This window comes from Alnus glutinosa, chromosome 3 (genome assembly GCF_958979055.1).
Source record: "Alnus glutinosa chromosome 3, dhAlnGlut1.1, whole genome shotgun sequence".
In the NCBI taxonomy this organism is placed as follows: domain Eukaryota; kingdom Viridiplantae; phylum Streptophyta; class Magnoliopsida; order Fagales; family Betulaceae; genus Alnus; species Alnus glutinosa.
Genome location: NC_084888.1, coordinates 739,145 through 1,009,132, shown reverse-complemented (window position 1 = coordinate 1,009,132; position 269,988 = coordinate 739,145). Strand labels below are relative to the sequence as shown.

At 36.4% G+C, this 269,988-nt stretch overlaps 38 protein-coding genes, 1 long non-coding RNA gene and 1 pseudogene across 51 annotated transcripts; 27 read left to right on the top strand and 13 right to left on the bottom strand.

Moving 5' to 3' along the window:
- Nucleotides 1-12,409: 12,409 nt before the first annotated feature.
- Nucleotides 12,410-14,820, bottom strand: LOC133863919 (7-deoxyloganetin glucosyltransferase-like). 3 transcript variants are annotated; one of them, XM_062300068.1, is made up of 3 exons: nt 14,612-14,820; nt 13,507-14,027; nt 12,410-13,413 (listed from the first exon to the last, which is right to left on the bottom strand). In XM_062300068.1, exons 2-3 carry the CDS (start codon nt 14,021-14,023, stop codon nt 12,488-12,490), a joined length of 1,443 nt encoding a protein of 480 aa, XP_062156052.1. In that variant the 5' UTR covers nt 14,024-14,027; nt 14,612-14,820; the 3' UTR covers nt 12,410-12,487. The 3 variants fall into 3 exon arrangements, with proteins under 3 accessions (XP_062156052.1, XP_062156053.1, XP_062156051.1); XM_062300069.1 differs by having other exon boundaries at nt 14,644-14,820; XM_062300067.1 differs by having other exon boundaries at nt 13,507-14,820.
- Nucleotides 14,821-19,201: 4,381 nt separating this feature from the next.
- On the bottom strand, nt 19,202-20,913 carry LOC133864756 (7-deoxyloganetin glucosyltransferase-like). The gene is made up of 2 exons (XM_062301169.1): nt 20,339-20,913; nt 19,202-20,245 (listed from the first exon to the last, which is right to left on the bottom strand). The coding sequence occupies exons 1-2, from the start codon at nt 20,853-20,855 to the stop codon at nt 19,314-19,316; spliced, it is 1,449 nt and encodes a 482-aa protein (XP_062157153.1). The 5' UTR covers nt 20,856-20,913; the 3' UTR covers nt 19,202-19,313.
- Nucleotides 20,914-38,360: 17,447 nt separating this feature from the next.
- On the top strand, nt 38,361-39,958 carry LOC133864435 (zinc-finger homeodomain protein 6). The gene has a single exon (XM_062300768.1). It carries the CDS (start codon nt 38,840-38,842, stop codon nt 39,860-39,862), a length of 1,023 nt encoding a protein of 340 aa, XP_062156752.1. The 5' UTR covers nt 38,361-38,839; the 3' UTR covers nt 39,863-39,958.
- A 3,574-nt stretch (nt 39,959-43,532) lies between these two features.
- On the bottom strand, nt 43,533-47,203 carry LOC133864434 (late embryogenesis abundant protein 19-like). Its single transcript, XM_062300767.1, has 3 exons — nt 46,908-47,203; nt 44,527-44,636; nt 43,533-44,426 (listed from the first exon to the last, which is right to left on the bottom strand). The coding sequence occupies exons 1-3, from the start codon at nt 47,135-47,137 to the stop codon at nt 43,702-43,704; spliced, it is 1,065 nt and encodes a 354-aa protein (XP_062156751.1). The 5' UTR covers nt 47,138-47,203; the 3' UTR covers nt 43,533-43,701.
- Nucleotides 47,204-47,939: 736 nt separating this feature from the next.
- Nucleotides 47,940-54,166, bottom strand: LOC133864658 (uncharacterized). Its single transcript, XM_062301058.1, has 8 exons — nt 53,774-54,166; nt 53,289-53,384; nt 53,011-53,121; nt 52,173-52,482; nt 51,301-51,391; nt 50,265-50,607; nt 49,584-49,732; nt 47,940-48,673 (listed from the first exon to the last, which is right to left on the bottom strand). The coding sequence occupies exons 1-8, from the start codon at nt 54,038-54,040 to the stop codon at nt 48,163-48,165; spliced, it is 1,878 nt and encodes a 625-aa protein (XP_062157042.1). The 5' UTR covers nt 54,041-54,166; the 3' UTR covers nt 47,940-48,162.
- Nucleotides 54,167-56,066: 1,900 nt separating this feature from the next.
- LOC133862463 (protein RADIALIS-like 3) lies at nt 56,067-58,583 on the bottom strand. Its single transcript, XM_062298295.1, has 2 exons — nt 58,153-58,583; nt 56,067-56,314 (listed from the first exon to the last, which is right to left on the bottom strand). The coding sequence occupies exon 1, from the start codon at nt 58,410-58,412 to the stop codon at nt 58,155-58,157; it is 258 nt and encodes an 85-aa protein (XP_062154279.1). The 5' UTR covers nt 58,413-58,583; the 3' UTR covers nt 56,067-56,314; nt 58,153-58,154.
- Nucleotides 58,584-63,478: 4,895 nt separating this feature from the next.
- LOC133862565 (uncharacterized) lies at nt 63,479-64,018 on the top strand. Its single transcript, XM_062298399.1, has one exon. The coding sequence runs from the start codon at nt 63,479-63,481 to the stop codon at nt 64,016-64,018; it is 540 nt and encodes a 179-aa protein (XP_062154383.1).
- Nucleotides 64,019-71,456: 7,438 nt separating this feature from the next.
- On the top strand, nt 71,457-77,883 carry LOC133862902 (U-box domain-containing protein 5-like). 2 transcript variants are annotated; one of them, XM_062298815.1, is made up of 7 exons: nt 71,457-72,052; nt 72,184-72,276; nt 73,041-73,119; nt 73,666-73,851; nt 73,961-74,068; nt 75,299-76,470; nt 76,799-77,883. In XM_062298815.1, the coding sequence occupies exons 3-7, from the start codon at nt 73,063-73,065 to the stop codon at nt 77,550-77,552; spliced, it is 2,277 nt and encodes a 758-aa protein (XP_062154799.1). In that variant the 5' UTR covers nt 71,457-72,052; nt 72,184-72,276; nt 73,041-73,062; the 3' UTR covers nt 77,553-77,883. The 2 variants fall into 2 exon arrangements, with proteins under 2 accessions (XP_062154799.1, XP_062154798.1); XM_062298814.1 differs by lacking the exon at nt 72,184-72,276.
- Nucleotides 77,884-81,506: 3,623 nt separating this feature from the next.
- LOC133862919 (U-box domain-containing protein 5-like) lies at nt 81,507-87,997 on the top strand. The gene is made up of 6 exons (XM_062298839.1): nt 81,507-82,301; nt 83,057-83,137; nt 83,744-83,935; nt 84,624-84,731; nt 85,407-86,575; nt 86,933-87,997. Exons 2-6 carry the CDS (start codon nt 83,081-83,083, stop codon nt 87,672-87,674), a joined length of 2,268 nt encoding a protein of 755 aa, XP_062154823.1. The 5' UTR covers nt 81,507-82,301; nt 83,057-83,080; the 3' UTR covers nt 87,675-87,997.
- A 2,093-nt stretch (nt 87,998-90,090) lies between these two features.
- On the top strand, nt 90,091-92,754 carry LOC133864377 (transcription factor HBI1). The gene is made up of 7 exons (XM_062300687.1): nt 90,091-90,647; nt 90,775-90,987; nt 91,072-91,206; nt 91,426-91,497; nt 91,639-91,812; nt 91,898-91,991; nt 92,359-92,754. The coding sequence occupies exons 1-6, from the start codon at nt 90,159-90,161 to the stop codon at nt 91,961-91,963; spliced, it is 1,149 nt and encodes a 382-aa protein (XP_062156671.1). The 5' UTR covers nt 90,091-90,158; the 3' UTR covers nt 91,964-91,991; nt 92,359-92,754.
- Nucleotides 92,755-97,594: 4,840 nt separating this feature from the next.
- Nucleotides 97,595-100,082, top strand: LOC133863863 (anaphase-promoting complex subunit 10). Its single transcript, XM_062299984.1, has 6 exons — nt 97,595-97,838; nt 97,935-97,995; nt 98,110-98,202; nt 98,352-98,422; nt 99,614-99,718; nt 99,799-100,082. The coding sequence occupies exons 1-6, from the start codon at nt 97,660-97,662 to the stop codon at nt 99,866-99,868; spliced, it is 579 nt and encodes a 192-aa protein (XP_062155968.1). The 5' UTR covers nt 97,595-97,659; the 3' UTR covers nt 99,869-100,082.
- Nucleotides 100,083-103,065: 2,983 nt separating this feature from the next.
- Nucleotides 103,066-106,541, bottom strand: LOC133863089 (tubby-like F-box protein 5). The gene is made up of 5 exons (XM_062299080.1): nt 106,184-106,541; nt 104,746-105,147; nt 104,570-104,657; nt 104,063-104,192; nt 103,066-103,972 (listed from the first exon to the last, which is right to left on the bottom strand). The coding sequence occupies exons 2-5, from the start codon at nt 105,100-105,102 to the stop codon at nt 103,294-103,296; spliced, it is 1,254 nt and encodes a 417-aa protein (XP_062155064.1). The 5' UTR covers nt 105,103-105,147; nt 106,184-106,541; the 3' UTR covers nt 103,066-103,293.
- Nucleotides 106,542-115,585: 9,044 nt separating this feature from the next.
- On the top strand, nt 115,586-118,955 carry LOC133864960 (laccase-11). Its single transcript, XM_062301413.1, has 6 exons — nt 115,586-115,839; nt 115,945-116,096; nt 116,193-116,437; nt 117,170-117,298; nt 117,385-118,308; nt 118,684-118,955. Exons 1-6 carry the CDS (start codon nt 115,741-115,743, stop codon nt 118,812-118,814), a joined length of 1,680 nt encoding a protein of 559 aa, XP_062157397.1. The 5' UTR covers nt 115,586-115,740; the 3' UTR covers nt 118,815-118,955.
- Nucleotides 118,956-119,449: 494 nt separating this feature from the next.
- Nucleotides 119,450-121,718, bottom strand: LOC133865032 (ultraviolet-B receptor UVR8). The gene is made up of 4 exons (XM_062301501.1): nt 121,388-121,718; nt 120,919-121,135; nt 120,513-120,831; nt 119,450-120,243 (listed from the first exon to the last, which is right to left on the bottom strand). Exons 1-4 carry the CDS (start codon nt 121,675-121,677, stop codon nt 119,759-119,761), a joined length of 1,311 nt encoding a protein of 436 aa, XP_062157485.1. The 5' UTR covers nt 121,678-121,718; the 3' UTR covers nt 119,450-119,758.
- A 668-nt stretch (nt 121,719-122,386) lies between these two features.
- LOC133862205 (putative glucose-6-phosphate 1-epimerase) lies at nt 122,387-127,116 on the top strand. 2 transcript variants are annotated; one of them, XM_062297970.1, is made up of 10 exons: nt 122,387-122,568; nt 122,884-122,994; nt 123,500-123,613; nt 124,270-124,321; nt 124,794-124,931; nt 125,175-125,273; nt 125,535-125,632; nt 126,180-126,287; nt 126,389-126,470; nt 126,912-127,116. In XM_062297970.1, the coding sequence occupies exons 1-10, from the start codon at nt 122,501-122,503 to the stop codon at nt 126,975-126,977; spliced, it is 936 nt and encodes a 311-aa protein (XP_062153954.1). In that variant the 5' UTR covers nt 122,387-122,500; the 3' UTR covers nt 126,978-127,116. The 2 variants fall into 2 exon arrangements, with proteins under 2 accessions (XP_062153954.1, XP_062153953.1); XM_062297969.1 differs by having other exon boundaries at nt 122,866-122,994.
- A 21-nt stretch (nt 127,117-127,137) lies between these two features.
- LOC133862563 (pentatricopeptide repeat-containing protein At5g66520) lies at nt 127,138-129,111 on the bottom strand. Its single transcript, XM_062298395.1, has one exon. The coding sequence runs from the start codon at nt 129,064-129,066 to the stop codon at nt 127,138-127,140; it is 1,929 nt and encodes a 642-aa protein (XP_062154379.1). The 5' UTR covers nt 129,067-129,111.
- Nucleotides 129,112-130,070: 959 nt separating this feature from the next.
- On the bottom strand, nt 130,071-135,924 carry LOC133862562 (syntaxin-112-like). The gene is made up of 7 exons (XM_062298394.1): nt 135,694-135,924; nt 135,514-135,585; nt 134,313-134,372; nt 133,820-133,914; nt 133,625-133,694; nt 133,405-133,508; nt 130,071-130,983 (listed from the first exon to the last, which is right to left on the bottom strand). The coding sequence occupies exons 1-7, from the start codon at nt 135,811-135,813 to the stop codon at nt 130,086-130,088; spliced, it is 1,419 nt and encodes a 472-aa protein (XP_062154378.1). The 5' UTR covers nt 135,814-135,924; the 3' UTR covers nt 130,071-130,085.
- Nucleotides 135,925-137,555: 1,631 nt separating this feature from the next.
- LOC133864980 (uncharacterized) lies at nt 137,556-140,355 on the bottom strand. The gene is made up of 4 exons (XM_062301439.1): nt 139,338-140,355; nt 139,131-139,233; nt 138,097-138,305; nt 137,556-137,958 (listed from the first exon to the last, which is right to left on the bottom strand). The coding sequence occupies exons 1-4, from the start codon at nt 139,976-139,978 to the stop codon at nt 137,694-137,696; spliced, it is 1,218 nt and encodes a 405-aa protein (XP_062157423.1). The 5' UTR covers nt 139,979-140,355; the 3' UTR covers nt 137,556-137,693.
- Nucleotides 140,356-141,795: 1,440 nt separating this feature from the next.
- On the top strand, nt 141,796-146,183 carry LOC133864124 (pheophytinase, chloroplastic). Its single transcript, XM_062300350.1, has 7 exons — nt 141,796-142,095; nt 142,178-142,279; nt 142,368-142,506; nt 143,068-143,238; nt 144,089-144,329; nt 144,644-144,735; nt 145,707-146,183. The coding sequence occupies exons 1-7, from the start codon at nt 142,005-142,007 to the stop codon at nt 145,957-145,959; spliced, it is 1,089 nt and encodes a 362-aa protein (XP_062156334.1). The 5' UTR covers nt 141,796-142,004; the 3' UTR covers nt 145,960-146,183.
- A 1,515-nt stretch (nt 146,184-147,698) lies between these two features.
- LOC133864397 (phenylcoumaran benzylic ether reductase Betv6-like) lies at nt 147,699-149,997 on the top strand (annotated as a pseudogene).
- A 3,537-nt stretch (nt 149,998-153,534) lies between these two features.
- LOC133864945 (phenylcoumaran benzylic ether reductase POP1-like) lies at nt 153,535-156,743 on the top strand. The gene is made up of 5 exons (XM_062301396.1): nt 153,535-153,800; nt 153,886-154,020; nt 154,127-154,364; nt 154,509-154,712; nt 156,339-156,743. Exons 1-5 carry the CDS (start codon nt 153,618-153,620, stop codon nt 156,503-156,505), a joined length of 927 nt encoding a protein of 308 aa, XP_062157380.1. The 5' UTR covers nt 153,535-153,617; the 3' UTR covers nt 156,506-156,743.
- A 419-nt stretch (nt 156,744-157,162) lies between these two features.
- Nucleotides 157,163-160,095, top strand: LOC133864367 (eugenol synthase 2-like). Its single transcript, XM_062300673.1, has 5 exons — nt 157,163-157,470; nt 157,555-157,689; nt 158,925-159,162; nt 159,314-159,517; nt 159,712-160,095. Exons 1-5 carry the CDS (start codon nt 157,288-157,290, stop codon nt 159,876-159,878), a joined length of 927 nt encoding a protein of 308 aa, XP_062156657.1. The 5' UTR covers nt 157,163-157,287; the 3' UTR covers nt 159,879-160,095.
- A 2,485-nt stretch (nt 160,096-162,580) lies between these two features.
- LOC133862560 (uncharacterized) lies at nt 162,581-163,951 on the top strand. The gene has a single exon (XM_062298391.1). It carries the CDS (start codon nt 162,581-162,583, stop codon nt 163,949-163,951), a length of 1,371 nt encoding a protein of 456 aa, XP_062154375.1.
- A 1,009-nt stretch (nt 163,952-164,960) lies between these two features.
- Nucleotides 164,961-168,393, bottom strand: LOC133862632 (uncharacterized). 4 transcript variants are annotated; one of them, XR_009899257.1, is made up of 6 exons: nt 167,995-168,393; nt 167,414-167,918; nt 166,900-167,152; nt 166,086-166,237; nt 165,800-165,956; nt 164,961-165,724 (listed from the first exon to the last, which is right to left on the bottom strand). It is a non-coding gene; the product is annotated as an uncharacterized LOC133862632 (long non-coding RNA). The 4 variants fall into 4 exon arrangements; XR_009899260.1 differs by having other exon boundaries at nt 164,961-165,703; XR_009899258.1 differs by having other exon boundaries at nt 164,961-165,683.
- A 925-nt stretch (nt 168,394-169,318) lies between these two features.
- On the bottom strand, nt 169,319-172,253 carry LOC133865041 (protein RER1B-like). Its single transcript, XM_062301511.1, has 4 exons — nt 172,083-172,253; nt 171,131-171,510; nt 170,052-170,232; nt 169,319-169,618 (listed from the first exon to the last, which is right to left on the bottom strand). The coding sequence occupies exons 2-4, from the start codon at nt 171,475-171,477 to the stop codon at nt 169,565-169,567; spliced, it is 582 nt and encodes a 193-aa protein (XP_062157495.1). The 5' UTR covers nt 171,478-171,510; nt 172,083-172,253; the 3' UTR covers nt 169,319-169,564.
- Nucleotides 172,254-173,499: 1,246 nt separating this feature from the next.
- LOC133864847 (soluble inorganic pyrophosphatase-like) lies at nt 173,500-177,834 on the top strand. 2 transcript variants are annotated; one of them, XM_062301276.1, is made up of 9 exons: nt 173,500-173,654; nt 174,630-174,780; nt 174,964-174,992; nt 175,445-175,510; nt 176,011-176,118; nt 176,222-176,287; nt 176,953-177,073; nt 177,358-177,439; nt 177,609-177,834. In XM_062301276.1, exons 2-9 carry the CDS (start codon nt 174,648-174,650, stop codon nt 177,649-177,651), a joined length of 648 nt encoding a protein of 215 aa, XP_062157260.1. In that variant the 5' UTR covers nt 173,500-173,654; nt 174,630-174,647; the 3' UTR covers nt 177,652-177,834. The 2 variants fall into 2 exon arrangements, with proteins under 2 accessions (XP_062157260.1, XP_062157261.1); XM_062301277.1 differs by having other exon boundaries at nt 173,651-173,736.
- Nucleotides 177,835-179,416: 1,582 nt separating this feature from the next.
- Nucleotides 179,417-183,912, top strand: LOC133864628 (gamma carbonic anhydrase 1, mitochondrial). The gene is made up of 5 exons (XM_062301018.1): nt 179,417-179,614; nt 181,111-181,254; nt 182,245-182,370; nt 182,468-182,619; nt 183,281-183,912. Exons 1-5 carry the CDS (start codon nt 179,500-179,502, stop codon nt 183,557-183,559), a joined length of 816 nt encoding a protein of 271 aa, XP_062157002.1. The 5' UTR covers nt 179,417-179,499; the 3' UTR covers nt 183,560-183,912.
- A 6,568-nt stretch (nt 183,913-190,480) lies between these two features.
- On the top strand, nt 190,481-198,858 carry LOC133862340 (auxilin-like protein 1). Its single transcript, XM_062298126.1, has 7 exons — nt 190,481-191,084; nt 191,627-195,135; nt 195,271-195,368; nt 195,454-195,519; nt 195,613-195,702; nt 196,654-196,830; nt 197,635-198,858. Exons 1-7 carry the CDS (start codon nt 190,672-190,674, stop codon nt 197,668-197,670), a joined length of 4,389 nt encoding a protein of 1,462 aa, XP_062154110.1. The 5' UTR covers nt 190,481-190,671; the 3' UTR covers nt 197,671-198,858.
- On the top strand, nt 198,330-198,858 carry LOC133862341 (uncharacterized). The gene has a single exon (XM_062298127.1). The coding sequence runs from the start codon at nt 198,449-198,451 to the stop codon at nt 198,791-198,793; it is 345 nt and encodes a 114-aa protein (XP_062154111.1). The 5' UTR covers nt 198,330-198,448; the 3' UTR covers nt 198,794-198,858.
- Nucleotides 198,859-201,572: 2,714 nt separating this feature from the next.
- On the top strand, nt 201,573-206,254 carry LOC133863677 (uncharacterized). 2 transcript variants are annotated; one of them, XM_062299719.1, is made up of 4 exons: nt 201,573-201,817; nt 203,008-203,717; nt 204,700-205,134; nt 205,424-206,254. In XM_062299719.1, the coding sequence occupies exons 2-4, from the start codon at nt 203,012-203,014 to the stop codon at nt 205,600-205,602; spliced, it is 1,320 nt and encodes a 439-aa protein (XP_062155703.1). In that variant the 5' UTR covers nt 201,573-201,817; nt 203,008-203,011; the 3' UTR covers nt 205,603-206,254. The 2 variants fall into 2 exon arrangements, with proteins under 2 accessions (XP_062155703.1, XP_062155704.1); XM_062299720.1 differs by lacking the exon at nt 201,573-201,817 and adding an exon at nt 202,454-202,549.
- Nucleotides 206,255-207,497: 1,243 nt separating this feature from the next.
- Nucleotides 207,498-216,490, top strand: LOC133864133 (GTPase ERA-like, chloroplastic). 4 transcript variants are annotated; one of them, XM_062300365.1, is made up of 10 exons: nt 207,498-207,953; nt 208,690-208,835; nt 209,813-209,953; nt 210,026-210,139; nt 210,240-210,365; nt 212,544-212,642; nt 212,821-212,922; nt 213,886-213,966; nt 214,101-214,225; nt 216,472-216,490. In XM_062300365.1, exons 1-9 carry the CDS (start codon nt 207,578-207,580, stop codon nt 214,185-214,187), a joined length of 1,272 nt encoding a protein of 423 aa, XP_062156349.1. In that variant the 5' UTR covers nt 207,498-207,577; the 3' UTR covers nt 214,188-214,225; nt 216,472-216,490. The 4 variants fall into 4 exon arrangements, with proteins under 4 accessions (XP_062156349.1, XP_062156350.1, XP_062156348.1 ...); XM_062300366.1 differs by lacking the exon at nt 216,472-216,490 and adding an exon at nt 214,608-215,579; XM_062300364.1 differs by lacking the exon at nt 216,472-216,490 and adding an exon at nt 214,512-215,579.
- On the top strand, nt 216,477-219,314 carry LOC133864132 (mannan endo-1,4-beta-mannosidase 7). The gene is made up of 5 exons (XM_062300362.1): nt 216,477-216,935; nt 217,042-217,236; nt 217,305-217,427; nt 218,299-218,501; nt 218,619-219,314. The coding sequence occupies exons 1-5, from the start codon at nt 216,609-216,611 to the stop codon at nt 219,046-219,048; spliced, it is 1,278 nt and encodes a 425-aa protein (XP_062156346.1). The 5' UTR covers nt 216,477-216,608; the 3' UTR covers nt 219,049-219,314.
- A 934-nt stretch (nt 219,315-220,248) lies between these two features.
- On the top strand, nt 220,249-223,465 carry LOC133863770 (putative pentatricopeptide repeat-containing protein At3g47840). Its single transcript, XM_062299858.1, has one exon. It carries the CDS (start codon nt 220,269-220,271, stop codon nt 222,399-222,401), a length of 2,133 nt encoding a protein of 710 aa, XP_062155842.1. The 5' UTR covers nt 220,249-220,268; the 3' UTR covers nt 222,402-223,465.
- A 240-nt stretch (nt 223,466-223,705) lies between these two features.
- LOC133863771 (lipid phosphate phosphatase epsilon 2, chloroplastic) lies at nt 223,706-227,865 on the bottom strand. The gene is made up of 4 exons (XM_062299860.1): nt 227,275-227,865; nt 226,034-226,259; nt 225,241-225,314; nt 223,706-224,301 (listed from the first exon to the last, which is right to left on the bottom strand). Exons 1-4 carry the CDS (start codon nt 227,599-227,601, stop codon nt 224,062-224,064), a joined length of 867 nt encoding a protein of 288 aa, XP_062155844.1. The 5' UTR covers nt 227,602-227,865; the 3' UTR covers nt 223,706-224,061.
- A 6,419-nt stretch (nt 227,866-234,284) lies between these two features.
- On the top strand, nt 234,285-235,637 carry LOC133864024 (uncharacterized). Its single transcript, XM_062300207.1, has one exon. The coding sequence runs from the start codon at nt 234,543-234,545 to the stop codon at nt 235,332-235,334; it is 792 nt and encodes a 263-aa protein (XP_062156191.1). The 5' UTR covers nt 234,285-234,542; the 3' UTR covers nt 235,335-235,637.
- A 9,483-nt stretch (nt 235,638-245,120) lies between these two features.
- On the top strand, nt 245,121-246,053 carry LOC133862557 (uncharacterized). The gene has a single exon (XM_062298387.1). The coding sequence runs from the start codon at nt 245,130-245,132 to the stop codon at nt 246,051-246,053; it is 924 nt and encodes a 307-aa protein (XP_062154371.1). The 5' UTR covers nt 245,121-245,129.
- Nucleotides 246,054-246,409: 356 nt separating this feature from the next.
- LOC133862556 (transcription factor bHLH131) lies at nt 246,410-250,292 on the top strand. Its single transcript, XM_062298386.1, has 4 exons — nt 246,410-246,430; nt 247,580-247,765; nt 249,550-249,786; nt 249,882-250,292. The coding sequence occupies exons 1-4, from the start codon at nt 246,410-246,412 to the stop codon at nt 250,290-250,292; spliced, it is 855 nt and encodes a 284-aa protein (XP_062154370.1).
- Nucleotides 250,293-251,888: 1,596 nt separating this feature from the next.
- Nucleotides 251,889-252,365, top strand: LOC133862555 (protein PELPK1-like). The gene has a single exon (XM_062298385.1). It carries the CDS (start codon nt 251,889-251,891, stop codon nt 252,363-252,365), a length of 477 nt encoding a protein of 158 aa, XP_062154369.1.
- A 2,327-nt stretch (nt 252,366-254,692) lies between these two features.
- Nucleotides 254,693-255,127, top strand: LOC133862554 (protein PELPK1-like). The gene has a single exon (XM_062298384.1). It carries the CDS (start codon nt 254,693-254,695, stop codon nt 255,125-255,127), a length of 435 nt encoding a protein of 144 aa, XP_062154368.1.
- Nucleotides 255,128-265,320: 10,193 nt separating this feature from the next.
- Nucleotides 265,321-265,839, top strand: LOC133862553 (protein PELPK1-like). The gene has a single exon (XM_062298383.1). The coding sequence runs from the start codon at nt 265,321-265,323 to the stop codon at nt 265,837-265,839; it is 519 nt and encodes a 172-aa protein (XP_062154367.1).
- Nucleotides 265,840-269,988: the final 4,149 nt, after the last annotated feature.

Below are 269,988 nucleotides of genomic sequence, written 5' to 3'. Positions count from 1 at the left end.
TTTTTTTGAATTTTCACAGGATTCAATGGACAAATCTAATATATGGGTGAAATTGAAAAAAAGTTTGAAAGATGAATACAATAAATAGATATTTTTTAAAGTTTAAGAATATAATTGCAAAAATAATAAATTGAGAATTTTGACATGATTTAACGGACAAATCTAGCATATTGATGAAATTGAAAAAAAATTGAAAGATGAATACTATAAATAGACATTTTTTTAAAAAAAAAAAGTTTATGAATATAATTGCCAAAATAATAAAAGATCTAAAATGTTAAGTGAAATTTTTTTAAAATAAAATTAGTTTTTTTTTTTTGACATGTTCACACAAGAGGGGGAGAAGGAATTTGAACTAGTGACCTCCACTTCATAAGGTATAATCCCTAACTGATTGAGCTAGGGGTGGGCAAAACCGTGCAAAACTGCACCGCCTCTCCCCTCCACTACCGGTTTTCATGTTGATATTTGCGGGCACGGTGTCCAATACGAACCCGAATCTATTTAAATTCGAGAGGAGTCAGTTTCTATAATAACAAGAACAAAATTACATTTGTACATATTTTTAGATTATATATTGGCTTCTTGTTTGCATAAATAGGCTTCTCTCGAGTTCAAATAAATCGAAGAAGATTCAAATTCGTTCAATATCTCATTGGTATTGTGTGTCACTGTAGTTTTAACTTGGATCAATGGGTGTGAGAGAGGCGAATAGAGGCCGGTGTTAGAGCTTGCTAGTGGTTAAGCTGGCGGACAAACTTGTAGCAGTGGTCCTCAACTCCAATAGAGGAGTAATGCTATACGTGCGTCAAGAGTAGTCCGACTGGTGTCCGGCTCTTGACCACGTGGCAAGTTTTTATTTTTTATTAAAAAAACAAAATTCAAAAACAAGCTGACCAGCGTTAAAACACACGGATTTCCCTAAAACTTTCCCCCAATTTTTTCCCTCCTCCCTCACCCCACCGACAGCCATCCCCCCGCCACCCTTCGGAGCACCGCCTACCGCAGTTTGCCTCCCACCGCTGACCAGGATCTCCGACCACCATATTCTCTCTCTACGGTCTCTCTCTCTCCACGGTCGGCCACTGGATTTTTGTTGTGTTTATCTCTCTCTCCACGGCCGGTCACTGTTGATGGCCGAAGGGGGGGTGGTGTTTGATTGTTTGATTTTGGGTTGTTTTGGGGCTTTTGGCTGGGACGATGGCCGAAGGGGGGGGTGGTGCTCGGGCTGCTGGGTCCGAGAGAGAGAGAGAGAGAGAGAGAGAGAGAGAGAGAGAGAGAGAGAGAGAGAGAGAGAGAGAGAGAGAGAGAGAGAGAGAGAGAGAGCTGGGCGAGGGACAGATGGTGGTTGGGCGCCAGTCGGTCGGTGGTCGCCGGTATGCTGGGTTCGCGAGAGACAGAGACAGAGAGCTGGCCGATGGACGGTGTGGGTCGGTGGGTGCCGGTCGTTGGGCGGTGGGCGGTCGGTAGGTAGGCACCGGTGGGTTGGTGGGTCAGCGGGTTGGGTACGGTGGAGAGGGAAAGAGAGAGACAGAGAGATGAGAGAGACAAACCTGGCTGAGGGACGGTGAGGGTCGGTGGGCGCCCGGTCGTTGGGCTGTCGGTAGGCATCGGTGGGTCGGTGGGGGAGGGGACGGTGGAGAGGGGAAGTGAGGGAAATGGGGGGAAAATTTCTTCTCGTGAATCTGAAATGCTTTCCTTCCACCTGCTGACCAGCGTTTCTTTTTGATTTTTTTTTTTTTAATAAAAAAAGAAAAAAGATGTGCCACGTGGGTCAAGAGCCGGACACCAGCCGGACTCTTGACGCACGTATAGCACTACTCCCAATAGAGATACTGTTTTTATTTCTTCTTTTATTTCCTGTTGGATCTAACCCATAACCTTGTCCTTTTCTTTCTTCTTCTCTCCTAGCCGTGAGCATAGGAGTAGCCCTTATTTTTCATCTACTTTTCTTGCAGACAGCATGGTCCCACGTCCTTGTCCGGCCTGCTTTTGTTTCTTCTCCCCTTTCTTTTGTTCCTCCTTTTTTTTCTTTTTCCTTTTTTGGTCTTGATTCCTTTTCGATAGCAAGACATGTCTAGTTCTTTTGTCCTTTTCTCTTCCTTTCAAAAATTAGGTACTTGCTTATTGTTTTCTTCTTTCTTTTTGCCTTTCTTTCTACAGATCTACTACAGGCCTTGTGGTTATTGCTTTGTCCTTTAGTTCCCTTTAATTTAGTTGCCCTGTCTAAAGCATAGTTTTCTTTTGTTGATTATCTCTTCTTTTCTTTCTTATTTTACTGCTCTTGACCTTTTTCCCCAAAACCATCCATAACAAATAAATGTGATTGGTTTCAATTATTTTTTACGGTACTTAATGCGGTACGTCATGTGACGAAATTTTGTGCTCTTTACTATTCCGCTTTTCTGCCTTTTTTTTTTGTTTCTTTTTCTTTTTCTTCATGGGTAATTGATAATTTCGTATTGTATTTTATGGACCTAATTTAACTACTAATAATATTTCAGTATGCTTTTAATAATTTATTTTGAGTATATGTATAATTTTGTGATATCTAAGTTTATCAAAATTACAGTTGTTACAAAGTGTAAAAGGACAGGTATTGATCAGCCATATTATATATTTTATGGAACTACTTTAACAACCTATAATATTTCAATAACTTATATATGTGTGTGTATATATATATATAATAAGGTATGTCTTCTTAGCACATGCCGCCTTTTTCCTTATTATATTAACAACATGAAACTTTATCAAATTATACGACTCTAATAAAAAATATTTCTTATAATATTTGCCTTTATTGAATCCTATTTCTAATAATAAAAATATGTTATTTCCTATTTAATAGTTTAATTATTATTCGGTTAATGTTGTTAAACGAACCTCAAGAATCTATTCTCAATAAGCTAGCAAAACGAACCATAGTAGCATCAATATGGTGTCTAGTGTCGAGTTGTAGTATTAATTTGTTGGCACCTGTATCAGGTGACTAGTTAGATGTCAAGGAAATTACCTTAACTGCATTCGGAGAGGTAAGGGATCATCTACCACTTCTACAATTATTTTATGTCATATTATTTTATCCAAGAATTCTAGTATATTTACGAATAATTATTCTCGTTAAGTATTTCAAATTTACATTGATGCATGAGGATTGTTTTAAAATAGTTTTGAGATGAAAGTTATTGGTAGAAATGGCATTCTTGAAATCAATGGTTTTAAGAAAAGTTTTAGTTATAAATGACTTTCTAATTGTAGTAAATTGCTTATTTGGTTCCCGAGACGGGAAGTTACTACTTTTTGAAATTAATGAAAGACGAGTGTAAAAAACCCTCTCATACGTTGCCTCAAAAGTTACCAAGCATAGTGAAAGGAATAAGAATAATTTATGAGAAGAAGAAAGATTTTTATAAATGAGGCACATGTGTGGATGATACTATTATTTTGGTCCTAGAGATTCACAGAGGATTAAGCTCGGTACCGTTGCTTGAGATGAAAGTGCAACCGCTGAAGGACATTGAGAAGGCGGTAATCCGTCTTTGGGTCATGCTAAGTGCACTTTGATTAATTAGCTAACAGAGCAGGCCTGCAGCTACAGTTACTTGCCATGGTCAGGGACCGGGGGGGGGGGGGGGGCTGGCAGGGGCCATGGCCCCCCCTCCCAATTTCCTAAAAAAAAAATTCTAAAAAATTAAAAAATATAAAGTAAAAATAAAAATTGAGCTTATTTGGCTCCTACTAAATTTTTTTTTTGGCCATTGACCCCTGCCCATAAGAATTTCTAGCTCCGCCCTTGGCCATGGTCACAGCAAAGACCGTGCAACCCTAAGTACACAGTGCGTAATAGTATACATGGACCCCAAATATGAGAAATTTTATTTATCAACCAGTAATTTTATGCTTTAAGCAAAATGCCGAACTTATATTTGTATTCTGAAAATTTAGATTTTAAGTGAGTTTTAATAATTGTTTTGAAGAAAATGAATTTAACTTAACCGTTTTATGGTTGAGGATTACCTTACTAAACATTTCTCGTTCACCCCTTATTTTGTTTTTGTTTTCAGGTTATAAGCAGAGAGACCTAGGCGGTCGGAATGGGATCTAGGCTAGCATAAGGACATTGCATTTCAGTTACCCTAATAAGTGCACTTGCACGATAAATTTAGTTTTTCTTGCGATTTTCATTTATTGAATCAAATATAATTATTCTTTTTGAAATACTCGTTTTCACATTTATTAAAATTATGAGTTTAAAAGAAATTATTTTTATTTTTTGTTAAAAAAAATTATAGTAATTTAATTAATTTAACATATTAACTAGGTTATCTGGCAGACCTTATGAATCTTTACGGTTTTGTGTAAGGAAATGGATGAACCTAATCCTGGCGATTTGGGGGCGTTACAGTGAAAATCTGCTCCACCCTACATACACCCCTAAATTAAGCTACTCCCTTAGGACCAAAATAAAATTAGTTAACATTGTTAACATGCGTAAGTAAAGATAAGTTTGATATGCCTAATATTAATTTATTAATTTTATGTTTTTGTTGAAAGAAAATATAATACTATTTTATTAAAAAAAGAAAAACATTAAAGTTAAGATAAGTCAGTATATTCACTTTGCAATGCTCGAAAACAAAGAAAAACGTGTGGCTGTGGAGTTTGAAACGGCTAGAAAAGTCAGCCACGTTTTTCTTCTTTATCCCTTTGTGTTGTTTGAACCAATGAGCATAACAAAAGATCTGCGATCGTAGAACTGTCTTACCGTGAAAAGATTAAAAAAAAAAAAACTCTTTACATATTTTTTACGCACTAACTCTCCATGTAAAAAAGTGGATGCGTAAAAAAATAAAAATAAAAAATAAAAAGTAAAGGGCAGGCCTTGATAAAGGAAAAAAAAGAAGTCGAATGGGTGTCCAATACGAACCCGAATCTATTTAAATTTGAGAGGAGTCAGTTTCTATAATAAGAAGAACAAAATTATATTTTTACATATTTTTAGATAATATTGCCTTCTTGTTTGCATAAATAGGTTTCTCTCGAGTTCAAATAAACTAAAGAAGATTCAAATTCGTTCAATATCTTATTGGTATTGTGTGTCACTGTAGTTTTTACTTGGATCAATGGGTGTAAGAGAGGTGAATAGAGGCAGGAGGTTAGAGCTGGCTAGTAGTCCAGCGGGCGAACTTGTAGCATTGGTCCTCAACTCTTACTTTCTGGCTCCTAGAGAAAAATGCGATGCATTTTAGGAGGTGATTTTGATAATTTACCCAAAAAAAAAATATCATTTTTTCTTCTTAGAGGGAGTTAGAGTCTCAACGAAGAGATAATGCAATTTTTTTTTTTCTTTGGGGGGACAAAATCATTGCGTTCCTTGGCATTTGACTGTATTTATTTTTCTTTTTCAAAATCTGTGTGTTTTTTTGGGCCTCACGGTTGATTTTTCCATCGGGGATCTTAAGTCTTCAAATAGAGAGGTATTACACTTTCTTTTTCATTCTTTCTTGTTTCTTGTTTTTTCTTTTTTCTTTTTTCTTTTAAGGAAGATCGTTATGCATGCCATATGCAATCGCGCACATACATGAAACATAGCACTATTTGTCAGGAAATTTATCTTATTTATCAAGACCTCGTGAGATGTGGAAAACAAAAAAAAAGAAAGAAAAATTAAATCAAGCACACACAACACTAAGATTTAAGTGATTCTTTCACTATAAAGTGATTCATTGGCGGAGGCAATCACGAGAAAATTCACTATGAAGATGAAGTACAAAATATAATAGAGAAAAATTACTCAAATCCAAAGCTCTAATACGCGTCAAGGGTGCTATAGTACTATATAAATAGTGTGTGTCGACTAACAATCTCACTTCTTAGCCTCGGAGTCACCTTCCAAAATATTTGTATAGGGAAGTAATTCTTGCACAACGCACTTTACCTTATGTGGTAGGTTCCACTCACATAGGTCTCACCTCATGTGAGTGTGTTGTGTAAAAATTAGGGTTAAATACATTTTTAATACTTGAGTTTTGAAAACTTTATTTTTTTGTACCTGAGTTTCAATTTGCATCACAGATGGTACCTCAGTTTTGGGAAAAGACCAAATTAGAACCTCAGTCAGATTTTCCGTCCAAAAACTAATGGCTCGCCAAATGTCAACCCCTAAAAACACATGTTTTAGTATAAAAAAAATTAAAAAAATTAAAAATCTTTAAAAATTAAAAACTTAAAAACTTAAAAAAAAAAATTGAAAAAAAGGAAAAGAAATAGAAGATGGGTGGCTTAGCCTTGACCGGTCTGAGGTGGTTGAACCACCCCATAACAGGGAAAAAAAAAAAAAAAAGACAAAAAATGTTTGTTCAAAGGTTTTGGTTCTTGAGGGTGGTTTGGCTACCCCAGATCGGTCAAGATGGTGGCTCCCCTTTGCCAAAATGGGGTGGCCAAGCCACCCTTCTTCTTTTTTTCTTTTTTCAATTTTTTTTTAGTTTTTAATACTTTTTTAATTTTTAATTAATTTTTTAATTTTTTATTTATTTATTTTTTTATACTAAAACATGTGTCCACCTTCGGGGGGACGACACCCGAGAAATTGTTAATTTTTAAATGAAAAATTTAACTGATATACGAATATAATTTTTTCTAAAATTAAACTCAAGGACGAAAAATAAAAATTTTAAAATTCAAGTATTAAAAACGTGTTTAACTTAAAAATTATATAAATTTGTTGCGCAGCTCCATGCATGAATGGAGGGTTGTTGGGGACATGATGGGTACCAAACATGTCACGACTTCTGAACAATGATGCAGCGCGGCAATTTGTACGGGAAGCAAACCTCACCATAAGTTCTTGCTTGACCAGTGATAGCCGATAGGTGAAAAGCATTTCTCTTTCTTTTGTGAGGCCCATGAATGCAAATTTCCTTCATTATATGTGTTTGGAGGGCATTCTTATTGGTCTCATCAGATTTTACTAATTAAAAATTACTTTTCTCTATTCTAGTGAATTACTTTTTTAACATTCTCCCAGCAACCAGGGACGGAGTCAGAAGTTCTTATGGGCAGGGGCCAATGGCCGAAATTTTTTTTTGGATAAGGGCCAAGTAAACTAAATTTTCTTTTTTACCTTAAATTTTTTAATTTTTTAGATTTTTTTTTTCTCACCTTAAAATTTTTTTTTTTTTAGGAAATTTGGGGGGGGCCATGGCCCCTGCCAGCCCCCCCTCCCTCTGTCCCTGCCAGCAACCTCACAATTTTAACTATTTACTATTACTATTTTATTTAAATAATATTTTTTTAATATTTATTTATTCTTTCTCTATTTAATCTTTTTACAAAGAATCTTTTATATCCATAAAATAAATACATTATCGTGTGTGCAGGGGCGGAGCAGGCCCCCCCAAGCCTCAAGGTTCTCCCAAAAAAAAAAATTAAAAAAATTTAAAAAAAATTAAAATTTTACCCCAAAATTTATTATTTCTTCTAATTTTGGCCCCCCAATTTATTTTTTTTCAATTTGGCCCCCCAACTTGGGAGGGATGGCTCCGCCCCTGCGTGTGTGAGAGATGAAAGATGAGAGAAAAAATGAAAAAAAAATATGTTGATTATACGAGAGAGAAATGTGAAACAAAATTGATGAGTGAATTGGTGAGTGAATATTACTCATCAGAATTGATAAATAATTTTATTCATCAAAATTTTTTGATTAAAATGATGAAGCTATTTTAACGAGGCTATTAAGAATGCTACGATGGGGAAAAGATGATTGTGGTTGCTGTCTGAGGAGAAAACTAGGGTCGTTTTCATCAAAGGTCGGGCCCCATTTCCAGGCTGTAGGAGGTTGGAACTAGGAACTAGGAACTAGCTACTAGCTAGGTTTTCATCAAATTTTCTGCACCGGAGGAACAGGATACAACTGCACTCAAATGTCATTTGATACGACGACGTTCTGTTAGGGTTTTTCTTTCTCAAACTTTCGGGGCTCTTTTCTTCTTCTTCAGAGAATCGAACGTACACTTCCAAACCCCCCCTCCCCCAATAAAGCGTCGTAGCAATGTACAGATCGAGAGGGCAACTTGAGAAAAATGCTTCGTTTATGTGTGTGTATATATATATATTTGGCGATTCTTTTTCTTCGTGCTGTCATTTGCTATGGCATAGCCGTAAATTCGTTGTTTAATAATGGGGGTTTATATATCTTGTTATCTGATTTTGACAAGGATGATGGATAGATTTTGGGCTTTGGTTGCTTTAATTTTATGAATTAGAAACGAAATTTGAGGTGATGGAAATCTTAATGGCATGTTTGGGTGACAGAGATTTTTTAAATATTGTTTTTTAAATATTAAATTTTATTCAGATTTTATTTAATTTTTTTTCAAATTTTTTAAACCATTCAAATATAATTTTAAAAAATAAATTATCTCAATATTTATAAATTTTCAAAAAATCACACACCCAAACGTGACATACACTTTAGTTTGATTTGCTAAGGGGAAATGAAAAGAATAGAAAATGTTTTATAGAAAACTCGTTCTAAGGGCTAATTAAAGTCGGTTATGTGCTGACGTGAATTAAATTGGCTAAATTAACTTGTCATTTTTAAGGAAATTAAAGACAAGTTCTAGCAATTGTGAAAGTGGAGCTGGAGCCCATATAATATTTAGGATGAGAATTATATGTAAATTACTGTTATTCCGTGTGATTATATTATTAGTTTATTTGGGTCAACCTGTAATTTTAACACTGTCTCTTCTAATGAATTCACGCTTTGGGTCCGTTTGGGATTACAATTTTAATAAGTGCGATTTTAAAAAAGTGCGATTTCAAAACGCAAATTATAAAAAAATAATTTTTAAAATCGCAGTTAGTGTTTGGTAATATTGATTAAAAAGTATTGTTTTTGTCATTTAAGTGTTTGGATAACATTACTATAAAAGTGCGATTTCATAAGCAAATTACCAACAAAGACATTTATTTATAACAGTAAAATAAATAACATTATTTAAGTCTTCATTTCAATGCCTCTTGCAAACCAAAGTATAAATTTTCTTGACATAATAATCTATGATCGATGAAAATAAAACTTAATCCATGTTTACTGTTTAAAAAAAATTTAATACATAATGAATTTAATCGACAACAATTCATGCTCACCAAACAGTTTACGCAATCAAAATCAATATTAAACAATATTTTATCCAAAAAACAATAATCAATAATTCATTAAAAAAAATTCTGCTCACCGATTACTGTTCAATGAACAGTAACCGTGTTAACTGTTTATTAAACAGTGATTTAATGTCAAGAATATTTATATATATATATAAATATATAAAATTTTTTTAAAAAAAAACAGTGATCATTCACTGTCCTGCGCAGAGTAAACAATGATTTATCACTGTTCTGCGCAGAAGCTATCGGTCGGAAAATGTGATGCTTACCAATCACTGTTTAGTAAACAGTAAACGTGTGAACTGTTTACTGAACAGTAATTTAATAAAAAATTTAATTATAAAATTTATGTTTCGAATATTTATATATATATATATATATAAATTTTTTTAATAAAAAACAAACAAACAGTGATCATTCACGCAGAGTGAACAGTGACTGCGCAGAAAGCCACAGTCCGGAAAAAGTGCTGCTGTACCAATTACTGGTCAGTGAACAGTAACCGTGTATACTGTTCACTGAACAGTGATTTTATAAAAAATTTAATTATGAAATTTATGTTTCAAATAGTTTTATATATATATATATATATATATATATATATATATATAACAGTGATCAGTCACTGTCCTGCGCAGAATGAACAGTAACTGTGCAGGAAGCCATCAGTCTGAAAAAAGTGCTTACTAATTACTGGTCAGTGAACAGTAAACGTGTGGATTGTTCACTAAACAGTAATTTATTGAACAAATAAATTTCATCTCTTACACTATTTCCTGCGGCGCAATTAAACAAAAAAAACAATAAAAAATTAAATCAAACGTTCAAAAAATATTCACGGCGTCGTCAACGTTTAAAAACCTCTCCTTAAGTCTAACCTTTCCAACATATTTAACAGAACATACATGTATCTCAAGCATATCTCTCCAGCCCTTTCATCTCTTTTCTTAACATATCTGGAGATGCAGCGTAGAACGGCAGTCTGGAGCCGGCCAACGCCTGTGAGAAGGAGAAGAGAGTAAGAGAGGAACAAGAAAGAGAAGAAAAAATAAGGGTTTTAACATTATTTAGGTGGGTATTTTTAGAATTTTTTTTTTCTTTCCGCTTGAAAATTTCCACTAAACATTTGCTTTGCGAAATCGCAATTTTGATTTAAATTCGCACTTTTTCAATTAAGCACCTCCATAGCTGCTGCCAGAAATCATGGTTTTTTCAACGATTTTAAAAAATATGATTTTAAATCGCAATCTCCAAACGCCCCCACGATTTGCAATTTCCTTTAAAATCGTAGATTATTTTGGCAAATAAGCAACCCCAAAAGGGCCCTTAGTCTTTAACATCACAACGATTTGATTTAAATGTGATTTTCAATAAAATTATGAAAAAATGTATAGTTCATAAATGTGTTTTTACAAAATTAAAATTTAAAAAGGTAAAAAATTTGTGTTTTCAAATAGCAAGTAAGGGGGTGCGTTTTTAAATGATAAACTGCAATTTTGGAGGCAAAATAGCTATTTTACCGATCGATTAACTGGATTTTTAGAAATTGTGTTTTTAAATCATACGTTTTGAAACCACAAAATTCAAACAGATCCTTAGTCATAGTTACAAAAATAAAGTCGTTTGCTTTAAAGTGTCTCCCATTTAATCTAAGGCGGCGTCCATTTTTAACTGTACATATGCTATTGTTTTATTTTGCAGCATTGAAGCCGAATTCCGTCCAAAGCCGTAACTTAAAATAAAGCAACAATTTAGATCTTTTTTTTTTTTTTTTTGAGAGGAAATATATGGATAATATTGATCAAGAAATTAATGTTCTTGCTCAGCAATAGTTACATCTTGTAAAACAACATCCTGAATAATAGAAGGACACTCCACAAACCAATGGTGCATCGTGCTGCAATGCTGAAACCACCCCCAAAGAATCCCCTTCAATGATCACATGGGAATAGCCCATTCCACTCCCCAATTAATTGTATTGCATGCCACGCACCCATTGCTTTAGCCATGAGCGGATCAGCACCACAAGGAAAAAAATTTGCCGCTACTGCTACCACCATAGCAAACTCGTCCCGCGCCACAATTCCAGTCCCCATTCGTTTTAAGGACTAATTGCAAGCTGTATCCCAGTTAACTTTGGTGTAACCCGACTGTGGTTTTTCCCAACATGTTGTTGACCGTGTTAGAGCTCTTGGTTGCCAAGTAGTACACTCGATTGAATGATGGAATTCCTCTGTATCCTTTCTAGCCTGTGATGCCACCTGAAAAGGGGAGCTGAATTCTCCTTTAAACACAAAATTATTCCTATGCATCTACAACAACCGAGTGACAAAAGGAGCTTCCTGCAACTCTATACCTTGAAGCTTAGTCCATAAAAACTGTAAGAAACCTGCCCCATCTATCTCCTCTATGGCTAACTTTTGGATTTTCCTACTACATTCTTGCCACACTGCCGTAGAAGAGGGGCATTGCCACAAAATGTGGGATAGAGTTTCAGGTTCCTTTAAACACAATGGACAAAAAGGATTAGGAACAATTTTTTTTGGAAAATAAATTGCCCTTTGTAGGAAGCACATTTTGACACACCCTCCACAAAAAGTTCTAAACTACGTGGACAGTCGTGGTACCTCCAACTTCAATAGGCCTTTCCACATTCCTTCATCAACCGGAGCTGAGGAACACTCCCCCTTTAACCGGCTCCGCCTTTGGATTTCAAGATGGTTGGCGCTATGAAATGTAGAGTAAGTTTGTTATAGCTTAATACCAAAAAGGAACTATGAAATGAATCTAATATTAACATATAACAAAAGAACATGTTTGAATCGGGCCCCTGGCCCTTTCCAAATTCTCCCCCTTCCGCAACTACTCTCCCTTCTTGAGTCTGGTTTATTGTAAAAGCCCATAGCATCAATATTGTTGGTCTCTCTTGCATTCTCTTCTATTGGGTCCTAGTTTTGTTTGTTTTCTTTTGAATCTCTCTTTTTCTTCTTTTCTTTTTTTTTTTTCCTAGCATGTTTTCTTTTGTTTCTCACTCAAAAAAAAAAAAAAAAAAAAATCCATATCATTATTTACTATAATTTTCTTTTAGAAATTGTAGAGATTGCTTCTAATAGACCAAATGAATTGTTAACTTGTTAGTCATAGGAAATACTCCATTTGATTTGATAATCAGCCTACAGTATGGTGGAGCAATAGTAATAACAGGTCCAATTTGAAGTTTATTAATATAAATAAATTGAACAAAAATATCAGCATACATTTATCACGACAATTTTATTGTAATTATTACCACTTGCTTCAAATACATCTAGCCTCATGGTAAAAGCACTTCATTCACCAAATTGTTTAAGTTGATGGATGAAGAACCATGTGAACCAGTGGCCTCTTCAGCCAAATTTTTCCACTCCATTACCTTTTTCTTCATCTTTTTACCTGTGTCTCCCTCCATCAACTCTCTCACAAGCTTTCCTACTTCCTCTCTATTGGCTCCATTATTAATCTCCATGCCAATGCCCCATTCATTGCAAGTATACCTGCCGTTCAATTGCTGATCCCCAAAGAATGGCCAACAAAGCATAGGCACTCCCGCGCACACACTTTCAATGATTGAATTCCACCCACAATGCGTTAGGAACCCTCCAATTGAGGGGTGGTTCAACACTTCCTCTTGAGGGCACCAACTGGCGATTAGACCTCTGTCTCTTGTTTCCACCAAGAACTCAGGTGGCAAAATCGCTGATTCACCCACAACTAAATCAGGCCTGATTATCCACAAAAACGGGTGCTTACTATTTGCAAGTCCCCAACCAAATTCAGTCAGCTGGGGTCGTGTCATGGCAGCTATGCTGCCGAAGTTTACATACACCACTGAGTTGGGTGCCTTGGTGTCAAGCCAACGGAGACACTCAGTTTCTTCTTCCCATAAACTATACCCAATTGACTTTAGAGGGTCATTGGCTGAACGATTGAGAAGTAGTTGTAGAGGGCCAATGGAATATACGCGAGGAAACATAGGGGTGAGAGCATCCAAAACCTCTTGCTCTAACGCGTCAAATGTGTGAATAATGATTCCCGAAGCTTTAGGAGCAGTCTCTACCGCGTGTACGATGAACTTGAACATAATATCATTTGGATCTGTAGTTTGAACGTAGGTTGGGAGATCCCTCAGACGGATGTGGTTCATACCTGGAATCCAGTCTATAACTGTGTCCAGATACCCATTTGTTAGATAGCACTCATCTGCAAAAAGCAATAATGTTTTAAGGTTGAAACAATGCAATTAATAACAATATATTCCATGATTTCAGTACGGTGTTGCCTTTTATGCTACACCTTTAAGTGGTGTGAGGCCTCTTTCCCTTAGAGGAGAAAATTGCATAAAACCCATTAAGCTGCAAGCAGGGATAGTGAAGAGCATTACAATAGGGATTCTGAGTTCTTGAGCTGCTGTAACAGTGAATTGCATGAAACCATCCGAGATAATGCAAGTCACAGGGGGATTGTTGGAAGTTGCAGCGTTGAGTTTCACAAGAAAGTCAGAAAATGGAGCCAATAAGTATTTCATAATGGAATCACAAAGAGAAGGGAGCTCTTGGGTGGCGTTTGAATCTGATGGAGGGAGACTGTCTGGAATGGATTTGAATTGGAAGTCAGGCAAGCCATCTAAAGAGTTGAGACCTTGAGATTTCAGAAAACGTTGGTGGTTGAACTCAGTGTTCACAAAGGTTATGTGGAAACCTTTATGATAGAGAAGCTTTGAAAATTTGAGCATGGCCTTTATGTGGCTTTGAGCTGGGCTTGGAATACAAACTGCATGAGGCTTATCAGCTACTGTTGTCTTGGAATCCATTTCACTATAAACAAACATGAAAATCCTAATTAAGCTACAATGATAAAGCATTTTAATTTTACACTGTCCACATCATGTAAAAGTTAGCCTACAATTGAAAAAAGTTTTAGACTACCAAAGGTGTGAAACAACCGTTGCTCCCTAACATACTCCATAAGGTAAATACATATCATGTCAAATAGAACCATTGCAAAAGATATCGTTAAATTTTATTCAAGAAATCAAGAAAACTCATACACAAAGTAAATCTATTTTTGATAAATAATTAGATTCAAATATTGATAACAAAACCTTTTAGCATGAGTTTTGAGATCCTCTGAACTTATACAATCATCAAACATTTCAAGAAAAATTCAAGAACATCGAAAACACTTCATGGTTTTTGAAAAAGATTTGATCCAAATCCTGAGAAGGAGTTTAGTTAGACATTAAATAAATTAATCTAAACATTAAATCTATGAAGATTATACTAAAAAGGAAATTGCATCATAAAAAAAAAAAAAAAAAAAAATTCATTATCTCTACTTAAGACTCTTAAACTTCCGTAAAAAAATCAATAATTAGGGTTCAAGAACACAACATTAATACCAAAAGAAAAAACTGTTCACTCTCTCTCTCACAAAAAATCAATTCCCCGGCTGGGTCTTGTCCTCTTTTCTCTGACCCAGTTGGCTCCTTCACCTCTACGCTCGCTTGCTGAACACCAACACGAGCTCGCTTCTTCCAGCTTTTGATAGACCCCGGAGAAGTCTGGGTTCTTGCCTTGCTGAACAATTCATTTTTCCTTTTTTTTTTGTTTTTTTAATGCTCCGTTTGTTTCGACGTAAAATGGCTTCCGTCGTAAAATATTTTCGACGAAATCAATTTCAAAAGAAATTATTTTCTCGAAAATATTTTTCGGCGTTTGGTTCGCACGAAAAAATTACGAAAAGGGAAAATGCAACTGTCGCCGGTATCCGGCGACGACCGGTCGCCGTAGCCGGAATCCGGCGAACATGTTTGGCCGGATCCGGCCAAAATTGCCGGATTCCGGCAGGACACCTCCGGGACCGGTCAGATCCGGCCTGATCCGGTCATTTTGGCCGGATCTCGGCAGGATCAGTGGCCGGATCCGGTCAGATCCCGCCGGATTCCGGCCATTTGGGCCAGATCCGGCCGGATCAGTAGCCGGATCCGGTCAGATCCCGCCGGATTCCGTCCATTTGGGCCAGATCCGGCCGGATCAGTAGCCGGATCCGGTCAGATTCCGCCGGATTCCGGCCATTTTGGCCGGATCCGGCGGGGTCAGTGGCCGGATCCGGTCAGATCCGGCCGGATCCCGGCCATTTCGGCCAGATCCGGCCGGATCAGTGGCCGGATCCGGTCAGATCAGGCCGGGTTCCGGCAGGTTTCTGTCCATGGCCGGATTCCGACGGCCGGCGGTGTTCCGGCAACTGGATTCCGGCGGATGGCGGTATTCCGGCGGCCGGATTCCGGCAGCCGGCAGGATTCCGGTGGTCGGATTCCGACGCCGGCATTATTCCAGTGACTTGATGATGCCGGATACCGGTGCTGCCTATTTTCGAACGACCGACTATTGTAGGATTTGGACAGTCAGATATCAAACGTGCGTGTAAGGACGAAGAATATAATTTTGGAAAACGATTTACGGTTTTAAAAACCGTAAATCGTTTTCCAAAACTTAAAGAAGGTTTTACGGTCAAACCGAAAATGATTTTCGTTGACCGTTATTTTCGCCCCTACCAAACACCGTAAAATACCGAAATCATTTTCCGGAAATCATTTTACGCCGAAACAAACGGAGCATAAGTTACAATTCATTTTTCCTGGACTCTTATAGACGATGCTAAGGTGTTTGAACAAGTTGACTCACGTGGCGCATGTGCAATAACAGGTGGGTAATTTGTGCCCACTTATTATGTGTTCCAGCTGTAAGAGAGACAAGGAATTCTCCCAAATACCCCCACATCGTTTTACCCTTTGACATCCCGTGAACTCGTGGAGTTGAAAAGATGTTTGACAAATCATGTTCTTTTATTTTAAATTTATATCATGTATAATATTTATTTTATTTATAAATAGCTTTTGTTACAAATATTTGCTAAAAATATGCATTTAAATATATAAAAAACATTAAAAAATAAAAGAATAAACAAATTAACTGAAACTCAAAATAAATTATATAAATTTGATACTAGCAATATAATATTGAATTTCAAAAGCTATAAAATATTTTTTAAATAAAAATTAAATAAATTATATTTATATTTATATAAAAAAGACTTCATTTAAAATTATCGCCTTAAGACTCAAAATATTTTCTTTTCTTTTTTTTTGTATAAAAATAATAAAATATTACTAGTCACGTCAGCTTGTTGTGGGGCTGTTGTGAGAAATGAGTATAGGGATCAATTCTCTCTGTATTATATTTTTAAAGTACAGCACAAATTCTAAATAATGCCACATGTGCAAATCTATAAAAAAAAAATTAAAAAAAATAATGCCACATGTGCACATCTTTCAAGCTGGCACCGCGTACGGGTAAATTATAATGAAGTTCATATGAGAGTGCCAAATAAATGGATGAACTAATTTAAAGAAATTAATGAGATGCATACTCTCTCATGCATAAAATATTAGCCACAGAAGAAAACTTGCTATTGTTTTAGTCCCAGGCAGGGACAGGACAAACAACTGTACATAGAAATGACGAGTAAAAAGTATGCATTCATTATTGGTTAGAATTAAAATTCAAGCATCCCAACCATTCTCGACCATGGATGCACCGATTTCTTTTAAGTTTTTTTGACCTGATTATTTACAAATTAGATATGTTCACTTCAGGATGTCCTTCCGTCACACGCACCACTCCACCGAGATTCAAGCCCTCATCGCTTCATTCCGCCTTCAGCCCTTCCTCTGTCCGATCATCACGCGCTTGCGAGTAAATTTTACTAGCGGGTGCATGTTAATTTTACATGTGTCGACGCGTGATCAGTTCTACGCCACTTTTGTTGCTCTCCACCACCTTCCTCCGCCTTTGTTGGTTTCTAGTACTTATGATCCGCATCCCTCTGATATCCATTAACGACACATGTTTTTCACGCGCCGTTGAGTGAATCTCTTTTGCTAGCCTTCATCCGCCATACCTGTCATTGATGATTTGTAATGAGTTTTTTATCTTATGCTTTTACGAGCTTTTTAGTTTCTATTGTTGGGTTCTTTCAAGGGTCATGCCCCTATTTTTCACTGTGTTGGTGTTATGTTTGCTTTGTGCGGACCAATCCTTAGGTTTGTCCAAGGTAAATATGGCCGGAAAAATTTTGATTCATTCATGGGAATTCCAGGTAAAAAAATTAGATGAACTTGGAGTTTGGTTTTACATAATATTTTTTAAAAAAATCTGAGAAATAAACTAAATTCATATCCAAGAAAAAAAAAATTCTAAAAATTTGGTAAACCCTAAAATTTGAAATAAACAATAGAAAATGGGCCGTTTCAATTTGCTCCCCAAAATTTTGTTGGGATAACTTCAAATATGTATCCAATATAATTGAGAAAATTATTAAATTGATTCATGTGGTTTAAGTCATTAAATATTAAATCGATTTTCATGGTTTTCATTTTATTTTATTAGTTCTTGTACACTAATCGCACCATTTTTAAATTGATCATTTTGTTTATATTTTTTTTTTTAAAAAAAAAAAATAGAATATACTTGATAATAATGCAATTTGCAAGAATCAATAAGATAAAATTGAAAACACGGTTATATAGCTTACCAATTTTATAAAAAAAAAATCAATCTTGTTCCTAGCTGTATCAAATTGTAAAAGAATTATAGTGTGGCTATCAGATGATCATGAATGGAAGGAACATCTTAGCCAAAGAAAGAAAGAAGGCCTATCTGATAGAGCCAACAAGATCTATCGGACAGACGACACTACAAGCAATTTAGGCTCAATTGAGCCCAACAACTCGATACCTGCTAATTCCTTGCAAATTGATTTGCTTTCTTTAACACGAAATTTGCAAAGTCAATTGGCATAGCCGTATGACAACTCCATTTTAGTTACTTCCCATATTCTAGATTGAATAGCAATCAATACCGCACTTCGGCACACACACGTCATACCTTACCTTTCTGTAATTGCAGTAGGTGACATTTAATTAGACAGTGTTGTTACCGTACACAATAATGATAAATAATATGTAATTGAAAATAGCGAGAGAAAATTAAGACAAATTTACGTGGTTCGACAATATGCCTATGTCGACAAGAGTGCGGCTATTTCAAATATTATTTAAGTTTACAGCATAATATACTTATAACAAAATCATACTATATAGACAGAGAATATGACTAGTACTATATTAGTACTCTCGTATTACTATTTATGTCCAAGAGAATACGAGACATTTGTTCCAACAGGCATCATAACCTTGTCAGAACCGCATTACGATGAATGCAAAACACAACATGAGATGTGATTCGTCAAAGTTAATGATCAAACACCGAACCCAATCAAAGCGGCTCTGTCCAAAAGTAAAGAAACACTTAGTGATAGGGTTGGCAATTCGGGTTGTCATGTCTGGTTTGGGTCGAATCATCAACCTATTTAAGTCAACCCGAACATAATACGATTAGCTAAACGTGTTGGGCAGGTCACCCGTTTAGTTAAACGGGTCATAAACGAGTTGATGGGTCGTAAACAGGTTAGCGGGTGACCTGATAACTAAACGGGTTGGGAGGTCAACCCGTTTATAATCATGTCTGTAAACGGGTCAACCTGTCAACTCATTTAACCTAAATCATAACCCTATAATTTCGTGTCGTGTTCGTGTCGGGTTCGCAGGTTGTGTCAAAATTTTCAACCCTACTTAGCGAGGCCCATACAGAAGAAAAAAAGCCCATGACGTAAATTTTGGATGTTGATCCAATGGTGATTTTAAGTGAATACAACTAAGCTTTCCTTATTTTTATACCTTATACCTTATGCCATCAATGTTATTTTTTAGTTTTATGCTACTACATGAATTGTTTCTTTCTTGAGATGCTATTTTTAAAAGAGAAATTTGAATATATAATATCTTAAATATCTTCCAAATGCATTGTTAGTCATAGGAAATACTCCATTTGATATGATCATCAGCCCACGTATGGGGGAGCAATAGTAATAACATGTCCAATTTGAAGTTTATTAATATAAATAAATTGAACAAAAATAATAACAACATACATTTATCACTACACTTTTATTGTAATTATTATCACTTGCTTCAAATACATCTAGCCTCTTGGTAAAAGTACTTCATTCACCAAATTGTTGAGGTTGATGGACGAAGAACCATGTGGACTAGTGGCCTCTTCAGCCAAATTTTTCCACTCCATGACCTTTTTCTTCATCTTCTTACCCATGTCTCCCTCCATCAACTCTCTCACAAGCTTTCCTACTTCCTCTCTGTCGGCGCCATTATTAATCTCCATGCCCATGCCCCATTCGTTGCAAGTATACCTGCAGTTCATTTGCTGATCCGCAAAGAATGGCCAACAAAGCATAGGCATTCCCGCGCACACACTTTCAGTGATTGAATTCCACCCACAATGCGTTAAGAACCCTCCAATTGAGGGGTGGTTCAACACTTCCTCTTGAGGGCACCAACCGGTGATTAGACCTCTGTCTCTTGTTTCCGCCAAGAACTCAGGTGGCAAAATCGCTGATTCACCAACAACTAAATCAGGCCTGATTATCCACAAAAACGGGTGCTTGCTATCTGCAAGTCCCCAACCAAATTCAGTCAGCTGGGGTCGTGTCATGGCAGCTATGCTGCCGAAGTTTACATACACCACTGAGTTGGGTGCCTTAGTGTCAAGCCAACAGAGACACTCAGTTTCTTCTTCCCATAGACTATGCCCAATTGACTTCAGAGGGTCATTGGGTGAGTGATTGAGAAGTAGCTGTAGAGGGCCAATAGAATATATGCGAGGAAACATGGGGGAGAGAGCATCCAAAACCTCTTGCTCTAACGCGTCAAATGTGTGAATAACGATTCCTGAAGCTTTAGGAGCAGTCTCTACAGCGTCAACGACAAACTTGAAGATAACATCGTTTGGATCTGTAGTTCGAACATAGGTTGGGAGATCTTTCAAACGGATGTCAGTCATACCAGGAATCCAGTCTATGACTGTGTCCAGATACCCATTTGTTAGATAGCACTCATCTGCAAAAAGTAATGATGTTTTAGGATTGAAACTTTGCAATTAATAACAATATATTGCATGATTTCAATAGGGTGTTGCCTTTTATACTACACCTTTAAGTGGTGTGAGGCCTTTCTCCCTGAGATGAGGAAACTGCATAAAACCCATTAAGCTGCAAGCAGGGATAGTGAAGAACATTACAATAGGGATTTTGAGTTCTTGAGCTGCTGGGATAGTGAATTGCATGAAACCATCCGAGATAATGCAAGTCACAGGGGGATTGTTGGAAGTTGCAGCATTGAGTTTCAAAAGAAAGTCAGAAAATGGAGCCAAGAAGTATTTCATGACGGAATCGGCAAGAGAAGGGAGGTCTTGGGTGACATTGGAATCAGATGGAGGGCGACTGTCTGGAATGGATTTGAATTGGAAGTCAGGCAAGCCATCTAAGGAGTTGGGACCTCCAGATTGAAGGAAACGTTGGTGGTTGAACTCAGTGTTCACAAAGGTTATGTGAAAACCTTCATGATGGAGAAGCTTTGAAAATTTAAGCATGGCCGTTATGTGGCTTTGAGCTGGGACTGGAACACAAACTGCATGAGGCTTATCAGCTACTACTGTCTTGGAATCCATTTCCCTCCCTCTCTCTCTCTCTCTGCTTTTCGTGTTTTGATCCGCTGTTTCATTGCATCTTATAAAATGACTCATTCTATCATGCTAGCCATTTCTTAATTTTCTGATAGCTGTTGACAGTCGGCAGGATTTGTTAAGTTAATCTCTAAGCTTAGTTGGCAATGATGAAGCATTGAAGCTGCTCTCTCTTATTTGACTGTGTTTCTTAATTCTCTGTTTTGGCTTAAAAACTGTGTGCCGGTTTGGTAACCCATTTTAGAAATAGTTTTCTATTATCAAAACAGGGTAACCCATGTCCCATGTTTTGTTACTCTTCACGTGCGTTTGGCAAACCGGTTTGAGAACAAAACAAGCAGAAAACAAAAACACGTAAAACACGAAATTTGAGAACAATTTAAACCTGAACCTGTTTTCGAAAACAAGTTTTCATGTTTTGTTTATTGCCTTGGATTATGCTGAATGTTGTTCAATTCAGTTTGGAAATCACCCAATAGGTTGAGAAACCACAAAAGTGAAATTAAAATATTTAGAAACGTCAAATGATTTTTTATTTTCTTTCTAAGTGGAAATTGTTTTGAAAACAGTTGTCAAAACGCTTTAATTATTGTTTTTTTGTTTTCAGAAATTGTTTTAAAAAACAATTTGCCAAACGTTTTTTTAACGAAAAATCAACAGAAAACGGTTTTTTTTTTATTTTGTTCTCGAATGCAATTCTCAGAAACATACACAAAAACCGATTTGTCAAACGAGCCCTTAGGCTCTGGAAAATTTTTCCTTAATTGCACCAAGTAAGAAAGGTAGTTCTTTGTAAATACACTTTGGAAATTGTTGAAGACTCTGGTTATTTGGCAGCTAAACTAATTTCCTTTCACATGGATTCTAATCTAAAGCTTTCAAGGGTTGAGGTATTCTCCTTGAAGATCCTACAATCTATGGAAGATTGTTGGATCGAACTTTTGACCATCTTATCTGAAAATTATTTGGTATCCAATGAAAAAAACTAAAATATTTTATATCATTTAGAATCGCACCCCGCAAGACACCGTTGCACTCCAACAAAGACTTATTGGCATGTTCCTTTATTTGACCATTACAAGCCCCAACATTGCTTATTCCATACAACTTCTCAGTCAATATATGGATCACCCACGTCAGCCTCTTCTCGATGCAGCCTATCGGGTTCTTCGGGTATCTCAAATATGCTCCTGGTTAGGGACTTTTTTAATCCTGCTAATTGTGATTTTCTCATCAAAGGTTTCTGTGATAGTGATTGGGCAGGGAGGATGTGTTTGTTGATAGTCGAAGATACACAACTGGGTTGGGCTTTGTATCTTTCTTGGAGATTCCTTAATTTCCACGTACAAGCCACAGGAGCATTAGAGCATGAAATGGGCCTCGTTTGCAAACATTTTTCATCTCAGTATTACTAAAAATTATAATGCCCACACGTGCAAATCGTTCAAGCTGGCACCGCGTAGGAGTTTTAGTCCCCGGCAGGACAGGACAAACGACTAAGGGAAATGCTGCCTTATTCCCTTGTCATCATTCTGTATAAAATTATGTGAATAAGCTTTACCATGGGAACACACCCTAAAAGATTATGTGCCTTACTTATTTTTTAAAGATGCTTTGGAAGATGATGGGTGTTCATGGCCTATCAAGTGCTCAGGTCATGTATCTTTTGGCGATGTGAAACACTTTAACAAGCCTCCTCATGTGTGGCAACATTTGGCCAAACACTTGTTCAATAACGTGAGGGAAGGTCCATTATCGTCTAAGAGACCTGCTTTGATATCATGATAAAGTCTATTGAGCCTTACTCTTCCACAAAAAAGCACCTTAACACTACAAAAAAAGGACAAATTCTTGATGGTTTTTTTGTAGACGGTTTTAAAACCGTGTAGAATTAAATTTTTAATGACATTTTTCTGAATAGTGTCACGAATTAAAAAATTTACAGATGGTTTTCTGAAAACCGTCAGTAAAAAAATAAATCACAACCGTTTCTTTTAGAACCGTCGTGAAATTTGTTGACGATTTGGGACGAACTGTCTGTAAATGTAAATTTGCAGACGGTTCGGACAAAACTGTCTGGAAAGGTGTAAAGCTCCACTTTTGCAAAAAGCGTAAGTAAAAATTTTTAAATTTTTCACATGACATTACAATCTTATCAAAGTTAAATATTGGCAACGAAATATATATATACTTAGGATTGATTAACACTTCAAAGCTTCTAATACTTCAAAATAGATAATTAAAGTGTGTCAACATAATTATAAAAAAATGTAGTAGTTATGCCTCACAGGACGCATATAATTAAACAAGTCAAAATATCTAGAGTTTAATAATTACATAACAGCAGAAATATAAATATTGTCTCTGAAACTAAGTTAATGAACTACGTCATAGTAGTTTGCAAAAAGGAGGCAGTCTAGCCTCAAATACTAGTATCAAGATCCATCTAAGGGTATGGATAGTCCTGATATTCTTCCTCTTCATAACCTATATTATTACACAATTCAGAGAGAAAAACAATAATACAAAATAACTAAGTGAGTCCGTAGTTTCCAATAATAATATGAATGCTGTTTTATTTAATAAATGCAACATAATGTAACAGAGCTTTATAATCACATGTATACGCAATATATAATCTATGGTCGTGAATCATAGACATAGATTGAATATAAACATAATCATAAGGCAGAAATATGACAGTTTTAAATGCAGAGTTTTAGGTATTTCCCTTTTTCCACTCCTCTGTTGGCTTAGGCACAGTTAGCGTCTTAATTGAAGCATGGGCTTCCTCACTTTAACTTTTAATTATATTCTTTGAGAGCCTAGGCTCCTAAAAACTTGGGTCTTCCCTGGTGACCTAGGTACACCAGTTTTCGTATTTATTATTCTCTTTTTCGGTACTTCTACATTCACTGCACCTAGGCAACCAATAAATCGTCATGTACCACTGTAGATCTAGATCCACAGCTTGTTATTAAACAGATTATTAAAATAATAAAATATGCAAAGTCACATGCGCAAACAAGTAAATAAAGCAGTAGACATAATATTATAGGAAAAATCCACCAGCTTCATCCTCAGTAAGTATAGAGATACTTACTATTTCTGCTCCAAATGTTACTCTCAGAAACTGCATAATTGTAATCATGTGATAATACTAAATTAGTGAAAATGCAATGCAAAAATATTTACTATAATTACTATACTTATTTTCAAGAAATTATTTTCCATTACAACAGTTACAAATTTAAATTTAATAAATATAACTTTATACTCATTTATCCCATATAATAATTCTATCTCTGAAAATGGACATAATATTGGCAATATCTATTCATATTTCAAAATAGTTAGGTAGCGTAACGGTGCTACTAAAGTTACTCTCTTTTTCATTAAATATACCTTCCTCTAAAAATACTTTTTAGACGTATATGTAGAACATAGTAGTCATTTAAGTTTAAAACAAATATAGAAGTGTCACCTATATATATAGATATATAGTTAACTGATGCACTTGTCAATCCAAATTAACTAATGCACTTGTCAATCCAACACACACACACACACTTATGTCAACTCCTCACACTTATACACACATCTTCATTTAAGCACACACTCACTTGATTTATACTTAAAAACACACATACCTTAGAGTATACTTTATGCAGGAAATTCCAGCACACATTTCACTTTCAAATACACAAATTTACTTTTTTTCTTTTCTTCCACGTCATGCACACATACTCACACTTCTAGTACACAGCACACCCACACTCACAACACACATTCAACACTTAATTATACAACACACACATTTCAACAGCATATACACACACAACCAGCAGCACACACACTTCTTTATTTCAAAACTCATTTATTATTCACTTAATAGAACAAAGACTAATCTAATTTTTAAATCTAGTTATTAAACATTCTCAACCAACATTAAACACTCTATTTACCAGGTACGTAGTAGCTTAGGTAATACACTGGGAGAGCTCCTCTGTTCAAAAACATCAAAACATGATTATTATCATGTATATATATATATATATATATATATATATATAAGTCTTTATGGTTGTAACTTTCTCACGAGGAGAAGAGAAACAAACCATAATTTTAAAGGAACAAACATTGAATTCTAGAGAGTAAAAAAGAAAGATTTACTCACTGGAATTTGCACCCAACAAGTCAAAAAAGAGGGAGAAATCTGGTTCAAAACATGGTATTCAAAGTGAGTTGAAAGTTGCTGGTTTTTGAACTAGAAAAAGATTATGTTTTGATTTCTAATGCATTTGCTAGAAAATAAGGGGTGGTTCTAGGCTTAAATTCGATCTGGTTTCTAAGTACTGACTTCATAGGAAAAGAAGAGAATTTTTCCTATTAGAATTTCTGCACTAAAACAATGAAGGAACAGGGGGCTTCCGTGAAGGAGAGAGTTTGCTGAAATTTTGTTCTTTGGTGATGATTTTGATTGTTCATGCAAGCTTTATATAAAAATTCAGGATGGTTGAGATTAAGCCAGCAACTAGGTGCTTCAATGACCGGATTTAAGACACTTCAACTAGAGAAAACAGTAACCAAATCACCCATATCTTCAAAGATTGAATTATCATATCTTTGAATAATTATTACACCATATCTCATTGGTTTTAAACCAAACCAGCTAACTAGACGAATTTCCAATCCCCTTAGACTAATAACACGAAACGAGTTCATGAATCAAAGGTAGAAAATCGACACTTGTAGCTTACACGTAAACGGTATCGCACTGGATAAATAAGTCGCTCGATCGACTTCGGCCCAAAATCGCTTGATCAACTATGGTTAGTGATATCTTTACTTATCCAATTTCTATATATATATATATATTATTCTATTTAATCTATAACTAAATATAATTAAGTTTTATTCCTATGCAAATATTAATATCTATACCTGACCATCCTAAGCATGGTATTTCCGGGTATTACAAAAGGTAAATTTTTAGACGGTTCGGTCTCAAACCGTCTGTAAATTCACTCAAATCAAATTCAAATTCAGCATGAATGAAACGCTTTAGCCATTCTTTTGTCAAGTACGCCTCCCCCTTTTCTTCTTTTCCTCTTCTTTCTCTCCTTTTCTCCCCTGCTTTTTTTCTTCTTCTTTCTTGTTCTTTTCTTTCCTTTTCGTTTGAGCAAACGAGGCAGAGAGATTAGAGAGACTGAGAGAGAGACTCACCCATGCATGGAAGAGAGAGAAACAGAGAGCTTGAGGCAGACGTGCGGTAGGCTAGCCACTGTTTGGGGCGGACGATGGTGCCTTGGCCGGTGGGTCACGGCCCGGCGCCGGTGAAGCCAAGGAGCTTGGATTCTGACGTTTTATCAGTACCTAAACAAGAAATCCTTTTTTTTTTTTTTTTTGTGAGTGAAATTCTTAGGTTTAATTTACATTTTGTGTTTGTTTTGGGTTTGGTTTGTGATGATTCATGGCTAAAAGAATGGGATGTGAAAATTTTTGGTTTAATTTGTGAAGGATTTTTGGAGAAACCAAATGGGCATTGTAACACACGGTACAATGAAAAATCTTATCAGTGGTGAGTTCGCGTTCGAGGCCGAAATCGGAGTGCTCGAGAAGGACGCCAGAGTGGCGAAGGCCTAGGTAGCAGACAACAAGCTTGTAGAGCGCAGCCCAGCCTGCGGGAGAGGAGGACGAATTGGTGGTGTCAGAGATGAGATCGGAGACGACTGGCGAAATGGTGGTGGTGCACTTGTGGCGCCAGCGAACGTTGCGGATCAGGGATGAGAACTTTGATATTAATATTAAAAAAAAAAAGTAATTATTAATTCTGGACGGTTTGGGCAAAATTTATTCCTGACGGTTTTGCCCAAATTGTCTAGATTTAAATTTCCCGACACTAGATTCTGGACGGTTTGAAATCGTCAGGAATTGATTCCTGATGGTTTTTCAGGAAGTTCTGGAAGTTCAAAACTGTCCAAAAATATATGAATTTATGTAGTGTAAGGAAAGATGTTTGCTCAAGGTTTCTAAAACCCACAATCCAGGGATACCTTGGTAATGTGGGACTCTTAACACACCTCTTCACGTGTGGTACTATTGTTCTATACACGTGTACTACGGGAGGGAATGCCCAACATTTGTTCAAAATATTTATTGGATATTGTATTTGAGTGATTCAATCTGTCAGGAAAAAGAGAATGTGTAATTGATCTTATTTGTGAATGAAGTTTTTATCATTGTGTGATTTTCTTTAAAAGACACAAAACAAGTAATTAGGAATAATATGAATGCTTAGAGTTGCAGTTCTCAATTCATGTAGGAGTAGGATATGTTTATATTCTATAGTTGCCATTTTCTTCGTGCATGTTTGACTGAAGTGTACAATCTACCCTTGATTGATATGAGTCAATTAAATGTAGAGAGAGACAAGTGCATCAAACAGATTGCTCAGGCTGCAAGGGAATTGAATGGGGTTTCTCAAGATCGAGGTTCTTGCAAGATGAGCAGAAGAAGGTGTTGCATCTGCCTTTTCAAAAGAAGATTGAAGAAGGTTGTACGGAGTTTTTTAATCATGTTATTGACAATGGAACAATTTCTTTGCATTAGTATTATAGTTTAAGTTATATATAAGTGTAATCATTTTTTTTTTTTGAATTATAATGATTGTGATCATGTTGGTTATTTAAAATATACTATTTGTGTATCTTAACTTTAAGCAATGTTTATCAAGTTGTATCGGCTGGTTTTTTGTATCACGTTGGTTGTGAATACATTATTTGTGAATCAGCTAATCAGGTATTTTTAATTGGCCTAAAAAAAAATTTGAGAGAAGCTAAAAAAAAAAAAAAAAAAACAATATTTAATGCCGCTTACTATTCAAATGGCAGGAAATTAATTTAAGACCTCTACATTAATGCTATTTGAGAAGCGGCATTAATTAAACGGCACTAAGTGTTTGGTGCCGTTATATAGCCTAAAACGACATTAAAAAAAAAAAAAAAAAGGCATTAAATGTAGCTTTTTTTTTGTAATGGCTTAAGTTAATTCGTTGAGAATGTCATTCGAGCCAAACCAAATTATTAACAAACTCGGCTCAACTAGAGTTCGAACTAGGCTATTAAATTTTTCAATGTGTGACCAAAGTAGAATTCAAGCTCGAGTTTGTGAACAAACTCTATACATTTATTAATAATATAAATATATAATATGTAACTATATAAGGCATATTATAAAATATAGTACATAACTATAGTCAATAAGTAACAACAAGCTCGGCTCAACTAGAGTTCGAGCTAGGCTATTAAATTTTTCAATGTGTGACCAAAGTAGAATTCAAGCTCGGTTTGTGAACAACCTCTATACATTTATTAATAATATAAATATATATTATGTAACTATATAAGGCATATTATAAAATATAGTATATAACTATAGTCTATAAGTAACAGCTTAACAATATGTTATTATATATAACTAGAGAGTATAAACTATAGTATATGTATAATATGAGCAAGTAGTAAGTATAATATATTATATATAACTAAGTAACTATAATATAAGTAAAATATATGACTATTTTTTATTTTTTTTTATTCAATATGACTATTGTTAACCATGAGTTGATATATGTGTTTATATATATATATATATACACACACTAACTATTCAATATAGTTATATTATTACTAACTATTAATAACTTAATATTTTATTTTAACATATATACTAAATACTATTATCAAAGTATTATATATGCTTATTCAGTATATATATATATATATATAAAATATAACCTATAGACTATAGTTAACTACTATATATAGAAATATCGAGTAACATATAGTTAATTATATTTACTTAGTATATGTTAATTAACTAGATAATATGTTAGTTTTATGAACTAATTAGTTAGTATGTTAAGTAATACACAAATATATAAATATTAAGTAATATATATAACATATATTACTTAATTACTAATATACATGCTTAAATTTATATAACTCATTTTTAAGAATATATATATATATATATAAGAGATATGAATGAGCTAATGAATCGTATTAACGAGTTGGACGAGCTAAACTCATGAGCCCATATTGAGTTTTGTCGAGTGAGTCGAGTATGTATTACTTTCTAATCGAGCGGGTTTCTACCATAACGAGCGAATTTCTGCAGTATTGAACTTGAGTTCGGATCGGGCTAAACCAAGCGAGTATCGGGTGGGTTGTCGAATAGACTGATTTATTGACAGTCCTAATTACAGGTCAACAAATTAGTTAACAGCTCAGTTAGGGTTGGCAATTCGGGTTCACGGGTCGGGTTCGTGTCAACCCGACTGACCCGATTACATAAACGGGTCTGACACGAACCCGACCCGATTATTAATCGGGTTGTGACACACGACTCGAACACGACCCGATTAATAATCGGGTAACCCGAACACGACCCGGCAAACACGACTAATAAACATGTCACCCGTTTACCCGACCCGACCCGGCATAATTTCACTGTTTTCATATGTTTCAACCTTCAATTTTAGTTTTTTATTTTCAATTTTTTTTTTTTAATCGGGTTATAATCGTGTTGGCGGGTCAACCCGCGTAATCGGGTTATAATCGGGTTGGCGGGTCAACCCGCGGGGGGTTAATCCATCAAACACGATTATAATCGGGTCATAATCGGGTCAACCCAATTATAACCTGAACCCGATTATAACAAATCCAAACTCGAGTTTTTCGTGTCGTGTTTGTGCCGGGTTCGCGGATCGTTTCAAAAATTGCCAACCCTAAGCTCAGTTGAGTTGGCAGGATTGGTTAAGATAATCTCTTCGCTGAGTTGGCAATTATGAAGCTGCTCTCTCTTATTTGACTGTTGTTCTTAATTCTCAATTTTGGCTTAAAAACTTAGGCTCTGTAAAATTTTTCCTTAATTGCACCAAGTAAGAATGGAAGTTCTTTGTGTCAACAAAAATACACTTGGGAAACTGTTGAAGACTCTTGTTATTTGGCAGCTAAACTAATTTATTTTTCCCATGGATTCTAATCTAAAGCTTTCAAGGGATGAGGGTATTCTCCTTGAAGATCCTACAATCTCTACAAGACTGTTGGTTCGGACTTAGGTATCTCAAATCTGCTGCTGGTCAGGGACTTTTTTATCCTGCTAATTGTGATTTTTAGATCAAAGGTTTCTGTGATAGTGATTGGGCAGGGAGTGTGTGTTCGTTGATAGTCGAAGATACACAACTGGGTTGGGTTTTGTATCGATCTTTCTTGGAGATTCCTCCATTCCCATGAAATGGGCCTCGCTCGCATAACATTTTTCATCTCTCAGTATTACTACAGAGTATAAATTATAATGCCCACCTTAGCCACAGAAGAAAACGTGCTATTGTTTTAGTCCCAGGCAGGGACAGGACAAAACGACTGTGCATTGAAATGACGAGTAAAAAGTATGCAATCATTATTGGTTAGAATTAAAATTCACTGTTTTAGGTAAATAGTACAAACCTGGGGCTGCCTTATTCCCTTGTCATCATTCCGTATAAATTAAAATTATGTGAATAAGCTTTACCCTGGAAACACACAACACGCCAAATCCAATTCCTAAAGTTTAATTGAAAAGCACGAATTAATCATGGAAAATTCCAGGTCAAAAATTGAGATGAACTTGGGAGTTTGGTAAACCCTAAAATTTGAAATAAACAATAGAAAATAGGCCGTTTGAATTTGCCCCCTAAATTTTGTAAGGATAACTTCAAATATGTAACTAATATTTTACTGTACATATAAAATATTATAAATATTATATTGATACTCTCTCGTATTATTCTTTATTTATTTTTCTTTTAAAAAAAAAATATTTATATTTACAACTTATTCCAACGGACATAATAACCTTTTTCCCAGTTGCAAGCGACACTCGCAGGCCACTAAAACCTAGAAAGCGATCAGTGATCAGCTCCAAAGCTAATTAGCAATTGGCAAAGAACTTTTCCTAATTAGATTCCCCCCGCGTGCAGTTTGTGATGTGACAGACAAGTGAGGAGTGAGGGAGGCCGTAATCAAAACTAGATTTGCTTGTCTTGATTCTGGTGGAAAAAAGGCCAACCCTCATGTGAATAGGTACTAGTAGGTATACGACTCTGCCATGTTATTGACTCATTGAGGCACGGCTGCATGTCTTAATCCTTATAAGGGGTAGGGCCTTAAGGACTAAGGGACCCCCAACCTTAACCACTTCACACACCCTTCCATCTTACAAGGGATAAATTATAATGGCTCCAACGTCCACTTTCACTTGTCACGTCATACAATTTAATGATGCCCTATTAAAAGCATATAAGAATTTACTAGTTAACTAGGATTACTAGATAACTTTTAAAAGCATTCACATCCGATTAGTTAAACGATGTTTTGATTAATTCGAATTCAAATTTGTATGAAAAAAATGTTCTGATTTTTTTTTTTTTTCTTATAAAGAAATTCTTGAAAACGGATATTTAAATGAAATATATGTGTTTTAAAATAATTAATAACTAAAATAAAATAAAATTAAAAGCTGACTTTTTAGCTATAGTGAAATGAAATTTTTTGAGCCGGATGTAAATTCTCTAAATCGGCTAATCAAGTAGTATAACTCGGAACTCTTTATTATTATCATTTTTTATATACAGATGGTTAAATTATTACTTATTTTAAAAGTTTACGTCGATAAAAAAAAATAATAAATTTAATTACCATTTAAATAATATTTATTACTCCTCATCAAGTGTAGGATTAAACTTACTTTCCTAACACTAAAATATTTAATGAATTAAATGATAAATTTAATTATTTAAAAACCTAATATTTTAACACAAATTAATCACCTCGTAAATCTTCTCATCACTCGAGGACCTTTATAACACGCCCCCATGGCGAGAAGCTCGAGATTTCTTTTCCTTTTCTATTGAGCAAGGAAATACAGAATACAACATGGAACTACAGAAGTATCTTTAAATCATAATTTCCTGCGACTGTTAGTGAAATCTTCAATCTCCTCAATTCAAATCAACCTCATAATTTTTATTTTTAATTTGTTTAGGTCCTTAATTAATTTGCTTGGTAGTTTCATTGAGTCAATTCAAAAGATCCTTGGTGATTGAAAAGAAATGGCTCAAAAGTCAAAATCTAAAAGTATTAATTAAGCTCTTCCTGCTAATAATATTGAAAAATACCCGAAATTGTGGTGGTTATTAATTGCCTTTCATCAAAAAGTGCGAAAAAGAAATATAAGAAGCTTATAAAAAAAGATTTAAATATGCGGTCCCTGTCACATGAGAGTACTGGTTCTTACTTCCTTGTCGGCATTGTCTTTGTCTAGGTAGGAGGATATCAATCAAACTAAAAAATAGGCCATCAGTGAAGTAGTGTCCTCTCTCCCTCTCTTTTTGTCTGGTGGTCGTTGGACTTCATCTTTAAAAGTATTAATTAAATATTTTTTTATTATTTTTTTTTAAAATTTAAATTTTTAAAATAAATAATAATTTAATATAGTATTAGAATAAAAAATCTTGAATGACCTACCTATTAAGATGAGAGTCTGAACCCACATATAAAAATAGTATAAAAATATTGATTAAATTTACATATTCTTAAAAGTTTAAACTTTTGAAATAAATAATGATTTAACAGCTAATATGATCGATTCACTTAAAAGAAAGAGAAGCCGATTTCTTATATTAATATATGATTGTACATGCGAATGGGGTCTTAATTGTTAAGGATAAAGTGATCGAACTATTCTTATGATCAAAGGAATTGATTCAGCCACCCTCAATAATTGGATTGGGGGCGGCCAAAGCACTCTAGTAGCTGAACAGGCAGTCCAGCCACCCTTATGGCTTATTGGCTTGCATCGTTTCACCCTGTGCAAGATACCCATTCCCTCTCTCCTACGTGTTATTTCATAATGAATTGTTCATTTCTAATGAAGGGTTCATATTAGAACTAAGAAACATAGCAATGTGGCATTGGTTTAATCATTGATCTTTGAATATGTGCTGATGCAGATTTTTGCACCGTCAGATTGGGAACAAGAAATAGAAAACCTCAATTTTCAACTGGCGAAAGAGGCTCTGATGGGTTCTTAGATTTCTGTGGGCCTCGATCTCTGTTAATTGGCCTTAATAGGTTATTTATAATATAATGATTAATTACTCGGAAATTGTTCCTTCAACTGAGTCCAACACGTACACAAAAGATGGTGCTGTACGTAGTGGGTTAATTAGATAACTTTAATAATTCATTAAGACTAAAACGCATGCGTTAGTGCTTCTCAAACATATATAGTAATAAAAAATAAAAAATAAAATAAATAAACAATATTTCATAAAAAAAAAAAAAAACAAAACAAAACAAAAAAAAACATATATAGTAATCAAAATAAAAATAAAAAAAATGCATGCCTTTGTACACATCTTGTTTCCTTATCTGTCCTACAAAATTACAAATAACCATTGTGTCAGAAGAGGAGGGCAACTTGCTCCAGCTAAATGCTAATAAGATGAGATGCTTGAAAATAATATATATTTTCTTTTTCTTTTTTCTTATTTATTTATAAGATGTTTACTTTATAGTTTATACATACTTATGTGACAAGCATTGCACCACGTATTCTAACGATGAATACACCTTTTAGACTTGGCATCCAGGAAGTTAAGATGACTATATTAACTACCTCCTATTGCCTGTTATTATTCAAGATCAGAGAATTGCTTTCACTATTTTCATTATTCATTCCATCATCTCACCTTTTATTAGTTGGATAGCTCGTAAAATCAATCGAAGTGTTAACTTTTATGCCCATAATGTGATAAATTGGGCAGCAACCAGATTGTTTTCTGGCTGCATTCCCACTATTTCCTCTTTATCTAATTATTTTCCTCCCTTGGCAAAGATTCCCCTCTTCCTACTATATATATATATATTTCTTAGCTTAATTCTCTTATTTATTAAATTTTAGGGTTTATTTATTTATTAAACCATAATCATTAAAAGGTGCACATGCATAATTTGTTAAAGCTTTAATTTTTTTTTAAAGGGTATTTTTTTTAGTGATATAATGTAACGTAAATGTGAAAGTAATTTTGAATGAATTATAAGTGTTTGTTAATATTTTTTGTTTTAAAAAGAAAAAACGAAAAAGGAATAAAAAAAAAAGTTTTATCAGTCAAACGAAGCTAATGCAAATTTGGTTGACCATACTTGTAACATTTAATCAAATTGGTATTGGAAAAAATTAACTAGACCCCTGATATAGAAGTCAAATATATGATTTTCTACATACTAGAAATTTGAAAATAATTAATTAAATATGATATTGGAGTTTGATTCAACTACGAATCATTCAGTTCGAATTTTGGGGACCCATATATATGGTGACTCTTCTTTAATTAATAAGTGGCATGCGCATAATGGGAACTGATCATCACCCATAATGTAAATTTCATGTGTTAAATAGTGCATAGGCTGTACCATGCATCTTTTTATTTGATTAGGACATAACTGATCATCACCCATATATTGTATAAATTTCAATATTTTTACTACAGTAAAATTTTAATATTAATTCTCAATACAAAATAAGAGTCATTTGCATGCATGATTCCCTTTTCTTGTAAGAGCATTCACAACTAGTTATATAAAATCCACAGTAAATCTATAATAGATAACCAAACTAGAAAAACTCAACTCCACCGGCTTCTTTATCCCAAACATAAACTGGCATTGATGGAGATTTGTGAACAATGCAACGCCATAGGTAGCTAGCGTTGCACTGATCATACATCTTTCTTTCTTTCTTTTTTCCTTTTTTTTTTTTATCTTTTTTTTTTAATTGTATTTTCATCGGCAAAAAGGACAATCTCTGCGTCTCTCTGTCTCACACACCCCCCCTTCCCCGGGCCGCCTTTTTCTTCTTCTTCCTCTTCTTTAATGGGCGACGGATCTATGGGCGAAGGCTTCAAAGAGTTGGGTTTGGAGGCGATTGAAAAGGGAGATGAGAGGGACGGGGCGTGAAGGAGAGGCAGGAGGAGAGAGAGGAGGGTGGAGGAGGTGGCATGGTGTGTCATGGCCATTTCTGTAAAGTTAGAAGCTTGAAGATGAAAGAAGAGAGAGAAGACTGGTTTCGGGAAAGTGAAGAGAGAAGGAGTTCAATTGGAGCGAAGAGAGAGAGAGAGAGAGAGAAGCTTGGAAAGGAGAGTCGGAAATTTCTAGAGGTGCATATGCATGGGTGAATCGGAAATTTCTAAAGGTGAAGAAGAAAAAAGAATAAAAATGCTTATTTTAATAAAATGGAGAAAAATTTACATAATCAAATATAGGATGACTTTGAAAACCCATTATTTAAACTAGCAAAAGTAAATTTTGATTATCTAGAATAGATTGAAATTTACATGATCCAATGTAAATGCTCTAAGCATATCTTATATTAAATCAACTTTTCAGTCTTATGAAATATGCTTCTTGTTGTTCTGTCCTTTACCAAAATTATTACATATTAGGGTGCCAAATCAATAATAATAATAAAAAAGCACCTGGCAAAATATTCTCTTTTTTTTTTTTTACTGTAGTTCACTAGTAATTAGATCACGTTTCGTTCGAAATGTTTGGATGCTTCAACTTTTATTATAACTCTTCTTTCTTTCTTTCTTTTTCTTTTTTCTTTTGTATATATATGTATAAATTTATGTGATAGTTTGTTTACAAGAGAACTATGACGCGCTATAAATTTAATTATTTAAACTAATACATCAATTCATAAGAAGTTTATAGTAAAAAATATAATATTTCAACGCCCCATAACCTAAGAAGGAAAAAAAGAAAAAAAGAAAAAAAAAAAGAAAGATAAATTTGTGTTTTATTATTTCTAATGATTCCATCGATGAGTGTGCGAGGATAATTATTTTATTTATGTACGTAACGAGGTTCAATCAACTTTGACAGAGATAAACATACAAGCTTTAGCCTGGAATAGTAATCTCGTGCCTGTGGAAAGGGAAAAGATGCAAAAGCAGAGAGTGTCAAAATCAGGCTTTCTTTTGACCTACTCCCCAAAGTAAGAATGTCATATATATATACTCAACCCCAAAATTACCCAAATGGCACAGTCAAGGTTTTCCATTAAATGACCCCAATACCATGCTCGATCAATGTCTTTTATTATGGCAAAATTCTACCATCCTGTGTCAGGGCTCGGTGCTTCAAATTGACCCAAATGCCACTCTAGGGTTTCTAATTAAATGACCCCTATACCACGGTCAAAATGTTTAAGAGTAATGTTACTTTTATGTTTATTTATTAATCTAATTTTATATCGTTGATTTGAAGTGTTTTAAGTGACCTCTCCACATCAACTAGTGTGAATACTGAAGCGTAATGCTATGGCTTGGTGCTTAGCCTATGTGGATGTAAATGACGATGCAGGTAATCATATGGTCAAATTCGGGTAACCAATGCTTGTAACGGAGAATAAGAACTAGGAGACTCGTTGGGGGTTGCCGGTGAAAAATTTATGATGCTTAAATTAACAAAGAGTGAATTGCTTAGATTATGAAAGCCAAAAAGATTGTAATGCCAATGTACTTGAATTAATTAATTTGTTGCATGGCTTTCCATGTGCGGAGTGTTTACTAACGAGATTAGATCTCGACCAAGTGTCACCCGCTGATAGAGTTTATCCTTGGTTAGGTGTCGCATGTTGATGGAGAATGCCTCTAGTCAAACGTGACGCTAAATTCCTTGGCCATGTCATGTCAGATTACATGATTACTGAAAAGCTAAGAACATTACCAAGTTTTATACCCCTGAAAATAATGGGATAGTTAAGATGAAATCGTGTGGCATATATCATCTGCTCCACATCTCTAGATATCATATAGACAACCGATGCGCTGGCACGTTAGTTCTTATAGCTCGATCATAATGAAGCCCAAACCGTGACCTTTCAAGCCTGCATTCCCAATCTGAACTGACTGGGTGGATATTCATTAGGTCAACCAAATAAATCATCGGATTAGATACCTACCAATTATCAACCAAAAGAGTCTCCCCCTTCAGATTGATAGACACCCGAGGCCGAGGAGATCTCCACTAGATATGCCTAACAGAGCTAATAGGGTGGACGGTTGGTATCTCTGATAAATTAGAAAGCTTGTGGAGAAAGATCTCTTTGACAAATAGTGGAACTAATGCTTATAGATTTGGCCCTTACACCACCTGTTTAATTAGCTTACAACATATAGAAATTAAACTAATTAAAGGAAAAGATCTTGAAAAGAAGCAACGCTGCAACGGAGAAAGATATAGAGGCCAGGAGACAAAGGTCAGAGTAAAAATGTTTCAAAAATTTAATATGAAAATATATGTTTATATTAATGCTATATTAATGCTATATTTTTAAGACAATAAATTAATAAAATTATTATAAAAATCGTATTATCTCTAATTTAAAATAAAAATAATTTGAAGAAAATATTTATACTTTTTTCTTTTTTCTTACTTGTATAATTTGAAATCAATATATTTAAATTGATCGATCAGACGGAAGATCAAACACATGCTTACTCTTTCATATTTTTAGATATTTATAAAATATTAATTAATCAATATTCCCATTATTTTTTAGAGATGCCAAAATTCATTAATCAATGCATTTGAAATTGTCATTGCTAACTCTTGCCGAGATCTAAAGCGCGCTATATAGTATATATACACAACAAGAAGGGAGAAATTAAAGCTTAAGATCGATCATGATGGAGAAAGAAAATGGTGAAATTTGCAGGAGGCGCATAAACACAAAAACAGCATCGATCGAGGAGAAGGAGAGGGAGAAAGAGAAAGAGAAAGAGAGAGAATCTGACACACACTAACTGGACAAGTGCTGTGCCGTGGACCAGCTCATTCTCTCACTTTATTTGCCTCCACCCAACCCTCCCTCAAAAGATTGCAAGAAAAAACCAAAAAGTCTTCATTCGCTGTCTCTCACACACACCCTCTTGTCTCTGTGTGATGATATAAACGCCTTCTTTAAGAGCTTCTCTAATTGGGTTTTAGCGTCTGAAACAAACCCTTTAGGATAATCCTAATAATGTATTTGAGGTACGTTGAAGGAAGATTCTAGGCAAAGCAATTAAGCAGGGCTAGCTACGTCAACTCAGAGAGTCATTCTCTCTCTCTCTCTCTCTCTGTGTGTGTGTGTCTGCCGCACAAAGCAACATTCATTTGTGTTGGTTTTAGGGTTTCAGAGAGCGTCCACAGAAGGGCAATTATTAGGAACTGGACGAGGGTGCAGGCTGTGGGAGAGGACTAACATGACTTTGTCGGTTGTTCTCCAAGACTACTCTCTCACTGTTTTCATAACTCTGTTTCACTACAAACGAGCCTACCTGTTCCTTTCTTAGATTGGATGGGTGGTAGGAAACACAAACTTCATTTTTCTGCAAATTTAAGATTACTTCCGAGGTGCAATTACAGCACTCTTACATCATTAATCGGGGTTAAGTTTTATTTCAGCTCATGTAGCCATGTAGGGACCCATCTGAGTTTCATTTCTTAGATATTATTTTTTATTCCTTTTACTTTTACAGCTTCCTTTCTCTTCTTAGTTAGTCTGAGATTCTCTTTCTATTAAATCATCAATTCCATCAGTCAGTTTACTGTTCAATCACTTGCTTACGTCTTTGGAGGTAGGATTCAAATTAGTGACATGGGTTGGTGGGTTTAGCACCCAAAACGTCAAGATCAGAATAAGAAAGAAGGAGAATAATTTTTGGGCCTGCTGGTGATTATTACTTTGATTAAGTTTATAATGTTCTTGGATTAGATGGGATCATGAATTAGGGTTGACAAGCTAGGATACAGCAAGATCATCAATAACTAACAGAGAAGATCATCATAAAGGAAAAGGGGGAGGCTAAGATCATGGCTTTACATCATAAATCAGATTTAATGGAACTGAGAGGCCAAGGTAAGGAAATATTAGGAACGCCGACCGCCTTGAGCTATAATCTTTCTCATAAAGTTTCTTCAACCAAGCTGTCTTCTTCGACTGTGGGAGAAAGAAGGGATCAAATTCCTGCCCTAGACCACCATCAGCAGTATCATCATCATCATCCTACTCCTCCTCCTCCTCCTCCTCAACAATCAAATCCACATACACACCAAAATACAGACAAACCCACAAGAGATCCAGACCCGAATCCAGATCCGGTTCCAGCCTCCGGTGCAACAAGCACACCAATCATTGTACGCCAACCACCACGAACCATTAGGGCGGCACCAAAGGTTAGATATAGAGAGTGTTTGAAGAATCATGCTGCCAGCAAGGGCGGGCACGTCGTGGATGGTTGCGGAGAATTCATGTCAAGCGGAGAGGACGGAACCCCGGAGGCCTTAATATGCGCAGCTTGCGAATGCCACCGGAATTTTCATAGGAAGGAAGTCGAGGGTGATCATCAATATGTTTCCAACTATCACTACGTCAACCCCAACAGAAACAATATAATTGGTCTAGGAGATCAAATAGTACCCCCTCATCAACAACATCCTCACCCGCCTCATCTCCTCCACCACCACCAGCACCACCACAAATTCCCGTCCACGAGTCCATCAGCCGGGCATATTGCGCCGATGATGATGGCCTTTGGAAGCGGTGGTGGAGCGCCGGCGGAGTACTCTTCAAGCGAAGATCTCAATATGTTTCGATCTAATATTGGTGTGCAAACTTCAGCACAAGCACCGGAATCCAAGAAGAGGTTTCGGACGAGATTTAGTCGGGAGCAGAAAGATAAGATGATGGAATTTGCTGAGAAGTTGGGGTGGAAGATCCAGAAGCATGATGAGCAACAAGTCCACCAGTTCTGTTCAGAAGTGGGTGTAAAGAAGCAGGTTTTCAAGGTATGGATGCACAACAATAAACAAGCCATGAAGAACAAGCAAATGTAAGACAAATCAAATTCTTCAAACCCTCCAGATTATTATTTAACCTGGAAAACGCCTTTTTTAAGTGAATGATTAATTAGATTAAATCATGTGCACAGCGATATACTTACTTTTAGATTTTTTTTTTTAATTATTTTTTAGCAATTTCTCAGTGACGATAAACCTAAATTTATCTGTAATCTTCTTCTTTGGTGATTATGAGTAAGCATTGTTAATCTCTCAGAAACATTGGTAAAAACGATGTTTAGTATTTTCCTACTGAAAACTTGGGTTCTCACTAATCTCAGTACCTTTTCTTTATTCCAAACCTAGCTTCAAATTTTCAGCAGGGGAAAATAAAGCAAAAAAGGGAAAACATAAAGAGAGAGAATACAGCTTTTGCTCTTGTTAATGAGCAAAAAAGTCGACTCTATGTTCCACAAGTTCATGGTTCATATGCTAGTAGTGCATGTCTTTCCTGTAAAAATAGAATTCTCGCTAGCTGTAGCATTTTTATATTTTCTGACAATTTTCATTTCCTTACCCACCTTTAGTCATGAAAGCTTTGGTTCCATGAAACCCTACGCTGGTTTCTTCTATTTTTCTCAGGAATCGAACGGGACTGAAGGAACCTCTGCTCTTTGGTCACCAACACAAAAAGACACAGCCATTCATATATATCTTTTACCTTGTTTGAGAATTTGAGTCTACTATCCAGCTTCTTGTGGGTTATATTTTCTCTATCAAAACCAGATAAATCACTCTGTGAATCAGACCACCTAGGTTCAAACATCAAACAATTTCGTGTGCTGCCCAAGCCGTAGAATACATTGGATGGTCCAAAAATAGGGTTCTAACGTAGATTATGGACAAAATTCCTGACCTGCATTTTATATGCGGGTAAATTGGTTGATCTGCATTAATAGAAAAAGTGGTTGGTTTTCCATATAAATTTAACGATCCTTTTGGGAAAAAGACACAAAGAAACCTTAGAAAATTCTAAGATCTAGAAAGTTAAGCTCGTCTCCATGTTTCCAATAATATGCTGTAAAAAATAGATGTCATGCATGCCAATGAGATACTCGCACAATGTTTCTCACCCAATATAGTTGAAGCTCATCACAAAATATGAGCTAGCCATGTGTTCTTGCTTAAACACACACACACACACACACACACGTACGGATGGAGGGAGAGAATACAATATTACCTTTGTGAAACATCGATTAGGCGAGGAACTATGTGCTTGAATGAATTAAAGACCATGTAAAAAGAGTTTCATGATAGATGAAGGTCTTGAGAAGATGGAAAAAATCATACTTTGCAGGAAGGAAGAAGTCAATCTTGGCTGCGACAAATAGAGGAATCATGCGCTGTATCTTTGTGATGGGTCATAATCAAGGATATATATGATAGCCCTCCCACAGGCATGCATATGAATCAGATACAGTAGGCACTGGATATATATATACGAAGAAGACAAAAAGATTTTCTACTGAACAATTTGTCTAATTGTAACGCAGTCGAGGATTGATCTAGAGAAAAAAACATGAATTTCTGTTTCTGATCAAGGACAAATGGTATTCCACATTTGTCTGTGTTAGAGTGAGATTATTATAAGGGCAAATGCAAAGACTCGAGGGAGAAGAACAGGAGCAAAACATAACAATTAACAAAGTTAGTTCAGCTACTTGGACGAGATCAATCTCAAGTCAAAGACAAACGGTGGAAAGTCATGGACAAATATAAAACGACAAATGAACTTAATAAATGCACATAAAAAGGGAAATCGATGTAAATTTGGAAGGAAACAGTAACTAATGTACATATTAACAGCATTATAATTTATAAGAATCTCTGAGACAAGTGAAAAGGTCAATATCTTGCTGATAACCTGCCTTTAATCTTTGAATTAAGTACATGTAATAGAATTCAGAGGATATATATTGTCCCTTCACTTCTTTTGTCCTTAAATGCAATCCCGGCATGCACCAATTAAGTTAGCACGAAGCTTCATATCCATGCAGAATAAAATAATTGTGGTAGCTCCCACAACATTTTAATTTCTAGTCATTTCAACTACACTATATATATAGGGCCACGGGCATCCAATTAAGGATTCTAGTATAAACTGTCTGCTAATCAGATTTACTTCTACTTAATTGCATGTTTCTGTTGTCCTTTTATGCATCATTCTAGAATTATTGTCTCCTCTTCCTGTCATGCGCGCAATAAGATATATATTCCATTAATATTGTTAAGTTTCTCCTAACTATAGGTTCCTGCTTTGGCCTCATTTCTAAAATTACTGAGATGCATTTAACATCATGGTCAAATATCTGATCTGTCAGAACTTTGCATATATATAGTAGAATCTACTACTAAGGTGAGCTTCCTATTTCGAGACTGTAAGTCTAAAACCCACACGGGAGACGTACGATTAACCATGTTGGTTTAGACAAGTAGAACCAAGTGTGCAGGCGCAGCATCCCCAAATTAATTAACGCATTCTCTAATATGTGACCTACACGTGCTCCACATTCCCAAGCGAAAGAAAACCCCTTTTGTACTCTCATTCAATGAACCAAACGGAGGAGGGAGAAGCTTTTCCTCCTTCCTCCCCTCTCTTCTTCCTCTTCTCTTTTCTTTACTTTTTTTCTTTTCTTCGAAATTTACCGCCGTCCGTTCCCCTCCACCACATACGCACGCATGGATGGCCATCCACCGGCTTCCCTGTGCCCAAAGCTACCACGAGCCGCCTTCAGCCGCCCTCTCCACCAATGTCTGTGGCCCACGCCGCCCACTCAGGCGGTATCTAGTTTTAGATCTTCCTATTGAGGGTCCATCCCCGGCCACCCCCTTCTTCAATAAAGTGGGGAGTAATTCTAGAAGTCCCTCATTTCTCTTTTTTGTGTTCCTCCAAGAATAATGTGACGTTTAAAATCACCGGTTAATCAAAAAATTCAATAGTGATCAATCACAAGCTCAATGGTGATTTTAAAATCCATATCATTCTTGGAATGATACAAGAGTGACTTTTAGTATTATTCATAAAACGGGAACCATTCTCTCTTTTGTCCATGGATGCGAGAAATGTGGCCGCCATCGACCGCCTCATTGCAGTGATCATCATGATCGAGTGCATCCTCTTTTTAATCATTCCTTTCATCAAATTGCATCACATACTACCCCCATAGCGGCCCTCGATCTCTTTGACTTTTTGGGAACTATGAGACCAAATCTTTTTAGACCATTTTCACATTTTGTTTGTTAGGGTCCCCTATCCCCACATTTTGTAGTTCTTTTTCTATTTTAATTGAATGACTTAGAGAGGGAAAAAAAAAATAAAAAATTAGTGTGCCAGTGTAACTGCTAAAATATTATTATTATTATTGTTTGTCTCAAAAACTTTAGTTAATAAGAAAGTAGAAATTTGATCATTTAATTAATACTGCATCACTTCTCTTTATTGTCAATTAACTCGATCAAATCCTCATCAAGTAAAGCCCAATACATAGAATCACATACTAGACCAGGGAAATAATTTTTAAAATATTAGAATTAAAATTCAAAATATTTGCTATAAAATCATGTTATATCACAACTTGTCTTAAATTTTCAAATTTAAGCTTAAACTGATACTATAGAAAATAGTGAATATTTCTCATGCATTTGAATCTCATTTTAGATTGGGGAGAAAAAAAGTCATACAAGAATAAGTGTACTTCTTCAGACAGAAAATTCAGTATCCTAAATATGTTTCGGAAAACATATCATCATAGCAGAAGGAACATAACAGTAAACATGAACTCACAGATGAGTACTTCATGGAGACAATGCAGAAAATTGATGATGGATCCGCTTCATAGCTCTGGACTATGCTGCCTCATCTTCGCACCAAGATCACCTGCGGCCTGAGAAGCCTTATCCTTCGCAGCCTCATAATTAATCTTGGCCTGTTCAGTCATGGTCGCCTTGGCTGAGCTGTATGAGTCCTCCACCTGATGCTTAGCTTTGTCAAATGCATTGGCCGCTTTATCTTTTCCACATCCCATTGCTCCGGCGACCATTGTCTCTCTGGCATCATCTGAAGCCACGTTTAATTTCTGCTTAGCTTCCTCATAGACATCAGCGGCTTTATCTTTTCCGTAAGGCACTGCTCCAGCCATCATCTCCTTGGCATCATAGGCCTTATCTGAGCCCATATTTAAACCCACGTTTATTTTCTCCTTAGCTTCATCATAGGCATTCGCCACTTTTTCTTTTCCATACCCCATCGATCCTGCCATGCCCTCTTTGGCATCATTAGCCTTCTCTGAAGCCATGTTCATTTTCTGTCCAGCTTCATCATAGGCATTGGCCGATTTATCCTTTGCTCCCGCCATCATCGTCTCTTGAGCATCAGCAGCCCTATTGGAGGCCGTTTCTCTAGCCATTTCCATTGTCTCTTTGGCATCACCAGCCTTATCTGTAGCCATTCTTATTGTTTGATCCGCTTTCTCAGAAGCAAAGTTCTTTACATCGCCCGCCTTTTCCTGAGCCTTGTTGGCTGCATCCCCAGCCTTCTGAGAAGTAAGATTAGATATATCTGGAGAACCCAAAAAAAAAAAAAAAAAAAAAAAAAAAAAAAGGATAATTAAAAAATTTACTTATTAATAAAAATAATTAATGTTATCACAAACCAATACCAGATGCAGCAGAATTCATTGTATTTGTGGCCATGGACGCAACATCCCCAGCTTTACCCATCATATTTTGGCCTGCCTCACTTGGATTGTCTTTTCCAATTCCAAATCCCCTAATATACATTACAGCGATCATATTAATCAATAACTGAGCATAAAAGATAAATCATATTTTGTGCAACATAGATATATTAAAGACCAAGGGCTAGTAATGGCTCAGGCAGGCCTAGCTAGCTAGCTAATTAAAGTTGATACACATGCTCCCATGGATTGAGGTCCCATGCAATTCCAAGAAATGGAAGGTCTGCAAGTCCAAAGATCCAAACATTCATTCAAAACAAATAGTTTGAATTTAGCCGGGTAAGCAATGAAATATTAATACTAATAATAATAAAAGAAACTCATAGGTAACGGAACTATCACTTACCCTTAAAGAAGTAGTCGGCATACTTAAGAGTGCGATTGGAGTAAGTCGGCCATCTTACAAGTGTGATTAGGATAGGCCGGCCCACCCTAAAGGAGTGGCTGACCACCCCCTCACCCTTTGAGGGTGGTGGTCGACCCCTTCAAAGGTATGGTGCAACCACCCTGACCTAATGGCTCAGGGGTGGTGCGACCATCCGGAAGGTTCTGGAGGGACCACCCCTCACACTCAAGGGGGTGGACTCTGACCCTATTGAGGGTGGTCAGGCCACTTTAACCATAACAATAGGGTGGCCAACCACCTCCTTAAAGTATAAGGAGTGGTTTGACCACTCCGACCACCAATTTCAGGTGATCAACCAATCCCTAAAAGGGTAAAATGGTGGGCGGAGTGGCCACCTCCTTTATTTGCTTTGCTTCTTCTTTTTTTCCCGTTAAAGACTTATGTAGCTAAATCCAAATTGTTAATCTTAAATGAACAGCCTGAACCCTTGTAATTACAAGGGGCCTCAATCCTTCTCCCACCTCAACTACTTACCTAGCTGATAGACCTAGTATCTATGCATTATTTTATGAATGTTTTCCATTATATATCATGCACTCTCTCTTTCTCTCTTATCTTCTGTTTGAGTACAACATATATAATTTTAAACCCCAAACCAATTCTTTAGGCTGATGTCCCAAAAAAGATTCCAAATCACCACTTAATGTGTCATGTGCTAACAAACAAAGGACAACGCAGACATCAGCAACCGAGAATCCTCACTATCTATGACTATGACTATCTTCACTATCCTCACCCCCTCTGTTACGTAGAGATTAGAGATAACATTTAGGCTTAATTTTTATTTCAAATTTACACTTCAGCCTGTGTAGCTCATCTTTAGAAAATGTAAATGTCCGGTTTATATAATTAGCAATACATGGGCTAGCCCTGTTTTGGTTAAGTTGAACCAAAACAACATGCTTACTTTATATTTGTGGGAGTCGGACCCTGATCTCTCCTTTGAGAAGAGTTATGAAGTATGCCCAAGAGGCTCCCATTGAAATGTGCTGTTTTGTGTCATACTTCCAGAAAAACACATGCGAAATATGGTACTTCTAAATACCATAAACGCATGAGAACTCATGACAACAACATGAAGGAATCTTCCAAAGTTCCACTTGAAAAGATTAGATATTGATCTTATCACATGCTACAAAAATTAGCTCAGGAGAGGTGAAAAACAAAAATACATATTACATATCATGATCATCAGTGGGATTTCAACCAAAAAAAAGAATTATCACTATAATATGAGACAACAAAGTTAGACTATTAGAAGGATCTTTTCAAGCTCGATCTCCTTTTTCATTTTGCCGAACTTTGTAACTATTAGGGCACTAGCATTGGGTTATCTGTTTTCCAAATATTTCTATCTATTCTCAATTTAAGCTAATATATATTGAGCTATAAGATTTATTTCTTGTAGCTCCTTTAAAAGTTTTTTATTCATTTCTCTAGAAATTTATTCATTTCGTTCTTTCATTAAATGATATAAATAAATAATAAATAATTAAATGTGGTGTGCATTTAAAAATCCTTAATTAAAATAGAAAAATTAATCTAGTTCTAAATTCAGGAACATGATCCTTTTCCTTTCAATTTTCACTCTATTTTAAGTGAAATCGAAATAAACTATTGCTTAAATTAGATTTCACAATATTTAACTGTGTATATATTATCAACATTTTCATATCATGTAATAATGTGTCATTATATACACCGTTTGTAAAATTTAACCTAGACTCTATTTCATTGGACATGGAGATCGAGGATCGGGCTTTAGATGATTTTTTTTTTTTTTTCATTCATAAATAAGTATGCATGATTTATCAAAAAATAAAATAAAAATTGAAAGTAAAAAAGAACAGATTAATTAAATGGGTTAGGGAAATGAGAAGGAAGTATTGGTGAATACTCAGTGAAGGTGTCATAAGCCCAATCGGCCCAGGAGTCAGACTTGTCCTTGGCTTCTTGCATGGCTTCGGCAGCGCCTTGCTTGGCCTCATCTGCTTTCACCTTGGCATTCCCAGCCGCCACATTCATGCTCTCCCTCGCGTTTTCCATGGCATTTTCGCCCCAACACCCACACATCCCCACACACACTGCTACGCCCAACACCAACAACAAATCCCTTCTCTTTCCCATCTCTCTCTCTCTCTCTCTCTCTCTCTCTGTGTAAGGTGAAAAGAACTGGTAAGCGAAGTGCCTTTTTGTGTGTCAAAATCCGGAGAGACCGTTGGTGTTCAGGCGGGTCTTGACGTGGAGTAATGGGCGTACGTGGCAATTAACTGGGAAGGTTACAAGAAGTGCATTACTGCCTTTGCGACACGTGTTAGTTGAGTTTTGACCACGTCCTTCAATTATTTTCGCTCTTTTGGGCTCCATGCAAAAGGAAAAGGTCTTCTGGCCAAGAGACACAGGGCCCACTTAGGCTCTCAGGATTGGCTAGAGTTTATTTTACAAAAAAAAAACCCTACGATAGAATGATTTTCTTCCTTTTATAAACCAAGGAAAATGGTATTGCCACGTCGGACAAAAAAATTTGTTCACCTTTTGGTTGCGATCACTCCCAACGTGCGTTTTGGTGTTTCCGGCTACCAATCGGGTTTTCTATTGGTGTTTCCTATCTTTTCTCTTTTGTGGACAGGTATGTCTGATCCCTATCAATTAAGAAGAAAAAGAAAACAAACAAATAGTCCAAGGTTGCGGTAAAGAAAGCAAAATGATTCCGAATTATTACTATAGAAGTTTCTACCAATGTATGTTGTCATTCAAAAATTTAGGTAGAATGGGCCTTGAGTTATTATTAGGTAAGCCTAGCAGTTGCAGCCCATTCTCTCTCTTACACACGCTCACACCTTCACAGCATACCATACCGTGTTTGTTAACGACTTTGCTTTCTAATCTCCGGATAAAGATATTAACAAATATCTCAAAACATAAACAATTTTCACCTTTATGTCACGCCAGAACACTTTTTTCAAACAAAAACTAACACGCGGAAGGGGGAAAGGAAGATCAATATATCAACATCAAAAAGAAAAGAATGACAAATTCCAAAAGATAAAACATTTATAAAATATAGCAAAAATTCCCAATCTTTGGGCTTTGAAAATGAAGCCTGCTCTCTCTTTCTCTACTAAGTGAAGTCACAAATGGATGTTCTCTACCTAAGCCGGCAGACCACCTTCAGCTGCCAGTTTTAACCGTTGGTGATGCTCCGCAACCTTGTAATCTACAATTTCCCCAAACAGCTGGGCATCCAACACGCAGTCTGGGCGCCCATAAACAGCTGCTTGGACACCAGCCACTAGTTTTGCAATTTCACGGCCGGAGAACCCTTCTGTCTTTCGGGAAGCCTCTCGGATCACATCATCTGATACGTCTGTTATAGTTATCTTTTGTGGCTTTTTCTTGAACCAAAGACCCCATTTAGATGTGCTGTCACCTTCATCGGAAAGGTACTTGTCCAAATAGAGCTTCAGCAGTTTAAAACGTTCCTCCTCCCCTGGAAGTGGAAACTCAATCACTTCATCAATGCGATCGGTGACAGCACTGTCAAGATCACCGGGCCTGTTTGTGGCAAGAACGAGCACTATGTCTCTAGACTGATCACCAGTCCGGAAGAGCAATGCATTTAGAGCACTTCGTTGAGCTTCACTCATATATGTACTGTTGCGCCTGCATTGGATCGATAGTATAATTACCAAATCAGTTGCCAGTGGAAACTCATAACCATGATTCACTAAAGTGGAAGAATAACTCCCAAAATATATACCAGTGCAAATAAAGTGTTCTAAACTAAATTATTGAACTTACTGCCTATAAACATTAAAACAAACTAACAAAAGCAGCTGCAGTGTTGGTTTCAGTTGTACAAATGGGGAATTACTGTTTGCACAGGAGAACTAAATCATTTATATATATATATATATATATATATATATATATATAGGTAATAGAACTGGCAGATAGGTTGCGGAGCATCACAATTTCCCTAGATTACAACCTTGTATTACTAAATCATTATTGTCATGACATTGTAGAAGCCAATAAATATCTATAATTTCCCAAAATCATTATTTAGAAACAATATCGTGACAATAGAAGCCAATTATAGATATTTAATGGATAAGAGATGCAGTAATCACAGGGCTGAGCTTTTCAACATACAAGGTCATATATAAGTCTATGAGGATATTTTCAGGTGCTGCTATACACGCTGGCAATAAAACTGATCATATATAGGACACATATAAAGTATTACGACAATGAGAATATTTGAAAATATGTTAGCTGCACAACTTTTACACAACAATGTTTACATGTAAGTGAGTTATAGTTTTTTTCTTTTTTTTAAAAAAAAAAAAAAAATGCTGGATAACATTAAGGGAGGGAAAGACTCACTTACACGTAAGCATTGTTGTGCAATTATTGTGTAAAAGTTGTGCAGCTAACATATATCAAATATTTGAGTACTGCCATTGCAATTTTTTTTTTATTAAAAAAAAAAAGAGTAGTGAACCTAGAAACTTGTTAAAATATAACCAGCAGAAAGCAGTTTTAACCTCGAAAAAAAAAAAATACTTACTCGCATAAGAAAGCATCTGCCTCGTCAATAAAAAGCAGTAAACCTTTATTCGATTTTTTAGCCCAGTCAAATATCTGATGGATTTTGGTAACAGCCTGTGCACCCAGTGGCGCAACATCTCCTCCCGTCATCAAGGCATAATCCAAACCCTGTATGGGGAGACTCAAGGGTAAACGGGAGCAACAAGGGAAAATATATATAAATATATATAGAAGCTATTCCCATATCTTGGACATGTCCTGAAAATAAAATTGTATAGAAAGATCTACCATTGTATCGAAAGATCTACCTATTGCTGCTTATCAAAGCAGCAGATGCCACCAAATCTACTGAAGTTGAATGTCATTGTCGCCTTCTATGGAATATCTACTCATATTCATTCATATATCATTTGTTGTTTTGAAATAAAATTCAAATATCTGAATTCTAAAACAGTAATAAATAAATAATTTTTTTAAAAAAAATAAAATTCTTCATTTATACATCAATAACATTCTCAAGGCTTCTATTTATTAACTAAGGTTCATCTGTTCATATCCAATTTATATAACTTCCACCTTGAGACATACATTTATTAAATAGAGATAACTTAATAGGCTAATAAAAAACCAATAAAGGTCGTATAAGTCAGGCAGGAGCAATAAAATAGAAATCAAATGAAGTCATAAGTTAAGAGGATACCGATTTCCGGGCTATCTCCCTCGCAACCAAGGTTTTACCAGTGCCAGGAGGCCCATAAAATAGCATATTACGGAAAGGTGCCTGATGAGTCTTGGTGTTTGCTGTAGCTCGAGCAAGTTGCTCTATTCTCCTTTGCAATGAAGGATGGAGAACAATATTCCCAAGACTTTTTTTACTTCCCATAGGCCCCGCTGCCCCAGCTGATGTACCATATCCCAAAACTTTATTTTTTGCTCGAGAAATAACTTCTGACCCTGGAAACCTTGCAATGGATGATTCTCGAATAAGTGATGGCTGCCCTAGAATCCGATTGACATATCCCCACATAACTCTAGCTCCTTCTCTGAAAACACATTAAAGTTCATCAAAGAGAATCAAATGACTTATCCAATTAAAAGGGTAGATAGGGCACACTTGATGAGCCCCATGACACAATGGTAGTAGTGCAACTAATGTTATGCAGGGTTGCAGTGAAGTGGTGGTGGTGGTAGGGTGTGATGTTGGAGGTGAGTAGTGGTCGCAATTGGCCCAGGGAGGGGAGGGGCAGAGGTAGTGGTGTGAAAGATGGTGGATGTGGAAGCGAAAGTAGCGTTTGTCCCATATATTTTTCATACATGCCTTGTGATAAACAAATGTTGTTTAGGCAAGTCCAATTATCCACATCCAACATCTCTTTAAGTCAAATTATGAAGTTCGTCAATGCATCATGATAAGGGCTCTTGCAAGATTTATTTATTTTTTTGTTAAGTAGGATGATTGCAAGATTTCTAACCAGATCTTTGATAATGGATGGACCAAGCAATAGCCACTTTTTTTTCTATTGATAGGTAAATATAACTCAAACACCCATACTGGATGCACATAGCAAGAGCCACATACATCCCATTGTTTATCCTTTTTAAGTTGATATTTGCCAACAAAAAGATAAACATGGCAGAGAGATACTGCCCTCATAAAAAGTTTCAAAAAAAAAAATTCAATACACTTTTTACTGAAGTGACAAAAGGGAAGGCAATGAGACTACCAGCATACAAACCTAGTTGTATAAACTCCTGCAGCTAATGCTGTGGCTCCTCCAACAGTCATAATTAACTTGTTCCTATCAGTCAGTAGGACCCTAAAACCCCCTGCAGATTAGAATTGATAAACGGTCAAGTCATTATGATATCATCCTGCATTCCATCTAAATAGCAACCATAATATCAACAACAATTTAAAGTCAAATCAATAACTAGATACATCAGATATGCAAAATACATTAATCTAAGACCAATAACACACTCTTCTATGAAATGGAATAATAGATGTCAAGGTTATCAATTCATGTACCATAACATGAGTATCAATTTCTGCACTTTCATTATCATGTACTGTATTGCATCTCATATCCTAAACTCGGATAATAAAATGAGAGAAATAGAAAAATATATGGAGAATTTTCTTTAGAACCTATAACTAAAATACCGCTAGAAAGGGATAGGGCTAAGCAAAGGGAAAAGGATTTTCAAGAGATGGGAAATGAAAACTATTAGCCCCACACGAGATTTGTAAATAAGTGATTGTCTGATATAGAGCAAGGAATACCCCTTTTTTTTTCCTATACAGGATATATTCAGCATGTACATAAATTTGTAAGGCAACTAATACTCATGCTACACATGGTACCCAGTAACCAGTAACAAGTATAACCAAGTCACTTTAACTGTTGGTCACTGAATTCAGTTTAACTTTACAAGCATTACTCGAAAATGGACTATTGAGAAGTATAAGTATGAATCATAAAAGATGCAAAATCAGCCAGAGCACATGGCAGGACTCTTCATCCAAGTAACCAGTTATATTTGGACTGAACCTTCAGCCTTGCAATTAAACAACATGTACAAAGACATGCTTGTCAATTGTGTATACCTTCAATGTGACTAAAAGTTGTATTGATTGCAGCAAGCCACTTCTCTCTTTCACCATTAATCCGTTCTATAAGCATTCTCCTGTTATGTTCCTCAGTCAATTTTGCTTCAAGGGCTCGACCTTCAGCCTCTGCCATGGCCTTAACTCTTATGGTTTCACGCTCTATTTCAGCTCTCTCTTTCTCGGTTTCCCGCTGCTGAGCTTGGATCTGTTCCTCAGTAGCTCGTCTTGCTTGTTCTTTCCTTATAGAGGACTCCTCTTGCATCCTAACCAAATCAACATTATGTTTCCTCTGAACTTCATGATCTGCCTGCAAACATAAAGAAAACAAAGTATAGTTGACTGTTTAACAGCAAAAGTCCGTCCTACCATTTGATTTTTAAAAGTCAATAGATCCAGTGAGAGAGAAGGAAAAGGAGCAGGGCAGAGAGAGAGAGAGAGAGATGTAAAATATGAGTTAAAAACAAAGCCTACTCACTCACTCTTGTACTCAATTTCAATACGTAGGAAAAATAAAGGTCCAGAATTGTGCAGCCATGAGCCATCCACTGACTTGAACAAAGTCTCAAGCAGAAAGGAACATTCCAGTCCCAAAAGGGGAAGGATAAAAAGGAATGCATAAGCTACACTAGCCAATAACAGATTTGATATGTGTGTAAGCGTGTGTGGGCATGAGTGTGTGTTTCCACCGCTCTCACACCTATTAATGACTCCTTTTATTGGGAAGAAGCTTTTTCAAAACCGAATTAGCTGCTTAACATGCGATAGCCAGGTTTTATCTCCAATGTATTACAAAAGATTATAAAAAAGAACATATAATCTTTTTCAACGTTTGCACCTGCATTCTTTTTCTATTCAACTCATCTTCATATCGCAGCATTTGTGCCTTTGCTTGGGCTTGTTGTTGCATTAGATCTCTTTGCTCTTCATGCAATTTCCGCTGCTTTTCCTATCAGTGAAAATAAATATATTATAACAATTTCCAGTAAATGGGGGGAATATCATAATGGTTCCATACATAGATTGATCAGACATGCTGATTTTTACAATTAACTTGAGCTTGAGCTAATAGTGTGACTTAAACTAACAGTGTGACTGAAAAGCATAATCACTCACGATATCAGCTTGAGCTTGAGCTGCTTCAAAATGACACTTCTCAGCGGCCAGTTCCGCAAGACGACTTTCTTCTTGCATCCTCATTACTTGAAAAACCTAGCGAAACAGCCACAGAGAGCCATATAAGAAATTCAAAAGAAAAGAAAACCTCTAGTCCACATCTCTGGTCACCTATCAAACTGATGGTGATGGGGCAAATAAAAAGGAAGAGAACATTTTTTTAATATTCTAAAATCCCATTGCTGTACCTGATTTGAGCAAGATAATAGAGTACGAAATTTTCTATCGAATATTTCAGTCCATTAAGTCCAACTTATGAAAAAAAAAAATCCAAAAAAAAAAAAAGATTAATCTCTTTTTGCCAAATTTCCCGACTCAAAATCTCAATTCGTCAAAATTTCTACTCTTCTCTTTCCTCTCCTCGCCCTTTCTCAGCTACCAAACAAAATCGCAAAGAAATTCAGCAACGAAATCCGAAACGAAACCTGTTTTGCGAAGGGGGAGCTGTTGATTTCACGAAGAGCTTTGGCGCCTCGTTCCAACGACTCCGGATCGAAACCCGAGCCTCTGGACTCTTCGCCCTCGGGTTTCGCCTCCGACTTCGCATCAGAGCTCTGGTCCCCCTGAGGAGTCGAAGAAGAGAAAGGATAGAAACGAAAGGGACCGTCAGCGTACGCGCGGCCGGAGAGCGTGGATAGGGAGGCGACCGCCGTGGCCATTGCCACGCACGAGGACAATTTTGAAGCAGCCATAGGTCTGAGATTCCGAGCACTGATCTTGTTTTTTCAGTTCATTTGAGAATGGGTTTGTAAGAAGAGTCAAAAGGGTTTAGCTCCTGGCGCGAGCCATAAACCCCTCTTGCTAGGGTTTAAACGGAACCAAAATATATTGTGAGGGCTCGCTAGAAGGGACCGCTTGCGTTGCGTGGAGCGTAATCTAACTGGGACCCAAAACGTGGCCACACCGGTTTTTTTTTTATTATTTACTATCATTAACTTTAGTGTTTTTTTATTTTTAAAAAATAAAATAAAGTAAGAGACCACCTTGCCACATAGACAAGGTGGTAAAAAGTTATATATTTAGGTGGTAGTGAATCATTACTCTTATTATTATTATTATTATTATTATTATTATTTTAATTGAGAGCTTGTTTGAAATTGAGGTTTGGCAACTAAAACTTTTATATATATATATATATATATAGATAAAAACGTGTTTTTAAACAAAATTGTATAAAATGTCTCATTTGAAAGTATGTTTTTAAAAAATAGCTATTCGAAAACGTGAAAAAATCTATATTTTTAAATCGTAGGCAACAAGGTGCATTTTTAAAAACGCACGATTTTAAATATCACATCATAATTTTACTAAATGTTTAATTCATTTTTAAAAATTATATTTTTAAATTGCACGTTTTGAATCATTATAATTTAAATCACAACCTAAATCCAAAATTGATTATGTGATTGTCATGTTTATCAAAACACTCCTCGGTCTTTGTGAGTTTATAAGATTAGTCATTCCACTCAACTGTTGTCATGATCGTTTGCTATTAGTACGATAAAACCCCACATAAGACCTATCAAACATTACCAAGTGTGCATCTTTGTTATGTCAACATATCCTTTAAAATATATATATATATATATATATATATATATATATATATATATATATATATATAAGAAAAAAAGAAAAGAAAAGAAAAGGGGGCGATAGTAAGAAAAATCTCATTTGAGGATGGCGATAGAGTTCTCCAGCGACCCATCATTTCCTATCTTATGAGTAATGCTAGAAATTTATCTTGTGTCAATCCAATAATGATTTAACTTTGTAAATCATTATTGGGCTTGTGATTGATCATTATTAAATTTTGATTAAATCGTAATTTTAAAAACCACATCATTATTAAAGTGATACAAGAAAGACTTGTAGAATTACTCTTTATCCCACATGTATTGGTAATTTGGCCCACACGGTTTTTATTTTTTTTTATCAAAATGACCTTTTCATTTGTAATTCACACATCCTATATGGACTATTCATTTCCTTAATGTGAAATAGTTATATTACAATTTTCCCCATCACCACCCATTTCCTTCTTTCTTTTTGTTGGATACGCTGATAAGGCAATGTTTTATACTTTTATATGACATTTTGTATACATGGTAAAAAAATTTAGGGGTGAAAATTCAATTACGGTTATCGGTTAAAATCGCCAACTGGCTCTGGTAATTGGGTAACTATTTAATCGATTTTTTAATAACCTGCAATTACCTGTTGATACCCGATTATCCGGACCGGTAACTAAAATTTAAAAAAATTGGGTTTTGGGGCCTATTTTGGGCATTAGACCAACTTTTGGGGCTTAATTTAGACTTTAGACTTTTTTAGCCCTTTAAAAAAAATATATTTCAACCTTTTTGGCCTAATATATGTTGGTATAAGTTAAAATGGAAGTAAAAGTGTAAAACTTTAAATTTTATTCTTTTATATATATACACGTACCCGATTATCAATTATAACCGATTTCAATATTTTTTAAAACCGGTAACCGCTCTGTTAGGGTTGGTTACCGGTTATTTTCAACCAGGTATCAAACTGGTTGGCCAGTTAACCGGCCGGCTTTACACCCTTCAAAATTCTGTTAATATTTTTTTATTAGTAGATAGACGGAAGGGGTCTAAAAAAAAAATAAAGAAGGTAGACAGAAGGATAATTTTGACAAAGATAAAAGCTCGTGGACTAAATGTATCACTTTTGAAAAATACATAGAACTTTTTGATAAAGTGGTAAACCATGCGATCAAATTTTTATTTAATGATATTTGCTTCATACAGGGAAAACAACAAAACAGTAAACTAGCTAGTTAGACAATTGGACAAGAAAGACAGAAACAAAATGTACACATAAGGGGAAAAAACAGAACAACATAAGAACTTGATTTAATTCGATTCCTCCATGAAATGTGCTTATGATATCCAATAAGATCGTCTTGAACTTGGGAACCTTAGATACTTCAAGATCTGCCAAGCATAAAGTCATGAAAACAATTATTATTATGACCAACTGAACATGACAAAGTTGAAAACATCCAAAATTTAGAAAAGCTATCATTTAAAGCATTAATGCATGCAGCCAAAAGTTTCAGATGGGTTGGGAAAGAACTGGATCTGAATGAAGACAATGGATCAGGAAAACGACAAAAGGTTGCTGAGGAAAAAAATATTGAGTTCTGTCTGCAGACAGCAGGAGAATCATCTCCGAAATCAGACAGTAGAGGCTAATGGCAGGCAATTGTTTGAACTAGTGTAGAGCATAGGACCATTGACATGTTATCCAGAAGTGGTAGGATTTTTTTTTTTTTTTTACGCGCTTCAACACGGGCGTGAAAGTGGCACACACTTTTTTTTTTTTTTTTTTTTATAAGTACATCAGAAACTATTACAAAGAGAAATTAAAAGAACAAAAACAGGGGTTGGGCAACCCAAATATAAACCTATGAATGAAAGTACGCGGGGGCAATGCTTCCGAAGATGCGGGCCCTTTGGCTCGAGGCACTGATGCCACAAAGCCGGGGTCACCAATAAAGGTGATATCACAAGTGTATTGAGTCACAAGGACCCAAACACAAACACAGGGGTAAACTGGGGGAGAGGGATACAACAAATAAGCCCAAAAAAACAAGGTTACAATAATAAAACATAACAACAATACAAAAGCAAGTAAAAAGCCAACAACAGAGGCCCGGAGGGCAGGGGGATGGGAGCCACCTCTGGTGGCGCGTGAGAGACACGCGCGGCCAGGGGATGGCCTCTCGCCAGTGGGAGACGCAGGAGCCGCCGAAGTACGCCGCAAGACGCGGTGGGGAGAGGCGGCGGGAGGAGACGTGTTCCACACGCGCCAGGAAGAACCCTGGCGCGTGCAGAAGACGCTCCGGCGAGTGGGAAGCGGTGGGAGGCACGACGACCGTAGACGGACTCGGAGGACGCCGGCGAACCCACTGGTGAGGCGCGTGTAGTGCGAAAATTGGCCGGGAAGTGTAGATCTAAATCCTAAGATGTCGACCCAAAAACCCAACCAAAAAACGCACAGAACACGGTGGAAGGAGGCGGGCGGTGAGCTCTGTGTTGAGAGCAGAAGAAGAAGAGCTGGAAAAAGGTAAGATAAGTCCAGTACAGAGCCGGCTCTATGGAACCAGTGCAAAGCCGGCATGGTTTGAGAGAAAGCTCTCAATCTTATTTGGGTATGGGTTGGTGTGATGTTGGGTAGTTGTGGGGAGGGTGAAAGCACAGCAGAAAACGATGGAGAGGGAAGCATAAAGCTTCCCTCCCATGGAGGGAGCACCAGCAGCAAACTAGCAGAAAGAATTGTAGAGAGATAAGCTCTGCCTTCTCTCTAGAATTCCATCCAGAAAAAAAAAAAGAAGTGGTAGGATTAGATCTCATGTGGGATTTCTTTGACTTAGGGACAGGATAAGAAGTTGCATGAGTGGTCAGGCATTGGCTTTTTTCATTAAATAAAAGTGATAATATGAAGTTAGTGAAAAGGGTGCGTGTTGGCCTAATTATCAGTTGGAGAAACTGCTGGACTACGTAGAGATAGAACCAGCACTTCAAGTTCACAGCCTTCACTTTCTAGGATTATTCCCTGGCCCTACAGCAGGAATTACTTTCAAGGACGAGGTGATGATGGTGCAGAAACGTAGACTATTTTAAAGCAGGAATTACTTTCAGGACCTCAACTATAATTTTATCTCAAAAGTTGAAGCTGATAAGAAAAAGGTAAATTCAGCATCGATTCAGATGTGTCGGTGGTCATAATTCAAAATGCGGCAGAAAGTAACTAGTGACTAGTGTATTACCTCTAGCCGTTCTTTCCACTTTGCCTGTAATTGGGAAATGGGACTCTATCAGACTCAATGTCCCTGACATCCTCTATGAGGATATCATAGTGCCTCTTCACCTCATCTGCAGATTTTCCACCCACGGCTCTGGCAACCTTTTGCCAGCGATCAGGGGTGTCCTTGTCATATACAGCCAGGGCCTTTTCGAACCGTTTGTTCTCCTGAGAGGTCCATGAGGAGCTAGAGCTACGTGAAGAAGTGAGAAAGTTGGATGCCATTAGATGAAATTTAAATTCACCACTAGAACTAGCGAAAGTAATGAAGGGGGGGAGGGGTATTTGGACAGGCTCTACAGGATGACTCAAAGTCAATTAAGGAAGAGAAAAGAATGGTTGTTGCAGTCAAGGAGGATGACTCAAAGTCAAGTGATGGCATGGGAAAGAGATGACCAAAGGAGCTCCTTATAAGCAGGAGGAAAAGGGGTGGTGGCCCTGGTGGGCTTAACCCAGTTGGGAGAATATATCTTGGAAAAGGGCAGAAAATAAAGGAAAACCACAAGAGAGAGAGCAGGACAATATTCCTTGATTACACAAGCAAGTTGGACTTCCTTTACTAGTTACAAGTCAGTGGAAAAAAGGATCAGATGTACCATGCTAATAGCTGGTGGCTGGAGCTAGCAGACGTGTAATCCCTTTGTCTTCTAACCAAAATGAGATGTGCCGTGCTAATCACTGTTTACTGCACTGCTAATTGCAGCAACCCATAGCATAAAGGAAGACAAGGAATTTTCAGGCTTGTAGCTGGTAAGAGCTTGTCCTTATTAGCTCTCTCACCTATCAATTGGAAGGACTTTCCTTTGCCATATTACCTTTACAATCATTTAGACATTCCATTCAATCTCTGAATCTGTAAAGGATAAATTTCTAGGCCGTCTGCGTAGCATCATGGTTCTAGGCCGGCTCAATGCGATACCTTGTCTGGTTGCACAATCAGCACAACCTTTGTAGGATGATAAATGCTACCCAGACCCTCAAGTGCACATTTCTTGATGTGGCACTAAAAATCACTATTTGATCCAAAATCTAATGGTAATTTTTAACGTTATGTCAGGTAGTGTGCATTTGAGAGTCTCAGAGTTAGAGTGTGGAGCATTTCTCTTGTGTGAGGCATTCCCAATAACTACTCTAGAAGATATGACATCTAACATGCCAACAACAATGCGTCTTGTGGTACGTCTACTACACCCAAATACAGTTCTTGTTGCTGCCTTATTGATAGCCCTATTGGATAAGGGGCAAGTGGTCTCAACTCCCTATCATTTATTATTCACTTTCTCCTGTGGGTTTTTTTTTTAAAAAAAAAATAATAATAATAATAAAAAGGGAAAAATCATATTTAGTATAGCCCCTCGGTTTTCAATTTTGACAATCAATTCTTTAGATTTTGATCAAATTTCAAATATGTTCCTTTATCATTTTACTTTCAAAGTTAACGATTTTTTATTTGTCATGTGTGCTACATTTGACACATCATTCACACAGTATGAGTGTCATGTCAACAAACTTGCCATGTCTGTTAAGCACCTCGTCATCCACCTAATAAAGAAAAAATATGGAATTGATCAATGTTTTAGGCTGTATCATTTTCTACATGTTTATGTTCTTGTTGGGGCTTTGGAACACCTTGGGGAATCCATATAATACATTGGAACTAGTTACTAGTTGAATCCAAAAGTTGATCAAGTCTATGCACTCTATACAATATGTAGAACTCAATCACTTAACAAACTACGCCTACTAAAAGAGTACTGCTGGAGCCAGTTTTGGTGAGCTGAGGGCAATCACTCCAATTGAAATTTGTACTGCTTGTCCAACTGGGCTTCCAATTCTTCGAATGATCTCCTCTTTGATGGATCTTATTGTGGCTCTTCTTTTTTAATTTAAATTTTCTTTAGTGCACATATTGTGCCTCTCGATTCTTCCACTTGCTATTATTCCAACAAAGATATGGACAAATTTCTTGTCTAGAAGGCATATAGCTGCGGGAACATGAGGTATATTTCTTTACTTGAGATAATATATTGGAAGATACCCAAAACATCATTTATCTACCAAGCAATTAGTTGGTTGGGAAAAGGGAATTCCCACTCTCTTTAAGCCCTGGCCTATTGTTATGTATGTTATGTGGGTCTAGGCTCGACACAATCTTAAGTTTAGTCTACGCTGAAATGAGGATAAAATGTTCGGGTTTGAACTCAAGACCTCTTGATGCGGGATGAGAAATAAGTAACCTGTCTTTTAGTTTTATTCAATTTTATATTTTATTTAAATTTTAAGAGTTGTGTTATTTTGTAATTCGATAATGGGTTTGGCCCAAGTCCGTCAAATTAGGGTTATGATTTTTGTCGGTGTATATTTAAGTATTTTTTGTACTCCAATTGAGACATTTTCTTTAATTTGAGGTGTGACTCCTCTTCTCGAGTCTTTGGATTGCGTGATTCAATCCCTTCTCTCTTTCCCGGTGCTCTATTATTCGTCTACCTTCGTACATCACATCTACTCCGATAATATATTAAATCATTACTTATCTTAAAAGTTTAAGCTAACAGAAATGGTCGTTTGAGATGGCGGTTTAGGAAACTATAATTGAGTTGTATAGTTTTGCTTAGTTGAAAGAAATTGAGCGGTTGGGGTTGGGGAGGCTCATATTATTGGCTGAGAGCGACTTTTTGAAAAGAGCTGGGAATCTGTGGTGGTAGTGGACCTTTGGAGGCTAGGACATAATCCCGCTGATATTTGGAATCCTTATCATCTCATATGAACCGTCAACCTCGTTGAAAGTAATGCCAATCGATTCCATTTCTTTTCCTCTTCTTGTAGTTGTAGGGACTGTTTTAATTCCATCTTTTTAATTACTTTAATACAATTTAATTGATGGGTTGGTGAAAGACTGCTCGTCACTAGAAAATGCCTAATTAGCACTTGGGATAATTTTTTATTTTTTATTTTTCCTCAAATTGGGTTGGGGAAATTTCTTTTAATTCAATGTGCGTTTGAGATTGCGATTTCATAGATAAAAAATGCGAGTTTTTAAACCAAATCACGCATAATTTTAAAATGCTAAACTGTAATTTTGTCAAACGCTTAACTACGTTTTTAAAAATTACTTTTTAAAATCGTACTTTTTGAAATCGCAAACCCAAACGACCCTCAATCTATTAATAACAAATCTTCAATTCAGTCAGGAGGAAATCTTTGTTCTTAGATCCTGTACATAAATTCATGGTCCAGATGTTTTTCTTATGTATCCCTCTTGTTCACGGATTCGAAGACCAATGAATTTCAGCATATTCAGGATTTGCAAGAAGCACACCTTTATACCTTGTCCATGTCCGCCGGCATAAGCATGGGAATCACTTTCTGAGCGAATCTTCGAAAACAAGAACAATTGACTTCACGATTTTTTTACAAGACCTGAATCTGCATCTCTAAGTGTTTGGTTTCCTAAGCATGAACAGACAGAGAAATACATGAAGCCTTATATGGGTTCAATGGGTTGCATCACTTGCATTAGAGGTTCATGGTTGATCACATGGCTAACTTCAGTAATTGGAGGCTTGTTGAGATTGCCAGCAAGGGGACTCTGGTTAAAGTATAAATTAAATGATTAAATTCACATTGTTTTTATTAGTTTAAGCTTTTGAAAAAGATTAATGATTTAACCATGCTTAACTTAGTAAATGAAACAATATAATGCTCGAAGACAACTAGGGTTTTCAAAAATTTAGCGTATAAGAATGGATTATACGATGGACTTTTCAAAAGGTTCTTGATCTATTGTTACCCATTGTATAGTGGACTAAAAAAGCGCACGACTTGCATGCGTAGTTGTAAGCGTTGGGCTCTTAGTAATAATGTGTGAACATTTGGTAAAAGAACTTCCGTTCAAGGGGAAGGGAAGTGTAGTCGATGCGGCAAGGGACTCACACATGAGAGGAAAATTGTTGAGCATACACATTTAAGCAAAAACAATTAAGTCTTGCATTAGAAATATTAGTGATTAATATAACGAAATTAAATACAAATCCATTAGGTTAAGCATTGGGTTGAGTGATGCCAGCCATTGAGCTTCTCTATTCATTTCTAGTCAATTGCTAAAACAGCAGATACTTCTTCTTCTTCTTCTTCTTCTTCTTGTGTTTTTTTTAAAAAAAAAATAATAAAAATTGATAGATGCTAATAGCAGATCTTGATCAATTGAGGTGCGATTGATTGAAAGTTTGTTTCTTCTCATAGCTCATATAGGACTTTCGGTAGGCCCACTGTTTTCCTTTTTCACCAAAAAGCATATGATTCTGATCACTGTATCCCATCAAATTAGATCAACTATATATAAGTGTCAATGTGTGTACTACGCTTGCCTAAAAACAAAGCAACCAACTATAATGTTCTTCATTTATATATAAATATTATAAAAAATAATAATTAAAAAAAAAAAAATTATAAATTAGTTTGTAAGAAGAACTCTTACAATTTAGTCTTTAAAAAAGTAATATGCTTAAAAAAATACGTGTCACCTTTTTTTTATAAGCTTAAAAAAAAAATGGTGCAGGGCCCGAGTTTACTGGATAGCCCAAAGTGCAGCTCAAGAAAACTCTGAACGGACGAGCTCCGCACCCGCACTCTCCGTCGGGGCTCAAATTGACGAACTTCGATAAGTGAATTGCAGCCCATCGTCATTGGGGAATTAAAAAAAGTTTCTACAATTTTATTGAAATCGCAAGGACTTCAACCTAGAAAGTTATTGTTGTGATGGGCCTTAAATGGGCTTTAGATATTTCTGTCTGGGCCTTGCCTTTAGTGTTTGACAGGCTGTCATCTAGACCCCCGCGTGTAACATGAGGTTCCTGACTTCCTGTCCTTTTTTCAGCTTCTGTTTGCTTTGCCCCCACCAAGGCAAGGAACATATAAATCCCCTGTTGCAAATGCAAATTTGAGGATTTTTTTTTTAGAAAACAAAAAATAAAAATAAAAATAGGAAAATAGATAGGATCCAGTCGTGTTTTCATGCACTTTGGAGGTGTTCAACTGCTCAATCGATTTGGGCTGAATGTCCCACCCGTATAAGTAAATGCCCATCCTCAGCTAATGATGTCTTATCTTTGATGGGTGCTTTATTTCAACGGTTGGATAGGGAGGAGATGGAGCTAGTTGTAATGGTTGCACAGAGGGTTTGGTATCGCCGGAACAAGTTTGTTTTCGAGGGTTTGTTAACTCCTCCAACGTGTTCGATTTAATGTGCCAAAGAGTCTTTGGATGAGTACCGTAGCACGAATAGTATGAATATGGCCTCTCTATCTAGGTCTCGAGTTCCAATATTAACACGATGGTCCAAGCCTCCTGTGGGTTTTGTCAAACTGAATTGGGATGCGGCAGTTGATCGTTCGAAGAAGATGGTAGGGTTGGGGATTATAGCCCGTGATTCTAGCGGAATTGTTGTGGCTTCAATGTGTTCTTTTCACCCGTATGTATCTGATTCCGCTGTGGCAGAGGCTATGGGTGCTCGACAGGGAGCTGAGTTTGGAAGGTTCCTGTGTCTTCAATCAGTGATGTTGGAAGGGGATTCTTTAGAAGTGGTTCTTGCTCTTCAGCATGAAAATGTAGTTGACGGGTATTACAGCAATCTAGTTCTGGAGACCAAAGCTATTCTTCACGATTTTACGTCAGCTACTGTTCATCACGTGGGTCGAATGGGAAATCAAGCTGCGCATTCTCTTGCACGGCATGCTGTCTCTAATGTTTTAAACCATGTTTGGTTTTCATCTGTTCCTTTATGTCTTTCTAATATTGTATCTGATGATTTGTTGTTATCTGATCATATATGAAATGAAATTTCTTATCAAAAAAAAAAAAAAAAAAGATTTAGACACATCATTAATTATTTTTTTAAAAAAAGGCTTGGAGAATGATTATATCCAATGCCTAAATAGGGATGGGTAGCATCTCAATACTGTTTTGTCGGCGGTCGATCAACAGCACACCTCTCAAGTCTCAAGTCTTTTATTTCTATAAAGTATGGATGATGTAACAAACCATTAATATTATATGTGAATTGAATAATGTTATTATTTATCATCATTTATTAAATCGACGACTTATGTTGCGTGTTTTAAATAATTCTTCATATTGACCTTTTAAAACACGTCATTTCAACTTATGTAAAATAAGTGTGATAATTCAACTAATTTCAAACATTCATTAACAAAGAAATATTAAGGTTCCATTTATTTATTTGGTCTCTCTTTTGTTTGTAAAACAAAAATATTAATAAGCAATTCAAAACGCGATACACCCAAAAATATTTTGATAAGAATACACTCTCATCCTACTTGGTGAACAATGTCCATAAGTCTTAATTTTATTTTAGGAATAACATCACAAAAAGTTATCGAATTATACTCTGTTTGAGATAAGGGTATTGAACTAGCAAACGTCTCAAACTAGAGTATTCAAGTTTTCAATGTCGGGTATTCTGTTAAGATTTACTGTTAAATCCTACAAAATTTTTCAAAGATTCAAGTATGGGTATTTTTGAAAATTCTGTTAAATTCTGACAAACACCTAGATTTTAGCATTTTTTTTCTTTTTCTTTTTTTTTTTCTTAAAAGAATAAGGATATTTTGGATACTCCGTTAGAATTTAACGTAAATATTAATGAAGTACCCTTCAGAGATACATTTAAAAACTTAAATACTCAATTGTGAGACGTTTAGTAATTTAATACTTTTATAAGGATGTTTAATTTAATATCTTTTGGTAAACCTCTTTGTTTTTTTTTTTTTTTTTTTGGTTTTTTGACAATGACCGATAGACACATCACTGTCAACCTAAATAGCTGATCTTGATCGATTGATTGAAAGGCTATGTCGTCATGTAGCTCATACACAGAAAGATTGATCGAAAGGTTAGTTTCGTCATATAGCTCATATAGGACTTTCTTTCTGTAGGCCCACTTTTTTTCCTTCTTACCAAAATATATAAATATATATATACTTCTCACCATCAAACTATATCAACGGTGTGTGTACGCTTGCCTAAGAATAAAGCAATCAAATATAATATTCTTGAGCCTCAACAATGACAGTCAACAACCCCCACTTCTTTTCTTTTCTTTTTTGATAAACCCCCACTTCTTTTCTTATGCACAATTTGATGCACTAAAGTCAATGCACGTATTTGTGAAGAAGACATTTGAGATAATGAAATTACGATGCTTTGAGATTTTAAATAAAATAACATATTGAGGACGAAGATTCTCATATTTTCTATCTGAGTTGCTGTCATTTAGATAAAAAATAAAAGGAGTGCGAAATGTGCATCGTTTAGGTATTCAATTTTTTTATATTATGATGAGTCACTTTTTTAAACCATCCCGAGCAACTTTATCATCTTTACTATTTACTATTTCATGTAAATTTTAGATTTCTTTTTTTTTTTTCTTTCTATTTAATCTTTTTTTAATGTTTGTATTTTCTTAACATTTTTCATTTTCTAACGGTTATGTTTATGAATATTTGTCTTATCCTAGTGATTATATTTTTGAAAATTTATCTTTTCCTAACTGTTATATTTTTTAAAAATTTGTTGAAATTCCACAACTCTGAAGGAGGGAACTGCTTTTTCAGAAGTAGGAGGTAGGAGAAGAAAATGGGAAAAATAAAATGGTGCGTGGGAGTTGGGAGAAATAAAGGAAAAAAGTGGTGTTGTACTGCTGTGCTGATTCGTGTGAGAAATAAATGAAAAAAAAAAAAAAAAAAAGAACAGATAAATGACAATTTTTATAATTTTTTAATGATTTGGTAAGTGAATAATACTCATCAAAATTAGTGAGTATTGTTCGTTCACCAAATTTTTTTAGTTAAATTAATGAGGTTGTTGAGAGTAATTTTTGTACTTTTTTCACCAAATTGTTTTATTAAAATAACTAAAAAACTATTTTAATAAAACTACTATAAATGAGCTCTGCACCCGCTCTCTCAAAAAGGCTATCCAAATTGACTACAATTAAATCAACGAATTGTAGCAGATCCTCGTTCGGGAATGAAAGTGCAAGGACCTACAAATTCCTTTTTTTTTTTTTTTTTTTTTTTTTTTTAAGAATACTAAAAAAAATCACAAGTCTTCTTTATAACATTACTAGTAATTAAAAAAAAAAAAAAAAAAAAGAAAAAAAAAAAAAAGAAAAAAAAAAAAAAAAGAGAAGAAGAAGAAGAAGAGAGAAATGTGATTTACAGGCGGTCAAACAAAAAGCAAAACCATTTTACTAGCCAAGTGCGAATGCCGCGTATCCGCGTATGCGTCTCGGTCTCTTTAGCGTTTCCAGTCAAACAGATATCACTTCTGTTTATGCGCTTGCGACGGCCATTGGGCGTAGGAAATTCCTTCTTCCATTTAAACCCCCTCTCTTTCTTTTAACACGTGATACTCTTAACTTCACTAAAATCAAAGCATACATATATATATATTTGCAAATATTAATGGAATGAGTCCATTTGTTTGAAAAATATATTACTTGGGCTTTTTCAAAGCTAGCTACCATAGCTTTGTCAAATTCTCCGACCAATTCTCACCAACTAAACCCAATTTTCATCCCTATGTTGAAAACGTTTCCGTCAAATCTTTAACTGCGTTTTTAAATTTGAGTTTTCAATAATTACGTTTCAAAGTAGCTATTTTTTTTCAAACCGTCCTTCCTTGACATCTATAATAACTTATGGATTTTGATGTAAAATGTGGGATCAAACTCTTAAAAAACATCTCTATATTGTTCTCTAAATTAAACGTATTTTGTATTTTATCTACGAAACGTAGAGTAACATTATAGATGAGTACATAAATTTTAAGGGTTAAAGACATGTTTGGTACTTGTAGGTTAAAAACTTTATTTTTTGATATCTCAATTTCATTTCGCTTTACAGATGATGCCTGAATTTTAAGAAAATACTGACTTGGTACATTCATTTATTTCTCCGTCTAAATTTTAACAGACTGCCACGTGTCAACCAACAAGGGTTGACACATGGCACAATATAAAAAAATTGACACGTGACACAATATGAAATTACGATGCTTTGAGATTCTAAATAAAATAACATATTGAGGATGATGATCCTCCTATTTTTTATTTGAGTTGCTATAATTTGGATAAAAAAATAAAAGAAGCGTGAAATGTGCATGGTTTAGGTATTCAATTTTTTTATATTTTGGTGAGTCGCTTTTTTAAACCATTCTGAGCAGCCTTAACATTTTTACTATTCACTATTTCATTTAAATAATATTTTGTTTTATTTAATATTTTTTTTAATGTTTGTATTTTATTAACAATTATATTTTTTTTAACATTTGTCATTTTCTAACAGTTATGTTTATGAATATTTGTCTTATCCTAATGATTGTATTTTTGAAAATTTATCTTTTTCTAATGGTTATATTTTTTAAAAATTTGTTGAAATTCCACAACTCTGAAGGGGGGACTACTATTTCAGAAGTAGGAGGTAGGAGAAGAAAATGAGAGAAAGAAAGGAAAAAAAGTGGTGCTGTGTTGAGCTGAGCTGATTCGTGTGATAAAGAAATGAAAAAAAAAATGACAATTTTTATAATTTTTTTAATAATTTGGTGAGTGAATAGTACTCACAAAATTAGTGAGTATTGTTCATTTATAAAAAAAATTTGGTTAAATTGATGAGGCTGTTGAGAGTAATTTTTGTACATTTTTACCAAATTACTTCATAAAAAATGACTAAAAAATTATTTTAATAAGATTACTAAAAATGAGCTATGCACCCGCTTTCTCATAAAGGCTATCCAAATTGACTACAATTGAATCGGCGAATTATAGCCTATCCTCATTCGGGAATTAAGGGCTTGTTTGTCAAGGAACAATACATTTCAGTACTGTTCATGTACTCTTTTTTTTTTTTAAAAAAAAAATTTATATTTTTTACTACTAATCAACATCAAAACATTTTCACTTTTTTCACTTTTTTATATCACATCAATAATTTTTTATTACTATTCAAATAAAAAAATTCACTACAATACAAATTTTTTTTACTTTTTTATACAAATTCTTTTTATTTTATATCACATCATCACTTTTTACTAATTTCAAAAATTAACAACTCACTACTCTGTTCTGTTCTGTAATGTCACTAGCCGAATAAGCCCTAAAGTGCAACGACCTACAAATTCTTTTTTTTTAAGTAGGACCTACAAATTCTTTAACTATATATATTACTTCCTCTGTAAAGCTATATATTAATATATGCACGTTGGATAATCTATTATAATCTTTCCACTCTCTTAAACGTTCCATCCCTGACGTGAGCCCGTACAATCCATTGTAGCTTTTCCATACGCGTATCTATAAAGAATAATTATTGGCGTGCTGGGCCTTAATGGGCTTTTGATATTTCTGCATGGGCCTTGTCTTTTGTGTTTATACAGGCTGTCAAGTAGACCCGCAGGGTCCACATGTCACATCAAGGTCCTCTCCTTTATTCAGATTCTGTTTGCTTTTGGCCCCTGCCAAACTATTAGACTTGTTTGACAAAAATACGTACAAAATAAAATAGTGAGTTGTTAATTTTGAAATTAGTAAAAAGTGATGATGTGATATAAAATAAAAAGAATTTGTATAAAAAAATAAAAAAATTTTGTATTGTAGTGAATTTTTTTATTTGAATAATAATAAAAAATTATTGATGTGATATAAAAAGTGAAAAAAATGAGAATGTTTTGATATAAATTGTTATTGAAAAATGTAAAAAAAGTTAGATGAACAGTATCTTCCACTATCGTGTAATGTAATGTAACTTAACAAACAAGGCCACTGTGGCCTTATTTGAAAACAACAAGGACGGAAAAAAGTATTGCTTTCTACTGTTCACAATTTTTTAATTTTTTTACATTTTCTAATAACAATCAACATCAAAACATTCTCACTTTTTTTCACTTTTTATATCACATAAATAATTTTTTATTACTATTTAAATAAAAAAATTCACTACAATACAAAATTTTTTTTTTCACTTTTTTATACAAATTCTTTTTACTTTATATTACATCATTATTTTTTACTAATTTCAAAATTAACTACTCACTACTCTATTCTGTATATGTCTTTGCCAAACAAGCCCAGTATTACAGCAATCTCAGCATTTTTTTTCTCCTTAAATTGAACCAACAAAACTATTTGTTTCTTTCTTATTCAAAGTATACTCCACAATATATTTCATTATTTTTCTTTATATCATTAAAATATCATTTATTTACAAAATACAAGTTTTCTACTTATTCTTACAATTTTTTTTTTTTTTTTTACAAATTCTCATCACAATCTCCATTGAAAGTCAAAGAGAGAAGAGAGAAGATAAATATTTTATATTAAAATAATAAATATTAAAGCTAAAGTGTTAGGAAAAGTATAGGGTACATGTCTTCATGGCCGGATGCTTGAGAGGCAGAATTGATTTGGTTAAAGGCTATGAAGGCTGAGAGGAGTGCTACCATGGTTGCTGCAGCCAAAAACAGCTTTGATTTCATGGTTAATTGCTGTACGTCAAGAAGAGGTTTGAGGAGAACTATCTGAACGAATAAGCTAGCATTGGGATATATTGTGAGGATATATATGTGTATGTGCATGTATAAGAAATGTGATGAGGGTATATCTGTCATCTTGTATACTTCGCATCAAGTATATTTGTAAATTTATTTTTTGTTGACTTTAATCACGCATTGTTTTGACACGTGTTGTAAGAGAATTATAAAGTGTAACATCATAGACAAAAATATTAAAAGAAAGTCCCATCAACAAAACCTCACAAAGTGACATGAGTGACAGCATTTTGTGTAAAAAAAACCATTTTTTTGTCATTCTTCTTAAAATATCTATATTTTTTTAAAAACAAAAAACAAAAAATAATTAAAAAAACTAAGATAAAAAAAAGGACCAATTTTTCAATTTGGTTTGTTTAGTTTTTTTCTTTTTTTTCTTTTTTTTTTTTAAAAAAATTAATTAATTTTTTTAAAAAAATAAGAGTATTTTAGAATGATAAAAAGGTGACATTTTTTTTTTTTATATACAAAATGGTAATTTGATATATTTTACCTGTCACTTTGGGAGCTAGCTTTATCAAAAATGACTCGTAGTTGAATGAGCTTTTTTATCAGGCTTCTAAGGCAATAGGGCCCTTTCTTAGTTCTTCATCTCAGATATGAAATGGACAGGTTAGCATTCTCTGGATGCACCGAAGGTTGCAATGACACAGAAATTGATGAATCGACAAAAATGAGGTGAGTTTTCTTCATCTTTTAACGCCCAAAAAGGTATTAACAAAACCTTGATTTCTTAAACTTCCAATGAAGAAAAGTTTGTGCATGTCATCAGATAATATTCCTACCCATGGTGGAAGGAAAAGGTAATAGACTCTGAAAAGAAAAGAAAACACAGCAGCTGCCCTTTAACCCCTGAGGAAACCGCGCTTACATTGAGGGTATTGGATATTGATCCTAGTATCCAAATATAAATGATATAAAGTAATTTACACTATTAGTTACAATAATATTAAATCATAATATGAGAGGACACACAATAATACATAAAAAGAGAAATTAAATATGTGACTTGCATGCATGAGGTGCAACTTATAAAAAGGTGGCCAAACCATCTTTTTTAAAAAATAAGAATAATTCGACTACCCTCAATCGATCATGCCATTAGGAGATGGTTTAAACATTATCATCCCTTTAGCCACGAAGATGATTTGTCCCTGTAACCCTATATATGATCAGTTTAAGCGTGGGTAAACCAGTTTGATACTTTGATATAAAGTCGTTGGGATGTTTAGCTTCGTGGAACATGCCTTTTTGAGGTCGTCGGGAATGAAAAAGGAATAGGGTTGATTGTGTGTTTTATTTTTTATTTATTTTTTTTTAATTGTTGTTAAACATGAAAAAGAGGAGCGCAGGTCGCGTTGCCACTTTTAAGTCATCGTCATCCAATTAAAATGGGAAATGATTTGTGATTTTTTTTAATTGCTTAAGTGGATATCCAGTCAGCATGGACGTGATCGTTGTTAAAAAAAAAAGCTTGTACGTGAACGATTATAATACCATATTCTAATGCAATAATTGAGTCCAAGGGCATCTCCTTCCTTGCTATTTCAGAAAAAGAGATTTTTATTTTTTTTTATTTTTTTTTGGACTATATATATATATATATTGGTGGGCTACTTGGGGGTCAGAGATGTCCCGCGTCCCTCTTCTTTTATCTCTCTAAAACGGCGTTATACCAACCAATTTGATAAACTTTTCGCGCTTCTTTCTTTCTCTCTCTTTCTTTTTCGGTCGTGCAAAGTCTTTCTTGTCCCGAGAAGCACAGATGTTCCTCACCTTTATTTTTATGGCACGTGCTTGCTTTCTCTGAAATTTAGTTCACTGCTTCTCACCTCTTTCGCTAAATGTTTCTCAGTAAATCAGCTGGATTTGATGCTCTTTTCCTGCTTCTTCTGGAGAATCAATTCCTGGGCTCTCTTGCTTCTTGGCTTTGATTATGTGATATAGTTTTTGGAGACTTGGAGTTGATATTTGAAGGAACTGTGTAGGGTCTCTGAAAATTTGAAGTGGGTTGTGGCTTTCTTCCTTAGTTAGAGTCTATGGTGGTCTGAAAGATACTGGGAGGGTTTTGGCTTTCCTTTTGTAAACTGGGTGTATTTGTGGGGAAATCTGTAGTTTAAGAGTTGGGTTGCGATTTAACTGCTTTATATCTAGTTGAAGAAAAGTCGCAGAGTCCATCTGCTTTTTAGCAAACAGGCAGAGAGCTTTCTGACCATTGTTCTGTTTTCCACTGCACGGGGTTGGTAAGGCTTTGTTTTTGTTATTGTTATTTGAGTAACAACTAAGATTATAACTTAAGAGGGTTATTTTATCTATTATTTGCTTATTTAATAATTTCATTTTTTTTTCTAACAAGCCTAATTTCCACTTTCAGAGATTGTAACTGAAGTGGAACCTTTATTATGTTTCATAGCCTCCAATGTTAGTCCCTCAAGCCAATTGATCTAGGGTTCCCACCCAAGGACAGGAAAGTACCCTGGGACCGTATATTCAAATTTGAAATGTTAAATCACTAATTACCCTATTTTTTTTTTTTTTGGGATAATTGGTGATTTAATTTAGTGTCAAAGTAGAGGCTCTGAAAAACCCTGACTCCATGGTTTACTATGTCTAACTCATGTGTTGGGTGTCACTTGTTGAGAAAGAGTTTGAACCCATAAGGAAGAGAAAGTGATTCAGTATTAATTAAATGATTAAATTAACCATTTCCTACATACTTAAACTTGAAACTTGTATGGCATAACTAAGAGTGAAATTTCCATAAGGTTTTTCAAGTTGGTCAATTATAATGATGGTTTAAGAGTTGGTTAGTCTCAGGCTCTCAGCACTAATGACTTTAGACTGTGAAATTAATGCTATTTTGCTAGTTTTCTGACATCATTTTTCCATTTGGTTGACAGTAATTGTTTCCAAAGAAAGAGAAGCAATTCTAGTAGACTAGTATACTTCTCTCGTGACCTTAATGAACAACTCTTAACAGTCGACGCATATATTGTGTAGCATGTGAAAATGTTGTATATTGCATTTGCGAAAGTAAGGTTGTTATGTTTCAAGTGTGAACCTTTGCTGTTTTTATTTTGGATGTCATTCTCTTACTCAAATTGTCACTTTGCATTTGGAATGGTCATGTATACAGTACCTTGATTTAATGGATTATGTAAGATACTATCGATAGATTTTTTGCAAGAAACATGTATAATTAACGCATTTTTATTGTTATTGGACGTGCAGATCTAAGATAATCCTCATTTTAATGGGGTCTGATGTTGTTGAAGTAGTGGAAAAACTGCCAGATCCTTATTCCTGTAAGGTATTGTCATGGTGGTCTTTTATTCCTCTTCAGTTGGAATTGTGCAGTCCTATTGTATTTACAGCAGGTTTGCAGCATAAATGCGTGTTATTGACTTCACCCTTGCATACAAGAGGTTTACATATTTATCATAAATAATGTGGTTAATCGCTTTTATTTTTTGGTGTATGTCTTGTTAGTTTGCTGGTAAAATTCTGTACATTTATCACATGGGTATGACTATAGTACACCTCATTTTTAATTCTTTTGAAAGAAGAATATTGTGTTTCCTTTATGGTGTCACTGAAAGTGACACTAGGAACTGGAAAACCAGCGTTTGGTATCTCTGATCAATTTGAGAATGGAGATCTTTTTTCTTTTTGGTGATGGAGAAGATGTTTTTTCTCAAGAAATGACAAGCACTGCGGTTTCCCTGTTTGAATCTAACGGAATGAAGTTCAAATCCGTGTTCATTTTGTGCCTTCGAATATTTTTGTTGCTTTTACTTGACCATTCTGTTATAGCAGATCAAATTTTTTCATCCTGTATATTTATTCATGATTGCAGGTGCCATTATTAATGTGTAGAGAACTTCTGAAATTGGTTAATAGAATATCAAAAATATTACCTGCAATAGAAGCAGCTCGCCCTCAAGGCTCATCAGGAAGAAAGGCACTATGCTTGTTAACCGAGGCAATTGAGAAAGCCAAGCAATTTCTCAAGTCCTGCACAGAGTCTAGTAAACTTTACCTGGTTTGTTAGGCTGCTTGCTCGTCTATTGTCACATCCAGTAGTTGTTTTTGTTCCTTTATTGTTTTTATGCTTAAATATCTAGCTGATAAGGCTTGCAATTTACTTCCAGGTAGTAACAGTGAAGGATAGAGTCTCAAGATGTCAAAAAGTAAAGAACTTTTTGGAGCAAAGTTTAGGCGATCTTCAAACTATGGTTCGACCAGAGTTGGCACTAGAGGTTCTTGAAATTTCACGCTCTTTTGTGCTTTCTTTTTTTTTTCGAGTTTTCTTTTCAATCCCCCCACCCCTGTCCCCCAAACCCAACCAAGAAAGTAAACAACATGAGGTAGTTGATGCATATATATTAATATTGATACAAGAGGAAACTTATATTTGATGAATGTACAATACTGTTCTTCCCCTGATCTATTGAACATGCCAATAATACGTGTATTAAGCCAGCCACTTTACTGTATTATGAAAGTGCTAGTTCTATGGGTGTAACCGGTTCCATGAAGTGATACTCTGGTTTCTGATGCTTGTATCCCAAATTGGAACTACTTAAAGAGGATGTAGTCGAATTTCCCAGTTTACCTCCCTTCAATCTAGTTATTAATTACTCTGCCCCCTCCTCTTCACATATACAAAAACCTCAAAAACTTCTGGCAGACAAACTATAAAACCTGCTTTGCTCCATGGTGCATTATGGAGCAAGATTCTTCTAAGGGGATTTTCATGGTTCAGAAACTATGGGTACAACCTGTTTCAGTCCCAGCCTGTACTTGTTCCATAGTTTCTACTATTTTTCTTCACAAAAAATAAAAAAAATAAAATTATGAGCCTCAGTTACTTGGTGCAGCTAAAGATGAACATGTTGTGTGAATGACTTGATTTCCTCAAGTCAACACACGTGGGCCTAGCACTATCTCAAGTTGATTTTCTTTTGGAATTTCACACAACCCGTACTCCTTTTCCTAGCCAATTTTGTATTCAGTCTTGCCTACTTGTTTTTCTCTCCTATTTGGTTTTGGAGTTTTAGCAGGCACAACACTAAAAAGGATCACCGACTTTATCTCCTACAAAAGATGCCTCTATTCGGCCTTTTGTGAAGTGTGGAAAGAGGTTGAGAAATGGTCGCACCTTAACTTTAGTTTTTTCCCATTTTGCAACTCCGCAAGGCCTGGAGATAGAGAAAGTATTTTGTCTTTTGTCATTAATTTTCTTTTGTGTGGGAGTGAGATTTGGGTGTGTTGGAGCTTTGGGTTTAGAGTGTTTTTCTCCATACTACGCTTTGTACTCCATCTTTTGATAGTGGAATTCTTCTAGTCGTCTTCGTCTATGGATGTAGGCTTGTTAAGCCGAACCACATAAATCTTGGCGTCCTGTGTGATAAAGTTATTTTTATTCTATTATTTTCTGCTTCTTTGGGATTCTAAAATTATTTTGTCACAACATATGTTATCTACAGATCTCTTGCATTGTGGATGATCTTAGGAGTGCAACGTTTTCCCTGGACTCATCTGAAGAAGCAGCTGCTAAGGCTATGGAAGGATTGATCTTCCAGAGACCTTCTGCATCAGGTCCAATGGAAAAATCTGAGGTTTATGAAGCTCTTCAATTGGCAGCTTCAACACTTCATGTTACATCCCCAAAGGCTATCTGGATAGAGAAAGAATCTATCAAGAAGAAGCTTGATGAAGTTGGTGATACTGATCCAAAAAAGAAGATTTTAAGATTTCTTTTGAAAATATGGGGGGAGTATGGAAACTTAATCCTGCAAGAGCAATCACATAATGACTGTGTTCAGAATGAAGGAGAATTTGCATTTGAGAATGGCAGAAGTAGTTCTGCATATATTCAGTCTGTTGATGCGGATATGCCTATAGGATGTGGGCATCGTGAGGCGCAAGTCGACATCCTAAGTAGAGCTATACCCCCTATGGACTTTAGGTGCCCTATATCATCAAGATTGATGTATGATCCTGTTGTAATAGCATCTGGACAAACATTTGAGAGGATGTTCATACAGAAGTGGTTTGACAAGGGTAATGATACATGTCCAAAGACTAAAATGAAACTGGCTTATCTGTCATTGACTCCAAACAAGGCCATGAAGGATTTAATATCAAACTGGTGCATGAGGCATGGAGTCACCATTCCTGACCCAACTATGCTACCTGAAGAAGCCCTTCCCTCTTGGGAAACTTCTTCCACTTCCATTGCTTCTTCTGGCAGTTCTATGAATGGTCTACATCTTCGGATGGATCTCAGCAACACGTCCCTTGGATCTTTAGACACTAATTACACTTCTAGTCCATCACATGCTAAGATAGCAGATGGCTTAAATTTGATTTCTATGCAGACAAAAGATGAGCACAAATTTCAATCTCATGAAAACACGCGTGAGATGGATTCGGAATTTTTATCTAAACTCGCCGAACTTCAATGGGAATCCCAATGCAAATTTGTTGAAGATGTCAAAAAGCATCTGAATTACAGTGAAAAAGCTTTTCTTCATATGTCATCTGCCAATTCTGTCGAACCACTTGTTAGATTTATGAAGGACGCGCATGACCTGCGTGATGAGAAAGCTCAAAAAGCTGGATCTCAGTTGTTGTTGGCATTTTTGAGCAAAAACAGGTAATTTACTCTTTGTTGATGGGTAGTAGTTACAAAGGCTTGTCTCCAGATGCTAAGTGATATCTTTTAATTTAAGATGATTATCATTGTGTTAATATGTATCAAACTGGTGTGGCAAGTTCAGTTCATCATCTGGTTCCTTGTAAATTGAGAACTGTGGGATTTTAATAAGTAGGGAAGAGTCACTATTAAAGCTTAGCCAGTTGATACAGTTTGAACCATAATATTGTTGGTTCCTTTGTAAGTTTTTGACTTTTAACCATGATAACATTGCTTATGTGGCTGGCTCATATATAATACCATAATTACTCTGTGTTGCTTCATGCAGTAGTGGGATCTCGTACTTACGTGAAGATGCATTTAGTCTCTTGGCCACTTATATTGATTCAGAAGTAGCAGCAGAAGAAGCTCTTGACATATTGGAATTGTTGTCTCGCCATCGGTATTGTGGAGCTAAAATTGCAGCATCCAGTGCTTTGACTTCCATCCTAAAGATTCTCGACTCCAATAACAAATTTTTCCAGAAAAGGGCCTTCAAAATTCTGTGCCAATTGTCCTCAAAAACAACTGAAGTTTGTTCCCACATTGTATCTTTGCAATGCATCCCAAAGTTGGTTCCTTTTTTAGTTGATAGCACCCTTGCAGGAAATTGTGTATATTTATTGAAGAATTTATGCTGTATTGAAAAGGCTAGGATTTCTGTTGCTGAAACTAATGGATGCATTGGTTCTGTTGCTGAGATACTTGCAACTGGCAGTCATGTGGATAAGGAAAATGCAGTGGCTGTTCTCCTTTCGCTCTGCTCTCAACGTGTTCAATATTGTCAGCTGCTCATGGATGAGCGTGTCAGTGCTGCCCTTGATGATATATCTGTCAATGGTAATGACAAGGGCAAGGTGAGTGCTTTGGAATTGCTTCGACTCTTGAAAGATTATCAACAGTGCCCTGGATCTCATATTGATGCCTCTAGAGACTCCACAGATCTCTCTAAAGAAAGGAAGTCATCAAAGGGATCCAGCTTTTTTGGATGGATGTCATCAAAGTCCAAGAAACCCTCTTCTGCCACAGGAAAGAAGAAATGAAACTTGTGTCTTCAGCTCATTTTACCTGGTGGTGATTTGAAATATCTTTTTGTTATTTTTGTTGGTGTCAGTCTCTCTCAGTGGGTAAATTGAGAGGAGGTTAAGATCAGCTGTTTCTGTAGGTGTGAAGGAAGATCTGTCTCGATCAGTTACCTTAGTTGATTGCAATCTTTAATTATAGTTGTTGGTTTGACTTTTTTTTTTTATTTGGTTTGTAATTTGTGATCAATTCTTATTAGTTTGCAATCCCAAATTTATTGGGATATGATTTAATGGTATGTGTATATATTTCACCATGATCAATAAAACAAATTGTGAAAAGCTTTGACAATTCACTATTTGTTTGGTTTTTCCTTCTTTATTGTTACTCTGATTTTCTAGGATAAGATCTGTACGAGCTTTCTCAGTTGGAGGAGTTGGAGGGGAAAAGAGGGAAAGAAGGGGATATGGAGTATTGGGTTTTGGTGGCGGCTATGGTGGTATGGTTGGGCATGGAGGATAAAGAGAGGTGAGTGATTGGATGAGGGGATTCAGTAAGGTCGGAATAAACTGTTATCCACTATTTTGGGCATTTAGATTTTATTTAGCTAACCGGCAAAACTAAATATAAATTAGAGGAAATTGAAGCTAAATCTATTAGAGGCGAGCCGCTCCCTATTTATGAGGTACCATGAATTGGGTAAGGTAATGCGTTAACACTTTTAGGTTACGTTTGGTACGTAAAATGATTATTTCTTTAGGAAAATAAATAATTTTTATTGAAAATGAAAGAAAGTGAAATGAAATAACTTTGAAATAGTTATTCTCATGACTCATGAATGAATGAGTATTCCAAGTGTTTGATGTTTATCATATACTATAACACTAAAACTATTGTATTCCACATTCTTCAATTCTTAATAAAAGCTATTTCATTTTTCTAATGAAATAACCATTTTTTTAAGAAAGAGTAATGATGTGCCAGACTCTTAACCCCAAATATAACACGCCGTTTAAAATCACTATAACCATGGGAGATTGTAGAGGGTGTTGTTCTCTAGGTTGCTTTGCCCGCGTAGGGTGTCCTTGTAACTTGTGTACAAGTATTGAAAATGAATAGAGGAGAAGAGAGTTAAAAGTAATATTAAAAGAAAAACTCATGTCCTTTTTAAATCCTTTCAAAACTGATGTGCATTTTAAAATAACAATTAGATGTACGATAAATCACTATTAAATTTTAATCCAATAATAATTTTAAAAGTCAATTTATAAAAAAAAACGTAAGCCTTCTTTATAACATTACTAGTAATTAATAAAGAAAAAAAAAAAGAGATAGAAATGTGAAACAGGCGGTCAAACAAAAAGCAAAACCATTTTACTAGCCAAGTGCGAATGCCGCGTATCCGCGTATGCGTCTCAGTCTCTTGGCCTTTCGAGTCAAACAGATATCACTTCTGCTTATGCGCTTGCGACGGCCATTGGGCGTAGCCGCGTAGGAAAGGATAATGTATTTACTATTTACTATTTACTCTTTCTTTTAACACGTGATACGGCCATTGGGCGTAGGAAAGGATAATGTATTTACTTCTTCCATTTAAACCCCCTCTCTTTCTAACACGTGATACTCTTCACTAAAATCAAAGCATATATATATATATATATATATATTTGCAAATATTAATGGAATGAGTCCATTTGTTTGAAAAATATATTACTTGGGCTTTTTCAAAGCTAGCTACCATAGCTTTGTCAAATTCTCCGGCCAATTCTCACCAACTAAACCCAATTTTCATCCCTCTATTCAAAACGTTTCCATCAAATCTTTAACTGCGTTTTTAAATTCGTGTTTTGATTAATTACGTTTCAAAGTAGCTATTTTTTTCAAACCGAACTTCCTTGACATCTATAATAACTTATGAATTTTAGATTTCGTTGTAAAATGACGGATCAAACTCCTAAAATATATCTCTATATTGTTCTCTAAATTAAATGTTTTTTGTATTTTATCTACCAAACTTAGAGTAATATTATAGATGAGTGTATAAATTTTTAGGGTTAAAGACATTTTTGATACCTATAGTTTAAAAATTTTATTTTTTTGTACTTTAGTTTCATTTCGCTTCATAGATAATACCTGAGTTTTGGGAAAAGACTGACTTTGTACCTTCGTCTATTTTTCCGTTCAAATTTTAATGGATTGTCACGTGTCACGTGACACAATATAAAAAAAATTAAAAATTAATTAAAAAATTAATAAAACTTAAAAAAATAAAAATATTAAAAACTTAGAAAAAAGGGTGGCTTTTGGGCAAAATGGGGATGGTTAGCCACCCCCCAATTTGCCCAAGGGAGAGGCTCAACCACCCCCTTGGCCAGCCTGGAGTGGCCGAACCACCCCCATGTGGGTGGTTTGACCACCCCAGTCCGGCCATGGAGGTAGCTTAACCGCCATTTTTTAAAAAAAATTTAAAAAGTTTTTAATATTTTTTTATTTAAGTTTTATTAATTTTGAAAGATTTTTATTTTTATTTGATTTTTTTTATATTGTGCCATGTGTCAACTCTCATTAGTTGACACGTGGCCGTCCGTTAAAATTTGGACGAAAAAAATAACAGAAGTACCAAGTTAGTATTTTTTTTCAAAATCTAAATACTATTTATGAAGTGAAATGAAATTAAAGTACCAAAAAATAAAATTTTTAAACCACATGTACTTAACTCCAATCTTTATGATCTTTTCTTTCATTTCTTTCTCTCTTTGCCTAGAAAATGAAATTAAAAAGAAAAAAGAAAAAAAAGAAAAGAAAGAATATCTATAGAGAAAGAATAGATAGGTATATGAAAAGTCGTGAACTAAAATAGAAAAAAACAAAAAAAACTTTTAATTAGCTATTTTCAATAAATAATAATAAAAAATTAAATTGTAGAGAATCTATTTATAATGGTCTCTTAACTTAACTACGTGGCTGTTAACTACGCGTACGTTGTGCTGAGCCTGAAATGGGCTTTAGAGATTTGGGCCTGAGCCCAGCCTTTTCTTGTGGAAGGTCTTCACGTAGGCACTACATGTCAAATCACATTCCCCTTTATTCGATTATGTATGCCTTTTTGGTTTTTGGCGAGAATGCAGTGAAGTGAAGAAGAGAGAAAAAACAATAAAATATTAAACAAATAAAAAAGAGCCATCAAGCAGTAAACGTGTAGTACCCATTTGCAAACGGCATTCAATATTTTGGTAAGAAGTTATCTATCCCACCAACCCATTTTTCTATAGCCAACAAATAAAACATCATTGTTCTTTTAAATTATTTATTTAAATTTGAAAGAATTCGATCAAATAATTATGAAAAATCATTTTTTATGTTATGCTGACACATTACCTTTTACAATCTCATTAGGGCTCGGTTTGAGTCTAATCTATCTAGGCCATACCGGAGGCTCCAAGCGTGCATATTTGACATGAATCCATGGCGTATGACGGATATCAAATTATATCTGATTATCAACAAAAATAATCCCATTAATAAAATGAGTAAAATAAGTACGTTCAATCAATCCCACCCTATTTCAAATTTTCAATATCAATAACCTGCCGCCCCAATAAAGTAACATAAACTAGTGGAAGCAGCAAGAATGGAGCTGATCATTGGTAGGGAATCGGGGGAATGGAGACTAATACAAATTTAGAATGGGTTTTCCATTGACTTCATTATTCCGAAACTGCCCCTTCTCATTTGAGAACTGAGAGAAGGTTCCTTTTGACCTTTATGGATACCCCTCTGAATTCAATTGTGTCTGCGGCTACGCATGGAGACGCAGCAATTTTCTCTAGTCAGCATCACAGGGAAGAGGGAACCCTCCACGACAGGCGTCACAGTCTCGCTAAAGTCACGCTTAGATTTCACAGTGGGCCTACGCGGCAACAGAGCTTTTCGTAGATAGACGGTGTAGATACTGTCTCAGGTATCACAGTGCTGTAACGGAGATTCGGTTAACTGATTGGTGCCTTTGTGCTCTCTCTCTCTCTCTCTCTCTATGACCCTGTCCTGCTGCTGTCCGTATGTATCCTCTCTCCCGTATAACCTGAAACAGTAGCGTGGTGAATTTCATAGGAAAATCAGCTCGTTGACGGGTCTTATTCTCCCTCTCCCTATATAGTCTTAGACCAACCAATTATAGATAGGCTTTCGGACTTTCTCTCTCTTTCGTTCTCTTGTTTCGCGCTTTTTGAGGTTTCTGGAAATCCTTTTTGGTTGGTAGCTATAATGCTTGGATTGGTGATCTTTTTCCTGGTTCTTTTGGAAAATCGGTTATTGGGTTTCTCCATGAAGGAGTTTCGGTAGTAAGGATTTGGGTTTTTCATGCGCAGGAAGATTATGTGCTATTTGTACTGTTCTCCAGAGTTTTTCTTGCTTGTCTATGGGAGAGCCGCGTGGAAGATACTCTGATAGTTAGAGTCTGATTGGTGTATGGATGAATTGGAAGGAATTGTTGTGGTTTAAGAGCTGGGTTGTGGCTATTTTCCGTAGTTAGAGTCTATTGTTGATTGCAAGATACTGGGAGTGCTTTGAATTTTGTTGTCTGAAGGGGGTATATTTGTGTGGGGAATTCGGTGGTTTAAGAATTGGGTTGCTTTCGTTTTTGATTGTATGAGGTCTCTGGCAGTTCAACTGCTATCTATTTAGTTGAAGAAAGGTCTCAGAGTCTAATTGCTTCCGAGAAAAGAGGTGATAGAGCTTTCTGATCATCGTTCTGGTTTTCACGGCACGGGGTGAGGCTTTGTTATTGTTGTTCTTATTTAAGCTTCAAACTTAACACATAACTTAGAGGTTTCTTTATTTATTTTCTCACTTCACAATTTCAAATTTAATTTTTATTTTCTAAGGATAGCCAAATTTTTGCCTTTGGAGATTGTAACTGAAGCGGATCCTTTATTGTGTTTCATAGTCTCCAGTGTTCATCCCTCAAGCCAATTGAAATAGGGGTTCTGTCCTAACGATAATAAAGTAACCTATGACACACAGAATTTTGAAATTGATACTCAGTATAAATTAGCTGTCGCATATTCAAGTTGGTCAATCAAAAATGTTTGAGATTTGGTCAGTCTCAACTCTAATAAAAGTTAAGATGGTGGAGTTACTGCTGTTTTGCGAGTTTTCTTACATCATTTTGCCATTTGGTTGACAATAGTTTTTTTTTCCTCTCTCCCTCTCTCAAAGAAAAATAGAGAAGCAATTATAGTATACTGCATATGTGAGTTTGATGAACAACTCTATTTGAGCATGCATATATCGTGCTGCATGTGGAAGTGCTGTATATTGGATTTGCCATACTAAGGTTTATGTTTCAAGTGTGAAGCTTTGCTGTTTTGTTTTGGATGTTATTCTATTACTCCGATTCTTGCTTTGCATGTGGAATGGTTATGTATACAGTATCTTGATTTGATGCACTATGTTAGATACTTGGATAGACATTTTTGTAATGAACGCATGTAAGTAATACTTTTCATTGTTGTTGAGCTTGCAGATCTAAGACAATCCCCTTTTTTGAATGGGGTCTGATGTTGCTGAAGTAGTTGAAAACCTGCCAGATCCTTCTTCCTTTAAGGTACCTTTATCCTGAGGGTCTTTTCATAATGCGGAATCATATTGATGCTTTTTGATGGCTTCACCCATGCATAAAAGAGGTTTAAAAATTTATCATAAATAATGGGTTAATAACTTCCTTCTTTTTCTATTTTTTTTTCCTCGGTGCTTGTCTTGACAAGTTTGCTGGTAAAATTCAAATATCTATCACAAGGGTAAGATAATATGTCCTGTGTACGCCTAATTTCTAATTCTGTTAAAAGAAAAATATTGTGTATCCTTTATGGTTTCACAGAGGTTTAAATATCCAAGTTGCTGAAGTTAAATAGGAACTGGGAAACTAGCTTTTACTATTCTTTGATCAAGATGGAAAACTTGCCCCCAAAATGCTGTTTCTCAGAAGGCCTAGGTTTTGATCAAATTTACAATGGAGTTTTTTCTTATTCTGATGGAGAGGATGTTGTTTCTCAAGAATGACAAGCACTGTGGTTGCCTTGTGGAATCTTATTGAATGATGTTTAAATCTGAGCTCATTTTGTGTCTTTGAATATTATCTTTGCGTTTACTCAACTATTATGTTTATATCACATCACATCATCTCATTCTGTGCATCTGATCATGATTGCAGGTGCATTTTTTAGTGTGCACAGAACTTTTGAAATTGGTTGATAGGATATCAAGAATATTTCCTTCTATTGAAGCGGCTCGCCCTCGATGCTCATCAGGAATACAGGAACTATGCTTGTTAAACAGTGCAATTGACAAAACCAAGCTACATCTTCAGAAGTGCAGCGACTCTAACTCTAGTAAATTTTACCTGGTTCGTAACTTATTCAATGATTAAGGATAAAGAAAGTAGGTTAATATGAAAACTTTCTGGTGTATTTCACCAAAGTGATAATCATCATAAGCAACTAAAAGGAAAATGATGGAAACTAAATCTACTCTTTTGATCTTAAGATTAGCAATTTCTGATCGGTCCATGCTGCCTATGCCGGTGGACATGAGAAGAGAAGGAAAAATGAAAAAATTGCTGCTGTTAAAGAACAAAACCTGTATAAGGTTTACTGGAGTAGGATAAGAAGATTAGGATAATCTGCTTATGCTAATTGATTGTGTCAGTAGTGGTTTTATTCTAGCCCTACTGGCAACAATCCTTGGTAAACTCATTTTGCATTACTTAATCATATCTTGAGTGGCGGGCCAGGGGGTTAATTTGCCCCCTCTTGCCCACCCTTGGCTCCACCATTGTCACACGATCTAGAGTGTTGCTGTTGATGAGCACTCCAATAAGCTTGCTCCTCCATAATTTTTTTTTTTTTTTTGTGTAAAGTGCATGCATATGTGTGTTAGACCGCTTGCTCGCCTGTTGTCACATGTAGTACCTGTCTCAAACTGATGGAATTAACAAGCCTTTGTTCTTTATTGATAATCGGAATTTTGTTTCAATATTGTTTTTATAGTTAAATCTCAATCCATAGCTGATAAGGACTGCAATTTACTTTCAGGCAGTAACAGGGGATGCAGTAGTCTCGCGCTGTCAAAAATTAAATAATTTGTTGGAGCAACGTTTAGGCCAAATTAAAACTATGGTTCAACCTGAGTTGGCTGCAGAGGTTTGTCAAATTGCACTTGAGCCTTTTTTTTTTTTTTTTCCTTTTCAATTCCCTCCACATCCAACCAAGAAAAAAAAGAAAGAAAAAGAAAGATGAGGTAGTGGATGTATATATATTGATAGAAGAAGAAATTATCACGTGAAAATGTTATCAGAGCAGCTCCTCAGTTATTTATATCTTTTTTCAAAACGTACAAGATTATTGTTCCCTGGTCTATAGACATGCTAATAGTATCATTGTATATTAACCCAACCACTTCACTTGATTTTGAAAGTGCTAGTTATATGGGTGTATCTGGTCCCATAAGGTGATTCTGTGGTTTCTGATGCTTGTATGCCCACAAATGGAACTATTTAAAGGGATGCAATCCCATTTCCCAATTTTACCTGCTTTCAATCGAGTTGTTAATACTCCTCTTCCCCCTCTTTACATATGCAAAAACCTAGAAACCATCTTGCAGAGAAACTATAAAGCCTGCTTCACTCCATGGTGTACTTCACAGCAATATTCTTCTAATCGGGCTTTTCATGGTTCAAATACTTTGTGGGTGACAACCTGTCTTAATCCCACCCTATATTTGTTCCATAGTTTCTTCCTTTCTTTCTTCAAAAAAAAAAAAAAAAAAGTCTGAGCCTGAGTTACTTCATGCAGCTAATGATGAAATGTCATTTACAGATCTCTCTCATCATGGATGATCTTAGGAGAGCAACGTTTACCCTGGGCACATCTGAAGAAGAGGCTGGTAAGGCTTTGCGAGGATTGCTCCAGCAGGGCGATTTTGCATCAGATTCAATGGAAAACTCTCAAGTTACAGCTCTTCAATTGGCAGCTTCAACACTTCGTATTACATCCCCAAAGGCTATCTTGATAGAGAAACGATCTATCAAGAAGCAGCTTGATAAGGTTGGTGATAGTGATCCAAGAAAAACAAGGATTTTAAAGTATCTTTTGTATCTATTGAAGAAATACGGAAAGTTAATCCTGCAAGAGCAATCGAGTCATGACCGTGTTCAGAATGAAGGAGCATTTGCTTTTGAGAATGGCAGAAATGGTTCTGCATATAGCCAGCCTGTTGATGTGGAATCACGTATAGGAAATGGGCAGCATGAGGCTCAAGTCGACATCCTAAGGAGAACTATACCTCCTGATGAATTCAAATGTCCTATATCTTCAAGATTGATGTGTGATCCTGTTGTCATTGCATCTGGACAAACATTTGAGAGGACATACATACAGAAATGGTTTGATGAGGGTAATGAGACATGTCCAAAGACAAAAATGAAACTGGTCCATCTGTCATTGACTCCAAACACGGTCATGAAGGATTTAATATCAAAGTGGTGCGTGAGGTATGGAGTCACCATTCCTGAGCCAACTATGCCACGACAAGTACTTCATTCTTGGGAAACTTCCTCCACTTCCATTGCCAGCTTTGGCAGTTCTATGAATGATCTACGTCTTCCTATGGATATCAGCAATATGTCACTTGGATCTTTAGACACTAGTTACACTTCGGATTCATCCTACACTAGGATAGCAGATGGCCTAAACTTGATTCCTATGCAGACAAAACGTGAGCACAAATGTCAATCTTATGGAACTATGCATGAGGAAGATTTGGAATTTCTATCTAAACTGGCTGGACTTCAATGGGAATCCCAATGTGAAATTGTTGAAAATGTCAAAAAGTATCTGGATTACAGCGAAGAAGCTTGTCAATTTACATCATATGACAATTTTGTTGAACCACTAGTTAGGTTTTTGGAGGATGCACATGGCCTGCGTGATGTAAAAGCTCAAAAAGCTGGATCTCAATTGTTGTTGGCATTTGTGAGCAAAGACAGGTAATTTACTCTCTGTTGATTGGTACTAGTTACAATGGCTTCTGGTCTGGTGCATCTGATACCTTTTAATTTAAGGTGATTCTTATTGTGTTAATATGCATTAACTGGTGTGGCAAGTTCAATACATGGCCTGGTTCGTTGTAAATTGAGAATTGCCGTGTTTTGTAGGGAAGATTCACTATTCAATATATTTAGCCAGTTTATATAATAAGATTTTTATAAGACCTTCAGTCGGTTTATGTCTGTAGCTTTTTCCACGTGGAATTGCATAACGTTTGACAATTCGAACCATAAAATTGTTGTTTTTATGCATTGCTCCAGTATAATACAATCACTGCTGTGTCTTGCATCATGCAGGAGTGGTATCTCGTACTTACGTGAAGAAGCATTTAGTCTCTTGGCCACTTTTATCATTTCAGAAATAACAAAAGAAGCTCTAGAAATATTGGAAGTATTGTCTGGCCATCCGGATTGTAGAGCTAAAATTGAAGCATCTGGTGCTTTAACGTCCATCCTGAAGATGCTTGACTCTAATAACAGAGATTTCCAGGAATTGGCCATTAAAATTCTGTGCAATTTGTCCTCAAATAGTGATATTTGCTCCCACATTGTATCTTTGGAATGCATCCCAAAATTGGTTCCTTTCTTAGTTGATAGCACTGTTGCAGGCAATTGTGCGTTTTTATTGAAAAACTTATGCAGTTTGGAAGAGGCTAGGATTTCTGTTGCTGAAACTAATGGATGCATTACTTCCCTTGCTGGACTACTTGCGACCGGCAGTTACAGGGATCAAGAAAATGCAGTGGCTGTTCTCCTTTCACTGTGCTCTCAACGTGTTCAGTATTGTCAGTTGGTCATGGATGAGGGTGTCATTCCTTCTCTTGTTGATATATCTGTCAATTGCAATGACAGGGGCAAGGCAAGTGCATTGGAATTGCTCCGATGCTTAAGAGATGTCGAGTATGATGATGATCGAGAGTGCCCTGAACCTTATATTGATGCCTCTAGAGACTCTCCAAATCCTTCTAAAGAAAGGAAATCAACAAAGGCTTCTGGATTTCTTGGAAGGATATCGGCTTTCACAAAAAAGAAGAAATGAAACTGTCTTCAGCTCATTTTTAACATAGTGGTAGCTGAAGATATCTTATCATCATATTATGGCAAATGAAGTAGAATCTGCTTGGTAAGATTCTCTTTCTCTGCTAGCCTGTAGAGATTTTCTGTTTTTAGGGAATGGAGCAATGATTTCCTCATGTATAGTTAGTGGGTGGATTGGTTTTTAGGCTCTAGTAGTGATTCTCTACCTGTACTTTTTGTTAGCTGTAATTATTACTTCATGATGTATTTGCTGCCATTTTCTAGATAATAGCTTGTCAAGATTGTACAGATTTGTGCTGTTCGATGTGTTGTGTACTTATCTTACACGCCTGATTTGATCCACACATGCATTAAAAAATAAATGATACAATCAGTCTTTTTTTTTTCCTAGGCAAATTCAACCGAACAAATACAAATACAAAAACAAAAAACAGGACAAAAGAGGGAACTAGACTAGGAGGGTTTAGATGCTATTGGGAGAAGGGACAAAAGAGGGAACTAGATTAGTAGAGATGGCTCATTTAACTAGATTATGTGCCGGCTAATTTTCTCTGAGATGAACTTTTTATATAGATGAGCCAAGAATAAGACTCAAGAGTTCGTGGGCTTCAGAGATAGCTGGTTCCAACTGCCAATTTTGGAGGACAGTCTTGGTTGAGTGTCAATCACTGGTGTTTAATTTGATGTTCGCATAAGAAACTAGTCTATTGACATTTTGGGATTCTCTTTATTTCACGGTTAAAATTAGATTTTATAGCATCTAACGGCATACACGTTGTCATATTATTTAAATATTTTAAATGACGTGATAACGCAAGTAACACACACACATATATATATATATATATGAAATTTAATCCGAATGAATCCTGTTCCGAGATACGGTGCGGTGGGCGAGGGTGAAGCCTTAATGGCCAAAAGCAACAACAAATGGGGACACACCCCGACACCCACATGAAGTTGGTGGAGATCCTCCCAACAGTCCCCAACCCATGGTTTCCCACCCTTCTCTCATGCAATTTCTTTGACCACAGTATGGGCCCTTGTATCTTCAACCCAATGTGATCTTGTCCCTCTAAATATTATTGCGGTTCGGTATTTTCACCAACTTTGTTCAAACAATCTCCTTTGACAAGCAAGACGCTTACATGATTACTCTATTTTAGGCCGAAAATATACATATATTTAACTGAATGTAAATATATTAAGGAAAATCTCTTAAGTATACATTCAAAGCGGGGGGAAGGGGAGGGTTTTAGCAGGAGCAAATTATCACAAGGTGTAAATTTGGTGTGTGAGATCCAACTTTATTGCCATCGGAAATATCATATAATATGGGGGGGGGGGGGGGGGGGGGGGAAAAAAAAGGTGCTCTTTTGCATCATAGTGACAACGACTGTTAACTGATCTTAAAAAATAAGTTTGAAAACAAGGTGTAAAACTAGTTGATAACCCGTGCAGTGCAATGCACGGGATTATTAATTATAATTTAATTTTAAAATTTAAAAAATATTTTCTTTTCACATAAAATATTGCATGAATATGATAGGATATGATATGATAAGAAAAAGTTTTTAATTTTAGATTTTTTAAAAAAATTATTACCACTTAGTGCTACACCAATGATCTTTTCATTAAAGCACAATAAATTTATTAAAATAATGACAAAACTGGTTCAACCTTTAAAATTCATAAGTTTTTTACTTAAGAGACCGGTTCAGTACTTAAAAATGATGGGTTCATACCACGTGTCACAATTCTAGGCCAACTCTAAGTTAGAACTCGGCTTATATATATATATATATATATATATAAAAGTGAGAAAATAAGTGACATTGTAAACTATAAGTAAAATTGTAAAATCAGTTTACACCTAATTTACAAATCGCTCTTTGCGGTATAAAAAAATAATTCAGAAGTCATTGGAGTTGGCCAAAATAACAATTTAGTCCCTGCAGTCAAATCCCATTAAAACACTTGACGGATTTTGCCAGTGTGCCAAAATGCAAAATCCAACCGTGTGCAAGCAACATTATTTTTTAGGTCAACCACATAAATTGATTTTATATTTTTTCTTAAATTATAGCATTCTCATTGAGCTTTGCAAAAGTGGTGTTTAACCAAATCTGGGCTAAAATTTGCAAAAACCATAATTTATTGAGCTCTGTTTTCATTTGGAGAAACTATCTTCCTCTCTATCTCATTTTCATACATTTTTATATTCATTTTCTCTTTCTTTTTCATAAAACTGGAATAAAAATTATGTTTAAATAGAACAAGTGGGATTAAAGAGTTTATTGTGTGATGTTTTTATAAAGTTGCTCTTTAAATTAAAAAATGTGAATTTTTTAGACAAATTTTAGCTAAAGGATAAAGAGTTCACAAGGGTGCCTTATATATATTAGAGGACAGCAACACCACAAAGAACACCGACCCACTATTGTTGCTCTCGTCGGCAATATACGATACCGGAGGTTTGCGAAAGATGTTAAATTGTTTGTTAAACTCACTGGAAAACTTTGTCGGGAACGGTACGGAAGTGAGTGTGCTTGATAGACAGCGAGCAAGGTTGGAATGGATAGACAAGCTTCAACAACCTCAACAACTCTATGTTACCAACGTCTCAAACAATTCCATTGAATCCCACGTAACGCCTCGGCATCGTAGTCTGATCAGTGACAACTTGTTGCTTGGGGAGCACCGAGACGATCCGTCAGCTAAGGCTGAACTGCATTTGAGTGATGGTAGTTTTCCCGGTATTGCAAATTTGGCTGTAGGTGGAAAAGAGTTGGGTTTTGTGTCGCCGGCGTGTAGGAGTAGCGCTTTAACTTTTCATCAGGAGCAGTCTCTTCTGACGACTTGTAGCCGCCTGCTGGTGGCGGTAGAGGCAGCTAAGATGAATGAAAAGGTGGCGGTGGCGGAGGAGATGGAGGTTGTTATTGACAAAGACAGGTTGAATAAGAGAAAAACAGAGGTGTGTTTGAGTGTTTCTCTTAATCTCTGTTTCTTTCATTCACTTTATTCCAAAATTCTGAAAATTACTGCTTCGTACAAAGGGTTGTTACTGCTTCGTATAAACGCTTTTGACTTTTGGTGTTCAGTGTGTTGTAGCAGAGGAATGTGAATGTCAAGACAAGAGGATCAAAGGAGATGAAGAAGGAGTGGAATCTGCAGTCAGTGAGAAAAGCTGTGGAGAAACTTCAGCAGATAATTCAAAGGTGGATTCCAAGGCTCTAGAGGTTCAGAAGCCGGATTACATTCATGTGCGGGCGCGACGAGGGCAGGCCACTGACAGCCATAGTTTAGCAGAAAGGGTATGTTGGAAAAGATCAATTTTGTTAATCAAGGAGAATCACCGATTGCAAATTTCAGAATTATATTGTGTCTATGATCTACAGGCAAGAAGGGAAAAGATCAATAACAAGATGAAATTTTTGCAAGATTTGGTTCCTGGTTGCAGCAGAATCCTGAGCAAGGCTGGTATGCTTGACGAAATCATCAACTATGTTCAATCTCTCCAGAGACAAGGCGAAGTAATTGAAACTTATCTCCCTTTTTAAATTATCCGTCCATTTGGGTTTACGATTTCAAAATGTGAGACCTTTAAAATTGTGTTTTTCATTAAAAAAAAAAGGCACCTTGATTTGAAAAATCGCACTTTTAGTATGCGAACTTGCAATGCCAAAGACACTCTGTTACTCTAGCAATTTTTGTGTTTGATACTTTATTAAGTGGGATTCGATTACATGCAGTTCTTGTCAATGAAACTTGCTGCTTTAAATCCGAAGCTAGAATTCAACACTGATAACTTCTTTGTTAAAGAGGTAAGGACGAAATCGCTTTTGTGATCTCATTTGCTTATTGATCCACGATGATGATGGCTTTGTTAAATGGGAAAATTGTATATACTCGGAATGTCATTTCTTCTGTAACTGACTCTGTGCTTAAATAATTATGCAACGAAGTTTCCTGCTTATATCACCAGTTTTCCGACAGCCACTAGGCCATCAGCAGTCTCCAATTTGCCTTACCTTCAGCTTAACCCGGTTGAACAAGGAAACACAAGTTGTGAACTAGATGTGCTGACAAGCTCTTCTGCAACTGTCCCAGAACTATATCCAGACTCATCCTTCTTCTCTGTAATTGCTTCTAGACTCTTATGGCTTTTACCATTCAACTACCCTCTTTGCTGTTTTATCTCATGTGCTTTTAATTGCATTGCAGAAAGTTCAATCCTTTCCAACTTGGGAAAGTGGTTTGCCAAGGCCTTATAATGCGGGGTTTCATTAAGGAAGATCAACATCCGCTTCATGCACAGGTAGCATTCACATGAATTTCTTCAGTTTAATATTATACACAAAGGTAAAGGGGAAAATGATCTTGGTGTGGGCAAATTGAAATCACGAGATGATAGAGACCATTAATAGACTCTATTATGGCCCAATATCCACTGGACATTTCAGTCTCAAGCTAGAGATGTAATGGTCGACCCTAATAATGACCATCTCAGAGGATTTTATCGAAAATATATGTGAATCTAATAGTTTCTCAGTAAATATACTTTTGTTTTTGGTTACATGTATGGTTGGTTTATGGTAATGCTGTTATCCTTATGGAGTAAGCATAAGATATTCTACCTGTGCATGACAATGACTAAAGATTTTCTCTTGTGACCAAATGAATAGAGGATGGGGAGGGAGGACCACACCAGAGGTATCACAGAAGCCGGATAATGAAAGAAGATAAGACTCAAGAACTATGGTTAGAGACAGTAAAGCATTGTAGGGGCAAGGAAGGAGGGGTGGGGCTGATGAAAAGGGAAGGTGCTTGTGACTATTTGGCCCACAAGTTGTTGCTCTGTCGGATGAACTTGGTTTGGGCGCTGCGAAATCCACTTATCTGTGGAAGAGAAAAGCCATTGAATAAGGCAGTCAATTGGACAATGAAATCGTAGGCAATGATTCTCCACAACTACTGGGACTAGCTGTTTTTATCATGTCTTGTATTTACTCTGTAAAAAACAGTTCTATATATATTGTTTGACCGTTATGAGTACGAGTACAAGTGTCATCTTTGCTTTCTGCTAGAATATTAATTAAATAATTAAATTGATAATTTTCTATTGGCTTAAGTTTTTAAAACAATTGGTGGTTGAGTGGAAGTAGCTACTACTTCTAGTCTCTCGATCTCAAAATGACTTAGGAGAGTACTATCATTGCCTCCATGGAGGCCAAGGCCACCAAATCAGCATAAACTGTGGGAACCCAAATTTCAGAAACTCTCCTGTTAATCCTTTCTTACTTTTTTTTTTTTTTTTTCTCTCTATTATGTAAGCTACCTGTGATGGTTGCAAATTAACTTGTTTGGCTCTCATCATTTCACTATTCTGTACAGTTCTAAGCGTAGTTCTAAGCATAATCATCAAAATAAGAAGCAAACTAGAGATGTTTCAAAAAGGAAACATGCATATAGACAAGAAAAAATGAGAAGAAGGGTGATAATAAGAGCTATGCTCTAACGCATATGTATGCCCATCTATCTAAGAAACTTGAAGTCATAATCCAATCTTAGTTGGTCATGCACTTAAGATGTATGTTAAAGGCATTTGACATCTTGATTGTGTGAGACCTCCAAAAAGTTAGTCTCATATAAAGAAGGTGAATTGTCCACACTGAGTGAGTGAATTATGAAGGTGTTCATGAGTATTAAGTCTCATGTTAGTTCCTCACTAGATGAAACAGAACTTTATAAGTGTTTTTAGGGAGCTTTATTTGTATATTCACTAATCATTTTGGAATAATAACACAAATATAGCTATTGTTTTTCTTGAGTTGTTACACTTTAAATTAAACATTTGCATTATGATTGTGCAAACCTTGTCATGGGCGCTCTAATTTTAGCATTTTTGAGCTCTATGTATGATTGTCAGTTTCAATAGACTGGATTTGAAAATTTTCTTTCAACCCAATTTTAAAAAAATAAAAGTCCTTCAATCAAATTGAAAACTATAAATTTAAGGTTGTAGTTTACTTATCCACTCTTACAAAATAAAATAAATTTTAATATTATATTTATGAGTAATGCTTTATAGTGGACAAGTATTCATCTTTCGTCCATCAAACTTGACGTGACGTAATAAGTTCATTTTCATCCACCAAATGTTATGAGGAATCACGCCACATCAACTATAGGTAAATAGAATGTAGATATTTGTCGGTATATTTATTTCAACGTAAAATATTTTATAGGCAAAAAGTTCACATTCCCTTTTATATTTATTTCAAGACTGGTCATTCATGGTTGGTTTTGTGTGTAAAGCTCTACAATGTTAAACTATTATCTACTACTAAGAAATTAGAGGGAGCAACCTTAAAAAGCTGCGAACATCTTGCTTCTTGAGGAAAACAGTAAGAGGGGAGGGGAGCCATTGAAGTCTGTTCAATACTAGAGGACTCAGCAGCACTACGAAATGAATGAAGATGTTGCTGGTTCAATTCAATCACAACCAGAAAATAAACCAATCGAGGCCGTAGAAATTAGTTTTTTTTTAAATAATAATAATAATGATAATTTATTAAAAGTATTTTCCTCATGGTGTGACTTTGACAATTTTTTAGTAATTGAAAGTTTGAAGTTTACGAGATACAAACAAATTTTTTACAATAAAGTGATATCTATGACTTGCATCTTCCGTTAATCCATGTACAAAAATAGTTAAAGAGTAAATCTGTTCCAAGCAGCTTAGATTTAAGACAAGGGTATCTAAATATCTTTAAAATTTATTTAAACTGGCCGTGGGAGATAACCACACACACTGAACTATCCAGACCGTGAAAGATAATCACTCACATTTGACTAAACTTCATCCTATAGATCGTCTTTGAGAGCAGATCTAACAAGAAAGAAAACTCTTATTCAAAGCAAAAACATAACCAGCAATTAGAAACTAAGGTAAGTCTAAAAGATGCTTAAAATAGTTTAAAATGAAAGAAAATATGATAGGATGGAAAACTTAAAGACAAATAGTAGAATAATAGAATAAAGACAAGAGAATTTTATGTAAGAAAGAGAAAGAAAGAGAGAGAGAGAGAGAGAAAGCGGAAGCTTATAATAGACTACATTGTGCTTCTTTATTGCTTAATTGTTTACAATACAGAGGTCCCTATTTATAGGGTGTAAAGTAAATACAAATATGGTAATCAAATTCTCATCAAATATAGTAATTAAATCCCCATAATTTGATTACAACACAACATCAATGTAGAATATTACAATATCAATCAAATATGGAATATATGGAAAGTATATTATACTTTCCATATATTCTAGCCCTTCATATCTTCTAACATCCCCCTTCAAATTCAAGGTGAAAGATTCTGGAATCTTGAGTTTGCAATAAATGCTTATTCTTCTTCTTTTGGAGATGACAACGATCAACGATAGTCAACGACGATGAATGAAGGAAGTCGGCGACGGTGAAGATGCGCCTTAAATATCAATGGGCCAACTATGGGCCAAAGAAAGTGAAAAGAAAAGAAAAGAAAAAAAAAAAGATTGGGCCAACTACGGGCTAAAAAGAAAAAGTGAGCCAACTTTGGGCTAAATAAGGCATGATATCACTTTTCAAATGCCAAAATAAAATGGGCCAACTATGGGCCAAAGAAAGTCAAAAGAAAAGAAAGATGGGGTCAACTTTGGGCCAAAAGAAAGTGAGCCAACTATGGGCTGAAATGGGCATGGGTTTTAGAGAATACCTCAAATGCCAAAAGAAAAGAGAGATGGTGCCAACTATGGACCAAAAGAAAATGAGCCAACTATGGGCAAGAATAATATGGGCAACTTGGCCTCTTTTGATTTTGATTTTTTTTTTTTCTCATTTTTTTTTTCATCTTCCCGAGACTACCCATTGGGCATTCACTGCCAAAACTACATCCTTTTTTCTTTTTCTTCTTTTTTTTTTTTTTTTTTTTTTTTTTTTTTTTTTTTTTTTTTCCTGAACAACAACCAAAGTAGCAACAATCATTTTACCAGATAACTGCTACAAGAATTCGCAGGAATAAAAGCAGATACGAGCACAACCTTGAAGGGGACGGTGGGACTGATGGACGGCCGGCAAAGGGGCGGTAAGATGGTGACTGCGAGGGTGAGGAGAAGCTCTACTTGCGACGGGCCATGGATGACCGGAGGAAAGGGCGCCAACGTTGGGCCTGCACAACCGAAGGAGAAGGCGCCGAACCTGAGAAGTGGACGGCGGCAGAGAGACCGATCCCGACTGTGAAGTGCGAAACTCGGCTGGGTTTGTCGGAGATCAACAGTAACAAAGCAAGATCTGACGCATGCTGTGTATGAGAGAAGCAATATCTGATGCTTGCTGTGTATGAAAGATTAAGAACAAGACAAGGGTTTTGGATTGTAGGAGACACAGGTGGCGTGGGTTGGAGTAAAGCTTATCTCCAACTCACGCGCACAACTTGTTTGAAGAAGAAGAAAAGAAAAAGAAAAAGAAAACACAAACCAAAAGAAAATGAAGAAAAACAAAAAAGAAGCAAAAACAGGTTCTGCTTTGGAGTGAGATTTTTTATTTTTTATTTTTTTGGAATAAAAAAAAAAAAGGAACAACAATACAAAAAGAAAAGACATCTGCGGGGAAAGGAGATTTTTTTTTTTTTTTTTTTGTCAATAATACACAAAATTTATGGTGAGGAGATCTACAAAATAATGACTATCAAGAGAAAAATGAAATATAAGCAAACAAAAAAAAAAAAATTTCACAAGACCATTAGATGAAACACTGGCGTTAGCTTATAGCTCTGATACCATGAAAGAAAATATGATAGGATGGAAAACTTAAAGACAAATAGTAGAATAATAGAATAAAGACAAGAGAATTTTATGTAAGAAAGAGAAAGAAAGAAAGAGAGAGAGAGAGAAAGCGGAAGCTTATAATAGACTACATTGTGCTTCTTTATTGCTTAATTGTTTACAATACAGAGGTCCCTATTTATAGGGTGTAAAGTAAATACAAATATGGTAATCAAATTCTCATCAAATATAGTAATTAAATCCCCATAATTTGATTACAACACAACATCAATGTAGAATATTACAATATCAATCAAATATGGAATATATGGAAAGTATATTATACTTTCCATATATTCTAGCCCTTCATATCTTCTAACATAAAATAGGTTATAAAACGATGCTCAATGAATGCAAAAAAAAAAAAAAAAAACTAAAAGAGACCCAAAATGCCCATTACTTAAAAAATGGTTAACAGTTACTTATTAGTTTGTAGTAACAGCATAATCTGCCGGCCAGTGATGTTAACCTTTTATTTTATAGTTTTTGTTTGTTTGTTTTTTTGGTATTCTTCTCATACAGCCTGCTCTGTGTTTTTAGATCAACCCTGGTCTGTAATAGTTATTTTATAGCGCAGAATGTGTGACCTCTCCTAGATCAAGTATATATTCATGTTCTATTGAGGCATCTTCTGTTGTCTAGGTTATTTTATAGCAGTTGTGGTCTGTTATGGTTTGAGTCTGACTCTGCCTGGGTGGAGCTAACTCTACTCCCTGTGCCTCTAACTTAATTTATTAGAGAATCTTTGTAACCTTGAACATTAGACCGGTTGATATCTTTTATATCAATCAGAAGGGATCTCTGAAAAAAAAAAAAAAAAAAAAAAAAAAAAAAAACAAAATTGTCGGTTAGCTGTTAATAAGCTCTGACGGGACAGTTAAAGTTATCTAAAAATAATAACCGCAGCAAGTGGTTGCGGTTAACCACTTGTACACCTTTAAAATTACCTTGGAGATTATTTTGGTATTCTAATTAAGCAATAAAAAATAGTAACGAGTTTACTAAAAACAATTTCCAACAAAGTAATAATAATAATAAAATAAACGTTTGAACGGTTTCGGTTCCAATTAGCTTCTGGCTTCTTTGTCAAATTTAGGGTCCAGAGCGAAGGTAACTGTTAAGCTATGGCGACGGAATCGTCGGAGGGAGAAGAAGAAGGGAAGCTCACAGGTGGGAATCATGTGCTGATAGTGGAAGATGACCTTCGAGAACTGGGAAAGAAGGCCGCTTGGAGTGTCAGCTCTTGCAAGCCCGGCAATGGCGTCGCTACTCTCCGCGACGACAACCTCGAAACCTATTGGCAGTAATTGATCACTCACACACCCACCCAACAGGATTAATGTCTCTGATTTCTCTCTTTTTTTGAGACCCTAATTAGTGTTTTGTTTTTGGGTTTCAGATCAGATGGTGCGCAGCCTCATTTGGTTAATATTCAGTTCCAAAAGAAAGTTAAGCTTCAAGTATGTTGGATGCATATTGCGATCTCAAATTTTCGCTTGCTTCCCAATTTTTTTTTTTTTTTTTTTTTTTTTGTGGATTATTGGTAGTTAATGGGGTTGTTTTTGTTTTTGAAGTTAGTTGTTCTTTATGTGGATTTCAAGCTTGATGAGAGCTACACGCCGAGTAAGATCTCCATTCGCTCCGGCGATGGGTTCCACAACTTGAAAGTAAGTTCTCTGGTTTTGGATTATGTTAATAATCTTTGAATTGGAACATATTGACAGAAGCAGTAATCGACTTTTTTGGTTTTGCGTTTAATTTGTTCACTAAGGCTCAATTTGGTTAATCTGGTTGTGCTCTCTGCAAATGTTTTTAGGAGATAAAAACTATGGAGCTTATCAGGCCTAGCGGTTGGGTTTATGTATCCTTGTCTGGAAATGATCCTAGGTAAGCGGTTGAAATCATTTTACATGTACTACTTTTGCCCTTATTCTTCCAACACTCGCAAATTTTTTTTCTATTTCTTTTGTCTGTTTCGAACAGTTTTGAGTTACAAGTGGGTAATAGATCTTATTTCGCTGCCTTTTCATATCGTTTGCAACTATGCACGATTTAACTCACATGCAGACAAGGGTAGGGGAGATTCATTTCAAGCATGTTGTAACAACTAGGGAAAGCACTAGCCATATCTGCGTTACTACTCCAAAAGTACTAGTCAATTTAAGGTTTTCTTAAAATCACTTATAAAGCTCAGTCCCACTTACTAAAGAACCAATGTAAGATTTAGTATCCATGAGTGTCTTTATAAACTACTCTTCAATGTGACCTTAAATCCCTAACGTCTTTGCCAGGATCACGTTATGCTATACTTCAGTATCACAATGTGTTACTAGGTTGCTCTGATACCATTTATATTAGCCTAGGGAAAGTGCTAGCCACATATGCGCTATCACTCCAAAATGATTTGACAATTTGGAGTTTCCTTAGAATTAAAGCTTAGTTTGAACTAATAAAGAACCGATGTGAGACTTAGCCCCCGCGAGTGTCTTTATAAACCACCACTTTATATGAGCTGCTCATCTTCCCACTATAAGATTAAGGTGTTACACGTTATGGATGTATTCAAGACCCATTAGCTATCCTTTCACAACCTGTTGACCGCGGTTACCGATATTCTATTTTACTAACTTAAGAAATTAAGAATTAATTATGGTTTTCTTTGTCTCGCACAATGTATTTTTTCCCTGAATTTTCCCCCCTCCTCTAAATGAAAGAAAACAACCCCCACAAACCCCTGCATTGGATAGCACATCCATTTCTATCAAATCATATAATTTTACTGTTATTTTAGGATCTAAGATACGGTGCGGTTGCAAAGAGAAAGATAACTCTAAGGCAATTCCTTTTCCTTATTTTTCGGATAACATTTGATATTCTGCATTTGTGCTGGAATTTGTAGTTTCATTGCTGCAGTGGGGTTTCTAAGTGAAAGTTGATTACTATGTGACCGAACCATGAGAGTGCTTATATTTCTCGTCCTTGAAAGTGATTGAGATGTGTTGCTGTTGTGTGGTTTATTTGTACTTGTCTGCATTGATTTTCATAGTGTAAACTTCTTTACTCTAACTTGTTTGGCAGGGAAACTTTTGTCAACACTTTTATGTTGCAAATTGCTGTGTTGTCAAACCATCTGAATGGGAGGGATACTCATGTGCGCCAGATCAAACTTTACGGGCCACGACCGTGCGTCTCCGTACTTTTTGTTCATCAATTACGGATCATTAATGACATAACCAGATAGATTATTTAAATTTTTGTTGCAGGAACCCTATTCCGCATCAACCATTTCACTTTACTTCAAGGGAGTTCATTACCTACTCTTGCGTGAGATGAGAAAGGCGAGACAGCAAAAACTGTGCTGAACCGAGTAGGAGTGAAGCAAGCATCTAAGAGTAGCCGGATCATATTAAGAACCATGAGTATGTATCTCTAGACATGTATAATTTGTACGTTTTATTTTTTTCAATACCAAAGATATAGAACAATGTTATTTGGTTCCTTGTTACAAGAAGTGTCAATAGCTTGAATTTGGGGCCGTTTTCTCCAAGTTGCTTTGTTTCTTAATCCTCATGACATCTCTGACATATCTGGAAAAGACGATGGAAACTTAGTTTTGTTACTTTGCACTCAAGTTTTATGCCAAAGTGCAAAAATACTTCTCTGGCGAGGTCGGTCTTTACCTAATGAGGCGGTTTTCAAATTTCTTACTCATTTCCTTGTTAGTGTTTGTTGCATGCTTTTGAAATCAGAAGAGTTGTAGCTTTATATCGGTAGGGTTCTAAATGGGAACGCCATTGAAGCCTTTACATCTAAACTTGAAGTAGAGACATTATATAGGCCATGCTCTATGTTGTATGTAGGCAAGTAACTTGAGAATTAAATTCCCTAATTGCCAAATCTACTCTAGAGAATAGAGATTGTAGCTTTAGTGGCCTTCACTAATCTTTTCATGCAACGTGTAGCTTAAAATATGATCTACTTAGAAAGTCTATACCTGTGACATATAAAAGCCCAGTTCATTTTGTAAAGAATGTACCAGAATTCATAGTGGGAAACAAATACGATGCTGCAGCATCGGAAAGCAACAAGAATAATGAACCAGCGTCCCATTGGCCACCACAAACTAAAATGCCAGAAGACTGGCTTTTGAAACTACTATGGGTTCGGGGATTTGCATTTCATGGTGTTCTGCTGTGAAAATTTGTCCAATGACCCCGAACAACACCTAGAGAGGGGGTGAATAGGTGTTTTGCAATAATCACTACCAATTAAAATTCTACAACCACACACAATATCACCAAAATTATGTAAAGCAATAAACAAATTGTTGACGAAGTAGAAACCTTTTAAAGAATTATTCAAAAGTAAAACCACTTATGTGCCAAACCCAAGAAACTTTTTCGCTATAGAATAATTAAATTACATACAGTTTATAATCACAAAATCTTAGTAATCAAACCTGATGTGTATCCCACCAAATGACCCATTTGTCTCTATCGCAATAGCTCTAAAACTCTTGCCAGTTTTTCTACCAAGCTTCCTCTTCCATCCCGAAACTCCGGTAACTGAAGGTTTGTTTTTGTGAGTGTGTGGTTTAAATTAAGATCGAGCAAGAGGTATTAGAATGAAGGCATAAGAGTTCTAAAGTTCTCTACAAGAATGCAAAATAATGCCTCATGGCTTTATGAAAATCGTACATGAGGATGTTTATATAAACCCTAGGGAAAATGGAGGTTTAAGTGAAACTCGGTTTCTAAAAACACAATCAAAGACATTGACGTTTGAACGTGGTACGACCGGCGTTGAGACCTAGCGTTTTGGATCTAGCTCAATTCCCTTCGTGTTCGAACCCTTTACGACCTAGCTTGCAATTGGATGCCTTTGTGGCTCTTGTAAAAATCCTTAGGTCGATCATGTTGCAACTACTATTGCGACCAAGCCTCTTAGGAACTTGAATTTCAACAACATGAAGGACATGGTTCGAACTTCTTGCAATTGGGGCTGCGATCGGAGCTCTCGGATCTCAGTTCTTGAAGTGCCTTGAAGATCACGTTCAAATGGTTTTCGACTGACTCGAGATCGACAACTTCTTTTCTGCACTTTTAAGCATGCAGTTGAATACCCATTGAAGTCCCAACTTAATCACTAAACCTAGACTTGTAACCAATTTAATTTTGACACTAAATTAGCAAAAGAGATCTAACAAGCGGCTCTTGGGTTAAAACTTAAAATAATGAACTAGGATTTTCTTTTTTTCTTTTTTTTTTTTTTGGAATTTGTGCCAGGAGTAAGAGTAGGATGCGGAGCTTACTTGCTCGGGGGGCCACTTATGCCTACACTTCATTCTCATTCTCTTCCCAAATTCTTAGGAGATATGATCCTCAAACAATGGTTTAATTTCTTTTTCTACTGGATTTTTAAGGGGTTTAAAAGTTTAGGAACTAATTTGCGGGAAGAAAAAAAAATGATTTGATCGAGCCGACTAAGCTCTCATTAGATGCATTGTGCCTGAAATCCCACTCAAACTCTTTTGCCATCACTAGAAACAAGATTCCACGCAGAAATAAAATAACAATAAATAGAAAATTAAAGAGAGATTCTATTTGCTTACCGATAAGCAAAGAATCTAAAGTTGTTTTCCAAACAAAGATTATGTCACCCAAAAGGTGCCACACATCTCCAATCAAAGCAAGATAATATGCAGATCTTTCAATTCATATTCTTAGTCTTATACGATTTGATACTCCATTAACTTGATTTCAGCCCTGCATTTTTTACAAGAATTCTTATGGTTTTGGACATTATCCTAAAAATCAATTAATATTTTCACTATTTAATTAGAGAAATGCTATTTAACATTCTCTTACTATTTTCAGCTGATGTGGCATGTTCAATCTATCTTTAATTTTATCTTTTTCTTTTTATCTAAAATTAATCTAAGTGTGGATTAAACATGTCACGTCAACTGAAAATGCTAAAAGCTAAATAGCATATCTCAACGATCAAGCCAGCTAGCTCTTGCTAAAAATAATAATAATAATAATAAAAATAAAAAAATTACGATTTAAAACGTGGAAAAAAAAAATTACGTTTTCAAATTATAATCAACTGCAATCAAAGGAGTGCATTTTAAAAAATATACAATTTTAAAGGTCAAATCGTAAATTTATTGACGCTTAACAAAATTTTCAAATTGCACGGTTTGAAATCACTACATTTTAAATCGCTTGTTTTAAAACAGCAAACCCAAACAAACCCTAACCAAAATCCAAAGACAGGATGACCATTACTGGTTCTAAACATATATTAACCATCTCATATGGGAAAATAAACGATTGCAAATGGAGTTAGAGCCCATCAAAGATAGAACCAAGACACCTAAAAGCAATTAGCCTAGAGGAAAAACTGGAGGGACAACCAGGACCAGGAGTTTAGGCTCCAACGGATTCCGAAAGAGCCATAAAATCCTCCACCAGTATGAGAAGCAGAAGTGACCACAAAAACAATATTACTACCACCACTCAACTATATGGACATAATTCACTTAAATTATTTTTTAATTTAATTTCAGTAGTGCCAAGAAGTGGAACAACATACAAGTCAAATCCCCCAGGGAAAGAAAAAACTAGTGGATGCACAAGATTCTCAGCTGCGAACGGCCATGCATGATGAACTTTAAGGAAGAGCATTATATCTATTCCCAAAAATTGACGAGAAATTCAGCAAATGGTGATCAAGATATGCAACCAACATGGGTTTCATTCACAGGCAGGTTTAGTATCAAAGCTGCTCAAGCAGATGGCAAAGGCTTGGAAGGCAGATAGTGGGTAGCGATAATCCATGGTGAAGATGTCTTTTCCAATTTTTCCGAACTGTAAGATTACCCTTTCTTGCTCTGCAGCTGAAACATTGTGGGATGGACCAACAGCGGCCACAAGTTGGAAATTCTTAACAGAAGCAACCGTAACCCGTCCTCTGAAGTTTAAGCACCAGCACTGCAGCTGCTCATGCCATCTAGGAGCCTTGTTTTTAAGAACAAGTGGCTCTCCCGAGCCCCGGACTGACACCACTGGTGGCTCTGAAAGGCTTGTGGAGCTGAAATCTATGATTGAATCCTTTCCTTTCGGAACTGGTAAGGGAGAAGAAAACTGCTCATCAAAAGAGTGTGGGAATGATGTTGGTGTTGGAGCAGTTCCACCCTCCTCAATAGAAGACATGAGTATGGAGTGCATAGCACAATTCATTCTCCTCGGCCCTCTGGTGCGAAGCACGTTGAGCTCATAGGAGATGGTCCCAACACTATAGTTACATGCTGGTACTCTTGGAGATACCTGCTTAGAATGAAATCTTCGACTGGAGCGACTACTTAGTTGAACTGTGGCTTCACTTGGAGGTTGGCTATCATATATGGTGAACTTTGTACCCAAAAAATTAGACCTGTCAAAAATTTGTCAATAAATGTTAGGGGAAATGAATGAAGAAGTGATGGCAAAAGGGTAGGTAGCAACTGCAATGGACAAGACTCGCCTCATTTTCCCAACATATGCACTGCTGGCCCGAGAAAAATCATCCCCAACAAAAGATATAACAAAGTCTGTGCTTGTTGCCCTTCTGATCTTTTTGGCTGCTAACAACAATTTATCACTCTCATCTTCGGCTGTCAATTTAATAAGATCATAAGTGAGAACCACATAGGAAATGATATATTTTTGTCCCATCAAATTATTCAATTGATTCCCAAAGGAGAAAGAAATAGGGTTATCCTGAGCGTTATCGCTAGTTTCCTCTCATACAATTATTTAAATCTATATTACGAAATCTATCACATCTAACATTAAGTTCCTTTTACTGAATTCTTCAGGAATAGGGTGCACAAAAAAGAGACCATAACCATTTTATGTACACAACTCCTACCAGCATTGTAAAACTCAAAATTCCAGATATCAAGAGCAGCAGTTCAGCATTCTCAAGCAATAACGTCAAGGTTCATAAGTTTAAATTTATTGAAAAGTAAGACAAAAGATAATTACTCACAAGGCACCAGACCGTAGAACAGAAAATATGCAGAAGTGGCTCTGTCCCTTCTGATGAAACACTGTATTGGAGACTCTCGAGGGCCCGGCTACTCATAATCACAAAAAGAGTAAATGAGGATAACCAAAGCAAACTTCACCAAAAAAAAGAGTGGAAGAACAAGAAAAGAGCATTACCTGCTTCAATGAAATAGGAAACGTGAGCCTTCCACATTGCTCAGGAGTTTGGACAATCTCCTTAGTGATTACCCTCCATGACCTACAAACTGAAGCACAAAAGACAACGGTTTTCCGAGCAGGCCACGAGGCCTCACTCTCTTCTACCCTCCGGATTATGTCCAACAGCAATTCAGGTGGTAAATTTGACCACCGGCCCTGCTGAATTGGTTCCAATAAGGGTAGTGGCGTTTGATCAGGAGCAATATGCGACCTTGTCTTTCTATGCCAAGACTTCCTTTCCCCTCCTCGCCTTGACATGCTCCCCATTCCATCCATCATCTCCCGCAGCTCGCAAACAATGCTTTTAAGGGACATCTTAATGTATATCACATCAATCCTCTCCCCTTCTTCAATATCCAACTGCAAACCAAGAAAAGCCAGCTAAGATCCAACAAAAACCTACAAACCGGTTGAAACCATTCTGGAAAATTTGAAAAGATAGCTTTTCAATGTTACCAGCTTTCTATCAAGTAGGCAAATCTGAGCCTCTAATTTCCTTTTTCCTTTTCAATTGTTCTGAATAGAGATTCAAGTTAGAATTAGGCTGCTTGTTTCGGCATAATATGTTTTCCCCATTTTTATTATTTTACGTTTTCCATGTTTGACGCAGGCAGAAAATATTGGTAAACACAAAATGATTTCAGAGTCAACCCAAATATAACACACCACCCTCGGAAAAAAGTAGTTTTGTGACATTATTTTTGTTTGTGATGGTTTCTGACTTTCTGGTTCTGGGTGCGGTGGTGAGAGAGACTCGGTCTTTGGTTTTGGGTTGTATCCGGTGAGGCAACGGGTTAAAAAACAACGAAACACCTGAAAACCTTTTCAGCATCATTTTCAGGTCCGATTTTTCACCAGAAATATTTTCGACATTTATCCTCGGGAAACATGTTACGCCTAAATAAACACAACCTTACTCTCAAAATTCTAAGCATTTACAAGTTTGCGCTAGTAATCACTAATCACTGAGGAAAATATGGAAAATGCAATTTCTTTTAAAATTAATTCAACACCCAAAAATCAAAGCTTTCTTTTCTTCTTCCCAATCTGGCATAAAACTCATAGCTATCGCTCCTAAGCATTTACAAGGTTAGGCTAGTAATAATCACCGAGGAAAAGACGGAAAATGCAATTTCTTCTAAATTTAATTCAACACCCAAAAATCAAAGCTTTTTCGTTTCTTCTTCTTCCCAATCTTCCATGAAAATCATAGCTATTACACACAATCCATGCGAATCTAACCATAACTTCCAAAACCCATTACAATCTAAAGCACAGGCACAACAACAAAGTAACTTTTCTAAAGATACCGATTGAAGAACCTGAAAAGCACAATCATTCCAAACCCAAACGAGCAATCAAAAATGTGGATCCAAAAAATCCAAGAACAACCAACCTGTCCAGCTACACCGCAACAAGAAAAACACACGGATCGGACCGAACCAGCTCAAAAGATCCAGAACCTTCTTTCCGAAAATATCATCTGAGGACCTCTTTCGATCACCGAGCAAACCTAGAACTCCGGAAATGGAGGGCTCCGAGATCGCCAACGCATGATGGGTTTTGAGTCGCCGCCGGCACCCCACCACCTCCGGCGCCGAACCTCCAGAACCACCGGTAAGACGACGACGACGACGACGAAGAGTACCACCAGTCCACCACCACCGCCACAGCAAGGCCACAGCTTTCGTTTGTGGATTAGAGGACCCCCAAGTACTTGCTCTCAGACCTTAAAAACCGGATCCAAGGCTGGCTTTTTTCGCTTTTCTTATTTTAATATATCCCGCTAGATTATTAAATTCTTTGAGCGCATCTGGGGTCTGATTTGATCATACTGTTTCAAGCCAAACACGTGTTGCGATCAACCATTTTGGATTTGGAATTTGATTGGAGTATATGCATCAACATCCTCCATATTTTTGTATAATACTCTTAACAATTACAGATTTTCCTGGGAAATTTTAGCTAAACGAGGGTTTTATGTGACAAATAGGAGACGACAGAAAGTGGTCAGGTCTTGCCTCCTTTACTGTACAGCCAAACATATAATTAAAACTTCAATTTTTAATTTAATTTAATTTAATTTTTTTTTTATTTTGTATTTTCAAATTTATTGTAATGTGAAAATAATTAAAATTTATACAAGGTGCACTTAAAAATTCATTCAGGCCAATCATAAATTTGCCCGTCCAATTTAGGTCGAACAAGTAGAGTCTAGAGTTTACGATCGAGTCCGGATAATAAAGCTTGAATAACAAGTCCTCACCGGACTGTGAATTTCAACACAAGAAAATAGAACATAAAACATACGGTAAGATTAGATTTGTTAGCTTAACGGTTACTCGGAAAAATATTGAGATTGTAATTTAAACATAATAGACTTCTACTTCTAATAAGTTTAGGCAAATTTATAACCATCCCTACTTATTTTGTAGGTTTGACCCGGGGACGGAGCTACATGGTGGCTTAAGGCCACCATGTTTTTCTTATTTCTTTTTTTAAAAAAATTAAAATTTAACTCTTTATTTTTTTTTTTATTTTTTTTTTTTAGGTTTGGTCCTTCTAATTTTAATTTTAATTTTTTAATTTTGCTCCCCAAATCTGAAATCCAGATCTGCTCATGATTTAGCCGAATTTGGCATTGCAATCAAATTGGAGTTAAAATAAAAGCTCAAAGCTTTACTAGAGGCAATTAGAATTGAAAAAAATAAATAAATAAAAACAAGATCACAAGCCTCTTAAGAGTTGTCAAAGTTAAGACATGTGAGAGAGGCATGCTACTAAATTTAATGGGGTCCAATCTGACACGGGTTACTACTAAATCACGTGCAGCGGCCCACCGAGAGGCGTGGAAGGATGTACTGGATTAGTCATCACTGCGTAACATGTTGAAGTACACTATTCTACATTGACTGGACCACACTTGCACTCATGCAACACATCTACATCTACAACTTTTTCTTTTTAATTTTTATTTTAAGTACATCAACAAATAAAATTAAAGTTGGACAACTCAGCAAAGAGCCTCAAATTAACCTTATTAGTAGTGATATATAGAAATTAAAAGAAAATTTATCAAATAAATGATGCAACCTTATATATTCTTTGTACGAATATCAAAAAAAGTGGTTGCCAATTAAGGCGGATTGGTAAAGCGTACTACGAATGGTGCAGCCTAGAGGCTCAAGAATGACCACAAATTTCGAAAGGTCCAATAACCCAATATGTACCCCATCAAATAAACAACCGCAATAGCATACCCAAAAATAAACTACTGCAACAAAGAAGCTACTAATGAGGGTCAAAACGAAGCTTATAGTGAATGTAGCTTTAATAGCCTGAAAAAAACTAGTGAAAGCAAAAAAAAAATCAAGGAACAAAACACTGACGGTTGGCGTGGCAGCAGACACTCGTCGGCGCGTGAAGACCACACACCGATAATATTGATTTTATTTTTTTTGTCGACTATTAGATATTGAATAATTAAAATTGATTTAAGGGTGAATTGTGCATACCATGTCATCTGAATAAGTTGTAAGAAAATACAAAATAATTTTTTATTAGATAAAATTTATTTGGATAAATGTAACTCATATGGACTCTCTGCCTCTCTCATAGTTGCCGGACAAATTGAGATATTGCTAAAAATCCCGAACTCTATTTTTCATACCAATTTATTATATCGATTGGCATGGCGTATTTTAAATTGTTTTTTTTTTGAAGTAATTAATATAAGAAATTACTTAAAATATGAAATTACCTATGTGCTTAGGTAGCTGCTCCCAAGTCAGGATCCAGTCTCTAATTTTGTTTTTATGGAGTCTTTGTAGTTTTAATCGCTATCACAGATCATTTGTGTCTCATATTATAATAAATGGTTTTTTTTTTTGTTAAAAAGAAAAAAGAAAAAAGAAAAAAGAAAAAAGAAAAAAGAAAAAGATGGATGATTTAAGAGACAACTGTATAATGTAATTTTTTAAAAAAGCAAAAAAAAGGTAAAAGGGGAAGGTTGGATGGTGACACTCCAGATATAAGCATCACTATAATAGCATCTTACTCGATTGGACTTTAAATATGAATAATTTAGACGGTTCCATATAAAAAGTAGGAAAAAAAAAATTAAATGTAGTCCCGAAATTTTTATATGATTTAATCTTTATGTTATAAATTTCACTAGTAAGGTCTTAGTTTTTTTTTTTTTCGATTTTAAATAGAATATTTCGTTAACCTATTGTCCATTTAATAAACAGTATGATACGCCAGACTCATACTAATTAATTAATGTCACGTGACTCTCATTTAACATGTTATATGCCAATTGCATGTGTCACATACCACAATTACTTTAAATTACAAATATACCTAAATATTTTTTAAAAAATAAAATTAGTTAAAAATGATTTCGTAATATATTTGTAATTTAAAGTAAATGTGCCTCGTGACACGTACAATTGGCACATTACATGTCAAATGAAAATTACATAATATTAATTGATTTGTATAACATATTGCTAATTAATTGTAGGATAAGTTAACAAATGAATCTATTTGAAATCAGATAAAAACCTGAAGACTTAATTGTCAAAATTGAAATTGCAAGAAAACATAAGGTATAAATTTGATTTATTCAAAAAATGTAAGGGAACTCAAACCCATATATAACCCCATAAGAGTTTTATCTTATACTCTCTCTCTTTCTTTTATTTTTTAATAATTGTATACTTTAATGATAGTCACTCTCCCTACTGATGTTATGATGAGGTTGGATCAAGTTATGGCTCAACCAGACTTAAGGGAGTGCTTACGGTTTTCTACCGTCTAATGTTTAGGCCCCTCTATTCATTGGTTTCAGTGAACAAGTGTTATTATGATCGTGTCCAAAAATAGAGTAACCACCAAAATTGCTTGAAAATTTCTATGTCTACATCTAACATGACGCATACAATTTGAAGGGGCTGCCGACTTTCTAGATTCGGAGTACATTAGTAGGTGGAACTTGGCTCGGCACCCTTGGCCTTACTGTTAACAGTTATATATCACAGAACAACGGCTAGCGTCAGACCAAGCAGAAGATAACCATGGGGAAAAAAAAAATAGAAAAAAAAAAAAGGTGAAGAAGTTGTTGGTGCACGTTAAAAGCTAAGGTGTTAATAATTGTTGTCGAGACATAGTTGTCTGGTTGGTTGATGTTGTGGAGGCCCATGTACATCCACTTTTACAATATTGTCTTGAATTTTAGAAGTGCCGGGCTGTTATCAGTTGGAGGATTGGATGACACTGAGGCTGCTCCGATCATATTCTCTGTGCGTCAAAATTGACAGGCCTCGCATATTCCATCAAATTCCCATAAAAAAAGTATTTAATCTCGATTCCTTTGCCAGCTGACAATCGACAATTGACATGCCCCATGAACCCAAGCTATGGACACATTGAAATTCTAAGTTGGGTTCAGAATGAATGGATTGAATTGAGGCACGAGCAATGTTATATGCTATCCATTCATATTTTATTAGGCGGACAGGTGTGTATGATTTAACATTATTCAAAAATATCAGAAGAAACTTATGGTTAGTTGGATCGCCCCACCCTTAAGATAGTCGGCCACCTTTGAGAGTAGGGGCCGGCACCTCTCGATTCCTTGAAGACCACTCTCGAACTATGGTGGTCGCACTACACCCATGGAGTGGTCAACCTACTCCGACCAAATTCTTGAATGGTCAAACACATTCTTTGTTTTTTTTTTTTTTTTTGAACCAAGTGACGCGCCTTCATTGATAATAAAAATGATCTCAAAAATTGGAATCTAGGGATACAAATGATCCCTATTTACAGCATACACAAGAAATTTTGGAATATCTTACAGTCACGCAATGTCTAAAAATTTGGCCAAAGCCTCTTTTGCTAGGACATGGGCTACATTATTAGGATTCCTCCTTACATGAGCTACCTTAACATTCCTTAGACCTTAAGCTTCGAAAGAATGTCATCCACAAACAAATTAGCTGCCGACAAATCTGTCTTCCCAGCATTAACATTATTGACCACTTGTTTGACATTCCCTTCTAGAAATGCATAAAAAAAAAAAAAAAAAAAAAACCAACTTCTTTACAAAACAGCAACGCTTCAAGGGCAGCCATAGTTTCTGCTAATTTCAGAGAAACTACAACTTTCTTGGTGATTGCCCTTGCACCCATGAAATTCCCACTATGATCCCGGGCCACAATCTCAATACTAACATGTCTATCTTTAATGTTCAAAAAAGCATTCCAGTTAACTTTTACAATATTGTTCGGAGGTGGTTGCCAACCTGTTGAAGCTACTAGAAGCTCTTAAATAGTGAAGAGGTGGTCGATCACCTTAAATAGCGATTTGGTTGAATTTTATTGTTGATGCAATTCAATTCAGACCGTTCATTTTAATAAAACGGCTTGAACTCTTGAAATTGCAGGGGACTTCAATGCTTGCAATTTGCAGGGGCCTTAATCCGACTATAGACATGACCAAATCAATTCTTTTGCCAGAGGATTCTTGATGCTGCACACGGAAATGCATGCATATATATAAAGGTGCATAATTATAGCAAGTCTGTAGAATTTAATGGGGTGGGGTCTCATCCCTTTTCTTCTCTGTACAATTAATTCTACTAGAAAAATATATTACGTTTTGCAACTCGTTCTTACAAAATAAATAAAAACACAAATATAAATAATTCAAATCTCATAAATTTCAAACACGTAATAAATTGTGATGATGCTGAAAATCTCCACTGTCAGAAATCGAGTCAAACAAACAACCTACAAAATAAGAAGGGTTTAGCTCAGAAGCTTGTCAAGTTTGTCGGTGAAGAATACCTCTGATAGCTAAGTCATTAATGGTAGTAAGAAAGCTAGCTTTGGAGCTCCAAGAATTCATTAATGGTAAGGATTAGATGTCTTAAATTATCTATTCGAATTCGAGAAATCGCTTATGAATTCATTTGATTAAATAAAAATTAAGTTGTTTAATCATTTATTCGGTCAAGTGAATTTCACAAGTGATCTCTCACAATCACCTGCTCAAATTCTTTCAAATTTAGACAAATAATTTGATAGAATTTTAATCTGACTCCGAGATGAAGGGCGTGAAGCCTTTATGTTGGTTTTGGTATAGCGCCGCCGGGTGTTGTGCTGGGAATTTGAGAGTTGTTGGATTTGGTGATAATAATTAATAAAGGGATGGATTCAATGCTCCGCGGCTCTCTCGCGCTCCTTTGCAAGATAAGCGGATTGGGCTATTGGGCGGGCACGGTTCCCCGGCCCAAGTCGCCATCAACAGATAATCGGTAAATCAAATGGAATCTTAGATCTTCTCACTTACGAAAAGTAAGAAGATCGATAACTTTTTTAACTTGAGGCACGTCTCAAGTCTTAACCTCACTTGATCAAACGTTAATCATTCCCTCTTATCCGAAAGTTGGATTTAAAGGTGATGTATTGTATTGTAAGAAGCCGTTGACTCGTTGAGAATAGCATAATTAAAAAACTAATTATAAAATAAAGTCGCCGGCGCTTGGGAAAGTAACTTTGGATGCTCCTGCTCAAGATTACGAAATCAATTTAGTTGCTTGTTTGGTGGGCAATATTTCAAAGCTATTTACCCATTAACTGGTTTTGGTTGTTTCGCACTCACTTGTAACACTTCCGGATGTGACGACTTTAGACTAAAAAAATAATGCCCAAAATGCTTCTACTTATATTATAGGCCCGAGGGCTTTAATTAATGAGTAATGTTATCAAATTGATTTATGTTTTTTTTTTTAGTCATTTTAAAATTGATGTGGCCTTTAAAATCACCATTAGATGTGTTAAAAAATATTCTCAATAGTTAGTAAATGGACCTAACAACCCATATCAGCCCATTTACTATTGTCGATCGACCCCAAGGAAGGCTGGCTACACGATTCATCAACCAAGCCCATCTATTAACCAAGAAGGCCAGGCCACGTGATCCACCTTGTGGCAAAGCCCAAGTTCACCCAGAAGTAATCTACAGGAAGCCATGAAGAGATTGAGATCTCGAGATATCTGGAAGCGTCCCAAGAACATCGAGACCCACGTTTTATATACATAGGAACCCCATGTTCTGGAAAGTGGATACATGCGATCTAGATGCGCGAAGATACGTGACCTAGACACGTGGTATGTTTTGGATACATGAAGGCCCACGTGGAGACCCACGATCAGATGACTAGTTCCCTCCATACCCGTGGGAAATCGATTCTCACCCTTACTATAAATACACACAGACATTTGGGTACAACCTAGTTGAAATTATTGTTAGTAAAACATTGATACATATTCTTCTAAAGAACTGACTTAAACATCGGAGTGGGACTACCTAACACCCTTAGCAAGCATTTTCACTGATCTTTATTGTTTTGTAGAGAAAATAAGAACTTTCTAGAAGCTTGTGCTATCATACCGGAAACTATCTTAACAAGATGAGTGATAGATATCTCTTAAATTTTGATTCGATTGTGATTTTAAAATCACATCAATCTTAATTTAAGAAGGACATCGGTTCTCCTTATTGCATTATTCTTATAGTCTTACTCCTTTGCGTGGAAGCTCGATCTCGTTTGAATTTCTACTTATCTAGTATTTCAAGATTAAGTCATTGGGTTTTACCTCAATTTTATGAGTAATTTTATTCTTTACACCCATTTATCATTTTTTTTTTTCAATTATTAATTTATAGTTATGCAGCAACACCACAAAAAATAAAAAATAGTTGCATTAATTTGACGGATGAAACAGTCACATACACCTCATTTCTTAAATATTAATACCAAAACTAATGGATAACAGTGTCATACATCATTTTATCTTCCTTTTTTTTAAATATATATATATATATATATATATATATATATATATATTTATTTTTTGATGACGTGGCATTGTCAATTCCCATTTAGATAAATCTTAATTAAAAAGAAAAGAAAAAAACCTAATGGTGGATTGACAATAACACATCCACAAAGAATAATAAAAGAAAGACATCTCATACAAAATAGCATTTCTCTTACACAACATCTCTGCAGTATTATTTTGGCAAGGAAAGTATCTCCTATTTTTATCTTCTAATTAAGCATAAGTGATTTGAAAGCAAAATATATTACATTCATATTACTTTTTTTTTTTTTTTTTAATAGATACTTGGTTGTTCTTTGAACCTTCTTTGTTTTTGTTTTTTTGGTTGGTTGTTTGTATGTGTTTGTGTGAAAAAACCACGTTTTATAGTCCATCCATGTTTATATTCTGGCCTTTGAGCCAGTATTTGTAGACCAGAAGTTGGGCCCTGACTAATGCTTACCGTCCTCTCAAGCTTAGGTCCAACTTACGACCTTAGTGGACCAAACTATTAATGATCCTGATTGTGATTGTGTTGAAATATATAACTTTTAAAGTAAGAAAGAGTTTTTCGAAAAAAAAAAAAAATCATTTTTAAGCTTATTGTAAAAGCGTGTTTTGGCAATTTTTAAAGCAAAAATATCAAAAAAGTACTTTTTGAAATTTTTACCAAATATTCTTTGTGTTGAGGAATGAGAGTTTAAGCTCACACATAAAAATAGTGTTGAAGTATTAACTAAACAAGTAAATTTATTATTTCCTTTCAATTTAAACGTTTGAAATAACTAATAATTTAGCACCCTCTAAAATACAATTCCCACCTTTCTCTCCATTTTATTTTCTCTTTTCAAATCAAAAATATTAATAAACAATAAAAAATACAAAATCATCAATCAAAACTATTTTTATATTTATTTCATATTCGAACACCTTTTTAAAGAAAAAACAAAAAGCATCATGAAAAAATAATAATAATAATAATAAATTAATAATAATAATGACACTCGCTAGTTACGCGGGACCCTCGGAAAAATATATAATATATGGTTGTCTCATTTCTTTGCTTTAAGATTTCAGTTCCTTCACCTTTAGAATGTTTGTAATATATGGGATGGTGGGAATTAAGCAATACGAAATTCCTCCACGAAGCGGCTTAATAAGATGAATCAGCTCTTTAATTACCAATTACTACTTTTAAGCGTAATTTTGTATACTAAGACAGTGAAAAGCATGATTTATTCTTATTTTGCCAAGGAGCCCAATATATTTTTGAGTCATTTATTTCTTAAAACAAACGGCTTAAATCGTGACAGTAAATACATAAAAGGAAGAAACAAATGGGTGGCCGAGAAAAGTGTTAAGGGGCCAAATCATCACTTTTCCTAATTAAGCTGTTAAGAGTGACCGAACCATCCCATAATCTGTTAGTCGTCACCACCGACAACCGTCCCTTAACACCCTTTGAGTACCTCTCTTTATCTTTTCTTTTTATTTGCTGCCATAATCGATCTGAAGGGCCCAAGTAAAATATACTCCAACCCAATTCCTTTACACTTCTCACCAATAAGGCACTTTAATTAGGAGGAATCTTTCCCTTGGATGCTAAAAAGAATCCTTGATAGTATCTTCATCCAAAAGCCTATTCCTTTTCCTTGACGAAAAAGCTTAGTCTGTGGATCATGGGGGTTGGGTTGGCTGTATGTACCTCTCATGAGACCAAAATCTTCAAATATTTTAGTTTTTTTAAAAAAATATTAATATAAATACCTACCCGAATGTTTCTGGGTACTTCTTGGCAGGCTTAGCAATCTCAGCCTCTACGTCAGTCAATCTTTGGAAGTCTCTTTCAGTATTTTGCTTACAAGCTTTGATGTACAACTCCTTCACAATTCCAAGCTACCTAATCAGTAATCAGCAGCACAAACCCTTTTCCTTTAGCAAACTGATCGATAGCTAATCATTATCTCCATACATTCATATATACCTCAAATCTGTACCTCCATGGCTCATCCATACAGACACTAAACCGTACCCCGGCCAGAAGCTTTTCTGACAGACAAAAATGGCTGGAGTTTTTTCTGGGGTCGCCTTTCTTTTCTTTGGATTTCTTGGCTTATTCTTTTTTCCAGCTGAAGCAGCCATAAAGAAGTACCAATTTGATGTGAGTGTTGTTGTATTATATTATCGCATGCACAAATTAAGTGTAGCTAGCTAGCTGTTCTATATATTGATCATGACGGGTTTCATTAATTTCCATTTTTTTCAGATTCAAGTGAAGAACGTGAGCAGATTGTGCCATGCAAAGCCCATCGTTACCGTTAATGGGAGGTTCCCAGGGCCTACGATATATGCTAGAGAGGGAGATAGAGTTATCATCAACGTAACAAACCATGCGCAATATAACATGTCAATTCACTGGTAGGATATATAATTGCTGATACAAAACTGGGATTTTCCCACTTTTTTGTTGTTGTTGTTGTTGTTTATTAATGGCTTGTTTGGAGATGTTTGCAGGCATGGACTGAAGCAATATCGAAATGGTTGGGTGGATGGACCAGCTTACGTTACACAGTGCCCAATCCAGACTGGGAGCAGCTACACTTATGACTTCAATGTAACAGGACAAAGGGGAACATTATGGTGGCATGCACATATCCTTTGGCTGAGGGCTACAGTCTATGGTGCATTTGTTATCATGCCAAAACCTGGCATCCCGTTTCCTTTCCCACAGCCGCACCAAGAATTGGAAGTTGTGTTTGGTGAGTTTCAAGTAAAGACACATTTTCTATATATGTAAAGAACAAAAAAAACCCGATAGATATTTTAGCAATTTTGCTGATTGGAATGTTAGTAATTCAGAAAACAAATGTGAGATAGCTAATATGGGGTTAGAGCATCAGTATTGAGCTCTCCAATTCAAAAGTTTAAGCAAATTTTAGAGAAAAACCCAAAAATCCTCCATGCATCAAACTCTCTAAGATTTCTTCAAAATAGGTTATTCAAAAACCCTCTCTAAATTTAACCTTAAAAATCCTTGAGCCATTTTTTATTATTTTTTATTATTTTTTATTATTTTTTTATTTTTATGATTTTCTTTCATTGGGAATGAGATAAAGATGATGAATTGTTAAAGTGGTTGGTGTCAAAACTAATAAAAAATAATATTCATTTAAAATAGAAAAATATTTAGAGAGTTTGATGTAGGAATCTTTTTAAAAGTAATAGATAAAATAAAAAAAGAGTAGATTTTTAAGCTAAAATTTGGAGAAAATTTAAAGAGCTTGATACAGATGCTCTTATTTGCCCAAGCAAATTTTGGGCTGTTCGCCCGCTTGCTTGAAGAGGTGGCACCCCATAAATATTCTTTTACATTGATAAAGACCAGAATTGCTAGCATTCCGACCGGTATAATTGTCGGGAATCCAAATTCCAAAAAGCCACATAAAAGATAGCTAGAGAGACTAATTTCTATAATTCTTATTTTTCTGCAGGAGAATGGTGGCATACGGATGTGGAAGAGGTTGAGAAGCGAGGGGCAAAAATGGGCTTGCCGCCGAATATGTCAGATGCGCACACAATCAACGGAAAGCCGGGGCCACTTTTTCCATGCTCTGAAAAACGTAAGCATGATAATAAGTTATGAATTCGAATTATGTCAGTTAAATATTTCACGTGTTTAATCATTTCACTATTAAACTTGTTGCAGATACTTTCGTAATGGAGGTTGAATTAGGCAAAACGTACCTCCTGAGGATCGTCAACGCTGCCCTCAACGATGAGCTTTTCTTTGCTATTGCTGGTCACAGCATGACAGTAGTGGAGGTTGATGCAGTTTACACAAAGCCATTCACCAGTCAAGCTATACTTATTGCACCTGGCCAGACCACAAACGTGCTGGTCCAAGCCAACCAAGTCCCCGGCAGATACTTCATGGCCACCAGGCCTTTCATGGACGCTCCGCTTGCCATAGATAATAAAACCGCCACCGCAATACTCCAATACAAAGGCATTCCGAACACCGTCCTCCCCACCCTTCCCCAGTTGCCTGCATCCAATGACACAGCTTTTGCTTTGAGCTACAACGGGAAGATCAGGAGCTTAAACTCTCCACAGTATCCTGCCAATGTTCCCCTCAAAGTTGATAGAAACCTCTTTTACACTGTGGGTTTTGGAAAGAATTCTTGCCCAACATGCGTCAATGGAACTAAATTCCTTGCTTCCTTGAATAACATCTCTTTTGTGATGCCACAAACTGCCCTTCTCCAAGCTCACTACTTCAACATTAAAGGAGTATTTAGAACTGATTTCCCTGACAAGCCTCCAACTCCTTTCAACTATACTGGTGCACCGCTTACAGCAAATCTTGGCACTGCCACGGGAACAAGGATTGGCAAAATTGCCTTTAATTCTACGGTGGAGCTGGTACTACAAGATACCAATCTTCTAACAGTTGAGTCACATCCATTCCATCTCCATGGCTATAACTTCTTTGTCGTCGGGACCGGTATCGGGAATTTCGATCCTGCAAAAGATCCAGCAAAGTACAACTTGGTCGATCCTATTGAAAGAAATACAGTTGGAGTTCCCACCGGTGGTTGGACTGCTATTCGGTTCAGAGCTGATAATCCAGGTACTATATACTTTCAACAAAGCGCACCAATAGAATTTACAATGCAACATATTGATTACTTTGATAAATTATACAACTTTCTGTGTCAAAATTTCACCCTCTTTTATTAGGATACCAATCATATGGAATTATATACCCGAATTCCTGAAAATTTTGGTAGATAATGAGAGAGGGGGGTGTAGTGCCCGAGGTGACCGAGCAGGTCTCCCAGCAGTCCTGAATGTAGGACCCACCTGTTCAAAGCACCTCAAGCCCCAAATCTTTTCCCTCATTCGCTGTCCGAATTTCTTATTGATCCATTTTTTAACCAGCGAGAAAAATTGTAGTTGGCAAATAAGCATTCATTGCACTAACGATCCTAACGTGATTGTCTAGGTGTTTGGTTTATGCATTGTCATTTGGAGCTCCATACAGGCTGGGGATTGAAGACGGCATTTCTGGTAGAAGATGGACCAGGACCAGACCAATCTGTTCTGCCTCCTCCCAAGGATCTTCCACCATGCTAGCACTCGTAGAGTTTTCAAAAATGAAATTCTTCGTTTGTTTATGTGGGAATTACTGCTGTTCGCTTTCGTCCTGAAAAAGTTGCAGGTGTAAAATTTGAGGAAATAATTAAAAAAAAAAAAAAAAACTATGGTTTGAAGATTAATTTACTTGGAAGTCGAAAAGTAATAAGCTCCAAGTAATGTATTAAAAATAACACTTGTTTTAGTCCACTTTTTCACTTCACTTCTTACTACTTCTAAATCAATTTATAGAACTTGAATTCCAAACGCCTTTCATTTGCGAGCATCTTTGGCAATGTTGTTAGATCAATTCCATAATGAGTATTGTTTTACCCACTCCAGTTCCACCGAATAGTCCTATTTTTCCTCTGAGGCAACAAGGAGCTGAAAGATCTACTATAATTCTTTGTTTCAAAAATAGATAATTTTGTATCTACTAGGTCGGTTGGTAAGACCAAACACACTACAAACTACAATTCTTACAAACTCATGTGACAGTTAAAAGGTAAGAAAATTAAACTATAAAATTTGACAAATAAATTGAATTATTTGATAAAACAATTCCTGTTTGTTTCCCTCTTTCGTTCAAGGAAAGAAAAAACAAGATAAAATTACAATTCAGTTTCCAAATGTAATTGTAGACACCCGTATGTGATGAGATAGAGATTTTCAGTAATTTTGCAGCATTGCTAGCAATTTGAATAGTAAATATAAGAGAATTTTTATGGGATCCACTACGAGCAGGTAGATGAGATATACATGGTCTCTCACATTTGCTGCTTAGATTGCTAAAATTGCTACTAATCAATTGTTAATAGAAGCTGGTAGTCATTTCATAGTGTCGTTTCTTTCGCTTCAAAGGCCGAGCTGCTATCCCTATGATCACATGGAAGCACATGTAGGCTACTTTAATTTCAAGAATCCAATAAGCCATATGAGAAACATCATTCCGCAATCAGGGCTAGATTATGATCAAAACCTGACACAACTTGTAAAACCTCGCAGCCTTGTAAAGAATCGAGCAAAATTGGCTCAGCTTCATCACAGGAGCTTCCTAACCCAAGCCTGCCATTCTTACCGCAGCCCCAAACCCACACTTCTCCCTTAGATGTGAGAGCAATGGAATGTACACGCCCTCCTGACACTGAGACAGGAATTTCCTCACCCAATCCTTCAACCTCCAATGGGACATTCTCTGGCCCTGTCCTTCCCAGCTGAGAACTGTGATTCCATCCCCATGAAACAATGCTTGTGGCATCTCCCATGGTATCCAATGATGTAACCTTGCAAATTGCCAAAGAATGGCCAAGACCTGATGCCATAGACAGGGGAATAAAGCTTATGTCAACTGGCAACATTCCCAAATCTTGCTTTACTCTGCCCAACTGACCATATATGTTGCTCCCACAGCTCAACAGGGCGCCATTACCTGAAATTAAAGAATCAGAACATTTATGCATTTTTTTATTTTTTTATTATTTTTTTAAAGATGTGGAACCCCTTCAAGGCAGGTCATTTCGTGACCTATCCTTGTCGGGTAAACTCCGGATACACGAATGTACACATGCCCGCAAGAACGGAGTGAGGACTCGAACACGCGATCTCAGGGTATTAGCCTAACAAGTCGACCCTCGCGGGCATATGCATACGTATTTTACAATCCCACATGCACAAAACCGTATACAACTATTTACTTACGGCAAAGCACCAAGGAATGATCAAGCCCACACGCAATGTCTACAACTTCAACACCATGTAGTTCTTCAACTAAACAAGGTTCCCAAACTATTGGCATATGTTCCTCTTTCTCCATTCCTTCCAAAACCAGCTTCTCCGCAACTTCAAATGTCGAGCTCGAGAGTTGTCCCCTGTTTTCTGATATACCCGCATTTGAATCCAAAGGAGACGTCTCAAAAGAATTCCCAACCTTTCCTAGCCTAGCATCAGCTGAATAACCCCAGCCAAACAAATTCCCATCCTCAGTCTTTGCAAGTGCATGCCCCCAGCCAAACGACACCTATCAAATGAAGATGCACCTCAACAATGTTTCCCACAAGCTCATGCAAATTATAAACCATGATGTTTGCTAGAATAAAAAGCCCACCTTGGCTATCTTTTCTCCCGCAAGTGCTTCAACTCTGGAAGGTACAATCGCCTCGACGATTCCTTTTCCAAGCCCAAGCTGTCCACGCTTAGACCTTCCCCAGACCCACAAAGATCCATCATCTCCAATGACTGCAGAAATTACCCCAGATGCAAATGCAGCACAAACTCTTACTTTATCCAACCCTTTTACTCTCTCCGGTTCATTCCATGAGTCTCTGCTAAAACTCAAATTTTGAGAATCAATAATGTATCTTTCCATGTAAAATTGGATACGAACCACTCACGATCAGAACCCATCAAGCACGTATCCATTAATCATTAGGACGTCTCTGCTAAATGTTTATATCTCCAATACACAACTTCATCAAAATTGGATGAAAACGAAAACGAGAGAGAGAGAGAGAGAGAGAGAGAGAGAGAGAGAGAGAGAGAGAGAGAGAGAGAGAGAGAGAGAGAGAGGGATAGACCTGGGAGCAAGAAGGCCACGGCCGAGCTGGGATTCGTTGTTTCGGCCCCAAGACCAAAGCTGACCTTGTGAAGTGACGGCCAAGGAGTGGTAGTGTCCCGCACTCACACTCGTCACGTCGGAGGGGAGCCCCTGGACCCGTGTGGGCTCGTAAGCGTCGCCAACAAGCCCCGTCACCGTGGTGGGCAGCCCCAGCGCACCCTGGCTCCCATCCCCAAAGCTCATCACCGCGCTGCTCATCCATCTTCCAAACCCTTCCCCACAAACCCTAAATTCTCGCAATTTCAACATTTACCCCCAAGACTTCTTCTTCTTCCCTCCTACAGTCCTACTGCTATGCGATTTAGCTAGGCTTGCTTGAATGGGTCTTACACTAAGCTTGGGCCTTGTATACCCAGGTGAATAAAAGCCCAAATGGCCCACATAGAATATGAAAAAAGAAGAAAAATTGAAATTTAAAAAAAAAAAAAAAAAAAATTGCCAACAAAATTATTCCAGTTTTTTTTTTTTTTTTTTTTTTTTTAATTATATATATATATATATATATATATATACATATTTATTTTAGAGGATTTAGGTCCTTTATACCTTCTACCCCCTTTGAGTTTTTCTTGCTTCTAATAAAAAAGTTTATTTGATAATCTTTTGTAAAAAATTTAAACCCTTACGATTGTTTTTGGTAAAAAATGATATGATTTTCCAATTTGTTGTTGGATTTGTACGACCAACTCAAAAATTTGATGTAGATTTGAAATTTGGTTGTATAAAAATTAGTAAGGGATGATTACGTGACTTCATTAATATTTTTTTTTTAAAAAAAACAAATTATATATGTGGAGCGTAATTGTATTTTTACAATCATTTTTTTTTTTAGAAAATCGAACTCGGTCTTAAATCTATCAAATTGCGAAGGAGAGATTTAAAGTTATTATTATTATTATTTATTTTTTTTAAGAATATCCGAATTTTGACAAAGCATAATAGCACCAACGGCATAAACGACCGCAAGCATTACCCTGTGTGAGTTCGTTGTTGCAGTCTATGAACATCTCTCACTACTGAGTGTGTGTGTGTGAGAGAGAGGCAGAGACACCTTAATTACTGTTTAAAGAAGATGGCGATGGTTTCTACGGCATTCTCGCTCCCGACCTTAAGCCCTCCTAAGCTTCGACGAGTCAACCGGTGAGTTTCTCTGTAATTTCGGTTCAGTTCCTTATCTTTGAGGAATGTAATTCCACCTACGGCTTCCGACAACATAGGTTGCCATTATCGTCTAAGAGAAATTCTATTTTTCCATCTCCATTTATATATATATATATATTAAATCTACCATCTAAGTCCTACAGATCCAATGATAGATTTGAAAAAAGATGGATGGAAAATAGAGGAATAGCAGGTCTCATTGTTTAATGCGGCAAATCAGTCAAATCAGATTTCAATTCAATAGGACACTGCGAGAAATTTAAGGAATCAAAACAGAAACGGTTATTGGAACAGGTATTATTCCGGTGTGGCGTATGCAAGTGTGAGCAAAGAAGCAGTGGGTGTGCGAGTTACAGAAGGGGAAGGGAACTTGCCCAAGGTTGTGCTCACTTCTGCTGGTGGAAGGTACTTGCGGGTTCTTATTTCCTTTTAGTTCGTTGCATCCCACAAAATGCGGACCATCACTTATCCCAGAAGTTAAAATTGAGAAATTAACTTAACAATTAAAATGGGAGTTGAATTATAGAGACAGGATTCAAAACCTTTATTCTGATATCATGCTAGTTATCCCAAAAGCTTAAACCGATTGGAAATGATGAATTTGATAATTTAATTAATATTCTAATATTAAGAACTCCACTTGTTAACCTAGAAATGTAAAGGATTATGATCCATAATAGAAAAGATGAAATTTCTATTTTCACCCTTTGAAAAGGGTTGGCTATACCATAAATTTAACCCCCTTCTCCCCCTCCCTCCCTCCCTCCTCTATCCTGATTTAATAGATATAAACTTATCAATTTGAGGAAAAGTTCAGGGTTTTGTAGTTTACTGATATAGAGGATCGAGTCTTTTATGATAATAGGTGCATATATTGGCTTACAAAGATGATTGAATTTGCTCTGTGCAGCGAGGCTGATGTGTATTTATTTGGAGGTTGTGTCACGTCTTGGAAAGTTGCAAATGGCAAGGACCTCCTTTTTGTTCGGCCAGATGCTGTGTTTAATAAGAAAAAACCAATCAGGTTGTCTTCCTGCCACTCTCATACCTTGAACTCTTGAGTACTTTTCCTCCATTTTTTTGTACTTTTTTGCTCCATTGCTGGATAAAGTGGTTTGAGTTATGTAGCATATTGGCTTATGATCCAGATATTTGTTATTTGATCTTTACGTTAATCACTATCTTCCAATAATTGAAGTCTCTCTCTGTCCAAATTTGAGAAACTGATACCAACAAGCTGATTCTCAGTTGGTATGTATTGAGCTTGGCATGTGACCTCAGGTTAAGAGGTCACAAGTTGAGCCAGTTGACATTATTTAAGGTAATATGTTTCAAGAAATTATCATCTAACGAATTTGTTAGGTGTACTAAATTGGAAAGGATGACCCGAAAAAAAGGGTCATAGGCAAGCTTCACTTGGGGTGCATCACAATGACAAAAAAAGTACTCAAACCCTACATCTTTCAGTGTCTGAAAAATTATAATGGCTAAAGAGAATTTATATCCTACATTAGTACATTTTCAATGTTTAAAGGGAATTATTGAGACAAAAGAGTAATTTTTTCAGTGTTTTTGGAGTCATAAATTTCTGTGACTACTTAATACAGTGCATGTATTGAATCCTATTATTACCTGAAAACTTTGGATTCTTAGATGCTGACTATGTCTTTCTTGGAATAGTGGAGGCCTTCCACATTGTTTCCCACAGTTTGGACCTGGCCTAATTCAGCAGGTATGACCTTCTATAGTTGTGCCTATCTCCATTACTAGTCTCCATATTTATTTCCTGCATTCCGTATGGTACGAGTTCATGAACAAAAAAAGAAAGTATACTGCATGAGATGATTTGATTTCTAATGAGCTATATTGAATACATGATATTGGGAAGCAGCAAACCCATTAGTTTTACTACAGCCAACACTTCATCCTCCTGGCCATCAGTGGATCTTTTTATACCTAAGTTACTAGCACTTGGAGATTGATATTAGGGTTGGATTGAAAAGTATATCCTAATGTTGGTAGAAGTTCTAGTCTAGCCAAAAGTGATGGATGATCACTCTCTCTTTCTAGTCAATACCTGCGAGAGCCTGAAGATTTTCTCTTTGAAAAACTTTTGGTATTTGTCAATAATTACACAGTTTACTTTATTCTTGTGTCTAATTGTCTATTTTTTTGAACGGTGGAGATGTTTATGTAATGAACAGCATGGATTTGCAAGGAATGTGGATTGGTCAATTGTTGATTCTGAAAATGTGGAAGGAAATCCTGTCATAACTCTATTACTAAAGGATGGTCCTTATAGTCGTTCCATGTGGGATTTCAGCTTTCAAGCTTTATACAAGGTCAGTTGGTCACTTCCCTCTTATGTAAATATTGTTAAGCTATGTGACTCTGATAACTAATCATCACCTGGGTGTGTACCATGTATGCAATAGGTGCAATTTTACCCATTAACGGAGTGTAGCTAATTAATATCTTTGGTTTCACGTTACATTATTAGTATCTTCTAGATTCTTCATGTAATATTGCATTTTGTATAATATATAGTTTCAAATATAACTTACTATTTTCTCAATTCTTTGCAGGTCATTCTAACTACAAAAAGCCTTTCCACCGAACTAACAATTACAAATACAGACAATAAGCCATTTTCATTTAGTACTGCCTTGCATACATACTTCCGTGTAAGTATCATAGTTATCATCCTCCTGGTTTGAACCAAAATAAGATTTCATTTTGATACTGTTACTTTTGGTGGAAGAACTTAAGATTAATATTGGAAGAAAGAAGATAGGAGGCAATTGCTAGATGATTTCACTTTGAGATTCTGAAAATGACTTGCATATTTCATCCTTAACGCATAGTATTAAGGAATTCAATTACATTACATCTGCTTGCAAAATTAGATTCAAATTATTACATTAATTTTCGACATCGTCATGTAGGCTTCTGTGACAGGGGCATCAGTTAGAGGTTTGAAAGGGTGCAAAACTCTAAGTAAAGATCCAGATCCTAAGAATCCGTTGGAGGGTAAGGAAGAAAGGTCTGTATCATCTTTCAAATAATGAATTGCTCATATTCCACTAACGAGTGGATTAAATTTATATTGTTTTGCTTTTTCTTTAGTCATTAGCTGATAAAAGTCTGCAATACGGATTTCACTAGCAAAATAAGCAGTTCATTAATTACTACTGTAATGGTGTCATTTGTGACGTAAGAAAATGTCAAGCATTATTTAAGGAGGGCTTTCTTTGCATAGGCATCCTCAAGAGAGATAACTTGGATATTTTGTAAGACCAGAAATGAGATTCTACTGTTTTATTGGCACAGATTGCACGTGTTGGTCACGTGGAAATCTGTTTGTCACACTTAACACCAGATTTGGACCATAGGGGACACTGTTTGGTGGGGACACTGCAACAGGGCTGGTAGTTTTGGGTGGTAAAGTAATTTGCCTAAATTATTCTAACTGCTATTTGAAACAGTTGAGGATAGCATGAATTCTTATAACTCCTTTCGTTTTGCATCAATCTCTTAATGAATTTTTCAGAAAGACTTTTATGCATCTTCTGACATTCTTAAAAACACAGGGATTTGGTCACTTTTCCTGGATTTGTAGATTGCGTCTATCTGAATGCCCCTAATGAATTGCGACTTGATAATGGCTTGGGTGATACAATATCTATCAGGAACACCAAGTGAGTTGCAAACCTTTGATGCCTTATATTTGGTTTCACCAAAATCTGTCATCAATATATCTTTGCTTAACATTTTTGGCTTTCTTTCCTTACCCATGCAGTTGGACAGATGCAGTTTTGTGGAACCCTTATCTTCAGATGGAAGCTTGCTACAAAGATTTTGTTTGTGTTGAAAATGCTCAGGTAATAAACAGCCATATTCTTTCTGAGTTAAACTGCCTCGACTTGGGTCTGTATTCTTGATACTGACTGCTGGCTAGATGATGCATCAAACCAGCCAGTTCAGTCAGCAAAGTGCTTATTGGAAAAGAGCAATGCTACACATCAAAAAAAAATTCTCCAAAATTTGGTTCCTAAATGATGTGTCACAATCTCATGTGATCTATTATTTTGAGAAATGTGTCACCATCTCATGGGATTGTGACACATCATTTGGGAACCAAATTTCAGAAGAAAATTTTGGGAAGTTTAGCATTTCTCATTGGAAAATAGCATCTAAAATGGTTTTATCTACTTTTTCTTTATCATTCAGCAACAAAGTGGCCTGCTGATTGAAATTTTTTATATGTTATCCCTGATGCTAGAGGCTTATCAAATATCTGCATCTTTTCATTCCCAATTCAGATTGGAAACGTCCAGCTAGGGCCTGAACAATCTTGGACAGCGACACAGCATCTTAGCATTGACTGAAGAGTAACTGTTGCTAACTTTGTTCACAATGGACTTACTGTCTTAATTTCAGTATTGTGATTTGAGTTTTGCATTTCCAGCTAAACAAGCAAATAATTTGGTTTGTCCAAAGTTCTTATTGAAATTGACATGTTTTTTATTGGTATTTCCATTTTATACATTATAGATTCGACGAGTGATGCATTTGAGGTCTCTGTCTCTGTCTCTGTCTCTCTCCTTCTCGCCAGTAATCTCCACAAGAACATTTCCCTCCCTTGAAATGGTGGAAACGAATTCTATCCCGCACAACAATATCCCTAGCATAAATCTTGGAGATGAGCTTTGATACTGTGTGACAATCCTCACACACCCGAAGATTCTTAAAAATCCGAATGGTTGTCTCTGGTTTAGTTCTGATTAGCCCAAATGCAACAGCCAGCTTCTCACTATGATACTGGATTGCTCTTTCTTTCTCCTCATCCTCTAGATCAAGTAATAAGTCCCCTGTTGCAGGTTTATACCCTTCTTCTCTTAGTTTCTCTGCAATCCGGTTCCACGTCTGATAAATCTCTTCCATCTGTGGGTGGGACCCATCTCCAGCTGAAAATTCATGGACAATACCATTTAAGCTGATTGCACTGCACCCTGGAAGTTTTGAAACTCCTCGGTGTTTCATCTGGCTTCTCACTTCAAATGCTTGGTCCCATTCCCCAGCTGCAGCGTGAACTCTTGCCAAGTGAACGTACCGGCCCCCATGTGCAGGGTCAATTTCAATCAGGATTTTCCCTATCCGTTTCCCTAACTCAAGATGTCCATGAATCCAGCAAGCGTTGAGTAGTGCCCCCCAAATGGCAGCATTTGGCTTGAAGGGCATTTTCTCAATTAATTCTTTTGCTTCCATAAGCAATCCAGCTCTGCCTAGAAGGTCTACCATGCACCCATAATGCTCTATTGTCGGGTTCAACTTATAAACTGTTGTCATGCTCCTAAACATGGATTGACCATCGTCAACCAACCCTGCATGACTGCATGCAGTCAAAAGTGCCGTGAAGGTGATCAAATTTGGCTTAATTCCTGCTTGCTGCATTTGCACAAACCAATCAATAGCTTCTTGTCCCTGACCATGTATTGCAAAACCATTAATTATCACTGTCCATGCATAGATACCTTTCTTCTCAAGTTTCATGAAGACTTCTAGAGCTTCTTCCATGTCACCACACTTGGCATACATGTCTATAAGAACACAACCCAGGATTGGATCAATTTCGATTCCGTTGTCGTCCATATAGGCATGGATCCATCTGCCTTGATCCAATGCTCCAAGATGTGCACATGCCGAAAGTGAGCTTGCGAGCGCCACATTGTCGAGTTTGACGCCCTCAATCTGCATTTGATGAAAAAGGTTCAGAGCTTCCTTGTTCAGTCCTGCCCCAACAAAGCCAGAGATCATCACAGTCCATGAGATCACATTCTTTACTGGCATATCTTTGAAAAATTCACAAGCCGTCTCTATGTTGCCACATTTTGTATACCCATCAATCATTGAGTTCCAAGAAACAATGTCTCGCTGGGAAAGACGGTCAAAGAGGAGATGTGCGGATTCGATGCTGCCAGAGATGGCGTAAACATGAAGTAAGGAATTCATGGCATAAACGTCCAAGCCAAAGCCTGTTTTTATGATGTGAGCATGTATTTGTTTGGTTTCTTCCAAAGCCGACAGACTGGAACATGCTTTGAGCAGGAAAGGGAAGGTGTAAGCATTATGTGGCACTGAGTGAAAGAGCATTTGATGGTACAGAAGCAGGGCTGCTTCTGGCTCATTGCTGTTTGAGTATCCCCTGATCATGGCGTTCCACATGAAAGTATTGGGTCTGCTAATTCTGTCAAAAACCTTCGGAGCATAGGTCAAGCTGCCAAAATCTGATGAGGTGCTTGAAGCTAGGAGCCTGCTCATCGGGACAGGATCTATAATGAGACCTGTTTTATAAATGTGAGCATGAATCTGCTTCATTTCCACCATTGTTGAACATCTTTCAAGCAGAGACAGGGTCTGTGCTACATTTGATTCCAAGGAGAGCTGATTTGGTAGATTCAGCAAAACGGGTGCCATTGAATGGTTTTTACAAGTGACAAAAGTGTTAGTGGTTCATAATGAGAAGACGATGAAACGATGAGGAATTGTTTCTATGGCTATGACTTCATTAGGATTTAGGATAAGGTCCTTTTTATTTTTTTCTTACCAAGATAAGGTTCTTGATATTGACAGGAATATCCTTTTCTAATTTCTAGCAATCAAGTCGAATTTTTGTTGGTCCCTTGACCAAAAAGAAAAGAGTTTGCTAAAAGAGCCAAACTGTCACACTCCGATCCCACAATGGTCACGCTAAAGTATATTTTTCTTTTATAATACTTTCACAAATATCTGTCTATAATAATTTTCACAGGTACGGTTAACCAGGGCATCTGTATTCTTTAATATGTTCTATAAATTATCAAATAGCCCTCCAACAATTCTATATCCACCTGATAAAATTATCTTTAATATTTTTTTTTTATAACACTTTCACAAATATCTGTCTATAATAATTTTCACAGGTTAATTAGGGCATCCATATTCTTTAATATGTTATATAAATTATCAAATAGTCCTCCAACAATTCTACATCCACCTGATTAAATTGCCTTTGATATTTTTCTTTTATAATACTTTCACAAATATCTGTCTATAATAATATCCACTTGATTAAATTGTAAACAAGACATTTAAACCTAGTACTCCAATATTTCAGTAAGTGACTACAATTCACCCCTCAAATATGGTAAGAGAAAGAAGCAGCAGATAAAAACAGACAAGAAGAGGAGGAAGACTATTCTCTCTTAGAAAATTGTCCAAGTAATCAACTCAAGCAAATTTAATTTTCATGAACATTTATTTACCATCAACTAAAGCCAAAATAGCCAGACAGGAATCATTCTACCTAAAGCCAAAATAGCCATTAAAGCAGAAAAAAAGAGGAAAAAAAAAAAAAAAAAAACCTCCATGAGCTCAGAAAAGCTCAATTAGAGACGAATTTACATAGCAACAAAAAGGCACTTGACAGTCCCCAGATGATTTTCTGCCTTGTTCCATCAAGAAGCCAACGTAGAAATGATGCACACCAACAGTATAATCAGCACTACAGCGCAAACCCAGTGAGCCCATTTCTTGTTCTTCTTCATTTGACTGGCGTAGTAAAGACTGTTAGTTCCCCCACTGATAAAGTTACCGGCACCGGCCAAATTCTCTTCAATGTCATCAACCTTTTCCCCTTGCGTCTCAACCAGAACAGCCATGTCAAGGAAGACCTGATGAAGCTTATTCAAGCTCCTGCGAATATCCACCACGGCCTCGTGCCTCTCTTTACTCCTCAAATCCACCTCTGTTTTCCCTTCAAATAACTGAACTTTCACAGCCCCTGAAACCATCTTTTCAATCACCTCCTCGCTTGGTACTTCACCGGTTGCAGTGTAGTACCTCCTCTTGAGATCCTCCTTGTGATCTGACAGAATCTTTTCTCTCAGGGACTGGAAATCATTCATCATTTCCCTGAGCTTGACTCTCAAACCACTCGTGACCGACATCCTTGTCCTATCAACAGGAGTTCCCTCTTTGTATGCTTCTGAGATTTTGCGATTGCTCACGTTGGATCGATCAAGCGCTTCTAGCCTTGCCTGGACAGTCTTGGCTTTTCGGAGAACTGCAACCATGTCTGCATCCATTCTGTCTCTTAGCCCGCGAAGAACTTTAGCGCTGTGGGTAGACTTTGTCTCTTCATTCAGGTGTTGAATATCAAACAAGAGATTGGTGATCTCTTCCATTTCGGCCTTGATTGCATCAACTTCCTGAAAGAACTGAGAGAGGTTCGGTTCGTCAGAGTCTTCACGATTGTCTTCAAGGTCCTTCTGGGCCTGTCTCTTCAGTTCCACATAACTTAAGAACGATTTTGTCATAAGATCATTCATCTTTGCAAGAATTTGCAAAACCCACCTGCCAAAATATCAAGAAAATCCATTTAGAGACGAACCAAGAAGTATAGAAACCCAACGGATTTTAGAAGAGAAATTCAGGAAGTGTACTCTTGAAAGATTCAAAATTTGGATCGACTTCCAAGATTCACTGATTCCCTCTAAATTACTGCTCCAAGAGAACTGAATCAAACAGATAACGTACATGAAGTTTGAGACATGCACTCAAGAAAGGGAAACAGATGCAACAATAAAAAAGAAACTAGTACTAGTGTATGCATGGCTTCCTCAAATCTTTGGTAATTTCAATGTTCTGATTACTAAAGAAAACCATGAAGTAAGCAATGAGTAGGGGAAATAAGATAAAAGGAAAAACCCATCACAACAGTACCCAAACCAAAAAAGAAAAAACGAATGTCAAAGCCTAAAGAAACCATGGAAATCTGCGAGTTCAAGAATTGGTTTGCAACATGAAAATGAAAAACCCCCCAACATTACCCGTTAAGCATATGGGATTAAAGAGTCCTTGCAATTTGAAAACTTCTCAAGCCTATGAAAACCAAGAAAAAAGAAAGAAACTTAAAGTGGGATTCCGTAAGACCTTGGAGAAATCGATATCCCTGCTCTGTGAAAAGGTTGTCAAATTCCGAAGATCTTCCTTCCTTCTCTCTCTCTCTCTTCAGTAGGAGAAGAAACTGTTCAATTGGGGGTTGTGATCGTTCGGTTTCGTTACAGTTCTATATACATGTGTTTGAATTTCAAACTTTCGTTGAGGTTTTGAAATAGCCGTTATTTTAGAGGCGGGGGTTGTTATTCACCCAAATTAGCCGGGCTCGCTCTTACGACAGCGCGTCAATTTTTTATTTTTTATTTTTAGGGTTAAATACCTTACGCCATGTGGTTCATAACTTTTATTTTTTGTTCTTTCAAATTTTATTTTTTTTTATAGGTGATATTTGTGATATGAAAATAGATGGAGATAGTACTTTTGTCCATTTTTCCGTCCAAAACTAACGGATTTCTATGTCAACGACACGTGACACCATTAAAATTGCGACAAGTGGCTGCCATATTTTTTTTAAAAGAAAAAAAATTGTAGGGGTGGCTCAGTCACCTTTTTGGGCCACATAAGGGTGGTCGACCAACCCTATTTTAGCAAGGGGTGGCTTAGCCACTCCCAAGGCCATTTTTGGGGGTGGCTAAATCACCCCATGGCCCTCGGGGGTTTAGGGTGGTTCGGCCACCCCAAGGGCCAAGACATTTTTATTTTTATTTTTTTAAAGCCTCAAAATAAAATTTAAAAAAAGAAAAAGAAAATGAAAATGAAAATGACAGCCATGTGTCGCAATTTTAATGGTGTCACATGTCGCTGATGTGAAAATCCGTCAGTTTTGGACGGAAAAATGGATGGAGGTACTACCTACGGAAAAGAAACGAAAACTAGGAGGACAAAAAATAAAAGTTTTAAACCACAAAGGGCAAAAAGGTATTTAACCTTTATATATATATACATATATTCTGAGCATATTTAAAGTCTGTTTGAGTTTGCGATTTTAATAATAGTTTTTCAAAAATGTAGTTAAGCGTTTGGCAAAATCGTTATTTGGCCTTTAAAATCTCATATTAACTTTTAAAATTTTGCGTTTCAAAAAAACATCCTATTACCTTCGATTTGAAAAAATAATTTTTTGTATTTTCAAATCATAATTTTTTAAAAATACAATTCTCAAATAATTCATTTTTTACGATATAGTTTAAAATTGCATTTTTTGTTTATAAAATCGCTATCTCCAACACACCATTATTAGTTAAGCTTATGACATACAGACAAAAAAAAAAAAAAGAAAAAAAAAAAAAAAAAAGAAAAAAAAAAAAAAAAAAAAAGAAAAAAAAAGCTAAGGAGGACGATGATTTCCACTGTTAAGATAGAATGCTTCCAGAACAAGATAGAGAGTCTACTCATTTTGCCACATTATAAGGGCAAAAAAGTAAGACTCTTCTTACTTTTTAAGATGAAAAGACAGGAATGAAATTGAGAATTTCTTAAATGATCGGGGTAATCTTTCAATCCATATCGTTGAGAGCTAATTTCACAGTTAAAGAATCACCCTTCAAGATGAAGTTTTTTAGGTTAAAAAAGACTGCTATGTGAACAGTAAGTAGGGCTGCAAGAGCTTCTCCAAAATTTGGTTTGCAAATTTTGGAAATATCTCTGTTATACTTCGAATGTATTTTGGATGATCTTGTTCAATGTAGTAGATCATTGACTTTTCTACCAACAAAATATGGAGATCATATAACAACATTGTCACTTGTACTATTATCCTGTGAAAACTCCGACACAGAAACACTGGTTAGCTGTTGCTCTCTGGCTCAGCCCCAAGCTTCCTCTATATTATTGAACTCAACCACTCTCAAGCAGATTCTTCAGGTCTCTATTCACTCCACCTGTTGTTTCTTGGCCTTCTCAGCCTCAAGCTTCCTTAATGTTGTCGAACTTAGTTTCTCTCCACTAGATTCTTCAGAAACCAGATCTACAACTTCAATCTGCAACAGATCCTTGATATTATGGCCTATTTTTTGGACAAAAGTTTCCAAGTAAACAAAAAGAAACACTTTCAGAAATTTCTACATGGATCAACACTGGAACTGGAAACTCAAACCTTTAGTTGTGAAAAACCTCTGTCCGCTCTTTTCTTATTAACTGACAGTCCACCTGGTAATGTCTCCTTGCTGCCAGAAAACCAAAATCGAGTTAATCAAGAATTATCTGCTAGTAAAACATTTAAATCAAATATCACTCTATGACCTTATTTTAGAACTAGTAAGATGCAATAACATATTCATCAATAACAAACCTGACAACAATTGCCTCCAAATTTTCATCTACAATTGAAGGGCCATAGGGGTCTGTGATAGGTTCAACTTGCACTACCAGCTCTGGCTTGATAGACTGCGCATATATATGCATGAAAACCGAAACTGAAAATTATCATTATAAAAGAAAAGCCTGCATACAATTATGCTGTTAAAAACTTATGGAAAATTTTATGATGCATTGCAATTGAGGTTGCGGGATCAATGGTCCCTCTGTTTTGCCACCTACTCCTTTTGCACGGCAACTTTCAGTTCAATTGCCTTCCACCAGAATAAAATACAAGTACCTTCTTTCCCTTTAAACCCTTTATTTTGTAAATACAGACATCCCACTTTCAGACGTGTAGCAGTAAGCCATCATGGCAAGATGGTAACATATAAGGGAAACATAAACCTACTCAATCCCACCATCCCAGCTACAATACATAAACATGCCTAATAACCCATACAGAATGTAAATCTTCTACCATATACCTTGATGTAATTTTCAACATTATGGATCCTTTCCTCAATGGGCTGTATTATATCTGAGAACTGCAAAAGATGGAAAAAGTAATTAAATCATACTGTCTTTATGTATAGGGGAAATTTCAGAAAGAAAAAGGAGCATAAGGTTGGCGTCAACAAAGTCCATGAATGAGACGAGGAAGAAGGCCATAAATGAGACTGTATACTAATATTGAAGTAGGGCTTGATGCAGCGTGTTCTGGTACCATCAATAAAAAATCTACCAAAGACAAGAGGACTTTACAATTATTGCATAAATCATTATAAAGTCGATTTTAAACAAGCAAAAACTGCCGGTGTGCTTCTTAAAAATTAAATGCACTCCGCCACAAAATAGACCAATGTTATCTCGTGGGGCATGACTCCACAAGACACATGCAACCTAACAATTTCAATCTTTTTACAATTTGAATCCTAGAAGGAAAGAAAGAAGAAAGACAATGTAACATGGACCTAATATCTTATTTTTTCACAATGACCATAGAAAGAACAACAGCTTTTGTTCGTCCTTTGAGTTGTGGGCTAATGCCTATATAGGCAGCTAATTACCAAGTATGGATTTGAATCCCAATAAGACATAAACTTTGTCAAAACTTGAAACTGAATGAGGATTACTAACAGAAAATTTATACCACAAATCAAATCAAAGAAATTAAATATCACGAACGACTATTCCTCCAAAAAAAGATATATATATATATATATATATATATATATATATATATATATATATATATATATATATATATATATATATATATATATATATATATATATATAAAAGGCTCCTAGAAACAAAAGTTTAGACATAGCAAAGCTAGTTGGATCTTAACGATTCACAACCAACTAAAATCCCAGCCATGCAATAGCTGCTAATAGATGAAATTGCATGGTCACGAGTACCCTTTAGATCTTCAAAGAATTATTCAATGCTCCAGAAGCAATATTCCTCCCTCTCACATAAATGGTGGCTCCACCATTTATGAATTCTATACTAACTTCTAAATGCAACATGAACCCAGATTTCAAACGGCTATAGAAACCAAGTAGATATGCTGCTAAGTCAGCATAACCAAATGGGCATTCCAGAAAACACAACACAAGCCCTTGTACAATCATATTACCGCCAGAGTTCTAGTAAAAGGGTTTAGCAAAACAAAAAGATTACCTGCTTGTTAGTCAACATCGGTCCGTCACAAACTCCAACTACTATTCGATCCCTTGCCAGCTCTACCGCTGCCTAATTCACCATTCTCACCCTAATCAACCTCATCAAATCCCATCATAATAACAACAATAACACCAATTTTAACAAATTAATCAACAATAAACACAGAGAGACTGGGACCTTGAGAAAGCGGCGGTGGCCGTTGTGTAAACGGTCAAAGGTACCGCCGAGGACCACAGCGCCGTATGAATTCGGCGGAGAAATCTCGGACTTTACCACCGGATCCTCCGGAAACGACATCGTTATGGAACTCTGTTTTGCACTTAGTTAGGTGTGTTGTCGTTGGAGGCTTTGGGTCCGCAAATGGAAACCAACCACTTCCTATACATAACTGTTGGATTTATTTAAGGATCTGGCCCATTTGGGATTGTATTAGCCTATTAGGTGCGGCGGAGAATGAGAAGTTCAATGAACCTGGACATTTTGATCAATTTTGGGATACACGATTTAGCGCGTTTACATTTAAATACTTTCTCAGTAATTGGGTTGACCCTTGGGTTTTTTAATTTTTAATGAATTTGTAAATATTTATTAAAAAAAAATGATAACATTTATATTCGACTAAGGATAAGGATGGGTTTGAAATTGTGATTTCATAAATAAAAAATACGATCTTAAATCAAATTGCAGAAAATGAATCGTTTAGGAATTGTGTTTTTAAAAAATTGCTATTTGAAAATGCATTTTCAAATCGCAGTCAAGGAGATGCTTTTTTGAAAATGCAAAATTTTAAAGGCTAATCTGCGATTTTAAAGGCCAAACTACGATTTTACCAAACGCTTAACTGAGTTTTTAAAAATCACTTTTTTAAATCACATTTTTTGAAATCACAAACCTAAACTTGGTCTGCATTTTAGCTAAAAAGGAATTATTATTTTTTCTATTTTAGTCACCCACTTTTTTGAAACAGTTTCATCCAGCTCTATATTTTAATTATTCATTTTTATTACTCCATTTAAATATGTTAAGACTAAAATTTCTAGTTTGACAACTCACCAATGTTTCTCTAAAATTTTAAGTCAGGTGCAACTCATTTTACTTTCATTTTCACACTCCGACTAGCCAAAATAGATAACATTTAACAAGCCGGATGGGAATTTTTTAACTGCAATTTGTTGATCGAGTTGCCCCAATTCCGAGAGCTCCATATAAAGGATAGGTGTAGGACACTCGTCTCAGCAATTCGAGGTTTGGTCGTACCTACCCATCAGTGTGGGACTGCCCGAATTAGGTGGGACAATTTTGTGGCTTTGGTACTTGGTAGTTTCAAATCAACATTTAAGACTTTCAGGTTGTATCTCACACTTATTATGGGACATAGGTTCTATGACCATTCTCGAGTTCTTTTAAATTTAGCTTATAATGTGAGCAAAAGGTTAATAAAGAATTAGCTTACAACGGTAGAATTCTGGAAATTTTGTATGGAGTTAACTCACTCTAACTTATAGTTCTTTTATTTAGGAATTATTATTATTATTATTATTTAATTTTGAGATTAAAACCTATGAGTTCTGGGGTCATGTTTAAACTTGGTTAATTGCTTTCAAGTTTAAAATCACTCCTTCAATATCAGTAAGGAGAATCCAAATATTGAAATGAGAAATTTTGGCATTGAAAATTCTTAAAACATGCGATTTGAGAGTATGATTTTTAAAAATAAGTTAAGCGTTTGATAAAATTATAGTTTAGCCTTCAAAATCATGTACTTTCAAAAACATCTCATTGCCTGAAACTTCAAAATGCAGATTTTTTTACATTTTTAAACCTCAATTTTTTAAAAACGCAGTTTCAAATGATACATTTTATGTGATTTGGTTTCAAATCGCACCTTTAATCTATGAAATCATTGTACAAACGCACCTCACAAGGATTAATCAATGATCACTAGTATGTGGGGGGTAAAACATCAACAACATGAGCAACGTTTGGCACTTGCAGCATTCCATTCGCAACAACCATTAGCAGTCATGAATCCCAAAAGATTATAAACCATAATCACATGGATAATATAAAACAGATAGAGCCCCTGATGATATTGCTCCAATGCCTTTCAAATACCACAAACAACAGTCAAAAGAGGCAAATGACAAAGGGATGCGGATAGCCTGCATTTGCAGGATTCACAACTGCTTAACCATAGCAAAACACTCGTTCAGGAAATTATGCAGCTCCGACGAATATATGTTGGGGAAAGTCCTGTAATGGTCAACATGAGGGGAAGTTTTGAAGTTGAAGGACCTTACCTTTCTCCCCATCTTCCTCTGTTCATCAATAAACAACTCTACAGACTGAAAAGGAATGACTTTGTCAGCTGTACTATAGAGGTAAAGCTGAGGGCAGTTAGGCTGGCTTTTTGAGAGGTTAGAAAAGAACTTTGTTAACTTCCTGCCAGACAAAAATTAAGTGCTATCAAATTCCAACCATTTTCTAGAGCAGCTAATTACTTAGCATCAAGGAACAAGTAGATATGTGTCAAATAGTAAGAGTATGGTAGCAAAGCTGAAACATAAGCAAAATACTTACAGTTCCACGTCTGGCAACTTCAATAAAAATGAGAAAAACTTCTCCAAAGCTGATAGAAGCACAGTTTCAATTATTGGAGGTTCATCTTCTTTCATCGTTGACATGCTCACTTCACTTTTGGATCCATTCAATTCTCCAGCTTCAGCTTCAGGGTATGCCGTAGAGCTGCGTTTCTTCAGTAGAGCAGCAGAAAATCCAGCTGCCCACACCTGTCACGGTTAAGACAAGTTATCGTCTAATATCCTTACAGTTAATCAAAATGGAATGCTACCAACATCCTCGGGTAAAATGCTTATCAAAATGCAGGGATTTAAAAGCTGGGAATCCATTATCAGAATAACCTAAGACAGTCCATAAATCTTATCTTCACTTAAAGTAGGAAAATGTGGTCAAACAACTTAAACAACACAAGCAGTCTAGTACCCGAGTGAGAACATATTTTATGGGTTTTTAAGAAGAGAGTAGATCCTAACACATATTTGGACATCATAGGAGACATACATGTGCATCGGCCGCCCCACTCTTGGATTCTTGCATGAAAATTCATGCTACTGGTCCTGGAATAGAAGATTCCATCCCCGCTCACATTAAAGGTGATATTGATGCTAAGCTTTTAAAGTTTTCAAAATAAAAAATGGTTGTTAGGAATTTAAAATCATACACAAGAGTTGCAATGTGGTCTGTAGAAACAGATTTCATCATCTCCTAAAGAAAAACTGGGCTCATCCAAAGCTGCTTTCAAACCAAACCATTAGTGTCGCAGAAAGTAACACTTTACTCACCTGCCGTTGAAGTCCAGTAATGTCGGTTATACGTTTGTTCAACATCATACAAACAGACACACATCTTTCATCTTAGAGCTACGTAACCAATGCTACAAAACAAGCCTAAAGATCCTCAGTCAATCAATCAAAACCAACTAAATCACCCATAGCAAAATGTGCATTAACGAAATCAAACAAATCAGGCTAAAATCTCCTAAACATGTTTTCACTTTAATGGAAGACTGCAAAAAAAGAAACAAACAAAAGAACCTGAGGATTAAACGGGTCCCCTCCTCCCGAATCAACAATGCATCCTTTGATCTTCTCCATCAGGTCCTTTCTACCCTGGAAAGTATCAAGAAGGGCACCATAGCTGCAAAAATCAAACAGCAATTGAATTCGCTAAAACAAGCCGTAACAAAAAGGAAGAAAAAGGTATGATGATCATCATGAAGGAGTTTTAACTAATGAACCTACACAAACCAACCCGTATTGCTAAAAGTGTGAAAAACCAAGCACCGCTCTCTGCCGTCCTCTTCCCCCTCAGACACCCACGAGACGAGCTCGTCGGCCAACGCCGAGATCCGCTGCTCGAGTCTTCGGCCCAAATCGAACCACAACAGCTCTCTCACGTCGACCACAAAAGTCACCGTGTGGAGCCCCCTCGCGTTGTACGACTCCACGTACCTCTTCAGGTGCCTCGTCTTGGCCCCGAGCCACCCCAACACCACCACCGCCACAACCCGCTCTTTTCCGCCCAGAACCCCCTCATTGCTCGAAGCAGAACTCTCCGAAGCCCGGCTCCACACGGAACCGCTGTCGTTCGAGCCGGACAGGAATTGGCTAAAATGATTGGTCGGAATCGGTGGGTGACTGGGCCTGGAAAAAGAGAGAGACGAGAAGGGATTGGGATTCGAAGGGACCGCCGAGAATGAAGAGCGGGCGTGAGCGCGTGAGAGAGAGAACCGGGTTCTTGTTACGGCGTCGTCTCGGTTAGCGGTTATGAGCGAAGGCAACGGTTCCGTTTTGGCGAAGACTTGTCGGGTGCGAATGGAGTGACCGCAGAGGAACCGGAACCTCGCCGGAGCTTCCATGGCCGAACACGCAACGCTGAACATTTGCAATACGCGTGTGGGATGGTCAGTTGTTGGTGTTATCTATGAATACAACTAACCTTGATATAACCGAAACCAAACACCCCTAGCCTAATTCACTGTTTTGGGGTTAGACGAGGGACCATACACGAATGTACGGACGGTGTCCCATTCCCCATTAGCAGCAATTTAGGGTTTATAAGCATCTGACCGAGAACGTCGTCGTTTCGGAGGGAGACAAAATGCGCAAAGCTGATCGATTTGAGGAAGAAAAGGGGTTTGCATTTTGAAGGAACGGGTGAGAACGAAGAAGAGGGCAGTGGCGACTGGCGAGAGAAACAAAAGGGAAGAGGGACAACCGTTCTGATCGGACCCTTTTCACTATGCCATCAACGACAGACCGTTCAAAGCGTTGTTAGCATAAATTCCTTTAGCCAGTGAACACACGAGCCACTAAAAATATAGATTTTTATCACATGAAAATTATTACGTTTTTTTGTCGATCAAAATATCGATCGTCATTTTTCTATAAAACATAAATTGTTACTAAATTTAAAAATGTTAAATTTACAATACTAACACAATAATCATTTACATGAGGACGGGCTTCAGTGAAACATTAACACAATAACCCCTCACATGAGGATGAGATAAAAAAATTATTGTGATGGTGTAGTGTAGGAATCAAATTCCTATTAAATTTATAAAGAAGTTGCAGTACGTTTCTTTCTATTAAACCACATACTGTTATTGCAATCTCATAATAACACTCAAACGACATCGTTCAATGAAAAAAATAAAGAAAAAACAAACGTATTTAATGGAAAAAACTTCACTTATTTTGTTAAAATTTTCATAACATGTAAAATGTCTGTCATACTGCCAAAAATTTATAAAAATACAACAAAACAAAAAAGTAGAATAATAATAATAATAAACGACCTATGACCATGCCGTGGGTCACACCAAACCCATAGTCGTGAGTGTTTTTTTTTTTTTTTTTTTTTTTTTCACTTTTCTTTTTTGAATTTTTTATTTTATAAAATAACTATTTTGGTCATTTTTACTACCTCCATTAGGCAACATAAAATCTTAATGGATGACTAATTGGAAATGACCTTAAACCCCACATTGCAAATTTTTAATATTTACAGAAGATATTGAAAAATGCTTAATAGTTGGTACGTAGAGTTTTTCCTATTTAAAATTTGGAAAAAATGCTTTAGAGGACCATGAGATATGATTTTTTTTTTATCAAATCATTCTTTGAGATTTAAAATTTTTTCAATTTATTTCCTAAAGATTTTTTATTTATCAAATAAATTATTTTATCTAACTTTCGTTAAATTTCTAATAACGAGTTTGTCACGTTATAACCAATCAAACTTAAGAGGTGCGGTTGGTTTGCGCAGGCATCCTTAGATGTGTCACCCCACCTCTCATGTTTTTGTTTTTCCTTTTTTTTTTTTTTATTTAACATTTATAATTTTAATTAATTAATTAATTTTTTATTAAAGGGCATTCTGATTCGGTAATACTGTTAAAAATAACAAAAGATAAATGGAAAGATTTATTTGATAATAATTGAAAAATTAAGGAATAATTGACAAAAATTAAATTTAGTGAGTGATTCGATAAAGAATTATGGAAAATGTTAAATTTACAACACCAACACAACAACCCCTCACATGAGGGTGGACCCCACACACTGGGGCCACCCTCATGTGAGGGGTTGTTGTGATGGTGTTGTGTATGAATCAAATCCCAAGAATTATATATAGCTCATGGCGTTGAAGCATTTTTCTCTTATAAATCTTAATATTTTAGCAGGCAGAGGCAAAATGCAAAAGGCAAAAGCAATCTCTCATACTGGCTTGGAGGGGAGTCGGCCACAACACCCAAACGTTCACCAGCCACAGAAACCGCGGGCTCTCACACTCAAAGCACAACAGCTCCAAGAATCTGCCGCCCGCTCTTACAAAAATCTCTCTGTTTAGTGTTAATAGTTCCAGAGTTTTCTTTTTCTTTGTTATTACTCTTAAAAGCTTCAATGTCTACTTCTTCTTCTTCTTCATGTGCTCTATCCCCTTCCCTCAGAACACAGCTCTTCAAACCCTTCCCCAACAGATTTTATCCGCACCGTAAGCCACAACTTCCCTGTGTCCCTTTTGATTTTGAAATGAATAACTAAGAACTTATTTGGGTACCTCTCTGTGTTTGAAGGAAGCAAGTGTGAGATGAACAGGAGGGGCTTCGCTTTCAGAGGAATTGTAGCTTCCGGAGTTTCGGTTATGGGCTCGTCCTTGGTGACAGAACCTGTTCAAGGTCAGTTTTCTTTTTCGCTTGTTTTGTTATGCGGATTTTACGTGTGCTTACGCAAATGGGACTTGGGTTAAGTTCAATTCTTGCATAGGGGTTGAGAGATTGCCGTTCAAGCCAGAGGGGTACAATTTTTGGACCTGGCGGGGTCACCGAATACATTATGTAGTGCAAGGAGAAGGGTTTCCAGTCGTTCTTATTCATGGGTTTGGTGCTTCCGCATTTCACTGGAGGTTTGTTCTTTGGACTCCCACATTTTCATATTCCATCTCAAATCTTATGTCAGTTATATGACACTCTGCACCGTCTTGTCATGCCATTGATTCACCTTATTCACCACCAACATATCTGTGTCTGTGTTAATTAAGCGGAAGCTACGGGGATAATGGTACTGTAACATGAGATCAAGATGCAAGTAAATTGCACATTTCATTGTTAAGTACTAATGTTTATATGGTTGATTGGGAATTTGGAGTCGTAGATTCTCTCATGTCACTTGATGATGGATGAGTTTGCGTATACCTTTGTGCTAAAGGCTAAAGACAATGAGTTCGTTGCGAAAATCTTTTTATAGGGTGTTTTTTGTTTTTTGTTTGAAAAAGTGTTTTTATTTGACATATAATGAAATTAGTTCTGAGAATTTTATGTTTTGAGTTGTTAATGCTTTTTTGGTAGAAAGCAAAAAGCTTGGGCAAAAAGCGTTGCCAAACAGACTCAATAACTTTAGATTTATGTAGTTGGTCGATTATGATACCAAGTTTATCAGCCTGATGTATGATGAACCATGTGTGCAGGTACAATATACCTGAGTTGGCCAAAAGATACAAGGTTTATGCCATAGACTTGTTGGGGTTTGGGTGGAGTGACAAAGCAATTATTGAGTATGATGCCATGGTATGGAGGGATCAAGTAGCGGACTTCTTGAAGGAGATAGTGAAGGAGCCAGCAGTTTTAGTTGGAAACAGGTAGTGACCAATAATCTGTGGCTAGTTGTTGCCTCTTCATTTCATTTATATGGGATGAAATTTTGTGATACCTTGCTCCTATGAGTTTTGGGGATCACAACGTTTTGCTACTTGAAATGCCCGGTTCCAATTATTTTGTCATACTGTAGGGATCATCAAATAAGGACTTCCTTTTTGTATAGAGTATTCTTGAGGCTACTTCACATTCTGAGTTTCCCTCATAATATTTTTTCTTTAGCTGAATGAATTTGCATACTCAATTCTACTGGAATTTTTGTGTCCAGTGCAGTATTCTTACTTTGATTTTCAGTCCATGAAAACGAGTATCAGCTTATTTGCTACTGGGAATAAAATCAACTGATAGTCTCTGGTTGAATCATAAACTCTGATCCCTGTAGTTGTATCACCAAATATGAAGCTTTTTGACTGGTTCATTGATTTTCCTCTATTTTCGGAAAACTTATGGCCAAGTAAGAACTACAGGATTGCCCCACTCTCATCTTATGCACGGCTTTGTAATTAAGGCTTGTGCCTTTTTGAATGAAGTCTGATATAATGTGGGCTTTCTAATATGCCTTGCTCAAGCCTGATGTAAGCCTAAAATACAATCTCTGGTTTATGCTTACAGTTGTAGTGCATAGCATTTGTTTCTTTTCTTCTTTTCTTAAGCTGAATCAATTATGTGTTGTACATCAATGGACATGAGTCCCCACCTCCTAAGAAATCGTGGTGAAACAAAACACGTCCAATCTCTATGTTGTAATTATCTGTAACTATCTTGAGTGTGGCTTTGTCTATTTTCCTTTAAGTTGTCATAGAAAATGATATGTGAATCATGGTAATTTTTCAGCCTTGGAGGCTTTACTGCTTTGGTTGCAGCAGCTGGGTTGCCTGCACAAGTTGTCGGAGTGGCACTACTAAATTCTGCAGGACAGTTCGGAAACGCAAATAGCAAAACTAAGGAGACTGAAGAAACACCCTTGCAGAAGTTGATCATAAAGCCACTGAAGGAAATTTTCCAGCGTATAGTTCTTGGATTTTTATTCTGGCAGGCAAAGCAGCCAGCTCGCATCAAATCTGTCTTAAAGAGTGTATGTCACTTTCTACCTAATTTAACTAGGTCTTTCATTTCAAAGCTTATGGGTATTTGAGAAGCCTAAGTATCATTTCTGTCAGAATGAGCATGTCAATTACTTTTTTAACCTTTAACATAGATTTAGTTAGCATATTGCTGGGTCATGATTATCCTGAAGGGTGTAGTGTGAGAGCATTATGTCGATGTATGCTAAGTCTCATATCTAACGTGTATTAGGTCAATTTGGGCTATATAAACAATTGCAGGGTTTGGGATGCAAATATGATTAGTGCATTTCATACTATTAAATAGATTATTTTGATGACACAGGTGTATATAAATGCCTCCAATGTAGATGACTACCTCGTGGAATCAATAACAAGGCCAGCAGCAGATCCCAATGCTGGAGAAGTTTATTACAGGTACTTGTTTAGATATGTGCCTTCACCCATATAAGAACTTTTAGTTTGGCTTCCGAATGTGTCTAGATGGCAGTAATAGAGCAATGCAGATTAAAAGAAGACTCAATTGGCCTTTAACATGGTCTAAACAAAGTTTTCTTATTTCTCTCTTCTCCCCCCTCCCCCCCCCCCCCCCCAAACACACACACATTGATGTAGGATGGGACCCCCCCTTCCCCAGGACAAGTCAAAATGGCCCGACCACACCCTCAATCGAACGGGAGTGGTAACGACACATTTAGGAGTCCTGACCGATTTGACTGGTCGCACCCACGTTCGAACGGTATATTCGGGAATCTTGGCTGAATTGTTCGGCCGCACCAATATTCGAACTGGAGTGCGATCGTGACAGTCCAAACAGCGCCGTTTGAGCAGATTCCTTCTTAGATTAGGGTAGATTTTGGTTTATTTGTTAGCATTTTCTTTATTTCCCCTAGTTTTCTAACTTCAGGAGATTTAGTTAGACTATATATATATATAAAAGTATTCAAAATATCATTAAAAGTGAAAGATGCAACCTGAATACACAAGAAGTTTAAAAGAGAAACACCTAGCTAGAAGAAGAAGAAAAAAAGAAAAAAAGAAAAAAAGAAAAAAAGAAAAAAAGAAAAGGAAGAACAAGAACAAGGAAATCATAAAAGCTAAGCACAAAAGAAGCTAATTAACTTTCTGTAGTTGAGAAATTGCCATGTTTAGATTAATTCTAGCAATTAGTTTCTTTCCTTTTGAAGCTTTGTATTTGCTATTATAAAAAGAGTGCTAAATGTAACGGAAGATCAACTTTTGATAATAACATATTGAGTAATGTATTATTGAAATTTTCGGTTTCTTGGTGTTTCTAGAATTGAAGTTGCAGTACTTCTTTTCTTTTCCTTATCGCTTCCGCTATGTCACACATTCATTAATGCTGTCGTATCATTTTTTGGCCACAGGTTAATGACGAGATTCATGTTTAATCAAAGCAAATACACTTTGGACAGTGTCTTGAGTGAACTCTCTTGCCCACTGTTATTGCTGTGGGGTGACTTGGACCCATGGGTCGGTCCTGCCAAGGCTAACCGAATCAAGGAGTTTTATCCAAAAACGTCTCTCGTGAACTTGCAAGCCGGACACTGTCCACATGACGAAGTTCCAGAGCTCGCCAACAGGGCGTTATTGGATTGGTTGTCAAGTATTAACACCTGAGGCTTCCCTCTGGTCGCTGTAACTTGTACAATCTTATAGGCTTACACTTCAAATTTCCCTCGAGGTTTACTTTTGTAATATGGCTGTAAATTCGTTTAACTTGCTTGATTAGAGCTCGTTGTTGAAGTTGACGGGTGAAGTAGTGAAAGCGATAAAAGTAATTGAAAAGATGTGTTTTCAATACACATGTTGATAATGAAAACTGAATTGTTATTGAACTCAAATTATTCTGCACCAGATGGATTTGCTCCGCTCGAGCGGACTTTTAGCAGAGCATTTTGTCTGGACCTGACTGGAGCCAACTTCTAGCGAACTTTTAGCAGTGCATTGTGCCTTAACTTAACTCGAGCCAACTTCCCTTTTGTCCTGAATCAATGGGTCATTGTCATCATGGTCCCTTAGTCCCTTATAAAGGAGAATGAAAGTTTTAGTATCATCGTATGGTCACTGCACTTCTGCACCTTGCCAATAGTTTTATCTTGTAAAGAAACTTTTCAATGCATACTACTTTTCTAAATCCTTCTCTATCATAGTTACGCTAGCTTCACGGTGGTAGCATATAATAAAGGACATTTTTCCTTTAAATTGTGTTGGGGAAATTTTTTTAATTAATTCAATCTATTAAATTGACATGTGTCATTAAAGCATGTGAGAATTAAAATAGTCATATTTTATTCAAATAGTAGTGTAGCCAAAACATGTTGCCACGACACCCAAAAGTATTAAGATGGTATGTGCTCAGCCAATGCGTTGAAAATATGCTTAACAAGAGTAAAGGTCGTTGGCCGAGTTTTGCGGTTTCTAAAATGTAATTAAACGTTTGATAAAGTTACCATTCAGCCTTTAAAATCGTGAGTTTTTTAATTCACTTTCTAACCTGCGATTTGAAAATCTAAATTTTTCTACGTTTTCAAACAGTAATTTATTTATTTTTTTTTAAAAAAAGAAATGCACTCACAAACAATATATTTTTCGCATTTTTGTTTAAAAATGCAGTTTTCTACTTGTAAAATTATAGGGCCAAAGACTCTAAATCTTGGTGGAATATACCAAGTGGGGTTAAATTAATCCCTAAATACAAAGATTTAACAATATTCAAGAATATATCTTAAAAAAATAAAAATAAAAACAATATTCAAGAATATTAGTCAACGAGACAATTTGAACCCAGCGAGGATTGTGACCACGTTCATTTGTACGATTAAAACACTTAAGCAAAAAAAAGAAGAAGAAGAAGAAGAAAGGTTTAGAAAAAAGGGTAAGATGATGAAAACGAAAAGTAGGTGGATATTGGTGTTAAGCTGACCATTTAAATGCACATATTTTGCCATCATTTACCTTTATTTTATATTAATTGACACGACGTAGTTTTGTATAAAATTAATGTGTAGACCGAAGAGTAGCCCTACTTCAATAATTGTAAGTTTTATGTTCATCTAGGCATTTAGAATTCCCACCTTATTGTCCTACATCTTAAATTCTCAATAAAATAAACATGTAATTTGACTATAAAATGAGTAATCATATTGTTAAAATGAAGATTGCAAAAGGTCGAATTGAGATAGATAATGAGTTGGTAGTTTAAGGATATGTGTAATTTTTTTTCCTTTATTTATTAAATAGCAAGCATAAAAATCTATAAAAAAAAAAAATAGCAAGCATAAAAAGTATATAATATGTATTTAAAAATGGCGGCAGGTGTAAGAAATAATGATGGCAGACACCTGGGTAGGTTACATCTGGGTAGGTTGTACTTTCTATGAGTGGCACTAAAGTAACTGTAGACTAACCCCCGAGATAGACTCAACTCTCTGCTCTACTTTTACACCCCCTGCCCCGTCCATTTTCGTTTCAGCTAGATCTAGAGCTTGTCTCTGAATGGCTGAAAGAAGTAAGATTTTGGTTATCGGAGGGACCGGATACATCGGAAAATACATAGTGGAGGCAAGCGCAAAAGCTGGACACCCCACTTTTGCACTGGTCAGAGAAAGCACAGCTTCTAATCCCGAAAAGTCTCATGTCATTGAGAGCTTCAAGAGCTCTGGGGTGACACTTCTCTATGTATGTATTCATCATCTTGCCCATGTACTGTTTGATACTTTGGTTTAGTATTTTGATCTTGAAAATCAATGAGAGCTTCAAGAGCTCTGGGGTGACACTTCTCTATGTATGTATTCATCATCTTGCCCATGTACTGTTTGATCATTTGTGTTGAGTATTTTGATCTTGAAAATCATGCCGGTTTTTCGCAGGGAGACATCTATCATCATGAGAACTTGGTGAAGGTAATCAAGCAAGTCGATATAGTGATCTCTGCAGTTGGGTCACAACAGATAGCTGATCAGGTGAAGATTATTGCTGCCATCAAAGAAGCTGGAAATATCAAGGCAAGTCATCGTGCTAAACAACTTTAGTTTCCTACAATAATTTCTTGGCTGTTCTTTTTTCCTTTACTGGATTTTAATTCATGAACTATGGGTGGATTTCAGAGATTCCTCCCATCCGAGTTTGGATCGGACGTGGGTCGTGTCCATGCAGACTATGCAGTTGAGCCAGCTGCAAGCTTTTTTGGGCTCAAGGCTGGCATCCGGAGATCAATTGAGGCTGAAGGAGTTCCATATACATACGTCGTGTCCAATGGCTTTGCTGGGTACTTTCTGCGCAACTTTGCACAGGCAGGTGCCACAGCTCCTCCCAGAGAAAAAGTAGTAATAATTGGAGATGGAAATCCCAAAGGTATTAGTATAAATCCAATCATCTTTAACCTTAAACGACATTCTTTGTATCTACATATGTGTGTATAAGTGTTTTCTGTTAGTGGATATTGTTTTGTTACAGAAGAACAACTGATGTAATTAATGTTATTTTCCATGTTAACAGCAATTTTTGTCAAGGAAGAAGATATTGCAACTTATACCATAAAAGCAGCGGATGATCCCAGAACCTTGAATAAGATCCTCTATCTGAGACCCCCTGCCAACATTTTGTCTTTTAATGAGATTGTCTCCCTGTGGGAGAAGAAGATTGGCAAGACCCTCGAGAAGATTTATCTTCTAGAGGATCAACTTCTGAAGAAAATACAGGGTGAGTAGTAAGAACAATTTCACTCGTTGATATATATTGTGTTTGCTCATGGATAACCTCATTTTCTTTAGTAGGGTAGTCGGATATATTATCGTCTTTGTTATCGGTTGTTTCTTATATCATTTGTAACAATAAAAAAATGGGTAATTACCTTTTCCCCCATGAACTACCAAAAAATGAGCGATGCTCCCATGAACTACCAACTCGATCAAAATAGAGCATTCAACTACCAAATAAAACCCTTTTCCCCCTTCCGTCAGTCAAAGGGGTTAAAACAAACGGTCAACGGGTTATGTGACCGTCACACGCCGTTTTACCGTCATTTTTTTCCTTTTTTCCCCATGAACTACCACCATCTTCCTCTTTTCCCCATGAACTACCACTATCTTCCAACATGCTCCCAGGTAAAACGGCACATGACCCGTTGACTGTTTCTTTTAACCCTTCTAACTGACAGAAGGGAGGAAAATGGTTGTCTTTGGTAGTTGAATGCTCTATTTTGGTCGAGTTGGTAGTTCATGGGGGCATCGCGCATTTTTTGGTAGTTCACGGGGGAAAAGATAATTATCCCAGAAAAAAATGATGAAAAGGTTGGTCTGTTCTGCTGATGCTTCTTTTTTGTTTTCTGCAGAATCTCCCATGTCCGCAGACCTCTTTGTATCCATCAGTCACTCCGTGTTTGTGAGGGTGATGCTGGGAACTTTGAGATTGAGGCTTCTGTTGGCGTGAAGTCTTCTGAGCTTTATCCCGAGGTGAAATACACCACTTTGGATGAACTCCTGGATCAGTTTGTCTAGAACTTGGGGTACTCGATCGTTTCTGTGGGTAATATGTTATGTCTTACCGTACGTGTATAATAAAAGGACAACCTCGTGAAGTCTCCATGGTCTATGATTACTTTGCGGTTCTTGTAGCTTGCGATAGAACATGTTAATCTCAAATCAAATTTTCTTATGCTTTTTGCTTGCCGGTGGGAGGGAGGACCATGAAAAACATATTTAGGGGATATAGATAGATTCAACATATTTCCCATAAAAATATATTTTTATAAGAGTTCTCTCACATTTTGCTCTTAAAATTATAACAATCCTAACAGCAAATTGTTTGGAAATCTCAACCCTATTTAAGAAATGGGGCAATAAGCTTCTTCTTGTACCCAAACACCGTTTGATTCGCTGCGACATGAAGCCAGCATATCCGAGGAGAATTATTCCATCTTTTGAAAAACGGTGTTCCCCACAACTACAAGGCAAGCAGGTGATTACTGATTAATCCCATTATGGCATATTCTATTATTCTTTCTTTCTTCACATTAAAACAATAGAATACCTTCGATAAGGATGACCTGTAAACCCTCATTTTACAGCAACCAATTATAAGTAAATAAGTCATTAAAAACAAAATAAACATGAAAACATGCAATCCTTTGAAACAAATTAAAGAACGACGATTTCTAGACAGTAAACCTTCATTTTTCCTCAGTTTTCTTGGGCAAATCCGGTAGGGATGGTGGAGTCTTTGCAACTTGCAAGGAAGAAAACTCAAAAAGTGCTTTTTTGTTCATTGGTTTTATTTTTTGATATAAAATCTAGTGTTTTCATGTCTAATGTTTAGTGTGTGTTTAGATGATGTGTCGATATTTCATTAGAGGCTGCAAATGTTGAGTTTTAAAAGCTCATTCTTATCAAAAGGGCTTTCTTGTGGTTACCTCCCAAATTCAATGCTGGAGCTCGCGTTATATACTGACAGGAAAGAAGGCCTATGCAAGTAGTGGTTCCATGCATTAACGTCCAGCACTCACCATGTGGAGCTCAATGTAAAGTTGGAAGCAAATGCTAGATATGCATTAATGGGATTAGTCAAGGACATAAGCAGTAAATTTTGGCTGAATTCTCCGGCCGCACCAATGTTCGAACTGGAGTGCGATCGCGACAGTCTAAACAGCGCCGTTTGAGCAGATTCCTTCTTAGATAATTAGAGTATATATATTTTGGTTTATTTGTTAGCATTGACTTTATTTAATTATTTCCCTTAGCTTTCCAACTTCATGAGATTTCCCCATCTTTGGGTTGCTAGCATTAGTTAGACTTTATTTATATATAAAAGTAATCAAAATATCATTAAAAACGAAAGACGCAACTCCGGCACACAATAAATTTAAAAGAGAAACACCTAACTAGATGAAATAAATAAATAAATAAATAAAAATCATAAAAGCTAAGCACAAAAGAAGCTAATTAACTTTCTATAGTTGAGAAATTGGCATGCTTAGATTAATTCTAGCAATTAGTTTCTTTCCTTTTGAAGCTTTGTATTTACTATTATAAAAAGAGTGCTAAATGTAAGGGAAGATCAACTTTTGATAATAACATATTGAGTAATGTATTATTGAAATTTTCGGTTTCTTGGTGTTTCTAGAATTGAAGTCGCAGTACTTCTTTTCTTTTCCTATCACTTCCGCCATGTCACACATTCATTAATGCTGTCGTATCATTTTTTGGCCACAGGTTAATGACGAGATTCATGTTTAATCAAAGCAAATACACTTTGGACAGTGTCTTGAGTGAACTCTCTTGCCCACTGTTGTTGCTGTGGGGTGACTTGGACCCATGGGTCGGTCCTGCCAAGGCTAACCGAATCAAGCAGTTTTATCCAAAAACGTCTCTCGTTAACTTGCAAGCCGGACACTGTCCACATGACGAAGTTCCAGAGCTCGCCAACAGGGCGTTGTTGGATTGGTTGTCAAGTATATATTAACACCTGAGGCTTCCCTCTGGTCGCTGTAACTTGTACAATCTTATAGGCTTACACTTCAAATTAATTCCCCTCGGGGTTTACTTTTGGTAATATGGTTGTAAATTCATTAATTTGAAGGCTTGATTAGAGCTCGTTGTTGAAGCTAGTTGACGGGTGAAGTAGTGAAAGCGATAAAAATGATTGAAAATATGTGCTTTCAACACACATGTTGATAATGTTGATAATGAAAACTTAACTGTTATTGAACTCAAATTATTCTGCATCATTTATAGTTAGGGGTATTTTTTATAATTTTATATTATGTGAAATTACAAAAATATTAATTATAACTAACTAGCTCCTCTCCACTTCCTCTCAATCAAGAGAATCCAGGTCCACTTTAAGTGGGGTGTGCTGCACTCTCTTTTTGTCCTGAGGGGTGCTACACATGCACCCCTCATCCACCTTTCATCCTCCATTTATTATAAAAAAATTGATTTTAAGCAAAAAGGTGTCTCTGATGTGACATCAGAGACACCTTTTTGCTTAAAATTAATTTTTTTAAGCAAAAGAGGTGGACAAAGGGAGGATGAAGGGAGGATTTTTAGCATTTCCCAAATTAATTGGTCATTGTCATCGTGGTCTCTTTTAGGAGAGCTTCTACACATCATCCCTTTATCCCCCCCTTATCACCATTTTATAATAAAAAAATTGATTTTTATTAAAAAGTTGTCTCTGATGTCACATCAGAGACAACTTTTTAATAAAAACCAATTTTTTTAAGAAAAAGAGGGTGACAAAGGGGGATGAGAGTCTCCTCTTTAGCATTTCCCCTCTTTTAGTCCCTTATAAAAGAGAATGAAAGTTTTAGCATCATCATATATGGTCACTGCACTTCTGCACCTTGCCAATAGTTATAAGAAACTATTCAATGCAAACTACTTTTCTAAATCCTTCTATCATAGCTTACACTAGTGTCACGGTGGTAGCATATAATAAACTCTAAAGGACATTTTTCCTTTAAATTTGGGTTAGAGGAAAAAAATTTTAATTCAATTTATTAAACTAAAATCTATCATTAGAGCACGTGAGAACTAAAATTGTCTTATTTTACTCGAACAATAGGGTAGCCAAAACATGTTGCCCGCAACATCTAAAAGCATTAAGAGGGTATTTGCTCAATTAGTGTATTGAAATATACTTAACAAGGGTAAAGGTCGTTGAGTTTTGCGGTTTTTAAAACGCAATTAAATGTTTGATAAAGTTATAGTTAAGCTTTTAAAATTGTGAATTTTTTAAAAGCATTTTCTTACCTGCAATTTAAAAACATAAATTTCTCTATGTTTTCAAATTATAATTTTATTTTTTTTTTTTTTAAAAAAAAAGGCACTCACTAACAAGACATTTTCTGTGTTTTATTTTAAAAATACGCTTTTTACTTGTAGAATGATTGGGCCAAACAGACTTTAAATCTTGGAAGAATATAGCAAGTGGGGTTAAATTAACCTCTAATAAATACAAAGATTTAACAATATTCAAGAATATTAGTCAACGGGATAATTTGAACCCGGAAAGGATTGTGACCACGTTCACATCAATTAACTACCATTCAAACATATATTTCACAATAGTTGCCAAACTAACCCTTAATTGATGTGATATAAAAAACTTAAATGATTTTTTATTTGCTGGGCCAAAAGGCAATTATGGGTAATAGAAAATGGCTTGCCAAACAGACCCTAAGCTTTAAGACTCTGGTCCAACCCCCGAGATAGTCGCAACTCTCTGCTTTACTTACACGCACTGCCCCGTCCATTTTCATTTCTACTTCCCTCTGAATGGCTGGAAGAAGCAAGATTTTGGTGATCGGAGGGACCGGATACATCGGAAAATACATAGTGGAGGCAAGCGCAAAAGCTGGACACCCCACTTTTGCATTGGTCAGAGAAAGCACAGCTTCTAATCCCGAAAAGTCTCAGGTCATTGAGAGCTTCAAGAGCTCTGGGGTGACACTTCTCTATGTATGTTTTCATCATCTTGCCCATGTACTGTTTGATAATTTGTGTTGAGTATTTTGATCTTGAAAATCATGCCGGTTTTTCACAGGGAGACATCTGTCATCATGAAAGCTTGCTGAAGGCAATCAAGCAAGTCGATATAGTGATTTCTACAGTTGGGTCAGAACAGATTGCTGATCAGGCGAAGATTATTGCTGCCATCAAAGAAGCTGGAAATATCAAGGCAAGTCATCGTGCGCGCTAAACAACTTAAGTTTCTTACATTAATCTCTTGGCTGTTCTTTTTTCCTTTACTGGATTTTAATTCATGAAATATGGGTGGATTTCAGAGATTCCTCCCATCCGAGTTTGGATTGGACGTGGATCGTGTCCATGCAGTCGAGCCAGCTGCAAGTTTTTTCGGGCTCAAGTCTAACATCCGGAGATCAATTGAGGCTGAAGGAGTTCCATATACCTTCATCGTGTCTAATGGCTTTGCTGGGTACTTTTTGCCTAACTTTGGACAGGCAGGTGCCACAGCTCCTCCTAGAGAAAAAGTAGAAATAATTGGAGATGGAAATCCCAAAGGTATTAGTATAAATCCAATCATCTTTAACCTTAAACGACATTCTTTGAATCTACATATGTGTGTACAAGTGTTTTCTGTTGGTGGATATAGTTTGGTTACAGACGAACAACTGATCAAATGAATGTTATTTTCCATGTTAACAGCAATTTATGTCAAGGAAGAGGATATTGCAACTTATACCATAAAAGCAGCGGATGATCCCACAACCTTGAATAAGATCCTCTATCTGAGACCCCCTGCCAACATTTTGTCTTTTAATGAGATTGTCTCCCTGTGGGAGAAGAAGATTGGCAAGACCCTCAAAAAGATTTATCTTCTAGAGGATCAAGTTCTGGAGAAAATACAGGGTGAGAGTAATAACAATTTCACCCGTTGTTGTTTAGTTTTTTCATATAGCTAGATCTAACTTGTTTAGCTGTAAACAGGATGTACATAATATTTTATAAATTCCAACATTCTAACTATCATGATTTTCACAACAATATACAAATAATCCATAGCAACAAAATCTGTTTTGAATCTTTATTTGAAAGCGTAAATACCAAAAATGATTTTTCTGATCACTTGACCTTCTTAAGTTAGACATGATGGATATTGTATAAGTTTATAAGGCAGAGAGGATCGGTTTTCTTATTCAACTATAACTCCACTTCCCATCAAATTCGGAGTCCAATAAAAACCACTTCTTTTATTTGACCAATAGTTTAATAGGATTAGATTAGGAGAAATGATTTATTGCCATCTTTTTTATACAACTTTTCACCACCTTGCTTATGTGGCAAGGTGGTCCTCCACTTTATTTTGAGAAATGATCCATACACTCATTTCTCACAACAACCCCACAACAAGCTGACGTGGCTGGTAATATTTTATTATTTTTTTACAAAAAGAAATGAAAACAAAACAAAAAAATAATAAAATATTACCAGCCACGTCAGCTTATCGTGGGGTTGTTGTGAGAAATGAGTGTAGGGATCATTTCTCCTTTATTTTATGAGTAGTGATTCACTACTACCTAAATATACAACTTTTCACCACCTTGTCTATGTGGCAAGGTGGTCCCCCACTTTAATTTATTTAAAAAAAATAAAAAAACTTAAAAAGTTGTGGGGGACCACTTTGCCACATAGGCAAGGTGGTAAAAAGTTGTATATTTAGGTGGCATTGAATCATTATTCTTATTTTATTTTTAAGAGTAATGATTCACTACCACCTAAATATACAACTTTTCACCACCTTGTCTATGTGGCAAGGTGGTCCCCCACTACTTTTTGAATTTTTTTATTTTTTAAAAATAAATTAAGGTAGGGGACCACCTTGCCACATAGGCAAGGTGGTAAAAAGTTGTATCTTTAGGTGGTATTCAATCATTACTCTATTTTTAAAACTCAAAAAATAGTAAGAGACTACCTTGCCACATAAGTAAGATGGTGAAAGGTTGTATAAAAAGGTGGTAATGAATCATTACTTTTAGATTAGATAACCTTATAACATTAGTAGTCTAATAATTTTGTATGTGCCATGTCATGTGGGCTACTTAACTCTTACAACTTCTTATATTAAATCACCCCATTATACTCTCTCTCAACAAACAAGAACGTAGAATATTTAAGTGAAAATAGAAGGTAAAATGTGAAGTCAAGATTCAAATTTATATCATAATCACCACTTATAGCAAAAGCTTAAGTAGATAAGAATTGGTGAATTTAATTATTTAATTTATATTCTAACAAGATATCTGCAAATAAATAATTATCAACACTTATTTCAAAAGCTTAAATTAATAAGAAGCGATTAATTTAATCATTTAATTTATTCTCTTATCAAAATTTAATCATTTAAACATTCCCAGCAACCTCAACAAACTTACTAGTCAAAATAATTAAAAAATTATTTTTCTCCATGTGCACTTTTTCTAAGCACATAAATCAAGTTGTTCTGTTCTGATACTTATATTTGGTGCCTTTCTGCAGAATCTCCCTTCCCCTTAAACTTCTTTCTGTCCATCGGTTACTCTGTTTTTGTGAAGGGAGATGATACAAACTTTGAGATCGAGGCTTCTTTTGGCGTGGAGGCTTCTGAGCTTTATCCAGAGGTGAAATGCACCAGTGTGGATGAATACCTCCATCTTTTTGTCTAAAACTTGGGACAATGTTCCTTTGTGCCAACATCTTCTCCCTGTCTTTTACCCTGTCCGTGTGCAATAAATAAAAATGCAACCTCGTTCATTTGCTGCAATTGTCACTTGTGCCCTTGTTTAATTACTTGTCGTATATTACATACCCTTGGACTCCAACCTTCGTACAATTGTACCCTTGTTTCCATCTCAATCTGCTACTTATATTGTGCTTCAAATAATGAAAGTAAAAAGTTTTTTATTCTTTGGGTTTCTGGACACGTTTAATATTTTTACTAGAATGGGTAAATGACGAGAAGACAACTTCATGTTGAATTTTTGTTCTAATAACCATGTTAAATCATACCACTTATTTTCAAAAGCTTAAGCTTATATTAATTGAAAATAGGAATAAACTGTAAAGTTAAGTTTGAACTCAAGAATTTCGACTCTAATACCATATCAAATCACTATTTATCCCAATAACTTAAAATTAATAAAAAAAAATATTAAATTTAATTAATTAATTAATTAATACGATCTGACGCCCGTATAATAATTAAATCATTTAATTAATAACATGTTAAATCCTTCCATCCAACATGGGACTTAACTTGTTAAAATATCACATATGAAGGGCCAGGATTTATAGAAAATGGTTTGTGCATCGAGGGACAGACCCAAGAAAAAGTCAAACCAAAGAGTCATTCATCTAGACTTACGAGCTTGGGTGGGTGAGAACTCTCTGCTTTGCTTACATAGTTACACCCACTGCCCCGTCCATTTTCATTTCCACTTCTCTCTGAATGGCTCAAAAAAGCAAGATTTTGGTGATCGGAGCGACCGGATACATCGGAAAATACATAGTGGTGGCAAGCGCAAAAGCTGGACACCCCACTTTTGCATTGGTCAGAGAAAGCACAGCTTCTAATCCCGAAAAGTCTCATGTCATTGAGAGCTTCAAGAGCTCTGGGGTGACACTTCTCTATGTATGTTTTCATCATCTTGCCCATGTACTGTTTGATAATTTGGTTCAGCCTTTTGATCTTGAAAACCATGCCGGTTTTTCACAGGGAGACATCTATCATCATGAGAGCTTGCTGAAGGCAATCAAGCAAGTCGATATAGTGATCTCTACAGTTGGGTCACAACAGATAGCTGATCAGGCGAAGATTATTGCTGCCATCAAAGAAGCTGGAAATATCAAGGCAAGTCATCTTGCTGGATAACTTTTCAACATTTTCCTGGAAGTTGCCTTTACCTTTTTGGATTATATGTAATTGTTGATAATGTGACTTTAATTGGTGGGTGGATTCATTGAAATATCATACACCGCAGCCACCGTCTATATATATATATATATATATATATATATATATATCTATCCTCTACCATGTTTTCAAAGTTGCTTAGCCGCACACCTCCCACCTTTCTTGACCAAGTCCCCTTTTTTTTCCTGTCTTCTATTCTTTTTTCTGGATTAGGATATGCAGCAATTTGTTGTCCAAATCGTTAGTAATTTGCTGTCTAAATTGTTAGGGCAGTGTATATGAGAGAATTTATATGAAACTCATATGCCCGTATAAGTGGCCGGAGAGCCAAAAATTCATTTGGGCAGGTAGGTCAGGTCTAAATATACTATCTTACAAGAGTAGTGATTCACTACCACCTAAATATACAACTTTTCACCACCTTGTCTATGTGGCAAGGTGGTCCCCCACTTTAATTTATTTTTAAAAAATAAAAAAACTCAAAAAGTAGTGGGGGACCACCTTGCCACATAGGCAAGGTGGTAAAAAGTTGTATATTTAGGTGGCATTGAATCATTATTCATCTTACAATATACTGCTCAAATTACAATTTGAACAACAAATTACTGAGAGACTTTAAATTTCTTGATTATTTCAGCTTTATTACAACTCTTACAAATTGACGTGATAGTTTAAATGATATTGTCCCATAGTCATAATCAAATTTAATTATTCAATGGTTGACGTTGTAAATATCTCATGAACTTACAAATTGATGTAGTGTCACGCCGTCACTTCAGCCACTAACACTATCACGTGGACTTAAATCAATTTCTAAGGAACTTACAAGTTGTATTGGGATGAGTGGTAGTTTTTACTGCTTGTAAGATGTCACAGCAAAGAGATAGATTCCAACAATTGTTTTTCTTTTTTGGGTGGAGACTGGAGATTGAGATGTTTTACGTATTAAAGTTTAGAGTAGTGCATGTTATCTCCATTTGTTACTTTATCTTTTGTAAATAATAATTTCTTATCTTTTATCAATAATAATTTTTTTTCTGATGATCATCTCCATGATTCATTTACTACTTAATTATTTGCTACCCAAATCTTAATTTGTCACGCTAATAAATCTTGAATTAAATGAGAGATGTGAAAAAGTAAACAATGAAAGGTACGTGGTTGGATTTCAGAGATTCCTCCCATCGGAGTTTGGACCGGATGTGGATTGTGCCCATGCAGTTGAGCCAGCTGCAAGCTTTTTTGGGCTCAAGGCTGGCATCCGGAGATCAATTGAGGCTGAAGGAGTTCCATATACATACGTCGTGTCCAATGGCTTTGCTGGGTCCTTTCTGCGCAACTTTGGACAGGCAGGTGCCACAGCTCCTCCCAGAGAAAAAGTACAAATAATTGGAGATGGAAATCCCAAAGGTATTAGTAAATAAATTCAATCATCTTTTACCTTAAACGACATTTTTTGTATCTACATGTGTACGTGTATAAGTGTTTTCTGTTGGTGGATATAGTTTGGTTACAGAAGAACAACTGATGATCAAGTGAATGTTATTTTCCATGTTAACAGCAATTTTTGTCAAGGAAGAAGATGTTGCCACTTATACCATAAAAGCAGTTGATGATCGGAGAACATTGAACAAGATTCTCTATCTGAGACCCCCTGCCAACATTTTGTCCTTCAATGAGATCGTCTCCCTGTGGGAGAAGAAGATAAGCAAGACCCTCGAGAAGATTTATGTTCTGGAGGATCAACTTCTTAAGAAAATCCAGGGTGAGCAAGAACACTTTCATTAGTTGATATATATTGCGTTTGCTTATGGATAACCTCATTTTGTTTAGTCGGGTAGTCGGATTATCTTCTTTGTTATTGGTTGTTTTTTGTACCATTTGTAAAGATTAAAAAAAAAAAAAAAACAATGAAAAGGTTGGTCTACTCTGCTGATACTTATTTTTTGTTTTCTGCAGAATCTCCCATGCCTGCAAACCTCTTTGTATCCATCAGTCACTCCGTGTTTGTGAAGGGTGATGCTGGGAACTTTGAGATTGATGCTTCTGTTGGCGTGAAGTCTTCTGAGCTTTATCCAGAGGTGAAATACACCACTTTGGATGAACACCTGGATCAGTTTGTCTAGAACTTGCATGGGGTACTCGATCGTTTCTGCAGGCAATATGTTATGTCCTACCGTACATGTATAATAAAAGGACAACCTCGTGAAGCCTCCATGGTCTATGATTACTTTGCGGTTCTTGTAGCTTGCGATAGAACATGTTAATCTCAAAACAAATTTTCTTTTGCTTTTGCTGGTGGGAGGACCATGAAAAATTTCCACTGAACTAATGGTTTGTGCATCGAGGGACTTGTGCTGATGAACCTCTGTAAAATCCAACCGATGACAACGCAATTGACCCCTCTCCCCATATATAATATAAATTTCTATTCAATACAAAGGAAAAAGGGAAAGGGGAGGATTCCAACAAACAGAAACAAAACAAAGAGGTGGGTAACCCGACAACGGCACCATAAATACCTAAAAACCTAAAAATTATTCAGAATGGGCCAAATGAATGACTCGGCCCAGTGATCGTCTGAACTGGTGGTTTGAAGATACAAAACCGAAGCAAATCTTCTAACACAACACCAACTGCACTAACCGAAGATGAGAGCTGTAAGTTTCCCGCATTCGGCACTAACCCTCCTCACCCCCAAAATCCAACAAGTTCTAATTCTTATACCACTACTACCATTGTAATTTACTTACTACCATGACATATGATTTCTGTTTATTGCTAATTTAATGTCATGTGTTGATAAAGTTGTCACTATTAGATTTTGAATGGATTGATGTTGGATTTTGGATCAAATGGTCATTTTTACTGTAACGTTAGGGAGTGTACACTTTGGAATGCGAGAGTGAGAATATGTGTAGCATTTCTCATAATGCAAATATGGCTAGCCTATAAAGTATAAAGTCCAACTAGTTTGTCACAAACAAACTATGAATGCCAGCTGTTTTCGTCAACCCAAAAAGCTGTAAACTATAAACCGTACACCATAAAAGACCCTCAATCCCTATCCAAAAAGTTTAGAAAAATACCATTCTTTGAGCAAAAATTATTCATAAATTGTTTGTATGGATTTGATGATGTGGCTTCTATATGTTGATTGTGAGTAGAGCAAATTAACGGTAAACATGTAACATGAGTGTACAATAATTAATCAAATTTTTAACATAAAGATTGCAATGCAAGTAAACTTGGTGACCATTTGTCAACATGAGCCTCTTAAATTCAAAAAAAAGAAAGAAAAAAAAAAAAGAAAGGCTGGATGAAACATCATCAATTGGTCAGCACATCATCGAATTATGCTCAAACAGTTGCGGGGATTGAACTTCCAACCTTTTAGGAGTCGCAAACAAAAACAAATTTAGGAACTAGCACCTGGAGAAGGGTTACCCACGTTTCTTGTCTTTTTGTTGGTTAGCAAAGGAAACCAAGCGATGATGATAACGTACTAATTAAATAATTAAATTTATTATTATTATTATTATTAGCTTAAATCTTTTGAATAAGTTGTGGTTTAATATGATATACGTTCTCAGCTCGGATTTGAATCCCCAACAATTTATGGCTCTATGACTGTGAGAGAGTTCCTATAGAACCCATTTGTCCAAATAAATAAGCGCGCAACTCAACTTTTTGGGATAATTTGTCATTTAACAGATGGTTTTGTTTTAGAAAAGACTCTAGAAAAAGCCAAACCAGAGAGTCATTTCCTGGGGACTATTTTTGGGTACACCATTGTAGATGGTAGAACATGCTATTCTCTTTTTGGGTACAACAGAGGAAAACTGTCATGAATGGACATTCCGTATGGTCTACTAAAAAACTCTGACGAGCATGCAATATTGTCGCCTTCACATCTTCAGGTAGCCACAGAAAACGTTGTCATAAGATGCGAACTGGAAGTTTAGAACAAGAAAAAACGTTGTCGTCAACGGCGGTTTTGTGAACTTCCAAGTTCCAACCAATACAAGTTGATCACTCAAGTAAACTACCTGCATAGCCGCACATCATCTATTTGATTCGAAATTTCTTTGTCAGGTAGCCACGGAGACAAGAGTACAACGACAAAGCATCCTCGATGGTGAGCTTGGTAATTACAGGAATGACAACGTTTTTGTAGTTGTAAATTCACTGGAGATGAACCTTATTGCTCAACACCAAGCATTTTCATCGTCATCACCGATGCGTCTGTCATCTTTATAAGCATATTCATAAATTTGAGCATCTCAGTCTAAATGGATGCTCTTTATTCCAGTTTCTTTGATACCCATTTTCGGCTATTCCACCATCTTTTCATCTCTTACTATTAGTTGCTTCACCATCCCATAGACTTGCATGTCCTTTTGAATCATACAGTGTCTGCAAAACTTATAGAGTGTTTGATTTCAATCTTAGAACCAGTTGGTTATTGATGAGGCGTGGCATAGTGAGAAGTAGAATCTGCAAACACAATAACTCATAATCCTTCTACAAATCCTAGAGCGACCCTCAAGTGAGAGTCAGTGAACTCTCGAATGCTTGCTCATTCCTCCTCCGCTCAAACTTCTTTTTTCTTTCTTTCTTTTTGACAAAGAATCCCTCTAAGGCAGAACCACTCCGTGTAACCACCCCTGTCAGGTAAACTTCAGACCTGTATAAAGCGTCCCCTCCACACGGTCCTCCTCCGCTCAAACTTCTCCCAGGTCTACATCAGTTATACATTATTGAAGTGAGCTTCTATTTGCAAACTGGAGCTAGCTGACTGAATTTTGGCAAGTTTCAATATTCAGGAATGGAGAAATCACCACGGTATAGCAGGGCCTCTCAGCCTAGTTCCTCAGCCTCATTGAATAAGAGCCGGAGTGGTTATGAACCGTCTGATACGGAGAATGACTGGCATGAAAGTCCATGGCATGAGAGCAATGATAAGAATGGAGCTTTAGGCTCTGAAGGTCTTAAAAACATGATGCCAAGAAATACCAGCCCAATGAAACTCAGCAGGAGGCATTCATCGAGGTTCGAATATGAAGTCTCATCTCCTGCCAAGGCTTCTGTGGCCAGCCCGGCTCGATGGAAACACAGCAGTACCAAGTCCCCACACAAGCCAACGAGAGATAATGGTAAAGCTCTTTCACCCGCACCAGGTTTTGATTTTCGGAGAAATATTAGTCCTTTGTCAAGAGCTGAGCTTCAAAGACAAAAGTCTCCCTATAAACCTGGCGTAGAGGAGCACAATTTGGATAAGAATGGTTTTGTAGGCTCAAGTAGAAAGCAGAATCGCAGAACACCCACTAGAGAGGGAACTGGAGCTCATCCACAGCTTCTTGAAGTCAATAGAGTGAGTGAGAAAACACACCACAGGCGTAGATCAGCGACTGCTCCAAGAGCCAGAGGGAGAGAGGAAGACCCAAAAAACGACTATGGTCATATGTTGCAAAGAGAAGAGAGGAACCCCTCACCATTGTCAAAAGCAACTTCAATCGGTGAACTCAATGAAATGATTGCCAAGGCAAAGCTTTCTAGTGACCACAAAGGTAATGCTCCAATAATTGACAGCACGGGATCCTTTTCACCAGGTGATATCTTCTTTTCTCGTGACCACAGGGTGCTGGCATTGCAGAAGAATGTCTTACCCAAAAATAATGGTTTTGAAAGGCATTTGATCAGCCCAAAGCCAAATATACTTTCCGCAAGAAACGCTACTGCTCGTCTCCGACTGAGAGCAACTGATAATTTTGATCACAATGCCCGGGATACTTCATCCAGGAATGGTTTGTCACAAACAACTATGACCTCTAGCTCTGCTATCAGCGGGAAGAATAGCGGTAAACTAAGTGACAAGAGTAGTAAAATGAGTGATTCTAGTGGGAGAACAAGCGGGAGCATGCAAAAATTCACAGACAACAGGAGGAAGAGCCAAACAGATGCATGGTTTGCTTGTATTAGGATGGGGAGTTGCAGAAAATCGAAATCACCTGAACATCGAGCAGTTGATGAAGCTTCATTTATTGAGAAGGCATTTGTGGTTGAAAACCTTACACAATTTTGGGGAGATAAACATCAGCCCGGTTCATTGAATGGATTCACTTGCCACAAACAAGAAGCTCAACTTCTGCAGCAAATTGTAAGTTATTTCAGGATGGCAAATTCTTTCCTCCTGTAATATTTTTCCCATCACTATGTGGATTATTTGTGTTATTCTGCCAAGTTAGACCCAGTTTCAAATGCAAATTATTTCTGTTAACAATTTTATGTTACGTACCTTTGTTGATATGTTTTACCAGCAGTCCATTTCCATAAATAACTCAGTGTGTTGAATTCTTAGGCATCTCATGGCCCCTGTCCCAATATTTTGATCGAGGGACCATCTGGTTCTGGGAAGAGAGCACTAGCCATGGCTCTTCTACGTGAAATATATGGTGATGCATGTTGGAATGTGAGTTTCTGTTCATCAAATGCAATAACATTTTAAGTTACTTTTTGTTGGACTTATTTCTAGATGCCTAAGTTACTTTATCGAACTTATATGCAGCTATCCCATGATCTAAGATGTTTCCCGATTCAGGTATGCTCTACTAGAATAGACATTGAAATATTGAGTCCTTTAATAACAAATTTGGGAAATATCAGTAAGGACATTCAATCTGTGAATTGTTATTCTTTTTAATTATTTCACAAAAATTGATCTTTCAAGTCCCCTGTTTTGACTAATTATGGTTTACCTATAAAATCAAAAGAGTTGATAGGACTATTTATTAATATGCTTGAACAAAGGTGCGCTGAACTCAACCAATGCCATAACATATCTGCATAGATCATGTTTTAAAAAGCCAGAAACTCATATTAATATGCTTGAACAAAGGTGCGCTGAACTCAACCAATGCCATAACATATCTGCATAGATCATGTTTTAAAAAGCCAGAAACTCATTGGAACTTAGAATTACATAAACTAATGTCATGACATATCTGCATCAATGGAATGACATTGAACTAAAAAATTTCATCTTTCAAGGGATTTCAAAAAACTCCTATTATGTTATGGATCTCAAGTGACTTGGATAACATTTCTTTACAAGATAGAGAAAGGTATATAAAAAGCTATTTATGGGTAAAAGAATGCATTGATCATGCCTAGAAATGAAGGCTGTTTTAAAGTTCAAGTAGCCATAATTTGTTGAATTCGATAACGAATTAGCAGTTTTAGTGGTTACCTCCCAAATTCAATGCTGGAGCTCGTGTTATATACTGACAGGAAAGAAGGCATATGCAAGTAGTGGTTCCATTAACGTCCAGCACTTACCATGTGGAGCTCAATGTAAAGTTGGAAGCAAATGCTAGATATGCATTAATGGGATTAGTCAAGGACATAAGCAGTAAATATGCAATTACACCTGAAGTCAGCAATGTTAATTTCAAACCAGATTACAAAGGTTCATCTTTTAAACGCGTACACAACTTTTCTTGATGGTTTAACCTGCTCTTTCGAAGCTAACATGGTTCCTTTTTCTTGCTTTCAGTGATAGTCCTCTATGAGGTTGACAAAGCAGCGCAGAACCTTCAGCACTTGATAAAATGGATTATGGACTGTTACACAGATGCTTGTAAACTCATACTCTGCTGTGAAGATGATGTAGAAATCCTTGAATCAGTGAAAAACCGCTGCAAAGTTATCAAGGTTGATGCTCCTGTTACTCATGAAGTAAGTTTCAGATTGATTTTGGATTCTAACTGTTTAATAATAAGCACTGTACATTAGAATGTTTCCATCTTCCATACTTCTGACTTTCTCTTAATCCTCATTCATACCTCCAATTTCCCAGATCATGGAGGTTCTTATTCAAATAGCAAGAAAGGAGAACTTTGATCTACCCATGAGCTTTGCTGCTAAGATTGCTACAAAATCAAAGCAGAACCTGAGAAAAGCAATCATGGCTCTTGAAGCATGCAAAGCACACAAGTTAGTTCCTGAAGAAAAAAATTTAAGTTTCAAATAAATTGATTATACTTACGAGGATACTGTCACTGTCACTGTGCAGCTACCCTTTTGTCGATGACCAACCAATTCCACTTGGATGGGAAGAGGTCCTAGTGGAACTTGCTGCAGATATCCTAGCTGATCCATCACCAGCAAGGTAGGTTTTTCTTTTTAAGGGAAGGAGAGGAGGTCTGTTGAGACAAATGAGAAAAGGAGAAAAAAAGAAAAAGAAGAAGAAGAAAGATTAGATTACTTATCCAAAAAAAAAATATTCTGACACTACTTGATGAATGTAAAGAATTTATGTTTTACCATTATACCTGATAACTAAATGGCTTGAAAGTTTATACAGCAAATGACAGTTTCTTTGTTTGAGATAAGTTTGAAGCATTTCAATTATGAATCCTTCAAAACACTTTCAGTCTCTTGCCCTGGATGAGATTATTCTCTAGAGGCTGCTTAAATTTATCATCTGGGTATAAAACAGGAAGAAGCAGTCCAACACTTGAATCAGAGGTTTAGCTCAAAATGGAAATTATGAACCCTACCACAAGTAGCATACTTTTGATTCCTTGTGAAGAAATTCTAATATGACATTACACATTTATGGTTTTGACAGATTATATTTAATACGGGGAAAGCTTCAAAAGCTTCTTTTGGATTTTGTTCCCCCAAATCTGATCCTCCAGGTGATACATTTAATATGCCAAAATAATCAATCTATATATTTACCAAAATACTGTTTTGTGAGGATGTAGTGTTTCTAACATGCAGAAGCTAGTGGAACAGTTCCTTAAGCGAGTTGAAGGGAATACTAAAAGGGAACTTTATTATTGGCATGCTTATTATGTGAGTGCTAACTTTTGTTGTTCTGTTTTGTTGAAAAGGTGATGGTACCTTAGAAATGAATTCTTTATCATTTTTTATCCTTATATGTTAGTTCTATGTTTCCTTTGTTACATTGTGTTGTTGACAAGGAGATAGTAACTCAAGTTTGTTGTTTACAGAGTAAGAAACTCCCAACAGGAACAACTGCTTTACTGAAATTAGAAGGTAACAAATAAAAATCACTGTAAATATTTCATGATTTATAATGATACACATCAACCACACAATTCCAAAATGCATCCGCACCTCACATGTAGGGTTAAGCTTGCTCTGAACTGCTTCATGAGGAAATTTATTCCGAGCACTCACCAGTATACAGGCAGTTCACTGGTATTTTGTGTATCTTTTGTGCAGAATTTGTGGCCAAGTTCATGAGTATATACAGGAAGAGTTCCAATAATCACCAGTACGTATAGTTTTCACATGACTGGCTGATAGTTGATACATGCTACATCTCTCCACCTCCTTGTTATCGTGTGGCTGCAGCTGTTACTTGATACTGAAAAGCCAAAATGAAATAATTAGATGCCCGTAGGGCTTCTGTGTGAGGTTGCAAAAGTCGAGAGAGTTAGCACCCACACTCTCACCCACTCTCTCTCTCTCTCTCTCTCTCTCTCTCTCCAAAATGCCAAATTCCTAGTCAAGTTAGGTTTGCTTGTGAAAGATTAATGAATAGTGAGTGTGTCATATTTGCTGTCTTTCTTTTTTCTTCTCGCCCACAAAGTTTTTATTTATTTATTTTTATAACGTGAAACCTCACCAAGGCAAGGCTCTTCGGAGTGATATCCTGAGGAGTAAACCCCGGAAACTAAGACTCCACCAGCCAGAACCGAGTATCAAGAAATCCAGGAGAAATCCTAATGCACAATCAAACCGTACAAGTTTACTGCTCGTCGACCACTAGGCTGCACCCTGACGGGTACAAAGTTTTTTGTTTGAATCAATGAATCGTTCACAAGTGGACACCTAAAGGCATGATCATCTTCAAATTTCTTGGACAATATAAAAGAATTCCAAGGTTAATGTCCTTCATTTTCATTCTATGGATTCGAATTACCATCAACTCTAGGAGAAGAGCAACAATCAAACATCCAGATTGGGCTTCAGTGCAGCCCATCTTCCTTTTCAGAAAAGAGGAAGCAACTAGCGCCAGAGCTCCTAAAGCCGCCCACCCACAAGTTAGGGTGCTTCTTGGGTGGTTTGAATTCCTCAAAGCAAGCTCCAATTGTAGCAATAAATTCAGATATCAGCTGGGTTCTTGCAATCTGCAATAGAACAAATGTCTCATCAGCCTAAAACGTTTCAATGCCAAATAATTCGTAGACAGAATATAAAACGGACCTTGAGACGTAAATCCAACGTGGAAACGAGCGGTCGTAGTCGTAGACTCATAGCCAAAGCCAACAGCACGCGTAAACAGACGTTGAAACGTAAATCCAAAGTTACGGCCATAACTATCAGACCAAAAACTTCTTTTGCCTCGGTCGGCATCTCCTCTTTGCGAAGTGCGTCCGGCAATATGCTGGCAGAGGCAAAAGAAGTTTTTGATGTGATGATGCTGTCGAGTGAGGAACGCAATTCTATGAAACCTGATGGATAAGCGAAGAAACCCCCTTCGCTTCTACAGTTCTACTCTATTCCTTCCTCCCGACATTGATTGCGAGGGAATGGTAAGCGCTGTTTGGAGGAAGAGAAGGTAGGGTGGGTATTCTGGATTCGGGGTTGCTCCTCAATTCCTACGACTCAAATGAACGCAAGGCCATATATAGTTGCAAAATCAATCAAACAATTTTATAGGAAATTGTAAATCCACAGTTGTGACGTAAGGCTAAGGCATAAAAGTTGTCTCCCTTTCGTTTAATTGAAAATCTCTAAAATACAAATTTTGTTTAAGCAAATACAAACACAGCTTCTTAACTTCAAATTTTCTCATGTTTTGATTAAGTGTGTGTTTGGGATTGTGATTTCGTAAATAAAAAGTATAATTTTAAACCAAAATGCAGAATATAAATTGTTTAAGAATTGCGTTTTAAAAAAATTACCAAATCACAATCAAATTGATGCTTTTTTAAAAACACAAAACAGTTTAACTTGTCATTTTGTCAAATGAACGCTTAACTGCGTTTTTAAAATTCAACTTTTCAAGTCGTATATTTTAAAATTATTATTTTTAAATCACACTTTTTGAAATCGTAAACTGATCTTAAATGCCTACGAGTTTTACTGTGTTCAATCTATTTTCACCCAAACACATTTAATTTATTATTTTACTTCTTAAATCCTAATTATATTTTTTTTTTAGCATTTATTTATCCCGAGTGTTAGTGACTGGCAGGTGCGGCCGCACAAGGTGGATCTGGGGAGGGAAGGTCAATGGAGGGGCAGAGGTGGGCAGGCGGTCAATCTTACTTCCATCTTTCCCAAAAAAGAGAAAAAAAAAAAAAAAAAAAAAAAAAAAAAAAAAGGAAATGAGAGAGAAAAAAGAAGGTGGAGGGAGAAAGGGGAGGTCTTATTGCCTGGTGGTAGTCAGCCTGAGTTTACACGCACAATATCTAAAACACCATTGCTGCTAATTCTTAATTTAATCTTCTTAACAAGCGTAAAGCAGACAATTTTTAATCAACCTTAGTTAGCAGGTTGTAGCATAGAAAAAGTTGTGAGATCATATAAGAAACAAAATCTTAATTCAACATGCATGAATTTTTGCTCAACTACAGAAAAAGCGAAGGCCAAAAGTGAACCTTCTGCCTAAAAATGATTTCTCAAATCCAATTCAATTATACACGGTGAAGTACATGTTCGAATATCTACAACCGTGTTCAAAGTCTAAATTTCCCATTTCTCCTTGAACCATATTCAGGTCTTCAGCATCTCTTTTCTTCTTTCTCTTGGATCAGCACATTTATAGCTTTTAGTCTCTATTTGAACGGCTACTAGTTCCAGCTGACTTCTTACCAGTATACCTCTGTTAAAATGAACAGAAACAGGTTATGAACATAAAAAGAGATCAACAGCTGAAAACGACCAGCCACCAAAAAATTTCAACTGCAGAATTTTACGACTAGTTAACTTGGTGGCCAACCTAGAACTGAGGAACAGATCTTGAAGCTGATTTTCTGGGAGGTTCGGTTTCGGATTTCTGGAAAAGGAAGATTCAAGAAGAATTTGGAGAATGTTTGGCTTTGTCTAAACTGGAATATTGATGTAAACATTCTGGTTTAGTTGTGTTGGTTTGTTGCTTGTTTCTAGTTGGGTTTCAGAGTTATTCTCTGATTGTAATGTGTTTTGATGTGTTTGGAAGTCTTGTTTGTACGGTCGATTCTATTTGTTAACAATGGTTCTACTTATTCATAAAAAAAATAAAAATAAAAATAAAAAAAATAGACAAGTTAACTCACCTGCTTTCCAAGATCGAATGGGATATATTTGTATTTGATCATGTGTAGGATTTGTCGTTTCATCGTGAGGACAAATAGTACAACCCAGTAGCAGAGCAAGATTGGCCAGAACACAGGTACATCCAACACAGAAAAGAGGGTCAAGACAAATGCAACAATAAAAGCCTTCGTGATGGAATACCTGAGATCATTAACCAGGGAAAAGTAAAATTAACTCAAATAATAGCACTTACGGAAACTTCAAATAGCTAAAGCAATGATGTATATAAGATGTATAAATGAAATGTAAAGCACAAAACTAAGTTACTAGATTGAACATCAAAGCCGTGGAACCAGGAAATTCTAATCTGGAAATTGGGAAAGCACGGTAAGAAGAAAACTGAAGCAAAAAGCACTGCCTGGGGAATTCTAAATGTCTTTCACAATATGAAGAAATTAACATCAAGAAAACGCACAGAAACTACAAGGTAGAACAGGCCAAACAAAATCTCTATACAAGCCTGCCCGCCATAGCTTACTCTCCCCCAAACTGCAGTCTTGTAGTAATCCTTTTGTAATGGAACCTTGATTAGCCAGCTAGCTATACATTCAAATCCTCAAGAATCTCAAACAGCAAAGATACAGTGTAGTTTGCAATTTGGGTTAAGCAAAGCACATTATAGCTGCGAACTTGACAATAAGAAAGTTATCAAAAACAAAAAATTAAATCAGTAGCAATTTACTTGACCTTTAAGCTATGTTAAAAAAATTAGAATTTAAAATTTGAAATGAAAAGGCTAACATCTAAACCGGTAATTTGTGCTAAAAAATTGAAATTAAACCACTCTATACACTCTATAAACAACTAGAAGGGTAAACAGAGTGGTACAGGGTAAATGAACAAAGCAAAGCATCCAAACATGATGGTTTACATAGTACCGAAAATCACCCCTCCAATATGAGTCCTACTGACAACAATGACGACCAAAGCAATAATTTTTTTTTTTTTTATATGTAAGAATTCAATAAAAAGCACAGAGGGGAGCCAAAGCAATAATATGAACCAATGTCCAAGCTCAAGTAGGCCTATACTAAATTACCAGAAGTTAAATTCTGGGAGACGGCGAATGAAAGGCTTGAATTCATCAGAACCTTTTGTTGGCAAAGAAGCCCCGCCCAATGCTTCAAGCTCTGGATCAATCTTTGGCGACAGAAACCCAATCAAGAGGTTCAAGACATAGATCCCCAGACCATAGGAAACAACATAGAAACCTTTTACATAGTAAACACGCAAAACGTAAATCATTGCAACTGCAAGTGTTCCTAGCCACCTCTGAAGTGGGTGAGGCGTCGATCGGTCCAAATAATACTGAAAGGTCCTCGAAAACTCGCTTCTCCACTTGGCAAGCGGCACCACTGTGGTCATATCACCTCCTGGTCCCTCCATTAAAATTGGAGTTTTAATTTGCACAGCTTAACTCTACAAAACCCATAAACACATTTAAAAAATAAAAATAAAATAAAAGCCAATGACTTAGATTAATGAAAATTAATAGTATGATTACAATAAGCGATAATCAAACCAAAACGACAGTGAATTTTCGTTTTAGATCCTGAGCCTAACAAACCATTTTGAGTCAATCTAGTTTTTCGATTTTCTATTTCGCATTACAGTAATACAGAGTATAAACATTTTACTCTTCTATCTTTTTCCTCAGCAACCAAACTGACCTATGTTAAAGGTTTTTACAGAAAAAAAAAATTGAAAAAAAAAAAAAAAAACCAAATTCTTTGCCCGCTTGGTTATCAGATTCGTTAATATAGTGAGAAAAAAAAGATAATAACGCACAAAAAAAGGGTTCTTTCTTTTCCCTCAACTTTTCCCAGTAACCAAACAGAGGGCTTACGCAGTTCTTCAATAATTTCGATGAAACACAAAAGGTATTACTAAGAGTTAAGCAGCATGGAGATTATTTAACCAATTAGGTTTGTAAACCGAATTAATCAAGAGACGAAAATGATTAACAGAAGAAGATAAAACTAGGGATTTACCAGGTGACCTTTGAGACGCCTTGGTGCCGGGGTTTAGACTGTAAACCGGACGAGGAAGATTATAAATTTACAACTCTAACCATGCGCTGGGTGATCTCTGTGCTGGGAAAATGGAATTTGAGAGAGAGCGAGAGAAGGACTTTGAGGGAATATACTTCCAGAGTTCAAGGAAAACGCCCGGTTCCATGGTTTTCACTGGGCCTGTACAACGGGCCGGTTTTTTCTCCGCAATTTGCCCCACCCACGTGGATTACGGAATACGGGCGGATGTACAGCCCGAAATACTGGGCGAGTGGATACAATATCGGATTCGCCTATGTGTCATGTGTGAGCGGGCGGACAAGGAATTTTAGGTAAGCGGATAATGTTATTATTGCTTTATATATATATATATTTTGAAATAATGTTATTTTTATATAATTATTATAATACATATTTCATTTAAAAATGACTTTGTTTTGAGATTTAATCCAGAACGATGTAATATATATTTTGTAATAATGTTATTTATATACAATTATTATAATACATATTTCATTTAAAAATGATGTTGTTACGAGATTTAATCCAAAACGATGTAATTTCGTCTAGGGATCTTTCTTCCTATTTTTAAAGAGCAATCTTTACTTATCGTCATTTAAAATTTTCTTCCTCATACTCTCTCCGCAACTCCTAACCTCCCCTTTGGCTTTCGTTGTTGTCTGTTACTGTTGTTTGGTAACCAGTTTATGGTAAGCGCATAAATCATTTTATTCAATAAATTATTTTTTTTATTTGATAAACGTTAGATGATTTTGTTTGAAATAATTTTTTTTAGTTGATTTTTCACTCAAATCTAATATATAAGATGAATGATATATAATTGTCAAAATGATAATACTTTGAAAGGGTAAAATATATCCTCCCTCCATTTTTTTTAAGGAAGCTAAAGTCCCTTTCATCCATATGCTTATACGATCGGTGCATAAAATGCTTTCATTTTTAAGTTCTTCGTAACGCTCCACGTATTTTCCTTCCATGAAAATTGAAAAAAAAAAAAATAATAATAATAATAAAATAAGGCATCCAGAATATTAAAAAGCACGTTGAAAAGCGGATTGGCATATACCTCCCGAAGCGCTCAAAGCCATTAAAAAGAAAACGAGAGAGAAGGTTCTAAACAAACGATGAAAAATACAGGACTCTCGCTCGTCATCACCGAATAACTTTTGACTACTTCCTTACGTGGGAGGCGGTCATTGGGCCTTGCTCTGCGATGCAGGTGACCATATCAGCACTACCGATTCTGATACTTCTTTCGAAGGTGTCCAAATTCGAGAGAAAATCAAGCTCTGACACATACCCGCACCCGCAGCCGTCCGATTCCCTCCACTCACATCGGACGACGCGTGTTGACTTATGACTGATCGCTGGAAATGAGACCACTGTCTTCTCAATCTAAGCTTGCATTATGTACGGCTCTAAGCTATAAACATAAGCTTAGAGCTCTCACTATATATATATAAGCTTGCAAATTGCATTAACACGTGCACTAACCGAAGCTTTGTCTTCTCTTTTTTTCAGTGGTTGTCTGTGAGTGCTCCCTATCCCTTTCTCATTGCCGTAAAGAACTCTTATCATTTGTTTTGATTTGATTCTTCTTGGTTTATTTCGGGTGAGTGTATTGTATTTGTATGTGTTTTGTTTTCCTGAGAGAGCAACTTTGGTGGATACCCATTTGATGAAAACCCTTTAAAGAGACTGAATTTAGACGTAGTTTTGTGGTATCTGTTGATTTGTGTCATGGGGGTGTGTTTTCAATTTTTCTGCGTGTGCTTTTGAGGGTTTGCTTGTGGGTTTCTCGCTCTGGGTGTGTTTGAGTTTGCATGAAAACTGTGATTGTTCTCTTTCTAGTTTTTGTTTTGATTGTTAATCTTGATTTGTTTGTTACTTATACTTGTATTGATTTATTGGGGTATTAGCCTTGTTGATAATGCTTCGCCAACTTTTTGTTTTCTTTCCTTTTGCTAATCTGAATTCATGATTTATGATGCATATGTTTCTGATCACTAGGGCGATACCCTAATCCGGTTAAATGAGAAGTAATTGTTGTTAAAGAAATGTTGGTCTTTTTTCTAAAAAAAAAAAAAAAAACTGTTTGTTATTGTTTACCAATTAATTTAATTACCTTTGCCAAGCTTATATTGTGAATCTGCTGATTCTAAATTTGGTTAATCTGTTGTGCAAAATTAGGCCTAGCGTGGACGCTCTCATTTCTTAGAGTTTGAATTCATTAAAAGGTTCCGGATTCTTATTTCAGTCTCTGGTTGGATCTAGGCATTGTTGGTACTTGTTCTTGTGGTTTGTTTTGTACGATTTCTTCCTTATTGGTGAAGGATATTCTTCTTTGTTACAGTCCGGTTCTTTTTCTGCTACAGTAGATGCTTCCAGTTCTTCTGCGTGATTTCTTCTCAAGTGACAATTATTTTTACTTCCAAATGATTTAATTAAAAAGAATTGTGGTTTACTGAGAGTGGTTATATGATTCCACTCTTTATATTTCGTAAGGTATTGTGAAGGGTGAACATGGCTCACCATTTTGGAGAAGCGAGTGGGAAAAATTCAACAGGGTTCCCACAAGTGGTTCTCAATGAGAGAATCCTTTCTTCGATGTCTAGAAGATCTGTTGCTGCTCATCCCTGGCATGACTTGGAGATTGGTAAAATTCAATGCACCTTTTAGTTTACTTCTACTTTAAATGGATGTCCATGAGACTCTTGTGCTAAGTGAAACACTTAAATCTCACATACTCGTAGTAAGGTCCTTTTTGAACTGTCAAATAGTTCACATATTGCAATTTTACATCTTTTGGGTATAATGCTCGATTGTTTAATCTATGCAGGGCCAGGTGCTCCAGCAGTTTTCAACTGTGTAAGTTTTGTGTCCTCAATCTTCATTGTTGCGAGCTTCAAAAGAAACTTTTAGATAGTAATTGTTTCTTACTTAGGGCTATATAAGAATTCTGGCAAGAAATATGTGTGGTATATCTTGCTGCTTTCACTCAAATCCATCAAACTACCGTATCAATTTCTACATTAAGGAAAAGTGGCTGAGAGTTTGTGTTTGTTCATTAGTGAGGTGGATAAGAAAGTAAACAAAAAAGAACAGGATTATTTAACCTATGAGGACCCTGCTTTTCAACAACAAATGCTGAACAGAATGCTAAATGTACCCTGCTGGAATTATGTTAGTGATTCCCTAAATACGGTTTTGTTATAATTAAGCCTGGTGCAATGTATATCTTTCTGAGTATATAACGAATCATATGTTCTATCTCAAAAATATTTCTTGTTTTGAAATCCAACTCTGGATTTCTGCGGCAGGTCGTTGAAATTGGAAAAGGCAGCAAGGTTAAGTACGAGCTTGACAAGACAAGTGGCCTTATAAAAGTATGAGTTTTCTTCCCCTTTTAACTTATCCAATATGTTCCTAGCCATATACATTGTTCATTGTAGCAAACTTGCTTGGTGTTTTTATTTAGGTTAGACTCAAAATAGTTGTATTCCCTAACATATTTAAATAAGTCTAGTTGTCATGAAATATTTCATATACACTTAAAATTTAACCAGCTATTGTCTATCATTTGTTACTTCATATCTGTTAATCAGAGAAGGTGACCATTTACCTCTTTGACAAGGTTATCAAATCGTACAATTCATGCATGTAATAAGATTATGGGAAAATCATGTTATGATACTCCATAATAAAACAATTGATGCCAAACTGTGCCCTCTTTCCTACATATTATGTTGTAATTAGATTTTGTGACACAAATACCATGTTGGTGCTCTTGCTAACAATAGTGTTGCTAGGATGCTGGCGTGTTTTGTTAAATTTATGTATGAGCTACATGAAGTAGATAACTAAAGCATATCAGTCCTTAAAATAGGTTGATCGTGTTCTCTACTCATCAGTTGTTTATCCACACAACTATGGTTTCATCCCGCGAACCCTTTGTGAAGACAGTGATCCTATGGACGTCCTGGTACTGATGCAGGTAGCATTTTTACACATCCCACCTTTGCCACAATGAATATAACATCAGATTTTTAAATTTCTGAACTTGAAACTTTCTTTTCTTGTACTTTCTTTTTCTATAGGAGCCTGTGCTACCTGGGTCTTTCCTTCGTGCTCGTGCTATTGGATTAATGCCAATGATTGACCAGGTAAAGGATTTATCTTGCCTGCCTGTGTGGTTCTGACTTTTGTTTCTTATTTTAAAGGCACATTAACTCACGATTAAGGAGCTGTTGGGTAAATATAAAAATTAGCTGCCCAAGGATGTTACTGGAGAACTGGACAAAGTTTCTCCTTTTCTGGTTATATTATGTGGACTCTATTCGTGCATTGTTTTATTTAGCCCACGAGTTGCTTGGGTTACCTGAATTTGGCTTGATGTTGAGGTCCAAGTGGGTTGTCCTACCGTTGGCCTTTGATGAAAGGGTGAATGAATTCCTCTGGTATTGGTATAGTATCAATAACCTCCATCAGAATATCTGTTGCTTTCGACCCATCAACAGTCTGTTCTGTATCTGATCAGGAGTAATCTGGTCAATTTAATTGCTTACTTGTGGAAAAACAGAAACACTTGAAAAGGAATCTGGTATATCCAGATGCCACTCTTAAGGGAGGTCGGTCATATTCAAAATGGTACAACTGTACAAGGTCTTCAGTGATGTAATAGCCAAGGAAGTTCTGTTGTTTTTCCTATGATTTTGTCAGCTAGCTTCCAAAATTTCCAAATTATCCGATGTTTTCTACTCTCTTTCTGGGCATCTGATTTGGGACAAACTTGAAAGAGGAATTAGCAATTGTAACAATCCTGATGCAGGGTGAAAAGGATGACAAAATCATAGCAGTATGTGCTGACGACCCTGAGTTTCGCCATTACAAGGACATCAAGGAGATTCCTCCACATCGCCTTGCTGAAATCCGACGCTTCTTTGAGGACTGTATCCTCTCACTTATTTACTAAGCAAACTTGCTCTTAAATTTTGTTTTTATTTTTTTATTTTTTGGGGTGGGGGGGGGGGTAGCTTGTGCTTATTAGCTTGAAGGTTGACATATTTCAACGCTGTTGCATGTACCCTTGCATGATTTTATTTACCCAATAAATTTATTTCAAAACATTCAAAGCTACTCTTACTAGATATTTCATTTATTTTTGAATTCTGGTTATCCGTTCACAATCTCTGCTTCACTGCTCTGTATATCCTTCATTTGTAACAAATGATAGACAAAAAGAATGAGAACAAGAAAGTTGCTGTGGAAGACTTCCTGCCAGCTGAGTCTGCCATCGAAGCCATCAAGTACTCCATGTGAGTTTCTTGAGAAGTTTTCTTTTGTATGAAATCAAAACTCAATGATTTGCTTTTTTAATTTTCTGTTTGCGAATGAATTTAGATTTTTTGTTCTATTAAAGATTGTATTTTTTCTGGAACTTATGACCAATCATTGTTTCTCTTACATGAATGTTTTCTGTTGCAGGGACCTGTATGCGTCTTACATCGTTGAAAGCTTGAGGCAGTAACTTATCTGAAAACTAGTAGAATGGCAGTGACCACTAAATTATCATAGGCTGATAGACTTCTTGCAGCATGCCTGTCTGCACAGATTTTATATCACCATGTAATTATTAGTCATAAATGGTGCTTAATTATGCTGTACTCTTGATATTATATACTTTTCTATACATATCTATATGTTGGATGCTGCTGCTTCTGTAAAGAGAAGTGACTTGAAGTTAGATTCCTTCAAGTTGCGTATTTTCTCATTGGATAACGCTAGAAACTACATTTCTATTTTACAACTATTTCACAACGTTGATGTGGCAATTTCAATAAATCTTCGGATTTTTATTTTATTTTTAAAATGACTTATTTAAGAGTTGGTTAAATCTAATACGCCAGTATTGTAGAATAATTATAAGATAAAAATATAGTTTGTAACATTTGTTGTGAATGTGGTTATTGGTGAAGAGTTGAACATGCCAAAGATAGCATGAGGACCAATGTTACTGAGTCCTCGATTTTCTTACTGCCTGTTGTGAAAAAATCAAGTACATATTTATATTAAAATAGTATTACTCGTTCCAAAACGTAGAACGACTTTTATAAGAAAAAGGGAAGTTATATATACTGCACTTTCCACTAATCGGTCATTGTTTCACTGTATATATATATATATATATATAAAAGTTGGTTGATATTATTACATTGGCCACAAAAATCAAAAAATAAAAATGTGGTGTTTAACATTACTCTAAGAAAAATCCGAAACAATTCATTATATAAATTGGGTATTATGGATAATTTCCAAATTTAAGTTTCATTGTCTCTAATTTTGCAATAACAAAATTGACTGGCCAAGGTTTCCTTTAAATTGGGTGAATTTTTTATTTTTGTAGTTCAGACTAATAAATTGTCATTTGTTTTTAAAGCATGATTTCACATAAATTTTTAAAAATGTGTGTTATAATCACATTTTTCAATAATTCTATTAAAAATACATATAAGTATTAAATAATGCAAGAAGTCATTCTTGTGTTTCTTTAATAATGATGTGGCTTTTAAATTACTATTGGACTTGTGATTGATCATTATTAAATTTTAATCAAATTATGATTTTAAAAGTCATCATTATTAAAGGAACAGAAGATAAAATTGTAGAATTACTCATAATTATTACAATTCTATGTTATAAGGACAAGGTTGATGATTCTTGTATATCACTTTAGTGTACATTAAGACATATTTGGTGTGAGACCCATGCATTTGGGTTTCATGTATGTGGAACCTAAGATATGTTATTTGCACAACTTCTACACTATAATTGTATAATAATGCATGTGTTCAGTATTTTTTTTTTTAAAAAAAAAAAAATGAAAATGCTGGATATATCAGCATTATTGTGCTACTAACATATTTCGTGAGATCTACATGTATAGGTTTTATACCTAATATGTCTTGGTGTAGACTTGTAATTAAAGTGACTTGCAAATAACATACCTACTAGGACAAATGTAATTTAGTAGACCGTGGCAAAAGAATTTCTTCAGATTCAATTTAAAGAGAACACTGGAACACATCCTCATGTGAGGAATTGTTATGCTTATGTTGTGGGTTTGTAATGCAAGGAACATTTTCCCAATTTAAAAGGATGAGAAATTACTCTACCAAGTCATAGGTGGCGGCTTGCCTGGCAAAATCTAAGGCTGACAGGTGGCGTCAGACCTTTGATCAGTCATAGTAATTGCAGGAAAAGTAACTGTAGAAAAGACGTCCTCCAGCTGCAAGGTACCACTCGTAATGCACACCAAAATTTGCAACTGGCCATTGAGGAACAACTCCCAGTCTGACCGTTCATTTGCAGAGGGAAGATGGGAACGCTGGGAAAAGCAATCTACACCGTCGGATTCTGGATCCGCGAGACCGGCCAAGCCCTTGATCGCCTCGGCTGCCGCTTCCAAGGCAACTACTACTTCCAAGAACAACGTACGTCCTTTCCTTTTGCGGATCTTTGCTAATTCTAAACCCTAGAAACCCCGAAATTCCATGTTAGAATCAAACCGATCAGCGAAATTTGAAGTAATTAGTGTAATCTGATACTCAGAAAAACGAAATGTGACTGTTTTATTTGACAAATTTTCTACTTAATCTATGCGTGTGGCATCGAGTCCAGTTAGCTGGTAAATTTTTGTATATGGAGCTGGTTGTGTTACGCGTTAAGCTTAGTTGATACGTTTTTCTCAACGTGCTATAAAAATGTTCTGCTTCAGAGTACGGAAAGATGTATATGGTTGAAAAGGCTATAATGGGAGATAGGTATAACACAAAAGGAAAGGAGAAAGAAAGAATATGAGTTGTTATCAGATTGGAGAACTTGCTAAATTCTTGCTTGATTTCACTATTGATCGCAGTATCTAAAGGGATGTTTGTTATGATTTTTTTTTTTAATAAGTAATTTCATATCATTAATTAAGTGCCGAGGGCGCAACCATAGTACAAACTACACATGAAGTATACGAGAGAACCCTTAATAGGAAGAAATAAAGGAATATAAATTCAAAAAATCTGCAAAAGAAGAAACAATCCAGCTATAATGTGCTGCTATCCAAAGAGGTAACGAATGTGTTATGATGTTGGTATGGCCCAATTTGGGTATGAGCGCTAGAGTGGGTCAACCTAGTATGGGATAGGTTTAAGGGGCTAACTTTCTGCATTTTATCAGCTATGAAGCTTTTGGCATATTGGTTAGGTACCTAATATTAACCAGTGCCTAATATTACTATCGGAGCAAGCATCACGTCGCTTGTTCGAATCTCGAAGGAAGCAACCTATAGAAAGGGTTACCTATAGTGCTTGAGTAATGCCGCCACAAAAGTGAAAAGGTCTACCAGATCCGAAGTGGAAGCCGCTATACGGTAGGCCTCCGTGAAAGCCGGCACTGAAGCATGGTAGATTGTTATGATCTTGGTGGGCCCAATTTGGGGTATGGGTACTAAATGGAGCCGGTCTATTATGGGATAAATTTCAAGGCTTAACTTTCTGCGTTCAATAAGTTTTAGAGCTTTTAGCATATTTGTTAGGTACCTAATAGTGTCGTTGCTAACGGTTATTAGTTTTGTTGCCCCTTTTGCTTGCCCTACTTTGATTCAGTGACCATGGAGCACGATGTATAGAATATTTCTTAGGATGACATTATTAGGGGATCTTGTTTTATGTTTGTTTGAGATCATGTTCTATGTGAACTAAGTCTTTGGTTTTGTTAGTTTTCTTCTTGCAAGGCATTGCTTCTTTTTCCATTACGGGTTAAGAATACTAGGCTTTACCCACTTAAATGCTTTTCTGGAACTGTCTAACATCATCTACATGTACATGCATAAGATTCTTTATCTTTGGTTAACTTCTGTTGTTTTAATTCTTATTCCTCTAGACTTTGAATACCCCCTTAGAGTTTTTATAACTGATGTTTATATTGGTTTTTGTAGTGTCTAGGCATAGGACACTCATGAACATATTTGACAAAGCTCCTGTTGTTGATAAGGATGCATTTGTGGCCCCTAGTGCATCTATCATTGGTGATGTTCAGGTGGGACGAGGTTCTTCCATTTGGTATGGATGTGTTTTGAGAGGTACGCATGCTGCACCAAAATGAAACTTAAGGATGTTTAGGCTGCCTAAATCTCTTAACCACAAGCTCTTAAATCTTGAATTCTTTTTACTTTCTTTCTCCAAGTGGTGTTTAGATAATAAAGGAGCACACTTGCAGATTGCTATGTATATTTCTAGATTCATATCGTTGTCATATATTTCTCATGATAATTTCTAATGTTCCACTGTAGTGCTTGTAATTGTTACAGTGACTGTTGTAATTATGTTCAAAGGACTGCATGTTGCCATGGTTGATACTTTGATATGTTCTTATGTAGTGTTTGCAACGAAAAAAGAAAAAAAAAAGCATATAATATGGAAACAAATTCCTCTACTATACATCTATTACCACAACTGTAATACTTGTTAAGAATAATAAAGTAGAAAAGGTTAATGTCAGCATAATTTTGGATATATCTTATCTAAAGAATGACATATCTATATATAGAAGTGAAAATTTGAGGGTTGCTATCCCTGTTTACCAATGAAGAAAAGGAAGGAAAATATGAGGAAAAGAAAAACAGAAATAATGAAGAAAACTTTAGGAATATTTCTTACTATAATCATCTTTATGCATTGAAACAATATCTGCTTATTGCAACCACCATTTTTTATTGGAAATGATAATGTGTTATACAATTAGCAGAACAACCTTTTCACCTCTATATGTGATTTACAAAACTGAAAATTACTGAACCATTGATTTTCACTAAGATTTTAAGAGAAGCTGGGGAAATCAGTGCACATTGCGTCAAAATGACAACATAAGCTGTTATATGTTGCACACTCAATCAAAAGCAACTTCTTTTTGGTCTCTCTGTTGTGATTTGAAATTGGTTTGAATGATTAATGCTACCCTGTTGAAACGTTTCATATGTAATGAGTTTGTTCATTTTCTTCTCTGTATGCTCGTGCTTGTGTGCATGCCATAAGTTGCTTATTCTTGTCTGATTGTGTTTTCTTGTTTGAAGGTGATGTTAACAGCATCAGTGTCGGGTCTGGAACCAATATTCAAGACAACTCCCTTGTTCACGTGGCAAAATCTAATTTGAGTGGGAAAGTTTTACCGACTATAATTGGTGACAATGTTACTGTGGGTGGGTAACATGTGATTGCATTGCAAATGTTATCAACATGGTCTTGATGTGGGTTCCTTGAGGATTTTGCATTACGGTTTCAATTTGAACTTGGCAGGTCATAGTGCTGTCTTACATGGATGTACTGTTGAGGATGAGGCATTTGTTGGTATGGGTGCAACCTTGCTTGACGGGGTTTATGTTGAGAAACATGCCATGGTTGCTGCTGGAGCCCTTGTAAGACAGAACGCAAGGATTCCCTGTGGAGAGGTTTGTCCACATTGCCTTCATGTGCCTGGAATTTGGCATAGTTTTTTGTTTTGTAATATTCTCTGTCATGAAATCTTGTATTGAAGTTTACATAGGAAGTCTAGCCAAATGAGCAACTACAATGGGGTTTGAGCCCAATGTTCTTAAATACTGTACCCTGGGATACTTTAAGCCCAAAGCTGAGGTAGGCTCAACATGTGGCGCCTTAGGCGATGGACCTCAGTTCTACTTCGATGAGAGATGTTAGAAGTTAGAACCTTTAAGGTAGGCAAAAGAAATCTGAGTCTGTTTCTGCTGACCCTAGTGCTGCCCTTCATCTTTTTCTCAAGGTTACTAGTTCTGTTATTATACTTTTAATGTATTGATTGTAGTTTGATTATTTACGTTTAAAACTAAAGCCATGTGCTTAAGTAATCGAAATTTATGTCATGTCCTTGGAAGTTGAAACATGGTATTTGGGCAATTAATTGATTTTTCAAGGTTTTGGACTTGTACTTTTTAGTTCACTCAGCCTCCTGCCTGATTTTGCTGTTAAGTCTCTAGGAGTTCTTACCATTTATGGATGCCTTGTGTTTGAGCTTCATATTTTCTTAGCAAATGTGGCTTTGTTCGATTATACGAATAGATGGAGCTATTTAAAGCTTTTAAATTGTTACTGCAGGTGTGGGGAGGTAATCCAGCAAAGTTCCTCAGGAAACTCACCGAAGAAGAGATGGCCTTCATCTCCCAGTCAGCTCTAAATTATTCCAACCTGGCACAGGTTCATGCAGCTGAAAATGCAAAGAGCTTTGATGAGATTGAATTTGAGAAGCTACTTCGCAAGAAATTTGCTCACCGTGATGAGGAGTATGACTCAATGCTGGGTGTTGTTCGTGAAACACCTCAAGAGCTTATCCTTCCTGATAATATACTTCCAGATAAAGTACAAAAAGCTACTTAAAATCAGATTTGTTGTGAAGATGATGTTTTTGTTGTATCCAGATTTATGGAGAACAGCTGCTTTTCATTTCCAATAATTTTCGGGAGCTGGGTCGGAGTATCGACGTTCTGACATATGGCTCTGCTCACCCTCTCTGGCTGACCAGAAACTTCATTTTCTGTTTATTGAGAACATCTGCTACGATGGAACATGTATTTTGATGCTCGAGTCATTGGTGCAGCTCTCACAGATCTGTAGTTGTAGAACTCAATTGCTTTACATATGTTATTTTCAGAATAAAGAACATGGAATCTGGTATACTGGACGTTATCATGTCTTGCTGAAATGACCATGTTCCCTATCCTTTCCCACTAGCTATTGTTCATTGTTGTGTAAATGGGAAAAAGGAACAGAGGCAGGTGGGGGGGTTGGGCGGGTAGGTCTTATAGAAGTTCTTTCATATTTGTTGTTTGAATTACTACATGAAGATCTGAATCCGGCTATACCTAGTTTCGGATAAAACCAAAAATTAGATATATAATAAATTGAGCATTAAATAAACAAATTTTGTTGTATGCTTCATACAGAAGTGCATGGATCATCATAAATGGGAAGATGCAATCCAATAGGCTATTATTGGTCGGTGGAGAGCTATTATTGGTTCGCCCTTACCCCCAACCGAGCCTGCCATTTCCCTAGAGAGCTATCATTAATCACCTTATGAATGATTCGAACATCATCGTTAAGCTAATAATGACCATTTGCTTAAAACTGTTGGCAAAAAATGAAGGCTACATTTGGTAGACTGGAATGGAATGATGATTATTTGAGAACAATAATGAGTATTACCCCCCACCCCCTCCCTTCAATTTGGTTGGCATCACTACCAACCACCATGTGAAGGTGGTCGGACCATCCGATCTAATGGTCACAACTACCAGTTTGGAGCTTACCACTAGCCACCACTTGGCCTAGCCCTACCTATTGCTAATCATATATGGATATTGTCTATCGTAGTCTCTGACCATTTGCTATCTTCAGCCACCATCCACCTCAATTTACTGTCAGGGTGGCCAACAATGAATTAGGCCCTGCGAGCTGGTTAATAATGGCTAGAAGTAGATTATGGGTGGATGGTGGGCTAAAACAGCAGAGGCTCGCCAAATATGGTTGTTAGCAATAGGTCGGGCTGAATGGTGACCGATAGTGGGCTAGGTCGGGTGGTGGCCAGTGGTTGTTTAGACTATGCAGTGGGCTCGGTCAAGTGGTGGCCACCCATGAGGGAGATCGAAATGATAATGAATAATGATTTTTTTGGATATTATTTTTAAAGCTATTAAATTCATAGGAGAGTATCTATTCCCCTCCTTTTTTTTAGAATAATTAACTATTCATCATTTTAGTAGAATATGATTTTTCCTAATAACGATGTCGTAATCAAATAAAACAAAATAGCAATTCCATTACTTGGTCTCTTCTTGCGTATCAAACAGATGTGAAGTTTTCCTTTAAACTGAGTTACAAGCAATACATATGTTCTTAGAATATATAATTCTCGCACACATTTTTAAATCACATGCTCTAAAAACATGTATTGATTTAATAGACTGAATACCCGATTCAAAGAAAATCTTAAAAGTACAGAAATTTCCTACAAACCGATTTGTAGGAAATTTCATACAATCCACATATAAGAGTAACATATGTCCTTTAAACATGTGAGAAACACATGTTTTTCTTATTAATGTTATTAAAAAAGCATGTGAGAAGCACATATAGCATGTGCTTCTCACATGCCAAAGAACATTTGTTAATCTTATATGTGAGTTGTATGAAATTTTCTACTAACAGATTTGTAAGAAATTTCTGTACATCTTGAAAACTTTATCCTTCTAACAAAAACTGAACCCCTTAAAAAAATTTACTATTTCTAAACTTTCACAATCAAAATATGATCTGTCATTCAATTAGTAGGATTTGTGGGTCAAGTTTTGTGATATATTTTTTTAATTGGTTAAGGAATTCTTAAACCTTTACGACACTACAAGTAGCATATACGACATGGATTTGTATAATTTAGTGTGGCTCCATATCCAACTATGTGCCCGCCACCAAGCATACCAACCAAAATTAATAATATGATCAAATAATTTACATCTTTGATAGGACCAATCCTGTGCTACATGTACCCACACATCCTACCGTATACCATCAAGAAGATCACCTAGATGAACAAAGGACCCCACTAGTTAATTAATTATCGGTTATTAAATCGACCATCTTAAGAGTGGCGAAGTCGGGACTCGGGGACGAGAGGGACCAAATGACTTCTCGGCCTGTTAAATAATTTTTTTTTTTTAATATTTTTAATATTTGTTTCTTCTGAATCAAAATTCTAACTCTGTCATTTGATCGATCATATGCTTAAAATAATATGTTGCATAGGTGTTACCACATTGCTTGTGTGCATTCGATCATATGATTGATTTGTACAAAATTTGATACTGTTTTTGTGTATTCATTGGTATTTTACATAATTAAACAAACGAATCTATTATTTGTATCTTGGAATGATGACTTTTCAATCTCTCAAAGATTGTGACCGATGAAAAAAGTGGCCAACAAAATGGCCCCCATAACAGCCCCTCTTTCTCTTGTATTGGCAATTGGCATGAGGCTTATCCATGGGCCTACCTTTGATTTCAATAATTCAATTCCTCTTTATTGGCTTAAATTACTGAAGTGCCCCTCCCATGCAATGACAATCCGAGTTATCGGCTCTGTTTGTTAATGCTTTTTAGATAGTAGTTTTTGTTTTTGTTTTTTTTTTTAAAAAAGTATTCTAATATGACATAAACGTGAAATTATGACTTAAATTTTAATATGTAAGGCCCAACATGTGAAATATTTAATTGAAATGGAAGGTAAAAGACAAAGTCAAGATTCTAATTCAAAACCTTTTGTCTTTGATACTATGTTAAACTACAATTTAATCAATACTTTAATACATAAGATTTTGAATAGATCACTATTATATTTGAATCAAATTATAATTTGTGTTTTTTGATAATAAATAAATAAAAAAAGAGAAAAGGGAATGCAAGGATTTGAATCTTACCTGTGAAGTGGGGAAAAGGTTGAAAATATCTTTGAATCTTTGGACCAGAAAAAGAAAGAGGAGCAGTGAAATAGTTTGTATAGGCGGGCAATACATACGGCCTACGGGGGGACAAAAGCCAAAGAAAGCAAAAGAAGATACTGTACATGTCATTGTTTACCTTTTTTACATTCCGATACCGAGAATCTTGTTTTACTCTTTTTCTTCTTTTCAGACACACCCCCAGAGACAAGTTTGTTTCTAACCCTTTTTTTTTTTTAATTTTTTTTTTTTTAATTTTCTTGGAAGGCACAAACTGGTTAGGCAAAATCTTTTTACCTTGCTGTAATTGAATATTTACAAGAATTCCAATTTACCTTGATATGTGTGAAATTTTATGGACAAACAACAAAGACATTTTTTTTTGTTTGTTTGTTTTTGTAATAAGAGAGATTGCATAAATTAAAAAAAATACAAAAAGATGACAAGAAATAAACTTAACATCTAAGAATAAGCATTAAGCCAAAAAAAAAAATAATGGATTCAATAATTTGATGACACGAAACGACGATTTTTAGGTAATTTAATAAATGGGCTGTCAGAAGAAATGGCTATAGTATAATTGAAAGATAACTCAATAACTACGATAAGAAGAATAACAAGGATAATAACCGAAAAAGTTTGTAAACTCTTTAGTAATTCAATATCTATACAGAAAGAGACTTGCCCTAATTAATTTTTTTTTTTATTTTTTTTTAATTTTTAGTCTTATTTCTTTTTGGGGACAAGATGATGCAAACAAATTGAACAATCCCAACTGCCACCATTTGGGGACAGTTAGGCTTCAAGTAAATGCTATATAATCTTGGGTCGCTTTCAAAATCTTCCCCATTGTGCATGTCATCCACGTTATAAATTGCTCCATCTACCCAATCTATGGTTTTATAGCATGCAAACCTAATTTGGAACAAGTGGACAACGTAATCGGTAAACTTTGCCTTTTCATCATTAATTTCTACTACATACAACGTAATGTTACTTTAGATGTCATGCTTTCTCGTCATTTTAAATAAACCCAAATCCCTTTAATTTACCCTATTAAACTTACATGTATTTATTTTAATAGACCATGTGATTTTAATTTTTTTTTATTTTTTTTTTTAAAAAAAAGTATATATACTATACTTAAACTACCATTCAATTATCAATGTGCATTTAAACTACCAATTGTGTCAATATCTCTTATAAACTATCAAACAATGTCAATATGCCCCACAATGACAAAGATACCATTCATACAATTATATAAAACTAAACAAAAAAAATTTTAAAAAAGGAAAAAAAATAAAAACAAATGTTTTTCATTCTTTTTTAAGATTTTGTTTTATATAATTTTTAATTTGGGACACCCCTTGGATTTTCATTTTTCTTTTTTGAAAAGAAAAAATCTTTTTTTTTTCTTTCCAATCTTTCAAAATCAATTTTGTTTTTTTTTTTAATAAAAAATTGTTTTTTTAGTTTTTTATTTTTTTCCAAATTTGTAAAGATACATTTGTCTTATTTAAAATTTTTTATAGTTATTTTTGTCTATTCGTTGGCTTTAAGGGAAAATTTTTGGTAGTTTATAGAGGATACATTTAAACAATTGGTAATTAATTTGGAGCACATTGACAATAGAGTTGTCGTTTCATGATGGTATACTTTTTCTTTTTTAATTTTTTTTTTATTTTCATAATAGTTTATTCAAAAGTTCATGAACACTGTCATATCAGTCTTATGAAAAAAAATGTGAGATAATAGTGTATTATTTGAATTTAATTTAGTTTTTCATAACTATATTACATATCTATTAAGAAATAATATAGCAAGTAATTAACGATTATAAATAGCATTGTAAACATAATACTCCCAATTAGTGTTATTTCAAGTAGTATTGAATCATGATGTTTCAATATTGTGATAAACGCTTTTAGCTCATTATGATTCATTTTTATTAAACCGCTGCATTTTTTTTTTGTTAAAGTAAGTACTCTATTTTAACTATTTCTGATAATATTTATTTTCTAGTGACATTATTATTTTTTTTTTTAAAAAAAAAAGTTAAATATCGCATTTTTATTTTACTATAATACTTGAAGTGTCAATTAAAAAAAACAAAATTGAAACCACTTTTGCATAGAATTAGATATCACGCAAACGTCAACATTTGTTTTCGAAAATATCCTCCCAACAACCTTATTCTTTTTTTTTTTTTTTTCCTTTATTTATTTTTTAAAAAAAAAGGAAAACATGTTAACGGTTTGAGGAGATCAATCGTCACTTTTTAAAATTTGGGTGTGAATTTTCTAATAAGGAGTAAATGTGGTTGCTGGTAATGCCTATTTTGGACATTTTGACTGTCCGTGTTGATGTTGGGTACTGTGGACAGTGGACAGTGGACACACCTACCACCAAAATGCTTCCAAAATAATACAATTGTAGTGTCACAGATGAACTTACTGTCTTTATCCTCCCCCGCCGACCTTAAAGTCGAACGAGTTTAACATGTAGTACCAAATTTTGGGACAGTTCGGTTGGAACATAGGACTATATTTATTTATATATATATATATATATATAATACAGCAAAGATTCCAACCTAACCAAAATTCCCAATGCCACCCTCCTTTTTTCCTCCTCGGGGTTATTTTGGACCATAAAATCGGCTACCAGATGCTTTATGCTTTATTTCTTTCTTTTATAACGACAATTCGGGTTCCGTACTTGACTCATCGTAATAAAATTTCACAACTCAATATAAGGAGTTTTTTTTTTTTTTTTTTTTTTTTTTCTTGCAGAATCTCAATATAAAAAGTATGTAAATGTGTTTTAGGGAGTGTTTGGTGTTTTTTTTGGACAATGTATTTTTTACGGGACACAAATGTAAAAGTTGTTTTTAAAAAAGTGTTATTAATTATAAATTGTTTGTTAATATATTTAATTTGAGATAGAAAATAAAGGCTTTAACGATAAGTCGTTAAAATAAAAATAAAAAAAAAATTGAGAAAAAGAGTTTATTTTTGAAGTGATTATTATTATTTTTTTAATCAAAGTTATCATCATAGATGATGCTCTTCACCAGCTCAATCAGTTATTTAGCTGGAAGCTTCTAAATTTTATAGGAAAGTCAACAAAAGGGCTGACGTAGCAGCTGGGCTGCTAATCATGGATTGTTTGGTTTTTGCTTTCCTTGTCTTTATCCTCTCTCCTCTGATGGATTTTGTTGCACTCTTTTTTTTTTTTTTTTTTTTTTTTGTGAGTATGATTTTGTTGCACTCTTGTTTGTAGCTTCTCTCTCCCCTTTCCTTTTGATTGCGTAAAAACAAAATAAGACAATTTAAAAAGTGAGTTTTGAGATTATGATTTTGTAAATAAAAAGTGTTATTTTAAATTAAATTTTAAAAAATAAATCTTTTGAAAATTATATTTTTAAAAAATTATAATTTGAAAAATTCAAAAAATTGTTTTTTCAAATAACTGGTAGATGGGTTTTATTTTAAAAAAACAAAATTTTAAAAGCTAATTACGATTTTAAAAATCAAATTATAATTTTACCAAACGTTTAACTACGCCTTTAAAAATTAATTTTTTCACATCATATACTTTAAAATCATTATTTAAAAATCACATTTTTTTTTTAAACGTAAACTCAAATGGAGCCTAAAACTTAAAAAAAAAGTAACGATTTATTATTATTATTATTTCTTATACCGAGTTTTTAAAACAGAAAAAAAATTTACGTTGAAAACTTGAAACAATAACAGAAGCCCTTTTTCGTCATTTTGCACTTACCCTTTCCACTCCATTTCATTTCCTTTCTCTCTCCCTCTCTCTCTCTCTCTCTTTCTCTCTGTCGTTCATCCGCTTCTGACTCCTCTGCACTCTCTGCAGCGGAGACAGAGAGAAAGAAACTAAAAACCAGAGTCACAGGAATAAGTTTGAAGAAAAAGAACGCACAAAAATTAGATAAAGCAAAACCCTAAGAAGCTCCATTTTCATGGAAAATCTCTCGCATTCTCACCAGCCAAACAGGGCCAACGGCGCCAGTAAGGTGGCGAGGAAGGCCTGCAACAATGGCGGTGGCTTCGGAGGTAGGGCCATGTTCGATGACGTTTACGGTGGACCGCCGAAGTTCGGTGCCTCAGCCACGCTCTCGCCGCGCTCCGAGGACTACGGCGAGATTTTCGAGAGCTTCCACGTTTCACGCGCCTCCTCCATTCCGGTGTTGGATCTTCCGGCGGTCGACGACTCCGAGGTCTTCTTCGATGTCCGGAGCTCCGGCTTCGACTACACCGAGGTCTTCGGGGGCTTCGACGGTCTGGACTGTGCGCTGTCGTACGAGGACTTGCTGTTTGACAAGTCCAAGGGTGGGGACCGCGATTCGTCTGAAGGAGAAGAAGAAGAAGCTTGGTGCGTATGATCATGTTCCAAGTTCTCGGCTTTTGGTGCTTTTTTTTTTTTGGTATACTTTGAAATGGAATGCGTGAAATAATGTAAAAATTTGTTGGTCTTGTCTGGTTTTTGCTAGTTTGTGTTTCGGGTATAACGGTATTGTCCTGCTGCTATATATGACATTCCAGAACATTCTTTGTAATTCATGGAGTATTTTAGCTGACTTATACTTTGTCTGTGTGTTTGAGTGTTTAGGTTTGTGGGTTTCAATGGAAAGTGCGAGACAGGCCCTGTAGATTATTGGGTAGGATTGATCTTTTTGTTTCCTATTTGTAAAATGTACCATGATAATGCGAGTGATTCTGGTTAAAGAAGTGTTGGGGACTCGGGAGATGAACTGTTCTGTAGAGAATCTTGGGCGTTTTGGCTAAAGTTGGGGTTTTGTTTGGAGTGAGTATGTTTTGTCCAAATTTGAAGGGGAATTTGGAGTGTAGTAAGCTTAGCTAGTAAAGTGAATTGAAGGCTTTATCTAATACTTTCCCCTGTTTCTTCATTCATAGGACTCCGGCAGGAAGTGGATCTCTTTCAGAAGAGTCAGATCATTCTGAGAAGAATCATTGCTTGTCAAACGGGGATTGTTACCAGTCGTTTGATGATGGTAATACGGAGTTAAACATTTCTTATCACAAGGCTAATCAGTGGAGCGATGAATATATGTCCTGTGGGACGACACACATAAGTGAGCTACATGCTGTTCCTGGATTCACTTTTGTATTCAATGAAAGTGGTCCCTTGCAAAAGACAGAAGATGAGAATCCATTCTTGCAGGTGACCGATGATGACAGTCTCAGTATGGATTTTAGCGTGGGAATGATAAAGGGAAAGCATCTGAAGAAAACCATGTCACAACCCCGTAATGGTACTGCTGGAGGACAGACGTTTGGAAATGATCTTAAACCTGAAAAAGCATATTGCAGAAGTGGTTCTCTTCCTAGTGAGACGTTTCTAACTGTATCTGATATCAGTCTTAGAACGCAGCCCTCTGAATTGCCACCCCCCTCTCGACCACCACCTTTAGCAGATGTCAAGAAGGGTGATTCCATTAGATTGACTACAAACGGCAAATGTATTGATTCTGAAGGGACTGCAGGTGATAGTTCACCACCTATCTTTGATGTTGAGGTTGATGCAAGTTCATCTGCTGCTGCATCTGCTGCTGCTATGAAGGAAGCAATGAAGAAAGCTCAAGCCAAGCTCAGAAGTGCAAAAGAACTAATGGATAGGAAGAAGGAGGGCTTTCAAGGCAGTGCAAAAATGAGTTCAAAGAAGCATGTACCGGATAGGGAAGAGAAGGAGAGTAAGATTGTTGATGAGTGTGCTATTTCGAGAGATGATAGTGAGCAGAGAACTTGTCACAGAGAAGACAACAGGGAGGAAAGGCAAAAGGTTACAAAGAAAGCCCAGGAAGTTCCAGTTTCAATTGAAGGAGAGAGACTTCTAAAAGTGGCTAAAAAATCAGCAGAGAAAAAGCTTGGCCAGGAATCCTGGTCATCTCTGCGGTCTGATAAAATTGATGGAGATAGTGAATGGAAAGAAGCATCGCAATTTTTTGAATTGGTGAGAACAGATGAGTCTGGTAAGGCTCTTCACCAGACGAACCACGTACAGATTTCAGTGCATAACACACAAATTCACGAGCGAGGACGGAAGGAGAGAAAGGCGACCCTGGGAGTATTTGAACAGAAAGAAGAAGATAATAAGAACGTGAAATCAGCTAGAGGAAATCATGAGCTGGAGTATGTGAAGAAATCTAAAAACGAGGCTTGTGAACAGGAGGAAAATAATGGGAGATCAAAAACAGTTAAAGAGGCACACAGGCAAAAAGAGCACGAGAAGAAGGTGAAAGTGGCTCAAGAGGTTTTTGAGCAGGTAGAGAATGAGAAGGAAGTTAGAGTAGCCCAAAAGCGTTTAGAAACTGAAAAGAAATCAACTGGAGCTGATGTATCAGAAAATTGCAACAACCTGGCTGAGTTCCAGCGGGAAGAAAATAAATTTGAAGTTGAGCAGGCCATGAAGCACAAGGAGAATGAGCTGAAACTGAAAGAGGCTAGTAAACAAATGGAAGGTGAGAAAAGACTCAAGGAGTCTTGTGAAAGGGAAGACGATGAAAAGAGAAAAATTGAGGCTTTTGAGTGGGAAGAAAATGAGAAAAGGCTTAAAGAGGTTCTAGGACGAGTAGAAGATGAGAAAAAAATGAAGGAAGCACTTGAGCAGAAAGAAAGTGAAACGAGATTAAAGGAGGAGGTTATTGCGCGGGATGAAAATGAAAAAAAACAGAAAGAGGCTTGCAAAAGACAAGAAGATGAAAAGAAATTAAGAGAGGCTCTTGAGCAGGAAGAGAATAAAAAGCAACTACAAAAGGTTCTTGAGCAGGAGGAGCGTGAGAAGAGACTAAAAGAGACTCTTGAGCGGGAAGAGGATGAGAAGAAACAAAAAGAATTTCATGAAAGAGAAGAAAATGAGAAGAGACTAGAACAGGCTTTTGAGCGGGAAGAAAATGAGAAGAAACAACAAGAGGCTTGTGAAAGAAAGGAAAATGAAAAGAGACTCAATGTTGCTTGTGAAAAAGAAGAGGAGAAGAGTCTATATGGAGCTTCTGAGCAAGAAGATGGCAGTGAAAACCTGAAAAGGGCTCAGGAAAGAAAAGAACATGACAGAAGATCCAAAGAAGGATTTGAACTTGAAGAAATCGAGAAGACAGCAAAAGAGGCGAGTATCTGGGAAGAGACTGAGAAGAGGTTCAAAGATGCTGGTGGGAAGGAAGAACTGAAGGGACTAAACAAATTGCATGAGCTAATGGAGAGGGATAAAACCGGGAAGACACTGAAACTGGCTAAACGAACCTTTGTGCGCATGGAGGGGGAGGATCTTAGTGTTTCTGATGGGGCATCAAGGCTGGAGGATAATAAAAACCTTCAAGCACCTGACTTAACCTGCGCAGAAGATAAAAACAGTGGAAAGATGGAAAAAACTGAAGATGCCCTTGCTCACGAAGATAATGGAACGACAGAGTCTGAACCCAAAGATAGAGAAAAGGATCCAGAAGCAGTTGAAATTGCAAATGTACTAGTTGGTGAAAAATGCAAAGCATCTGATGTCGCTCAAGGAGACTTGGGACTTGAAGAGAACCGATTTAGGATGGAAGATGATAAAAAGTCGCTTCCTTTAGATGACAGTGTGAAGAAGGTAAGTGCACCCGGCATTGGTGTTGGGCAAACTCAGACATACAGAAGTAAGAGTCTCTCCCAACTGGACTCCGATCCTATAAATCAAGAGAGGAAATTTGCACATGAATGGGGAGAGAGAGGAAATAATATCAAGCAGGCCCAGGCTGTTCTGGACCAGGAAGAAAGCAAGGACAGATTCATGCCAACCCATGTGAAGAAAGACTGGATTGAAGGTGGAAGGAAAATAGAAGCAGCTCGGCCAGCTATGTCTGAAGCAAAAGGAAACATCCAGAAAACATCTCCGCGTGTTATTGCTAGAAAGACTACGGAAAGAAAAGAGAAGAATATTAACGAGACCTTAACATCAGAAGACAAAGAAATGGAAAGGACGAAGAGAGAAAGAGAGCTGGAGATGGATCGCCTCAGAAAGATAGAAGAAGAGAGGGAGAGGGAGAGGGAAAGAGAAAAGGATAGAATGGCTGTTGACAGAGCAACACTTGAAGCTCGTGAAAGGGCATATACCGAAGCCCGTGATAAGGCAGAAAGGGCTGCTGTGGAGAGAGCAATGGCAGAGGCTCGTGAAAGACTAGAGAAGGCATGTGCTGAGGCTCGGGAGAAGTCATTCGCTGAGAAGGCAACTATGGAAGCCAGGCTCAGAGTAGAACGTGCTGCAATAGAGCGAGCAACTGCAGAGGCTCGGGAGCGTGCCGTGGAAAGAGTGATGGCTGAGAAGGCTGCTTTTGGGACAAGAGAACGAGTAGAAAGATCTGTTTCTGATAAATTTCCAGTTTCTTTCAGAAATAGTGAAATGAAACAGAGCTCCTCTTCCTTAGTTTATGGAGGTATGCGATCCTGGAAGCACCTGTTGTAGATCTCTGTTGCTGTAAAATGTTTTCTTTAACTTCTTTTCATTCTCTTTCAATTTTCAACTGCCTTCTGCTTGACTGCTTCTAAACTACGTATCTTTTCTGCAAAAGCTGCCTATTATACAGAGAGATCTGAAGGAGTTGAAGGTGAATCACCCCAGAGGTGTAAAGCTAGATTAGAGAGGCATCAGCGTACAACTGAGCGTGCGGTATGAATTTCTTCCTTGTGCACGACATTTGGATTGTTATTTAATATGTAACAAAAATAACCGAAGTTTTCTGGTGTTATTTCAGGCAAAAGCTCTTGCAGAGAAAAATATGCGTGATCTCCTTACTCAGAGAGAGCAAGCTGAGAGAAATGTAAAAATCTTTTTAAACAGTCAAGAAAATTATAGAATGTCAAAGTTTGTCTGTATTTGTAATTGATAGTTTTGGATGAAATATTGTTTGCAGAGATTAGCAGAAACATTGGATGCTGATGTCAGGAGGTGGTCAAGTGGAAAAGAAGGGAATCTGCGTGCATTGCTTTCAACATTGCAATATGTATGTGCCATTTTCCTACTTAAATCATGGCATATGCTTGTCTGTCGATTTCTTTGAGTGTTGCTATAGGATACAAAACACGTGGTACCATTGAAGTGTTCACTGCTGCAACCTGTGATGAGAAAAATGTAGTTTAGGGCAGAAGGCTCTCTAAACATGATTGGAATGTAAATGGTTCTTGTGTCTTGAACGTGGATAGAGCCTGGTATGTGAAGGTGCACTGTGTTCTTGATTGCATTTGACTATGCACTAGTATTGAGCCTCAGAGAATTGAGAATGGATTGAATGACTGATTAATGTTGATTATCTGAACATTGAACTAGTCTTTATTAATCGCTTTCCTATTAATGGGGGTAGCGTGCTGAACCGAGGGAGTAAAGATCATTTGTAGACCTTTATCTGAAAGGTGGTGAACAAGTTGCCCCTGTTGGCTGGCCCGAAGTAACTCCCCATCTTCGAACACGGGTCTCCGAAAATGGCAGATTTCTGTCGGGTCTAGTAGTTAGCATGATGCTGGAGCTCCAACCAATGCAAAACACATTTTACACTTTGATTTCCTTGAATTTAAACTTGGTAGTCTGCTTCAGTTATTTCAAGCTGCTCCTAAACTTCGATGTATGAGATATTTTACACCTTTCCTGGGTAAGTTTGGTAACTTTCTTGGAGATGTATGTAAAATGTAACGCATCCATAGCAGTTCTCAAGAGCTTCATAAAATGGAAAAGGGGCTTGATACTAGAAAGAATCTGATATTGACTACAGAACCTTTTTTCTTGATTGTCTATGCTTGCATTGTGCTCCATATGATTAACATAGTCAGAAGTAAAAGATTGAGATGTTTGAATTTGTCTAGCAAATGAATAACCAAATGACTGTACCTTCTCTCTTCAGTTTCTTTGTAGACTCTAGCTTTGGTGGTGTTTACCGTAACTAATTTCTCTTCATTGGCAGATCCTTGGGCCCGACTGTGGTTGGCAGCCAATCCCTTTAACAGAAGTCATAACTGCTGCTGCTGTAAAGAAAGCTTACAGGAAAGCCACTCTTTGTGTTCATCCTGATAAACTACAACAGCGGGGTGCAAGCATTCAGCAGAAGTACATATGTGAAAAGGTCTTTGATCTTCTGAAGGTGCGTTCTGGGCTTGCCATCTTCTTCACAAATTTCAAGTTATTATATTTCTACTTCTATTTATGCCTGGTAGGTGAAGGGATTCATCTTCATATGCTTGTGGTGTCTTGAATGAACGATTTTAAGCTTGCATTTGAAGCAAATGGCCTCTGCTGTGCACCTGATATTGCTAGGCAGCATTAAGATTTAGGGGCTGGAGCAAATACCACATGGAAAAATTACATCCATCTGATAACATCTCCCCTCCCCCCACATCAGGTGAAATGGGGAGGATCTATTTCATGATTCAGAGTAGATTTCACAGATTTAATGGTGTATATGTTGTCACATCATTTAAAATTTTTAATTGTAGTTGCACCATATACACCATTAGATGTAACAAAACAAAATCTGAATCCTGCATCTTATTAAAGAGAGATATAGAAGTAAAAATATGAGACAATATATAATGTTTGAATAGTCTTAGATGGCTTTGTTAGTTTAGTAAGTGTGGTGCATTATAGATTCATATTGTAACAACATATAATGATAAGAAATGTACATAATAAAGATATAATACATATGAAGTTTAGTTAGGGATGGGTCTGCGGTAAGTAGTCGAGAACCGAACCTAGCCAACTCGGTCAGTTGGTCTGAGTCTTCGAATGCCCGAGGACCGAGTTGCATCCATAGTTAGCATAATTAAAAGACTAGTGTTTTGTTGCAATTGTACTTCCCTTTCCTTCTTTATTTTTGTTGACTGAAACACTATAGTTGGATAACCATATCTTTTTGTTACTTATGTTTCTGTTGGTCTGTCTCTAGGAAGCTTGGAACAAATTCAACTCAGAAGAGCGGTAGCCCAGATGTCAGTATGTACGATGAATTCACATATAGAGCCAAGCTGCACATTTTGTACTTTTATACTGCAAGTGTATATCTGTATGCCCATCTGATAATTCTCTTTATCTATGTAGCCCCTGAATGTAAGCTCAAACTCAAAAGTATAGAGGTTAGAAGCAAATATTAATGCACTGTTCAAAATTGGACATTTCCCGTGTTCATCGGAGTAATATATGGAAAGAAAAAGCAGCATTACAAAAGAGTCCGGTGATTTTGCTTTGATTTAGGGTTTCCTAGTAGGTCTAGCTTCGTGCCATGAAATTACTGGGTCAATAGAATTGCCTCATAATCATTCACTGTTCTCCTGACGTAACATGTCTTACTATATTCATCTTACTTTTATGTGACTTTGTTGATCACGTGTTTTAAGCTACTTAAAACAGAAAAAAATGGCTTATAACACGCAACATCAGCAGTTATGAAACACGTCGACGAGTGTGAAATGAGTCTGAAGAGTAGGAGAGTATATTCTTCTTGTAGACAGAAAAAGTCTTGTGAGGCTGCTATGGACCGTGGGATGAAGGTTTGACATCTGGTGGGGTGGTTGGGATAACTCTAAAGTAAACAATAATACATATTAATAAACAAATACCAATCAAGGATGATTAAAATGTCAAGCAGGGCGTGCGCTTACCCCTATTAGTTTCTCATCCAACAATCGTCAGCTACCCTTTCCCTTCCATGTGTAAGCAGCGCTAAGTTGAAGCCATTTTCCTGCTTTCTCTCCTATTAAGCCATGTTTAGAGCCTTGAGTACACGGAGAAGCCATCGGAGATATGAAAAACTAGCCGATGAGCCTGCAGTTGGTACGTTGGAGGTGAAGTTAAAGAGGTCTACAAGCTTGCCAGCTCGAGTATTCGGTTCATTAACAAAGTCAACGCCGGAATTAGCCTTTCCAGACAGCTCTCAGGTGAAGCATACAAACAAGGTTACCAAGAGCCACCCACTCTTTAGCCTCTTCAACGCTCGTCGCAAGAAGAAAACTACAGCCAAGCCGGAATTTGCAAGGTATCTAGAGTATCTCAAGGAGGGAGGGGTTTGGGATATGAATTCCAATATGCCTGTAATCTATTACAAATGAAAAGCTGCTGTTGTATTTTGTTTGTAATTTATATGCCTTCATGATTTGAATTTGATTTCTCTTAAGTGATGGGCCCTAAAACTTTTCTAGGAGCTGGACTTGTTAATGATTTTTAGATAGCGTTTTTAGTTTGAAAAAGTGTTCTGACGTGAATAAAAGTTTTATCAAATAAAGCCGTATGTTTCTAAATTTCATATTAATTTGATGAAATTAATCGTACAAGAAAGGCAAAGTTTTCCTCAAAACTGAAGTGGAAGAAATTTTTTAACCCAGTTTATTAAACTGCCGTGGATATATGAATGTTTATCCAAATGAAATCTTATGAAAGTCTAAACATGAGAAAATGTTGACAGTACGTTTTTGATAATAGAAGGAGAAGAATTCACGTAATATATGAAACATCAAGACTAGGTTTTTAAGTAACTCCTTGTAATATAGTCCAACAAACAAACAAACAAACAAACAAGAGATTATGTTATATAAACAAACAAGAGATTATGTTATATAAGCATGAGCAAATGATGCCTCCAGATATTCGAGAATTGACAGTCAAAAATTCAAAATCCTTTCCCCATACGGAATATCTGTAATCTAGCTTTTCTGTAGCTTTGGACCACTTGAAGATGTTGATTGGAGCTACAAGGACGTGGGTATATTTTCTGATCATGCAAACTATTTCAAGTAAAATAAAAGGTTATTTACAGATTACTTTCTCTAGAGTAAGGTAATTGAACTAATTAACTAAGTGTCTATTTAATTTAACAGTTCCAAAACACGTGATTGATAAAACAACGAGACGTAGATAATTAAAATGCGATTTTTACAAAGAAAGTTAAGCATTTGATAAAATCGCAATTTGGACTTTAAAATTGTGCATTTTGAAAAAGTAAAAACACATTTCCTTGCATAATCGCTATTTTTTTTTTTCAAACCCACTCCCAAATAAGATACTTTATGCAATTTTGTTTTGAAAAGTACTTTTAGCCTATGATCACGGGACCATAAGCACTCTAAATCTTTCACATAATAACACAATTTTCAGTACAAAATGAAATAAGTATAGAATTGCAATTGGAAAAGAAGCTCCGTGCATTACCAAATTTTGGTTATGGTGATACAATTTACCAAAGGCCCACCCGAGCCTCAAGCCATGTCAGGCCCATTCGGCCCCACAAGGCGCATTAACCTCTCGGTTTGACTTGTGTTTGTCAGTAGAAGATGACCAACGCCACCGGGTAGGCCTATTCTCCCCCTCAGAGATTAGCGAATATCGACTGATGACCCCTAGTTTAAGGGGTGCATTATGGGAAACTTGCACTCCCTGTCATGCCACCAAAATGACAAACAATTTGACCACTTTGATAACTGCATGTGAAAAGAAATATTTGTTTGTCATTATCTGTGTCACAACAACCACGTCTGCCACACACTCATACAGGACAGTTCGCACTGACATGATATTCCTCAACTAAATGGTGCCATGTTGTCATTTTTCATATTTAATTCGACACACGCTAATCAGTGGCAAATCATCAAAGGCTACGGGTTTTGCAAGCAAAAAGATTAGACCCATTCCTAGGTTGCCGTTTTCTGCAAGTTATGTCAACTGTTTCGGTTAACATTTTTGTAACTGAAATAACAACCCCGGCCGGGAAGATAATTGTACCAAAGCTGTCTTCACGCCCCTTTAATATTAATTTACATTCAACTGCAATTTTATGTGTCAAAATATTAATTAAATTATTAAATTTAAATATTTAAATAAATTAAATTCATCATTTTATTACATATCAGGTCTCTCATGACACTTTTGGAAAGAACAAGTCCGCGAAACCCGTGGGAACAACTAATCATGACAGGAACATCTACTTGTGTTTTAAGCAAGAGCTCAGAGATCTAAGGTAGATATTCGATCTCAGAATATGATTAGCTGTAATTGTTAGAAAAAGGTAATTAAAGTTTACCTTCCTTGGAAGTGAAAAGGTCTATATAAGACCTTTGAACTCCAAATTCCACCTAGTGAAGGTATTCTAAACTACAAAAAAATAATAAATAAAAAAAATAAAAAGAAGAAAGAAAAAAAAGAGAGAAGGTGACGTCAATGCTCATTATTTAATTCCAATAAACAAAGAAAGAAAAGCGTAGAAAATAAGAAATAGTAAATTATTATAAACCAATTTAATAAAGTGAAAAATATATATATTTTAATAGCATTAATAAAAAAGCATGTGAGATGCACATGCTTTAATAACACATCACTTTAATCAACTAGCTCGTAAATCTGATTAACAGATAAGTTATTTTTTTTTATTACAGTTATTGTCTAAATTATTAATAGCCTAAAAAAAAATAAAAAAGTAAAGATGAAGCTAAAAATAGTATACTGGAAATTCATTTCTCATCCAGAAGGTAAACTCATGCATACTCTTCGCGCACCCCAAGGAGACCGCCGCTTTAAGTGACCTCACCAAACACATCATCTTTGTTTGTTTGACAAGGCAACTTTCAAAAAAACGGTGCCGCATTAACGAGCGCGTAATCTGAAAAGTCGATATCGTCCTTCATCTCAACCAGAAGGTCTTCCCAATTACTCGTAGGCTATTCTAGACTTTTCAAGCACACACAATGACATTTGACAAAGCACTTGAAAAAGCGTGGGCGAAGCTTCTAAAACAATAACCAAAAATCAAAAAAAATCAAAAAATCAAAAAAAGAAGAAGAAAAAATCAAAAAGTTTTTCTGTTTCAAATATTTGCGGAACGGTCATTGTGCGTGAGGGAGAGGCGGTCGTTGCGATAAAATACCCAAAACACAAGAAGAAATAAAAAAGAAGGGCTTCTTTTTTGTGAAGGTGAAGAAAGAAAGAGTCGCGTGGAAGAGGGCAGCCAAGCCAGATATAAGATATGCCGCCTCCACTCACCGGCCTCTCGCCTTCCTCCTCCTCAGCTCTACTTCTTCTTCGTTCGCTTTCTCTCGCGCGCGCTTGAGGCTTTTCCTTACGTACCATTTCCTTCCATTTCCAAGGTACTTTTTTCTGTTTCCACGGATTCTTCCATCTTTTTTTAAAAGAATTTGAGATCTGTTTTTTCGGTGTTTTTTCTTTGAATTTTTTTTTTTTGGGTTCTGTTTGACGGCGAGGAGAGTTGAAGCGAGGGATGGGGAATCATGGAACAGTGGATTAGAATTATGAATGTTACGGCTTGTGTTGCTGTTGTTTTAGTTGTCCGTACAGCTGGGAGGGATAGCTGTACTTGGGCTGGGCTGACTTGCGTGGAGGTTTCGTTTTTTGTTTTCTGACCTTTTCTCAGCTGCCAAACGGAGCGTTTAGGTCTCTTTTGAGACTCAATTTCGGGATGAGTTTTTGGTTTTGCCGTAATTTATAAAACATGTGTGTCTGTGTGTACTGGTTATGGATTTTGAAGGTTTGGTATTGAGAATTTTGGGCTTAGGGTTTCAAACTCACCTTGTTGCTTCATCCAGTGGCACAATCTCGTGTTGATTTTTTGTTCTGAAATATGCTGGGTATGATCCTATTACCTATATCTAGTTTTCTATAGCTTGCCTTCTGTTTGAATTATGTGATTGGCTGAGTGATTAAAATACCAGTAAATTAGTTTGTTTTTAATCCTCTTCGTGTTGGAATAGCAGGAATAATTAAGTGTATTAGGCTAAGTTATACTGAGGTTTTAGTTTTACCCTATGGCTTATACTTGTCAACCACAAGGAATTGTCGGATTCTTCGAGATTCAATCTGGTGTGAGTATTTTTTTTTTTTTTTTCAATCTTAAGCTAATAATGTTATGTGTATATCTTTTATTGGCTATAGGCTTTGGCGTTCAAATTGTATAAGATTTTCTAGATTTAGTCCATCAGTATATGCGTTGCTGATATCCTGTGTACTATAATCCTGTTTGGTATTTGAGAGGCAAAAATGTCTTATTACAAATCTCCCATCTTTGATTTTCCCATTTCTGGCGACTGATCAAAGAAAATCCTGAGTGCAACAAAACTCTTTACTAAACCACTGTTTACAATTAATGGCTCCGGTGACGTTGGAAATTAAAGAATTTTTTGAAGCAAATAAATGATTCACAAATTATATTTTCTTTCTTATTTATTTATTATTATTATTTTCTCAGTAATTAGCCGTTAGTTTTTCTTCCCTAATTAAAATAAATCTTCATTTAATCTTATTTGACTGTTTGATGATGCAGAACCATGCCAACATTTAGTGCTATAGCTTTCGATAGGTTGATAGAACCTGGATCCTCGAAATCCGTCGACAAGTCTCTTCCCAATTCAAAGCCTCCTAATTCAATACCTGTTCCTAATTCAAAGCTGGATCGGAGAAGTAGTTTGCCAGCCACAGAAAGGAGAGTTAAACGCCCTCAGATAACACCAGCACTCTATGCCACTCCTAAGGCAACCCCGCTTCCAGATTCACCCACTTCATTCACACCTTCCCCATACATCATCAACCACAAACGCCGTGGGCCACGCCTTGGGAAAAGCTTTTCTGAGGATGATGTGTCCTCTCACCGAAAGACTGACGAAAAGGTCAATGGGAATATCGAGAATGCGGAAATGGAGGTTATCCATTCAACTGATAATGTCTCTGTTACTTTCACCATTCCTGGTACTAATGAGGAGGAGCATGTGAATGGTGGCCATGCCTGTGAAGTTGGAAGCTGTAACAGCAAACTTGGGTGCTGTAATGGGGAACTTGGGAGCAGCAGTACAAGTAATGGTGCGGTTAGGGAAGATGATGAGTTGAAGGTTGAAAGAGATGGTGAGTCTGAAAATTTCTTTGATCCACAGGACTCACTTAGTGTTACAAGCAACACAGATGGAGAGGATAATTCTGGGGCAGAACGTTCTATGAAGCTTACCACACCAATGGGGGAGTTTTTTGATGCTTGGGAAGGTAATCGGTCTTTTCTTGTCTATTTTTCATTTATTATATACTTGTGGTAGTCTTATCAATTATTTATTTATATACTTATTCCCTCAATCCTGTATTGTTGGCCTTCTATTCATTTTGGGATGTCCAAAACATTGTCCTCTTTGAAAAGTCAATAGACACAATTTTATTAACTTTCCTAACTTAACTTTTACTCTACTTGAAAGGTTGAGTTTAAGTTAAGGAGGGTAATTTTGCAATCCATAACATTTTATTTCAAAGACAATGCATTAGATGGTGTCTTAAAAAAGTTGGATTTTCTAAACAGAATCACCAACATGAGAGGGAAGGCCCATCACTTTGTGGATGTGAACGGTCAAGTTCTGCCAAAGATAGGTTTGGCGGCTCAAATTTAGAAATGGTATGAGCTGAGGAGCTCAAATATAATTTCTGTTCTTTTTTATTTTCTTTTCATTTTTTTTTTTTTAGTTTTGCGTATGTGTCTTCAATGTTGTATATACATGAAAAATACAGTGCTGGAGCAGTTGTTTGGTAAATGTCTCAGTATATGTTAGAATCAGCATTCATTATCATTGTTGCTAGGGACATTCCAGTATTTCCCATTGTGTTGGGTATTCAAATTCTTGCTGAGGAGCTTGACTGCAAGATTCTGTGTCTTTAGTTTTGTTGGTTGTTTGAGAGAGTTTAGTACATGGAATTAGCACCAAACGGGTGGTAGTTTGGGGTGGAAAGTGTATTTTCCCCTAAAATATAATTGCTGGAATGGTAAAAGTTGAGCATTTATTTATTAATAAATTATTTGCTCCAAGAGGAGAAGAAATGGGAGATTCAAACTTAGTGACCTCCATCCGCTTCATGAGGCGTGGTCCTCAGCCGATTGAGCTATCCCTTGGGGTTCTATGTCTTTAATTCACTTTTGTAAATATGCAAAGACAGTAGTAAGTATATAGCAGTATTGGCATCTTAATTGATTCTCTTCCTACAGAATTATCCTCCGATGGTGGGCCACAGCCTTCTCTTCGAGATGTTGAAGCTGAATTGGGTGAAATGAGATTGAATGTATTGATGGAGATAGAGAAGCGGAAGCAAGCAGAAGAAGCCCTGAATAACATGCGAAGCCAGTGGCAGAGGCTAAGGCAACAGTTATCTGCTGTGGGATTGACACTCCCTGCTGATCCCACTGTTATAACAGAGGGTGAGCAGCTGGATTGTGATCCTCCAGAAGAACTGTGTCAACAGGTACATGTTGCTAGGTTTGTATCTGAATCTATTGGGAGGGGTGTTGCAAGGGCTGAGATGGAGATGGAGATGGAAGCTGAGATCGAGTCAAAGAACTTTGAAATTGCTCGATTGTTTGACAGACTCCATTTTTATGAGGTCGTGAATCGGGAAATGTATCAAAGGAACCAAGATGCTTTAGGTCAGATTTTGATGCCTTATATTATCTATCATTCTCGTTTATTTTATTACCAACCTTAAGCCTGCATAATCATTTGTATACAACCAGAACAAGATGATAAAGTGTTCTCTTGTGCACAAATCCACACGTGTATGCTTATGTGCATATATACACGCTCAAACTAGAATATGCACATGGAAACCTGTTGTATTTGATGCTTGCACAAGTGCTTCCAACTTTCATATAGGCCCTGTTACATGTGTTATCCATTATTTGCTCCTCTAACTGTGGCAGTTTTCTGTTTTTGTAGAGGTGGCACGGCATGAAAGGCAAATGAAGCAAAGAAGGCAAAGGTGGGTTTGGGGTTCAATTGCTGCTGCGATCACGCTTGGCACTGCAGCCTTAGCATGGTCCTACCTTCCAACAGGAAGAGGATCATCTTCCACCGACCATTTTCAGAATCCTGAAGGTGATGATGCAGCCAATTAATGGGTGGCCAATCAAGTAGCAACCATGATGCCTTGTCATGGAAGATAAGAATAAAAGGTCCCTACACTTCGTGGATACTGGATACAGTCTCTTGCTTTTGTCAGTTGATTTATCTGCACTCAAGAGGCTGTATAGTTGATAGTTCCACCAAAATAATTTCACTTTGTGCCCTTTGCTACCAATATGGAAGCTGATAGATCGTGAAATAGATAAGTCTGGTTATTATAATCATGATTTTCAGCAGGGGTCAGTCAATTTTAATCATCATTTTTGCTGAAGCAGTGCATAGAAGGGAGATGGATAAATCTCCTGGTAGATTTGAATGTGTTCATTTATAACTCTGGCAACCTGAGGATTATTTCGAAGTCCGGCACGTGGGAGAATGGTTCCATTCCAATGTTTGATTTGTTTCCATACAAACTCAAGTGAGCTGATATGCCAATTTTGTGTTGCATTCTGCCTTATTCGCCCTAGACATATTTACTTTTAAGATGTTTTCCATGGCCGCCTTTTGGTTGCTGAAACACCAAGTAGAAAATAATTTTTCAACTCTAAAAATTGATGAGGTTTTTGGATTTCTGTAAGCATTTCGGCTGATAGTGATTGTGGAGGATGTTAAGCCTGTTTATGTGAATTTTCCTGTTCTGCCTAAGATTTTGCCCATGTTTTTGTTTTTGTGCTTGATTTTATTAAAGGATTTGCAAAATCATTGCTGATTGTCTTTGAAGCTTGCCTGGGAAGATGATGTTTATTTCAAATCCCCATTTGATTAGGAAATCGAGGGGAGACGTAACAAATAACATAGAGTCGAGTCGGTGAAGCCAGGGGCCATGATTCCGAAGGTTGGAAGTGCCTAAAATGTCATGCATGCCAATTGTTTGATAAAATAGCCATTTCAAGGGCTCCACACCAATTATAGGGAAAGAGTTTCCAAATTCTCATTTCCTCGATGGGACGATTAATAATAACATAACAACATAACATAACATAACAGGGCCTTCACGCATATTATATAACGATATTCGTCAATACTTTTATAACAACATCCAATCACAAATATGATAAATTTATTAAAGGATTTACAAATATCCTGCATATGATAATTTCTTTTGAAAAAAAGCAAACACTTAGAAGAAAAAAAAAAACGAAAAATTCTGAAAAAAATAAAAAAACAAGAGCTAATATTTTTGTCATTTTGAGGGCAGAAGGGAACATTGCAATTCTAATGATAAATTGAGAAGAACATCGCAAAAATTAAACTATTGGGAGGATATTGCAAAAGGGTGGCACTAGAGGCATAAATGTATAGTTTTTTGAATTTTAAAAATAAGTAATATTTTATATCACACTAATATCTCACCACTATCTGACGTGACATTGTTAATATATCATTGATTTTTTTTTTTTCTTTTAATAAGGGTTTATCGAAGAGTGGATTGACAATACCATATCAACGTGTGTATAGAATTATTCTTTAAAATGCATTCGTCATTGTGGGAAAACATTGGTCGTTTTGTTGGTGTTTTGAAAACAGCAAACAAAAAAAATATTTTCGGGGTTGCGCTATTTTCTTCTTAAGTGAAGAAAAAAAAATTACAATTTAATAGATTGCTATACAACTAAAATGATGTAACATAAAAAATCAACAATTAATTATTATTATTATTATTTTTTTTAAGCCTTAGTTGATCCAAAAGTTAATTTTTATTGTTACATTATTTCAATTATATGACCATCGTATAGTAGTATTCTAAATAACATTACTCATCAAGTCTATTTTGAGTTTAATTGAAATAAAATAGTTTTCCAAACGCAATTTATATATATATATATATATATATATATATATATATATATATATATATATCACTTTTTCACAATTCCTAAACGATGACGTTTTTGTGAACCGGTTGTGAAGATTAGTGAAAGGAGCCGAAAGACGCAAAGTGCCAACAGTAACTGCAGAGCTCCAAAAATGGAGCTAGCTCTACACACCTATCCAATGCTTCCCGGAGATAAACTGGTCCTTACCCATTACTCCCACATCGATAAATTCCTCACCGCCCCATTCAGCACCAAAATTCCGTTGCCCCATTTCACTAGAAACCGATTCCGGCAATCCCGTTTCCACTTCCAAACCCGTAGCACTTCCAGGAACAGGAACAACAACCGAAGCCTTATCTTGTCAGAGGAACAGTATGATTCTGAAGAGGATGCAGAGACGACATCGTATTCGGAGGACGAGTCTTCGTTCTTGTCTCTGAGTGTGAAGCCTGACAGGAACATGGCCTTGCTCGACGACTATGAGATGGAGGAGCTTGACTATACCTCAGACCCCAACCATCGTAGCGGTTAGCCTCTGCTTTCTATTATACTGTGTTTTAGTTTGTTTGTTACTTTTTGTGATTTTGGGTACCCAGAATTTCGGATAAAGAATTAAGAAATGTGATAGCTTGAAAATTGTAAACTTTTGCATCTGTATAATCGGCATGATGTGTTCCTTTTAAAGAATAGTGGTTAATAATTATTTACATGAACTTCTTCAGATTAGTTCTATAACTTTCAATAAGCCCTTTGAATGTCAAACAAGCTAACATCTGAATTCTCTTTAATTTTGAAAAGAATGCCTTTACCTGGAAGCAATGCCGAAAACCCGATACTGCGACCTTCAGTCCATTTTCTTAGAGAAATCATGCTTTTCGCACTTTGCATTCTTGTGACTTATCAGGTGTAGTTCAGGTGGATGAATATGTTCAAAGCTAGTGTTTTTAATGACTATATCCTCTAAAGAATTAGTGTATCAATCAAATAACCAGCTTTAGAGAACAGGCCTGCGGGAACTGTCTTCCTTCTCTAATGGCCAGTGTTTATGAAGATCAAAATTTGATTCAGTCTGTCGAAAAAAAATGCATATCCTACATTTTTTTCAATGTGGAGTCCGTTTCCCATCTTTTTGCTCGTGGTTCATGCTTTGAGTTCTTTCTATTTTCTTGAGAAGCTTCACGGCATATTTTTCCGTTGTGGTTCTGAATTTTAATGAATCAAATGTAGGTTATGTGGTTCTGAATTTTAATGAATCAAATGTAGGTTATGTGGCTGTACTTGGCAAGCCAAATGTCGGAAAGAGTACACTTTCAAACCAGATGATAGGCCAAAAACTTTCAATAGTTACAGATAAACCTCAAACTACGAGGCACCGAATTCTTGGTATATGTTCTGGCCCACAGTATCAGGTTTGGTTTTTTCTTTTTGTTGTTTTTTTTTATTAATATCTAATTCTCTTGCTGTTGATTTTAGTTACCAGTTAAAACTTAAAGCAGAAGTCCTTTTGTGGCTTAAAGTAACTGAGATAAAATGGCTCATATTAAGTTTCAGGCGTTTGGGCCGTTCATTCTGTTGATTACTCTGGCAGTGTTTCTGCTTTGGATCTGTTTTGTGAGATGTTCCTCATTCTCTGTTTGTCTCAAATCCTTCAAGCATCACTCTCTTGCACCGATTTTTTTTTTTTCTTTGTTTAGTTTCCTATTACAATCTGATTGGATGACCTTATATTTAGGACATATACAGATGCCTGTTTAGAATAAGAGTGAAACTCAATCTTGATTCTGTTTTCGGATTGTTGTTATCTTAGTCATAAGATGAGCGTGTTCATATTTACTAATAGGAATATGATTGGTTGGTTACCATTCGACTTCATTTCCTCATAAATTATGCAAAAAAGATTAATCCAACTTTCTTGAGTATTTGTTGATAGTTGCTTGTGCAAATTTAATGTCCTACGGGACTTTTTGAAGCTAATACAGGGTTATTGGTAGTAGGTAAAGCTTTTTGCTGATAGACATTCTGACTTCAAATTGTCTTAGTGAATGATTTTTATTGGCTTTCCTATAATTCATGTTAAGAAAATAGTTGTACTGACTGCGATAATATAGAATGAATGAAGAAAGAATATAGCATATACAGAATAACAATAAGGCTTCAGAAAACTTTGACCTGTAAAACAATGTTTATTTATAAGGGAATTCCAATGTCTCGTTGACAGGAAAATTACATCTAGTCAACTTATATATATTGTCATAAGTACTGCTCTAGATCCCTGCAAAAGGAGTATATGACACATTACATCTAGTCAACTTAGATAACTTCCTGACTCTTTAGGGCTGCATTTCTTTCTGGCTCTCAGACATCTGAACTAAGGGTTTGGTTGCAGATGGTGCTTTATGACACACCTGGTGTTATTGAGAAGAAAATGCACAAGTTGGACTCTATGATGATGAGGAATGTTCGAAGCGCTGCCGTCAATGCAGACTGTGTACTTGTCCTTGTTGATGCATGTAAAGTGCCCCAAAAAGTATGCTTCTTTGTTTGCAGAATTCTTTTTCAAAGTTTGTGTTGTTTCTTTAATTCATTTTCCTTTTTCTAGATTGATGAAGTGTTAGAAGAAGGTGTAGGAAACCTCAAAGATAAACCACCCACTTTGCTGGTTTTGAATAAGAAAGACATGATTAAACCGGGTGAAATTGCAAAGAAACTGGAGGTCGGAACTCAGTTGATATTTTCTTTGTCCTGTATAATTGCATTCATTATTTGAGAATAAGTAAGTTTTTATCCTAGCTTAAATTTCATGTTCCTTGCAGTGGTATGAGAAATTTACAGATGTAGATGAGGTTATACCTGTGAGTGCAAAATATGGTCATGGAGTGGAAGATATCAAGGACTGGATACTATCAAAACTTCCTGTTGGACCACCTTATTATCCAAAGGCATGTAGAAATTCAATTTTTTCCAGGGGTCCTTTTCTTTTAAAAATGAACATTTATGAGCTGTGATGGTATATTATGGTCTTATCATTGTTTTAATATATTAATATAGTCTAATTCCATCTATTGGGCATGAACTGCACAAATTAAGCACAGATAATGAATGTCTCTGTCAAGTTTTTGGTTTGATTTTGTGAGGAGACATTGCTTTGCTGTTACTGGAATATGATAAACAAAGGGTTAGGGTTTCAAGATGGGGAAAACGGGTAAAGCACTGTTTCTTAAAGCAAACACATTGCTGGAAAATTCTGGATGGCAGCTGTATTTTGGAATTCAAGGCTGGTTCGATAGGTTATTTGGTAGAGAAAGTATTTGGGGGTTACAGTTTAATTTTTAAGGAAAGGTACTTGATTTGGGACTGTAAAGAGGGATGGAAAGAGAAGTTGTTTTAGGAGCCGTCTCAATAGTGATGTGAATGATAACAATGTGCCAAAGAAGAAGAGAGAAAGGAAGAATACTCTAGCCATGCATGCCTTCAATAACACAAATCACTTATAGTTTCATTAACTACGTCTAAATTGTGGATACAATGAAATATGTTTACATAGACTTATTGACTCTTACTTAACCTACTAGGACTATGACTCCTAATGTAACTAGTAAACAAATTCCTAGGAAAACCCAATAAAAGTCTCTTGATACTATTAGAACTTATAGACCAAACATAATTATGAAATTTAGCCAAAAAAAGTTATGCACAGGTATTTTATGAAATTCTAGATCTATTCATACGCATAAAAATGTCTATAACTCATAAATTAATGAACCAAATTAAAAGCTATTCTAAACCTATAGTCTTAATAAATCGACTTTCAAATTCGTATAAGACTTGGCTCAATCCAATGTTGTACGTGAGTTCCACACAAGAAAAGCTTTACAGCAACTTGACTTCTCTTCTATGGCTGGATCAAAAATTCATTGTCTAGCTCTTTTTGTGAATTCATACTATTAGGCGCTGTTTTTATATATTCATGTTGTATTTGCTGAAGACAAAAGGTTCTTTACTTTAGGGTACTCCCAAGAACAGATCCAGTGGAGACATGGTGGGGCCTGTGACTTAAAGGATTAGAGCACATGGCTACGAACCACGGTGTTGGAGGTTCAAATCCCTTCTTGCTCACAATTGGCCAAAAAGGGAAGAACCTTTCTCCCTGGGAGTAGAAAATTATGATCGGGATTGCGGACCCAAAGCTAATAGTCACTTAATAAGAGCTCAATATAAGAAAAGAGTGAATATATATGATTCAAAAGCTAAAATGGGATTCAACTGAATTCGGAAATGGTACGTGTTGCGTTGATGACATGAAATCTCATGAGTATGAAGATATTGCTATTGGCTAAAAGATTTACTCTATGTTGGTTTATCATCGAGTCAATTGATTAAAAGTATAAAGCTTGAAATATATGGAGAGCAATGTAATGTAACCTCGAGTTATTGACATAAGATGACCTCTGAGTGTTGGTGCAATGTACTTTATTCCTAATTATTCTAACATCCTAGCATTGAACTAAAATTACGTTCTACTAGTTGGAAACTCACTTTGATATAATAATGCTTTTCACCATGCAACTGAATGGTCCATTTGGCTTTCCCAACTTTGAATTTGTGCTTAGCCATGGCTGATATGCTACACATGAACCCACACCAGTTGCTGCTTGAGTGTACTCTCATCTAACACAGGTGAAAAGCCTTGAGGACTTGATTCTATGATCTTCCGTGATGAGACTTGGTGCACATACCAATATAACATGATATTTGAGGCAAGATGCCTATGGCGTACTCTTTCTTGTTGTTACTGATGTAATCATTAATGGGATATGTACCATATTGAGCTGGCATGATGATTGGAATATTTAAATTCAATAGGAAATGTAAAATCATCGTAGCAACTAAGAAGGGACTTGGTTTGGTTGTAGGATAGGCATCTCCAGGCCTATTTCACCGAGTAACATTTTATGATCTCCAGCCCATTTACCAAAAGTGATTTTTTTTTTTTTGGTGCTAATTGTCACCTTCTTTCATCTTTAAATGAGGTCCTGCAATTTTAGTGATGCTTTCATATTTTAAAGTTAATTGCTTCTCGTATATGATCACTTACCTTGTTGCATTTGAATTCTCAGGATATTGTTAGTGAGCACCCAGAAAGATTCTTCATATCTGAAATTGTTAGAGAAAAGATCTTTATGCAATACCGTAATGAAGTTCCTTATGCATGTCAGGTATATTATTGGAAACATCATGATTGGCTTGTGAGGCATACTATTCCTCAATACCAAAAAAAAAAAAACAAACCAAAAAAAATCAATTGATTTCAGTTCCTCAGTTTTTCTCTTTTTAAGTTAATTTTGGCAAATGCTTTTTTCTTTTTGTGGTGCTTTTAATTTGGGGATCTTACAGGTGAATGTAGTGAGCTATAAAGCGAGGCCAACTGCAAAAGATTTTATACAAGTAGAAATTGTTGTTGAACAGAATTCGCAGAAGATCATCCTCATTGGGAAAGTGAGTATAATTGATTGTGGGATGTACTGGTTGATTTTTTTTTTTTTTTTCCTTTTATGGTCAGTGACATGCACCCAGTAGGTCCTGAGACCTTGACTTCAAACCACATTTTCTTAAAAGGGAGGTGCTATTTGAGCCAGAGATGTATCTGATATAATGGTTGGATGGAATGGGGCCTTTGCTAATATAGTAAGAGTCCGTTTGGCCCTACGATTTCGTAGGCTAAATGTGCATTTTTAAACAAAATCACTAAGAGTATCCCGTTTGGGAGTGCATTTAAAAAATATGGTGGTTTGAAAACGTAGAAAAATCCACATTTTTAAGTAAGGGGGTGCGTTTTAAAAAAACGCATGATGCTGAACCACAAATTTACCAAAGGCTAATTGCATTTTTAAAAATTAGTTTTCATTAACTACGTTTTGAAATCGCTATTTTTTCAAGCTGCGCGTTTTGAAACCTTTAAACCAAATGGACTCTAAGTAGATCAGAAGGGAGGGTGATGAGTAGTATAGCAATGGGAGGCATTAGCATTTTGGAGGCAAAATAACAATGTCGTGTTTTTCATCTCTTCTATCAATGGATGACCCTTTAAAGAATTTGTTTTTCCATTTCTATATGAGGAATGGAGTTCTGGTAGAGATCTTATTTATACTGGAGATTTTGGTTTAAGGCTTTCACCATCAATTTGACTGTGTTTAACACACAAGGTGGCAAAAATGTTGTGAATGTATTGTAGCATTAGCAATGGTCAACAAACATTTTAAATGTTTGAAATACTAACACTGCTTGCTACAGATATAAAGTATATATAAATAGAAGAGCTTTAATTTTTGTTAAACTTTAAACTTGATTTTGGTGCATTATGAACTTTACTCGTCTAAGGATTAATTTTGCAATATACACAGAAACGTGCACACAAAGCATTTGATATGATTATCTGATTCTTTGTCTCAATAACTACAGGAAGGGAAGGCTCTGAAACTACTTGCAACAGCTGCCCGGCTTGACATCGAAGACTTCTTACAGAAGAAGGTCTTTCTTGAGGTGCAACCACCATAACATTTAGTTGTATGCTACTATTGGTGATTTGGGTGTAGCATTATTTTCAAGAAACCTTTCTGGTTGTTGTTTCTGTTAGGAAATTATTCACCTTATTTAAGACAACCATGTCTGAACAGGTTGAAGTGAAAGTGAAGGAGAATTGGCGGCAAGATGAAGGGCTGTTGAAGTACTATGGCTATGGAGGCCAAATTCGAGCGCTATGACTAGCCTCCTCCTTATTGTCTTCTATCCACAATGGAATGTAAGTGAAGATGGTCGAATCATTGACTTGAGTGTACCATGATATCTCAGTATAGAAGCCTTCCATGTTGTAGGTCATGGTTATTAAAGTTTTTGTTTTCTGTTCTCGAGATAATTACATTAGGAAACAACTCAAAATACAAAACATCCCTAAAAACACAAACACAATTTTTTTTTTTTTTATATCACGTGAGAACACATTTTCAAAATAAAAACAAAAAACAGCCCTAAAAGCACATTAACGCTTTTTCATTATAGTAATTAAGTCTACAATAATCTGCATACAGATTCTGAATATAAGGGCCCAATAGATCTGTCTGTCAATGTCTCTTGTTAGCAACTCAAGACTTGAAGCCGATATTTGGTAGCTGATTTGCCAGCAGGCTTTCGTAGGGTTCATGGGCCGGTCTTACAGAGTGAAGACGACACCATTTGAGGCTTTGCTTATTTAATTACATTTATCAGCCATTCGTTTTCTGTTCATGTGATCTGATCGTGTCATTTTCAATGAACGGCCATACATCTCATGTCACATGTCGGAAGAGAGTTGGATCCGCAGCTCACTAATTAATGTCAGTTACAGAGTGAAGTTTGAGAGAGAGAGAGAGAGAGAGAGAGGTATTCTTGAGGGGTTTTTTTTTTCGTTCCTAATTAACTACCTTCAACGTGGTGTATTCTTAAGGCCATTGAATTCAGGTGTTCTTATCTTTTAATGTTTGAGGAGAGTGAAGAGCTAACCAAAGGATGACAATGGTAAGAGAATGAGGGGAGAGTAAATGCTTTCTTTTCTTAATTCTTTGAGTTGATTACTTGCCAAAAGTTATTAATTCCTTTGTTTTTGTCTATTTTTTCCTTCATTTAAGAATCTCCATTTGAATTACAGAATGACATCTCTCTAAAAACTAATATGCATCTTTGGAAAACTCCAAAAAAGAAGCATGAATGTTGAAGCTATAAGATACTCCCACACGGCCGCTCAGTAGAGCAGTAAAAGCCAAAAACAGGTGAAAGATCATAGATTGCAATGGCCTACGAGATCTGTGGAACCCAAGCCCAGAAAAAAGAGACAGCATTGGTGGAACCATAAAGAGGGCATCAGATGCTGCTCCTCACATGGGTTTAGCTATCAAACCCTCCAAGTTCTGCCGCGTGGTAGATTAGATAGAGACATCAAAGCAATAGAAATCACCAAAAATAGAAAAAAAGCAATGAAAAGTGGTCACTGTTTCGAATACAATTTCTTTGGTCTTTACATTGGGGAAGCTTACAAACGATTGCAGAGATTGAGAATGCAGAGACCAGAGAACATGCACATTTTTTGTTTCTTCTCTATACAATAAATGAGTTCAATACAAGCTTTCGTACCCAGGGATGTGGAAAAACAAAAAGGAAGTCATAAGGTTCAAATTGATAGAGATTCTATAGGGACTCTCTTAACAATCCAAACAGCAAATTATATGAGCCTCAAAATTATGCATGGAGGCGGCCCTTACCTTTATCTTCTTTTTTTTTCCTTTTGCTTTTTGGCAGGTTTGTTATTGGTCCAAGACCTAAAGAGAGACAAAAAAACAAAAAAGAAAAAAAAAGAAAGAAAGGAAAGGTCACTGGAATCCAACGGCCGTAAAACAATGAGCTTTTTTGACCTTGAAACTTATCTTGAGTAATCGATGCACCCAAGACCATTGTCGGTTGCAACTGTAGAAGAGCACTTTATTTGCATAAAATATTAGGTCCCACAATTGCAAGGCCAAGGTGAGACGAAGATGACTTGCCAGTTGCCACAACCTTCTCCAAGTATCGATTCAATTGCTCGAGATGTTTTGGCTTGGTGATCATTTTTTTTAGGTGAAAAGGCAGGCGGGGAGACAACTGTGGCTTACGAGAGGGACAATGGGACATTGACATTGTTACAGTAGTTTAAGGGATATCGACACAATTAATAATTTTAAAAGGAAGTTGTAGTTTGACGGGATACATGTACTTTTTTTTTAAAAAAATACCAGATATTCTAACACCATCTTTCCTCTCGAGCAAAACAGAGTGATACCGTGCCCAAAACGACTAATATGTTCAAGATTGTACATGTCCCCCATTATACTAGGTGAAAAATTTGTGCTAGTTACTCAAGATTGAGGGTAGAAGACACAGAAATAGTTCCATTTTCGAGGATCAGTTTCACCTCACAGAAGTGTCTTTGTCGGTTTTTCTACCTTGACAGTTACTGATGTTTTTGTTTTTTTCCCATAGTCTGCAGTTGTAAGAAGACACTTTCATATCCAGGCTAAGACAACTGCTTAAACAGCCGCATCCTTCTTCTATAAGCTCTGCTAATAGACACTAGCTAGGATTCCTTCATCCACAGTCACAGAGAGTGAGAAAGAAAGATGAAGCATCTGGCTTTTGCCCTCATTTTGGCCATTTTGATCTACCAACAGTGCTTTCACATTCATGTTGAAGCAGTAGGAGACGGTTTCATCAGAACCAGAGGAGCGAATTTTCTGTTGAATGGAAACCTTTATTATGCAAATGGGTTCAATGCCTACTGGTTGATGTATTTGGCTTCTGACCCATCTCAGAGATCCAAAGTTTCAGCTGCCTTTCATGAAGCCTCAACACATGGCCTCACTGTGGGAAGAACTTGGGCATTCAGTGACGGTGGTTACAGACCCCTACAGTACTCTCCTGGCTCCTACAATGAGCAAATGTTTAAGGTCTCTTTCACACTTATTCTTTGCCGTTTTCTCCTTTCTTTAAATCTTTAAACTTCAGGATGTTGATGATCTTGGTTTTTCTGGTCCTCTTTTTGGTGGTTTGAAGGGCTTGGATTTTGTTATAGCCGAGGCCAGGAGGTATGGGATCAAGCTCACACTGAGCTTGGCAAACAATTACGACAGCTTTGGAGGGAAAAAGCAGTATGTGAACTGGGCTAGAAGCCAGGGGCAGTACTTGACATCCGATGATGATTTCTTCAGGAATCCTGTTGTTAAGGGTTACTACAAGAATCATATACGGGTATGGAAATGAACACATATATTCTTCCATTTTGTTTCATAGACTAATTTTCCTCTACCTTTCCACAGACTGTTCTCAACAGGTATAACAGCTTTACTGGAATTCATTACAAAGATGATCCAACAATCATGGCCTGGGAGCTTATGAATGAGCCTAGATGCACATCAGATCCTTCAGGGAGGACCATTCAGGTTAGACTAACATTTCCTCTGTTAATCATTTAAATTAACATTCTAACACCCATTTTTACGTGTGGGCTCAAATTCTCCATCAATAAGTGAAATATTTAATTGAAATTTGGTCAATAACGAAAATAAAGTTTAAACTTAGAACCTTTACTCTAATATCATATTAAGAGTATGTTTGGGATTGTGTTGGGATATAGCTTTTATATAAAAAAAAAAAAAAGAGCTTTTTGAGAAAAGCTTCATTTTCAAGTTTTTTCCAAAAATGCTTCAAGCTTTTTTTTTTTTTTTTTTTTTTTCCAAAAATACATTTTAGCCATTTTTAGAGAAAGAAGTTAAAGAAGTAAATTTTTTGAATCTTTTTCCAACCAGACCCATTTTGCTTTGCATAGCTTTCCATATACTAAAAGTAATTTTTAAGCTCATTTACACAATCATAAACAGGCTTTAAATCACCACTTATAAACACTTAGGCTGATAAAAAATAGTAAACTTAGTCATTTAAATTAATATTCTAACACCGTCTACTTTTATGTCTTTCCTTGCTTAAATAGCTTTAAGCTTTTACATTAAATATTTCTTACTCCAAATTTTTTTTTACTCACTCTCCTTTCTTTGAAGTTTAATCTATTGTCAACCAAATCCATTGAAGTTCAGTTAGCATTAATTTTTTCTTCAGTGTGCCCTGCATATGCATTCACTTGGCCATTAAGGGGTATCTAAATCACCACCCACTCAACCTCCTTTCCATCTGGGATTCTATGTGCTTTTAATGATTTTAATGACATTGTCTTAAATGTGTCTTTATCAAGCATGGTTTTTACTGTTGTTGCTCGGTATTCGCGCTAAACTTGATCCTTTGGTGCTTGTATGATAGGCTTGGATAATGGAAATGGCTTCCCATGTCAAATCCATAGATAGAAATCACTTGCTGGAAGCTGGTTTAGAAGGATTTTATGGGCAGTCGACGCCTCAGAGGAAGGGACTCAATCCTGGTATCGAAATAGGAACGGATTTCATTGCAAATAACCGGATCCCTGGCATCGATTTTGCAACAGCTCACTCATATCCTGATCAATGGTAGCTACTATTTGAAATAGTTTAGTTTTAATCTGTTTAAAGCAGAGGTTTATGTTAAAATCATCACTTACCAAAAAAATCTTAGGAATTAACTTCGTGACTTTGTTATATGGGCAGGTTATCCAGCACAAATGAACAATACCAGCTTTCTTTCTTGAACAAATGGCTCAACGCCCACATCCAAGATGCACAGTACATTCTTCGGAAACCAATACTTCTAACGGAATTTGGGAAATCATGGAAAGATCCTGGTTTCAGCACCAACCAGAGAGACCTGCTGTTTAATACCGTGTACTACAAGATATATGCATCAGCTAAAAGAGGAGGGGCAGCTGGTGGAGGCTTGTTCTGGCAACTTCTAACTGAAGGCATGGACTCCTTCCGTGATGGGTATGAGATAGTTCTGAGCCAAAGCCCCTCTACTGCAAATGTTATCGCCCAACAGTCCCACAAACTTTATCAGATTCGGAAGATCTTTGCGAGAATGAGAAATATCGAGAGGTGGAAGAGGGCAAGGGCCATCAGAGGCAGGCGTATCGAAAACTAGATTGCATGAAATCCAAGCGTGTGGAGATCGACAAGTTCGATGTCTTAAGTAAATCTATTTGGTTGAGTTGTTTCCCTCTTAGAGATGAATGATGTTTGTCCAGGAGGGTAACTTGTAGTACGAGATTATCAAACATTTCTATATTTCTATGACTCTGTAATTGTGTTGTTAGCTGAGTTTTTCAGGGAGTTTTTCTATTTGTAACAAACTGTTTGTGAGCTGATATAATTATTCCAAGGGTGAGAAGTCAAAATAGTTGAACTTAATCATTTAAATTAATAGTTTAATACTATTTATCACGTGTGAGTAAAGGTGGCCAATACGTAAAATATTTAATTAAAATGAAAGATAAATTAAGGAAACAAGGTTCAAGTTTATCTGTTATATATTATATATGATGTTATGTTAAATTACCATTTATTTTGAAAGCTTAAACTCATAGACAATTATAAACTTAATCATTTAAATTAATATTTTAAGAGTAGTTACTACATGAATTTAACATAAAGACTTTTTAATTTCATGGAACCAACCTCAGTACTAGATTCATCCTCCCTAAGTATTTTCCATTAGAGAAATACTATAAATCACACTTGTATTTCTCTTTTTCGATTTGACACTACCAATTCGTCATTTTTATTTTTTATTTATTTTTAAAAAAAAATATCAAGGGTTGATTGGAGTGCATATAAGCAAAATGGGAGAAAAATGTGATGTCCACGCTTTTATCACTTGGCAATGGCATTTAACCCTTAATTTTTTTTTTCTTTTTTAGTAATGCTTGATGCAACATTTTTATTCCACAATGAGGATGTGACAATTTTAACAAACCATTGTATCAATCCTTGTTATATATATATATATATATAAGGGTTGGTCTTAAGGATTGTCACATCATCATTGTGAGATAATTGTGAAATAGAAATGTAGTATATAGCGTTATTTTTTTTCTTTCTTTCTTCTTCTTCTTCTTTTTATTTTTTATTTTTTATTTTTTTATTTTTTTTAACGGGAGCTAATCTCTAAGGATTGCTTGGCAATAATATGTTAATGTGCCTATGGAGTATGGACATCAAATATTGAGGTCGGAATTCTCTTCCATTGGGCTGGGCTAGAACCGATATTGGGCTTCAGGTCCGTCTCGTAAAATTAAAGTTTAGAAGACGTTTCAAATTTCTTCCAGTTAAGCGCTCTGCATGGGCGGCTCAATAAGCACAACCATGGTCTTATCAATTAAGCCTCCTTTTAGGAGATTATTTACAGCAGCAACCGTTGCTTGCACTGAATACGGAGACCTCGTGGTTTCAGAGACAATACCTACCCACTTAACCCAGAAACCCCATTTTGTTAATCATGTAAATATGCTTGAAGTCAATGCCCAATTGAAACAGCTAGTGAAAACCGGTCGTCTGACTGATGCTCGCAACATGTTCGATGAATTGCCTTACAGGGATGAGATTACATGGACCAATATGATTTCAGGCTATGTCAACGCCTCTGATTCCTCTGAAGCGTTGGCTTTGTTCTCAAATTTGTGGGTTCAGCCTGGACTTAGGACGGACCACTTCACACTCAGTCTTGCACTCAAGGCTTGTGCGCTAAATATGAACTTGTACTATGGAAAATTATTGCATGGGTATTCAGTAAAGTCCGGTCTTGTGAATTCGGTTTTTGTGGGCAGTGCACTTCTTGACATGTACACCAAGATTGGTAAAATCGATCAAGGTAGTAGAGTCTTCGATGAGATGCCAATAAGGAATGTGGTATCCTGGACTGCCATTATAACCGGGCTTGTTCGAGCTGGTTATAATAAGGAGGGACTGGATTACTTTTCTGAAATGCAGAGGTCAAAGGTGGAGTATGACGCGTATTCATTTGCCATTGCATTGAAGGCATGTGCGGATGCTGGTGCTCTGAATTATGGGAGGGTGATCCACGCAAAAACAATGAAAAGCGGGTTCAATGAGAGCTCGTTTGTGGCTAATACTCTTTCTAACATGTACAACAAATGTGGAAAGTTAGACTATGGCATGCGCTTGTTTGAGAAGATGAGGACACAGGACGTGGTTTCGTGGACAACAATCATAACAACATATGTCCAGATGGGCCAGGAAGAGCACACAATTGAAGCATTTATGAAAATGAAGGAATCAGATGTGAGTCCCAATGAGTACACTTTTGCAGCTGTTATCTCCGGTGCTGCCAATCTTGCGAGAATTGAATGGGGTGAACAATTACATGCCCATGTTTTACGTATAGGTCTTGTTGATTTTTTGTCAGTGGCAAATTCCATCATGACCATGTATTCAAAATGCGGGCAGTTGGCATCAGCTTCATTGGTATTTCATGGCATGAACAGAAGAGATATTATTTCATGGAGTACCATAATTGCAGCGTATTCTCAAGGAGGTTATGGGGAAGAAGCCTTTGAATATCTTTCATGGATGAGAAGGGAAGGACCAAAACCAAATGAGTTTGCTTTTGCCAGTGTCCTGAGTGTATGTGGAAGTATGGCAATTCTTGAGCAAGGGAAGCAACTGCACGCTCATGTCTTGTCCGTTGGGTTAGAGCGTACAACTATGATACAAAGTGCTCTAATTAATTTGTATTCTAAATGTGGGAGTATAAAAGAAGCTTCAAAAATCTTTGATGTGACGGAAAATGACGATATTGTGTCATGGACTGCCATGATTAATGGTTATGCTGAACATGGGTGCAGCGAAGAAGCCATTGATTTGTTTGAGAAGATTCCCACAGTAGGTTTAAAACCAGACTCTGTGGCCTTCATAGGTGTTCTTACTGCTTGTAGCCATGCTGGACTTGTTGATCTTGGCTTCCACTACTTCAATTTGATGAGTAACGAGTACCAGATAAATCCTTCAAAAGAACACTATGGCTGCATGATTGATCTCCTCTGCCGAGCTGGACGATTAAGTGATGCAGTGAGCATGATCAAAAGCATGCCATTTCAACGGGATGATGTTGTTTGGTCTACTCTGCTTAGAGCATGTAGGGTACATGGAGATGTTGACGGCGGAAGACGTGCTGCAGAGGAGATTCTTAAATTAGATCCAAATTGTGCAGGGGCTCATATTACTCTGGCTAACATTTATGCCTCCAAAGGGAGATTTAGGGAAGCAGCAAATGTAAGGAAGATGATGAAATCAAAAGGGGTGATTAAGGAGCCAGGATGGTCTTGGATCGAGGTCAATGATCAGGTTTGTGCATTTTTTGCTGGGGATCGATCTCATCCACAAGGTGAAGATATATTCTGCATGTTGGACTTACTAGCTTCAAGGACAGAAATTGCAATTCAGGAAGTGGGTTCTCTTTCGAATGATGTGGAAGATTAGCGGAAGGCAGACACATGCTTTTATTCCTTTACAGAATTAAGGTAATCTCTCCATTGATGCAGTTGCTTATTCAAGAGCTGCAGGTCACAAACAATAGCAAGGAACCATTTTTCAGTCAGAAGCCTATATTTGTGTCAAAAAAAATTATTGTTGACCATGGATGAGATTGAGGTGAGCTACATGTGTATTTGGTTATAAGAGAGTTCATGAAAAGCCGCTTGTGTCTTGACAGAATCTACAAAAATGGCTTCTTCGGCTGCAGCTCCAAAATTATGATTAATATGCAAAACTGGACCCCATGCCTCATTGAATGGGACACAGGATTTATGCTGTGAAAGTGAGCCTTAACATTGTTCACTCTTTACTCCAGAGGACGAACAATCATCCATTACTGTCTGCATGGAGGATTTAGAACGGTGGGAGTCAAACATGTTGGCTTGTTAAGACTGAGCTCTCTTTTGTTGCTTTGTGGGTAATAGACTTATTTGATACAGAAACTCTGGACTTGTTGGAAATGCATCTTAAGTAATCCTGATATTTTGGAAGAGGTCAAAGAAGAGAAAAGGAGCTCAAATAGTATGACGGTCACAAAGATGTAGGAGTTCGAAAAATGCAGCAACGCTCATGGAAGAGGGTTTGATCGTTACCCTTGCTCTTTTGTTGTAATAATTCAGTCTACGGTTACTTAACCCGAGAGAGAGAGAGAGAGAGAGAGAGAGAGAGAGAGAGAGAGAGAGAGGGAGGGACGAGACGGTAATGGACCTAATTTCAGTCGATGCTTTTGTAAGGAGTGACAACAGTTTTCAAAGAAAGGTGGAATCAATACAAGGAAATTAGTTATTGGCTGAGTTCTTGAAGAAGATCCAAGTTCTCACTAATTTTAATTCTTTTCAAGTTCTCACGAGACCACCCCATGGCCATTTGGGGGTGGCTGATCTTCCCATCCCAAATGGCCGATCAAAGGGAATTTTTGCCACCCCCAATTGGCCAAAGTGGGTGGCTTGACTATCCCAGCGTTTTTCTGTTTCTTTTTGTTATTTTGTTATTTTTTTTTTTCTCTTTTGTTATATATATATATATATATATTGTTTTTAATTTTTTTTATTGTAAGTGACGTGTCACACTATGATGCTAATGTAACACATTAATGGGTTTTGTCAACTTTTTTAATGGTAGAGACCAATTTTATTTTTCTTGGCCTAATGAGTAATTAATCCCAGTTTAAAACTCAAGAGTTTTTTGTCAAAACTACAATGACAAAAAATGCATTTATCACTTATAATTATTTCCAAATCCCAAACAAGTTCCATAAATCCTCTGATATAATTATAAAATGTCTGATCCAATGAAATAATCCCTTTTCACTCAAATTAACAAAAAAAAAAAAAAAGAAGAAGGAAAATACCAACCCATACCAGCCTATTATGAAATTCTCTAATCAAGAATGAGACAACTTCTCTAGCATACAATTGCTGCCTGAAATTTTACATCTGCTCCTGCCATCTGATTTTCAAGATAGATGGTTAAAAGGCTTTTATTGCATGATGCGTGCATTTGTGTGCGCACACAGACACTCTTAGAGTGGTTCATTAGTTAGCTTCTAGTTTGTTTAGTAAGAAAAGTTGTAGAAAACTTGCAGCTCAGCTTGCAATTATATCTACTATTTGGAGAATTGGTCCTCATCCCTAAACCAATTGAGAACCACATATACAAGAAAGCCTAGGCAAAATCCGGCAGCTCCCAGAACAACAATTGTTCGAACCCAGAAAGAGGAAATAAATGCTTGTAGCACAACAGCATCCCAAGACCATGACCACAAAATGGAGAAAATGGATCCCAATATAGCACCCACGACAACTTGGTTTACTGTATGAAATTGTTGTGAGACCCGCAGCCATGACTGCAAACACCAATCACAAAGAAAAACATAAGCATACTTGTCATATCCAATATACAGAACAGAGGCTATAATTCAACCAATTAATCAGGGTCAGAAAAAAGCAAAAGTAATCCTCATTTAACTCATCATTGCTCATTAGTACGTGAACTAATTAATAATATACAAGTTCTCTTCATAACATATATTGTTGTAATAATCAGGTCAGAAATTTTACAGCTTCCTACTTTCTGCATGCATCTTGTAATATGTCTGGATCAGATCTCCAACTCTAGAAGTATTTAAAAATTTATTGAAAATTTCTATTTCCTAGAATTCAAGAGTTCTACTTTCACTATTATGGACTTAAAGAAGGTAATGACCAACAAAAGATACTAAAAAAAGGAACTCAAGAACTACTTGGAGACAATATACCTGCTTGCACACAACACTCATATGTATATAGCACCATTCATCTCAAAACTGTTGTGAATAAGTCTGGAACTATGCACAACTCTTGTCACTAAATTACAGGTTACTAGAACATATTACACACAACACTAGACAAAGGTCTTTTTACACAATATTTATAGAGATGGAGCCCATCTCATAATTCACAAACTAACTTGATGTCTAATTCTTGTTCGGAATGTCAATTATCAATATTTCCACAATGAGTATTCTATGGAAGACCTTATTTTGTTTACTTTTAGAACAAACAGAAGTCGATTGGTCTTATTGGAGGCCATCTGGTAGATTTTTACCCTACTATCCTATAAATATATCAAGATAAGTATGCATCTAGTTTAAAGTTCTGAAATTTGGAAAGTTTTAGCTGGAATAGCCTTACATGGCCTGTTATTAATATTTTAAGAATATGAACATTCACCTATGAAACCTAAGCTAAAAGCATATATAGTATGCTACATTTGACTATAATAAGATCCACGTGAGGATACGTACCAGATATGAACCAAATGCCAGGGTGAGACCACTGATGGTTATCGAAAATTCATTCATCCCTAACCATTCCATAACTGCAATGTAGTATGCAAAAAAAACAAGCATTAAATGTAAGCAATAGAGCCAAAACATATTGATATTTTACTAATATAAAAAGGAAACTGCACATCTATCCTTTATGAGTCCAACAAGGAAACTGCTCTCTCTCTCTTTCTCATCACAAGCACATGCAGGAATCAGAAACAAGTAACAAAGAACTTAAACAGACACTAGACTATGTCTGAGCATTCCACAGAATTGCAATCGTTCCATTTTCTTCCACATATTACTGTAAGGTCTGATCTTCTAACATGAATTCATTCATATGATAGAGCCATCACTAGAAGTGATGGTAAGAGAGAGAGAGAGAGAGAGAGAGAGAGAGAGAGAGAGAGAGAGAGAGAGGGAGAGAGAGAGAGAGAGAATATCAATTCCAGGAATGTAGAAATATCTCCTATAAAATCCTATTAAAGAAAAAACCATTAAGAGGGTATTCTACTCGATATGTTAGGCTGCTAACAATAGAATGGCGTACTCATATTAGTTGCTTCTTTTATTGCTACAACTCCTAAATTATCCTTTTGCAATTCGAGGAGGAATGAGCATATATTTTAGAAAGCACTACAAGTCTCATGCATTATACATTCAGACCTCGCATTTATCATCACACAACAGTACGCACTTGAAGATATATACAATTACATAAAAGCATGAGTAAGTGATCTTAAAGTAAAGAGGGAATGAGAGAAATTACTTGACACAATAGTAAATGCGACAGTGAAGAAGATGGATTGTGAATGTGTAGATGGCATCCCAGGGTCAGATCTCAATGTGGAAACAGGTCGCTCTTGGTTTAGTATCCGTTTGAGGATAATGGAGAGCATAGAATTTAGAACAGACCCCATAGCAGCCCATATGGCTACCGCATCATGCCTCCAAAGAATGACACCACCAAAAAGGCCAGCTACAAGCCACTTGCTCTGTGAATCAACAGCAATTAAGCCATTAAGTCATAAAAGAAGTTACTTTTTCTCACCTTTGCAAAGATAAACAAACAATCACCTCAAAGTTACAAGACCCAAAAACTTGGTATCTACAGAGGTATATTAATATTAACATATGTTATGAAGTAACCTAAACTTAAAGCTATAAAGTCAATAAAGAAGTTGCTTTTCCTCACACTTCGGTTCAGCCCAATCCCACACCAGTCTAACTTTCCAGGAATCTCATACTATTGAAAAGGAATTTTAAAGAGCCTCTTCATTTATTAATTTTTTTATTTAGTTACACAGATACAATGACATAGAATACGGGAGAGGGGATGAATCAAGTAGATGTACAGCACAGAAATATCTTGAGCATGAAATTTACACTGAAGTTCAAAAGGAAGCAAAGGAATCTATATGAGATTAGAGATATGTGTGGTTAACGCCAGGCAACTATCATGTGAAGTGTTTCATAACAGTATCACCTTTTGGATACTATTTATTCATAGCATCTAACCATCTAAATACTCCACATATTTGATGCAAGCACTAATATGAAGGTTGCTTATACAAGCACAATAAGAAATTGAGAAATGCTACATAGACTCCAAAGTAGTAAAATTCAATCCCTTGGATATAGCTCCAACCACGGGTCCTATATATTTCTTATCTCAGGCCACAAATACAATGAAATTTCTCTCATTAGGCAGAGAACAGAAAATAAACTAATGCGAAGAAAGTAAAAAGAATATGGACTGCATTTTCACTTGCAGAATTGTCCAAATTGGCCTAAAACTAAAATTATAGACCTTTTAAGCTCCTAAGGGGCCAACTAACAAAAAAAAATAAAAATCCAGAACAGTTCTTCATTTGATTGTCAGAAAATAATTGCATCAATCAGACCAAATCAATAGAAACCAGAACTCTCGTTTCTGAGAGCACACACGCACAAACAAACATCGACATGAAGAGGAAAAAACCGTGATTGGGAGAATCTAGAATTGCCAACCATTCTATTGAGGGTGGGCTCCAGCCCATCAGCCATAAGCTCCCGACGAAACTTGGGTGACCCATCAACAAAAGTTTCCTGTTGAAGCACTCTAACACCTTCATCACCATCACCACGTTTAAAAGCAGAAGCTTTAACCATTTTGTTCAGACCCTGGACTCTATTTCTCTCACAAACACCTTTCGTTGAGACAAACCCACCAAAAAAACTCGAATTTGACAAGGATAAATCGACAGAGAACGTAGAATTTATAGACTTGAGCATAGGACGATCACTGGGAAGGACTCCGAAGGACGGTTTGCGCAGCACGGTGAGGGTTGGTATCATTGCTCTTCAGTGGGAACAGAAAGACTAAGGAAGTGAGAACAAGGAAGTACCGTGTGGGGGCAATGGTTAATTGCTTGGCTTCACTGAAACCCAAGGGGCAGGAGACTCAGGAGTCAGGTCTGGTCAAATCAACTAGTGGTGATTGGCATGACAACCTTCGAAATCAGGTATGTGGCTGAACCCCTTGGGGATCCTCTCCAATTACCAAGGAAAGACGTTGGTAATGTCCCAGCCATTAGTTTGGGAATCTGGGACAGAGTTTCCTCAAAGCTGATTAGAAAAAAGTATTCCAAATAAGCATGTGTTTCTTAGTGTAATATAGTGAAAAATAAAATTTTACAATTATCCTATAATATTATCGTCTTAATCAACTCTTAATCGGTCATTGTTTAAAGAAAAAATAAAAATAAAAATCAATAATTGATTTTAACTACTTACATCAACTTTGTAAAATAATTATGAAATAAAAAGAAAATGATATATAAACATTACTAGTTTGTTATATTAAGGATTCCAATGGCTTTAAAAAAATAAAAAATAGATTTTTAATAATTTTTTATTAAAATAATCTAGTATTTTGGGTTTTAGTTTTACTCGAACAAATAAAACTCATAGAGACTCTCTATCCACTAAAGAATTGAAGGATGATAAAGGATGCATGGAAGAAAAATTCAGTCTATTAATTTTGGTTCATTTCTATATGTCAAGGTTTTCTATTACTGTCTTTAATTTAGGTAAAATCTTAATTATTACATTTAAATTAAATAATTTAGATTTTGTTACTTTGACATATATATATATTACCTTCAGAAAATCATTAATATCGTTTGATTCATTATATTTAATAAAATACATTTTTAAAGTAATAAATACTGAAAATAATAAAATTCTAAAACATGATAATCCATCCATTTATGTGGGTAGTAGAATTTTAGGATGACATACTGGAACGACGTGCCATTTGGCACTCGGTTTTGGTGGCAATTTCTGGTTGGGAATGTCTGTGGCCGTCTCTTCCAGAACTTATGACATTTTCAAGTCTTGTCTTTCTAAGGTCTTGTTTTCTGTTACGTTTCCTCCTTGGAGCACTTACGTCAAGTGATAGAATGTGCTTTTGACTGAGTAAATATGCTCCGGTCAACACGTTCGGTGCGTGTTTCACGGCTGGTGGGTCAGGGTCGGGGTCTGAGTGCATGCTAGTAGCTAATTATCATGGCTGAACCGTCTGATCAATTTAATTGAATTAGTCATATTAATCGTATTAAGTTAATTTATATAATTTTATACTTAAAGATTTGGTACGATTCGAAATCGCCAGACGATATTTATGACTGATGATTTTTTACACGACTCGCAAGTCCAATTTGAAATTAGCAAATTTAAGTTAAAAGATTTAATTCGTTTAATTAAATATGTTATGTTATGATTAACTTATATATCACTCTATTTATATTTCAATACGGCTCGAACTCAATAAAATGACATATTGATTGATTGTGATAATTCACCCCAATAATATTTGGGTGTTGGCTTTCTTATTTATAATCAATCACTTACAGAGTATTACTTGATAAAGGAATATATGACAATTAAGTAAAAAATTAATTACACAAAGAAACAAGTAACTTGAAAGGGAAGGGAGATTCGAACTAGTGACCTCCGCTTCATGAGGCGTAGTCTCCAGCCGATTAAGGATGCCTATAATTAAATGTTCGAATTACGAATAATTCGAGTAATTCCTGCAGATCGAGAATACAAGTGCAGGAATCAGTTGTTTTAAATAGTCCGAGATGTAAGGCTCACCTGTCATACTGTTTGGAACAAGTAGGCTTATATGCAATTTAGTAGAAAACTCCGATCTTTCTTTTGCCTAGGCCCAAAATAGGGAACTAAGTTTTAAAGCATAAGGCCCAAGAATGTCTGGAAAAAAGTGGGTTCCCAATATCACCATGTCTAACTTCGTGATGGTCTTGGCGCTGAGAATTGTTTCTGAGACCCAGTTGAAAATGGGCCTAATCTATTTGCCTTGGATTCTGATCCAAACTCGGTTCCAAAAGAAACAAGAAAAAAAAATAAAAAAAATGATCCAACAGTTCACACACATGACTATTTCTGAGAACGAAACATGAAAAAGCATACAGGATTTTATGCTTTATGCTTTTGGTAAAGCAAATAACCAAAAAGAAGTATGGTGGAATGGAATACAATCCACTCGTTCAAACCGCGTAGGGGAATACACGTAAGCTGTCCTAGGGCATATTACCAATGTCGCACAGTATGGGGCAATATGAATTTCTGATTAATGGACTAGAATATATTGTATACAGATAAGGATTGTCTGTAATTTGTTCGTCCAATTATAATTTGCCCGAATTCTTAATTGAAGAGGATTCATACGAAACCTATCTGTCTAGACAAAATGTTCAGGCAACTTGAGGTACTTTTGGGCGGACAAATCTCATCGAAGTTTTCTATCTATCGGTTACGATTTGAATAACTAATTGTATAGAATTCAGTTCTTTTATTTCAAAAATGTCTTTCAAATAAGAAAATTAGAAGGAACAAGTGGTCATGTCATCTTTATGTGGAGCTCACCTAGACCACATATACGGATGCTAAAGAATTAAAAGAAAACTAGCCATGAAAGACTAACTCAAAGCTGGGCATGTCTAACAAGAATTATACATATATTTTCTCAAAGGACTTTACAGGCAAGAAAGTACCATAATGTTCTAAGAAAAAGCTCCTGGTTGGAATAGAAATCACTTTGAAAACCATGATGTTGACTGGGAGAAAGGCACAACTTTCTCTTACCTGGATAACTTAAAATAAAATATACCTCGAAGGAGAACTGGAATAAAGCCCAAATGCAGACTCTTTATATGAACAAATTAATGGAGCTCATAGATTTCTCTATCTTGTTTGAAATTGAGGCCCTAGTAAAGGAATATAAAATAGTCCTTGTTTGGTAGTGGATGATGGGTGGTACTAGCTTCTCTTTCTCCCTCCTTTTAAAGCCAAAATAGATTATTGGAAATTGTTTGATTCAAATTCTCAATAATTTATGCACTATTTCCAGTTTAGACTCTTAGAATAAATTGTCAGGATTTAAAAAAAAAATCACGTTTTGAGAGGAATCAAAGATAATATGAATCTTCTTTTTACAGTATTACTCAATGGTCAGATCATCCTGCACAGGGGTTAGGATGACGCCAACTAAGAGGAGAGGGGGGGGTGCTCATCAAGGTCTAGAGAAAGTGTAAATATAATTTTAAAAGAATATTTTGGAAAATTTAGTTGAAACATAATTCTATTCCAACGTCTTATCATTTTGTACCAAATTGTGGAATATGTCTATGTTTGATAATTGCTTTAAATTATTATTATTATTTGAAAAATAATATTTTGATGGAATACAAAGATAAGAAGTATTTTTTTTATTTTTTATTTTTTATGAGGTCTATATTTGAAAAATATTTTATGCTTTAAATGACCGAAAACGTAAAAGTACGGTCGTAAAAGCAAGTGGAATAACAATTGGCCTAATTAAATAATGCCAGCCTTCGTGTGGACCAAAAAGCAAATAAATAAATGATGGCAGCCTGCAATATCTGAGACCCGGAAACTGAGTTCAGGCTATAAATTGTACTATATATTGTCTTCAGCTCAAATTAATTTTAATTTTTGTCAGTATTAACCTAATAACATAAATGTCAACTGCCAAGTGCAGATTTTGTGTCAGAATTTGGGAGAAACACGCTCTACAACCTCCCATGACACCAAAAGAAAATCTCAACCTGCTAAAAAAAAATTAGGGTCACGGGGCGCCACTGATATAGGTGTTAATAATTTTGAGTATTTTGTTAAAATTTAATTTGACAAACCCTTTGATTTTTATTTTTAAAATTTTTATGTCTTATTAAAATAGTTTTTCAATAAAACACCAAAAATATTAAAATACATTTTAAAAAGATTTATCAAACACCCCCTATGTTTTAGGTTATTTATTAATATTTTTATTTGAAAAAAAAAAGAATAAAAAGTAAAAATTGTTATCAAACTTAGCTTTTGTCTCGCTGTATGTTTCATTGTTAATCATTAATAAAATAAAAAATAAAAAAATGAATAAACTTCAATCATTGGTGGGGCTAAAGTGAAGTGAAGCGACTCAACGACCAATTCATTGGCTTTGGAAGTTGGAAGAACGACTATGGCTGGCCCGCTCTAGTACTGCTCTCCAGCCCCCTAGCCGAGGTCACTCGTGGACGCTACTTTGTCAAAATAAAATCCGAACAACCTAATTTTATTGGTTTAAAGTTGTTCAGGCATTTAGTCAAACAAGTATAGTCCTTGCTCTATAGCTAAATAGATGTATGTGAATGGAGAGAAAAATTGTACTTGTTCAAACATGTATTCAGACGGTTCGCGTCGAACACGTAAAGCCATCTTTTACGATCAGATGTTCTGCCTTATTGCCTCGCATTCGCATGGAACAAGAGTCAAGAGATTGGACAGGATCTCTATCCTCTTATTTAATTGAAGACGAAAATGTTACTCTGAAATTTATGGCTTTATCTGTCGATCGCTCAAAACTGTGTCAAGGTGTTTGACCAGGATGACCAACTTGTTCCTTCACATCTCATAAATGAATTTTATTTATGGTGATTAAATTCGAGCACAAACAATCGCGTGTCTGTCGAGCACCGTACTGCTCTCTTTGTCAGCGGAGCTCTGTTAGTCCTTTTCCCAATAATTTTTTTAAAAAAGAAAAAACAAGGGAACAAAAAAAAAAATATATATTTTTAGATTGCTTGGCCACGAAAGAAGGACTATTTAAGTTTGAGGGACACGTGATAGCGCGCGAAGATTTTCTCTGCGATGTACATCCAGACGTCCACGCTTCTTTGAATGTGTCCCGACCAAATATATATTATTTTTTTTTCCTAAGCGAAGGCTAATCAGTAATCACAGAAAAGAAGAGACCAAGGAGGAAGAGCAAGAATATTTTCTTTTAATGCCACATTTTGTCAATTGAATTTTGATTTTAATTAAAATTACTCTAAAAGCGAATTGACGTATTACGTTGAAAGATAAAAATAAGAGGACGGGATTGAAGAAGAATGTATAGCGCATTTTCTATTTATAATAATTTAAAACTTATCAAACGTGTATTATACATAAATAAATAAGTTATATGTAAAATTAGCCAACCAAGATGAAATCAATAGAACAACGGTGTGTTTTCAAAAGGTAGTTCAATCGGTTGGAGACCATGCCTTAGAAAGTGAAGGTCACTAGTTTGAATCTCCTTCTCTCTTCTTATGTGTACATGTCAAAAAATAAAAATAAAAATGAAAAAATAGAACAACAATGCTTGTTTTAACTTCCAAGTGCAAAGCTCATCATGAATACGCATAGGACCCATTTGGTATTGGTCATGATTAGAAGGAAAGGAATGGACCAATTTTGTTTAGTAGTTCAATCTCGGAAAAGAAGAAACTTCACCTAATCGCCAAGTATTTCATTCATATATAGTTGATTTAAAATAACCAACCCTCCTAGGCTCCTACCTACCCACCAGTACTATTTCCTCCAGATCCCAACCACTATTCATTTTCAATTCAAGCATATATATTTACATTAGAGTAATGCTACGTTGCATTTTATTTTATTTCTATTTTACTTTCTTGATGTATTATGTCAATCAGTTTTTAAGTCTTTATTTTTTAACAAATAAAAATATCGTATACAACAAATTTTTTTTTTGTTAGATTAAAAAAAAAAAAGAAAAAAAGAAAAGAGAAAAAGACCAGATATCAGAATCTCTGCTTGAAAAATATAAAAATTCTTAAAAGAGATGGTGATTGAGATTTACTTGTTTCGGATGTATGAGTCCTGCATTTTAGATTATGAGTAATGTTAGAAATTATATTTTTATCTCGTAACTATTTAAAATGTCGACATGATGGTCTCGGCTAATCTTTAGATCTTTTTTTTTTTTGTTTAAAAAAAAATTTAAAGATTAATTAAAATTGTCACATTAATGTGATGAGATAGTTATAAAATAAAAATATAATATATATATATATATATAATATTAATATCATATTACTCGGATTAGATGTGTTCTGCAACCTTCACTAAAAAAGGTGTAGAAAGAGAGAAAATGTTTCGGGCGAGGCGGCGAGCCATAGAAATAGAATGGCTGTTTTGAATGGGTAGACCGTACAGCCACGCCCCATGAGGCAATCTGCTCCAACCAACGGACCAGAACGCACGGGGACTATTCTGAGGCACGGCCCACGTGAAACCCCACGTCTTATCGCATCACGCAGATGCCAAGCACTCCGGCGATCTTCTCGCGTAATAGGAAACCCCACCACGACCAAATTCCACGGCACAAGGCAAAGCAGACACAGCAAACGAAAAGCACGACACAAAAAATAAATAGAAAAAACAACATAAAGAATTACATTAAAAAGCGTCCACGTAGCCTGCCCCACCATCCCAACGAACCGGGTCTGGGACAGTGGGACTGGGTCCTCCTCCTTGATCCATTAATTAGGACCTAAACAATAATTTCAGTTTAATTAGTTGAATATTTTCTCAAAAAAAAAAAAAAAAAAGTTTAATTAGTTGAACATATATGAATGCTGTCGATGTGTCTATAAAAGACGAAGATTTGTCCACGGAAAGGGTTCAGTTCTCCGAGGCGCAAGTAATTGTCCTCAAAGGGGGAAAGGGAAAGCCAGAACCCAGACGCAGACGCCTCACTGCTCTCACTGTACAGCCAGTACTGTTCTTCCTTGGATTTTCGTCTCTGTTTCCCTTCTTCACTTTTCCGGAAAACACTTCCCACTCCGACAACCAATGCCATAGCACAATAAGACTCTTTCAGCTTCACCCATCGCTTTGCTTCTCTCTCTTTCTCTCTGTGTTTGATGGGTTTGTTCGATTTTGACGGATTGAAAGCTCAGAAAGCCTGTGGGAGTTACCAGTCCAAGAACGAAGGTGAGAGAACGAACGCAATGCTTCACATCGCGAAGCTCTTTCGGTACGCGGAGCTGTGTCTTGCTGTGGTCCTCGTCTCGTGGGCCTTCGCTCGGGTCCCTTTCGCCGTTAGAATCTCCGGAGAGTACTTCCGGCAGCTTTCCGGCGTCATCGCGAGCCCTCTCTTCGTTTTTCTTCTCTGCAACGTTATCATCGTCACTCTCCTCGCCAAGTCCGGCCGGTTCTTCTGCCAAAACCAGTCCGGCCACGACGGCGAGACCGAACTCTACGAGGAAATCATCAAAAACAGCGGCGACCACAATAAGTCGCAGTCCGAAACGGTTCCTCCCGCCCACTTGCCGGAGGCCATCGTCTACCATGACAAGCAGATTATTACTGCGATGATCACGACCGCTCGTGAAGACGCCGCTAACATGTTCTCTGACTCGGACATGGACTCGGATTCGGATCTGGAGCATCCGAAGGCGTATCGTAGGACTCAGTCGGAGAAGTTCAACCGCGAGAGTTGTGAGAAGTCTTGCGAAAAGCTCCGGCGATCGGAGACTGAGAAGTGCCGGAAAGGTGTTAAATCCGAAGACACTCTAGCTCCGGAGGACGAGCTAAGCAACGAGGAGTTCCAGCGCACCATAGAGGCCTTCATTGCGAGGCAGTTGACGTTTCGTCGCCAAGAGTCCCTTCCCATCGTTCTACGGAACCAGAGCTCAGTCCCGGTTACCAATTAGCGGACAAAATCGAAAATTTGAAAAAAAAGAAGAAAGAAAAAGAGAAGCAAATTACTGTTTTTACAGTTTTTTAGTTGTTAGTTGTTGCTTCTAAATGCCTACGTACAGGGTTAATTTATGGCCTCTGTTTTTTCCTTGGTGTGTAATTTCTACCAAAGAAAGGATAAAGAAACTGCTCTGTTTTTGGAGGGTTTAATTACTGTAATAGTTTTACTATTTATTAGCTTGGTAAAATGGGTGCACAGGAGAATGGAGATCAATTGATCTGCCATCGTTTGAGTAATACAATTTTTATTATAATTACATGACAGTTTAAATATTATGAAAATGAGTGATACGTAAAATATTATGTAGACTATCATATGGTTTGTCCATCCACAATTTAGTTACCGGCATACCAAGTTTTACATGGATTATTACATTAATCTGTAAAGAATTACAGGAAAAATTGAGGTTATGCAAAAAACACTCTAAATATATGACGTACGAAATTCACAAAAGGATAAACCAAATTGCATACAATTTAGCCAAATGAGTGTTTCCAACAACATAATTGAAAGTGTTTTGATATGGTTTTTAACATGTTCTATAATTTGATGGTGACAGAGGCCAAACAGACTGTGGAAGTTTCAATTATCGAAGAATCTTTTAAGTAGATCGAATAAAATCTCAAAAAGGGTGTCTTGAAAGATGAAATCTTGAGTATTATCTTTTTATTTGAGAACAAAAAAATTTACTAAAGAATGAACGTTGGGGATTTGTTGTTAATTAAGTGAAGATGTATCAAGGGCTGCAGATGACTGTTGACTAATGCTACATTTACCACTCTTTTACATGTATTAGCATATGATTAGAGATATAGTAGCCATTAAAAAAAAGTTAACTACATTTTACCTCCTCTAATTACCATCATTTTGCAATATTCTTCCAATATTTTGAATTTTGTCAATACCCCCGAAATTTACTATTGGATTATAATATTTTATTGTTTTAGAGGCTTAGAGTACAAATGTCAAAGTAATAAAATGAATTAAAAGATCCAATCTTATTTAAAGAAAATAAATAAATAAATAAATTTGATCCATTACAAAAAAATAATGCTTTACCTATGATATAACGATAAATTATAAGTCATTCATTAATAGATCCAAATATCTAGTCATTTACTTTTTGATTTGCTAACAATTCAAATAATAATTGTGAGAGTGTTCTGTGTAACTCATCTGTTTGAACAAGAGAGCGGACTACCTGTTATATAATAGATCATGTAAATTTTTTATTTTTATAAAAAAAGTCTTATAAAATTGGTAAAAATTTTAACCTTTTGTTAAGTAACAACAATTTTGAAGGACTGATTGTAAGGATAAAAAAATCTAAACGGTCACACCAAGTGTACTCAATGGTACCACTGAGGTTTGTCCCACTCAAAGAAAAGTCTTGTATATCTATTAGCACCAATCATCACAGAATTATGCCAGAAATATTTTCAAACTGTACTTTACTTTCACTGTCCCTGTAATCTCTCCTGGAAAAGTAGCTTTTAATAGAGTGATCTTCGTTTTTGTGAGCCTACCCTTAACTTTTTTCTTCCCCTTTGAATTATTTTTCAATTTCTTTTCCTCCACTCTTTGGGGGCAGTAATGATTAATTCCACAATAAAAGGCCTATTGAAAATGGTGGCTGCATTTTATATATATATATATATGTCATCGGATGCTAAAACGGCCTTTACAAAACCTATAATACACCTTTTGCTTTCCTTAATCTTCTTTTCATTTATTTATTGTGCCAAAAAAAAGATAACCAAATTTATTTCTTTTCTCAGGAGGGAGTGGTGGGTGCCAACAGACGGTGCCTTTTGTGTGAAGGAATGCATGTTAAAAAGTTTAGGGTTTCCATTATAGTGTTGTAGCTTGCTCTTCTTAGTTCTTATCCATTAGTTGGATAAGTTTTTCCCTCAATTATTTTGGCGAAGGCCAAGACAAATTCCTTTTTTGTCTTTTGGAATAATATGAAAGGATCATTCTAGATCATCTTATTGTTGTGGCTTTGACAGATGCAAGAAATCAAATTCAATCAGGAACCAAACGTGAAAGAAGCTATGAAAACCTTTTCACATTTCTTGTTCAAATTACTAACGACTCGAGCAATAAATTGTTGAAAATCCGAAAACGGTTGGCATGTTTCTAGCTATACTAGGGTTGGCAATTGGGGTAAACGAGTCGGGTTCGGGTCAACCCGGCTGACTCGATTACATAAACAGGTATAACCTGATCCCGACCCGATTATTAATCGGGTTGAACACTGTGACCCGAAAAACGACCCGATTGTAAATCGGGTTACCCGACACGAACCCGATTGACATGTTTATTTCCTCTGAAGAAGAAGCTTCGGCTTTGTCTGAAGAAGAAGATGAAGCTGAAACAGAGTTTGGGTTCGTCTTTGTCTTCGTCTTGATGACCCAACAGAAACCCATGTCAAAATGACCACAAAACCCAGATCCAAGCCTGTCTCGTCTCAGTCGTCCATTTCCGACTTCCCTTGCCTGTGAAGAAGAGTTTAGAGAGAAAGAAATATGACTTTCCCTTGCTTGGGAAGAAGTGTTTAGAGAGACAGAGAAATAGAAACTAGAAAAAGAACAAAGCAAAGGATAAAGAAGAAAACAAACTAAGTTAGAAACAGAGCAAGCTCTCGGTTCTAATTCTTTCCCTCCCTCTCTGTATGCACTTTTTGTTCTTTCTCAAATCTTGTTCCATAGCTAAAGGATTTAGCCCTGAGAAATTTGGCCCACTAAAGGATCTCACTAATCGTAGGCAAGGGAAGTTGAAGACTCACTAATTCGTCCATTTCCGAGACCGATAGCAAGGATTTGTCGCCGATTTCTGAGACCGATAGGCAATAGCAAGGATTCGTCCAAGGGGCGTCGGAGCCAAGCAATGTGTACTGCGTGCGTGCGGTGCGGCTAGGGGACGCTAGGTTTTCTAATTTTCTTTGGAAGTTTCAGTATTAAAACAAAAAACAAAAATAAAAAATCAAACGGGTCATAATTGTGTCTGGCGGGTCACCCCGCGAGTTGACCCGCCAGACACGATTATAAACGGGATTCGATTAAGACCCGAACCCGATTACCCCAAACCCAAACCTTGTATTTTCATATCGGGTTCGCGGGTCGTGTCAAAAATTGCTAACTCTAAGCTAGACGTTGATCAATTTTTATTTTATTTTATTTTATAATTTTGTTGTTATTTATGAATTGGAACCCTTTGATTGGTAGTTTATAATTGAGAATCCTAATTAATGCTCCCAACAAGTAATTAATATAAACTGGGCCCCTTTTTATCTCTCTTGGAAACTGCAAATGGGGACTACTCACTATCTGGATTCCTATAATAACAGCTGCTAATGGAAGTTTAGAATAAGAAACCCATTTGACAATGACTTGATGAATATATATTAGAGTACTCTTTGTATATATTTCCCATCTTTCTACTCTTAAATTAGCTTCAATATGCCTGTGTTTGAGGTCCCACGTGGGAATTTGAGCTAAGCTATATATTCTCCAAATCCACTCCTTCATTAAACTATAGATTAAGTAATTAATAAAATAGAATCAAGCTATATGAACCAGGAGGGCCAAGAAAAATTTATGTAACAACTTTTAGAAACTTCATCCACCAGCATTAACAAAATATAAATGGATCAATGATGTAATAATATGCGGTTCTCCATGCTTCAGCTTTTCATGACAATTCAAGCCTTAAAATGGGGGCATCTAGTCCCTCAACAGTCAACAGTTTGTTTGGATATAATTTTTTTTATTTATTTTTAAATAGTTTTTGAGTTATTGACATTTGTTCTTAGAATATTTGCTGAGTTATGGGCTGGCAAGTCCAAGTAATTCATTTATTGAGCCCAAGATAAACCCCTTAATAAGAGAATACTTCAGGTGCGTAATAGAGAATCAATTCCCAAACAACTATTATTTTACACGGGTACTTAATAGCCATGATTTGACTTTAATGGTAAACCGTGTCTCAATCAAAGTATACGTGAGATGAGATGAACCACACGGGAAAGATCAAAGATAGATCATGATATAGAAACCGACGGGAAGCAGTTGCAAATAAGCCACTATAGAAGATAACTCACAACCAGGTAAAAGAGACTTTTGAACCCGGCACAAAACTGTAATTTATAATTTTCTCCAAATTTCTTGTAACACGAATGATTCTCATTGAAATCTTTGTCCAAAAGACATGGCCATGGATAAATGATGAGGGTGTGAGCTAAGAAAACATCCCTAGTCATCGACAGCTTCATTACAGATCATTTTGTTGCAGACTGCAGGAGACTCGTAGCACAGAAATATCTTTGCGTCAAAATTGGTTCAACTCTCGATATGCATTTTGATTGACATGAAATAATTTACCCGCTTTAATTGATTGAATGCCCGAAAGGAAACGTTGCTGCTTGTACAATACCACGTGTCTACCAGGAAACACATCCCATATTAAGTAACACAAGGGCCCCGAGTAAAAGAGCAAAAGGTAGACTCATCAGCGCAAGCTTCAAGACTGTCATGAAGGTTGCTGGACAAAACAAAGATTTGGATGTATAGAGCTGTCTTCCACTTTGTTGACTACTTAATTTAAGCTTGGACGGCCGGTGTGTCGGCATTGCAACTTTCACTTTCAGCCGGTTGATTTTCAGTGGCACTGTTTACAAAATTACAACTAGGCTTTTGTCTGTCATTTTCAATTCCCCAGCAAAGGGCGAACACAAAATTTGAAGTGTTTATTTGTAGGATTCAGAAATGATATATCATATACAATACAACAAATTAAAAAAAAAAGAAAGTGGCCGGATAGTTGTTGGGGCGTCCAAACCACCCACCTTTTACGGTGGTGATTTGGCCACTTTAAAACGAGCCGTTAAGATGGTTCGGCCACCCTCAAACTGCCCATGGTATTGCACGCTATTTGAATCCTTATCGATGTTGAGAAGGGTTACCAATTATTGATAGAAATGAGATTGCAGAAGATTTGACAGTAAGAACTTAGAATAGGGAGATAAACTAGCTAGTGTAGTAGTGATGGGTGGTAAGTGGTAACTTTCCCGTGAGAGATGCTTTTCACTATTTCCCTACACACTTGTATGAAAAGGAAAGTGGTGAGGTAAGAGGTTGGTGTTGGGGGCCATGTCTAGGCCTAGGGACTAGGGGGGACTGGCTGGAATGTAGGAGTGGAGGTTCTTGAATAAAGATTTGTTGGCTTCTGCAATTGACAGCCTTTATAGCTTCTGGTTTTGAGGCCCCTTGCTATCTCAGCCACCAGCTAGTGGGTGTCACCGTCAATCTATTTGGTTGTCTGAATGTCGGTTAATATTGCAGTGGTGGCAATGTGGCATTAAGCAAGCTCAACAAAATCGTTTCTTTCTTACTTTTTCATGGAGATTAGTTATACGACTTGTTTTATTGTCATCCATATGTTGTGTGGCTGCATATTCTCTGACACAAAAATCCCATTCTTGCTTAAAGTTCAGTGAATTCATCATGATTTAGTTAAGCTCTAATTGCCCATTCGGTTTAGTGGGCACTAGGACTTGAGCTCTATTCTCAAAATGAGAAGTACTCATTGTTTGTTGGTAAAATATCGTCTTTTAAGTTATACTGATGTCTTGATGGGGTTGAGTTAGACTATGGCTTATATTATTTTGAAGAAGCGCTTGTGATTTCCTACTTTTGCAAGTCGTTTAGACCTCTCCCGTTGAGATTTCAATAGGTAGAAGCTATTATATATATATTTTAAAAAATAAACTATAATAAATTCGAAATCCTTAGGAGTTAACCACTATGAGGCTTCACACACTAGTAGTTACACAATGTTATACATTTTGTTATAAGAAGCACATAAGCAGTTTGCATTTGTCATTTCCTAGTTTAATAAAGTAATGATTGAACACCATCTAAAGACACAACTTTTTACCACATTGCCTATGTGGCAAGGTGGTCTCCCACTACTTTTTGAGTTTTTTTATTTTTTAAAGTTGTATCTTTGGGTAGTGTTCAATCATTACTCAGTTTGATATTGACATTATGATGAATCCATCATCCATGGTCGTTGAGTTGATGATGTGGTATTTCCTAAAATAATTTCATTTTAAACTATGCTTTAATGACGTTTATAGTCCTTTAACAGTAGGCGAAGCCCAAGGAAGAGGATGAGCCCATTTCCGACTCTGAGTCGAAAGGCTGAGCCCAATGCACTACGAAAGGTTCGTACCATTCACCAGCCGTTGGTGGAATTGAGCCACAGCCCAAAACGCCCAATAGGCTGCACTGCATTTGGGCCACGTGACTATGTCATCCTTATCAATAGTTAGAGCATTCCTATTTCATATTATACTCACCAAAATAGTTTTTAGACAAATATTTAAAAATTCCTTTTCATATAGCTTGAGAAAAATGGTAATTTTTGTTTAGCGAGACCACCAAGGTTGCTAAGAATTGTTTGCTCACCAAAAGAATAAAAAATAATCAATTTTTTCTTTATTTTTTTACCTTTTTTTTTTTTTTTTTCACACTTAAAGCAAACGTTCATTCTAACAAAAACAAATTTTCAAAATATATGACCGTTAGGATGAGACAAATATTTAAAAATATGACTGTTAGGAAAAAGACAAATTCTTAAAAATATGACCGCTAAAATAAGACAATATTTAGAAATACAACCTTAGGAAAAATACAAATATTCAAAAATATAAGGGTTAGAGAAAAAAATAAAGAAATATTTAAAAAACAATATTTAGATAGAATAGTAAAAATTGATAGCTAAAATAATGAGACCGGTAGAAGTGCTTTTAAAAAAATAGATAATTAAAATAGAGAAATGTGAAAATGAGTGCAAAACACATGCTGCAATATGAACACAAGTTGATCAAGGAATTGCTATTTGTCCATCTTCGGTTCATAATCTTCTTCGAACTATCACAAAAGTGATGGGTTTAATTTTGTTCTTTACCCATTTCTTCATCCACCGTTCTTCCATACTTTGAACAAAGTTTTTCTGAAATAGAACAAACAAACGAACCTAGGATTGTAATTGATTCAGAAGTCACCAGATGAGAATGCATGCATGCTGGAGTCAATCTTTATCTATTAGTGTTAGTGGTAAAGTCTATCTTATTTTCATCTGTTCGTGGCTGTGTCCGTCTCAATTGGGTTAGTACTTGTTTTGGTAGACAGTTCTATCTTTTATTTCAAATTATGAGTTGTTATCTTGGTTGGTAGAAGGGTGATCGTGAGATTATCTAGGGAAGTTATCTCTAAGTGTTATCTTCCGGTTAGGAGTTCATATTAGAATCTTCTATTTAAAGAGTTATGGGTGAAAGTAATAAAGCATGTAAATTTTAACCACTAGTTTTTTTTGTTTTTTTTTTTTTTTAATTTTAATTTTCTATTTTTTTTTTAAAAAAAGTTAGCAACCATAAGCAAGAATAAGATGCAAGACTTTCGTATAAATGTCATTAAGATCATTCAAAATCGACCTTTTATTTTAACTCTCTTATAAAATTTTAACAAAACTCACCAAATATATCATTTAACAAATACTTTAAATGTAAATAGTTCAAAAATGAAAATTCAAATTTTTAAAATTTTTTTTTTCTTTCATATTTTTTCTTCTTTTTTATGTGATAAATTACGCCGCAACAAGATTTTTTTTTTTTTCCCTGTCTGCGTTCGGGCCATTTCTCCCTCCCCTCCTCCCTCTTTTCCCATTAGTGGTGAAGACCCCATTTCGTTCCCTGCTTCCTAGTTTTTGTCATATATCTATATATAAAAAAAAGAGGTAGATTTTTAAAATAAAGAGTCTTAAAAGTTGGTTTTATCAGTAAAATTGAATATTTAATTAAAATAAAAAAATATTTAGAGAGTTTAAAATTTGAGGAGTGATTGGTGTATAACAGTTATGTAATTGTTGTGCATCATTCAAGAGACATGTGATGGGTCTCACGTGGGATTCATGTGGTAGAACCCACCACATGGGACCCACCCCATGTTTCTAAGACTTTGCACAACAGTTACACAGTTGCACAACTGTTGCGCAAGAGTCATTTTCCTTAAAATTTAGTAATTTTGAAAAGTGACAAGATAAATTAAGGGATAATTGTACCATTAGTCTCATGGTTCGCCTAAATTACAAATCATTCTCCGTGGCTCAAAAAGTTCATGGAGAGTCCTTGTGATAAACTATAATCACAAATCAGTCCTTAAACACGTTTCCATCTACCAAGTTTTTTTTTTTTGAACATTCCATCCACTAAGTTAACCGATTTCGTTAGTCAGCCACGTCACACCCAATAGGAAATCGACACGTGTCTATTACAATAAAAAAATATAAAATCTAATAAAAATATAAATAAATAAAACAAAAATATTTGTTCTTCTTTAATATATATATATATATATATATATATATATATATATATATATATATATATATATATATATATATATATATATATATATATATATTTGTTTTTAAATGTGAATCATGAAAAGAAAGAAAAAGAAAGGGATAATTGCATCGTTAATCCATGTGGTATGTCATAATTATTTTTCACTTCCCATAATTTAAAAAGTTCATGGGAAGTCCTTGTGGTTAGCAATAATTACAAATCGATTATGGCGTTAAATTCCGTTAGAATTTTTAACAGATTCCGTCAAATGCCACTTGTCGCCAATAAGATGGTGACACGTGTCCATTTTAATAAAAAATATAAATTTATTAAAAAATAAATGAATAAACTTATTTTTTAAAAAAAAAACAAAAAAAGAAAAAGAAAAGAAAAGAAAAAATGGGGCAAGGGGTGGCTGGGCCACCCCCAGTGGCCGCTGGGGGTGGCGTGCAGCCACCCCTAGTAGTAGATCTATCGTGTCGCCATTTTATTGGCGACACGTGGCGCTATGTGGCATTTGACGGAATCTGTTAAAAATTTTAACGGAATTTTACGTCAATGATTAATTTGTAATTATTGCTAACTACAAGGACTTTCCATGAACTTTTTAAATCATAGAGAGTGAAAAATAATTATGACATACCACATGGACCAACGGTGCAATTATTTCAAAAAAGAAAAGAAAAGAAAAGTAAGCGTACTTCCTATCACACCCTACGATCGTCGATTAGAATTCTTTATAATTATTTGTCTAAATTTCAAAGAATATAGATAAGCAATTATAAAAAATTATTTATGAGACATATCTAAGTAAATAAAAATTAAACTATCTAACTATTTATCCTAATTCTTATAATTCATCTCTCGTACCGAAATACCGTGATCCTACGATCGTAGCCCTTATGTACGGAATTGCAGTGTGCAGCAGGAGATGTGGTCCATGTACACAAATAAGGACGCCGTTGGAAAATCAGACCTCTTTGACCCATACCATATTTGACAAAACTGCCACTGTCCAGAGTCCACTCGGCTCAGAGCACAGAGGAAGAGAAAGATTGCGCCCCAAGCATTCAAGCTTAGGGACCCGGACCTTATTAAATTCCTTCCGATCAAATGACCAAAACACCTCCATCTCCACAAATTCAAGACCGTACGCCCATCTCAACCGTCCACGTCTATCATCTCGCAGAATTGTAAGGCTCAGATACATATCAGTCGTTGTACAGATCCGTAATTTCATAAAATCATGCCCATTATCGTCCACTGTGTAATCCCGTTAAAAAGCCATTCCCTCCCTCTTGGTCTCCCATCACCTGAAAAAATCCCAAACAGAGAGAAATGGAGGGAGCTAGCACTGCACTGGGCCCCAAATATATTCTCGGACTATCCGCGTACTTCCTGACCCGCCGAGACCTACCCAACTGCCGACGCTACGCTCTCGAAGCCCGAAATTCCGACCCGAAGAATTCCTCCGTCGCTGACCAGATCCTTGCCGTCGCCGACGTCCTGCTCGCCGCCGAGCGCCGCCTCGGAAACGGCCTCCTGGACTACTTCTCTATTCTCCAAGTCCATCGCTCCGACTCAGAGAACTGGGAGCTCATTTGGACCCAGTACGAGAAGCTGGCGACCCTCCTGAACCCGACCGTCAACAAGTTCGCGTTATCGGAGGACGCCCGGGTCCTCGTCCAAGACGCCTGGTCCGTGCTGTCCGACCCGGGAAAGAAAACCAGGTACGAGAGCGAAATCGACGGGCCAGAAAAGAAAGGGACCGAGAGCGAGATCAGTACAGAGACATTCTGGACCCTGTGTCCGTACTGTTACTGCATGTACGAGTACGAGAAGATTTACGAGGAGTGTTGCCTGAGGTGTCAGAATTGTCGGAGGGCGTTTCATGGGGTGGCGATCAACGTGCCGCCCAAGATCGTTCCGGTTGGGGAGGAGAAGTACCATTGCGGCTGGGTCTGTTTTCCATTGGGGTATGAAAAGGGTGCAGAGAATGATGGTGAGGGTAAAAACGACGGCGTTCAAGGGAATGTGCAAATGAGAAATGTGAAAACTAAGGCGGGCCGCCGGGTGATGAAGAACGTGAAGACTGTGGCGAGGAACACCAAGAAGAGAATGGGGAGAGGGATGAGGGGTAGGACGAATGGAATGGAAAGAATGAATTTGAATGTGGAATGCGGTGACTCTGGTGAGGATGAGTTGGAGTTTTCTGAGGGGGATGATGATGTTTTTGTTGGTCTAGTACTGGGTCGGCAGTGATTAAGAGAAATTAATTACCTTCTTGTCTAAATAACATAGGATCTTACTCAGCAGTCAGCAAGTAGTATTTTGGTTGCCTCTTTGGTTGAAATGGAAGGCGAATTGCTATTGGGATCAGTTTGATTTGAATATGTAGTTCAAAGCTAGTGCTGTGATTATGGTATACTTTTCTAATCTTCTAGATGAAAAAAGGTGTCTTGGAATAGTTCTCAATGATTTTCTTCTTGTGTGTTTACTTTTTTTTTTTACTGCCCATTGGGAATGATTTTTATGTCTCTGGATACTGTTGAAGCAGGGATGAATGAATCTTAATTATGGGTTGCTTTTGTGATTAGTTTCAACCCTGTTGATCGGATATGATGTTTGTGATGAATGCTGTATGAGACTGGTGAATATTGAAGCTTAAAGTTGATGGTTTTATTAAATTACAGGTTAATTGCTTCTGTGAATAGTTCCAAGAGTAATATTTGATGGTGAAAGTCTACTCAAGCTGCTCTGCAAGACCAATTTTTTTTTTTTTAGATATGGGTCTCTGCATGAACTTTTCACTTAAATTCCTAAAGAATTGCATCCTTAAATTCTTTTTGTGTGGGACATTGTTCATGATCTACTGAGATACTTTGCTTGGAAAGTTGAGCTGCTTAATGAATCTTTTCGTGTGGATTGGAGATCTTTTTTCTTTTCGAATGAGCCTGCAGATTTATGCAAGAAGCTAGCCAACTATAAAGCAACCAAGCAAAACCACCCAAACAAAACAGCATAAAAAGAGAAGGAACAACATGCTAGACATTATGCAAAATGGTATTAGAGAAACCTTAGCTAGGATCGCATGCACTAATCGTCACCTCACTACTAAAAAAAAGACATTTATGGACGGTTTTTTTCTAGACGGTTTCTAAAACCGTCTAGAAAATAAAATTTGCAGACGGTTTTTTTGAAACCGTCTAGAAAAAATTAATTATGGACGGTTTAATTAAACCGTCTATAAAATTCAAGACGGTTTAGTTAAAACCGTCTAAAAATTTTCATTTCCAGACGGTTTTATAAAAACCGTCTATAAATTTATAGACGGTTTTTTTTAAAACTGTCGTTAAATTTTATTTCCAGACGGTTTAGTTAAAACCGTCTGGAATTTATAGACGGTTTTTACCAAACCGTCTGGAATTTTTTTCCCCCACGCCATGTCATCAATCCGTGTAATACACCTCTTATTTCACCACGTCCGTCAGATTCATTTCCCAAACAAAATCAAAACCATCGATCTCTCTCTCTCTCCCTTGCTCTCTCTGATCTCTCAGTCTTCTTCTTCCCCAGAAAACTCTCTTCTCCCCAAATCTCTCTTCTCTCTCTCGTCTCTCTGATCCTTCTCACTAGGTGGCGATCTCGCTCGACCCAGATACGCGTCCACGGTCTTGGCGACTCTCTGCATCGTAGTGGAGCAGTGCTCTCCGAAATCGCCGGCGACCTCGTTGTCCATGGTATCGATGTTCTCGTCATCCTCGTTGACGGGGATGGACGTGACGTAGGCGTCGCGGTCGTTGCCGCCGTATAGGTCGGTGTCGAAGGTGACGGAGGTCAACCCAAAGCCAGTTGCTGCTCCATACGCCTCCGCTCTTCCTGGGTCTTCGCGATCTCCGGGTCCATGGCGAAATGGTCGAACGATTTGGGGTTTCCGGCCAGATCCGGCCGAAACCGGCTTTGGGTTGTTTTGGGTTGGTATAGTTTTTGGTTGATTTGTGAAAGGGGGGTGTTTAGCCGTGGCTGTGGTTGTTGGGTTGTGCAATGAGGGAGCAGATCCGGCCGAAACGGCTTTGGGTTGTTTTGTGGGTATATTTTTTGGTTGATTCTCCGGTGGATTTTCCGGTAGAACGCGCGTAGAAGCTTAAGAGACCACTGGAAAAAATAAAAAAATAACAAATAATTTTTTTTTTTTTTTTTATAAAAAAATAACAAATTGTGGACGGTTTTGGGCAAAACCGTCCATAATTTTTCTGGACGGTTTTGCCCAAACCGTCTAGAACTGATTCTGGACGGTTTCGCCAAAACCGTCTAGAATTACGGACGGTTTTGTCCAAACCGTCTAGACTAGAAATTCAATTAGCGACGATATATCCTAGACGGTTTAAAACCGTCTGAAAAAAACCGTCTGGAATTGATTCCAGACGGTTTTTTTGCATTTCTGGACGGTTTAAAACCGTCCAGAATTTGATTTTTTTTTTGTAGTGCCTATTAACACAGGATTGAGGAAATCCAATAAGAGAATCAACTCTTAGTCTGACATTCTACATAATGTCCATGAACACACTAATAGCATTTCTTATCCTATGGGAGAACAATATAGAATCCTTTTCCATCCATAGGAGATTCCAGTCAAATTCATGATTGTACATGCTTCTATTCTAATTAGTTAACTACTTTCAGTTGCTGAGCTTGTTAATATGTTGAGATTGCTTTCCCAAAGGTGCAGTCTAGGCTGTCTATCATCCACTCTTCTCCTGCTTTAATTTAATTTACTTGGCAAAAAATGACTAGGCTATTGTTACAGTCCTCTATGCTCAGGACTTGAATTTCATTTGTCTTTCTGCCTCTCAAACATTTGAGTTATAAGTAGGAGTTTTTAAATGTAAGTTATTTTATGTTCAATTGGGGTCTTTGAGTCGATAAGAGTTTAGGATTTTCTTAGTTGTTTTACAGTAGGAGTCAATTGCTACAATTGTAAGTCTAATCAAATCAATTTTATGAATAAAACTGAAATAGAGGAGAAGTCTTTTTCAAACACTTTGTTTGAAAAAGGTTCATAGATTCCCTCTAAAAATCTACCCTAATTAATTACCCCCTAACAACTATCTTCCTTATGGACCGACTTCCATGGCCATCATGAAGGTCTTGAGAGAGGCATGATCAGGAGAGAGAGAAGAGAAATTAGGAGGTGTAAGTGGGAAGACTGAAATCCGCTTTCAGATTTTTCCTCAGACCATATCAAGCATTTTAGATGAGATGATCTTAAATTTAATCATAAAATCAAGCAGGGTGTTAAATCCAATTATTTGGTTTAATACTCAATCTCCCTAACTTAATTGCAAATATATACCATCTCACGCGCAGAAAAGAAAATATATTTAAACCACCTCATTAAATTTGCTTTAGCTGGAGCCATATATATTTCCATTGGCAATTTACTCTCTCTCCCGTCTCTCTTCTCTATCTAGATCGAGAACACTTGCAAAAAAGGCAAATCTTCTTCCTCATAGGGGCACATTCTGTAGAGTCAAATTTGCTCTCACTCCCATGGCCTTACTGCGACAGGTAACATCTCTCCTCTTTCTCTCAGCGAGTATATGACTAGGATTCCTTGAAATTTTTTGCCCGAATTTCAAGAAATGAGAGAGGGAGTTTTTCTAGATTTCGGGCAGAAAATTCCATTTTTGGTTTCTTTGTTTTGACATCTTATATATCTTATATTAATCTGCCTCCTTTCTTGATTTTATGCATGTAGTTAGAACAAAACATGCAACAGTTTCAAAGTTACTATAAATCAGAGGCACGTACAATACAAACTAGCTTCTCTCAAGGAGTTCTCTCAGCCAATAAAATTTCATTCTACAAACCAAAATCAAAAGCTGAGGCCAAACAACTCGCTGCCAAGAAACACAGCGAGGCAGAGAGGAGGCGCAGGATGCGAATCAATGGCCAATACGCCACTCTTCGCAATATCCTTCCAAACTTGATCAAAGTAAGTATTTGTTAGTTCATGAAGTTGGTTTCTTTGTTGTTAGCATCAAAACATGTAATAAACAAGAAGATGTACGTCTTCTATCTTAACAACAGATGGACAAGGCGGCGGTGCTGGCAGAGACGGTCCGGCAAGTGAGGGAGCTGAGAAAGGCAGTTTCTGGTCTGGAAGCAGTTTGTAGTGGTAAGGATTGTGTGTTCCCGGGTGAGATGGACAAGCTGAGTTTGGAAAACTGTGACGATGAGCAGGGGCTGGTGAAGGCCACGTTCAGCTGTGAGGATAGGCCAGGATTGATGTCGACGGTGGCAAAGGCGCTGAGAACGGTGAAAGGGAGGGTGGTGAAGTCTGAAATGGTGACAGTGGGTGGGAGGACCAAGAGTGTTTTGTGGGTGCGAGGGCTGGGTGGTGGAAACGAAGGGATTGTGATGCTAAGGAGAGCTTTGAAGGTGGTCATAGAGAGGCCCATATTGTCAGGGATGATCAGCAATAACCCACGGTTCACTTGATGCATGATTATAATTATGTGGAATCAGTGAGGGGATCAATTGTACGAATTATACGATTGTAAAATTAATGACTCTTAAGAATGTAGATTTAGGTACATGCATGGGAGGATTTCATTATCTAGGCTTCACATGCTGTATTATAAACGAGTAAAACACTCTTTACACCTATTTATCATATTTATTTCGTATGTATTTTAAGTGATCGATTTTTTATGTTAATTTTTTTTAAAAGAAAAGTCACTTAAAAAAAGTCACGTCGGTCCGATATAAAATGAGTGCGATAAATAGATGTAAAAAATAGCATTATTCATTATATATATTTTTCTTCCTTTATGGAGTAGTAGGCTAGTAGCATATATACTCCATAAATATAAATATAAACATTAGAAATTGTCTTAAGCGAAAAAATAACTGAAATTCTCCCCCATCTTACAATTTTCACCGTTTAATTTTACAGAGATTTCCAATAATTTTTTCAACCGAAGCAAACCAAACTTATTGTGTCTATATATATATGAACTCCGGCCATAGCTATAAAGACATTCAAAGGTGCATGGTAGTTTAAAAGCTGCTAGTGTTAATTTTTCAAAGATTGGATGATCTTAACGTTTTTTTTTTTTTTTTTTTTTTTTTTTTTTAATTATTATTATTATTATTATTATTATTATTATTATTTTTCGGGGGTTGGGGGAGAATCAATTCGGTACGTAATAGTTTTATCTGGCTAAATAAAAAACGTGATTGGGCTGCTTGGCAAGATTGACATTTGTCGTTGTGTTTAATTTCAATAGAGTGTATTGATGGGTTCGCCAATAAATTTGAGACTACGTACCCACCATGCCACCACATGCAACATGAATGTTACGGAAAATGAATGTGTTTATCAACCATCCACCTACTACACTGGTAATTCTCATTGTGTTTGATTCCAATGGAAGATAGGTTTCGGTGAAAATTAAGAAAGATTAATTTGAAGTTTTCTTCAAATTTGTTGGACGAAATTTCTTCAATTTAATCTAGTAACTAATTGATATGTGTTTTTAGAGCACGTGGTTCTCACATTTTCTAAGGATATATATCTATTTAATAAATTCGATCAAAAGAATTTTCTCGAACACAATTTAAAAAAAAACCTTTGTCCAACCTAAAATCCATTCGATATATAGTCGATTCAGACGTGTGGGCCATGAGCCGATTAATGCCACTCGCTGATTGCTTGTAGATTTGATGTACTTTCGCAAGAATCTAAGAGGCATTATCAAACACCATAATGAGATATATCTATTATTTAATTGAGTACGAGTCATCAAAATTTGCTTCCAGAAGAGATTGCTTTTGTTAAGTTATCCCCTGGGAGGGCAGCTGGTAGGTTGTACGTGTTTGACAGGCTTTAATTCTTGTTGGGAAGGTGAACTAACGAGAATTTATCCCCCGCTTCTCCAACTACATCTCATCAAACACTTGGAACCCTTCAACATTCCACTCTATAAATACCAATTACGACTTGCCTTCCTTCGACTCAAAGCACAAAGAAGCAGAAAAGTACCCCATATATATCGAAATTAAGAACAAGCTGTCTCTGGTCCCTATCAAACAATGGCTGGTTCTACTCATTTTTTCCTATTGTCTTTGATTATGACATTGTCCTTGTCAAGCATCAACATGAGCATGGCAACTCGTCACCTTTTGGACACGCCTGCGGCTCCACCCCCGGCATTGCCGCTGCCTACAATTCCATCTCTGCCAAAGGCTTCATTGCCTCCTCTGCCCTCCATACCAACACTGCCTAAAGCCACATTGCCCCCACTGCCAAGCACGCCATTGCCAACTTTGCCGACTCAACCAACTCTGCCAAAGCCCACATTGCCACCACTCCCATCTCAGCCAACACTGCCACCGTTGCCAACTCAACCAACTTTGCCAACAGTTCCTAAGGTGACTCTACCTCCTCTGCCTGCAGCCACTCCATTGCCCACCATCCCAACTACAATCCCATCTATTCCTACCATTCCAACAACAATTCCAACAATTCCAACAATTCCTTTCTTCTCCCCACCCCCATCAAACTCATGAACTAGTAGTCCTTGAAAAGCCATGGGACCATTCACTTTCTCCTGCTCACATTGTTGGATGGTTCTGTGTTTGCACCACTAGCTACTTGAAGACCTAGACATATGAGTGTTTACAGGGTTGTGTGAGGTTTATACTACATATGCTTGTATTTATTATTGTGGAGTCATTCTTTACTCATTTCAGTCAGTCGGATTGTTATTGTCATTGTTATCCTTACGAATATGATTACTTCTTTATTTAAATGATGAGCTTCTATCTTCCATTGATTCCAAGAGCATTTTCAGCAATGTCATGCAGTTTAACTAATAAAAAGTAATCATTTAATTTCGACTTTACTACCTATCACTTTTTCAATACAAATTCCAACTGATTTTCTATTGCATTCTATATTTTTTAAAGTATGATTTCTCAGTGTTCCCCCCCCCCCCCCCCCTCAAACCACCAAGAGAGAAGAGAGAGAATGTGACCAAAAAAAAAAGAGAGAGAGAGAAGAGAGATAAATGATTGTAGCAAAAAAAAAAGATAAATTATTAAAAAAAAATGCATAAGATAAACTGATTGCCTAAAAGTAGCTAATCAAAAAGTAAAATGTATTTTTTTAAATAAATAGAAGACAAACTATTGAACATAATTTTCACATTATATTAGTTAAATATACACAATATAGAGGTTTTAGAGCATATGCCAGAGATGCTCTCACACGCTTTACTTAATTGCTTTCATTACTAAAAGAAATGGAAGTACCGGATAACAAGAGGAAGGAAGACTAAAATATGCTGCCTTAACCCACTTAAATATAAACAAGGGAAAATTGTAAATCAATCTCTTTTGTTGCACCAATTTGCAATAAGCTCCCTATAGTTTAAAAGTTGGCTTAAAAATCCTCGTGATAAGCATAAATATTGGCAAATAACAACCTCAACCCGAACTTCCGTTTGAAATTTTGACAGAAACAATAAGAGTATTACATCAACACCAATAATAATACAACACATGTCCCATATAGTATATATATATATATATATATATAAAAGGACAATTTCTATTGGAGTGGTCCAACCACCCTAAGGTTTTGAGCCACCCATAGAATTATTTTCTATTTATATTTTTTATTATGTGGGACACATGTCGTATTATTATTGGTGCTGATATGACACTTTTAATCGACAGTTTCGTCAAAACTTCAAATGGAAGTTCAGACTAAATAATTATTTGCCATTTATGCTTATCACATGAAATATTAAGTCACTTTTTAATTAAACTATAAAAAACTTATTGTAAATCGGTGCAATCACATGAACTAGTTTTGCATTTGTCCCTTTAAATAATGTGTAGGGGAGGAAAACTTCCATCCCAGGCTATGACAGTCTATCAAAATGAACATGAAAATGAGGATCATGTTTAACAGCTGATTCTCATCGATCATGACCACGGTGATCATGTACGTTGCCAAACTTATATGAAGAAACATCAAATCCATATTCCCGACATAAATACTAGCTAGTTTTTGGACAAATAGTGTCAAATACTATGTGGTACTTGAAAGAAATGTTGATTGCTTGTAAATAAGTGGCGTAATTTACCTCTAATTGATGAAAACTATAAGCAGTACTAAATTTCCAATTTACTAAGGAAAGGGTGTTACTAAAAATTTAAATGTCCATCACATTAATTGTGTGAGAGTCCATATAAGACTCACTAGTCCAAATAAATTTTAGACTGCACCGCCACCTATATATTCGAATAATCGGGTCTCATGTAAGCTTTCTTATATGTGCTGCCAAATTGCTAGTTGCTCTTATTCTTATAAAACTGAAATTTTAAGACTTTATTTTTGAACTTCAGCTATGGAGCCCAGCTACCTGAACAAGTCTCGTTCCACTTATAACTTGATGGGCCCTATAGAAACATTCTCATATTTATTGCTGATAGGAAAAGGCAAATTACTTACCATTCAAATAGCAAATTGTTGAAAATCCACGGGATATTAATTGTGTCACAAGGAAGTGGTAGTCAAATAATAAGTTGGGAAAAGTGAGGTGCCGGGTGAACCTACTGCATCTCTGTTGGTTCCATGGTCGGCAGGTAGGTCGGCAGATTTCCTAAAGGCTAGCATTTGTTAGCAATTCTGAACCTCCAATGTGTCCACTTTGGAAGGTTGGCTAGCTAACTATTATGTACTTTCTTCACACTTCCTCCAACCACATCTTATCAAACACATTTGGCGATCGATCTATAAATACCACCAAGTAGTGCATCAAATCTTCAATTCATCTTGCTTGCCAAGTACTCTAGCTAGCTATCTCAAACCTCCTTTCATTGAAACCATGGCCTTTTCCAAGTATTGTTTCCCTCTTTCTATGTTCATAGCATTAATGTTACTCTCAAGCACGGATATGAGTCTAGCAGCTCGTCACCTCTTGGACACACCAGCTGCTCCACCTCCAGCTCTGACACTGCCTACAATCCCATCTCTGCCCAAGCCCACCTTGCCTCCCCTGCCCTCTTTCCCAACACTGCCTACAGCCACGTTGCCACCCTTGCCAAGCATGCCGTTGCCAACATTGCCCACTCAGCCATCTCTGCCAAAGCCCACCTTGCCACCATTGCCTGCCAACCCATTGCCTACACTGCCAACCCAACCAACTCTTCCATCCACATTGCCACCGTTGCCCACCATCCCAACCACAATCCCTTCAATCCCCACCATTCCAGCGACAATCCCAACCATTCCTTTCCTCTCCCCACCCCCATCAAACTGATACACTAATCCTTGAGATGCTACCTTTCGATTCTTCCGCCCTTTAGGCTTAGCTTTGTTTGGATGATTCTTTGCGCCAGCACTTGTATTGTGTTCAAATATGTTGGAACGTACCTAGCTATCTTTGTCCTACATATATATATTTGTGTTTTTTAATTACAGGCTTGAGTGGAGCCATTTGAATTCGTTTGTGTAAGAGACTCCGATGATTTATTTCTATCATTGTAGAATCAATATTCTTTTGTATTTCAGAGTCACTTGTGAGTTGTGAGTGTTACTGTTATTGTAATAGTCCATATCATTATTGAATATGATTTCTTATTTATGTTACTCACGAGCTTCTCCTCAAACTGACATGCAAATTCTTCTTCTAGACTGGATTGATGGAATTTTTCAAGCCAAATCTATTATTGTTAAATTAAAAAAAAAAGTATAAAAAGAAAGGTTAAACTCCATAAGTTATAGTCTATGCTAAAAGCGTTAAATGTCCAAAAAATTTCTCAAAAATAAAAAGTCAGTCCACATAGACAATAATAATTACATAATAAGAATTAAGGAACTGCATGCAATTTGGGCAATTCTCATAAAACGAGAAACTAATGCTATGTTTGTTTTGGCGTAAAATGATTTTCTGGAAAATGATTTTGGTATTTTTTGGTGTTTGGTAGGGGCGAAAATAATAGTCAACCGGAAAATGATTTCTGTTTGACAAAAAATGCTTAGTAAATTTTGGAAAATGATTTACGCTTTTTAAAAGCGTAAATCATTTTACGAAGACGCCAGACGCATTCGACCCCTATTAAATGACACAGTCGACTTTCACTTCAAGCAGTTGATTATCACCGAAATCTTGCCGGAACCGAAATCCGACAGCATCCAATCAATGTCGCTGGAATCCAATCAGCCCAGATTCCGGCTACCGTATTCCGGCCGGATCCATGCCGACTGGCTGGGATCTGGCCAGAAGGACCGAATTCTGGTCCACTGGCCGGATTCCAGCGGTTCTGGCAAATTCCGGCTAGTATGTCGGAATCCGGCCAGTATGTCGGAATCCGGCCAACCCAGATTCCGACGAAACTATTCGTATTCCGGCCTTTATCTTGGATTCTGGCTATGTAGCCGGAATAGCGGAATCCGGTAAAAGTTGCCAGAATTCTGTCGGTCAGTGACGGAATCTCGTCTTCAGTAATTTTTATATTATTTTACATTAATATTTATATGTTTTGAATAAAAATTGATTTATAGGTTAATATGATTGAATAAAAATATTAAAAATATTTGTGATTTTCCGTACGCGCCAAACACAAAAAAATGCTTTCGGCGAAAAATATTTTCCAGAAAATGACTTCCCTGAAATCATTTTACGACGGAAACCATTTTACGTCGAAACAAACGGAGCATAAATTTAATATTTTCCTTTTATATATATATACACGTTAGTTTGCTTGAAAGGTCATATATACGTACGTACGTAATAGCTAGTGGGCAAATGGTGAGAACGAGTGATATGGCCAAATCGATTATATATATATATATATATATATTTTATTTTTTTTGAGGTGAAGCACCAGAAAAAAAAACCTTAATTTGTCGGTCCACGGCATTGGCATGCTAATTAAGCGTGTTGAAGGCATTGGTTAAAGTTAGTTTATGTTTGAAATTGCAACCAATCAATATAATGGAGCTAGCGATGTCAAGCGAGCAACCAATCTTCTCAAAACTCCCCGCAGATACAACCCATCAAATTTCCAAATCCTTAGATTCTCAACATATTATTCTCTATATATGAAAACCCAATGAATCCTCTTCACAAACACAAATATGAACGCTACAAGTTCTTTCAGCTTTTTGCCCCCCTATCAACATGGCTTTCTATGAGGATATCTTTGTCGTAACTTTGATCTTAATTAGCATTGTCACTTTCAAACACCGATGTGAGCCTAGCAGCTAGCATGCTACCTTTTGGACACACCAAAAGTTTGAACCGCAGATTTGGCACCGTCTTTGATCCCATCCGATCTGTCCATGTCCCACTCGATCTCTACGCCCATTTACTATGTTTTGATGAATCTAGAGCTCATTCAATAGCTTTGTATTTCACCTCTCTCCTAGCTACCGCCGTTGAGCCTACAAGGGATATATTTAGTTGCCACCGTACGTTCTGCCTTTTCTTCCATAATAAATAAAATGACTCCTAGACTTGACGAAGTCTTAGAAGTCCCTAGATCATTGTTTATGAAATGTAATAATGTTAATCTCCTTGTAACTCCCACAGCAAAAACAAATAAATAACAATAAGAAACATACAAGAGCCATTTTCATGTATACATATCTTTCCTTTTTCTTGTAATCATATCTTATATTAAGATAACTCTTCAGTCTTACGAAATACGCTTATTTTGTCTTATTGCGACAAGTGTCCCCTTATAAGTTAAATGAGTCATTTAATTCCTCCAAATTTTCATGAAGCATTCTCAAAGATTTTTCACATTTCTTTGATTTTCGTATTCACAGTTGGAAGGATCCACCTTCGCAATCTCCTCCTCCTTTCTTACTACTAATCAAAAAACGAAAAAAGAAGAAAGAAAAATTAAGCGTGATGAGTCATATATAGCTCATAATTAGCTGGTAGGTTTGCTTTCCTATAGGCTGCTATTAGTCAAGCCATCCTTTGAGGCTGGCCAATATTTTTTAGCAAACAATATATTAATGTACTAGCTTGGGAGGTGAACTAACTCGTTGGTCTTGGCAGTCCCTCCAACCACATCTCATCAAACACACGTATTGGTGGTTCTCGAGTACTCCTCAGAATCCTTCAACATTTATAAATACCCCATTGGAGATGCATGGTTTCTTCAATCAAAAACATCGATCTATCCTATCCAATACTAAAAGTGAAACAGCTTCTCAAACGACCTCGATCCTGCTGTTCTTCTCCAACCCCATGGCATTTTCTGGTCATTTCTGTTTTGTTTTGTCTTTGGTCGTAGCATTATCACTCGCAAGCAGCAATGTAAGCCTAGCAGCGCGCCATCTGTTGGACACACCGGCTGCTCCACCTCCAGCATCGACACTGCCTACAATCCCATCACTGCCCAAGCCCACATTGTCTCCCCTGCCCTCTTTCCCAACTCTGCCTACAGCCACATTGCCACCCCTGCCCAGCACGCCATTGCCAACTCTGCCACCGTTGCCTACACTGCCATCTCAACCAACTACTCTTCCGACATTCACACTACCTCCGCTGTCAAATACTCCATTGCCCACCATCCCAACCACAATCCCTTCAATCCCCACCATTCCTGCGACCATCCCAACGATTCCTTTCCTCTCCCCACCCCCATCAAATTGAACCACTAGGCCGCCCTGAGATGCCACATTTCCATTCCTCTTTCTTCTAGCTTAATTGTTGAATGGTTCTTTGCACCGGTACTACTTGAACCGTTTTCTGAATGTCCGGGGATCCTGCCTTGGTTCTATATCTGTGTGTTTTTACAGGCCATATGATTATGAATATATATGGTTTCTTTTTATGTGTGTTTGTATAAGGGATTCTTAATTATATACATTTTCCATTATTCCAAAGTCATTATTTGGTCAATTTAGTGTCACTTGGAGTGTTACTCTTGTTATTACCCATATGATTATTAATATATATGATTTCTTCTTATGTTTTTTTAAGTTACGAGCTTCTCTTGGCCGGAATTGACTGTAATCGGATCTTAATTTGTTTCCATTACTAGAGAGAGAGAGAGAGAGAGAGAGTGGTGAGGGTTGATCAACTAGATGAATGCTTAACAATAACAACCATTAGAATACACCAACGTATTTTATCGAGTCTATATATATGAAGAAGCATTGAATCCTTATCAATTTTGAATACAAAGAGTATAAGTCTTTTAATGACTTTTAAAATCACTATTACAACTGGTTTATATAGTAACTTGTATTTCACAGTATTTTTCCCGGTTAATTTGTAATATCTATACTTACTAAGATTATTAGATTATGAAATGTAATTTTCTTGTAAGTCAATCTCCCAACTAAAATAAATAACAATACAAAAGAAGAGCCATTTTCATGTGTATATATCTTCCCTTTTTCTTGTAAGCATATCTTATATTAAACCAACTCTTAGTCTTGTGATTGTGTGCAGCTTCTCATTCTCGTCCTGAAAATTAAATATTCTATAATCTCGTTATTTATGAAATTATAGGATTTTTTTTTATAAAATTAAACCAACAAAAAAAAAAAAAATCAATATCTAAGTACTGTGCACTACAACATTATCAATTTTGAGTGGTTTGAATAGTTTCGATTGGATAACAACTTAACACATAGGGTTTTGATTCCAGGTTGGAGTCATTTTACTGTTCAAACGACTCCAAATGGTTGGAGTCGTTTTAGCTGGACTCCAAATGATTACAATCGTTTAAACAGTAAAACGATTCCAATGTGAACAAAATAATTAAAAAAAATGTGTGGAAAAAATGCATATCATACATCTGGATAAATTCAGCATGGTTTAGTACCAAAAACTAAACCAATTTATACGTACGTCTGGATAAATTCAATTGTTGCTGGCGTGAGGGGTTAAATCCCAATAAATAAATTGGTGGATGGATCCGTGTATGAGGGTCATACGCGTTGCTAACTGCTGGCCACGTGCAGTTGGCCGCGTGGGTCCCGCGTAGTTGATCCGAACGTCTCTAAATGTGCGGTTAGCAACGTGTATTCTATACACATGGCTAAATGTATTTTTCTTTTTCTTTTTCTTTCTTTTTTTAAAAAAAATGGAAAATTATATATATTTTTTGCTACATATTCTTAACACACGTCGCCATAATCAGTATTATTGCTTAAAAAAAAAAGAAGAAGAAAAGAACAGATCGATCTGTTCTTTTCTTCTTCTTTTTTTTTTTTTTTTTTTTTTTTTTTTTTTGTTTTTTTCCTTCCTAATATTGTATACGATATACGTATACGGAGACGATGCCGTCGAGATCCGCCCAGTGTATCCGGCGAGATCAGCTCCGGATCTTCGTCCAACTCGTCGTCGACGATGCCGTCGGGATCCGGCGAGAAAACCCACGCCACCGATCGACGAAAATACCCACGCCGGCCACCGATCGACGAAAATACCAACGCCAGCCACCGATCGACCAAAAATACCCAGTTCGCCAAGAATGAGCAAAAAACACTAACTACTCCGGCGACTGACAAAAAGGACCCAAAAAAAAGGTAAAAAAAATACAAAAAATCACCATCAAAAGGACCCATAAACGACCGGCCTCTTCTCCATCATCGACGACTTTTCTTCTTCTCCGGGTGTTGGTGATCGAGTATGGCGTCTGGGTGGGGGTGAGTCGTCGTCTGCTGAGAGAGAAGGAAAATTGGGAGAGTTGAAAAAAATAAGAAGGAAAATAGGAGAGAGAGAGAGAGAGAGAGAGAGAGAGAGATTTCTAAAAAGCAAAAGAAAAAAAATTTGAGAAGCCAGGCAATCGCCTTGGCTTTTAAAAAGAAACGAAAAAAATAATTAAAAAATTAAAATCAAAGATAAACTTAAAACAGAGGTGCGACCTTTCCCCCCAAAATATGCAAATGGCAACGTGGTCATAAAGCATGTTGCTAAAATTTGAAATTTTAAAATTTTAAAATGTTTTAATTCCTGGAAAAAAGTAAAAAATATGAATATTTTAGCCACGTGTATTACTATACACGTGGCTAATTGGCGATGTGGAAATTATACCCGTTGCTAAATGGCCACGTAGATTTATACACGTGGCTGTATGGGTACGTGTATAAATCCACGTGGTCATTTGGACACGTCTAATTAATTACACGCGCCCATTTGGCCACGTGTAATTAATACATGTGGCTAAATGTGTTCTCCCTGCATTTAGCCACGTGTTCGTTATTACACATGGCTATCTGGCCACGTGGCTACAGTAACGGCTACTATAGACACGTGGTGAATACCACATTTTTTTGTAGTGGGACTACCAATTTGACAACTGAAAGAGAATCCTATCTAACTATAAAGTACTGGATCGTGGTTTTTAGTCACGTTTCAGGAGGATTCAAAATGAGTTTTTTTATGTCAATATACACCCATGGTTTTAATATGATAATTAAATTTACGAGGCATCTCAAATTTGTTTGAATTGCTAATCTTTAATTAGAACTGAATTTCTATAATAGGATTGACCACTCTTTAGTTGGCTTGTAAGGCCATACAGATACTAGTGGGCAAATGGTGAGACGAGCCATATGGGCATGGGTGAAGCACCAATTAAATCGATTGTGTCCACAAATAACTCAATTTGTTGGTCCACGGCATTGTTCAATAGCCCATTGGGGGTGCTATTTAAGTGTCTTGAAGGCATTGGTTAAAGTTAGTTTATGTTTGAAATTGCATCCAATCAATGGAGCGATGTCAAGCATGCAACCAATGCTTCCCAAAACTCCCCCCAGTTACAACTCATCAAATTTCCAAATCCTTTGATTCTTCAACATATATACTATTCTCTATAAAAACCCATTGAATACTTGCTCAGTTGCTCTTCTTCAAAACACACATACGCCCGCTACAAGTATCAGCATGGCTTTCTATAAGCATATCTTTCTTGCGACCTTTATTTTAGCATTGTCACTCTCAAGCAACCATGCGAGCCTAGCAGTTCACCACCTTTTGGGCACACCAGCAGTTTCAACCGCAAATTTTGTTGTGTCTATGATCCCATATGATCTGCCCATTTCGTCCACTCTGCATCCATTGCCAGAAGTGCCGACTCAACCTATTCTAAAAAAGCCACAATGGGTACCTTTGTCATCACATCGAAGAAATCTAGTAGCCACTCAATTGCCTGCTATTATCCCAACAACAATCCCTTCAATTCCAATCATTTCGTCAAAATTGCCAACCATTCGTGATGCAACACGGACCCGAGCTAAGAATAGAAGGCGAGTTTACTCAGTTGCAATTCCATCCAAGCGAGAATTGACGTCCAACAAATATGGTTGGACAAAATTGATGGGCCTAAAACACTCGATTGCAAATCCCAGTCGAGCGAAGTTGGAAAGGAGAAATCAGAGCCACTTGGTTGCAAACCCCGTCCGAACAAGGCTGCAAACGAGCGAAAAGAACTACTCAGTTGCAAACCCCAATCGGACAAGGTTTCAAAAGAGCAAACAGAACCACAATAAATAAAATGACTCCTGAACGTGACGTAGTCTTAGGAGTCTCTGAATCCTGGTTTGTGAAATCTATACTTCCTATAGATTGTGAAATGTAATTTTCATGGAACTCAACCTCCCAGTTAAAATAAAGAAATAACAATGCAAGAAAAGAGCCATTTTCATGCATAGATATCTTTCACTTTTATTGTAAGCATATGTTATATTAAACCAACTCTTCAGTCTTGTGAAATGTGCTTGTTCTGTCTTATTGTGTGCTTGTAATTCTATGATTCTAGTCCAGAAAATATTCAATAATCTCGTTATTTATGGCCTAATCTTTAAATTATAGGATTTTTTTTTTATTACCCAACTCAAAAATATAAATTCTGTAACATATAAAATTTAGAAATAAAATGAGCAAAAAGGTGAGGTAATTGCTTATATGGTCAAGCTTCATATCAATTAGTAGCGATAAAAGTGAGCTATTAATATTACATTATTTTTTCTAAGGTGGTGTTTTAGCATGTTGTATTCAACACTCGACGACAGAGCTCTCTTATATATTAATGTATAATTTTCACAAACTTAAGACTCCAAAAAATGGTTGAGTAAGACATTTTGGTGACTTGAGGGGAAGTCTAGCTATATTTAGGGGTGAAATGCAAATCCAGATGCGGTTATTAGCAGTATCCGCATAATGCAGTCATCACTTGTAGGTATCAACATCCGCATCATGCGATTACTATCCGCATCCGTGATGTTATTGCGGTTATTAAATACATTTATTATCCGCTAGCCGAATATGAGGTAATGAGCGTTTTAGATTACTATCTAAATCTATATGCAAGATTAAATAATGTGGTTATTACTATCAACCATAGATGGTCATTGTCTTATAGAGTAATTGAATTTGGATTACCAAAAAAAAAAAAAAAAAGTAAATATAATGAAATATGACTTTGAAATGATAGTGAAAAAAACCTAACATAACCAAAATGTCATAAACTTACCAAATTCAAAACGACCTCATTTTAGTGAATTTAGTTAAATGTATATTATATATAAAGGGAATGCACCGTATCCGCATACTCAAAAACCATTATCTGCATCTGCATAAGCGGATAATAGATTTTGATAACCGCATCTACATATGCAGATAACAAATGCATGCGGTTATTATCCACCCGCATTTTCACCCATAGCTATATTGTATTTGGAATGTTGATGTGATGTAGTAGAAGATTCATGCATGAATAGATGATTTATTAGGATATATATTTATATTTATGTATTAGTTTTGTGATCGATGAAGTGGTCGAATCTCACTTCGGGTAATATGATAAAAGTGAGTTCTTAAGAGCATTCTTAGTAGCCTCATCAATTTTTATTTACCAAAATAGTTAAAAATCACTTTTCTCTATTATGGTGAGCCACTTTTTTAAAATTCTCCCAACAGCCTCATCATTTTAATTATTCACTATCACTATTTCATTTAAATAATATTTTTTCAAATTTCTTTATTTTTTTCTCTATTTAATCTTTTTATACAACAAGCTACCATACACTTTCATTTTGAGATTAGATAATTGCTAAGAAATTCATAGAAATTTTATTTGCTTCTCAACCAAATTCAAGAAAAAAATAAAGAATAGATAAATGAAAGAACCACAAAGTTTATGTAGAAACAAAGAAACCTTCGTGTCCATGAAATAAGGACATCATCATGTGAGAGAGATTAGAGATAGGAGAACCGTGTAGCTCTCGTTTGACACATCGAACAAACAATACACGTCTTGGGGCAAATTAACTTTAAAATATAAACATACTCGAAATATATATTTTTTTTTATAAATTTAGAGAGAGAGAGAGAGAGAGGTGATTGGCCACCCTTGATGGGTGAAGGGTGCTGACCATTATTGGTGAAGAGAGGCTGTCCTTTATTAAAAGGGATAACCTCCCCTTGATGACAGGAGGCTCACCCTCACAAAAGGGTGGTCACTCACAAAGAGGGGTGGCCACCCCTATGTAAGGGGAGGATGCTCCTCATTACTTAATGGTAGCGGAATGACCACATTTGATATACGGAATGACCATAACTTTAGAAATAGGAATGGCAATTACTGGGAATATAAGGAGTGAGAATGGAAGGACCATTTCTATTCTTTAGTTTAGTGATAACATATACTCTCTTACTAGAATTGAATCAAAATTCTTAAAAAGCCCATGATTTATAAAAATAAAAATGATAATGTTATTACTAATAAAAAAAATAACTGAAAACCGGCCTCTTTGGTGGTTCGCCACCTTCGAAGAACTATCACCAGAGCCCCTCACGATGGAACCATGGGGGTGGTCGGCCACCCATACAATGTTTGGTTTTTATTTGTTTTTTACATATATAATACTTATTATTGTTGTTGTTTTTGGTTGATCAAGTAATTACACAACTCATTAGAGAGTAGATTAGAGAATTTGTTGGAGAGAGTATAGAAAAAACAAAAACTAAAATAAAGAGTTGTACTTTTTCAATAACTACTTCAACTATTATGGCTGAACAAGCTCATAATAGTATATATTGAGCCATATGGGTTAAGCAAACACCATATCGATTGTTGGAAATCCGCCCGATATTAACTGTGTCACAAAGAAATGGTAGTCAAATACTAAGTTGGGACAAGTGAGGTGCCGGGTGAACCCCACTACATCTCTGTTGGTTCCAAAGTCGTTCAATAACTCATTGACATATTTTGATGAGTCATAACCTGCAGGTAGGTCGGCAGATTTCCTAAAGGCTAGTATTTGTTAGCAGTTCTGAACCTCCAATGTGTCCACTTTGGAAGGTTGGCTAGCTAACTATTAATGTGCGTACTTTCTTCACACTTCCTCCAACCACATCTTATCAAACACATTTGGCGATCGATCTATAAATACCACCGAGTAGTGCATCTACTCGTCAATTCATCCCGCTTGCCAATTAGTACTCTAGCTAGCTATCTCAAACCTCCTTTCATTGAAACCATGGCCTTTTCCAAGTATTGTTTCCCTCTTTCTATGTTCATAGCATTAATGTTACTCTCAAGCACGGATATGAGTCTAGCAGCTCGTCACCTCTTGGACACACCATCTGCTCCACCTCCATCTTTGACACTGCCTACAATCCCATCTCTGCCCAAGCCCACCTTGCCTCCCCTGCCCTCTTTCCCAACACTGCCTACAGCCACGTTGCCACCATTGCCAAGCATGCCGTTGCCAACATTGCCCACTCAGCCATCTCTGCCAAAGCCCACCTTGCCACCATTGCCTGCCAACCCAATGCCTACGCTGCCAACCCAACCAACTCTTCCGGCATCCACATTGCCGCCGTTGCCAAGCACCCAGGTCCCAACATTGCCAACCATGCCCACTGTTCCCAAGGTGACACTACCTCCGCTGCCAGCTACTCCATTGCCCACCATCCCAACCACAATCCCTTCAATCCCCACCATTCCAGCGACAATCCCTTCCATTCCTTTCCTCTCCCCACCCCCATCAAACTGAAGCTCTAATCCTTGAGATGCCACATTTCCATTCTTCTGCCCTTTAGGCTTTAGCTTTAAATAATATATATATATAAGTGGAGCCATTTTAATTTGTTTAAGAGACTCCGATGATTTATTTCTATCATTGTAGAATCAATATTCTTTTGTATTTCAGAGTCACTTGTGAGTTGCGAGTGTTATTGTTATTGTAATAGTCCATATCATTATTGAATATGGTTTCTTATTTATGTTACTCATGTGCTTCTCCTCAGACTGACATGCAAATTTTTCTTCTAGACCGGATAGGAGGAATTTTTCAAGCCCAATCTATTATTATTTATTTATTTATTTATTTATTATTGTTTAACAAAATAACTGGAGCTACCATGCATTAATCTGAAGAGGTCCGAAGGCAAATACAGTGAATAGAGGCACATCGACACCTTACACACTAAACCAAAAAAATCTGACTTAAGTGCTGCCTACAAATAAATAAATATTTTAAGGACAGATGAACCACTCTTTAACAATAAAGCACCCCTAACAAATAAAAGATGGTTGATCTAACTAACAAGCCATTAAAATGAGTAATTTTACATGTCATATAAATGTTCATCAAGTGTCCATCAAACAATGAGGTGGCTTTTAAAATTACCATTTGATCAAATTCACAATTTGATAAATCACACGCCCAATGGTAATTTTAAAAGCCACCTCATTATTTGATGGACATTTATATGACATATAAAATTACTCCTTTTAATGGACTTTCAAAAACTACTCTAAAAAAAAAAGAGAAAAGAACAACTACAGAAAACATCAAAGACAAGCTGACGTTCAAAGAAAAATTGTGCATGTCGTGCAGAACCTGCAAAAAAAACATAAATCTGGCCTCATAGTACAAAAAGAAAGGTTAAACTCTGTAAGTTATAGTCTATGCTAAAGCGTTACATGTCCGAAAAATTTCTCACAAATTAAAAGTCAGTCCACATAGACAATAATAATTACACAAAAAGAATTAAGGAACTGCGTGCAATTTGAGCAATTCCTTGAAAATAAAAAACTAAATTTAATATTTTCCTTTTACACATATAATTGTTATTTTGGGTTGATGACACGCGCATTAGCATGCTTAAAAGGTCAAACGTAGTAGCTAGTGGGCAAATGGTGAGACGAGTCATAGGGGTGAAGAGACAAATCGATTTTTTTATTTTTTTATTTTTTTTGGGTGAAGCTCCAAATAAAAAAACTTAATTTGTTGGTCCACGGCATTGTTGAATAGCCCATTGGCTTGATAATTAATCGTGTTCAAGGCATTGGTTAAAGTTAGTTTATGTTTGAAATTGCAACCAATCAATGGAGCGATGTCAAGCATGCAACCAATGCTTCTCAAAACTCCTCACAAAAACAACTCATCATATTTCCAAATCCTTGGATTCTTCAACATATTATTCTCTATAAAAACCCAATGAATACTTCTTCTTCTTCAAAAACACACATACGCACACTACAAGTTCTTTCAACTTTCTGCCCCTTATCAACATGGCTTCCTATAAGCATATCTTCGTCGTGACTTTGATCTTAGCATTGTCACTCTCAACCACCGATGTGAGCCTAGCAACTCGCTACCTTTTGGACACACCAAAAGTTTCAACCGCAGATTTGGCATCGCCTATGATTCCATCCGATTTGCCCGTGCCACACTCTCTGCATCCATTCCTAATACAGCCCAAAATGACATTCTCACTATTTCATCAATTGCCAAAAGTATCCACTCAACGTATTCTAACGAACTCCTCATTTCCAAACATGCCTACAGATCCAAAAGTGAAACTTCTACCTCCACTGGCAGCCACTCAACTTCCTACTATCCCAACAACAATCCCTTCAATCCCTATCATGCCATCAAAATTGCCAACCATTCCTCACCTACCCTCACCACCATCAAAATTGGATACATCAACGGTACTTCCAACCGCAGATTTAGCTCTCGCTGTGATCCCATATGATCGGCCCATGTTGCGCGCTCTACACCACAAATTGACAGCCCCACCAATTCATCCATTGCCAGAAGTGTCGACTCAACCTACTCTAACAAAGTCACATTGGGTACCTCTGCCGTTACATCGAAGAAATGAACTCCATCCTTCTACTCGTACATTGCCATTGTTGCCTTAAGTGTCATCGAGGCATTATATATACTATGTATTGTTGAATCTAGAGCTGGTTTAGTATCTTGTATTTTGCATTTCCCCCGCCACCATTGAGCCTATGAGGATCTATTTAGTTGTCGCCATTCTGCCTTTACTTCCATAATAAATAAAATGACTCTTGGACTTGACGGAGTCTTAGGAGTCACTGGATCCTTATTTATGAAATGTATACTTGCTATAGGTTGTGAAATGTAATTTCTCTGTAACTCTCCCGGTAAAAATAAATAAATAACAATACAAAAGAAGAGCCATTTTCATGCATACATATCTTTCCTTTTTCTTGTAAGCACATATATCTTATATTAAACTAACTCTTCATTCTTGTGAAATGTGCTTCTTCTGTCTTATTGTGTGCTTGTCATTCTAGTCTTGAAAATATTTAATAATCTCAATGGTTTTGGCCTAATCTTGAAGTTATAGGATTTTCTTTTTTATTACCCAGCTCAAAAATATAAATGCCGTAACCTATAAAAATAAAAATAAAAAATAAATAAAAAGGGAGAAAAGAAAGAAGAAGAAGTAAAAATGTGAGGTAATTGCTTCTATGGTCAAGTTTCATATCAACTAGCTAGTAGCGATAAAAGTAAGCTATTGATATAACATTATTAAATCTAAATAGCTCGTAAGCTGGGAGGTTTGCTTTCCTATAGGCAGCTTCTATTAGTCAAGCCATCCTTTGAGGGTGGCCAATATTTTTGAACAAACAATTAATGTAGCTTGGGAGGTGAACTAACCTGTTGTTCTTGGCAGTCCCTCCAACCACATCTCATCAAACACACGTATTGGTGGTTGACTCCTCAGAATCCTTCAACATTTATAAGTACCACTATTGGAGATGCATGGTTTCTTCAATCAAAAACATCGATCTATCCTATTCAATACTAAAAGTGAAACAGCTTTTAAAACGACCTCCTGCTGTTGTTCTCCAACCCCATGGCATTTTCTTATGACCACTTCTGTTTTGTTTTGTCTTTGGTCGTAGCATTATCACTCGCAAGCAGCAACGTAAGCCTAGCAGCGCGCCACTTGTTGGACACACCGGCTGCTCCACCAGCAGCATCGACACTGCCTACAATCCCATCACTGCCCAAGCCCACATTGCTTCCCCTGCCCTCTTTCCCAACTCTGCCTACAGCCACATTGCCACCTCTGCCTAGCACGCCATTGCCAACTCTGCCACCGTTGCCTACACTGCCATCTCAACCAACTACTCTTCCGACATTCACACTACCTCCGCTGTCAAATACTCCATTGCCCACCATCCCAACCACAATCCCTTCAATCCCCACCATTCCTGCGACCATCCCAACGATTCCTTTCCTCTCCCCACCCCCATCAAATTGAACCACTAGGCCGCCTTGAAATGCCACATTTTCATTCATCTGTCTTCTAGCTTAATTGTTGGATGGTTCTTTGCACCGTTACTACTTGAACCGTTTTCTGAATGTCCGGGGATCCTGCCTTGGTTCTATGTCGGTGTATTTTTACAGGCCATATATGATTTCTTCTTATGTGTGTTTGTATAAGGGATTATTAATTATATACATTTTCCACTATTCCATAGTCATTAATCTTTGGTCAATTTAGTGTCACCTGGAGTGTTACTCCTGTTATTGGCCTTATGATTATGAATGCATATGATTTCTTCTTATGTTTGTATAAGTCACGAGCTTCTCTTAGAATTGACTGTTATCAGATCTTTGCTTCCATTACTTGAGAGAGAGAGAGAGAGAGAGAGAGAGAGTGGTAAGGGTTGATCAACTAGATGAATGCTTCATAATAACAACCATTAGAATACATGCACCAACGTATTTTATCGAGTCTATATATATGAAGAAGCATCGAATCCTTATCAATTCGAAATACAAAAAGTATACGTCGTAGTTTTTTCTGGACAAGTAATATGTGTTAGTTGTATCTACGTATAACAACCAAGATCGATGTTGTTTCCCAAT

Excerpts from the sequence above, each read along its gene's own strand:
- LOC133862563 (XM_062298395.1), bottom strand. The coding sequence starts at position 129,066 with ATGGCACCCGTTTTGCTGAATCTACCAAATCAGCTCTCCTTGGAATCA.
- LOC133862205 (XM_062297969.1), top strand. The coding sequence starts at position 122,501 with ATGGCGATGGTTTCTACGGCATTCTCGCTCCCGACCTTAAGCCCTCCT. Across the intron at positions 124,322-124,793 it reads GACCTGGCCTAATTCAGCAG|CATGGATTTGCAAGGAATGT; the intron begins GTATGACCTTCT and ends TGTAATGAACAG. Across the intron at positions 125,633-126,179 it reads TTGGAGGGTAAGGAAGAAAG|GGATTTGGTCACTTTTCCTG; the intron begins GTCTGTATCATC and ends TTAAAAACACAG.
- LOC133862553 (XM_062298383.1), top strand. The coding sequence starts at position 265,321 with ATGGCCTTTTCCAAGTATTGTTTCCCTCTTTCTATGTTCATAGCATTA.
- LOC133863770 (XM_062299858.1), top strand. The coding sequence starts at position 220,269 with ATGGTCTTATCAATTAAGCCTCCTTTTAGGAGATTATTTACAGCAGCA.
- LOC133864628 (XM_062301018.1), top strand. The coding sequence starts at position 179,500 with ATGGGAACGCTGGGAAAAGCAATCTACACCGTCGGATTCTGGATCCGC. Across the intron at positions 179,615-181,110 it reads CTACTACTTCCAAGAACAAC|TGTCTAGGCATAGGACACTC; the intron begins GTACGTCCTTTC and ends TGGTTTTTGTAG. Across the intron at positions 182,620-183,280 it reads CAAGGATTCCCTGTGGAGAG|GTGTGGGGAGGTAATCCAGC; the intron begins GTTTGTCCACAT and ends TTGTTACTGCAG.
- LOC133864434 (XM_062300767.1), bottom strand. The coding sequence starts at position 47,137 with ATGGGAAAGAGAAGGGATTTGTTGTTGGTGTTGGGCGTAGCAGTGTGT. Across the intron at positions 44,637-46,907 it reads GCTTATGACACCTTCACTGA|GGGATTTGGAATTGGAAAAG; the intron begins GTATTCACCAAT and ends AATGTATATTAG. Across the intron at positions 44,427-44,526 it reads AATGAATTCTGCTGCATCTG|ATATATCTAATCTTACTTCT; the intron begins GTATTGGTTTGT and ends TGGGTTCTCCAG.
- LOC133862902 (XM_062298814.1), top strand. The coding sequence starts at position 73,063 with ATGGGGTCTGATGTTGTTGAAGTAGTGGAAAAACTGCCAGATCCTTAT. Across the intron at positions 73,852-73,960 it reads AGTCTAGTAAACTTTACCTG|GTAGTAACAGTGAAGGATAG; the intron begins GTTTGTTAGGCT and ends ATTTACTTCCAG. Across the intron at positions 74,069-75,298 it reads GACCAGAGTTGGCACTAGAG|ATCTCTTGCATTGTGGATGA; the intron begins GTTCTTGAAATT and ends TGTTATCTACAG.
- LOC133862340 (XM_062298126.1), top strand. The coding sequence starts at position 190,672 with ATGGAAAATCTCTCGCATTCTCACCAGCCAAACAGGGCCAACGGCGCC. Across the intron at positions 195,369-195,453 it reads AGCGTACAACTGAGCGTGCG|GCAAAAGCTCTTGCAGAGAA; the intron begins GTATGAATTTCT and ends GTGTTATTTCAG. Across the intron at positions 195,520-195,612 it reads GAGAGCAAGCTGAGAGAAAT|AGATTAGCAGAAACATTGGA; the intron begins GTAAAAATCTTT and ends TATTGTTTGCAG.
- LOC133864133 (XM_062300365.1), top strand. The coding sequence starts at position 207,578 with ATGGAGCTAGCTCTACACACCTATCCAATGCTTCCCGGAGATAAACTG. Across the intron at positions 207,954-208,689 it reads AGACCCCAACCATCGTAGCG|GTTATGTGGCTGTACTTGGC; the intron begins GTTAGCCTCTGC and ends AATCAAATGTAG. Across the intron at positions 208,836-209,812 it reads GTTCTGGCCCACAGTATCAG|ATGGTGCTTTATGACACACC; the intron begins GTTTGGTTTTTT and ends GTTTGGTTGCAG.
- LOC133864658 (XM_062301058.1), bottom strand. The coding sequence starts at position 54,040 with ATGGCTGCTTCAAAATTGTCCTCGTGCGTGGCAATGGCCACGGCGGTC. Across the intron at positions 53,122-53,288 it reads CTCAAGCTCAAGCTGATATC|GAAAAGCAGCGGAAATTGCA; the intron begins GTGAGTGATTAT and ends TTTCACTGATAG. Across the intron at positions 49,733-50,264 it reads GGGAGATAGCCCGGAAATCG|GGTTTGGATTATGCCTTGAT; the intron begins GTATCCTCTTAA and ends CTCCCCATACAG.
- LOC133863919 (XM_062300067.1), bottom strand. The coding sequence starts at position 14,074 with ATGCTTTATCATTGTAGCTTAATTAGGATTTTCATGTTTGTTTATAGT. Across the intron at positions 13,414-13,506 it reads AGGCCTCACACCACTTAAAG|ATGAGTGCTATCTAACAAAT; the intron begins GTGTAGCATAAA and ends TGCTTTTTGCAG.
- LOC133864847 (XM_062301276.1), top strand. The coding sequence starts at position 174,648 with ATGGCTCACCATTTTGGAGAAGCGAGTGGGAAAAATTCAACAGGGTTC. Across the intron at positions 174,781-174,963 it reads CTGGCATGACTTGGAGATTG|GGCCAGGTGCTCCAGCAGTT; the intron begins GTAAAATTCAAT and ends TAATCTATGCAG. Across the intron at positions 176,119-176,221 it reads ACGTCCTGGTACTGATGCAG|GAGCCTGTGCTACCTGGGTC; the intron begins GTAGCATTTTTA and ends CTTTTTCTATAG.
- LOC133864756 (XM_062301169.1), bottom strand. The coding sequence starts at position 20,855 with ATGGATTCCAAGACAGTAGTAGCTGATAAGCCTCATGCAGTTTGTGTT. Across the intron at positions 20,246-20,338 it reads AGGCCTCACACCACTTAAAG|ATGAGTGCTATCTAACAAAT; the intron begins GTGTAGTATAAA and ends TACTTTTTGCAG.
- LOC133864024 (XM_062300207.1), top strand. The coding sequence starts at position 234,543 with ATGGGTTTGTTCGATTTTGACGGATTGAAAGCTCAGAAAGCCTGTGGG.
- LOC133862560 (XM_062298391.1), top strand. The coding sequence starts at position 162,581 with ATGGAGAAATCACCACGGTATAGCAGGGCCTCTCAGCCTAGTTCCTCA.
- LOC133864367 (XM_062300673.1), top strand. The coding sequence starts at position 157,288 with ATGGCTCAAAAAAGCAAGATTTTGGTGATCGGAGCGACCGGATACATC. Across the intron at positions 157,471-157,554 it reads CTGGGGTGACACTTCTCTAT|GGAGACATCTATCATCATGA; the intron begins GTATGTTTTCAT and ends GGTTTTTCACAG. Across the intron at positions 157,690-158,924 it reads AAGAAGCTGGAAATATCAAG|AGATTCCTCCCATCGGAGTT; the intron begins GCAAGTCATCTT and ends GTTGGATTTCAG.
- LOC133864945 (XM_062301396.1), top strand. The coding sequence starts at position 153,618 with ATGGCTGGAAGAAGCAAGATTTTGGTGATCGGAGGGACCGGATACATC. Across the intron at positions 154,021-154,126 it reads AAGAAGCTGGAAATATCAAG|AGATTCCTCCCATCCGAGTT; the intron begins GCAAGTCATCGT and ends GGTGGATTTCAG. Across the intron at positions 154,713-156,338 it reads AGTTCTGGAGAAAATACAGG|AATCTCCCTTCCCCTTAAAC; the intron begins GTGAGAGTAATA and ends GCCTTTCTGCAG.
- LOC133862565 (XM_062298399.1), top strand. The coding sequence starts at position 63,479 with ATGGCCTCTCTATCTAGGTCTCGAGTTCCAATATTAACACGATGGTCC.
- LOC133864377 (XM_062300687.1), top strand. The coding sequence starts at position 90,159 with ATGTTAAATTGTTTGTTAAACTCACTGGAAAACTTTGTCGGGAACGGT. Across the intron at positions 91,498-91,638 it reads ATAACTTCTTTGTTAAAGAG|TTTCCTGCTTATATCACCAG; the intron begins GTAAGGACGAAA and ends TATGCAACGAAG. Across the intron at positions 91,813-91,897 it reads CAGACTCATCCTTCTTCTCT|AAAGTTCAATCCTTTCCAAC; the intron begins GTAATTGCTTCT and ends ATTGCATTGCAG.
- LOC133862556 (XM_062298386.1), top strand. The coding sequence starts at position 246,410 with ATGATGTTTGTGATGAATGCT. Across the intron at positions 246,431-247,579 it reads TGATGTTTGTGATGAATGCT|GCGTCGCGGTCGTTGCCGCC; the intron begins GTATGAGACTGG and ends GACGTGACGTAG. Across the intron at positions 249,787-249,881 it reads TCCTTCCAAACTTGATCAAA|ATGGACAAGGCGGCGGTGCT; the intron begins GTAAGTATTTGT and ends TCTTAACAACAG.
- LOC133862555 (XM_062298385.1), top strand. The coding sequence starts at position 251,889 with ATGGCTGGTTCTACTCATTTTTTCCTATTGTCTTTGATTATGACATTG.
- LOC133862463 (XM_062298295.1), bottom strand. The coding sequence starts at position 58,412 with ATGGCATCCAACTTTCTCACTTCTTCACGTAGCTCTAGCTCCTCATGG.
- LOC133862554 (XM_062298384.1), top strand. The coding sequence starts at position 254,693 with ATGGCCTTTTCCAAGTATTGTTTCCCTCTTTCTATGTTCATAGCATTA.
- LOC133864435 (XM_062300768.1), top strand. The coding sequence starts at position 38,840 with ATGGCTTTACATCATAAATCAGATTTAATGGAACTGAGAGGCCAAGGT.
- LOC133863677 (XM_062299719.1), top strand. The coding sequence starts at position 203,012 with ATGCCAACATTTAGTGCTATAGCTTTCGATAGGTTGATAGAACCTGGA. Across the intron at positions 203,718-204,699 it reads GTTTTTTGATGCTTGGGAAG|AATTATCCTCCGATGGTGGG; the intron begins GTAATCGGTCTT and ends CTCTTCCTACAG. Across the intron at positions 205,135-205,423 it reads AAGGAACCAAGATGCTTTAG|AGGTGGCACGGCATGAAAGG; the intron begins GTCAGATTTTGA and ends CTGTTTTTGTAG.
- LOC133863771 (XM_062299860.1), bottom strand. The coding sequence starts at position 227,601 with ATGATACCAACCCTCACCGTGCTGCGCAAACCGTCCTTCGGAGTCCTT. Across the intron at positions 226,260-227,274 it reads AGCCCACCCTCAATAGAATG|AGCAAGTGGCTTGTAGCTGG; the intron begins GTTGGCAATTCT and ends GTTGATTCACAG. Across the intron at positions 225,315-226,033 it reads CGCATTTACTATTGTGTCAA|TTATGGAATGGTTAGGGATG; the intron begins GTAATTTCTCTC and ends ACTACATTGCAG.
- LOC133862919 (XM_062298839.1), top strand. The coding sequence starts at position 83,081 with ATGGGGTCTGATGTTGCTGAAGTAGTTGAAAACCTGCCAGATCCTTCT. Across the intron at positions 83,936-84,623 it reads ACTCTAGTAAATTTTACCTG|GCAGTAACAGGGGATGCAGT; the intron begins GTTCGTAACTTA and ends ATTTACTTTCAG. Across the intron at positions 86,576-86,932 it reads GCATTTGTGAGCAAAGACAG|GAGTGGTATCTCGTACTTAC; the intron begins GTAATTTACTCT and ends TGCATCATGCAG.
- LOC133862341 (XM_062298127.1), top strand. The coding sequence starts at position 198,449 with ATGTTTAGAGCCTTGAGTACACGGAGAAGCCATCGGAGATATGAAAAA.
- LOC133862557 (XM_062298387.1), top strand. The coding sequence starts at position 245,130 with ATGGAGGGAGCTAGCACTGCACTGGGCCCCAAATATATTCTCGGACTA.
- LOC133864960 (XM_062301413.1), top strand. The coding sequence starts at position 115,741 with ATGGCTGGAGTTTTTTCTGGGGTCGCCTTTCTTTTCTTTGGATTTCTT. Across the intron at positions 116,097-116,192 it reads TATAACATGTCAATTCACTG|GCATGGACTGAAGCAATATC; the intron begins GTAGGATATATA and ends AGATGTTTGCAG. Across the intron at positions 117,299-117,384 it reads TTTTCCATGCTCTGAAAAAC|ATACTTTCGTAATGGAGGTT; the intron begins GTAAGCATGATA and ends AACTTGTTGCAG.
- LOC133863863 (XM_062299984.1), top strand. The coding sequence starts at position 97,660 with ATGGCGACGGAATCGTCGGAGGGAGAAGAAGAAGGGAAGCTCACAGGT. Across the intron at positions 97,996-98,109 it reads AAAAGAAAGTTAAGCTTCAA|TTAGTTGTTCTTTATGTGGA; the intron begins GTATGTTGGATG and ends TTGTTTTTGAAG. Across the intron at positions 99,719-99,798 it reads AAACTTTACGGGCCACGACC|GAACCCTATTCCGCATCAAC; the intron begins GTGCGTCTCCGT and ends TTTTTGTTGCAG.
- LOC133865032 (XM_062301501.1), bottom strand. The coding sequence starts at position 121,677 with ATGTTGAAATTGCGAGAATTTAGGGTTTGTGGGGAAGGGTTTGGAAGA. Across the intron at positions 121,136-121,387 it reads CGTGGCCTTCTTGCTCCCAG|AGACTCATGGAATGAACCGG; the intron begins GTCTATCCCTCT and ends GAGTTTTAGCAG. Across the intron at positions 120,244-120,512 it reads TCATTCCTTGGTGCTTTGCC|GTAATGGCGCCCTGTTGAGC; the intron begins GTAAGTAAATAG and ends CTTTAATTTCAG.
- LOC133862562 (XM_062298394.1), bottom strand. The coding sequence starts at position 135,813 with ATGTCGTTTCCGGAGGATCCGGTGGTAAAGTCCGAGATTTCTCCGCCG. Across the intron at positions 135,586-135,693 it reads GCCACCGCCGCTTTCTCAAG|GCAGCGGTAGAGCTGGCAAG; the intron begins GTCCCAGTCTCT and ends ATGGTGAATTAG. Across the intron at positions 133,915-134,312 it reads ATGTTGAAAATTACATCAAG|TCTATCAAGCCAGAGCTGGT; the intron begins GTATATGGTAGA and ends ATATATGCGCAG.
- LOC133865041 (XM_062301511.1), bottom strand. The coding sequence starts at position 171,477 with ATGGAGGGACCAGGAGGTGATATGACCACAGTGGTGCCGCTTGCCAAG. Across the intron at positions 170,233-171,130 it reads CTCCCAGAATTTAACTTCTG|GTATTCCATCACGAAGGCTT; the intron begins GTAATTTAGTAT and ends TAATGATCTCAG. Across the intron at positions 169,619-170,051 it reads CATTCGATCTTGGAAAGCAG|AGGTATACTGGTAAGAAGTC; the intron begins GTGAGTTAACTT and ends TCATTTTAACAG.
- LOC133863089 (XM_062299080.1), bottom strand. The coding sequence starts at position 105,102 with ATGTCCCTTAAAAGCATTGTTTGCGAGCTGCGGGAGATGATGGATGGA. Across the intron at positions 104,658-104,745 it reads TTCCTATTTCATTGAAGCAG|CCGGGCCCTCGAGAGTCTCC; the intron begins GTAATGCTCTTT and ends GATTATGAGTAG. Across the intron at positions 103,973-104,062 it reads GCATATGTTGGGAAAATGAG|GTCTAATTTTTTGGGTACAA; the intron begins GCGAGTCTTGTC and ends AATTTTTGACAG.
- LOC133864132 (XM_062300362.1), top strand. The coding sequence starts at position 216,609 with ATGAAGCATCTGGCTTTTGCCCTCATTTTGGCCATTTTGATCTACCAA. Across the intron at positions 217,237-217,304 it reads ACTACAAGAATCATATACGG|ACTGTTCTCAACAGGTATAA; the intron begins GTATGGAAATGA and ends ACCTTTCCACAG. Across the intron at positions 218,502-218,618 it reads CACTCATATCCTGATCAATG|GTTATCCAGCACAAATGAAC; the intron begins GTAGCTACTATT and ends TTATATGGGCAG.
- LOC133864124 (XM_062300350.1), top strand. The coding sequence starts at position 142,005 with ATGTCTACTTCTTCTTCTTCTTCATGTGCTCTATCCCCTTCCCTCAGA. Across the intron at positions 142,096-142,177 it reads CAACAGATTTTATCCGCACC|GAAGCAAGTGTGAGATGAAC; the intron begins GTAAGCCACAAC and ends CTGTGTTTGAAG. Across the intron at positions 143,239-144,088 it reads GCAGTTTTAGTTGGAAACAG|CCTTGGAGGCTTTACTGCTT; the intron begins GTAGTGACCAAT and ends GTAATTTTTCAG.
- LOC133864980 (XM_062301439.1), bottom strand. The coding sequence starts at position 139,978 with ATGTTCAGCGTTGCGTGTTCGGCCATGGAAGCTCCGGCGAGGTTCCGG. Across the intron at positions 138,306-139,130 it reads GGGACCCGTTTAATCCTCAG|GTGTGGGCAGCTGGATTTTC; the intron begins GTTCTTTTGTTT and ends TAACCGTGACAG. Across the intron at positions 137,959-138,096 it reads AAGTTGCCAGACGTGGAACT|GAAGTTAACAAAGTTCTTTT; the intron begins GTAAGTATTTTG and ends TTTGTCTGGCAG.